General features: G+C 54.0%; 11 protein-coding genes and 1 long non-coding RNA gene across 21 annotated transcripts; 5 read left to right on the top strand and 7 right to left on the bottom strand.

The window, feature by feature from the left end:
- Positions 1-999: 999 nt before the first annotated feature.
- RAB26 (RAB26, member RAS oncogene family) lies at positions 1,000-27,810 on the bottom strand. 2 transcript variants are annotated; one of them, XM_066198296.1, is made up of 9 exons: positions 27,580-27,810; positions 25,028-25,138; positions 7,190-7,231; positions 6,486-6,552; positions 6,203-6,255; positions 4,178-4,243; positions 3,968-4,024; positions 3,638-3,714; positions 1,000-3,173 (listed from the first exon to the last, which is right to left on the bottom strand). In XM_066198296.1, the coding sequence occupies exons 1-9, from the start codon at positions 27,808-27,810 to the stop codon at positions 3,071-3,073; spliced, it is 807 nt and encodes a 268-aa protein (XP_066054393.1). In that variant the 3' UTR covers positions 1,000-3,070. The 2 variants fall into 2 exon arrangements, with proteins under 2 accessions (XP_066054393.1, XP_066054394.1); XM_066198297.1 differs by lacking the exon at positions 27,580-27,810 and adding an exon at positions 25,780-25,819.
- A 9,641-nt stretch (positions 27,811-37,451) lies between these two features.
- PKD1 (polycystin 1, transient receptor potential channel interacting) lies at positions 37,452-116,562 on the top strand. The gene is made up of 46 exons (XM_066197825.1): positions 37,452-37,860; positions 69,006-69,077; positions 69,551-69,622; positions 70,929-71,098; positions 73,261-73,929; positions 74,166-74,349; positions 77,235-77,449; positions 78,365-78,477; positions 78,561-78,687; positions 79,554-79,831; positions 80,362-81,081; positions 82,108-82,239; positions 83,623-83,798; positions 84,190-84,323; positions 84,883-88,505; positions 89,470-89,616; positions 91,029-91,172; positions 92,088-92,367; positions 94,289-94,505; positions 94,943-95,093; positions 95,563-95,715; positions 97,960-98,104; positions 98,919-99,521; positions 99,974-100,130; positions 100,398-100,650; positions 101,176-101,371; positions 101,982-102,152; positions 102,535-102,678; positions 103,147-103,357; positions 103,723-103,849; positions 104,511-104,627; positions 104,777-104,826; positions 104,983-105,185; positions 105,697-105,796; positions 106,360-106,478; positions 106,894-107,096; positions 107,592-107,786; positions 108,005-108,144; positions 108,712-108,839; positions 109,516-109,681; positions 110,205-110,330; positions 110,466-110,640; positions 111,028-111,315; positions 111,627-111,761; positions 112,022-112,336; positions 112,655-116,562. The coding sequence occupies exons 1-46, from the start codon at positions 37,622-37,624 to the stop codon at positions 113,207-113,209; spliced, it is 13,038 nt and encodes a 4,345-aa protein (XP_066053922.1). The 5' UTR covers positions 37,452-37,621; the 3' UTR covers positions 113,210-116,562.
- A 359-nt stretch (positions 116,563-116,921) lies between these two features.
- TSC2 (TSC complex subunit 2) lies at positions 116,922-148,769 on the bottom strand. Of its 4 annotated transcripts, XM_066197826.1 has the most exons (42): positions 148,705-148,769; positions 147,261-147,418; positions 146,635-146,721; positions 145,912-146,022; positions 145,154-145,298; positions 144,899-145,016; positions 144,406-144,454; positions 143,936-144,061; positions 143,551-143,624; positions 143,078-143,204; positions 142,304-142,447; positions 141,948-142,085; positions 141,652-141,755; positions 140,766-140,847; positions 139,808-139,963; positions 139,556-139,672; positions 138,915-139,037; positions 138,527-138,633; positions 137,649-137,802; positions 136,834-136,956; positions 136,403-136,537; positions 135,741-135,930; positions 135,291-135,384; positions 134,717-134,819; positions 134,426-134,520; positions 131,806-131,937; positions 129,744-129,908; positions 128,942-129,094; positions 128,674-128,786; positions 127,948-128,169; positions 127,047-127,262; positions 125,456-125,524; positions 123,237-123,397; positions 122,381-122,862; positions 121,551-121,626; positions 121,194-121,280; positions 120,781-120,967; positions 119,651-119,790; positions 119,394-119,472; positions 119,099-119,190; positions 118,737-118,835; positions 116,922-118,164 (listed from the first exon to the last, which is right to left on the bottom strand). In XM_066197826.1, the coding sequence occupies exons 2-42, from the start codon at positions 147,396-147,398 to the stop codon at positions 117,997-117,999; spliced, it is 5,481 nt and encodes a 1,826-aa protein (XP_066053923.1). In that variant the 5' UTR covers positions 147,399-147,418; positions 148,705-148,769; the 3' UTR covers positions 116,922-117,996. The 4 variants fall into 4 exon arrangements, with proteins under 4 accessions (XP_066053923.1, XP_066053925.1, XP_066053926.1 ...); XM_066197828.1 differs by lacking the exon at positions 125,456-125,524; XM_066197829.1 differs by lacking the exon at positions 131,806-131,937.
- A 54-nt stretch (positions 148,770-148,823) lies between these two features.
- Positions 148,824-157,097, top strand: NTHL1 (nth like DNA glycosylase 1). The gene is made up of 6 exons (XM_066197863.1): positions 148,824-148,910; positions 149,824-150,056; positions 151,629-151,799; positions 152,122-152,281; positions 153,420-153,525; positions 154,067-157,097. Exons 1-6 carry the CDS (start codon positions 148,847-148,849, stop codon positions 154,188-154,190), a joined length of 858 nt encoding a protein of 285 aa, XP_066053960.1. The 5' UTR covers positions 148,824-148,846; the 3' UTR covers positions 154,191-157,097.
- On the bottom strand, positions 155,304-187,853 carry NHERF2 (NHERF family PDZ scaffold protein 2). 3 transcript variants are annotated; one of them, XM_066197847.1, is made up of 7 exons: positions 187,448-187,853; positions 182,800-183,045; positions 164,298-164,477; positions 162,104-162,257; positions 160,152-160,195; positions 159,735-159,797; positions 155,304-157,854 (listed from the first exon to the last, which is right to left on the bottom strand). In XM_066197847.1, the coding sequence occupies exons 1-7, from the start codon at positions 187,655-187,657 to the stop codon at positions 157,696-157,698; spliced, it is 1,056 nt and encodes a 351-aa protein (XP_066053944.1). In that variant the 5' UTR covers positions 187,658-187,853; the 3' UTR covers positions 155,304-157,695. The 3 variants fall into 3 exon arrangements, with proteins under 3 accessions (XP_066053944.1, XP_066053945.1, XP_066053946.1); XM_066197848.1 differs by having other exon boundaries at positions 164,298-164,474; positions 187,448-187,850; XM_066197849.1 differs by lacking the exon at positions 187,448-187,853 and adding an exon at positions 185,209-185,235.
- On the top strand, positions 187,656-188,132 carry LOC136298046 (period circadian protein-like). Its single transcript, XM_066198486.1, has one exon. The coding sequence runs from the start codon at positions 187,656-187,658 to the stop codon at positions 188,130-188,132; it is 477 nt and encodes a 158-aa protein (XP_066054583.1).
- Positions 188,133-195,080: 6,948 nt separating this feature from the next.
- NPW (neuropeptide W) lies at positions 195,081-197,112 on the bottom strand. Its single transcript, XM_066197870.1, has 2 exons — positions 196,679-197,112; positions 195,081-195,480 (listed from the first exon to the last, which is right to left on the bottom strand). Exons 1-2 carry the CDS (start codon positions 197,075-197,077, stop codon positions 195,445-195,447), a joined length of 435 nt encoding a protein of 144 aa, XP_066053967.1. The 5' UTR covers positions 197,078-197,112; the 3' UTR covers positions 195,081-195,444.
- A 6,767-nt stretch (positions 197,113-203,879) lies between these two features.
- Positions 203,880-207,297, bottom strand: LOC136297726 (uncharacterized). The gene is made up of 3 exons (XR_010723213.1): positions 206,976-207,297; positions 206,789-206,839; positions 203,880-204,596 (listed from the first exon to the last, which is right to left on the bottom strand). It is a non-coding gene; the product is annotated as an uncharacterized lncRNA (long non-coding RNA).
- ZNF598 (zinc finger protein 598, E3 ubiquitin ligase) lies at positions 207,128-220,154 on the top strand. Of its 4 annotated transcripts, none has more exons than XM_066197835.1 (13): positions 207,128-207,160; positions 208,886-208,998; positions 210,206-210,335; positions 211,541-211,752; positions 212,215-212,432; positions 213,086-213,203; positions 213,614-213,655; positions 214,220-214,404; positions 214,725-214,797; positions 215,179-215,933; positions 216,906-217,041; positions 217,766-217,910; positions 218,022-220,154. In XM_066197835.1, exons 1-13 carry the CDS (start codon positions 207,143-207,145, stop codon positions 218,367-218,369), a joined length of 2,493 nt encoding a protein of 830 aa, XP_066053932.1. In that variant the 5' UTR covers positions 207,128-207,142; the 3' UTR covers positions 218,370-220,154. The 4 variants fall into 4 exon arrangements, with proteins under 4 accessions (XP_066053932.1, XP_066053931.1, XP_066053930.1 ...); XM_066197833.1 differs by lacking the exon at positions 207,128-207,160 and adding an exon at positions 207,558-207,772 and having other exon boundaries at positions 214,728-214,797; XM_066197832.1 differs by lacking the exon at positions 207,128-207,160 and adding an exon at positions 207,558-207,772.
- Positions 220,155-223,595: 3,441 nt separating this feature from the next.
- On the bottom strand, positions 223,596-239,050 carry SYNGR3 (synaptogyrin 3). Its single transcript, XM_066197864.1, has 4 exons — positions 238,952-239,050; positions 230,812-231,052; positions 226,029-226,171; positions 223,596-224,331 (listed from the first exon to the last, which is right to left on the bottom strand). The coding sequence occupies exons 1-4, from the start codon at positions 239,048-239,050 to the stop codon at positions 224,122-224,124; spliced, it is 693 nt and encodes a 230-aa protein (XP_066053961.1). The 3' UTR covers positions 223,596-224,121.
- Positions 239,051-246,713: 7,663 nt separating this feature from the next.
- On the bottom strand, positions 246,714-251,079 carry GFER (growth factor, augmenter of liver regeneration). Its single transcript, XM_066197866.1, has 3 exons — positions 250,846-251,079; positions 249,607-249,818; positions 246,714-248,978 (listed from the first exon to the last, which is right to left on the bottom strand). The coding sequence occupies exons 1-3, from the start codon at positions 251,077-251,079 to the stop codon at positions 248,816-248,818; spliced, it is 609 nt and encodes a 202-aa protein (XP_066053963.1). The 3' UTR covers positions 246,714-248,815.
- Positions 251,080-260,601: 9,522 nt separating this feature from the next.
- NOXO1 (NADPH oxidase organizer 1) lies at positions 260,602-264,133 on the top strand. Its single transcript, XM_066197845.1, has 8 exons — positions 260,602-260,667; positions 261,089-261,169; positions 261,284-261,347; positions 261,831-262,011; positions 262,247-262,428; positions 262,646-262,759; positions 263,213-263,330; positions 263,542-264,133. The coding sequence occupies exons 1-8, from the start codon at positions 260,602-260,604 to the stop codon at positions 264,131-264,133; spliced, it is 1,398 nt and encodes a 465-aa protein (XP_066053942.1).
- The last annotated feature ends 1,128 nt before the right edge of the window (positions 264,134-265,261 follow it).

The following is a 265,261-nucleotide window of genomic DNA, read 5'->3' as shown; positions in this document are numbered from 1 at the left end:
CTGAGGTCCGCGCTGCCCGCGGCCCGGCTGGGCCGTCGGTCGGACTCGTCCCCCTCACGCGCTGCCTTCCCCTCAGGGCTCGGCGGGAACAGGCCGCGACGTGGGACTCGGTGGAGGCGGCGTTCCGGAGCCTCCGTGCCCGATCCGCGGGGTTCTGGGCCGGTACAACGCGGTGTCCCCTGTTGTGGTGTTCGCGGTAAGTGGGGCTGAGCCCCGTGGGGAAATACTCCTGCTCTACAACGAGGCGGCTTTTAAAGCACAAAGAAGGAGCTGCAGAACGAGCTGGAGTAAAGAATTCACCGCCTTTGACTCACCCTCACGGGTTAGTTCAAGGTGAATATCATGGCAAGGTGGTGGGTGCACTAGTGTGAGTAAATGAAGGGGATTCACACTTTTAACTAGTGCTACAGCGTGCAGATGGATAATTTAAACCTTTTTTTCGAAAATAACAAGTTACTCCTACAACGTTTATCTAGTTTCAAGACCGGCCTTATTCATAAATGCTTTACTGCTGTATTTCTACTTTGGTTTCTATATAAAGCAAATTCTGGAGCTTGCAGCTGAATAAAGCTTTGAAAAGTTTGGGTTTTGCTTCTGTTTATCGCAGTTTCCATGAGTGACCTGTAACTCCACAGGCTGGCTGGAAATGTTGTGTGGGTACCCAGTGTAACTGGAGTGCACTGAAATTTGCTGCACTTTGTTCAGCTCCACGCCCTTCACTGGATTCTTGGAGTCACTAAGGCTGGAAAAGACCTTTTTTGTGCCACATCCACGTGGCTGTTCCATCCGTTTAGGAATGGGGACTCCAGCACTGGCCTGGGCAGCTGTGCCAGGGCTGCACAACCCTTTTTGGGGAGAAATTCTCCTAATATCTAATTTAAACTGTCTGCCACATGATTCTGCCATGTGGATCCAGATGGCTTCAAGGCTGAGCTGAAATATTTGAATGACTGACAGTGTTGCGTGTTTGGACAATCAAAACACCGCCGTAGCCATGGAGATTATTAAAAAAATTTTATTAACAGGAATGACCCAAAAGCTGTAAACAGCCAGCAGAAATGGGATGTTGCAGGTGAGGCCGAGTCCTCGCACGTGGCTGGGTGCACTGAGCAATTAACTCCAATAATTAACGCTGCACTGAACAATTCCACGTGGTGGCAGCAAAGGCCCGTGGAAAAATCCCAAATGACCGTGAGGACGAGCTTTGGGGCCAGGCCAGTGTGCAGGCACCGGGGAAATGACTCCCACACTGGGAACTGGTGACTGGGAGACAGGGGCTGAACCTGCTCAAAGTTTAGATACAAACTGTGAGGCCTCTGCTGCAGCAGAGTCTGTTCCCCACAGGCAGGCTGGAAGTGCTCTAAAGGGAAACATTTAAGCATTTAAAGGACTCTTTTATTGGTTTTAAACCCACACTGAGCAAGAATTGAGCAAGTTTTCAGCTTTGTAACCCAGCCTGAGGGAGAGGGAAGGTAGCATCCTGACATTTGGAATCCTAATCCATTAGGAACCCTAAATTTTGCATTTAGGGAGACTCCTTGTCACCTCGAGATGGGGCTGTTGCTGCTCCAAGGGCAGGATGAGGAAACAGAGTCGTGGAGCTGCCTGGCTGTTCCTGCCCCACACAAAACCAAATTGCTGGGTTGAGGGAGCCCTGACAGAGCTCACCTGGCTGCTCCTGCGGGACTGGCAGCAGGGTTTGCCAGGAATGCAAATGTTCCTGCAGGAATGGATTTTCCACAAAATGAATTGAAAATTTAAATCAGACAATTTTAGGACTTTGTCTCTCCCCTAAAATACTATTTAGGGAAAAAAAACCCCAGGTTTGTTTTAAGATTCTTTTTCATCCTGTGAAGCTGTAGCTGCTTGTGTTGCTGTAGCTCCCTGAGGAGTGAAGCTCGGAGCACGTGGGAGCTGCAGAGGCTCCTTGTGCCCATCAGGAAGGCAGTGCTGGAGCCAAAACCCCAGGAAAAATGAGGGGCAGGGGCATCTGAGCCAGCAGCTGGGGTGGCTGGTGCTGGCTGGAGGGCAAAGGATGGGTTATTCTGTTTCACTTGAAGAAGCCACCCAAGCTCGGCGCAGTGGGCATCTGCTGATGTGCGCGTGGAGTTTTCAAAGGGAAAAACTGCCAAAGGCCAAACACTTCATCCAGATTCAAATTTGTACTGAGAAGTGCAGCTTGACAAAAAAAAAAAAAGCCAAAAGCCTGGCACAGACCAAAGGGGTGAGGAGGCCCTTGAAGAGAGCTGGCAGGAGTCTGCAGCCTGTAAAATCACCGCCTGCAGCTTCCCCCCAGCTCTCTGCAGTGAAAAGAAGGAGCTGCCCAAGAGAACTTTGAAGATATCAAAGCGTTGTTGCAGTCTGAAGACACCATCACACTTACAGGAAGGTATTTAGAATAAGCTGCAATACATTAGGTTTCTTCTCAAAGTACTGGAAAGGGCGGAAGGAGGAGAAGCAGAGCCTTTCCCAAAGGGATGAACGTTCAGAAATCTCTGTACACAGCCAGGTGTGCAGGAGCTCACTGGGACAGCCAACCTCTGCCTTGCAGGGAACAGGAGAATCCCTCACTGTGGAAGCGTGTCCCACCTCACAGGGATGGACAGACAGGAGAAAGCAACTCCAAAAGTGGCTGCCTTCAAACACACCCTTCCTGCACGCCCCCAGCCAGGGCTCTCAGCTGAATTCCAGGTATACAGGGAAAGAAAAGGGAATTCATGACTTTTCTCCTACCCAGAAGAAAAAACAGGACTTTTTTTCCTCCTAGGTGGGGAGAAGGTGTTGGTTCCCCTGTGTCACACCCTGGCTCTCACAGAGGTTACAGCAGCCTCACAGAGCAGGCACAGAAGGAGACCCCAGCCCCTTCCCAAACACCCACCTCCCACCTGTGAGCTGGGCAGGAACGCTGCGAGGGGAGCTGGAGCCGATGGATGCGATGGGGCTGCAGAATCTGAGAGCTTTTCCTGCTGCTCCTGTGCCCTGGTCTCAGCTGGCCTTCGGGGCAGACACAGACACGACAAACAGACATGCACACACTGCCCACGGGCCCGAGTCTCTGTACAAACGCACGTTAGGACCTGCAGCAGCCTGAGCCTCGCACTTCCTTCTTCACATAGTCGTGGAGCTTGAATTTGGGCTCATTGGGCAGCTTCATGGACCTGTGCTTCAGCTCCCTGGGAAAGGGGGAAGATGTTACTCTTATGCTGCTGCTTCTGGCAGGGAGAGGATTTTGTCTGGAAGAAGCCAGAGTGGAGTTTGGACAAGGGCGTGGAGTGATAGGAAAGAGGGGAGTGGCTTTTCACTGCTAGGGCAGGGATAGAAGGGATGTTTGTAAGGAATTCTTCCCTGTGAGGATAGTGAGGCCCTGGCACAGGGTGCCCAGAGAAGCTGTGGCTGCCCCTGGATCCCTGGAAACGTCCAAAGCCGGACTGGACAGGGCTTGGAACAAGCTGGGATGGTGGAACGTGTCGGTGCCCATAGCAGGGAATGAAACTGGATGGGCTTTAAGGTCCCTTCCAACCCAAACCATCCCAGGATTCTATGATTCCAAGCTGCCTTGCCCAGCTCAGTCGATCTCAGCATGGCCTGGAGCTGCTGAAGCTCCTCATGATGACAAGGGACTGCTGTGGTCACTTACTTTGCAATGGCTGTGAACGCTAATTCCACGTTGAGGCCGCTCTTGGCGCTGGTCTCCATGAAGGGCACTCCGTACTCCTGTGGGATGAGACACAAGCAGGGTCAGGATGGCACCAGTGATGTTCCCAGGGGCTCTCAGGGAGTAATTTTTGAGGACAAAGAAACAAGGGGTGTTAGTAGAAACTTAAAGGGAGAACTGATGAGGAGAAAGGGGAGAGCATGACAAGGGAAAAAAAGCCAAGTGTTCCCAGGTGTATTTTGGGTCAGACTGGTCTCCAGGTAAACCTTTCCTGTGCACATCCTCAGGGACATCCTCAGGTACCTCACCTACCTTGGCAAGTTTCTCTCCATCTTCCCTTTTCACCACTCTGTCCTGGGCTGAATCCACCTGCAACAGGAATGGCAAAGAGCACTTCGTGGTGGTTTGGAAGGTCACCAGCATGTACTTCCCTGTCCCCTTGTGCCCTGCCAGGCTCCCCTGCCTGTGGCTCCAGTGTGGGAGGAAGAGGAGGCTCTGGCAAAGCCCTGGGGCCAGGCTCACCTTGTTTCCCAGTAACATGAGGACCACATCCTGCTGTGCGTATTCATGGATCTCTGTCAGCCAAGCCTGGAGGGACACAGCCAAAGAGAGGGGTTGGCAACGGCTCCAGGAGGAGGAGAGGAGTGGGAATGATGGGGAGCTGCCCCGGTCCTGGCATGGACACCCTCGCCAGGCAATGCTGCCATCCCAAGAAATGGGATGTTCTACAGATGATCCTGTCAACAAGGGGGTGTCCCTGAGCCCCGGGGGCCCCACTTGGCCAAGCAAGCCCAGCACCCCGATTCTGACACCCCCCCCCCCCGCCCACTCCCTCTGCCCTGGGGTGCTTGTAGGGCTTTGACCCCAATTCGCCCTCAGCTGGGACGGACAGACTGAAACTCCTTTCAGAGGACAAGGCTGAGGGTTGTCTCTGGGATGTGCCCTGTGCCCATGTCCTGCACGTGCTGCCCCCGTGCCGGGCACACTGCTCCCAGCAGGCACCCGAACTTGCCTCCCTGAGCCCAGGGGTGGCTTCTCTGCCCTCTAATCCAGCCTAATCCAATCAAACCTGCTCTAATTCCCTGTAATCCCTGACCCCGTGGTGTGAGCAGCCGCCTGCTGTCTCCAGTGCTGTTGCTGGGCTCCCAGCAATTCCTGGTGATCCCCGGTGGTCCCACGATGTGGCTGCGGCCCCAGGACCGCACTGCACCCAGGCTGGGCTCAGGGTGCTCAGCTCCATCATGGGTTGGAGTCACTCCTGACTCCCTTTGGCTGCCTTCTGACTCCACTCTGGCTCCACCCCTCTTCCCAAAGCCTGGCAATTCCCCTGGGTGCTCTTTCCTTCCCACTGGGGTGGTGTGTCCTGCAGGGACGTCCCTCCTGTGTCCCCAGGGTTGCTGATGCTGCAGACAAGGCCGTGTTATCCAGCAACATGAAGCCTCCAAAGGATTTTCTTTCACAGGGTCACCAGCCCCGAGCAGACTCAGAGCCTGGTTAACACCCAGCACTCACCGTCCTTGAGCCATCCAGCTTCTCAGGCTGGAAAATGCCACCTCTGGCCAGGCCCTGCTGATGGGAAGCATTCCCAGCTCCAGTGACACGGGACCAGGGTGGCAGCACCTGCCCTGTCCCTGCCATGGGACTGCAGGCACAGAGGGGTGGCAGGTGTGATGCTGCCAAGGGAAGGATGCTCTGGAGCTGGGAGAGCTCCAGGCCCCCGGGGGATCAGGGGCTGTGGGACCCCAGGAGCTGATGTGACACATCACAGCCCCAGGATGTTGATGCCACCACGGCACGGGGTGTGTGTGCAGGCACAGCTGCTCCCCGTGGATGCACACGACGTTCTCCTGCCTGGGACAGGAGCAATTACATCCAGTTCAGTCAGGGATAATTGCTCCCCAGCCTGGGACATGATCTGGCAGTGCTGGCACAGGCGGCCTCCAGCAGCCACATGGTGGGGTGAAGGGAGGGGACACTGAGTGCCCAGGTGTCCCTGATCCCCCCACTGCAATGTGGGCAGGGTCTGCTTTCCCCCTGTGCCAGGTCTGAGAGCACCAGCACTGCTGCTCAGCTGCCCTGAAGGACCTTGGGGAGGGGACAAACTCGGCAGCACCAGGAAGCCCCAAAGCTGGCAGGAAGGGCAGGTGCCACATGATGGGACCCTGCCAGGTTTGGACTAAGCTTAGGGGGCCAATGAGGTGTCCAACCCCGACCCACTGTGACCTGAAGGAGCAGAGGGGGATGAGGGAGCAGCTCACTGGGGAAAGCTCCCACGCTCAGCTACCACAGCAAGTTCTCTGCCAGTGCTGTAATTACACAGTGTTAATTGGCTGGAGCAGTGAATCCATCACCCTTTATTTGCTATGAAAGGGAAAACCTTCTCTGCCTGTCCCCTGGCTGTCCTTGCAGGTGCTCAGCAGTAACCACAGTCCTTCTGCAAGTGATCACAGCTCCCACCTGCAGCACACACCTCCTGAACGAACCCACAACCACAACCCAGCCAGTCACACGTGAGGGACAGCAGGAGGGGCCGGGGTGCTGCTGTACCTGGATGTTGTCAAAGGACGCTTTGTTGGTGACATCGTAGAGCAGGAGCAGGGCTGTGGAGAGAGAGACGGGCTGTCAGTGCCTGTGCCAAACCGAGCCCATGCACAGCCCCTGTGAGACACAGAACACACTAAAATCCGGCACAGCAACACCTCACACTGCTGGTGTTTGCTCCATCCACGGCAGCTGCTTCCCATGGGAAACCACTGCAGTGATTCCTGGCTCACCTGGCAGCTCAGGGCCCCCAGGAGCCAGAGGAAGGTGGAGAGGTGGCCGTGCTTACCGTGGGCATCCCGGTAGTAGGCGTGGGTGACGCTGCGGAAGCGCTCCTGCCCAGCTGTGTCCCAGATCTGGAAGGCAGACAGGAGCAGAGGGATCAGACCTGACCAGAACCCACCCAAAACAGCCCGAACACCAACCCCAGGAAGCTTTTCCAGCTTTTGCTGCCAGGGACATCAATAGGAAAAATGACCAGAACAATAAATACAGAAGCAGCCTCTTCCCGCTCCTCGGTGTGGGGACACAATGTGGCCAAGGGCTCCCAACACGGCCATTAATTGGAAAATCCATGGAGCAGATGGATGCATGGGGACCTGCTAATGTGATTTATCAGTTCTTAATGCAGCAGGAGGTTTGCAGAGTGCATGCTGCTGCCTGGGGGATCTGTGTTACTGAGCTCCGGGCAAAGGGCTCGGACAAACTGTCAGGTCTGAGGGGGCTGGAGCAGCTCTGGCTGCAGAGGCACATGGGCTAGGATGGGGGTCAGTATGGCCAGAACAGCCCCCAGCCCTGAGCAGGCTCCTGCCAAGGGGACAGAGCAGCCAGAAGGGTCCATAAGGCTGTCCCAGGGCAGGAGACATGACCACAAAGGATAGAGGTGGGGCCCCATTTTGGGGGTGCTCCTCTGCCTTGTCCTCTGAGGGGCTTTGTCCATCTCTGAACACCCAGGGCAGCAAGGGAGATGCTTCCAGGGACATGGGGACATACCTGCAGCTTCACCTTCACCCCATCCACCGTCAGCACCTTGTTCTGAAAGAGAATGGAAAGGGTGGTGAGGGGTGAGCACAGCTGCAGAGCGCCAAGGGAGACACAGCCAGCCCCCATCCCAGTCAGTGTTTCCCCCAAACCCTCGGGCTGATCTCCTCTTCTGCTTCTTAAACTCCCATCCATTAGTCCCAGCACTTGCAGAGCTGTTTTCACCATGGCCCAGCCAGAGCATCTCTCCCTGTATCAGCACAAGTTGCATCTATTTGGGTACCTAAACCCTGCCAATGCCACACCCAGCTCAGGCTGGAGATCTCTGGCCATAAATTAATGAGCACCCGCATCCCATTTTAATGGCCTTCAAAAGACAGAGTCAACCACTCCACATCCAGCCAGCAAATTAAAAATAACTCCTGCTCCTGCCTCTTGGACCTGTTTTTCTCCTGGTTTCTCTCGGGATGTTTTTCTCCTGTTTTGCTTGGTTTTAGGAAAGGTGGAACCGAGGAGGAGAGGGGGCAGTGTCCCTCCACACTGGGTTTTACCCCAAAGCCAACAGGATTTTCTCTGTGGAAGGATGCCCTGGCAGAGCTGGGAGCTGTATGGGAGCCCCTCAGTGCCCCTCAGGGTGGCTGGAGGGCAGGAGATGGATCCTGATCGTGTCCCAGAGCAACCACCATCCCAGCAATCTGCACCAGCCTCTCCAAACATTAAAGGAATGCAAGCCTGCAGACCAGCAGTCCCAGGGGAAGGAGCAGAGAAGAGATTAATTTGCTCACCAGATCCATAGAAATTAGCACAGTAATCAGTGGGACGTGCTGGAAACACGGCCAGGGAACAGCGCACCAGTGGGATGAGGCAGCTGGTGGCTGCTCTGGTGATAATTTAAATCCCATTTCCTCCATTTGCTCTGGAGCTGGTTTGGGATGCTCCCATCTCATCCGGTGGCCATGGGATGGCCAAGGCTGCCGGGACCCCAGCTGGGTTCAGCTCTGGCTCATCCAGCCCTGGCACTGGACACGCCACCACCACTCCAGTGCCACCAAACCTGCCAGGGATCCACGCCAAGATCCATCCCTGCACATCCCACCGTGCTCAGCACCATCACCCCTTCAGGTGCTGCGAGGCTCTTCATTGATAGTTTTAACGAGGGCAGAGGGAGCAGCTCATCTCCTGCACATCTACACAAGGATCCGGCGAGGAGGAGAGGGCAGGAGAGAGCCGGAGCGCTGAATCCTCCGTCTGCTCAGGCAGGCGCAGGGAGACGGCCGAGGTTTATAAATACCTTCAAAGGCAGCGACTGAGACGGGGGAGAGAAGTGATTCACAGCCCCGGGAGCTGTAAAAATAGGCAGCCAGGGACTGGGGTGGGGGAGCTGGGAAGTACTCGGGGATAAGCCGGGGCTCAGGGAGCCGGCCGGGGGTTTAGGGCTCCCCGCATGTGGAGCTGAGCCTTTCCCAGGATGTGACACCAGGGCTCCTGAAGGCTTGAAGTGCCTAAAACCCTAAAAGCCAGGGTCCCCACTGCCACAAAGTGCTCCTCGGAGCTTGGTGCCTCTGCCTGGGGCTCCCAGGTGAGCAGGGACAGAGCCATCCCCAGGGCAGCAATGGCAAACAGCACTGAGCTGCACCTCCACCTCCTCCCCGAGGATGGGAACAGTGCTGTCCTAACCTGTGCCACGGGTGAGACAGGACAGGTTTATGCTCTGCAGGAGATCCACTCTCCGAGCTCACCTTGCTCTCCCAAAACCCTGGCTCCTACATGCAGGAGCTGGACCCGCAGGCACACCCCACAGGCTCTGCACTGGCACAATGCCACTCCAAACACCATTCCCAGGTGCTGATGCCACCTGCCAGGGACCGTGCCAGGGACCGTGCCAGGGACCATGCCAGGGACTGCAGAACAAGGCAAAGGCGCTGTGTTTCACCATCGGCCCCAGCTCTTGGCACGAGGGGATGAGGACACTTGGTGTGATGGATGGTGATAAGGGACAAGGACACAATGAGCGTCGCATTAAAACCAGCACCAAACAGGTTCCCTTCCCATGGCCACACGAGCACCTCCAGCTCAGAGCAGAGTGTGTGACTGTGCCCAGGGACATGGCCATGTCCCCAGGGTGGCCGTGCTCCAAGGCTGACAGAACACCATGGGTGGGAGGGAGGGAGAACACGGCCCCAGCCCTGAGCATGGATCATCCAGGCCAAAGCCACCTTGAAGCATCTGGTGAGCAGCCAAAAAAGCTGAAGCTCCAAAGGTGCCCCACATGCACTGACCTCCCCTTCAGGAGTTAATTAACACGGAGCCGCCAGCAACAGGAGTCACACTAATTACGACTGACCTATATTTTAGGGAGGTAAATGCTTAGACCTAATTAAAGTCTGCACAGGGATTCAGATGCTGCTGGACCAGCTTGGGGAAAAAATTGATTTTCTGAGGACTGGGTATGGAACAAAGCAGGGTTCCAGGGTGAGAAGCTGTAGAAGTGTTCCTGCAGTCAGGAGACACAATCAGAGCAAGCCAGAGCATCACTCCTGCCTGCATCCCTGCCTGCTTCCCAAAGAATTTTGCCCAGAGAAGCTGTGGCTGCCCCATCCCTGGAAGTGTCCAAGGCCAGGTTGGACGGGGCTTAGAGTGATGTGGTTGAGTGGTTGTCCCTGCCCAGGACAGGGCGTGGGTTAAGGTCCCTTCCAACCAAAACCATTCCAGGATTCCGTGATCCCTGCCTGCCTCCAAGCACAGGGTGGCTGCAGAACACGGGTGAAGAAGCCAAGAAGGTGGGAGGAGCAGGGTGGGAGAAGGCAGGAGCTGGGCTGGGAAAGGGCAGGGGCTGCTGCCAGCAGCACACACCAGCGTGGTTCAGATGAACCAGGTGCCCAGGTCTCCCCCATACCACGGCTAAGTGACTTCCCAGCTTCCAAATTTTTTTTTTTTTTTTTTTTTTAGGAGATGCCTCAATTCCCTCCTGTCAGCCCTTCCAAGGCACAGCTGGGGGTTGAGCTCCTAATAAGCATTCAAAGACAAAAAGACGCTGTGTGTCAATGCACTGGGACGTGAAATGTGCTGCCAGCCCTGCCTGCGAGGGGAGGGGCTGTGCTCCCAGGGCTCCTTCCTCATCTCACCTCGTTTGTTAGAACAGAGGTAACGCTCCCAGCAGCCTCCTAACACAATTCGGGCAGTAAAACCATCCCTGTAGCTCAGTTCTGTTTCCCAATTTCAGTTTTTTGTTTCCTTTTTCCTGGGGCGGTGCAAACGTTATTGAAATCTCGTCTAGCAGGGGCCGCAGTGGAATGCCTGCAGTGCCCGGGGTGGACAAACACGATGCTCCGAAGTTAAATAATCTTCAGGACATCAGATAAACAAAGTTGGAACCTTGCAGATGCAGGGGAAAAAAATTAAATTACCAAGTGCAGATGGTCCTCAATTAAGAGCAGCATTATCACACACCGAGGCCCCGCTGGCTGCAGCCCTGGCACAATCTCACAGCCGCGGCTGCCCGGGAGCAGCAGAAGGGAGAGAGGGATGAAGGGAGAGAGGGAGGGAGGGAGGGAGGGAGGCGAAGGTGATGGAGCGAAACCGCGCCGCTCCTGAGACGTGCACAGACGATGCTCCCACGCAGACCCGGCCCTGCCGCCCCGCTCTGCCCTCACAGCAGCTGCAGGGTGGGCAAATGCCCCACCCCAGGTCACAGGGTGCCCACAGTGAATCCCACCACGAGCAACTGGCACATCCCCCGGGTGCCTGAGCCCACGCCACTGAAGCTGCAGCACAGCCCAGGATCAGCATCATCGACAAGCCGGCCTCTCCCAGCTCTTACACGCATGAACTCATTAATTAAAGCCTTTAAAGTCAAATTGGATACACGGATCAATTTGCTTCGCAATTAACTGGACAAATGGGAAGCTGCTCGCTGGCACCATTCAGGCTCCAGCCAGGGGACCCCCACCCTGCCTCCCTGGAGCTTGTGACTGGTGCTGGCTCCAGTGGTGCCACCCAAGCAGCCCCCTGCACTTTTACCATGGAAAAGAAGCCCCTCAAATGTCATTATTGAGCCTTGGAGGCATCCCCTGCAGCTGAGGGGGCGGCAAATTCCTGTCAAAATGGGGATAAATGGCATTAGTGACCGTAGATCAAAGCGAGCGCAGGCACTGGGGCAGCACAGAGTTAATTAGTGCCAGTAATGAGCTGTGGGACTGACAGTGCAGCCACCCAGAAATGTCATCAGGTTGTGGTGTCACCAGGCCAGGCCACCCGGGAGCCAGAGCTAGAGTGGGTCATCCTTTATTTCAGGAGACACCCAGCAGAGGAGGACTGGCTGAGGGGATGCTGGAGCCCCCCAGCCCCGTGCCAAGCCCAGTCCAGGAGCCAAATTCCCACCTGGCAAAGCCCAGGGAGCCCCTGTGAGACACAAACACTCTGGTGCCAGGAGGAAATGGGATGAGTTGTGATATAGCAGACACACAAATAACCACCACCTCCAACGGCGGCTGCAAAAATAGATCAAGGATCGATATGGAAATCTGCCCAAAACAGCAGGACACTGCATTAAATTTGCTCGTTAAAACTCTGAGGTTTTCCCAGACATGCGCAGCCAGGGAGCTGCTCCTGGTGGCTCAGCACCCCTCCTGGCTCAGCACCTGCCTCAGGGACACCCCAGCCCGTTGCCAAGGCCAGGATCCAGGAGCAGCCCCACTTTGCCCCCTCAGTGCTCCAAAAACCAAAAACTCTAAATCCAAGCAGTGCCCGAACCAGCCCAGTCCAACCATCAGCACCTCCATGGAGAACACAGCCAGCCCACCACTCCAGCCTGGGAAAACCTTTCCAGGAGCACATTCCCTTCAGGAGAGGGGAGGGCACAGCCTGATGCTGCGCTGAAACCTGCAGAAAACCTCTGGGAATGGGGGGAGCAGGGCAGGGATGTGGGCTGGGGGCAGGGCTGTGCCATGGTCCTGCTCCAGCCATGCTGTGTGGGGCTGGAGGATGTTCCATGCACTGGGAATCACATTCAGTGATCCTCTTCCTCCTCCCCAGCTGTGCCACCACCAGAAACACTCATGAGCATCCCAGGGGAGACCCGGGTGGCCAAAACACCCCAGCACAGTTTCCCTCTGCCTCTCCTATACATCTTCCTTTCAGAGAAAAACCCCAACCACCCATCTCCCGGGGCAGGTGATGAATTCCTCAGCAGCTCTGTGCATTTGTGCTGTGCAGCTAAAAATAGCAACTTCTGCCTTGGGATGTTTTCCTACCCAGGCCTTGCACACTCCTGCCTGCAGCCGCTCCATCTCTGGTGCCAAGATCCTTTCAGAGCCCACAACGTGCTCTGGCTGCTCAGCTCCTGCTCAGTTCCTCGGCAGATCCCAGGAAATGCAGATTAACACCACGGCCCCTCACAGCACATCCAACCTGCCCTGGTGCCAGAGCCACCCCAGAGCCCCTCAGAGGGGTCACCCCACCCTGTCCCCTCTGCCACATCTGGCCTGGAGAAGTCACAAGCCCAGCCCTACATCAATGTCCCCCAGCCCTGATTCTCCAGCTGGGCTCAACCCCTTCCCCACAGCACCCAGCAAGCGCCCCAGGGATGTCAGCAGCACCAGCCTTTGTCCAGAGCTGTGTTCACTACATTAAACCCCAATTAACATCTCCCTGGCTGCCAGCCCTGTCGAGATAAGAGCCCAGGCTCTTGTTCCAGCAGACACACCGAAGAATTAGTGACTTATCATCTTCTAGTCACATCAGCCTGCAAATAAAAGGGTTTACTGGCAAGAAGAGAATCCTGTCTTAGGGACAGATTAGAGGTAAGAGGATCTGCTTAGGATCATACATTTTAAATTCAGCCTGGCTCAGCTTCTCGGCATTGCCCACAGCATTCACAGTCCTGGGTGGGGGTCGTGTTCCCCCCCAGCCTGGCTGCTTCATGAATCTAGCAAAGTCCTGGGATGATCCATGGGAAGGTTCCTTGAGGGAGGCACAGGCAAAGGAGACTTGGTGCTCTCAGCCCAACGGGGCTGCTGGGGCTCATCCCAGCAGGAGGGAGACGGGGCTGTGTGAGGTTTGAGATGTCCCCACAGTGTGGGAGTGAGCCTGAGCTCCACAGGCAGCCAGAGAAACCCACCTTCAAAATTCCTCAGGGCAGGATCTGCCCTGGAGACCAGAGCCACCAGAAAGCAGCAGGAAGGCTACAGCCCATCCCTGCAGCTCCAACACACGGGATGGGATCCTCCCCATCCAGGGATGGTCTGCACAGCCCCCCCACCACCCCGGGCTGCGTTACTCACCCCTCCCATCTCTTTTTCCCCTACTTCATAAAATAAAGGATATTTTTTAAAATATCCCTGCTTACTTCCAAACCAGGAAGCCTTGGAAACAAAGGGGGCAGAGATGGCTCATGCAGATCTGTGCCAATACTGGGAATAAGTAGCGTGGCGCTCGACATATTTATCTTAATTTTCTCATCAAGGCCATGCCATGCTGCAAAGCTGAACAGGGATCTCCACGGAGCATTTATTGCTCTATCATTTCTCATCTGCAGCAAACACAGCCCTGTCAGTGCCACGGAGATGAAAAATGGCTCATCAGGTCCTGTTAGACAGGGAATCGTTTATCTGGGGAGAAATAAAGCCTAGCAGCACTTTTCTGACCTTATAGATCTTTTCCAACCTAAACGATTCTAGGATTTGCCTCAGTGACTGCAGCCAGCCCTGGGCTGAAAACTTGCCTGAAGTTTCTGAGAAGACTTTACAATCCAATTAAAAAAAAAAAAAATCAGGGCTGAATATCCAGCAGCAAACATTCTGTCAGCACCCAGCAGTAACACAGCAGCGTCTGCAGACAGCACTGCAAACAGCATTATTAAAGAGCACTTCTCATCCCCAAAGAAAATGAAATCCCCAAAGACCTGACAAAGGAATCTGTAGCTTTTTATCCCAAACACTCCCATCCTTCACCCACAGCCAAGGCAGACAGCTCCTAAAAACTGCTGTGCAGCAAACCTGAGCCCAGATTCTTTGAAGGATTCAAGGAAAAAAGAGTGACTGAGCAGCTCTAATGAGATTTTTCTGGTGGCTGTATGAGTCCAGTCAGCCTCCAGGACTGGCACCCATCAGGTCCCAGCGCTCCCTGGTACCACAGAGCCCATCTCTGCATGGTGCAGTGGCAACGGACAGCCAGGGCTGAAACACAGCAGGTCCCAGCCCTCTCTGCAGGGCAGGACCCTCCTCAGCCCTGTGGCTGCTCCCTAAGTCCAGCAGAGCTTTCTGAGGTTTCACCTTCTCCTCACCAACCACAGCGGTTCCACTTTGCCACCATGGTCCTGCCTGCCCATCTGCCCCTTCCTTGTGCAAGAACAATCCTGAGATCCCCCGTGGACAGAGCTGGGGAGGCACGGGCTGAGCAGGCAGAGCCCCTGCCCCACCACCGCCCTGCCAGGGCTGGGGTGGCCACTCGGGTGCACCCACAGGTGGCACAAGGCAGGAGCCACAGCACGGGAGCGTCCCCAGCGCAGGCACCGCGCACTCCAAGCTTTGATCTTTGCAAAGCTTTTCCTCCTCCCTGGCAGCAGTCCCAGTTCTCTCATTTTCTGCTCTACTAGAGCAGGCTCTTCCCCAGGTTTGGGCACCACTGAAAGCCCCGGGAGGTGCTGAGGAATTGCGGCACGCTCAGCTGCACCGGTGCTTCCATGCCAAAACCACCCCAGTCAGTCAAACCAGCTTGGCCAATACAGCTCCACCATTTGCTCTCCCCATGTGGGGCTCTGGAGCAGAGCTGCAAGCCAAGAATGTTCTGGGAGATCACCCCGGGAAGATAAAACACTCCAAATCCTTCACTGTGGGTGCTGGAGGTCTGGGCAGCAGGGCAGACCACACTCCTTGGGAAGCTGTTCCATGACATCGCCAACCCTTTTACAAACGAAACTGAACCAAAACCCACACACGATCTCCTTGACTGTTTTCGTTGCACATTTGGGAAGCCCAACCTCAGCCAAGAACTCCAGCTGGAGCAGCCAGGTCCTCAGGAGAGGATTTCCACCTCTGCCCTGGGCTGTGGGGCTGATCCCGGGAGAATCAGCCCTCCCAGAGCTGCTGTGCTCCTCCCCCGGCACAGCCGGCTGTCGGGAACAATCTGACCTCACGTGTGTGTTATTCAGGAGGGAAAAAACACATCACATCTGCCAGGCATTAACGCTTGCTTGGGAACAAAGTTATTTTCGGCATTGTTGAGCACTTCTCTCATTAATTCACGCACGCTGATAAGTGCAGCTCATGAATGGGTTGAAGGGAGTTGGGGCTGAGCCACAGAGCCACTCGCTGGGCCCCAGCCTTGCCTGAGGCCACCTGGGTGTGTCACCCCCATGCAGAGGGGTCTGGGGAGCAGCCCCACAGAGCAGGACCCCCTCTCCAAGCTCAGCCCCTCAGCACTGAGTGAACTCTGGGCAGGGAGGGCACCTCCCTGCCACGCTGCTGCCATGGGCAGTGCAAGGACACACAGCACGGGGGACTCACACCCCCCCAGCCTGGCACAGCTGCCAGCCCTTCACCACACATGGGGCTGCCCAGCACGGCTGCCAAATCCGGGCTCAGCTCTAAAATTTGGCACCAGGAGTAGAAACAACCCCCAGCTCTTCCTCTGAGGAGAACGGGGCCATGCAGAGCCCAGGGGTCGCAGCTCAGCTGCCTCCCCACAGCTCCCAGCGCTGAGCGTGCTCAAGACCAGGGAAAAAAAGATGAAGCAGTGAAAGGCCAACCATCTGGCTGCAGGAGCTGCAGGAAGGGCTCCCTGTGCCCCCAGAAGGGGTCTGGACTGACCCTGCACTGCCCGGGGCATGGATGCTCATCCAGGGACCGTTCCCCTCCAAGGGAGGTCCCTGGACAGGGTCTCCACTTCGACCCCCCAGCAGCGAGGCTGGGCTGAATTGTGCATGCACACATGCAGCTGTGTTTTTTCTCTACCATCAGCTCCAAGGAAGCAGCAAGGCACAGAGGCACGGGTGGGACTGGCTGCTGGTGAGTGGCACGAGAAGCAAATCCAGCGATTTCTACCAAACTCGGCATCCAACACAGGGCAAGGGGTCTGCACTCCCCAGACAGGCTGGGGCTGCCCAGGTGCCCTCAGCAGCCTCCTGCACTTGGCTTTGGGAGGAAAAGGATCATTAACAGGGAGCTGTTCCAAGGTTGGGAACACAGGACCCACAGCCAGCTCTCCCCGGGGGGATGTGCCAGGCACTGGGGCCAGCCCAGGCTCGGTCCTGGTGGGGAGGAGCAGCAGCCCTGGCGTGGGGCAGCAGCCCCAGCTCCTCCTCAGCCCGGCACACATCACACCCGGGGCTCATGGTGCAGCGGCTCTTCCCCAGTAACAGCGATAATGCCACAGAGCCTTCCCGGGATCGTTGCCGTGGTGATGCTGCGCAGGCAAAGCTGGAAAAGCCAAAGCCTCCATTTCCCCAGTGTGTCACTGAGCCTGAGAACATCGAGGCTTGGCAGGCTGCAGGAAAACGTCCCGAGACACAGGCAGATGGCACAAGGCCTGGTGAGGTGGATGCGATGGCTTCGTGGCATCCAAGCAGCTCCCACCACTCCCCTCCTTTCCATAAATTAAATAGAAAAACCCCACACAAAATGGAACTAAACCTGTCCAGGTGTTCACACCAGGACCAGTCACATCCTCAGAGATGTGCTAATGGTTTTCATGGCCCCTAGAAGATGGCCCTTCCTGCCTGCTGGCCTCCTGAGGGTAGAACTGACTCAGCCCCGCCACACCAACGTCTTCCTCAGGCTCAGAAGCATCACTGAGACTCCCAAAGCACCCATTAAACTCCTCCTCACCCTGGGACAACCACGGCCCAGGGCAAGGGACATCACCCTTTAAAGCTGAAGCACCACAATCTCCCAGCTCACGTTAATTATGATCGGGGAGAAACACTTTTTCCCAGTGGAGGCATAAAGATGAATTATTTGCTGTTGCTTCCGAGAGATTCACCAATGCCTCAGGGCAATGACTCGGTGCTGAGCCAGGATTAAATATGCCGTATGTCCCTGGTAGACAAACAAAGCTGTGTGAGCTCCAGGGCTCTGCTGGGATCCTGAGCCAGGGCAGTTCCAGCACCCTGGGATGGAGCCAGGAGCCACACAGGCAGTGCCCAACTCTGCCCATGCTGCCAACAACAAAATATTTTGTTTCCAAAGGCCCTGCAGGTAAAGCCCTCAATCCCTGAATCCCCCACTGCCATAGGAACAGTGTGTGCCCCATCACCATCCAAGGACAGGGACACACCACGCTGCAGCTCCCTCCACCCTCACAGCTCTGACCTGCCTGGATGGGGATGGTTTTTCCCAGTTTTTTCCCAGTTTTTTTTCCCAAGGAGGGTGACCTGCTGGTGCTCGCTGTTCCAGGCTTTGGCATATTCCATTGCTGCCCTGCCTGTGGCCAGGGTGATGCTCAGTGCCACCATCACAGGGACCAGCAGAGCCCCAGGGATGGGACTGACCCCGTGGCTCAGGTCCCAGAGAAGTGGCTTTTTGGGGAAAGGGAAAAAGGGAAAAATGGGTTTTTCAGGGAAGAACAACACACAGCGAGCAGCTAGTGAGCTCAGCCAGAGTTAGCTCCTGCCACTGCAGCACTGCCAAACCCGGGACTGGCACCTCACCCTTCCCCACAGAGATTATCAACATCCACCCCGGGAATAACCCAAAGTCTGCTGGGAGCAATAATTAATTAACAAAACGAGGCAGTGGCTCAGCAGAGAGGCAGCAAGGGCTCAGGGGACCACAGGAGCTGAGCAAGGCAGAGCCATGGGGCAGGGATGCCCCAAATGCCCATCTTAGGGGCAGTGGGGGGGTTAGAGACACCCCCAAACCCACCTGTCCCCCCTTTCCTGGGCTCCTTCCCTTTGCTTTCAAAGAAAAATCCAGTTCTGCACAGCTGAGTTCAATATTTTATCACAAATAAAAGATGAAAGTGAAATTAAGCCAAATGTATTCCATTAAATATTGAAACCATTTAGACTTACTCTGGCCCCATTTAAATGTTTTACTGACTATAAAACGCTCCCTCACAGGTCCTGGCACCGGGAGTGGATCCAGCCCGGCTCAGATCCATGGCAGTGGATGCTCCAGTGCCCAAATTGGCTTCTCCAGAGGCAATTTCCCACCTGGCAGCAGCCAGAGAGGAGCCAACACAGCACAACCGTGAGCCCACAGCCTTCCCCAGCCCCAGCTCCTGCTCACCCTGCTCCTGCCCAGTGATCCTGCTGAACTGGAGCAGGGCAAGAGCAGGGATCTGACCCACACCCTGGACACACTGAGTTTCCTGTGGTTCCCATCCTCTGCAGGGGTTCTGGGCTCCCACACTGCTCTGACCAGGAGGACACACGGGCAGGTTATGCTGAGCACCTTTACAGCCTCCCTCCTTCCACCAGCAGCTCCCAGGTTTGTGTTCTCCTTGCCTGTGTCCTGGCACTGCAGCTTCTGAGCAGCCCAGGCCTTCTGCTCTCCCCCTGAGCTAATTAAATCCATTATTCCAACCACCCCAGGCCAGGACAGACCCATGGGGACACCAGCTACCAACAGGCACCAGGAAGCCACCAAGCACCAGCAGGGCTGCAGGAGACACTCGTGCCCTTCCAGCAGCATCTCAAAAAAACCCACATTCCCAGCGCTGTCATGTCAGCTGAAATGGATACAAAATTCCACATCCAAACTATTCTGGGTGGTATTTCTGACACCAAGGAGGTGGAGAAGGCACCTTCCCACCATCCTGCAAAGAGGATTAAGCTGGTTAAGAGGGGTTTTTTTGTGGTTTTTTTTTTTTTTTTTTTTTTTTTTTTTTACCAGGCTCTGGCTGCCACTCCAGCTGCTCAAGCACTTCTTTGCTTTGAAGACATTCATCTTCTCCCTGTGCCTTCCCCAAGGCAGGAACGGAGTCCCTTGTCCACTGGGATCACCGCCTGCACACGAGGGTTTGCATCTTCCTGCTCTGCTGCAGAACTGGGGATTATCATTTTCCAAAAGCCAGAGGCAAGAGGAGGGTGGATAAAAGCCCTGGAGGCACGAGGAGCGGGCGCAGCCACCACGGGCACCGCTCGCAGCATCTCTTGGCAACTGAGCCCCTGCATGCAAATGACAGGCACCGACTGCAAAGCTCTGAGTGTCCCTCTGCAAGGGAGGCAGCAGCCACAGCAAGAAAAGCAGGACTTGGTTTGCCACGGGAAATGGATTTTTGCTGCCCCGAGAGCCCATCCTGGGAGTGGGGAACAGGCACCAGCAGCAGCTGTGGAGGAGCAGAGTGCTCAGAGTCACACACGGGCACAAGGGGCACAATCCCAGCCTGTCCCAGCTGACCAGGGCTGCTCTTTCCTGGGCAAGACTGCCAGGATCTGCCTCCCCGTGCTGGGTTTGGGCACAGCTGGTCCCTACAGCATCGTGTTCATACCCTGGATCCAGGCAGGAGGGGTGGGAGCATCACAGGAATCATCAGAGACTCCTGAAGTGGTTTGGGGTGGAAGGGATCTCAAAGACCATCCAGGTCCTACCCCCTGCCAAGGGCAGGGACATCTTCCACTAGACCAGGTTGCTCTAATTTCCATCCAGCTTGTCCTTGAACACTTGCAGGGATGTAAATCTGCTCTGGGCAAATTGAGCCCAGCTCTCCATTTCTCCAGTGAGAAATGCAAAAATATGAAATCAGCTACTGGCTGCTATTAAAATTCATCCAGCAATGGGAGCTGCAGAACAAACTGATTTTCAGACAAAGAGCTGCTGGAAACACACAGAAACATGGAATGGTTTGGGTTGGAAGGGACCTTAAAGGTCACCGAGTTCCAAGCATTTGCCATGGGCATTCTCAGGGTGGGAGCACAGGCATCCCCTGCCTGCTCCTGCCCCACCTTCCCCATCCTGGTTGCACCTCTGCTGCCACTGGCATGGCCCCATGAAGGGGAATTTGGTCCAAGCAACTTGGCAGCCCCAAGATGTTTCTCCCAGGAAAAGGCCACTTCCCTCCAGAGCTCCAGCCCTGGAGACCAACCTAAACTCACCCCCCTGCAGCAAACCCCCACCCTGACCCCACACAGCAAAGGAGAGGCCAAACACTCTGCCCAATGCCCGAGCTCCTTCCCTCCAACATCCAGGGCTAATTTTGCACAGAAAGACACTGAAATTAATTTATTTTCGTTTCTTTCTTCTGGCCTAAGCAGCTCCCCTCCCACTTTTTCCAGACTGATCCATCAGAAAATGAGCCCTGCTAATGCTCTGTGCCAACCACTGAGATAAAAGCCAGCCCTTCGCTTTCAGGAGGCTCCGGGTTGCTCCAGCCCTTCAGAGGAGGGTTGGTTGCTCCACCAGGCAAAGGCTGTGAGGGCAGGGATGTGGGCAGGGATGTGGGCAGGGATGTGGGCATCTGCTGGGGACCAGAGCATCGCCCCAAGGGCAGGGATGTGGGTACCCACTGGGACCAGCAGATGCTCAGGGCACCCACACCCCTCTCCTTGCACACCCAGGGCCAGTCTGGGTGACTCCAACCCGTGGTCACTGTTCCTCTGCTCACCCTGCAAGGCTGGAGCAAAGGTTCCCACCCTCCGGCAAAGCTCAGGAGCCTGGGGCAGCCCGTGGAAGGTGCACGGACAAACATAACAACAAAAAAAAGGAGAGATGCAACGAATCTCCCACGTAAAAACAGAACAAAACAAAAAAACCCAAAAAAATCACAAAAAACCAAACCAAACCAAAACAAAACCCCAAACAAACAAACAAAACCCCACAAAACAACCCCACATTACACAGCGCTGATTCCAGGGCTGAGTGTAATCAGGAGTCCTTAGAGCTCAGGGCCACCGGTGACAGGTTTTATTTACAGCACGGGGCCGTCCCAGATTAACCACGGCACAGCCAAGGCTGGAGCAGAGCACGGAGCCTCCCGAGGGGGCTGTGCTGGGGAGCAGCTGAGCCCCCTCAGAGCGCTGTCAACCTGTGCACATCAAAGCTGAGCCTTCAAAGGAAATATCCCCTGTGCCCACTGCCTGCCCTGGAAGGCTGGAGCTGTGCCCAGGCAGCGGGGCTGCCTCCCTCCCTCCTGCTCCTCCTCTGGCAGCAGCACCTGAGCTCGGTGCCGGGGCGATGCTGCTTTGCTCCCTGTCCTCGGGGCAGCAACAGAGGAGTGATGACACCACTGCACACCCGAGAGGACACCGAGAGAAGCCACCCTGCTCGGAACTCCACCAGAAAGTTCCATCCCACTGATTAACACAGGAACCATCACCCCTGCTAATGCAAAGCAGCTCATTAGCACCTCTTCCCAGGGAGAAGAGGCTCGTCCCTAATTTTTTTTTTTTTCTTTTATGTTCTTCTCCTTTCAGTTCCAATTAGTACGAAAATCTTCACTTGCCCAACCCTGCGAAGCTCAGGGCTGTGAGGACGGGGCTGGGCAGCCCCAGGGAGCGCGGGTGACACTGGGGACAGGGACACTGTGGGTTCACGTGGCCCTTTGGCTTCTCTGCTTTGGCCAGACCTCTCCCCTGTCACTCCGCTGTCACGACAGGAGTCAAGTCCCGCTGGCTGATGCAGCTTGAGTTTCTGTCGAGGTTTCTGCAGCGTTGCCAAAATGACAAGGAGAGGCAGCTCCTTCCGTGGCACTGAAAAAATCGGGATTCACACCCCTGAGCACTAAACCTGCTCTTTTCCAGGTTTCCCCTTCTCCCTGGAACCCGAATGTACGGAGTGAAGAAAGCACACACGGCCTGCCCAGAGAGCTGCCCTGCCCTCACCACTGGGGATCTGTGGGGAGAGACCCCTCCAAGCAGAGGCTGCTGCCAGGATTCCCCAGACAAGACTGGTGCCACGGCTCAGCACAGCTCATGGAGGGCAGTAATTAAGCCCCTCAATATCTAGCAATGAAACCTTGAAGATGACACCTGTGATTCAGACGCTGAGAGCAGAGAGGGGTTTGTCCCCCAGACTGGGGGGAAGCAGCTCAGGAGCTCAGACAGGGGTTTCTGCTCAGCCAAAGCTCTGCCAGGAGCAGGACCCAGGAACAGAAGCAGGGCTCTGCCTCAATGGCACCCACAGTGGGGGCTCACCCAGCACTGCACCCCCAGCTCAGGGACACCCTGGCCCTGTCCCAGCTGAACTGGGAAGGCTGGAATCATCCCCGGGAGCTAAAGATGCTCCCCCAGCAAACCCAATTTTCCCTTGACAGAACACTGAGGACTCAGTGTCAGGACACCTCAAAGCTCAAAGCCAACAGGTGCCATTTTGATGCATTTTTTTTTAATATTGCAATCATCTTTATTTCCCCAGCATCAGTGGTTTGTTTTCCAAACACATTCAGATCAACATCCCTCTTTGTTTAAGAGAGGATAATAAACAAACACATCGCGGGAGGTTCTCCCTCACATTAAACAGTAGGAGGGAACAAACCTCAGGGGCCATTAGGAATAGTAATGCCAGATTAATTTTAAATGGATTTCTATTCATTTACATTCGCCCCGGCCTATGTGATCCATTAGCCACAGCTTTGGGTGCATCTAATGGTTTGACATCCTTGAAAATGAGAAATGGATGCTGGAGCCCACTGGGACCAACGGATGGGGAGAGGAGGGAGCTGGGCTGGCGTGGGGGCTGCCCCCAATGCAGCTCCATCCCATTCCAGAGCATTTGCAGGGAGCAGATGGCATCAGGAAGAGTGGAGATGGCCCCCAGGACAGTGTCAGGAGCTGGGCAGCTCCATCCCCATGGTTTCCTGGGGGAAACGGGCCCCAGGGACCTGGCAGGTCCCAAACAAGGTCGCTCGTGCACAGGAGCGCAGCTGCCACATGCGCTGGCCTTGGGGAGCTCCCTGCAAGCCTCTGGTGCCAGCGAGGCTCAGAGTCTGGCACAAACCCTGCCAAAACCCCACAGAACCCCAAAATAACCCCGCTGGGCTCGCTCAGCACCTCTCACAGCGGGCCAAGATAATATAGCAAACCCCAGTGGCACCTTCCCACCGCTGCCACCTCACAAACAGCCTCGCCTGCTCCAGCCAGAAGCCCCCCTGCCAAACTGCGGGGCTGCAGAGAGAAGGAGCTGTGGTATGACAGTTCTGTGATTAAAAAGACAGAAATTAAAGCCAGCAGAAGCCTCCAGTGTTGCCACCCCAGAGCGTCATCTGCATGGCAGCGCCCACGGCGAGAGGGACAATTACCAAACAGGATTATCCTGGTGGGAATGGAGAGGCACATCAAAAAACTGTTTCCATGTTCCCCCCCAAAATTATGAATGCCTTACAAGGATGATAATAATGAGTTTTAGGGCATACACGTGATCTCCCCCACTGTATAATCTGCCCATTTCAGAGACATGTAGCTCTAGCAGCTCTATTAGAGAAGTAAATTAACCCTAATTTGATTGCTTCTCAGTAACAGTCATTTCAGCGCTCTAATCAATAAGTCACAGGGTTTTATGGCTGGCCTCTGTATCAATCACTGCAATCAGTAATAAAATGCTTTTATTTGAAGAACACCTGAAACACTGTGTAATTACCTTTGTATAAAATTACAAACCCAAATTTACCCATCTCACCTGCAGCAGCCCCCAGCCTCGCCAGGCACGGAGCATCCCTTCCTCCCTTAGGGCTGTCTGAGCTGTCCTTCACCCCTTCCCAATGCCACTGCACCAGCCAGTGATTACTCACACCCCAGCCAAGCAGCAGGTTACAAGAGACACTCATCTCCCAGAAATCCTCCAAGAGAAGTGAAGATCCGAGATCCTGCTGGGAAAAGGCGGTTGGGAAGACGCAACATGGGGCGTGTGGCATCACCAGCAGCTCTTCACAGCACCCACCGCAGCACCCAAACCGAGCCAAATCCATCACAGCCGGTGCGCCGGGAGCAGGGCAGGGAGAGCAGCGCTGCCCAGACGTCCTGGGAGGTGACAAGCTCACACTTTGGAGGGAGCAGATGGTTGGGGGACTGGTGAGGGACAGGGTGATGCTGGTGCCAGCGAGCCACGCCAGGCATGCTGCCGGCTGCTGCTTTGGTGGCAAAACTGCCGCGTGCCCTGCACAGCTGCTGTAAAGGCTCTTTGGTGCCACCCCTGTAAAGTCACCCATCCTGTCACTCTGCTGTCCCACCCCACGGGTGGGGATCCCCTTCACCAGGGCCTGGCTGAACCACAGAGAGCTCAGGCTAGGGACTGACAGGGAAACACGGCCAAGAAAAGGTTACAAGGGCCTGGCTGGTACTCAGGTGCTCCTGCCTGGCAAGGGATGCTCTGGGCACACTGAGGCATTGCAGGGCATGACGTGATCCCCTTTCTTCCCCCCAGTCCACCTGTTATTCCCTGTGTGGAGCAGGTTCCCACTGCCCTCACTGGAGCTGCACAGCTCCGAGTGCTGCCCCCATGACTCTCCTGGCATCAGGATGCTCTGGGTGCTCCCAACTAAACTGAGACCTCAGAGATCCCTCGGCACAACACATCCCCACAGCCCCACACCCACACCCCAAAGCTGTGCTCGGGAGATTCCTCCAGGGCACTCTGGTTTATATCAGTTTTGCTTTTGTTGTGTCAAGGAAAAAAACAAGAACAAAAACTCTTAAAAAACACTTGAAAACCACTGAAACTGCCTCAGGGAAATATTTTCATGGGCAGATGTCAGGCCTCAGTTGTTACAGGAATTATCCCCAGGATCCTGAGCAGAGGACATCTCCCCATCCCTGTGCAGAGCCGTAACAAAGATGTTGCTGCTGCTGCTGTCACACCCTGAGCGCCCCGAGGCTGGTGAGGTTTAAGTCCTCAGAACAACGTTTAGTTACTCCTCTGCACAATCCATCACTCACTCACCTGGCAGAGCCCCGGGGAGGGCTGAGCCCCAGGCACTTACCCTGAAGTCGATTCCCACCGTGGAGATGAAGCTGCCGGCCAGGAAGGCACCGTCCTTGAAGCGCACCAGCAGGCACGTCTTGCCGACCCCCGAGTCGCCCACCAGCATCACCTGCAGGGAGGGAGGAGGGAGGGAGAGCTGTCAGGCTCCAGGTTTTGGGAAGGCAGCCCCACTGCAGCCTTTACCCTGCCCCATCACAGCAGTGGGCAGCAGATGCCTGAGGGGAAGAAGCACATCCAAGAGCGATGTCCTCAGACTCAGGGGAATACTCATAATGGGATTATTCCCCACCCTGCAGCATGTCACCAAACTGGGGACATCTTCCCCTGACAGGCACTTGACAGGTCCTTCGTGGGGGCACAAAGCCCCTGAAAACCAAGAGGTGCTGTCTGGGCGACATGAGCTGCCCGTGCTGTCCCCACCCACAAAACACCCCATGGCGTGTGGGGCTTTCTGGGAGAGTGACACTGCCCGTGGGGAGACTTCAGAGGGTCCCCAGCCATGGGGTGCACTCTGCCCTCGCCTTCAGTGGCACCCATGCCTACCCTCCCAGTCCTCCATGGTTGCCAAGGGAGCAGCTCCTGGTGCCACCTGCCTCAGTTTCCCCACCCAGCAGCCGCCCTGGGCACACACAGACAGGGCGGGCAGCTCCTTGCCACAGAGCCACCACAGCAGAGCTGAGGCTGCTCCCAAATGCAGATCCCCAAAACCTCTGCCCACACCACCAGCCCTGCTGCCCCCCAGGCACTGACCCTGCTCCCCTCGGCAGGATGACACCGAGAAATCCGGGACCGGGGAGCCGGGCTGTGCCAGCTCCTTCCACACCTGCCGTGGCAGGTTCCCTCTCTCCCAAGGCTCTGCCACCAGCCTTCCACGAACCATTAACCTGTGACAGGAATTAAATGGCTTTACGGCAGGGACTGCCCCGGGTCACACCGAACCCTCCCAGGAGCTGCCAGAAGTGGCAAATGCCACCACCCGTCTGCAGCTCAGCCCTGAGAAGCAGCAGCAGCCCCGGCTGCAGGTGCAGCTGGTTTTGGCACTGCCAAAGAGGGCAGGAGCTGCCCATGGTGTCATACACCCCCAGCAGAGCCCCATGCTGGTGTCCCACAGGAGCACCAGGCACCAAGCCCTAGCACAGCAGGGTGAGGGCAGCCAGAGCCCATGGGAGTATCAGTGTGAAGCCAAGGGAAGGGGGAAAAAAGTCATTTTAATAAAAAAAAATTGATTTAAAAAAAAATTACAGACGTCTTTTTGGAATAGATGACCCTCGACAGAAGCCTGCCCTACTCAGCACCACCAAAGCCTCACCCAGGCACGCAGAGTGCCCAGGGCCAGGATCCAGTCCTGTGCCCGGGACTTGGCCACTGCCTCAGGCAGAGATCAGGAGCCTCAGGGGAGGGAAAGAGAAGGAGAAAGTTTATAAACCAGGTTTTTACTGGATACAAAGCAATTTCTACCTGCCACTCGTTCAAAATCAGCCAGACCATTGGCAGATGTTTTGTCTACCCGGTGCATTTGGGTTTATCTGAGACCCATTTGGCTCATCCTCGTGCCATGGGGACGATCCCAAAGGAAAGCCCCAGGCTGGGCAGGCAGAGGTGAGTTCCAGGAGCCAAGGACCAGCGCAAACACAGAGGTGGCTCCATTTTAGGGAAGCTGTTGAACCATGAATGCAGCTGTATCAGGACCAACCACCTACCGAAGACACCAAACACATTTCTGGAACGTCCCTCTCCGACCCCACACCCCAAACCTCAACACCTCCTGCCCCACATCCCAAACCTTGACACCACAACGGCTGCACCGACTGCCACAGGCACCAAGCTCTCATCACCACACACCGAGGTGGGACTCGCCACAGCAAACCCACGTTCTCCGGGCTCAATCCGGGCTCGGCTACAGAGATCCGTGTGAGAAGCACAGAGGGGTTTCACCGAGTCGTGGTCTCAGCAGAAATCACTAAACGAGCCCCAAAATCGCCATGTGAGCCCTAAAATCATCAAATGAGCCCCAAGCTGGGCTTGCATCAGGTCGCACGATGAAGTGGGGAGGAAGCAAATGTATTTGCTCTTTGACTCGCTCGCCAGGATCAGAAGCAGCGAGGAGAAGCCATCGGAGCCCAAAAGGCTGGGGACATCTCGGCAGATGCCCCTCGAGGGGAGCCAGCACCCTGCTCACAGCCCCCGTTTTCTGCAGGTTAACGAAGATCCGGGAGGTCACACCAACTCCCCGGAGCGGCCTTTGGCTGTCACTTGCACAGGTCCCGCAGCCGCAGCCCCGCTGCCGGGGGCTCTGCGGGCGCAGCCCCCGCCGAGCGAGACCCTGACCGGGCGCCTTCGGAGGAGCGGGATGAGAGGGAAGCAGGGATCCAGGCAAGCAGGGATGAAGGGATGCAGGGATGCAGGGACGAAGGGATGCAGGGATGAAGGGATGCAGGGATGCCCGCCCGGTCCTGGCCCCCGGGAACTTCGCGGACGCCACCCCCAGCCCCGCACCCGCCTGACCCCGCACTCCCTCAGCCCTCCCCGCTGCCCTCTCCGGTCCCGCACCTTGAAGGCGAGATCGTAGAACTCCCCGCTGCTGCTCAGCGAGGGCCGCCCGGCCGCCGCCGCGCCGCCGTTGCGGGGCAGCTCGGGGGCGGCGGCGGCGGCGGCGGCGGCGGCGGAGCTCCCCCGGGGGGGGGCAGCGGCGGAGCGGCCGGTGCCCTGTCCGGCGGGGGGCAGCGCGGCGGAGGGCGCGGCACCGCCGCCCTTGCTGCGAGCCGCCTTCTTGCGCGACATCCCGGGGCCGGCGCCGCCGCCGCGCCGGGCGCTGGGGGGGCGCGGGAGCCGCCGCCGCCGCCCCGCGCAGGCCCCGCCCCGAGTCCCCTCTCCGCCAATGGCAAAGCGCGGAGGGAGGGGGGCGTGACCTAGCCGCTGGCCCCGCCCCCCCGCGCCCCGCAGCGCCGGCACCGGGAGCACCGGGGGGCACGGGGGGAAACCGGAGGGAACCGGGAGCACGGGGGAACCGGCGGGCATCGGGAGGCACCGGGAGCACCGGGAGAACGGGGGAACCGGAGGGAATCGGGAGGCACCGGGAGGAGCGGGCACGGCGAGAACGGGGGTTCTCGAGGGGTCTGTCCGCCTGAAGGGGATACACTCACCACGGGGCCCGTTCTCCACGCCGCCCCTGCACACCCCGGCCCCGAGGCGCGGGTACCGTGCGGGCACCGGGAGGCACCTCTGGGGGGTCTGCAGGAGCGAAGGGAACCGCGAATGGAGAGCGGCACCCGCACCCCGGGGAGCAGCGTGGGGTGCCCCCCGCCAACGCCGCACACGCCAGCCCCGTAGGCGGGGTGCGCAGCTCCACAGCCCGGTTCGGGGTCCGTCCCGCAACCGCGTCCATCCCTCTGGAGTTTGCCGCAGCCCGGCACGGTGTGGGGAGGCCGCTCGGGGCAGTCACAGACCCTCAGGCGCCAGCAGCATCCCTGGAGGGTGTAAGGATGGAACTGGGTCCAGGCCATGGGGACACAGAGCATGGGCTGCAGGACTGGGAGTCCTGGCTCCCCTAGAGTGTCTCAGCAACTGGTTTCAGTGAGCAACACTTGGCATCTCTGTCTGCTCACGAATGTCATCTGAGGCACTGGAGGTCTCTGAGCCGGAATGAATGAATGAATGTCTTTTGGCTCTGTGACATGTTCCAGCAGCACGGCCACAGCCTGGCTGGGAATGGAGGCCTGGACAGGCACAGGGAAGCAGGAGCGTGGAATAAATCACTGTCAGGAGAAGCCAGGCAGGCACATGGTGAAGATGGAATAAGTGACAGTGCTGGCACAGGGAGTGACAGCTGACACGGCAGGGATCAGCATCCCAGAGAGCCCGGGGCCAGCGCCAGGGCTCGGGTGACAGCCGTGCTGATGCTGAGGGATCATTCACACTGTGGGCATGGATGAGATTTTCCCTTTGGGAACATTTAAATCTACGGTTAATCCCTGTTTAAGGGCCCTGAAGCACCCCGTGGGGAGGAGGAGGAGCAGGCAGCAGGGTTCTGATTTGATTTTGATGGATCTCATGGACAAGGGAGATGGTCCAGGCTGGGAGTGCCTGTGCATGGTTCCTGGGTGAGATCCCCCTACTCCCACCCTGAGTTTTGGGTATGAGCACGGCTGTCACAGGTTTAGGGAATGCTGAGGAGCTCTGGGTCTGCAGCGCTCCTCCGACACAGCTGAGACTGAAGGAAAAGCTGTCACGGTGGAGGCTGATCATCCCACTCCCCTTGATCCCGACAATCCAGCCAGGAGATGGAGGAGCTGCCTCGGCAGAGCAGACTGGATGGCAGGGTTTTGCACTGTAATCTGATTTTCCAGGACGGCTGCAGTCAATAGAGGCTGAGGCCTCGGAACAAAATGCAATGCTGGAACCATCTGTGGGCTGCAGGTTTTTTACCAGCCCCTGGGCCATGGCCGTGCCGCGGCTTTTCCTGGCGGTACCTGCCGAGAGGATACGGGATTCACAGCCCTGGCACCCCGCACCTTCGGGGCACACCCGCCCCGCTGCGCAAGGACTTTGCCCCGTTCCCACCGCCAGTCGGAGATGATGGAAATCTCCATCAGCAGCCCCGTGCTCCGGAGCAAACAAAGCCAGCTGTTTATCGCCGCCGCATCAGGGCAACGCCGGAGGAGATGGCTCCTTATCGCCGGCGGCAGCCGGGAAGCGCTCCCGGATAACTCTGCCTGTAGCAAAGGTCGTGTGCTCCAGCGGCTGCCGCAGGGCTGATCCCCGCTGCCCCCCAAACCCAGCCTCGGCAGAGCTCAGGGCACGGCGGCCAGGAGCATCCCCAGCAAGTTTCTCTTCTGGAGGAAAGGCGTGTGCAGAGACACAGCCTGCTCAGAATCGCAGTCACGCCTGGAGATGTTGCTCCTCATATATTTACAGGAACTAATCAGATAACGGCAGCTGAACTAAGGGGGATATATTTGCTAAAAATAGCTTAATGGAACAACAGACGCCTGGAGATACGGCGTGCCTCGGGGAAGCAGGGCTGCGGCATCTGGCGGGGCTCTGAGCGGGGCTAGCCGGTACTACATATATGTTAATTTGTTCTTAAATGCAGAAAAGCAGCTCGGCCCCATCGGGGTGCTCAGCCCGAGAGGGCCGTTGTGCTGTTGTATAAATGTGAGCACGGAGAGGCAGATGGTGCCACCAGTGCCACCTGTGCCAGCAGCCATGGGGATGGCACCTGCCTCTTGCTCAGCCACCCCTGCCAGGGATCAGAGCTCTGCACAGGACTGGAGACACCAGGAGCCCACCCGGGGCTGAGTGCCGTGCTCTGCCCAGCTGCTCTGCACAAACACTGCGCCTCAGGGCTTTCAATCCGCCTGTTTTCTTTGGCATGGAACCTCGCAGGGTTCTGTGTGCCAGAAGTTCCGTGCCGTGCTCAGAGCCAAGCAAGATATTTCGGTGCGAGGCCACCCCTCCCTCCCTCCTCCTGTCGCTCCAGGTTGTTCCAAAGCTGGCTCGTGCCACAGCTGCCCCCAGCCTCGGCTGCACCGTGGCCCGGGCCTGGCTGGGCTCTCTCCATCCCTACCTCTCCCAGCAGCCTGCCCAGCCTGCTCTCCTCCTGCTCCCAGCTCCTGGTGCCAGCTGGGAGGGAGCAGAGCCGTCTCTCCAGCAGGCAGCCTGCAAGGACGAGCTATTCCCACCAGGCACGATGTCAGCTGTGCCAGCTTGGAAGATATTCATCTTCCTTGCACGGTGACTGCAGGGAGAATGGTGCAGGCTCTTTTCATGTGCTGCTCATGGTGCCTCTGCTGTCACCTGCTGCAGTGCCACCAGCTGAGGGTTGGGGGCCTCTCTGTCTGTGCTGGGCACTGGTGAAGCTTTGCCTCAAATCCTGGGGTCGGTTTCAGGCCCTTCATGACATGGAGGGGCTGGAGCGTATCCAGAGAAGGGAATGGGGCTGAGGAAGGGGCTGGAGAATTCCTGAGGGAGCAGGGGAAGGGGCTCAGCCTGGAGAAGAGGAGGCTCAGAGGGGACCTTGTGGCTCTGCACAACTCCCTGACAGAAGGAGACAGCCAGGGGGGTCAGGCTCTGCTCCCAGGGAACAGGGACAGGAGCAGAGGGAATGGCCTCAGGCTGGGCCAGGGGAGGCTCAGGGTGGATATTTGGAAGAATTTCCTCCTGGAAATGCTGCCCAGCCCAGGGCAGTGTTGGAGTCTTCACCCCTGGAGGGATTTCAAAGCCATGTGGATGTGGCACTTGGGGACATGGGGTAGTGGTGGCTTTGGCAATGTTGAGGAACAGTTGGACTGGATGGACTTGAGAGGCCTTTTCCAACCTAAACCATCCTGTGACTCTCCCAGTCAGGTGTAACTCTGCCAGCTCTGCTCCAGCTCCTTTGCCAAGAGCACACACAGGTCTGGCTCCAGAGTGACTGTAGAGGAAGAGCCTGAAGGCGGCGGGCATCACCTGGATGGGAGGTGTGGGAGGGCAGCTCCTGGGGCTGACAGGCAAACACAGAGAGTTCAGGGTCATGCTACAGAGGAGCAGATATCCCCCAGAGATGTCAGACAGAGGGGAGAGCCCTGCTACAGCCAGCACATCCCCGTGGAGGGGCACAGGGAAGCAGAGGGAGGTGCACAAGACACGGGACATGGCTGGAGTTGGATCCCAGCTCCCTGCCAGGGTGGGCGATGGCTCTGCTGCCTTGGGAAGGGCCCAGCCCACGCAGCACTGAGCAGGCACCGTTCCCTCCCTCACCAGTTATTGTTCTTCCCTCCCCATCCCTCACTTACCTCTGAACACTTCAATCTCCTCGCCTTTGTCAGTGTCGCTGGCTTTTAATTGAAATTCCTCAGACATCTCCTCATCAGCGCAGCCCATCAGTGAGTTTTGTGTGGGAAGTCATTGTTTTCCTTCTGCAGCTGTGAAAGTTAAATTCCAGCGTTTTGCTCCGAGACTACTTTTGTCTCTTCCCTTTCTGACACTGCCAAGCCCAATCTTACAATCTCAACCTCTTTCCTTTGTCTGGATATTTCATTTTCCATCTCTCCTCCGCAGAGTCCCTCTGGTTCCATCTCAGGCTCCTGCACTTCTCTGGCCCATCCTCAGGGGCCGGTCTCACCTGTGGCTCCCTCCAGCCTTTGCCAGTGTTTTCCTTGCAAAGCACTCGGGAGATTTGGAGAGCCCAGCCTGTTACTAACTCTTTATTTCTTGGTGTTCAAATCCATAGGAGCAGCATCCAGCTCCCCAGGAGGGTTTGGACACCCTAGAGCTGGGCAGACATGGAGGTTTCATCCCGGGGCAAAGCCTGAGCCCTCCTTCCCCCACCAAACTGCTCCTTCTCCCTCTCCAGAAGGCAAAGGCAGGCAATGAAAACGTCTTTCCCACAGGACCCACACTGGCAGCAGGAGGGTGGGATGGGGTCTGTGCCCCTGTGCCAAGCCAAGGGAGGTCAGTCCCCTCCTCTGGAGGAGAGCTTTTCTGTAATGTCTGGCATGCCCCCATGGGCATCTCCAGGGAACCTCAGTGCTGCTCTGGCCCCCACTGCCCCCTCCCACACATAAAAGGGTGATTGTGCCAGGTCTTAATGATCCTGCACTGGGCTGAGGCCAGGAAATTAATTTTCCTTGTGCCAAGACCGACACAAGCCAAGGTTTCGGGAGCAGAGGGCTGAGTGCAGGGAAGTCCCCAGCTCAGCAGTCACTCACGAGGACTTTGAGACAGGATGAAGAGCTGGATGTTCAAAAGGCCTTTGAAACAGAGGGAGGGCAGAGCAAATGCCCAGCCTCCCTAATACGAGATTTTTCAGGATATTTTGTGTATTTTAGATGCTTTTCAGACATGCCTCAGCAGCATCAAATATTTTAGGAATATAATCTCAGTTTGGAAATATCGGAGGTATTTTGTAGCTGTACACAAACCCATCCTGAGACAGGGAAGGGTTAGACTGTGGTTGTGGTTTCTAAAGCAAGGGTCATGGGTAAATGTCACAGGTGCCTCTGTTATCCGTGCACACTTGGTCATTTCCATCCCAGAACGATTCACACCAGCCAGACCACGGATGGAGCATGAACCCAACCAGTGCTCCTGAGCCTGGCACTGACTGGTGCCACCACAGCAGAGCCCAAGGAGCTGGAACAAATAAATCCCTGAAAACCCTCATCTTTGGAAATTAGTCTGGCACTGCAGAGCTCAAGAGCTCCCACGGGCCAGCCCTGGGATGGGAGCAGTGCTCTGGGCCTTGTAAAACAATAAACAGTGGTAATGAGCAGCATGGAAATGTGCAAAGGCTCGTAAAGCTGCTGCTCTGCAGAATAAGTCACCCGCTAAGGGCCAGCTGGGGAGAAGCTCCCGATGGATCAGGGGGATGTGTGGCTGCCGGTGCTGTGGCAGCACTGGCTGTGGGTCTGTCCCTGGGCACATCCCCTGGGAGGAAAAGCAAATGCAGCCCCTGAGCGAGCCGGGGAGCAGCAGGAGCCGCTGATGAGGAGCTGGGCTCCCGCTCGCCAGGGGACATGCAAATGAGTGCCCGCAGCGTGCCCAGACGTTCATCAGTGCTAATTGGTGGCAGATGGCTGATGAGACACGGGTAGTGATCCGTCAGCCTCAGGACCAACAGCTTTTGTGTTTCTGCTCTGACACACCTGAGGTGACATTCCCAGTCCGAGTGTGAGCCGGTGGCGCCGCTCCAGGGAATAAACGATCTCGGTTATGATGCAGCTCCAAGTTCTAAGGCTGTTTGTTACTGTTTTCCGAGGAAGGCTGGACATTTCCTCTTAGCAAAAATCTAGTGAGCTTGGGCAATTAGTTTTTATTTCAAAATGACAATGTGTGAGCAGCACGACCAGCCCTTCCAGGCAGCACTTCCAAGCACTCAGAGCTCTGAAGAGCAACCAGCTTCCTAATTCCTAATTTATCCCTGCTCTCTGTCTGCGGGAAGCCATTCCCCCTTGTCCTTTAAAAGCCGTGTGGAGGTGGCACTTGGGGACACGGGTTAGAGGCGGCATTGGCTCTGCTGGGGGAGCACTTGGACCGGGTGGTCTTGGAGGCATTTCCAACCTAGGGGATTGTGTGGTTCCGTGACTCCCGGGCTCGTTCCGGGTCTGTTCCCGGTCTCTATCCCGGAGGCGGTGCTAGAGGGCGCCCAGGGCCCGTGAACCGGCACCGGGAGCGGGTCCGGCGGCTCGGGGCCACCGGAGCTCCCGGGCCTGCCATCGACCGGAGCACGGGGACGGGAACACCGAGGGGAAGCAGGAGCCAGGACTGGGTGGTGGAGATGGTCCCCGCCGGGGTCACTCCTCAGGCAGTGTCATTGCCTCATCCCTGGGGGGATTTAACAGATGTGGCACTTGGGGACATGGGTTAGTGGTGGGCTTGGCAGTGCTGGGGGCACGGTTGGACTCGGTGGCCTTGGAGCTCTTTTCCAGCCTGAATAATTCCATGATTCTACGATCACACAGGAAAGGGGGACACAAAATGCAGCACACAGAGCAACGACCCGCAGGGATGGACACAGCCACTTCTTCCCAGGAGAAATAGGGATCCTCAGCTCCTCTGGGTGCCACTTCCACCAGGTGAGAGTTATTTTTAAGCAGGGAAATAACAGCAAATAGAGCTGTTACCACGGCCATACATAAATACAGCTGCTCTCCAAGGGCCCACAGCTCTTGGCAAGGGAGCAGAGAGGTCAAGAGCAGCATTTTCCCTGCCTTTTGCAAGCCTCAGATGAGGTACTGTGGCTGGGTGCTGCTGGGGGCAGAAGGCTCCGTGTCCTGGCTCCAATCCAATTTCCAGCTGCACAGTTTCCCCTCCGTGGGCCACAAACACACCTGTACAAGAAGGTGCCTGCACTGACTGCTCATGGAGCTGTGCCTGGTGCTGTAGGAGCCAAACCATGTTTCATGTGCAGAAATGGGTGCTGGAGAGGGGGTGCTGCAGGGTTCCAGGGCTATCCAAAGCCATCTGCAGTGGTTTTGGGATCTGGCTGGGGGCTCTAGAGGCAGCAGGGACATTCCTGGTCAGCCACAGCTGTGTCACGTTTTGCTGAGCATGGTGTGTCTGGGATATGCTGGGTGCCTGCATGCAGGACTGGGGGGCCGGGGAGAATTAACAGCCTCTTCACTGGGGTTTTTATTCTGCTTCAAGTAAACAGTGTTGAGAAACTCTCCTGTTCCCGCCAGTGGGAGGAACCAGCAGAATCCCTTCCCCACAACAAGCCATTCCCAGCCTTGCAGAGAGCAGCAGCCTCCAAACGCCAGAGTGCATTTTCCATTTCCATCATTTTCCCCAGCAGCTGCTTTAAAACCTATCCCAGCTCAGCGACAAGGCTTTCCTCTGAGATGAAAAATCGTGATTTGATGTGAACAAATTATTTTCCCTCCGCCCTGTCAAGGTTTGCTCTCTCCTTGCACACTCACTCAAGTATTTCCTTGTTCATTGCCCTCGTTACATCTTGGCAGCCCTGGCTTTTGGGGGAGAGCCCTTAACTTCATTCCATCGGCTGGATTCCATTAGTCAGCTAATCTACTGATTACAATCCACACGCAGGATATTTTCTCCTTACTGTTATCTGAAGAAACATGGGCATCAGTACAAAAGAGAGGGGGAAAAAAAACCCTACAAAAAGCGATTTACAATCCAGGGAGCGGAAATAAATATATCGTAGGCACATAAGGAAGTAGTAAGCATGGAGTTATTTTGGGCACAATACATCATGCAGAGGATGATGTGTGTTTCAAGCTCATTTCGAGCCCAAAATTCAAGGCACAAAATGTTTTTGGAAAGTAAATTCTCACATACATTAAGCACCATGCCAAGGAGTGGGGTTGGATGCTGTCAGGCTTTGCATTTCAGGTTTGTTCAGAGTTTGCATACAGGAAGCCAGAGCCTGACGATCCCATAGCTAAAACCACACAGGTGCTGATGGATTCTGTGGGATCAGGACCACCCTGGATCAATCCCACTGGGCAGAGCCAGAGGTGGGGTCTTTTCCAACTTCAATGATTTTGGGATTCATACCCCACAGTGGACGCACACCCAGTGCTGAAGGGTCAGTCCCTTGTTCCCTAGAGAATCCCACAGACCCAAAATCACAAGTGCCTTTAAAAATCCTACATGATTCAAACCCAAACCATCACCTTGGCTCACCCTTCTCTGTCCTGAGTAAACGCAGAACATGTGAAACACCAACAAATTAGTGTGCGATAATCAGCTGTCACAGCTGTTCCACCCTTTCCAAGCGGGGCTGGGGCTGCTTTTGGGGGGATGCCCTCTGTAATGATGCTTCCTTTGGTTGTATGGAGATTTCATTTTAGTTATATCTCTCAGTCACTTTAAATCAGAAATAATTCGGCTCCCCGAGAAGCTTTGGTGGGACGATGGGTTGATCTCACCAGGTGTGAGCCACAGCCAGTGCCCGGGACCAGTGCAGGGTGAAAGTGACATTGAAACCTGATAGATTTGGTGTGTTTGATGGAGAAAAACAAACAAAAAACAAACAACAAACAAACAAACACACCAAAAATAACCAAAACCACCCCCCCCCCCAAAAAAAAAAACCCCAAAAAAACCCAAAACCAACAAACACACCAAAACAAAACAAAAACCGCACTGGAAAGTCCCTGCCCTGTTCTTCCTCTCTCTCCACGGTACCCGAGTTACCTGCTGCGCTGGAGGTGTGCCACACCCACCGCATCCTGCAGTTCTTACTGCATCCCACAGTCCTTGGGAATGAGCACCAGCCGTGGGAACGGGGGGCTCAGGTGGGCACACTTGCATGCCCAGGCATTTTCAGACAATTGTCATTGTCACTGTCTGCCCTGCCCGGTGTCTGAGCTGCTCCCCACGGGGATAAACCTTGTTTCCCGGGATTCTCCTGTCCCGAGGATGTTCATGTGTCCCAGGGATGCTTCTGTCCTCAGGATGCCCGTAGTCCCCGGGATGGCCCCTGTCCCCCCGGGACCCCGTTCTCTCGGGATGCCCGTGCCCCCGGCACAGCCCTGTCCCCCCGGGATCTCCGTGTCCCATAGCATCCCCGTTCTCCCGGGATGCTCCTGCCCTCAGGGACAGCCCTGTCCCCCCGGGACCTCTCTGTCCCACGGCACCCCCGTTCTCCCGGGACACCTTTGTCCCGCGCCATCCCCGTGCCCCCGGGACTCTCCTTCCCCACGGGATCCCGCTGTTCCCGGGACACCCCTGTCCCCCGAGACCCCGCCTGTCCCCCGGGACACCCTTTTCCCACGGCACCCTCCTGTTTCCGGGCCGGTGCGCTGTGCCAACTCTCCGGAACACCCCGTGCCCGCCGTGCCCCGCCGGCCCATCCCGTGCCGGGAGCCGCGCGGTGCCGGGCCGGAGCGGGGGCGGCCCGGGCTGGAGCGGCGCCGTGTTTCCGCCGGGAGGGAGGCGGAGCGGGGGCGGCCGCGGCCGGGCGGAGCAGCGGAGGAGCCGAGCGGCGCCGGGCCGGGCCGGGGCTGTCAGCGCGGCTGAGCGGGGCCCCAGCGGGCCGGGCCATGGCGGGCGGGCGCTGAGGGGACGGAGCGCGGCGGGGCGAGCGGGCGGGCGGCCGGGGCGGCGGCGGCGGCGCGCCGGGGCCATGCCATGCCCGTAGGGAGAGATGCCTTTGGGAAATGGAGACACTGGAGCACAGCGCAAACATGGCGCCCCGCGGCTGCCGCTGCCGGGCTGGTGCCTGCTCTGCTCGCTGCTGTGCGGGGGGCTCGCCGCCACCCCGGCCCCCGCCTGCCGGCCCTGCGCCCCGGGATGTGCCTGCGCCGCGCCCGCCTGCGCCGTCAACTGCTCGGCCCGCGGCGTGGAGCGCCCGGGGGCCGCCGTGCCCCCCGCCGCCACCGCGCTGTGAGTACCGGCCACGGCCGGGGGGACGGGGGCGCGGGGGGATCGGCCCCGACCGGCAGATGGATAAGCGCGGTGTCCCGCCGGGGGGGATGGAGCGGGAGGTGCCGTGCCGGGAGTTTAGTTCGGGAGGTTCCGTGCCGGGAGTTTAGTTCGGGAGGTTCCATGCAGGAGTTTGGTTCAGGAGATTCTGTACTGAGAGGTTCCGTGCCGGGAGTTTGGTTCGGGAGGTTCTGTACTGGGACTTTGGTGGGGAGGTTCTGTACCAGGAGTTTGGTTTGGGAGGTTCTGTGTGGTGAGTTTGGTTCAGGAGGTCCTGTACTGGGACTTTGGTGGGGAGGTTTTGTACTGGGACTTTGGTTCAGCAGGTTCTGTACTGGGAGTTTGGTTTGGGAGGTTCTGTACCCAGAGGTTCCGTGCCGGGAGTTTGGTTCAGAAGGTTCTTGCGGAATAACGGGAGGAGGGTGTGCGGGAACAAACCGTTGGATGGGGGTTAAACACTCCTTAAATAAATCCGAAAGACGCAGCTAACAAGTCAGGAACGTTTCTCCTGGAAGCGCTGTGATGGGATGACAGATGTGTTTGTGTCTGGGTGCTGGTGTTGTTTAGGGTAGGTCATCAGGCGTGCTCCGTGCAGGGGCACTGGGATGGTCCATGTGTTCTGTCACTGAAATAAACTTACTGCATGACGCAAAAAACAGACGTAGGGGAAAAGTTTGGTTTTCTGTAGGGAGCAACTTTTCAGTTCTTGATGAGACAAAAGCATCGAGTGATTCATATAAGAGAGATGACGTGGGGCCTGGCGCGGTGGATGGGTCTCACATGAACTAATTTCTGGTGGTATTTCACTGCATTAAGGGTCTGCTTTTCTATTTGGATGTTCTTAACTGAGCTTCCACTTTTTAGTGTCAGTACAGAGAGACGGCAGAAGTTGTGGAGTACCACACTAAACGTACATTGTAGGTTTTTACAGGCTGTGCCTGGGCTAACTTCAGGAAAATGTGCACATCTCTAAATCCAGCAGCCAAGGTGTTTTCCAGCTCTTTTCTTGCTAGATATATTTAGGCTTTTGCAAACAAACCAGCCATTGTTTGTTGCAAAAAGTCCCTAACTGGAAAGGACTGGTTTTTATTAAGGCGGTTCTGGATTTCTGTTATCTGTTGGTTTGAGATGGGGATCTGCAGCTCCCGAGTCTGCTTGCTGGCCACTGTAGAGCAGCCTCCTGGAGGCTGTGATGATCCGTTCTTCATTTGGCTTTTTGAGGATTTGGGACTGTTACAATGTGTTTCAGTGGTTGTTAATTTTGGTACTACGTGTTTGAGACTATGTTATTGTTGCTCAGAGGGGCTGAGTTGTAAAAGCTCCCAGAATGTTTTGGATTACATGTTGTGCAGCGACAGATGGAAGTGGGACATAAAGCTCTTGCAGGTGAACAAAACCATGGGAAGGGGAAATATACCAGAGTGATGGATGGTGTTAGTGGCACCCTATTCTGATTCCAGAAGTGTTTGTGTAGGGCACAGAGCTTGTGTTTGGAATTCAGGCTGTGGAATCATCTTTGTCAGGCAGCTCATCACTGTGTGTGCACAGCTGGAAATGTGTGCTGGTCCTGCTCTGAGGGCTGGGGTAAGCTGTGCCAAAGTGGGTTTCTCTCAAGTTTACTGCCCTGTTTGACCTCCTGATGATGGCAGAGACTCAGATGATGGCACCCACTCTTGTTATAACCGTGAAGAGTTTACAGGTTCATTTCTGTTGGGATGGAAGGGACTCTGGCTTATGGCTCAGTGAGGTTATGCAAGTGGTTTTGCCTAATAATTTCAAATTCCTTTTGTTGTACATGGACAGATAAATAACGCTTATATATTCTCTCATTAGGGGAAAATTATTTTTTAATATCTCAACAACCCCTTTTTAAAAAATTAATTATTCTGAAATGAAAGCAAGCCTTTAGGAAGGTCAAGTTCTGAAAATTCCCAATGCCGAAATTCCCTCAGCAAGTCGCAGTCAGCAACTGCGATTCTGTACTTCTGGCTGTAGAAACGAGGCCTAGGAAATGAATTCCTCTTGTGTCCGACGTTTTAGATGGAGCAGCTTTGAGGAAATAAATGCCAACTGCGGCCGCGCTGTTACCAGGAGCGTGGGGAAATGTCCCATCCAAAGAATCACTAAGGAAATGGGCTCTGCTGCTCGCAGACACCACATACCTCGCTGGAAGCAGTCTCCAGGCAGACCAAATGGGAATATTGGCCCCTTCCCATGGCCAGAGTCAGGTTCTTGAAGTGTAACGCAAAGTCTGGCTGGAACCAGGAGCAAAGTCTGGTTTTTCCAAATAATCTGCAGTGCAAAACTGAACTGGAGGAGCCTCGAGTGGCAGCATTTGCACTTCTGAGCCCGTCCGTGCCAGCAATGCTCTGATCCATCTCTTTTCAAGTGCTTTGCTCTCAGCGCTACCGGATTTTGTTCGAGTTTCTTTGAGCCTGAGCTGTTTCTTGAGCTTTCATCACTTATTTCATTCCTCAATTGGAAATAAACCTCATCAAGGCTTTCCGACTTTCCCCTGCAAATACTGATTCTTTCTGACGCGTCTTCGGTGTCGTGGCAGGTTTGAAGTGGAAATTAGAATCTCGATGTAAAAGGATGAGAGTTGAAGCTTCCTTTATTTTCCCCTCATTAGCATGGAATGGTATTTGTGGATGGGTGAGAGGGAGAAGCTGGGATCAGAGGAGCTCTGCTATCGCCAGGCTCCTGCAGAAGCAGATTTGGGGGTCAGAGCTTTCATCCAAAGCCCAGTGGGGTTTTTTGTGGATTTGGCAGCAGGCCCTGGGGTTGCGCTGCCCAGCCGGTGACTTCACCTAAATAAACCTTAAAATAAACAGATCCTATGATTCAGGAACCTGCAGTCTGCTATTTTAAATTTCAAGAGTCAGCAACGATTGGTAGATTTCGATGTTATTACATGATGCAGGAAAAGCTTTTTCAAGGCTTGAGGGGTCTTCAAAAGCAATCAAAAAAAAATTCCAGTTTAAATTAAAATCTAATTCAGGTAAACCCACAGGCAGTGGTGTGTCTGTACAGGAGTGTCCAGGCCACAAAAGCAAAATAGCTCTATTGCTGCTCCTAGAAAAAATTGAGACAGCCTGGAATGTCATTCTTGTAGGAAGCCGTATCCCAGCGAAAACAAGGCTGCGTTTCTCTTTTGTGAGAAATTCTGGAGGGGGAAAAAGGCCCAAATGAGGTGCTAGATAAATATTTTGCCAGCGAGATTCTTTCAGCCTATGGAAGGGACCGTAAGGAACTCGTAGCTATAGTTTGAGTGTGAACAAGGAGGCGATTCTGTGGTGTTGTGTCAAAGCAGAACGGGCTCTGGTGTTAGGGAGGGCTGGGTTCTTTATTGTGCTCCTTCCTAAAGCTTCAGAGAAGTCTCAGTGCTCTTTCCATGACTGAGAAACTTCTTAAAAATTAAAACTTTTTTTTTAGTGGTGTTTCAAAGTGTATTTAAGAAAAATGTCCAGCTCAGGAAGAACAGGCGTCCACCGGAGAGGCAGATTTGAAGGTGCTCCTGCTCTGTGGCAAAAGCTGCAATTGAATAATCCTGAGCAGCTCACACGTCTCACTTTTGGGATTTGTACTTTGGTGCAGCCAAACCTACAAACCCTGGGAGTGACAAAACCCCACACGTTAAAGAACTGTAATTAAACATCTTGGAGCCCCATGAGGCAGGACGAGCTGCTGGTGGAACCCTCTGGGGTTCCTCTTGACACCTGGTGTGTTTTTTCCTGTGCACTGTTTGCACTGATTTTTCCCTGTGTTTCCGGAAATTTGTAGGTTTCCTGGTGGTCTCTTTCTGTGTGTTGCTTTTTCCTTGCTGGAGTGGAAGTGAGGGCTGATCCTGCTCTTCTCCTGCTGGCAAGCCCCCGGCAGGTCCCTTGCGTTTCACTCAGCTGCTTTCATTCTGCTCTCTCAAAGAGTGGATTTAAAAGAAAGCCACTCACTCGGAAGGTAGAACTCACATGGTTTGTTAATGCTCCTCTGCCTTTTATCCCATTTAATGGGATTCCTTGTTTTATCTCTTGTCATGCCACGTTTTCCACACTATGGTTTCCATAATGCATCATCCTTTCTCCATTTCCCCAAGCTTTGTTGTCCTTTGATTGATTGTTGCAGTTCAGCTTGATTTTGTATTTTATTTACTCCATATGTCCCCAAACATTTATCTGAGTTGTAATAAGTGAGTAACAAAGTGAGCAGGGGAAGGAGGACAGCTCGGGAGCAAAGCCGTGCGTTCCAGTGCCAGGGTGGAGCGGACTGGGAGCTGCTTGGATCTTGCTCTTAATGTCAGGAGAGTGCATGGAGCAGCAGTGTGGGGAGCAGGGTGGGTTTTGGGGCACACAGCACTTGTGAGTTAGTCCCTCCACGGCCAACAGTACAATTTTAGGGAGTCATTGTCAGGCTCAAAGAGAAAATTTCCCGTCTCTTCCCCAGTGGAAAGTTGGCGGCTCCGCTCCCGGGCTGTGCTTACGGTGCTATGGCTGTTCAGGGGAATGGCTGCTGCTCCTCACCAGCCCACCCTTTTCTCCCCCCACATCAAACCACCCTCCTCTCCCTCCCCACCATCCCTCCCTTCCCTCCAGCCCTTGCTGAGATGTGGCTCCAAGGCTGAAAAGCCGCAGAGGCTGCGGATCTGCTGGCCACACTCCTCTTCAGCTGCATGGACCAGCTCTGCTGAAGGTCACTTGCTTGTCCCAGAGGAGGGTGACGGTGTCCCCCCCGACCTCTCCAGCCCTTATTTCTCAGCCTTCCTTTGCAGTAAAGAATGAGCCTGTTTTTCATATCGAACCACTGTTCTTTACTTAGACATTGAAACGAAGTTGGCATGTCTGTTTGCCAAAACTAAAAATGTCAACTGAAACATAATGTTAGTTTTTTTGCTTTGCAAAGGGCACAGAAAGCAAAACTCATGTGATTGCTGCCATTCACATTTATTTAAAGGATAGCTGTCATCAGGAAGAGCATCAATAACAGTGCAAGCTGTAGCATTTGCAGTGTATTTATAGGAACTGTGACCAGTAAAGAGATTCTGTCATAGAATCACAGAAGCCTGGGATAGTTCGGATGGGAAAGGACCTTAAAGAGCATCTCATTTCACTCCTCTGCTTTGGGCAGGGACACCTTCCACTGTCCCAGGGTGCTCCAAGCCCCATCCAGCCTGGCCTTGGATACTTCCAGGGATCCAGGGGCAGCCACAGCTTCTCTGGGCACCCTGTGCCAGGGTGTCCCCACCCTCACAGGGAGGAATTTTTTCCATATATCAAACCTCAGCTTTTCCTCTCTCAGTGTGAATCCATTCCCACATGTCCTGTCCCTCACTCCAGGTCCTGATGAACAGTCCTCCTCTGGCTTCCCTGTAGCCTTTTCAGATACTGGAAGGTGCTGTGAGCTCTCCATGCAACCTTCTCCTCTGCAGGCTGAACTTCCTCAGCTTTCCAGCTCTTCCCTTTCCCTTGAAAGATCACATCCTTCTTGATAATGTACAGATAAGCAAAACACAGATAATTACAACAGCTCCTCAGCCAGCTGTTTCTACTACATTAACAAAAACAGTTGCCCTCAGGTTAGCAACAGGTAAATCTCTTTGGCTTCCTGGCATCAGGCCTTGGAAAAACCTCCCTGAGCCGAGCTCAGCAGTGAAGTTTCAGACGTGGCATATGGTCCTGTGTGATTGTGTTTAACCTGCTGTCATGATGAATTCAATTAACAGCCCGTGCTGAGGCAGTGTGCTAGGCTGGGTTGGTGACAGGACTCGCTGTTCATTCACTCTGTGGTGACGGATCTCCCGCCCACGGCGTTTCTGGGTGTTGGAGCGTGGCCCTGCTGTACCTGCAGGCTGGGGCTGTGGGTGCCCTCTGGCAGTGCAGCTTTGGGAGCCGGTGGGATGCTCTTTTCTCGCTGCAGTTGTGCTGGCAGATGCTCGGGAGGACCATGGGAACAGGGCTGTGCTGGGTTCCCCAGCAGCCACAGCCTGCAGCAGCTCGTTTCTGGAGTGACACGGAGTGTGGATCCCAGCCACGACTCCGCCAGCCTGTTCCTAGTCATCCAAAACCGTCCCTGGCCACCACACCATGGCCCTGTTTCTCCTGGTGACAGCTGGGCAGCTCGTTTTCTGCCGGCCTGTGCAGGCAGCTCCTTGTGTGGGGAGCTGTGCGGTGCGGTCTGTGTGTCTGTGATGGAGTCACAGGGTCTCATCACTGCTTGGGAGGGGACATTTCCAGGGTGGGGTTTGTAACCCTCCCAGAGCCTGTGCCCACCTCCTTGGACAGACCTTCAGGGAGCTCCAGGAGAGGGGCTTGTGACAGGGCATGGAGTGCCAGGACAAGGGGGAATGGCTTAGATGGGATATTGGGAAGAAATTATTCCCTGCGAGGTTGCCTGGAGAAGCTGGAAGTGTCCAAGGCCAGGCTGGACGGGGCTTGGAGGGACCTGGGACAGTGGAAGGTGTCCCTGCCCAGGGCAGGGGGTGGCCCTGGCTGCGATTTAAGGCCCCTTCCACCCCAGCCCGTGGGGCGATTCCCCGGTTCCGTGGCACTCGCAGATCCCCGGCAATGGCCTCTCCACGGTTCCATTGCAACATCCCCTGGCAGCCCCTCAGCCCTGGCTCCCGCAGGATCCGCGCTGCCGCTCCGGGCTCCTCTGGCACGGACAGCACCTACGCACATCCAGGGGACATTTCCCTGCAGGGACAGCCTGCGGCGCCTCTCCTTCCTCCCCCTGGCCTTGGGAGCTGGCATGGCAGGCTGTGGACCCCTCTCCCGGCCGGTCGGGGGCCCCTGGTCCTGCCGGGAATGGGTTAATGGGGCCGGGAACCGTGGGAGGGGCGCTCCGAGAAGAGGACCCAGGGTGTGGGCTGAGCCCTCCGGAGGGAGGAACCCGGGGAACAGCTAAGCCTGGGAAAGCGGAGCCCAGCCGGATTGTGTTGGCCAAAGCTGAGCGTTTCTCCCTCAAAACCACGCCTCGGGAAGGGGGTGGAGTGAGGCCGGGCTGGAGCTGCGGGTTTTGGTTTGGGGCAGGTTGGTGAAAGCGTCTGTGTGCTGTCCCGGGAGATTGCTGCGCTGACACAGCCCCAGGGTGGTGAGCTGGGGGGATGAGCCCTTCATCCCTAAAACCGTGATGGGAGCACGTGGATCCCTTTGAGAGCTGGGGGGAAAAAAATCCCATGATCTTTTTTTTTTTTCTTTTTTGGGTGGATTTTTGTAGCACAAAAAATGCTGCTTGAAGCTGCACTGCAGAAGTGCCTATTTTTGGACCTCACAGCTGGCTTGGGTGTGTGTTAGGGCTTGAATGCAGCCTCTCCACGTGTGGCTTGGAAAATCCAGCTGTTCCATTCCTGCCTCTGCTGCCGCTGCTCCCAAATGCCACATTTGCAAGAGCAGGATGCCCATCCTGGCACAGGGGCTATGGGTTGTGCATGGGGACCCTGTGGGGCGTTTGTGGCTCTCAGGTGTTTGAGTGGGGCTGTCAGGAGAGGTGTCAAACAAACCTTCCCTTGCAGGGGATGCTCATGGCCCCCGTGTGCAGCGTCCTGCTGGCAGCGGGACCAGCGCTGTCACTCTGGGAATGTTCACCCGTTTTCCCTCCTGGGTTGCTCCTGTGCTGGCCCTTCCACGAGCAGGGGCTGTGTGGCTGTTTGGGAGCAGAGGGAACCATCCAGCCACGCTCTGCAGCCGGTGCCAGGTCCTCTGTGGGGTGATGAGAGCAAGAACCACGGGCCCTGTTCCATGCCACGTGCTCCCAGCACAGTGCGTGTGCCACATTTCCTCTCCCGGGGCTTGGAGAGCTGAGGGAACAGCTGGAAACCACAATGGGATGCAGTGTGGAACCTCTAAGAAAAGTGTTACAGCTACATTCCCTCCTCTTTGCTGGGCTTTATACTCCCTCAGACACCTCTGCTTAAACTGTGTTGGTTCACCAAAAGAGGAGCAGGACAGGGTTTTTAGGGTGGTGACTGCCCTGTCACCCCCAGACAGGTCCCAGGGGCAGGGGGGACCTGGTGAAAGGCTCTGAGCTCTGGCAGAGCCTGTGCAGGCACTGTGGTGCTGCTGGGAGTGCAGAGCTGGCCCTCAGCAGAGTTGGGTTTCACCCCTCCCCAGATGAAAAAAATGGGTTGGAAAGCTTTGTGGAAAGAGTGAGTTTGCAAAGGAGGGGGTTGGATATGGAAAGAGCAGTTGGCACCTTCCATGTTTCCTATTGCTGTACCAGCTCTGGGGTCTCACAGATTGGTGCAGGCACAGCAGAAGGGCAGCTCTTACCTGAGACCTGCATGTGGCCAGGCAATCCTGCAAAAGCATCAGCTTGGAATATGGGCACTTCCTTTGAGTTTGGCAGAGCTGCTGCCATTCCAGTCTCCTAAATGATTCCAGCAGGATGCGTGTGACTCCTCAGGGATTTGTGTCCCAGAACTGCCCTCGCACCTAAGCACAGCACAGTGAAAAAGAAATCTTCTCCTATTCCCTAAAGCCAAACACAGCACTGAAGTAGGATGCAGAGTGGTTCCCTGGGAGAAGAGTTTCCATTGGAAAGTATCTTGGCTCTTGCCCAAGGCTGTGTGAAGCAGTAGAGGACAGCTCGTTACTGCTACCTGGGTGATTTTCTGGAAGACGACTGTTAACATAAGCAGTGGTTAGTGAAGCCATTAGTCAGGATCCCGTCTCAGCTCCTTCACTGCACAGCAAAAAGAAGATTCCCTGTCCTCCCAGACTCCGGGGACGAGTGCAAGTAGAGAGCCACTGCCACGAGCAGAGTGGCGTTGGCCAGAGATTCATAAGTAATGAATTAAATCTGTGCAGAGCAAAGGTTTCTGTCGGAGTGTGGGAACATTATTTTACTCCTACGGAGGGAAAACATGAAGTCAGTGGCTTTATAGACGGAGCTCTGCGACCTCTGATTGCATGGATCGGTGCAAAGTTTGGATCAGAAGCCTAAAAAAAAAAATTACCGTAGACAAAACTGAGGTGGGAAAACAAAAGCTCGAAGAGGCCAAGGGTTAGGCTTTGTTAGTCTGTGAGTTGTGTTAAGAAAATTCACTGTAGCTGGTATCTGTGTTGGATTGTGTTCCTACAGCAGTAAGGAAGGGCTTTATTTAAGGGAAATTAAAAGGGAAGGTGCTTCTCCTGTGTGCAGGAAAGCTGGGTAGGGCACAGCACAGATCAGACAGCACCGTGGAGACAAAGCTCCAGCTCTCTGGGTGGCACTCGAGGTTCTGCTGGGCTGACACAAGACAATTCCCAAGGTTTAATTGAGAGGGAAGACACACCCTGTTTTCTGCGGGGAGTGCCAGGAGCATCGCTGGTTCCTGAATCTGTTCCATACAACACAATAACTTCAGTAGCCCAACAGCCAGACCCCAAACTCCGAGCTCCAAAGCCCTCACTGTCCTTAACTACTGCATCCAGTAATTAACCATGACTTGGAAAGCTCTGTGCCTTTCCAATGCTTGCAGGACAGTGAACTGTCAAGGTAGCAATGCCACTGGCCTGGGGTAGTTGAATTTCTGATGACATGCACAGATTGCATCTGATACAGCCACAAATTTAAGTGGCATTAACTTGGATTTGCTTTGCGTGTAGTGCCCCACGCTGTGCAGCCAGCCGGGTGGGAATATTTCCCTCTGGCATGTTAGTCTTTGCAGCAATTAAAGGGTTAATTACAGCTGGCCATCGGAGCTCTCAGACAAGCCAGCAGAGCCCACTGCTGTGCTTTGCCTTCCTGTGGATGAGCCACACACATCCGAGCTTGCAGCTTGATCCCACGACTTCAGAGAGAGCTGGGAGAGTTTGGAAATTCATCTCCCAACACCCCCGCTCCCACAGGACCCGCGGCTTCCCCTGGAGCAGGTCCACTCTGGCTGCTTGGGAAAGACATTCCGTAAGTCATCAGAGGATCTTTTCATGTAATCCTGGGATCATTTAGGTTGAAAAACACCTCCAGGCTCGCTGAGTCCAACCTGTGGCCGATCCCCGTTTTGAGGATGGGCAGCCCGGCTCTGGATCCTCCTGTCACAGGTGGGTGCTCTGATCAGCACCCTGAGCTCCCTGTGCAGACTGGCCACAATCCCTCTGTTCCCACTGAGCTGGGAAGTGGCCCTGGAGCTGCTGTCCCCTTTCCTGGCTTGCTCTGCAGCCCTTGGAAGCTGCTGGATCCTGCAGCAGCCCTGGAGGCTTGTGTGCAAGGCCGGGAGGAGCTTCCCTCTGTCCCCCCCTCGGCAGGCAGGGAAGTCAGTGCATACCTTGGTTTGGGAAGGAAGCCGAGCTACTGGGGGCAGTGTTGTCTAAGAGCTGGAACACGAGGGGGGAGGCAGGACTCCTGCTTTTGTTTCCAGTTTGACCCCGGTGGTGTGGGCTGGGCTGTCAGGGATTCCTCTGCATCCCTCTCCCTGACTGAGCCATGGGCCTGAGGCTTCAGTGCTTTGTGGGAGAATTGTCCTGGTTATTTATGGGAATTAGGTGCTTGTGGAGTGTTGCAGTGCTTGGCTGCTGGATAAATGACCAGGGTTTGTAATTGCCTGGTGCTCTGCTCCTCTGGCGAGGAGACAGTAAACATCCCACAGCAGCTCTTGGGAAGGTGAACCTTCAGGCTGAGCAAGGTGAGCACTGGGGCAGCAGAATAGAGATGTGGATTCTGACAGGTTCATTGGTACCCTTGGTCCTGCCTGCACACTTCTTCTTCCTCATCCTCCAAACCAAACACAACCTTGTGCTTGGGGGACCATCCTGAGTAGCAGGTTCTGGGGCCAGCAGGGTCCCACTGTGCTCCCACAGCTGGACAACCATTAGTTCTGCTTTTAAGGCATCTGAAAAAGAAGCAAAGTTTTGTTTTCTGCCCAACTTGTATTTTTTGTTCAGGGCAGAACCAACAGTTTCCCAAACAGAGACATCCCAGCCCCAGCTGGGAAGTCAGTGTTGTGTCCAGTGCAAGGGAGCAGCTCCTGAGGGGAATGTGGTTGCATTTCAGGGTTCCCACTGGGATTTGAGATGGCAGGGATGCCTCCAGTCCTCCTCCTGGCTGCAGCTCCACTTGTGCACTTGTTTCCTTTAACTTCTTGGAGTCCCAATTCTGGCTTGCTCACAGGCTGTGTGACAGTAGAATCGTGGAATAACAGAATTGTTAAGGCTGGAAAACCCTTCCAAGATCTTGGGTCCAACCATTGCCGCAGCACTGCCAAGGCCAGCACAAATCATGTCCTCAGCCATTTCTTGGACACCTTCAGGGATGGTGACTCCACCACATCCCTGGGCAGCCCCTTCCAAAGCCTAACAGCCCTTTCATGAATAAATTCTTGCTGATGTCCAACCTGAACCTCCCCTTCCTGTTTTTCAGCTGGGTAAGGCTGTAGGAGCTCCGTGCACAGAGTGAGGGGGGTGCCTGAGGTCACACGGGGAGTTTGTGTCCAAGTGCAGCTGAGTGTGACAAACACGTGGGTTTGCACGTGGGACTGGTGTGATGTGGAGGTCCTGCAGGGTGAGATGATGGGCTGGGGCTGCTCAGGGATCCAGCTGCTCCTGGAGCATCTTCAGGGTGGTGGAGCTGCCTCCCCTGTCCCGTCCTGGTCCCAAGGGCAGCACAGCATGGCTGAGATGTGCATTGGTTTGAAGTGGGAACAGCAGCAGCAGCTGGTCACTGTATCCCTGTGCCTGCCTGTGAAGAGCTGGCCCTGCTCCTGCTGTCCCTGGAGGTCCCTCCCTGGTGACCTCCAGGCAACAGGATTCATTTGGTGTGAGAAGGGGAGCAGCATTTCATCCTGGACCCGTGCCGGGGTTCTGGATTAATCATTAGTGCACTTAATGGGTTGTAACTCAAAGGCAGAACCATGCACATCACCTGAGGACTCTGCACACCAGGCAGTGGGGATCAGGTGCTGGCACAGCTCTGCTGCCCAGAACTGGGGCTCCCAGGAGGCGTGAGGGAATGGAGGCAGTGGTTAATAGGTAGGATGGTGTTAATCATTCACTGAATTCCTCAGCTACAAACTCTCTCCTCAGTATTTTTTCTGGTGCTGTTGCTGGAAAGGAAATGGGGGTATGTGAAGCAAAACCACACTTAACAACTCACAGTAGCCCTGGTGTGTGCAGGGTTTCTTGCCTTGTGCTGAGGGTGGAGCTCCCCTCTGAGAGGAGACACTTGGATGGTCTGGTAGAGCTGAGCAGTGCTGGGATATTTGATATATCTGCACCTTTTTGGCTGCCCTGGGCCAGGCCCTGGAGAAGGAAGTGTCTGGACTTTCACCTGCCTGAGACCCAAGGAGGATCTGTGTTTTTCTCACATTAGTCAATCACCAACAACCCAGACAAAAGTGAGAGGACTTATCTTAATTAATAAAATAGCAAGGATGCAATTACTTAAAGAGTCCAGCTCTGCCAGCCCAAACATGAGTCAGCTAGCTCTCATAAATCTTGAGATTAAAAAGAAACAAAAGAAGGCCAAATGCTGGTGCCTTTTGTGTTTTGAGCCTGAACTCCCATGTAGGAGACATCTGGAAGCATCTGTGTGTCTCACCGAGGAGATACAGAGGAATAATAGATTTCAACGAAATGGAAGGGAAGGAAAAAACAGCGATTATAATTTAATGTCATGATTCCAGGAGACAAGGGAGCCCACCACTTCTTTTAGGACAAAGACTGAGTGTATTTTCTAATTCTTTTTGGGGTAAAGATGTGTGATGTAGAGCCAAGTACCACAGGACCAGGTAGAGGAATTTTTCACATGTGAGTGAAAAATAACCCAGTTGGTGTTAGTCATGCAGAATGTGTTAGCAGTTCGACAATGGCCTTAAACACTGAGTAGGATCCAATTTAAACTCATAAAAGTGAGGAAGTCTGGACTTGGAGCCTGTTCTTCTACCTGTGTACACAGCCGTGCATGGAGTAGCTGTGGCATAAACAGCCTGGGAAGGCGTTGGGATTTCTTTTTACTCCATTAAACAGTTGTCATTTGTTTCCAAGGGTTTGATTTTTATTGCTCCTCCTGTTTCACACAGCAGGAAATTAAAAAAGAAGCAGCCCAACACACAAGGAACAGATGCAATTTTTTTGTTTGCTCAAATTCGGCCGAATGTAGGAGTTGGGGCTCCAGGTTGCTTCACAAAAATGTCTTAATGTCTGATGATCCTGAATGTAAGAAAAATATGTGAAATCCATCATCAGGCCTGTGGGGTGGTGATCTTAGAGGTCTTTTCTAACTATTCCACGATTTGACTTTTTGTGTAATGTGGGAACGCCGGTCATGAGTACAAAACACCTTCTGCAGTTACAGCCGAGGCTGGACAAAAGCATGGTTGTCTTGCTTCTAGCACCTCCCCTTCCCTCTTCCCATCTCTGGAAGTGTCCAAGGCCAGGTGGAATGAAGCTCTGAACAACCTGGTGTAGTGGAAGGTGTGGAACTGGGTGATTTTTAAAGTCCTTTCCAACCCAAACCATTCTGTGATTGTACAATTCCCTTGCTCTGCTGTCAGCCCCAGCATCATCCCTCTACCCTGCAGGATCGGGGGGAGCTGCCCTCCCTGTGGAGCCCTCAAAATGCCAGATGTGCTCCAGAGCCAGCCCTTGCCCTCCTGGGTCCCTGCCAGGCTGTCAGAAGGGTCTCAGGGTCACAGTCACTCTGTGTATGCAGGCTGTGCTCTCCGGGGCTGCTCTGCTTGGGGAGCGCTCTCCAGACGGGGCAGGAGGCAGGTCTCAGAGTTTTCTTGGCAGGAGGGTGTGGAAAATGTTGGAAAGAAAAAATGGAGCTCAGGCAGTCTGCAGCCGTGTCTGCCTCGGGATGGCCGGGAGCTCAGCCCCACGTGCTGCTCCCCACGTCTGCCTGCTCCCACTTCTATTTTACTGTGAGGAAAACGGGAGCTCTTTGTAGCCTTTCAAAGCACGAGATGGGACAGACGGACTGCTCATTGGGAACAGCCTTTGGGGTCTTTGTGTTCCTGACCCTGCAGTGACACAGAGCGGTGCCCCGCATGGGCTGGTGCTGTTGGAACAGGCAAGGCTGGGCAGTGATCCCAGCATGACTGAGCTGAAAAGGGACCTGGTTTGTCTTCTAGTGCATGACCCAGGAGCTTTTCTGACCACCGATGCCCGGGCCATGGTTTTCCCATCTGTTTTCCCACTTGGGCTGAGTGACAAGGTGGGGACAGGTCACAGGTTGGACCCGTTGGTGTTGGAGGGCTTTTCCAACCAGAGCAGACCGTGCATCAGCAGCATTATGGAGGATTCAGTTCTTGCCCTGTGCCATGCCTTTTCCTCATGCACTGGTGATCCTTCTCTCCATGCTGAGCTGAGCTGTGATGCTGGATTACAGCCCTCAGAGCAGTGGCTCCCTGTGCATGGAGCCTGCAAGTCAGTAATGTCCTCTTGAAGCCGAGAGGAAGAGGGGTGCTATGGAAACCTAACTTGTTATTATTATACAGGAATGAAATTTATTATTTCGCTCTTCTGCCTCGCTTTGTGATTACGCCATGGAGCAATTTTTAGCCTTGGCAAGAAGGTGGTTTAGCATAAGACCGAAGATGCAGCTTAGCTCGGTGTCTGCTGCAAATCCTGAGAGCGATGCTGTGTCTGAGAGAACTGGGCAAATTCTCCTTCTGCCAGCAGGGCTGATTTATGAGTGTCATCCTTCTTGATTTTGCTGTGGTGTCCAGAGTGTCCAAACCAAGGATGTTTACCCAAACTTTGCTGAGTGTGTAGAGTCTGAGGAGGGATCAGGCTGCACTGACGTGTCCCGCTGATCTGAGCCTGCTTTGGGAGCCTTCCAGTTCCCCAGGGCTCAGAGCAGAGCATGGCTGGTGCTGGGCATGGGGCATGCTGCATGCCCCAGCTCCTTGGGGCACTCTGTCTGTACCATTTTATTTGTCTTGGCCTTGCTTTGGTGTTTCCTTGCTCTTCTTTCCCTTTTAAACAAAGCAAATTTGCTGGTGGTTTGTGTGTGCCGCGAACACCCTCTTACACAATCGCCCTCATGGGTTTCTGGAGAAGAGGGAAGAGTAATTTTGGATTTAATCATTAAACTGAGGCACGGTCCAAGACAGTTGTTTGAACCTGAAGTGAAGCATCATCCTCCCCGGAGGCTCCTCAGCCAGCACTGTCCATGTTTGAGTTGCCCTGTGCTCAGCCTTGGGCTTCTGTTTATGCAGCATGAATTGAAACAACAACAGCAACACAATCAATCTGTTTTACTGTAGGAAAAAAATCTTTCTCTTTTTTAAGATGCCTGTGTCAGCTCCAGGGGCATCTGCCCTGGTGGGTCTCTCGTGGTTCATTTGCCCTTTCTTGGTGAGTTTTTCACTGTGTGGTGACTTTGGGTGTTGGATTTACCTGTCGCAGCAGTAATCACCTGGAGTTCAGGTGAATCAGCACAGGATCTGTGCTGGGGAATTTTGGAAAAACCCTGAGCTGAGGAAGATTTAAGCTGACTAATGATGAAAATATTTCTGAGAGGAAGAATCAGTACCAGTGTCAGTCCTAGCATGTGCTTGTGTGGGGAGTAGGCAACAATTAATACATTTTAAATATTTAATATAGAATATATTTACAAATATATTGACGTGGGAAGGAAATGTTTCTTGGCTGTGCATATGCAAAGAAACAAGAGAAGAACCAGCACAAACAAGGCCCATGAAGCCACCTCAGCCTTACTCTGAGTTCTCCAAAGGAATGGAGTTTTCCAGCCTTCTTCTGGTCCCAGAAACAAGGGAATGGCCGGCCCTGAGGTTCTTACCAGCCCGTGGCTGATGGAGAAATCAAACAGGGCACTTGGGGATGTGCCCTGCCCTTGTCAATGTGATGGAGAAATCAGGGGAAAAAAGTGTCACACAAACTGGAGGGAAGAGCTGCTTGCCAGAGAGATGGAATAATTAAAGAAGAAGGGTGGCTGTAGTAAAAGGCAAAATGCTGATTGTGAATCATCAACTGTCCGTGACTTTCCTGCTGTAAAAGGTTGAATGGTCCAGGCTGTGTATTTGTGCTGGCAGTGAGAGATCTCTGCAATAACAGCCGTACCCTGTTTAGCTTTGCTACTATGTGGAGGATCTGTGCCAGGACTTATTGGAATCCCCCAGGCAGGCGTTCTGAAAGATCTTTTAGAATTGGTGGGGCTGTGGGATCAGAAACCCTCGCTTGGTCTCCAAAGAAATTGGCTTTGTTTAAAAACAAAATCCACAGTAGGATGCTGAAGTGTGTGAGATGTTTTGTACGGCAGTGTTTAATGGGATCAGGAAAGGGATAGCTCCCAGTAGTATTTGCAGGTATTAAATCATTAAGAAGATTAGCAGAGTTGCAAGACCTTTTTTTTTTTTTTTTTTTTTTTTCCTCTAGACAGTTTATTCCACATAATGGTGTTCTTATAAAAGGATTAGAGGCATTGGTCCTGTGAGAGAAAGGAACAGGCACTGAGAGATCTTCCCTTTAACAGATCCCTGACAGGATCTGTAGTCTGAAGTGAATGGAGTTATCCTTCCCCTCCTCAGAGAAAAATCACAGAATGGTTTGGGCTGGGGGGGACCTTAAAGACCATCTCATTCCAACCCCCTGCCGTGGGCAGGGACACCTTCTGCTATCCCAGGTTGCTCCCAGCCCTGTCCAGCCTGGCCTGGGACACTCTGGTTGTGTCTGCATCGTGTGTTTTATTTGGGGGAGAGACCTCTCCTTCCCCAGGCTTACAGGGAGGGCAGCCTGCAAGAGCAGCAGCTCCTTGTGGGACAGGGATGTGGGTCCAGCTCTGTGCCTGCTGTGGTTTCGCCAGGGAGCAGACTGGGACTTCTTCCCTTAGGCTGTGCCGTGGCCGCTGTGGTCTCCTCCTGTTTTTCCTCAGTCTGGGTTGAAAAAGATGCTCTGGAGACAACCTGTCCTTGTCCTGTTACTTACACACACACCTGTGGATAACTCCTGTGCCAGGACAGGGCATGAGGCCTGGCTCTGGGCTGTGTAAGGTGGAGGATCATAGCTTTCCCTGTCCCCTTCCCAAGGCAGCGTGGAGGTTCTTGTTCTCCCTAAGGAGAAGCACACCCGTGTTCTCAGCTTGTGGTGGCTCTTTCTAGTGCCCCATGTTTCCCCTGAGCTGCAGCACGAGCCCTCTGGGGCACAGGAGGCTCTGCACTTGCTGGGGGGCTGCAGAGGAGCTGCACAGAAGCTCTTTTACAGCCAAGCCCAGGAGGGTCTGACTGAGCCAGAGGTCAGAACTAAATTGTTCTTGTCACTCTGGACAGGTGGAGATCAATCCAGGCCAAGGGAAGAGTTGAGCTGAGGGGAGCAGTGCAAGCAGGTTATCACGGGGTCAGCTGCATCTTCCCAGGATAAGCTGATGGCTTGGTTGAAGCATTCTTCCAGAACTCTTTCCAGGGAATCTGTCCTTTGGTCTCCACCCATACCTCCAGATATGTTGCAGAGTGGATTTCTCAGCCCCTGATACTTGGCAGAAGTGTGGACAATTATTCTTGTCAGGCAGATCATGTTTTAGTTTTGGCTCTCTCCTATGTGGAGTTGAAGTTTTCAAAGGAATGGGTAAAATTGGATGTGCAAGTCCTGCTGAACCCAGGAGACCCAGACCCCTCCTGGCTGTGGGGTCGGGCTGGTGTCATTCCAGCTTGTGTCACTGCTGAGGAGTCACTTGTGTCACTTGAATCCTTGGAATTTTAAGGGGCTGTTGGATCTCTTAATGTACAACACGTGGGAGTGGGTGGATCCCTGGGTGGGTCTGTTGGTCAGGGTGGGTCCAGAGCAGGACACCGAGCAGGCTCCTGTGTACAGTGGTCCAGAAAGAACCAGAAATGTGCATCACCTGCACGTGATCTGACTTGAGAGCACTCTGAGGAGAAGGTTTAGATGGGATATTGGGAAGAAATTCCTCTCTGTGAAGGTGGAGAGGCCCTGGAAGTGTCCAAGCCCAGGCTGGATGGGGCTTGAAACAACCTGGGCTAGTGGAAGGTGTCCCTGCCCATGGCAGGGGGTGGAATTGGGTGGTCTTTAAGTTCCTTTCCCACCCAAGCTGTTCCAGGATTCTATGATCTTGTGCAGGAATCAAACGGTTTTCTGTCTCTCAAACCTGTTCAGAAGATCTTTTAGAGGGGCAGCTGAGGCCCAAGAGGCTGCTCCTTTTCCTCTGTACCTACTCTGGGGCCTCTGAACCATCAGCGTTTCTGAAGCAGAAATAATTCTGACTGCATCACAGAAGACTTTCTAATGCTGAAAGGAAGCAGCCCAACCACACACATTATTAATGCCAGAAACATGCAAATGGCTTTTGTCCGGGAACCAGCAGCTCTATATTGGGTTCTAATTGGGTTTTGTTTTCAGAAGGAAGATATTTAAGGTTCTATACTGAACATGCTGCAAAAACATTGAGAGCAGAGCCCTCCAACCCAAACAACCACATTTGAAAAAAGCTGGGGGAGCTCGAGTTGGTGTCGGCACCAGCATGAGGGATTAGGGGAAGCCTGGCCCTTGGCCTCTTCAGGACACATCCCAGTGCTCTGTCTGTCCCTGGCTCTGGGGTCTGCCCTGCCCTCAGATTTACAGCACTGAACATCAACCAGAGCTGCTGCTTAAGGAATTCCTTGAGTGTTTTCTGTTCCAGTAGGGATTCGTGGGCCTGACTTTGAGTTATGGAGCTTTTGTGCTGGAGAGATGTTTACAGCTAAACGGTGACTTGGAAGCCCTTTCTCCCTCAGAATCCTGGAAACACTGTTATCTCCAGCTTCAGGAGGAACTTCTGCACAGAGACCACCCAGGAGCTGTCACCAGAGCACCTCTGCTCCCCTGTGTTCCTGTGGGGAGACTGAAATTTGGCACTCAGCACCTGGAAGGGCTGGATCCCCCCACACAGCTGTGGGATAGCGGAGATGGAGACATCCTCATCAGCAAAGTTCCTGGCTACATGCGTGGTATCTTCAGCCTGGTGGACAGCAGAGTTTTGCCCTTGTTTCTGCTGAGGGAACGTCCCCCCTGAGGGCCGGCAGGATTCTCCCTGGTACCTCTGGACCTGTTTCACTCCTTCTCTTCCTGCTGCAGGTTCAGGCTGCCAAGCCTTTCCTTCCTTCCTCCCCTGGAGCTGTGGCTGCATCCACTGCTGTTGGTGCTCCTGCTTTCCTTCAGAGGCTTTTTACAATTTTATTTTGAGCATCAGTTGCATTTTTATCATGTTTGCATCCTGCCAGTTAGTGATCACTTCACGAGGAGAGGACAATGTCCCTGTCCTGTCATCTGCCCCATGGCCAGGCCAGGTGGGCCACCAGCAAACCAGTTTAACCAGCAGACCTGTAGCTTCCCCTCTTCTTCAGAGCACCGTGGGAAGCAGCTCCTTTTGCTGCTGTGATGGATGCTGCTTTCCAGAGGAGATGGAGAAACACCCCTTGTCCTTGTCTCTCCTGAGATTTTCTTCAGGAAAAGAAAAAATTGGAAAACCTGGAAAAATGTGGTCCCCAAGCCTGCCTGAAAGAGATCTCAGAGAAGGGGATATCAGTCCCCAGGGCAGCAGTGGGAGCCTGGCTCTGTTCTGGCTCTGTTCTGGCTCTGAGGGAAGGCAGGGGAGCTGGACAGTGGGATGAGGCCGGAGCAGAGGTGGACAGTGGGATGTGGCTGGAGCAGAGGTGGACAGTGGGATGTGGCCAGAGCAGAGGTGGACAGTTGGATGAGGCCGGAGCAGAGGTGGACAGTGGGATGAGGCTGGAGCAGAGGTGGACAGTGGGGTGGGGCTGGAGCAGAGGTGGACAGTTGGATGAGGCCGGAGCAGAGGTGGCCAGTGGGATGAGGCCGGAGCAGAGGTGGACAGTGGGATGTGGCTGGAGCAGAGGTGGACAGTGGGATGTGGCCGGAGCAGAGGTGGACAGTGGGATGAGGCCAGAGCAGAGGTGGACAGTGGGATGTGGCCGGAGTGGAGCTGTGCTCCGGGTGGGAGCTGGCCCAGCGTTACATAACGCACCAGAGACACGTTCAAGTGATTAATTTGAGGCTCTGGCAGCCGCTTCCCCGTAATAATATTTTAAACATGACTTTTCCACTGGCCCTTGCCAGCGATCGTTATTTTGCGCTGTGGAGGCTGTAAAATTTCACTTCAAGGATGGGTTTCACTCCCGTTACAGAATGTGTCTGGAATGTGCAGATGTTTCCTTCGGGGAATAGGGAGCCAATGGGCTCTAACACATCAGCCCTGCGGGGAGGACTCAACGTGCTGAGCAGCCCTATTCACAAAATCCCAAACAAACACACACACAGAGCCCGTGGAGCTGCACCCGCACTGGGCATGGGGCATGGAAACCCAGGGTCTGCTGGAGCTCTGGAAGGTTCTGGGCTGGGATGGGCACAGAGAGGTCCCTCAATGGGCTCTTACACAGTCCCACATATTCCTGTTTTCTGGAGGAATTGTGCAAACTTTGGCTGACTGGGTGCTGATAAGGTGGCCGGGAATGACGTGATCCCTGAGGTGCTTTCCAACCCAGACCGTTCCGGGGTTCTGTTGGTTTTGAACCGGAAGAATGCAGGGTTAGGTGGGATATTGGGAAGAAATTCTTGACTCAGAGGGTTCTGAGGCCCTGGCACAGGGTGCCCAGAGATGCTGAGGCTGCCCCTGGATCCCTGAAAGTGTCCAAGGCCAGGTTGGACAAGGCTTGGAGCAACCTGGGACAGTGGAAGGTGTTGGGATTGGAACTGGGTGAGCTTTAAGGCCCCTTCCAACCCCAACCATTCATTCCATCGTTAACCTCCCCCAGGTATCCAAGGGTTGTGCATATCAAGGGCAAAGCAGCTGCTGTGCGTGTGCCAGAATTAGAGAAAATGGGAAGATGGGATTTAATTGCACAAAAAAAATAGTTTGCATGGAGAGCAGAGAAGACTGAAAATTGCTTTTTATGGAAGAGCTTCAAATTAAGGAGCTTCAAATTAAGGCTGTAATCATCCCTGAGGGATTTGTGGTGGGGCTGGTCCTCTTTCAATAGGATGATACAGCAGAGCATGATTTTTTTTTACTTCTCTCATTTTCTCTTTCCTTATCATCTTCACTGCAGGGAAGGGGAGCACAAAGCATTGGGGCATCAGGTCCTTAAAGAGGAGCCCTTAAAGGGTCAGTCATGGACACAGAGAAAGCTGCAGGGGGACTTTGGAGGGCCAGGGAGGGTTAGATGGGATACTGGGCAGAAATTCTTCCTGTGAGGGTGCTGGAACACTTCCAGGGCACATATTGCGCAGAGAAGCTGTGGATGCTCATAACTCTGCCTCTGACATTGGGAGAGCCTGAATGAGAAGTGGAAGCTCTTACAGAAAATAGATATACAAGATAGGAAAGGGAAATGTTGGTTGTGAGGAGCATGGGCTCAGCTCAGGCCCGTTGAACACTGATAAGCAAAAGAATCTTAAGGAAAAGTCTGTGTCCAGCAAGGTGGAGAAGAGTAAAGAGTTTTTCAAGTGTATTGAGAATTAAAGGAATTAGATGATACTGGTCTGTCAATAGATGAACATGGTCAAATTATCAATGGAAATACAGAAAAGGCAGGACTGCTCAGTAAATATTTCTGTTTTCTATTTGGAAAAAAGCCAGGTGATGTATTTGTATCATATGAGGATGATGAAACACTTTCCACTCTAACAGTAACCGAGGAGGATGTTAAACAGCTGCTATTAATGTTAGACCTTCTTAAACCAGCAAGTTCAGATATTTTGCATCCAAGAATTTTAAAAGATCTGGCTGAAGAGTCCTCTGGGCTATTAATGTTTGCTTTTAATGGATTTTTGGGCCTTAGGGAGATTCCCAGGGACTGGATCAAAACAAACACGGTGCCAGTGTTAACAGAAGGTGAATGGTGTGGTACAAACATTCATTAGCCCAATGTCCTGATTTTCTGTCCCAGGGAGAAACAATGCTGTGCCCAGCATGGCATTAGCTAAAAATTAAAGGGGATGGTGTAATTAGTGGCAGTCAACATGGAAAATCCTCTGATGGAAAATAAGATCTCCCAAACCTCTGCCTTTTAAGTAATTTTGCAGATGGAAGAGCAGAAGATGCTGACGTTGATGTAATACACAACTGATTTCTGCAAGAAGTCAGGAATTGGAATGAAAAAACCAACACTACAGATATAAAAGGGATTAAACATTGGCTTCAGAATGTTTCATAGAACGATGGACTTGACCCAACCGATTGTTTGGGTTGGAAAACACCTCAAGGCCCATCCAGTTCCAGCCCCCTGCCATGGGAAGGGACACTTCCCACTAGATCAGTTTGCTCTAAACCCTGTCCTTCCTTTAAGATCCCTTACAACCCAAACCTTTCAGTGATTTTCAGAGTCTTTATGTGAGATGGGAGCATCCTTTAGGAGGCTGGGAGCTGCCTGCTTTGGTTTGATGCAGGGATTGGTGTGTGGAACCCGATGATTTGCCGTGTTTGAGTTGTTGGGATAAACCATGGAAAGCAGCCCAAACATCAGGACTGCGGGGAAAACACAACTGGATTGTGCTGCAGCTGTAGTTTGGCTGGGGCTGGGGGTCTGAACATGCTGCTCTTTGCTTTTTGCTCCCAGCTCTCCTGCTCTGGGGATTTGCTGTCGCAGGCAGTGGCTGTGAACTCGGGGCTGTGCTCAGCAGCACAGAGCTGCACCGTTGACTTTGGCTATTTTTAAACCTATCAAGTACTAATCTGACGGCCCCAAATCCACAAGTTTTCCCTCTGGGAGGAAGAAAGTAAGTCGAGAGGCTCATCAGCTCTCCAGCACAGGCTGTGCTGCAAAATCCTGCTCAGAGTTGGTCTCTGCCAGGCCTGGACCTGGCTCTTCCTTTCTTCTTGTCCTTTTCCCCATCAGTGTTTTCTGGGAACGTCTTCATGCTGGAGCTGAAGGATGTTGGTGAGAGCCTGAAACAGGGAGCCTCTTAAATGAAATGTTGTTGGTAAAACATGTTGGAGATGAAAATCAAGTGACAGACAGGGCTGAAATAGAGACAAAACTGTTTTTCTTCTGCTGCCACCCAGGAACCTGGAAAACTTGGAGGTGTTGGAGGGGGCTGCTAGCTAAAGGTTGGACAGATTGGGAGTGTCAGCTGTGAAGGGGAAAGGTTTGAGGAGCATTACCTGCCCTGGGAAGGGACAGTGCAGGTCTGGGGACAGGGGGAATGGGGGGTTGTGTCCTTGTCAGCTCTGAGGTGGGTCCTGGCAGGTCTGTGTGGAGCCAGGCTGGTGCCATCCCCATCTGTGCTCCCTGTGCCTGCAGCAGTATGGGCTGGGGAATTTGGGAACAGGACCTGGAGCTCAGACTTTTCAAAGGGCTCAGGAGGAAATGGCCAAAACCCCGTTCAGTTTGGTCTGCTAAGCTTTGTGCTGCTCCAGCAGCGGGAGGTCCAGAGCAGGAGGGGGTCGGGGATGTGGTGACACTGTCCTTCAGCCACCTCGTGGCCTTGGCCGTGAGACTTTCCTGTGTACCCTCTGTATTTCTGCTTTACCTGCCATGAGAGGCTTTGCCTGGCTGCTGTTTCTCCTAAATCCTCAGTCCTTTGTGAACTCCAGGGCTTGGAGCAACCTGCACCCTGCCTGTGGCAGGATGGGACTGAAAGATCTTGAAGCCATTCCAGGATTCCCTGGTCCCCTGTGTTTTGCTGCTTGTGGCTTTGTTTTCCCTTTGTTTGTGCTGCCAGTGCCTGACAACGCACTGCCTGTTCCTGTGTGAGAAATGGGAGAATGATTTCCCAGCTCTTTGAAGAAATTACTTTTGATCTGATACTGTCTTATCAGGCTCACGTTCTCCCAGCTGGGTTGTGCTCTGCATTCAGCTCAGGAGTGGCATGAAGGTTTTTGCAGATCTCCCTGTGTTTTGGAGGATCAGTTTGTGGCTCTCATTCTGTGTCAGTAATGCCCAAATTGTTCCTCCGTTCCTTTTGGGACACAAACCACAGATACCCCAGAAGGTTTCCAGGGAACAGCCCACTCAGACTTCACCAGAGTTTGCAGATGGGACTTGTGCTTTGGAGAAGACTTCCTGGAGTTCTCCATGTCCCTTGGCTCCAGCTCCCCTGTCAGCTGAGCGGAACATCCTTGTGATCAGTCCAGCATTATCCCGAGCCTCCTGCATCCTGTGAACCCTGCCTGTGGCTCCTTTCTTGTGCACTGCAGAATTTACAGTGCTAGGACTAAATGGCATTGGGGTTTTCTTGTTTCTCACGTCCCTAGAGGACAGCTGTCCAAGGAAAGGGCTCACTTATAAAATAAGTACAAATTGAGTAATAAAAAACCAGGACACAAAGATTATCTGCACCATTCCCTGTCCCAGTGGTGAATTAATATCAGCAATACCTAAACATTTATTGAAGACTCTTCACTTTGTGTAAGGAAGATGAAGCACTGAGTAGCTCAGCTGTGTAATCCCTAAATTACAGCTTCCAGAGGGCTCCCTTTTTATGGTAAAATCAAATGTTCCTGGGCTCTCAGCACTGGAAACGTGCTGGGTTTTCAGGAACCCAGAGCTGGGCACTGCAGTTGCTGTGTGCTGGCACACAGTGGCACAGGATGTGGGGACAGAGGTGTTTTGGGGGGAGAAATGGGAATCTCTGTGGAAAGCACTTGGCTTTGGGCTGCAGGCGTCTTTATAGGATCTGCTTGAGCTCTGCCACGTGTGCTGGGAAGATGCTTGGATTTATCACATCCTTGGTTGCTCTGCAGACTTTCCATGAAGCAAATGAGTGTTTGCAGGGCTGACATTTCCCTGGCTGGAGCCGCAGACAGCTCGTTTGCGTGCGGCGCTAATTACGGACATCAGCTTGATTCCAGTGTTTGGGTTGCTGCTTTCCCAGCCTGGAGGTCTCCAGCTGTTCCCGTCCTTTGCCGTGGTGTCACAGGGCTGGGGGATGCCTGAGGTTTCTCCCTTGATCTGTGCCACACAAAATCACCTCTGGGCAGTGAGGGAAGGACCACAGCCGGCCCCAGACCTGGTCAGTGGCTCCTGGTCACTCTGGTGGCTCAGAAGGTGGGAGGGACCTCTCAGACTGGTGCCTATCCCTGTATCCCCCTCCCTGTGCCCCTGGAGCACCTTCCTGGCCTCCCCAGGTGACACCCCAGTGCCCCCCTCGCCTTTGGCTCTGTGGTTTGGGTGTTGAAATCAGCTCAGTGCAAGAGTAACTTGTCAGAGGAGCTGAGCTGTGAGCCCCAGATTTTGGGAGCCCCCTGGCCACGGGGGAAGAGGGATGGAGCACATGATGCCATGGCTGCAGGACAGTCCTGCCAGAGCGTGATGTCGCTGCGTGAGGTAACATGTCCACTTTGTTCCAGTGCCTCCATCCCCGCTCCACAGCCATATTTGGGAATGTCTGCGGGGAGCTGCTGGCTGCACGGACGTGAGGAGCTGCTCCTGGAGCCACAGCTGCTCTGCAGACAGCTCCCACCTGGAGGGAGGGCTTATCCTGACCTTGCTGGGGCTGCCCTGGCCGTGGTTTGAATGCCTTGACCATGGCTGGGATGCCCTGGCCATGACAGGGGTGCCTTGGCTATTGTGAGGATGTTCTGGCTGTGGTTGGGATGCCCTGGCTGTGGCTGGGACACCCTGGCCATGGTTGGGATGTGCTGGCCACGGTTGGGACCCTCTGGCTGTGGCAGAGGTACCACAGCTGTGGTTTCAATGCGCTGATCATGGTGGGGGTGGCTTGGGCACCCTGGCTGTGGTGGGGGTCCCCTTGCTGTTCATCCTGCAGGTGTTTGCAGCCTCACCTCCTCTGTTTGCTCCAGGGGTGAGGCACAGGAGCAGAGGGAGTGTAGGAGGGGCTGTGTCACCTGGGGTGCCCTGAGCTCTCAGCTCAGTCTTTTCCCTGCTTCCTGGAGCACAGGCTCTTCACAGCCCCCTTTCCTGAGCTGTGAAGAGCTCGTGGCCCCAACCTTGGATTTACTCCTGCAGATCCAAGGGTTTTGTTGTGCTGGTGCTCAGGGAGAGCCGTGAGCAGGATGAGGCAAGGCTGTGAGGTGAGGGAGGAGTGTTGCTTCACCCCCCTGCTCAGGGAGCCCACGGGGATGGAGTGACCTGCTTGTGGCCCTGCAGTCACTCCAGAGAGACATCTGGGTCTGCTCCTGGCACTGCTGCCCTGTGAGGGCATTTTGGGAGTGCTCTGCTCTCTTCAGGAGAGCACAGAGTGTACAGAACGTTGCAAGGATGCTCATCTCGCCTTGCATTTCGTATCAACAATCAGGGGTTTGCTGTAGGAAGAAAAACATTCCATTTTTAGATGAATTTTTTTGTGAAAAAGTCTTCTGGGGCAAATTCCTCAGAGAGAGCCAAGGGCTTGGGCCAGCGTTTGAAACTCCTGAATCCAGAATGGACAAATAAATTGTCATCGTGCTGTGACAGCCTCGGGGAGATGAGGGTGCTCACAGCTGCCTGCCACCAGGGAAAGGCCCCTCTTGGTGCTGGGCTGCAGCTTTTTGGGGTGATGTGTGGTGGAGCTGGAATCCTTTTGCCTTGGAAGATCAATCCCTGCTTGAGCATGACTGAAACCAGTAACTGGGGATGAAAATCTCCGTGTCTGTGTTGAAAGGCAGAGAACTCCTGGTGCAGCAGAGTTGAGAGGCTGTTCCTGCCAGGCAGGGACACCCTGCACCTACTGCAGCACCACAGCATGGCTCCCTGTGCCCAGCACGCAGGAAAATCCATGGTTTTTCAAATTTCCATAATCACTTATGGAAATAATCTCCATCCTCACCTCTGCTGCTTTCCTGCTGCACTTCTTTGGAGAGGTGCAAGCCAAAAGGCGAAGAGAAACGGGAATCTGATCAGCAAAAACCTGTAGTTTTTCCTGGCTCAGGCAGGCAAAAGCATACAGAGTTTTTCCTGCTCTTTTCTGGAAAGTCTGTTCCGTGTGTCAGGCAGGATCAGCTCCACGCTGCCTTTTGTTCTTGGAGACAGGGAAGTGTTTGCCATGGCAACATGGGAGGCAGCCTTTGGGCAGTTGGTGGGTCTGGCAGGTGATGGAAGGCTCTGGAAGCTCTGGGCTTCGCTGTGTCTCACCAGCCATCCCACGTGTCCCTGTGTCCCTTGTTCTCAGTGGTCACAGGGTGTGGAGCAGTGCAGCCTGGCTTTTCACCGAAGCCTGGAATGGTTTGGGTTCAGATGGACCTTAGAGCCCATCCAGGCCCACCCTTTGCTGTGGGCAGGGACACTTTCTACTGTCCCAGGTTCCTCCAAGCCCCAATGTCCAACCTTGGACACTTCCAGGGTTGGGGCAGCCATGACCTGTGTGATGGGGTAAGAAATGGGAGCACTGCTGGACTTTGCTGGGAGCTCTCTTTCCCTGGCCCGTCTGGAGCTTTGCTGCTCTACAGAAACCTCAACTTTGATGGTGGCTTACAGACCTGGAGGTTCTTTGCTGTGCTCTGCCCCAGCCGCGCGGACTCCTCTCGCTCAGACGCTTCTCTGGCTCTGGATGCTTTTCCCATTACTGTTCTGGCAGGGCTCCCTGCACCAAAAGGGCTGAGGAACTTCTGCCCTCCCTCCCTCTCCCTCCCTCCCTCCCTCCCTTTTTTTGGGAAATGGAGGCAGAGCGGGCCCACAAATGACATAATGAGAGCATGACATCAAGCTTGGCAGCGGGGCCACCCGTACCCTGCCCAACATTAAATGTTCCGTGGGATGAGGGAGCAAACAGTGGTGCCCAAAACCAGCCTGGCCACAGCAGTGTGCAGGAATAACCCTCGGGCTGGCACTCAGGGGGCTTCTGAGCATCAGAGAGGGATGGGGTGGGTGGCACTGAGCTCTCCTGCTTCCCTCAGTGAACACTGAGCCCTCCCGTTCCCTCCCTCTTCCATCAGTGCTGCTGGGGGGCAGCAGCTGAGAAAGGAGCCAGTTCCTGATGCCTTTTCCCCCAGAATTCCCCAAGTCCATGGGCAGCAGGTCGGGCTGGTGGTGTCTGTGATGGATCCATCCTCACCTTGTCTGTGGGGTGGGCTGTGGGTATCCACAACCCTGGAGAGGCTCAGGGATGGATGCACCCGGGATCACACAGGAGTCATAGCAGGGCTGGGATGGAGCTGAAGGCTCCCAAGGCTCAGGTTGACGCCCTCATTGCTAAATATTCCCTTATTTCCCACAGCTTCACCTTCCTCACTAAACCACCTCCCTTTTCCAGGAGTATTTGAATCTCTCCCTTTGCTGGGCTGGGAGTGGAACGTGGCAGTGTGGGAGCTGTCAGTAACACAGTTCCTGTGTCGTAACTGCTGGTGGGTTTTGGTGCCCCATGTCCCACAGAATGACATTGCACGGCCCCGTTTCACAGCTGTGGAAACTGAGGCAGGACTGAGAAGTTGTGGCTCGTGGCTGCCCTTTTCCAGGAGGCACAGCATGTTCCTAAAGTCCCCTGAGCCACAGGAGATGACGTTTTTCTTTCTCCTTGTGAGGAGGGCGTCAGGCTGTGTGTGCAGAGAATGTCAATGGAGAGCCTTGTTTGCTGCTGGCTTCAGCTCTGCTTTGAACCTGCTCCGAATTTCCTCTGGCCTGGCAGTGGGCTGGGAAAACACAGTCGTGGCAGTTTGTGGTACCGCCAGGCTGAGCTCTGTCCCACAGCCTTTGCCTTGCCTCTTATTGCTCAGTATTTCCTGGTTTATTTATTTTATTTTTTTTTTCTGCAGCCCAGTTTGGTTCACAGCCACCTCTCCCATGCCAGGAAGGCATAAGATGATTTTCCACCAGTGGGAGAAGCCAGCTCCCTGGCTCTCAGCTGGAGGTGGCAGGCATTGGACCCACCACCATTCCTCACTTCTCCCAGCTGTCCTGTCAACAGGAGCACTGCTTCCCTTGCAGGATCCTCAGCCAGGAGGTCAGGGAGGGTGAAAACTGAGAGCTTTTATACCAATTCCTCATGGGGTTATGAAGGCAAGGAAGGAGCAAGGGAATTGCCCTGGTTTGGAGGTACCAGTGGGTGCCAGTCAGTGCCTGGCCTGGATGGAGCTCAGCAGTGTCTGTGCATGTGGGATACAGGGAACCAAGGGTTTGGGATCATCTGAATTGTAGTGAAGTGACAAAGTGTCATGGCTCGGGTTAATTGCAGCCTCCAGGGGTTCAGCCTCTGGGGCTGAGCCCCAGCTCTCCCCTGGGAATGCCAGAGGTGGAACATCTCTGCCTGCTGGGCTGTGGGTCAGGGTGCTCAGGTGGGTGAGCTCAGCTGGTCACACCTGATACCAGCTGGGCTGTGGGGTGTGCAGGATGCCAGCCAAGGTCCTTTATCAGCAGATAAAGGAGAGCAAGGCACAGGAGACCCCGCCAGCTGTGAGACACGACAGTGCTGGCACCCCAGAGACAGGATCCGAGTGTCCTGACACCTTCCCAAGCTCCCCCTGCAGCCAAGGAGCACCTTGGAAGAGGCTCTTGGAAACGGCAGAGCCCTGTTTTTGTAGCAGCTGAATGGTTTGTTTTGGAGGTTTTGCTTGTCTGGGCGAGGAGCAGGAAGGCATCTGAGCTGAAACTCCCATTTCCTTTCCTTGGACTTGAGGTGCTGCCTAAAAACTAAATGGGCGACTTCCAGGTATTTCAGAGGAGAAGGGAAATATTTGTCCTGGTCTCCCTGCAAGGTGGCTGGTTGGAGGTCTGGTCCTTCTGCTCCTTCCCCACAGGGGTGCAGATGGGACAGAGGGGTTCAGTGTACAGAAGATGCTCGGGGTGAGGTGGAGCTGGGGCATCCTCGAGGAGGGGTCTGTCCTGGCTGGCAGCACCTGGATTCCAGTCTGAGCTGAGGCTGTGCTTGTCTTCCAAGTGGGAGCTGGAAGCAGGTTTGGGGATGACTCTGCTGTCCCCTGTGCAGGGTATGGCTCAGCCAGGGATGCTCTGTGCTCCTCCACTGCTGTCCCAGCTGCTCTGAGACACAGATCACTGGCATGGTTAGATATTTTTGTTAATGTCCTTTTTCTACTGCCTTTATGGAGCTTTTGTTTCTTGGACTTCTGTATTGGTGTTGCTGGTGAACGCTTCTGAATCCACTCTCAGCTTGGCAAAGAGCTTCCCAGACAGCAAAATCAGGGAAAATAAACCTTCTAAAGAGACATCCATCCCTGTTACTTATCCCTAGTTTCCTGGAATTGTACATAATTTTCCTGCCAGTTTGGCAGAATTGTTTTCATTTGGATAAATGAAGTTTAAATGTCAGATCAAACCAAGAAATAATTGATGAAGGGGTAGAAATAACAGGTGAGACAGCCAGGAGAAATGAGAGGAGGTGTTTGTAGGAAAAAAGGTGAGAGAGGAGATGGCAGGGGAATGGCTCTGGTGGCAAATTGTCCTCTGTCCTCTCCTGGGAGCTCAGCCAGAAATCCATGAAGGATAAGAACCGTCACATGGGCTTGGAGTAAGTGTTTTGATGCTGCTAAAAGAAAATTTAGGCCAAAGGAGATTTTTCTGAAAACGAACAGTGAAGTTTATTGGGAAGAAGTGGAGGCAGATGAGTGAAACTTTTGCTTCTTCTCTCACTGGCAATTCAATTTAGGGAGGAAGATGGTGGGTGAGGAGAGAGCTGGGCTGGGCAGGGAAAGTTTGGTTTGGGTGAACTGAAGGCTGTTGGTGTTCCTAGGAGCAACTGGAGATTTTTTTTTTTTTAAATAGTGTTCCTTTTAGGATGGCAATCTGTCCTGATTTCAAATGGAAAATATTCTTTGTTGCTTCTTCTTCCATTTTAAGCCTTTCCAAGGAGAGACAAAAAGATGTTTAAAACGTAGAGTTGACGCATCAATTGTGTAATTACTGATCAGGGCTTTGGCACGAGATCCACACTTGGAAGTTCATCATGATTTTTTCTCTCAGTTAATTACCACTTGAGTCTAAAGTACTTCTTAATGACTTCTTTGAACGTAGATTAGGCTTGAACATCTTTTAAGAGGATGTATCACATTCAGTACCACGTGTGGCATGGTGTAATTGCTCCAGGTGTGCTGCAGAGTAGGGGCACATCCTGAGACTCCTGATCTCTTTTTACAGGTTGTGTGAGCAGCAAATGCTTTATGGTTTGGGGAAAAGTGTTTTCTTTGGCTGGGAAAAGCACTCTGCCTTCAACACACCGCATTTCCAGTCAGGATTCTGGCTGGAGTTTGGAGAGAGGCTCTTCTGAGGTTTGGTAATGGAGGTGTGACAAAACGTGGTTGAACAAAGGCTGAAAACGTTCTATTTTTTCTTTCCCTAGGGATCTTTCCAATAACAGGATCAGTGGTTTAGATGTTGAGCTGTTCAGAAGCCTGACTTCGCTGGCAAAGCTGTAAGTACTTACTGTGCCCCCCAGTCCTCCCAGTGCCCCCCAGCATGGCTGAGCTGGGCCTGGCTCCTGTTGCACTGGTTTGTTTTGTTCTTGCCCCACGTGGTCCTGTCTGTGGGCTCCTTCTCTGAGGCCTTGAGCTGCTCAGCCTGGTGATTTAGGAATTACTGGCATCTGGAGCTGGGCAGGGTTTGACCCTCTGCACTGCTGGATGGAGAGGAGCTCCAGGCCAGAGAAGGAGAATTATCACAAGATGTCTGTTGGTACTGGAAGGGACCTTAAAGCCCTTAAGTACAATTTCCATGCCCCAGGGTACTCCAAGCCCCGTTCAGCCTGGCCTTGGACACTCCCAGGGATCCAGGGGCAGCCACAGCTTCTCTGGGCACCCTGTGCCAGGGCCTCCCCACCCTCACAGGGAAAAGCTGCAGTGACAAGGAAGTTGCTTGTAGCATGATGAACTTTTCTCTCTTTTACAGAGATATAAGCCACAACCAGATTTCTACATTAGAAGATGGAATATTTGATAATTTATTTAATTTAAGTGAAATGTAAGTTTCATCTTCTTTGTTTCCCAGTTCTTTATTTAGACCTTTCCTTGAAACATCCCTTCCTTTCCTGCTGGGGTGGGAGGCTGTGCTGACTTGGAGAGATACTGGGCAGCTGCTTTTTGGGGTGTCTGCAGTTCCTTCCTCAGGCTGTGTCCTGCTCCTGGGTCCTGTTGTCCTTCAGTCCTGACCTCTTCCTAGTCTTTGCCTCTGTCTCCTGGGTATCTCCAACCTCTGCTGCTGCCTTCTTGTCTTCCTGGCTTCTCTCCCACACCAGCTCTGCTGAGGTTCTTGTCTCTGACCATGCTCTGGGTCACACTGTGCTGTTTGCATGATCACACCTTGGGGCTGGAGCACCCAGTGATTCCTGCAGCATGGTAGGTCCAAGTCCCTTGAAAATGTTGTCCTTAAGTGATTGGAGTTTTTAGGTTTTGTTTTTTTAATTGGAGTATTTTTGATGTTATGTGTAGAGGGGTGAGGGGAAGCCACACAAGAGATCCCTGCAGTCACAGCACAAATGGCAGTTCTGCCTCTGGGTGAGCCAGAGGATTAACCCATGCAAGCCCTCTTGGCAAGAGAGAGAAAAGCTGAGCCCCACGTTGTCCCTGAGGACAGGACACAAAGAGCATTCTCAGCTTGGCTCTCAAGTGGCTCTGGAAAGACACAAAGGCCCAGGGTTGGGTCCCAGGGAGCCTGTCCCTGCTCAGCCTGGTGGCAAAGTGGTGCTTTCAGCCCCAGAGTGGGGGTTGAGCCCTGCAAATGCCCGGCCCCACTGGCATCAGCTCCACACACAACTCCAGCTCTGTCCTGCTCACAACTGAGTGCCAAAGGCTGTAATTTGGATCCAGATTAGCTGCAATTAAAGTTTCCCTCTTTTCATTGAACTGCCACATGGAAAGATTATCATTGACTTTGCATTTCTTTTTCTTTGACAGATCAATTTTATTCCCTTAGCTATTTTTAATGGGGCTGTAAATTCTCTCCCGAGCAGGGGAGGCTGCCCTCATACCCTGGGGCTCTTGCATGGCAGATTATTTTAGATATATGATTGTGTATGTCATTTGCTCCTAATTGCAACAATTATTTGTAGAGTTAAAAAAGTACTTGGAGTACTTGCCTAATTCTATCCTCTAGAAAAATCACATTAATTATTGCTTGATTCCCTATTCATTAACTCCTCTCCCAGTTATTCCGAAGCCTTTCAGTGGAGTGGCACAGATGGGAACAGGGAGGGCTCAGCACACTGCTGTAATTAAGGCTTAGCACATGTCACATTAATCCCTAACTTGTTCTGATCTCCCTCTGACAGAAACTTAAGTTGGAATCCATTTGTTTGTGACTGCAAACTGTCCTGGTTGCCCCGATGGGTGGAAGACAGAAAAGTGAGAGTCCTTGAGGCAGAGGACACGAGGTGTGCCCACCCCCCCGAGGTGGCCAACCTGTCCCTCTTCGATGTCCTGTTCCTCAATGCCACCTGTGGTAAGGAAAAGGCTGTGGGTGGAGGTGGCTGAATGGGAGTGATGGGCTCAGGAGCAGCTGGGGCCTCTTCAGACCTTGAGTGACCAGTTCTAATCTAATTAAACAAGTTTTGGCCACACAGTCTGTACCCTGGTGCCTTGAGGACCAAGGCAGGCCCAGCTGGGCTGAGATTAGCCCTGATCACAGGGCAGACACCTCAGCACTCTGGCTCTGTGACCTGCAGCCTCAGGCTTTCATCCCCCCAGGGTTTGAACAGGCTGACCTCAAGCACTGAGATCTCATGGGAGGTGATGGCACCAAGGACACGCTGAGTTGGGACTTTGCAGGTGGCAGGGCTGCACTTTGGGAGTGCTGAATGAACACTGCCCTGATGCACAGCCACCTGCTCCAGGGGCATTTTACTGACTACTTGGCCAGGAGAAACGTCAGGCAGTGATCCACTGGAAAAGGGAGAGCCCTGAGAGAACTCATCCTGCCTGGATGCTCAGCTACTCTGGAATAAGAGAGAGGGAGGGAGAGCAAGGGCTGCCTATGACAGGCAGCAGGCATCTCCTTTAATTTGGGAGCTGTGTGACAGGAGGATGCAGGGATGGGCACCTAGAGCTGTGTGACAGGAGGATGCAGGGTTGGGCACCCAGAGCTGTGTGACAGGAGGATGCAGGGATGGGCACCCAGAGCTGTGTGACAGGAGGATGCAGGGATGGGCACCCAGAGCTGTGTGACAGGAGGATGCAGGGATGGGCACCCAGAGCTGTGTGACAGGAGGATGAAGGGATGAGGCTGAAGGACCCAGAGCTGGTGGAAACCAGCTGTGCTGCCTGGTGAGACACAGTGTTCTCCAGGACCAAAATCCAGGTCGTGCTTGTTCCTCTCCCCCTAGCAAAGCTACCCCAGCTTGCAGCATCTTGCAGGAATTATCAAAGGGAAAAACACTTGGCGCTGTTACTGCTCTTGATAATTAGTTGTTCCCTCTTCAACTACTTTAAGCCAGTGTGGAAACAATAATGTGAGGCTGCCTTCTGGGTAATTCAGTGTAATGGGAGTAGGCTGGGAGAGCCTGCCAGCTCCTGACAGTTCTCAGTGACCGGCAGGGGATGAGGAATGACCAGGCTGGTGGTGGAAAACAGCGCAGTTCCCGTGCCGTGCTCCTCTCCGGGGACCGTGCTTAGGAGAAGTGGCTCAGCATTTGCAGGGAGGCGGTGGAGGAAGCTGGGCAGTTGAATGGGTTTGATCTGGGAAGATCACACGAGGCTGGAGCTGTTGAGATGTTTGGGGGAGATGTTGTAGCAACCAGCAGCAGCAGTGGCGCAAACGTGGCGGGGCCGCGTGGGCAGAGGCCGAGGCAGAGGCCCTGCCTGGGTGTTTGTGGCAGGGAAACGTCCCAGCCTGTGCAAGCCAGAGAGGGGGGATGACGCTCAAGGGACTGAGCCGTTCCTGTGGGCCTGGGGCTCTTGTGGCTCTGTGTTCATGCCCGTGTGTGTCCCTGTTCCCTGTCTCAGCTCGAGTTGTTCCTGTGCATCCTTCCCGTGGGCATCCCTGCACCCCCCTGGGGCCTGGCATTGCCCTCCTCTGCAGCACCACGTGTTCCTGCAGGGAGGGAAGCTCTTGGCTCTCCTGATGGAGAAAGGTGCCTCAGGGAGTGGCCCTGGTGGAGGGTCCATCAGTGTCTCCCCTGTGTCCCTAGTGTGCCACTGCCCGAGGGTGTTTGGTTTTGGGTTTGCTGCTGGAGGTCCCAGGCAGCACATGGTGAAATATTCTGCACTGACCAAGCCAGGGTACCACCAAAGGACACCCTTTTGTCGTGGTCTCACTTGGTAGCAAGTCCTGTGGGCTCCTCTGAGTGTCAGACTCAGAGGCTCCATGTCCCATGGGAGTGTCAGGCTCTCCAAATCCCTGTTTTATTTACTGAGTGCTGCTGCTCCATAAATCTGTGTGGCTGGCTTGTTATTTCTGTCATCACTAATTAGCCTAAAGAGTTTGGAAACTGTTGCTGGGGGATTAAAGACTTCCCAGGCAAGTCTCAAAAAGGGAAATGCTCAGAGTGGGAGCCGAGCAGGAGAATTCCATTCCCAGGAGTGTGGGGTGGTTCTTTTGTAGGGTCTCACCAATCCATGGCATCCCAGAGTATGTTTTGCAAGAGGATCTTCTGTTCTGTCCTGCAGGAGCTCAATACATCACGTGTCTGACAGACAACCACACTGAAGAAGCTGAGCACGTCATCCTCTTCACGTCTGTCCACCCTGGGAACCTCACTGAGGAGACCTGCAGTGCTCTCTGTTACTCCCAAGACCAGGATTATGGGGGTTTCAGCTCCCAGGGGCAGTGTTTGTGTGGAACTGCCCATGAAACAAACTCTTCCTCCGGCTGTTTGCCATTTTGCACTGAGCATTTGTCTGGGCAGGGCTGTGGTGGCCCCTCACTCATCCCCTTGCCCTTCCAGGCACAGCTGCCTGTGTCTTTCACGGGACTCCAGCCCCGGTACAGCCTGCACCAGCCCGTGCTCTTCAATGTCAGTATTCCCATTGCTGTCAGCACTTTACTGTGGGAATTTGGGGACCAGAGCGAGGTTCTCAACACCACTGGACACACAGCTGTGCACAGCTACGCCTTACCTGGGCAGTACAACGTCACTGTCACCGTCCTCGTGGGCTCCAGGGTCCTGTACCAGCAGGCAGAAATCGAGGTGGTGGCCTCACCCCAACAGCTGGAGCTGCAGTGTCCTTCCTTGGTCGTGGCAAACGAGAGCCTGGACATCCGGATCCGCAACAGGGGCGGCACCGGGCTGGCGGTGCTCTATGGGATCACTGCAGAGCCTGGAGAGCTGGGCAGGGGTGAGCAGGGCTCTCTGGGCTGCTGGGGTGGGTGGCACAGGCTCCTGGGCCCCCCTTTGCCAGTGAGGGCTGAGGGGTGGCTCCCCTGGGCACTCCTGGCTGAGCAGCATTTTGCGCTTTACCACCAGTGAGGTGTGTTGGCTTCGGGGCTGGGACATTCCTGGAGCCTCCCTGCCCAGGTTGGGTTGGGGTGTGTGGCCCGTAGAGAGGACATCACCCTTTTGTTCTTTCTGCAGCAGTTCACCCCATGTGCCCCCCTGAGGGCTTGGTTTTCCCGGGCAATAACCACTGCTACCAGCTGGTGGTGGAGAAGGCGGAGTGGCTGGAGGCGCAGCGGCACTGCCAGGAGCTTGGGAACGGGGACCTGGCTTTTGTCAGCAGCCCGGACATCCAGAGCTTCCTGGTTGCTCATGTCATCAGGTGAGTGAGGAGGGGAAGGGTTGGCATCACCTAGGGACAGGTTTTGGGTTCCTCAGGTCGCATCTGCAGAGGGATCTGCCCGGGCTGAGCACGAGGAGATGGTGGGGGTGAGGCTGCTGAACAAAGAGGAGGAATGAGCAGAGCTCCAGCCCTTGCTGGACTTGGCTTCTTTCCTTTAAGGCTGTGGAGGGAAGAAGAGGAAATGGGGCAGAACAGCTGGAAATCACAACTGGGAATTGAGACATTGGGGGGCTTCTTGTACCCTGTGTGCGTTCCTGTGGATGCCTCTGAAATATGAAAAGGGGTCCTGTGCCCTTAGACACGTCTGCAGCCCAAAGCCCAGACCCTTTCCCCTCCTGTCTCTCATCCTGGGAAGCAGCAGTGCTCCTCTCCAGCAGCATCTGTTCTGCCTCAGGACTGGGCTTTAGAAACAGAGAGTACTGCAAGTGTCAGCCTTTGATTAAATCCGCCCCTCTGAGTGCCCTTTCTCCAGCCAGTCGTTCCGGGAGAGGGAGGACAACCAGGAGAGCTATCAGGGCCTGACAGCCCTTGTCAGCACTCCCAGCTGCAGCTGTGGGAGATGGGCTCCTCACAAACACATCCCAGAAAGCACATGGAAGGGAACAGCTGCATGTGACGTGGGCTTTGATCGCTCCCGCTCGAGGGCTGACAGCCCCTTCTTCCCAAACTTGTATCCGTGCCCTGTTCCCTTCACACGGGGCTGCATCCTGGGGTTGCAAACACGTGCTCCCTGCTTTGGGGAAGGGAGGCTGTCCCTGTGCACGGGTTAGGAGTGGCCACGGGTGCTGGGATGGGGCAGGGATTGCGTGTGGAGCTGCGCACGGAAATCACGAGAGCTCGGAGGGAGCGAGGCTGTTCCCCAGCTGCTGCCCCACGGCCCTCTGCTGCCCAGCCCCCTCTAGTCCATGTATTTGTTTTATTAATCCATGCAGATAAACATGGAGGAGGCAGCTCCAGGATGCGATTTCCCTGGTGATAAAAGGCGAATGGGCCGAGCTGCAGGATTTTGGAACACGCAGCTTCCATAGTTTCTTAGGGGAAGATGGCAGAAGCAGGAAGCTCTTTCCCATTAGAGCAGGTCTCCTCTCCTTTGCCCCTGGTGTGGGATGGCGTCCCCAGGAGCAGCGTGTGCTGAGCTGGTCCCTCTCTGCCTGCAGAAGCAAAGGATGGGACCATCCAGGGGACCCCACTTTCTAGGCAGCACAGAGCCCCTCTGCCCTTCCAAGCCTCCCCAGGCTTGTTCTGCTCCTCCTGCCCCAGCAAGGCAGCTCAGTCCTTCCTCAGAGGCAGAGGAGAGCTCACGTCTTGCTTCAAAAAAGGGTGTTCAGAGTCCTCCTGTTCCCCCTGCAGTGGAATGTGCTGGGCAGTGGGGCAGGGTGGGAGCCAGCCAGCACCTTGTCTTTTCGTTATTCCTTCCTTTCTTCTTGTTTTTTTATTTTCTAATGACTTGCAGTTAGATCATAGCTGGAATTAGAAAAGGAAAATCTCCACTGAGTTTTCCTGATGGCAGCAGGCAGGCTGTTTCCTACCCTGCTCTCCCTAATTCCCTGCCAGTGGTTCAGGAGCAGAACACAGCCCTTATTTATTTTTTAATCTCATTTGCAGTGAAAACTACTGATTCACGGAACAAGTTATTTTTGTCGTCGTTTTTCAGCATGACCTCATGAATCATTTCAGCCTGGGGGTGGAGAGGCACCAGTCACCACCAGTTATCTCCCCAGTCTGCCTTGCAGAGCCGTGGTACCACCCTGGGAGCACACTGGGGTGGGCAAGGGCAGGGCAGAATTGATTTCCACCTGCAGGAGGGAGCGTGGAGAAGGAGCCGAGAGCTTGGAAGGGTGCAGGATGTTAATATGGAGAAGTTAATAGAAGTTAATATGGAACAAATGCCTCCCTTTCTGCTGTGTGCTATTAGAAACAGCTCTCCAGGCTGTTTGTGGCTATGAGAGACCTCTCAGCACTTTCCGTCAGGATCTCTGCTGGGATTCAGCCAGTTTCCAAATGGGGCAGGGACATTTCATCTCCTAAAAGGAGCCTGGCAGTGTCCTGTGTGGGGGTTCAGCTGTCTGCAGTGCTCCAGCCTCTGCCTTTCCATGGTGGCTGAGGAGCTCATCATCTCCAGGAGCTGCATCCAGGAGAACTCCCAGACCTGGCACTGCTGAGCTTTAATCCTGCACTGGATTTAATCCCACCTGGCAGTGGAGAATTGACTGGTGGTAAATCCCACAGGTCTGCACAGGAGAAGCACAAGTTTTCTAAGGAATTCAGCTTTCCCAGACAGTTCTGTGTGACCAGATCATTCCTCTTGGGTCGTGACTCAAAAGAGGTTTGGCAGAGTCTGGGAGGGTCATTTGGTGACAGAGTGCTCTGCTCGGAGCGGGGTGAGGCTCAAGTCAACCTGCTGGTCACAGAACCATGGAATCATGGAGTGGTTTGGGTTGGAAGGGATCTTAAAACTCATGCAGTTCCACCCCTTTCCATGGGTTTCCACTATCCCAGGTTGCTCCAAGCCCTGTCCAGTCTGGCTTTGGACACTCCCAGGGATGGGACAGTGTCCAAGATGTGCCAGGGCCTGTCCACCCTCACCAGCCTCTGGGCACAGAGGTGGAAAGGCTGGAGGAGAGCAGTGCTGTGCTGTGGAAGGGCTGTTCCTGAGGTTCTGGTGGTAGAGTGGATACTGGAACCCTTTAGTAATTAAAAGTCTCCACGAAATGCAGTCCATGACACCCCAATGGAGTTGCTGTTATTATTTTCAGAGAGAACCATAGATGGCAGCTGTCCCAGCTCTTTCTAATACCCACGATTTCCTGAAATCCCCCCTCCCCCTTCTTCTTCTTATTTTTTTTTATTATTATTTTTTGCAGGAGCCTTGATGTCTGGATCGGATTCAACGATTTTGCAAGCTCTGGAGCTCAGCAGAGAGGGGAAGGATTTAATCTGGAGAGCTGTCAGAACTGGCTGCCAGGAGAGCCCCATCCCTCCAACGCCGACCACTGCGTGCGCATGGGCCCGACAGGCCAGTGCAACACGGACCTGTGCATGGCCAAGCACAGCTACGTCTGCGAGTACAAGCCACAAGGTGGGCTCTGCTTGCCCTGCTGGGCACCCAGGCTGGGCAGCTGTCCCCTTACTGGCACTGCTGTGCATGCAGGGAGAGGCTCCTCCAGGGCATCACCACAAAATGAGCGTGATTTGCGACAATATTCCCAAGCCCAACTTCCAGAAACTCAAGTTCAGCCCAAAAGATAGAGTTTGGGTTACTCCAGTCTTTGCCGTGAGCAGAAGGAGAGAGAGGAGCAAAAGTCTATGGCAAAGCACTGGAAATAGTTTTTCCCTCTTATCTGAGCAATCTCTGCTGCTGCCAGCATCTGAGGCTGTGGTGCTGCCTTGGTGTCTTTTGTTGTGTATTTTGGGAGGTGTTGGGGTGGCTCAGAAGTTGATTAGGTGAGATGAGGTGTGATGTGCTGTGCAGATTTGTGGTTATTCACCTTTCCAAATCTTCCACACTGATGTAGGAAGTAAGAAAGAGAAGTAGAATGGACATGAAACAGGGGAGAAGATTTATGTGAGAAGGAAAAGCCGTGGCCAGAGAGGGCATTGGCCTGGTCAGAGGGGCAGCAGCAGAGAGCCACCAGTGTTTGCCCCTGGTGGAAACCAGCTGGTCGTGACCACATTTCCCAAGTAGTCGGGGGGCACAGGGAGGATGAGAAGGTGCACCTGGTGCTCGGAAATTCCAAGCAAATCATTAGTTGTTGGAAGGGATAATTGCACAGTTCCTAAAAGTGAAAACTGCTGAACGCTGCAAATGAGAATGTTATTTGTGCTGGATGAGAAAGAAATCAAGACACCTGTAAGGAGAAGGAAGGTGCAGGAATATGGAGCTGCTGCTCTCCTGAGTGGTCCAAGCCCTGCTGCAGCTTCACTGGGTAGAAGGAATGGCCTCAGGCCCTGCTGAGTCTCACGGGCTTTGTTCCCACCTTTCCTCTGCAAGCAGGAGTTCTCCTAAACGCCGAGAACTTCTTTGAGGGAGAAGCTGAGTTTGCCACACACGAGGCCGTGAGGAACGCGAGCGAGGCTGTGCTGGCAGATCCCTGGCAGGCTGAGGAGGTGAGGGGGCTTTGCTCATCCTGCTGCTGCTGCCCAGGGGTCCCTGGGGACACGGGCAGCTGAGAGCCGTGTGTGTTCTGCAGGTGCTGGAGTTCCCAGAGCTGGCCTTCAGGCATGAGGGGTTTCTCACTGCCCTGGAGTTTGTGACACAGGAGCTGCACCAGCCCGTCCAAGTGAGGTTCCAGGTGTACAGACTGATGGATGGAGAAGGTGAGGCTTGTCCTCAGCGCCTATGGGGTTGTTGGAGGTGACACCATCAAACTGGGGCTGGCCTTGTGGCCCCTCTGCTCCTCTAACCCTTAAAAGCTCAGAGATTTGGTTCTGTTTTTTGAGGAGATCAAAGTGGAGGATGCACAGCCTTGGAGAAGTGGTTATCCTGGAGAAAGTAATAGGGGGAGAAACCTCTCTCAATGCATGAGGAGAACGTGAGTGAAGGGACCATGTGGAAAAGCTCATTAGTCTTCTGAGCTGTACTTTTTGCTTCATGAAGAGACATGTCAAATGGGAATGTGTTCTGGTCCATCTGGCCCCACGGGTTAACAAGGAAGAACATTTTTCTGAGCCCATTTCTTCCTGATGGATGAGATAATCTAAAAAGCCTTTTATTCCTTGTACAACAGCTCAACAGTCACAGTTTTGGCAACAATTAATTCTGCAGCAGAATGTTTGTTGTAGTGGTGGGGTTGGCTGGTTACAAAAGGATCTTTTTTGACACTGACAAGCTGATACTTTGACATGGAAACATTAAATTCAGAAAAGTTGCTTAATGTGTTTTCGATGTCAAGGCCAGCTCTTGCTTTCACTTGGACTCGCTTTTGCTGTAGCACAGATCCTTTCAGAGTGCAAATTGGTACGTTCTCACTGGAAAAGAGACAACTTTGGGTTTAATGATCTTGGTGGATTTTTCCAGTAAAACAGGACGTTTATGTAGTGGCAGGATGTGCTGCAGTTGCAGCTTTTACTATGAGTGGAGCCATCATCAAAATGGAAAAAAGGGTGAATTTGGAGGAGCAAAGTGCATTCGCAGTGTTACATGTCAGAGTGACGATCCCTGGTTTCTCTTTCACTTCTTCCAGACTACCAGGAGGAAAACAGTGCCACAGAACCCTTCCCCAGCACTCAGGATGATGGGAACTGGACGCTGCTGGAATGCCCTCCTGGTTTCCAGTGGTGTCCTTTGACGAGTCTGTGCTCATCCCACAACAACTGCTGCAATGGGACCGAGTGTGCCAACAGTTCCTTTGGCAGCAGCCCTGCCCCTGGGTCCCTGCAGCCCAACAACAGCCAGCCCAGCTATGAACTCCTCAAGGAGTTCCTCTTCATGGTACCAGCTGGCCCCTCTTCCCAGTATCAGGTCAGTGTTTACTGCTCTGAGCAGTGACTGGGTGGGGCAGTTTTCTCCTGGGGGTTTTGGGTAAGTTTGGGTTGTTCCCACGTGGCAGATGGAGCCACTGAGGTCCATTGGAATGAAAGGACGTGCCCAGGGTCACACGGGCCATGGGGTCCCTGCTGTCCCCTGTGCCTGGGATGCTGGAAGGTGTCCCTGCCCATGGCAGGGGGTGGAACAGGATGGGCTTTAAGGTCCCTTCCCACCCAAACCATTCTGTGTTTCCATGAAAAGGCTGTGCAGATTCCACGGGCCATTCCCATGGCATTAACACAGTGGAGATGGAGCAGAAAGCTGATTTCTCCGTTGGCACATTTGGTTCAGAGAGGCCAAGGAGGGTGGAGTGGTGGAAGGTCTCCCTGTGCTGTGTTTGGATAAGCACCTTTTCTGTTGGTTCCCACCTGGCAGGAAATCCAGCATTTTGCCTGGGCAGGAGTTGTGTGCTGACTGCTCTTAAACGTGAGGCATTAATCCAAAATCATTTCCTATCTCTACAGGTCCCATTCAGTAAAGAAAACATCTTTGTCAGGGCTGGGGACCTTTTCAGCATCCAGCACAACGCAGAGCCGGGCTCATTCCTCCAGTGCCACCCCAGTGCCACCTCCCAGGACAGAAGGAACTCCTCTGAGTGGGCGCTGTCCCCCAGCCCCGTGGATCAGGGGGGATTCAACGGCTCCGTGTGCTCTGTGCGGGTTCGCTACGCCGAGGAGCAGCTAGTGCCAGTGCTGAGCCCCCACAACGGGGGGCTGGAGCACCCTGGGCTCTACAGGGTCCAAGCCAGCGTGGACAACGGGCTCTTCAGTGCCAACCTGTCCTGCAGCTTCCGTGTGGCCTCCCGGGTGTCTGGCCTGCGTGTCGTCCACCCCGCCCCGCAGGGCTCCAGGGTCTACCTGCCCACCAACCACACCACGCTGCTGGTCAAGCTCTCCTCGGGGGTCAACGCCACGGCCAGCTGGCTGGGGGACAACCGCAGCGTGCCCTTCGTGGCCACCTGCCCGGGGGCCTTGGCCCCGCTGTGTGCCAGGGAAAACAACGACACCTGGTTCGCCGTGGTGCAGCTGGGGGGCCTCGGGGAGGGCCTCAGCACCCACGTGCTGGTGGCGGAGAACTCGGTGAGCTCCCAGAACATCACGGTCACCGTGAAGGTGGAGGAGCCCATCCGCGGGCTGAGGGCCACGCCCGACCCCGAGAGCAGAGTCCTGGTGAACACGCGGGTGGTGAGTGTTCGCTGCTGCTCTGAGCCCCCATCCCCGGTGGGTTTAGCCCTCCCCTGTGGCTGGCAGGGCGTGTTTGGCTCGGGGGGAGTGGGGCAGGGGGGCACTGCTTGCTGCTAAGCTGCCAGGCCGTGCTGCCCGCGCTGCTGCAGACACAGCATGTGGCACCGGTGCTCTCCAGCAGGAAGGCAGCTCAGCTGCACGTCCCCCTGCAGCCCCTGAGGTAAGGCAGTGTCTCCTGCAGGGAACACTGCCTGTTCAGTTCGCCAGGACACTGGAGGTGTCAGGAAAGGGCAGTATTTACCTTGTTTTGCCTTGTCTGGGTAGGCGTTCCTTGAGGTGTTTAGATTTGCTCTGCTGAATCCTTATATCAGCTGGCTGAAGCTGTAGAGGTGTTTCACCCCTCCGAGTCTTGGGAGTTCCTCTGGTGTTTGCAGTCTTGTTTTCTCCAGCCCTTCATCCCCGGAGCTACAGCCCTGGGAAGCTGCTCAGTAACTGCCCCAAATGCTCTGTACAAGCTCTGGCTGCTTCTGGCAGATCCTGTGCCTGCACCTCTCGGTCTCACCCTTCCTGCTGCCACAGGCTGCTCAGGAGGCACTTCTGGATTGAAGAGGGACCTGCCCTGTCCAACCCCTTCAATCTCTGGGGCAGGCACCATCCCTGGATGAGGGTCAGAGGCTCAGCTTATAGCTGTAGCTAAAGCCAGGCTTTTTCTGCAAAGATTTCAGAAGGTTTTTTAGTCAGCAAGAGGGACCTGATCACAAGAGCAGAGTGCTGGGCTGTGGGAGCAGGGAGTGTGGGGTCTGCTCCCAGCTCTGCTGGGGATTTATGGAGTCAGGGTCTGCATTTCTCCACCAGCAGCAGAGCCACAGATGATCTGTCACCTCTGTGCCATGCTCTGAGGGCACTGCAGGTGTGGGAGCCTCCCAGTCTGGCTCTGCTCCCTCTCCAGTTCAGCTGGAGATCTCCTGGGAAGTGCTGGGCATGCTTTTCTCTTGCACTAGTGTGAAATGTTCTCGTGCCTTTCAGAGCTACATCCCTGTGATGGAGGCTGGGTCAGATGTGACTTTCCGATGGACAGTAGATGATAAGCCATCTTTCACTTTTTACAATGTTGTCTTCAACGTTATCTACCAAAGCCCAGCTGTGTACAAGCTTTCGGTAAGCCAAGGCCTTTCCCATGACACCATCTCACCCCTGGGTTTCCTTCTCATCCCACAAACTCCTCAGGAAAAGCTGCAGGGAGAGAAGGCAGAGCTGAGTTGAGGATTTCACTGTGCTCTCTGCTGTTTCTCACTGAGCTGCTCTTGCAAATGCAAATAGTTTCTTCTACTCTTACATTACTGTGCTGTGTTCTTCCTCTTTGCTTTCTCCTCTTTTCTCTAAGTTTGCCTTTCTCTTCCCATCCTCCCCAGCAGGAATTAGCAGGGAGCTCCTGCTCTGGCAGGCAGGAAGTCTGGATTCAGAACCTGGCAGAGGCAGGATGCATCATGAGACTTCCATAGGCAGGACAAAGCTTCTCCCACAAGCTCCTGTGCTCTCTGTCCCGTTCTCTTTCTCCTGATGCAGACTGGAACGCTGGGTTTTGCCATGGCCCCGAAGGATGGAGCAGAGTCTGGGCCAAGGGAGCTGTCTGTTGAGGAACAGGAGTTGATCTCTGGCCAGAATATCTTTGTGTGTCGTGCCCTGCAGAGTCTGCTCTGGTCCAGGGTGCTGGATCTGCTCTCAGGGTGACTCCTGGCCTCCTGAGCAGACACCAGCCCAGCCCCGAGGCCACGCTCACACTAATTTGCTTGGTGCAGCACTAATTTTGCTGGGTGAAGCATTGTGCTGAGGGCCTGGGCTGCTTTCACTGGCAGAGCTGCCAAGATGCTGTTAGCCTGGGGGACTCTGGGTTCAGTGCAGGACATCCACAGAAGCCCAGACATGAGCTGCTCTTACCTGCTGGGGTAGGAGATCTGTTCCAGTGGCTTTGAAGGACCCCTCTGCCAGCAACTCAGCTCTCCTGCAGGTGAGAAGGTGAAGATGCTCTGTCAGTGTTACAGGCCTAGAAAATCCTGAGGATTCTGCTCTACTTCTGTCATGTCTCTTCAGTCTCTTGCATCCCTTTCCCTCCTCTGCCCAGCCTTGCTCTCCCTCCCTGCACCCACCACACTGGGATCCTGGAGCTGCAGTTGGTGTGCTTGGTTTTGTGACCCTCTCCCATCCCTTCAAGTGCTTGAAGCCACTTTGCTGCCACTCTCCTAAGAAAGTTGGATGGCTCATGCCCCCTTGGTGGCAGCAGGTGTCTGTGCTCAGCAGCTGGAGCTGCAGGGCACATCAGAGCAGGCAAAGGGGCAGCACTGCCAGAGGAGCCTCAGGATGAGAAGCTCCTCTCCTTGTCTTGCTGTAGCACCAGCCTTTCCTTGGACTGGCTGTAGAGATGAACATGTGGCCTCTCTGTCTGCCCTGACTGCTCACCTCCCTGGTGGTGCTTCTTCACTCCAGCAAAGCCCCACTCCAAGGGCATCCCAAACCCATTCTTTGTCCCGCTGTCCTCCCCAGCTCACCGCCTCCAACCACGTCAGCAACTTCACGGTCAACTACAACGTGACGGTGGAGATGATGAACAGGATGAGGAACCTGAGCGTGGTGGGTGCCCTGCCAGTGCTGCCCCAGAACAGCACCGTGGAGTTCAGCGCCAGCGTTCATGTGGACTCGGCTGTGGAGGCTCTGTTCCTGTGAGTCCTTTGCTGCTTGCCCAAACTTGGGATCTTTCTGTACACATCTTATCTTGCCTGCACAGTTTCCTTTCCCAGGGCCAGCTGGTCCATCTCAGCTGCTGTTTAGTTAATGTGAAATCCCTGTGACTGGAGGTCAGTCACACACCTGTAATTCAGGCTGAAATCCTTTTCATTTAAAGTGTTACGACACTGCTTTAATTTGGGTTCTTCCTCTTCTTGCCGGTGCTGTGCTCCTCTCAGCACAGCTGCTGCTTTGATAGTTGGCATTCTGCTTCCTGTGGTTTTTTTTGGAGAACCCAGCCCTAACCTGAAACACAAGCCAGGATTCCTCTGGGATTTCTGTGATCCTCCTGTTGTGCAGTGTGACATGGTTTGCCTGTTTCTCCAGGTGGGATTTTGGAGATGGTGTCCAGGAGACATACCTGTTCAAACCTCCCTACAACAAGTCTTTCCTGGTTCCTGATCCCAGTGTCCATGAAGTTGTCATTGAGCACAACGTTTCACACATCTACCAAGACCCAGGTATGCTCAACAAGGTTCTTTGGGGAAGAAGGGGCTCAGTTTTTGGTATGAGGGGTATACAAGGCACCTTCCAAAAAAAACAGAGCTTGGAAATCACTGCCTGATTCTTGAGCAAACAGCCGGAGTGGCTGGAAGTCTCCAGCAGTTGCCATCCTCTCTAACTCTGTTTCCCAGGGAAGTTTGGCCATGCTGTAAGAAGCAGGTCCACCACACTCAGCCCCTTTTTGGGCAGTCTTAGCAGAAGGACAAGGGGCAGGCTAGCACTGGGCTGGTGGGAGGGGTGGACAGCAGGAAGGGTCTGTTCTGTGGATGAGCAGGAAGAAAATCTTTTCTCTCTTCCTGTTAGACTGGCTCCTTTCCTGGTGTTTGGTCCCCATACACAGGTCCTGGTGTAATTCCCGCTGGTCCTGGGCTGGAGCAGGGCAGCCCAGAGTGTGCACAGCACAGGAGCAGAGTGTCCCCTGCAGCCCCTGTCACACCCCCCACCCAACCAGAGCACTGAGAAGCTGTTGACAGGCATGTCCTCAACCTGCCCTTGTTCTGCTCTCTCCCAACGCAGGAGAATATGCCCTGATGGTTGTTGTGTCCAACGAGTTCGAGAACCTCACCCACCTGAGCCCAGTTCACATTCACAGTTGCCTGGTTGACGTGAAGGTGGAGGCAGAGGAGGATGTTTTGGTCGTGGGCCGGCCGGTCACCTTCCGAGCCACCCCGCTGCCGTCCCCATACGGCGTGGTGTACACCTGGGACTTTGGGGACGGCTCCTCCCTGCTCACAGAGCTCCAGCCCACAGTGACCTACACCTACCACCACAGAGGGGTGTACAACGTCACTGTGACAGCCAACAACACCGTCAGCAGCGTGAGGACCGTGGAGTGCTACCAAGTGTTCGAGGAGATAACGGGGCTCCGCGTGTCCGCGGATGAGGCCGCAGAGCTGGGGGCAGCCGTCACCATCAACGCCTCTGTGCAGACTGGGGACAGCATCACCTGGACGTTCGACATGGGGGACGGGACAGTGCTGAGGAGTCAGGTGCCGGTGGTGGAGCACGTGTACATAAAGGACATCAACTGTACCGTGAACGTCACAGCTGTCAATCCTGTGAACTCTGTCTCCCAGGCAGTTCCTGTCCAGATATTTGTCCTGGAGGTGCTCAAAATAGAGCCTGATTCTTGCATCCTGGAGCACCCAGACGTGCAGCTCACTGCCTATGTGACAGGGAATCCTGAGGATTACATCTTCGACTGGACTTTTGGAGACGGCTCGTCCAATGTCACAGTCAGCGGGGACCCTGTGGTGATGCACAACTTCACCCGGAGCGGGACATTCCCTCTCTCCCTGACCCTCTCCAGCAGCTTTAACAAGGCCCACTATTTCACCAGTGTCTGTGTGGAGCCAGAGATCCTCAACGTCACCCTCCTCCCTTCCAAGCACTTTGTGAGGCTTGGGGAAGAGACCTCCTTCCAGGTTAGCGCCGTGCCTCCCTACCAGTACCGCTACCGCTGGGATTTCGGCAGCAACGAGTCCACCAGGTCGAGTGGCACTGAAGTGACCTACACCTACAAGAACACAGGGGTCTTCCTGGTCACAGTGACCGTCTCCAACAATGTCTCTTTCAACAACGACACGGCATTTGTGGAGGTCCAGGAGCCAGTTGGGGTAGCAAAGATTGAGTATAACGGGACAGATGTTCTGGAGCTGAACCAGATCTACCTGTTCTCTGCCAGCATGAATGGAACCAAAGTGAGTTACTGCTGGGACTTTGGGGATGGCACTGTCCAGCCTGGGCAAGTGGCCACTCACTCCTACAACAGCACAGGGCACTACAGCATTACAGTGATGGGGCAGAACGATGTGAGCTCCAACGAGACCACGATCGACATCATCGTGAAGCGGCGGCTCTTTGGCCTGACAGTCAATGCCAGCAGGACAGTGGTGCCACTGAATGGCTCGGTGAGCTTCGTGGCCACCTTGGTGGCTGGCACTGCCCTCCGCTACTCGTGGATCCTCTGTGATCGCTGCACTCCCATCCAGGGCTCCTCCACCATTTCCTACACCTTCCGCTCTGTGGGCACCTTCAACGTCATCGTCACGGCCGAGAACAAGATCAGCTCCCTGCAGGACAGCATCTACGTCTACGTCCTGGAGCAGATCGAGGGCCTGCAGGTGGCCAGCACTGACCTGGTGGAGGACATGTATTTCCCAACTAACAAAACACTCCATCTGCAGGCTGTGGTGAGAGAGGGCACAAACATCTCCTACAGCTGGGTGGTCCAACGGGACGGCAATGCTGTGCAGACCTTCTCTGGAAAAACCTTCCCCTTGAGCATCCTGGAAGCTGGGAACTACACTGTCTACCTGAAGGCCACCAACATGCTGGGCTGTGCCACTGCTAACAGGACACTGGAGTTCATTGAAAGCCTTGGTGTCCTAAAGCCCTACGCCTTCCCCAACCCAGCTGCTGTCAATGCCTCTGTGAACATAAGTGCCACCATAAGCAGTGGCACTGGCGTCACGTACATGTGGTACCTGGAGGATGGCTCCTCTCCTGTCACCTCTGAACCCTTTATTATACATTCCTTCCGGAGCCCTGGAATGATTGAGGTCATCGTTGGAGCAGAAAACAAGCTGAATTCAACCAATGCCACCGTTTCTGTCTGTGTGGAGGAGGTCATCGAGGGGCTGAGTATAGGGACGGCAGAGCTGGACTGTAGGTACGTCTCCTCGGGCTCCACGGTGGTCTTCGAGGGGGAGCTGCAGAGGGGGACTGAAGTGACCTGGCTGTGGGAGGTGCCAAATGGCACACTGAGTGGCCAGGCCGTGGCAGTGACATTCCCCATGGCGGGGTTGTACACGGTCCATCTGAACGCCTCCAACGACATCAGCTGGGCTCTGGCCAGCAGGAACATCTCCGTGCTGGACAGGATTCAAGGTCTGGAAGTCGTCGCCAGCAAGAAGGTGGTGGAGCCAGGGGAACAGGTCACCTTTGAGATCAGGATGCTGTCAGGTACCTCTGTGAGTTACCTGGTGAGCATTAGTGGGGACTACTCCGTGGTGCTCAATGGCTCCAGGTACACCCATGAGTTCACCAAGAGCGGCGATTACCTGGTGACCGTGACCGTGCAGAACCAGATCAGCATCGCCCACGCCCAGGTGCTCATCTCTGTCCTGGAGCCCATCCAGGACGTCAGGCTGCTGAACTGCTGTGAGGAGGGCATTCCCACAGGCACGGAGAAGAGCTTCAGCGCCCGCGTGGGCAGCGGCTCCCGCGTGTCCTTCTCCTGGCAGTTCTGCCTGTGGAAAGAGCGAGGCCGGGCCGTGGTTGCTGCGTCAGGAGAGAGAGTTTCCTATGCTCCAGAAGCTGCAGGGCTGCTGGAGATCCACCTCACCGCCTTCAATGACTTGGGAAGTGTCAACATCACCAGAACCATCCAGGTGCAGGACCCCATAGTCCAGGTGTCCCTCAGTGCCACCAATGCCTTTGTCAACAGGACGGCGCTGTTTGAGGCCACAGTGATGCCCAGCAGCAGGAGCGTTGAGTTCTTGTGGAGCTTTGGGGATGGCTCTTCCACTCAAACCACCAGGGTTGCAATGGCCAACTATTCTTATCTGAACCCTGGGGATTACCTAGTGGAGGTGAATGCCACCAATCTCATCAGCTTCTTCATAGCCCAGCTCACTGTCACCGTCAAAGTCCTGGAGTGCGAGGAGCCCGAGGTGGAGCTGGCCCTGCCACCACAGGTGGTTATGAAGAGATCCCAGAGGAACTACCTGGAGGCACAGATTGACCTCCGAGGGTGCATCAAATACCAGACAGAGCACCTGTGGGAGATCTACCGAGCAGCCAGCTGCACGAACTTGGATGACTCCAGCAGGATCCGGCTGCCGAACGTCGACGTGAACAGGCCCCAGCTGGTTATCCCCAAGCTCGGCCTGGAAGTTGGGAACTATTGTTTCATGTTTATTGTCTCCTTTGGAGACACCCCGCTGTCCAAAAGCATCTTTGCCAATGTGACTGTGATCCCGAGCAAGCTGGTCCCAATCATCGATGGGGGGTCATACCGTGTATGGTCCAACACTCAGGACTTGATCTTGGATGGGGAGAAATCCTACGACCCGAACTTGGATGACGGGGAACAGACTCCGTTGTTGTACGAGTGGTCCTGCACATCCTCCTCCAAGGTAAGAGCAGCCTTGCCCAGCCACAGTGACCATTTGGGAGCTCTAGCTCCACCACAAACATGTCTGGGGTGAAACGGTGTCGAGGGAAGCTTTTGTGAGCATCTTCAACGGAGCTGCTCTGGGAGGAGGGGTTGCAAAGGTCCAGTTCCCAGCTCGGGATGATGATACAGAAATTGGTGTGAGGTATGGTGCAGTGCAGTGTCCCTGGGCAAGGCTGAAGGGCTGGCTGTGGAAGGGAGGCATTGGCATTGCTGCTTCCCTGGCACTTGGCCCGTTACTCCTGGTGTCAGTGCTGCTGCTTCCATGCACTGAGGGTGTTCTGGAGCTGCTGATGCAGGCTGGGGTCTCAGGGCTCTGGTCCCTCTCCCATTAACAGCTGAATGTCTCTGATGCCATCAGGGGACAAAGTTAGACTTCGGAGAGGTCAAGTGACCACAGCTTGTGGTCACTAACAGGTCAGTGTCCTCATGTGCTGAAGTGATCTGACCCTGCACTGAGGGAAGGGCAAGGGAGAATGCCTGGCAAATCCTGATGGGAATCCACCTCAGCAGCATTTTTGATTGAATGTGGAACTCTTTTGCTTGTACAATGTCATGTTTTCTAGCTTTGTCTCTAAATAGCAAATATGAAGCGTGTGGGGATTGGACCTTTTGGTTTAATGTGAGCTTTTTGTGTTGCTTGGCAATGTTGATAAGGTATTTAATGAAGAATTAATTGCTGTAAACTACAGATTTGAAACTCAGATGAAATACAGGAGTGTTCCAATTACTGTTTACTAACCTGAAGAGTAGGGTAATGTGTTATATTGTCCACACACGCCCTGTTTCTCCCACCCCAGTGGTGGCACTGCACAGCAAGGTCTGTGACAGTGACTCTGTGTGGACCTGAATGTTTTGGCTGTGGACTAACCCGATGTGCACCCATACCAAGGAGGGTTTGAAAGTTCTTTTCTCCTTGCAAGCAGAGCTCGGCTGCAGGGTGCTCTCTGAATTTCAGTGCCAAGGAAGGAATTGTCACAATTTCCAAAGCTCTATTAGAGGCAGATGTGGAGTACACGTTCGACCTCACCGTCAGGAAGGAAGGAATGAGTCCCGAGGCCACCAACCAAACTGTAAGTACCACACACAGCTGTCACCTTCTCTGCTTGGCACTGCCATCTCTAAGGCACAGAGTCACAGGATGGTTGGGTTGGAAGGACCTTAAAGATGATCCAGTGCCACTCCCTGCCATGGGCAGAGACACCTTGCACTGTCCCAGCCTGGCCTTGGACACTTCCAGGGATCCAGGGGCAGCCACAGCTTCTCTGGGCATCTGTGCCAGGGCATCCCCACCCTCAAAGGGAAGAATTTGTCCCTTTTCCCAAGGAAGTTTCTGTAGAAGAAGGGAAACTTCCTTTCCCGCTCTTTAACAGTTCCAGCTCTTCACATGCCACAGGCTCTTCCCTCGTTTTACCCAGAGAACTTCCTAAGAGTTAGGGCTCAATTTTACTGTCAACAGTTTCTTCTCACCTTCCAAGTTCTTTTAGGGGAGGTTTTTTTCAGTGCATGTTGTTTGTGTCCCACGAATCCCAACGCTGAGCACACCCGCAGGGTTCACGTCAGGAACATCCATTGTGGTGCAGTTGGCAATTGGAGATGGACTCAGTCTGGAAGTGGAAACTCTTACAGCCTGGGTTTGAAACCAGAGCTGCAGGATGAAAAGAAAAAAAAATTAAATTGATAGTCTTTCAAGGACATTCCGTACTATCTGGTTTCCATGCAGGAGTGCAAAACAATGCTTGCAGTGTCGCAGGAAATCTGCAAATGCTGGCGGGATGGACAGGACTCCAGCGCAGTGCTGGGGAATATTTATCCCCTTTTCAGAGTCTGCCATGTTAAACAATGTCTTCATTACTGTATTTGAATTCATAACACTCATTATGCCAGGGCAGAGGGCTCAGTCCAGTGCTGGACAAGCCCATTTCCTCAGGGATTAAAGGAATTTAGACAGAGCACAGGAGTCAGAGTTCAACTGCTGTTGTGTCTGAGCCACCGGTGCCTCTGGAGCTCTGCGAGTGCTCTGCCAGGAAGGTGTGGTGGATGTCTGGAGATGTGCACTTAGATTCCAGCTGAAAGCCTGGAACAATGTGCTGCTCCCTGGAAAAGGTGGTTCTTCCATCCCCACCTGGCAGCACACACGCAGGGTTTGCTGGGAATTCAGCACCAGGGACCAGAGGGACTTTTCAGAAGTCATTTATGTTGTTAAAAAGTGTAAATAAATCAATCCAGAATGACCTAGATCAGCCCAGGTTGGCGATGGATGGGTTTTGCAAACCAGTGACAAAACTGGGCAGTGTAGGAGCAGAAATGCAGCTTAAGTCTGACCCCAAATCCTTTGGGAATCCCTTCCTGCTGTTTCTTAGCACAGACTGGGCTGGTGCAGAGCCATTCCTCCCTGCAGCACCAGGTGCTGGGGTGTGTCCTTACCTGTTAGGTGTCTGTGTTTTGGTGTCAGACCTTCTGATGGAGCCTCTTGCCTTCCCAGGTGTTCATCAAGAGGGGAGGAGTCCCTATTGTGTCCCTGGAGTGCGTTTCCTGCAAGGCTCAGTCTGTCTACGAGGTCAGCAAGAGCTCCTACGTGTACCTGGAGGGCACCTGCCAGAACTGTCACAACGACTCCAAGCTTGGGGTAAAGTCACAAGGCTTTGCTTCACTTCTGGGGGGCTCTGGGAGAAGGAGGCAGGCAGGGAGGCCAGGGTGGAAAGGGAAAGAGTAGTGAAGTCCTGAACCTAAATTGCTGTAGAGACAAGGAGGGGAAGCAATCCCTGGCCACAGGCAGTGGCAGGTGGGTCTGGCTGAGTCCTTGTGGGGTCATTTCTGAGCCAAAGCCGTGAGTGACCAGGTCTTTCCACACAAAAGCCACCTTTTTTTTTTTTTCTTTCTTTCTTTTTTTTTTTCTTTTTTTCTTTTTTTTTTCCTGTAAGAGATCTGTAAAGTGTTTTTTCTCCCTGCTGGTTGGCATTCTGCCCACTCTGGTGGTTCGAGCAGAGGTGGTTCAGTCTCTCTTCTTGTGCCCTCCTCTAATTCCAGCTCCCATTGCAGACCATGGGGTGAAGCAGGTCTCAGAACTGGAAGTCCTGTTGCTCCCAGCAAGCCAAACATGTCCTTGCCTGGCATTTTCTGCCTGGTTATCTCACTGCTTCTCCTGTTATCACAACTTGTGCTATTAACAGTAACCACCCAGGCCACGTTCAGCTTGAAGCACATAAAACACGGTATCCCGTGGAGACTCCACCAGCCCTTCATTTATTTCCTGTGTTTTGTACTGTGTATTATGAAATATTCTGTTGGAGGGTGATGTAATCCCAGAAACTAAAGTAGATCTCACAGTGGAAATATTCCCACCAGACATTTTGGAAAGGTTCCAGTTCTTGTTGCTGTAGCACACAAGACTAAAGCTGAATTATCAACTGCAAATTTGGCAGACGCTCCCACTAGAAATCTGTTACTTTTTATAAAAGACTCAATCTGAAAACATTTTAAGGACATAACTTCAGCTTCAAACCAAACCTCTCGTTGTCTTTCCCCCTGTCCATCCCTGCAGAGGTGGGCAGCTCACAGCTTTAAGAACAAGTCCCTCATCCTGGACAAAACAACCACGTCCACCGGCGACACGGGGATGAACCTGGTGCTGAGACAAGGAGCCCTGAGGGATGGCGAGGGCTACACCTTCACCCTGCACATCACAGACCTCACCACGGGGGAGGAAGGCTTTGCCTCCATCGACCTGCTGCCCAACCAGCCCCCCGTGGGGGGCTCCTGCCGCCTGTCCCCCGAGGGACCCCTCAGGGCACTCATGACCAAGGTGCACTTTGAGTGTACAGGTGAGAGCACCTGCCAGCCCCCCTGCTCCTCGTTACCAGCTGCTCTTCCCACAGATGTTCCCTTCACCCCAAGCTCCTACCCCAGGGCTGGGCTCAGCAGTGGTTTGGACCATGGGCAGCTTTGTGTGCCCGAATTGTGGAGCTCTCAGACTCCTGGTGGCAGACAGGCAGTTTAAAAATTCCTAACTCACGTGGGTGAGTGGTGATATCCAGGCCAGGCCAGTTCTTGTGGAAAGGACTGGGCATTTCAGTGCAGGAAAAAGGAAGATGGTGCCCAAAACTGAGTCACAGTATGTGGGAAGAATCAAAAGACAAAGCAGTGGGGCCGGCTCTGCCGAGTGGGCTGGATGTTCCCTCCAGAGTCACCTTCCCAACCAGCTGCAGGGACAGCAACACTGAGCCCAGCTTTGGAAAAGTGGCCTGGCCCATGTCCCGTAGCCTTGGGCCAAGGACTAAGTGCCTCTGGAAAGCAGATTTCCCCAAATGATCCGTGTTAGAGATTAGAGCTGTTTGTGCACAGTGCCGGGAAGCCACGCTGGGAGGGGATGGACCCTGCTGCTTCCAGGGGGGCTGGGCACCAAACTGGGGGAGCAACAGAAACCTGGTCAGGGTGGTGTGGTTGTGACTTTGGTGTGTTTTGAGCTATCCTGAATTAAGGCCGGAATCAATTCCTCTTTGGAATGGTGGGAATTTCAGCTCTTAGTGATTTTTTTTAAAGCTGAAATGACAGGACACTGTGGCAGTGCCAGCACTTTCACTGGGGCTCACTGGAAAACACACAATGAATTTCCCAACTACCCAGCTCCCATGAAACTCCCCATAATTCCTGGGAGCTCCAGGGAAACCTTCCTTTGTGCAGGTTTTATCCTGGACCCAGTTGTTCTGAGATGCCGGAGGGCTGAGCCTCTGTCTAAAGCTGGGCTTTGCAGGGCTTGGACAGAAGCTGTGGCTTTTGTCAGTGCTGTTCCCACCCCCAGCAGAGTTATTCCCTCTTTTTATTTTGATAATAGATTTTTCATAATCCCTTTAAATGCTGCAGAACCCAAACACACAAGGAGAAACACCTAAACATCACAAAAATTCAGAGGGAACGAAGGCATCCATCCAGCCTAATGGAGTCCTTGAGCTGTCTTTATTCTGGGGACAATCTGCCAGAGCAGGGGGACCCTTGCTGGGGCAGCAGCAAGGGCAGGTCCATAGAGCCACCAGAGAATCCTGAAATGGTTTGTGTTGGAAGGATATTTGAAGACCATCTTACCCCCTGGCAGGGACACCTCCCTGCAGCCCAGGTGGCTTCAAAGCCTGTCCCTGCTGAAGGGCTGGGCAGGATGGGACGTCCCAGGGGGAGGGAAGGGCCCCTCAGTTTAGCAAGGACATTGAGATGCTTGAACGTGTCCAGAGGAGTGCAACAAAGCTGGTGAAGGGCTTGGAAAACAAGCTATATGAAGATTGACTGAGAGAGCTGGGGTTGTTCAGCCTGGAGAAAAGGAGACTCAGAGGTGGCCTTATCACTCTCTACAACTTCCTGAAGGGTGGTTGTAGACAGCTGGGGGTTGGTCTCTCTTCTCCAGGCAGCAAGAGACAGAACAAGAGGACACAATCTTAAGCGGTGTCAAGGGAAGTATAGGTTGGATATTAGGAAGTTTTTCACGGAAAGAGTGATTAAATACTGGAATGGTCTGCCCAGGGAGGTGGTGGAGTCACCATCCCTGGATGTGTTTAAAAAGAGACTGGATGTGGCACTCGATGCCATGATCTAGTTGAGGTGTTAGGGCTGGGTTGCACTCGATGATCTTGAAAGTCTCTTCCAACCTACACATCCTGTGATTCGGTGTGGTTCTGTGAGCAGTGCCAGCCCCTTCGGGGCGGTGTCTGCAGCTCCCCCCGGCCCTGGCAGAGCCCGGTGTGGTTTTCCTCGCAGGCTGGCGGGACACAGAGGACGCGGAGGGGCCGCTGGTGTACATCCTGCTGGCCTCCCGCCGCCGCCCCGGCCACTTCCATGAGTTCTGCGTCTACAAGGGCAGCCGGGCCGAGCATGGCGCCTTCCTGCCCCCCGGCTTCCACGACAGCGCCTTCCAGGTGTCCGTGGCTGTGCTGGTGCAGGACCAGCTGGGGGCCACCGTGGTGGCTGTCAACCGGTAAGAGCCAGCTGGCAGGCTGGGCTGTCCCTCAGCACCGTGCCCAGCCTCAGCTCCCAAATCCCGGGTGGTCTGGCCAGAGGGTTGTGCTGATGCTGGGTGAAGGGATTGCCTCCCTGGAAGAGGCTGTTGGAGGGAAAAGGAGGGGAGGCTCACCAGAAGTGCACAGGGAGTGTTCCAGGCTTTGTGGATCGTTGCTTGAGGGGGAGGTTTTTCCAGGGGTTAACGGCTTTCCTGGAATCATGGAATTGTGGAAAGGACTCCAGGGATCATGGAGTCCCAGGGCTGGGCCAGGTTGCAGGTCTGTGGTGTTTCTCATGCAGATGGGGCACCAGGGCGGCAGCAGCAATGCTGCCTTTGTGGGTCACCCACCTGCCTCCCCTCCTCTCCCGTCCCCGCTCAGTTTGCACTGCACCCAAATCCCTCTTTCCTTGCAGCTCCATGGAAATTGGCCTCCCCGAGGGCTTCCCCAGCCTCTCCCACTGGCTCTACAATCAGACTGACACCGTGCTCCAGGGCTTGGTGAAGCAAGGGGACCCTCAGCAGGTCATTGAGTACTCCCTGGCCCTCATCACCATCTTAAATGAGGTAACACAGCTTGTTCTGCCCAAGAGAGGCCTCCAGAAGTCCTTGCAATTGCCAGGAGAATTGTTGGGCCAGATTTTGTACAAGGATCTCTATAGGCAGGGCAGGAATTCGGGGCTATATTCCTGTTTCCCTGCCCAGGATGAGGCTGCTGCACACCTGGAAGCCAGGCAGGGATGATCCCCCTGGGAACAGGCACCTTGCTTAGTTGGATAAGGACTGCACTCCAGGTACTGGTTAGCTGCTGAGTGCCAGACTGTTAAGCTAATTGCTTGGAGAGAGAAGTGAAATTGAGGAAGTTCTGCTGGAAAACCAGCTCATTAGATCCCTCTGGGGAGAGGCAGAGCCAGGAGATGTGGAGTGCAGGGAACAGGTGACTCCAGCTCAGCTCAGCAGCCTCTGAAACTGCTCTTCACTCTGTTATTTTCACTCCAACTTCCTCTGCTCTTCCTGTTTTATTTTCCACCTCCAGTATGAGCGGTCCATGCTGCTGGAGCCTGAGGCTGGGCAGGAATTCGAGCTCCGCACCTGGACCCGCAACAACATCACAGAGACCCTGAACTCCCTGAAGGTGAACACGGTGGATGACATCCAGCAGATCTCAGCTGCCCTGGCACAGTGCACGGTATGGCCCCTGGCCCCACCTCTGAACCTCCAGGTGCTGCTCAGGTGCACCTCAGTCCCTGTAACGTGAGGGAGTCATGGACTGGGAGACAGAAATCATGATTTGAGACCTCTTGATCCAAACCCTGTCCAAACTGGCCGGGAATAATTCCAGGGATGGAGCAGCCACGGCCTGTTTTACTGTTTGGAACTACCGTATATAAAAAGTTTATAAGTCCTGGTTCTAGACACTCACTGGTCTGGATCTTGGCCCTGCCCAGCTCCTTGACCAGTGATATGTCTGCTCTCTGGACTGGCTGTAATTTTTTGAGGTGTCTGCACGAGTTCTCCCATTCACCTAGGGACTTCTAGAACGAGCCAGGTCAGCCGAGTTGGGTCTGTTCTAACCAGATTTATCTTGTCTGGCTAATAGATCAACTATGACAAGTCCTTGCTGTGCTTGCCTGGCTCTCTGCACACACAGTGGGGACAGGTGGCACTTGCTGGCATTGTCAGGGTTCCTGTGGTGATGTCCTGGGTGCTGCCAGTGCCCAGGTCTGATGCTCCTCCCAGCCCTGTTTCTGCCCTACAAGATGAGAAACCCCTCTGTGCTTTGCTCTGCTGGAAGCACTGTGATCCTGGCAGTTTGCAGCCCCCGTTCCCAGTGCTGGGGCTGGTGCCTGGTGGATTTAGGAGGGGAGAGAGCCCAGTTATGTAATGCACTTGTGCTTTGGTGCTCAGCCAGGCTGCTCTGGCTCCTCCTCCCACCCTCCCTAATTTTTGCTTTGGGGACTGGTCAGGTACCTTGGCCCTGGCTGTGCCTCCCCTGCAGCCAGGTCAGTGATGGGCAGACACTACATCCCACCCACAGAGTCCTGGTCTGCTCCCTGCCCTGTTTCTGAGCCTGAAAACCTTCAAAATCCCTTCTTTCTGTTCCCCTCTGCCTGGGGGTTTGGGATTCAGCACATCCCATTCCATGCTGGACCAGTTTGTTTCTGTCTCTCCCACCTCCTCATGCCTCGTGACTTGATTTTGCTGTGGGAGCTTAGGTCTAGAAATAGAATTTTTATTCCACGGGAGAAGCTGACATTCCAGGATTACTTTGTGCTCTGGGCTGGAATGGAAAGCTTAGGAAAACAGTACTCCAGAATTTCCCAAGTGGCTAAGACAAGTGGAGTTCACACATTCCTGCACAAGTGTCCATTAGGGCTGATACGTTTTTGATTTCACCTACAAGGGAGAGGAAAAAAATCAGAATTAGTTTCTCCTGGAGGGATAAAAAAAGAATCTTGGACTTCTTGGTCAATTCTCCTCCCTAAGTAGGAGCTGCCCTTGGGTGGTTCCTCCCCGTAACCCAGTGTCTTCCCCACCTCCCTGATTCCTGACTCCAATCCACACAGTCTGTCCTGGCTTCTCAGAGCTTACAAATAGAGCAGAAGAGGGGGAACTAATTCAAGACCTGCAGATGCTGTTTTGATTCTTCACCAAAACATATGGTGAATCACGGCTGAATCCTGTGATGATTAAAAGAAAAAAAGATGAATAAGAGCTAGGAACGGGGTTGTAACAGCTTCCATGTGTTGCCTCAGTCCCTCCCATCCAGCCGTGGAGAGGGCAGGAAGCTCCAGGCCATGGCTGGAACATTCTGTTTCTTGGACACATCTGGGAGCAGAGGGAGGGACATCCATCATGCCTGAATGGCAGAATTCCTCCCACAGCCTTCAGGAGGGTTTGGACACTGAAATGGATTTGGTTGGGGTTAAATCCTGCTTCCATTGGAGGTCGTGGAGGGGATGGAGGAATCCCATCCAGCTCTTCCTGCTTGGTTTCTGTGGGTGGTCCCAGAGGGGAGATGTGCCTGGTCCTCACGAGTGCACACCAGGGAACACGAATTTAGAATCACAGAATCCTGGAATGGCTTGGGTTGGAAGGATCAGGTTGCTCCAAGCCCTGTCCAAGCTGGCCTTGAACAATTCCAGGGATGGAGCAGCCACAGCTTCTCTGGGCAGCAAGTTCCTCCCTTTAATCCCCTTCCCAACCCAAAAGCCTCCTCTGCCAGGCATCCTCTGCCTGCCTGTACACTGGCACTTCGGAATGTCATGGCAGTGAGATGGAAGAGTCTTGGAGACACCAACAAGTTTCTGGTCACTCTCAGTGTGAGCAGGGCAGCCTCTGCTGTCCCCAGGGCTGGACAAAGCATGGGGCACTTTCAGGACTGAGCTTTCCCTGGGGTGTTCTTGCTCTGTCAGACCTGGTCCCTTTGCAGGTGGTGAGCAAGGAGCTGGTGTGCAAGTCATGCCTGACAAGGACCCTGAACAAGCTAGAGACCATGATGACCATTCTGCAAGGGGAGACCACCCAGGGCACGGTGACGCCAACTGGCATCGCCGACAACATCCTCAACATCACAGGTGAGCTTTGTCCTGTGCCTGGGGACAGGCCACCAGGCTCAGGGCCAGGAGCAGGAGCTTTCAGGCTCCCTCCTCTGCCATTTGGGCTTTGGCCCAGCTTTTTAGGAAATTGCATCTGCCATTTGGAGTGTGGCATCCCAGCCCTCTCTTCTCCCTGCACTTTTCCCAGGGTTGTCCCGGCTTTGGCAGCCGCTCTGTGGACGTTTTCATCTGACAGTTGTTAATATAACTCACTAATACTCCTAATAAGCTCACTAATACTCCAGGGGATTCTCTTTTTAGTAAACAATGAGTAACAGCTATGGCTTCCAGATGCTTGACTTCCTGGTTGACTTCCAAGGAGGCTGTCAAACCTCGCTGGGGCATCTGGGAGCACTGTGTGGAAATCCCCACCTGGGTGACCTGGGGGAAAGCAGAGGCACCTTCTCTGCACCCCCTGTTACCTCTGCACTCCATTCTGAGTGCTGTGCACTTTATGGTGCAAAAGTTTAGGAACATATGTTTATTTTTTCCATTCCCTCCCTGTTTCCTGAGCTGTGGTTCTCTTCACTGCACAGGAGGGAAATCAAGTGTGTTGTGATTAAGTATTCCTCACCCAACCTGGTAGATTAGAGAGGCTGCAGGAACTGCTGACAGCTTTGCTTTTAGCTCTGGGCTATGAATGCTCCAGTGGGGAAGGTCATGTGCAGAGGAACAGTGAGAAGACAGCAAGGAAAGCCTTGTCTGATTGCTTTGGGAAGGTGTCAGCTGTTCTCCTGACTGTAGCAGTTATCCAGGGCTGTTTACCACTTCCTCTTCATTCCTCTCCTGGCAGGTGACCTGATCCACCTTGTCAATACAGTTTCACAAGAATCCAAGCCCCAGGAGCTGCTTGCTGATTCCCACAATTTGCTGCTGGCTCCCAAAGCCTACAACCTGTCCTCCAGCCTGATGCGAATCCTCATGAAATCCCGGGTGCTGAACGAAGAGCCCCTCGAGCTGGTGGGAGGAGAAATTAAGGCCACAGGCAAGAGGTCTGACCCCTTTAACTTGCTTTGCTACGAAAACACACCAAACTGCCAGTTCTCCATCCCCCAGGCCTTCAACTCCACCCTTTCCAACCTGACGGATGTCATCCAAGTCATGTTCCAGGTGGACTCCAATCCCTTCCCTTTCGGGTACATCAGCAACTACACCGTGTCCACCAAGGTGGCCTCCATGGAGTTCCAGACACACAACGGGGTGCAGATCCCCATCGGGAGCCTGGACTCTGAAAAAGCCATCACTGTGATGGTCTCCAACAGCACAGAGCCCGAAAATCTCGTGGCTGGCACCGAAGTCATCGAGCCAAGAACGTCTGTGAACCTCATTGTGATCATGGAGAGCAACAACAGGGAAGCAGGACTGCACTTTCAGCTCACCTACAGAGTCCTCAATGGTAGGGCAGACAAATCCATCTCTTTGTTAGTCCTTCCTGTGGGAGAGGAGGGCTGGGTGTGAGGGATAACCAGTGTGGGAAGGGATGCTGGGTGGCAGCAGCAGGTTCCACACTGCATGGTCGAGGTTCTGGCTGTCCTGGCGACAATCTCCATGCCCACTGTCGTCTTTGCTTGTGGATTCTGGCCCTAAGAAGCCTTTTGCTTTTCCCAGCCCTTCTGTTGTGCCACGTTAGCCCTGGAAGGCATTGTCCAGTCCCTCTCCCAGGCAGGCCCAATGGTATGCAGTGCTCAGGGGTCCTCTGAGGTGCACACTGAGGGAGCACAGTCTGGAGAAGCATCTGCCACAAACCCCTACATTCCTCCTTCCCTGAGCCCCAGTGCTGGCAGCAGACCTGAGGTTGAGTCTCCCAGGGGTTTTAAAAGCCCTTTCTGTTCCTTCCCCTCCCCACAGAGCATTACCTGGCCAGTGAGCCCGAGCCCTTCATCATGGCCTATCTCCATCATGAGCCCGAGCCCAACGAGCACAACTGCTCTGCCTCCAAGAGAATCAGCCTGGACGCCCTGGCTGGAAGTGACCACAAGCTCTACACCTTCTTCACCTCTCCCAGGTAAGAGAAGCCTCCCTGGTAGTCCCTGTCAGCCTCAGGCTGTGCTGTGGATGCATGTGAGGGGTGCTCAGGTGGTCTGTGGAGCCCCTGAGTGTCTGCACAGCCGAAGGGTGTAAATTACACCACGTTCACTGGGCTTTTCCTCCTTTTTGAGTGCATCCCTGCCCCTGCAGCTGGAAACTTTCCATGGGCACACCTCCACCAGAATGGGGCTGGTGTCCCTTCAGGAGGCAGGGGAGTCATCTCCTTCCTCTTTCCCTTCTCCAGAACGGATGACCCCATCCAGAAATACTACCTGAACATCACCAACCACTTCAGCTGGTCGGCAGTGGAGGTCACCCTGGGGCTCTACACGTCCCTGTGCCAGTACTTCAGCGAGCAGGAGAAGCGCTGGAAGACGGAAGGGATTGTCCCCCTGGAGGAGACCAGGCCAGACCAGGCTGTGTGCTTGACCCAGCACCTCACAGCCTTTGGGGCCAGCCTGTTTGTGCCCCCAAACTCTGTCCAGTTCATCTTTCCTGTGAGTACAGCAGAGCAGAGACTGTGCAGTGCTGTCACACATAGAACGGCTTGTTGTCACCTGGAACAAAGCCATAGTGTGTTGGTTTCATGTCCAAGCTGGCACCAGCACAGGCATCTGGGAGCCTTTGGGAGGTGCAGTTGGGCACAGCTCACGGGAAGCTGTGTCCCCTGGTTGGGAATCCTGGCTGGAAACAGACCTTTGCAGATGGCTTTAGTCCCTGGCCTGGATACTTCGCACTGTGTCCCCCTCTTAGGGAGATGCCAGAGGTCCTTCCCAGCTGTCACCCAGCACTGTTTGATCCCAGGGAGTCACACCTGCCAGCTGCTCCCTGCTTCCCAGGGGCATGCAGCTCTTCCTGGCCGTGTTCCTGTGACGTGAGCGGGAGCAGGGAGCTCCTGGCAGCTGCTGCTGCTGCCGGCTCTGCGGGGCCACGGCTGCGAGCGGGGCCACGGCCGGGGAGGAGGCAGGGAATGGGAACAGGATCCCCCTGGGGTTGCCTTTCAACACTTTTCCCTTCTCCAGGCTCCAGGCCCAGGGCTGAACTACATCGTGCTGCTGACGTGTGCTGTGTGCTTTGTCACCTACTCGGTGGCCGCGCTGATTGTGCACAAACTGGACATGATCGACATGAACCGCGTGGGGGTCATTCCCTTCTGCGGCAAGAACGGGATGTACAAATACGAGATCCTGGTGAAAACGGGCTGGGGCAGAGGATCAGGTGAGCCCACAGCCTGCTCCCCTGCCTGGTTCCCAGGGGGACACCTGTAGTTCACCTGAGGTCCCACCTTTAGCTCATCACACTCTGAATGCTCCCTCCCCACAGGGCCCAGAGCAGAGCTGCAGCTTCAGTCCAGGGCTTCCCACAGCATTCCCATATGTTATTGTGGGATGATGGGGCAGGTCAAGAGAGTGGTTTGGGTTCCTCAAAAACCTTCTGGTTCCAAACTCCTGACATGGGCAGGGACACCTTGCACTAGCCCAGGCTGCACCACCACTGGCTGTTGTGGTGGGACAACCAATTACTGCTGGAAGGCACCAGCCTGGAGAGAAATTCCCCCATCCTGCCTTCCCTGACTGGGCTGTGGTTACAGAGGCAGAGATTGTTCCTCTCTTCTGACGCTCTCCTTCCCAGTTGACCCTTTAGATGGTTCCTTTTGCTGTACTCCAGGATCCATCACTTTGTTCTGAGTCTTTCCCAGCAGCAGGCAGGCACCAAGTTTGGCTTCTCTTCGGGGGCTGGGTTTGTAGATCGAGCTGTCACAGGCAGGGCTGGGGAGCAGCTGCACCTCAGGTGGCCTTCCCTGAGGGAGCCCCTTCCTCCCCTGCAGGTACCACGGCCCATGTGGGCATTGCCCTGTACGGGGTGGACAATAAAAGTGGCCACAGACACCTGGATGGGGACAATGCCTTCCACCGCAACAGCCTGGACGTGTTCCAGATCGCCACGGAGCGCAGCCTGGGCAGCATCTGGCGCATCCGCATCTGGCACGACAACAAAGGTGGGACATGGACAAGGGGCAGGGGGCCTGGCCCCTCCCTGGTGTGACCTGGAGGGGCCACATGCCAGGCCTGGACAGGGGGACCTGGCCCATGGTGAGCCGCTGGATCGGGAGGACATTGTGGGGGGACATGGAGTCTCCCTCACAGACTGGCCAGGTGCCACCCCAGACACACAGGATGCAAAGTGCTGTGCACTGTGACCATAAGAGTTACATCAGGGTGACCTGGTTGTGCCACCTTCTCGTGTGGGTACTGTGCAGCACCCATTGAGGACAACCATGTCACTGTCCCACTGGCAGTGCTCGTGTGGCCCCCTCAGTTTCGTGGGCTCACACGGGGAATGTGTGCCATGAAATAATTCCTTTGTCTCCCCCCGTTCAGGACTCAGCCCCTCGTGGTACCTGCAGCATGTCATCGTGAGGGACCTGCAGAGCAGCAAGAGCTATTTCTTCCTGGTGAACGACTGGCTGTCAGTGGAGAGCGAGGACAACGATGGCCTGGTGGAGAGGGAGGTGTTTGCTGCCAGTGAGTGCCCCACATCCCCTGGGTCCTTCTCACCCCTGGGGCCTGGGGCCCTCATTTTCTGCAGGCTGAGCCCCTTTCACAGCTCCCTCAGCCACTCCTGGTGCTCCAGCCCCTCCATGTCTTTCTTCTTGTGATGTTCCCAGAATGGACCCCAGGGTTGGAGGTTCCTCAGCAGTGCACTACACAAGGGACAGGCACTGCCCTGGGGCTGTGGCCACACGGTTTTGGTACAAGCCAGGTGCCATTGGCCTCTTGCCCACCTGGACACAGCTGGGCTCGTGTTTAACCCCTGTCACCCCCAGATCCTTTTCTGCTGGGCAGCTTTTCCAGCCACCCATCCTCAAACCTGGAGCACTGCCTGAGGAGGGATCCTGTGGGTGCAGTGTGGATACCCTGGAGTTTCTGGGACAGATGTGGCCGGGTCCCCACAGCGGTGCAGCCACCCTGAGTCTGTCCCTTTGTCCCCAGGTGAGAGCGAGCTGAGGAGCTTCTGGCGGATCTTCGTGGCGGAGCTGCAGCGCGGGTTCTTCGAGAAGCACGTGTGGCTGTCGCTGTGGGACCGCCCGCCCCGCTCCCGCTTCACCCGCGTCCAGAGGGCCACCTGCTGCTGCCTCCTCATCTTCCTCTTCCTCTGCGCCAACGCCGTGTGGTACGGCGTGGTGGGCAGTGTCCACCTCAGGTGTGCAAAGGGCGTGGTGGGCAGTGTCCAGTCAGGTGTGTGCATGGTGTGGTGGGCAGTGTCCACTCGGGTGTGTCCCCAGCCTGCTCGTGGCCCTCCTGCCCTCCCATTGGGGCAGGAACATCTTTCATCTGCTGGGGAGGAGTTTCCTTGCTTGTGCCTCGAGTCTGCCCTCCCCATTCTAAGGAGTGTGGGACCAGGATATGGACACTGGATGACCAAAGACTGTCAGATTTGGGTTTTCAGGCTGATTTCCTCCTCTGCACATCTGGAATTCCTGGTTGTGCACTTGTGTCTCCTTGCTTACCTGGCCACCCCAAAAGCTCCTGCTGACACTGTCTCTGGTCCCTGTTGCTTCCCTGCAGCAATGTGGCCGTTTCCAGCCTGATCCCGGTCAGCGTGGACACGGTGGCTGTTGGCCTGGTGTCCAGCGTGGTGGTTTACCCTCTCTACCTGGTCATTCTCTTTCTCTTCCGGATGGCTCGTGGCAAGGTAAGGAGAGGGGATGGTTGCAGGCTGTTCAGATTGAGTGGGAGGCCACCGGGTTTGCTTTTGGGAGGCTGAATTCTGCTTTTCCTGAGACCTCACTCCTCCAGCTGGGCTCTGCACTTGCCCGGTTGTGCTGCACCAGGGCCAGACCCTTCCCCAGCCTCTGCCCCTCTCGCTGAGCTCAGATCACTGCTGGCCTCTGTCAGTGCCCAGGCACCAAAAAGGCACATTTTAGAAGCTGTTTAAGCACATCCTCCCTCAGGATTTCAGTGTGACAGGCACCCAAAAGCCCAAGGCAGGAGCCCAGGAGCTGCTCAGTGGAGCCTCTCTAATGTCTGCCCTGGGTACAAGCTCAGCTGAGCAGGGCTGTGCTGAGGCAGCTGGGCAGGGTTTAGCTGGGGATTTACCGACTAGTTAAGCACAATTAGCAGCCCCATTAACTATTGCAGCCAGCTGCTTGGGGACTGAAGAGCAGCAAATGTGGCTGATACAGCTGAGAGCACACAGGAAAAGCTTTCAGACTTGGGGGGCTTTTCCTGGGACAGCCTGGGTGGCCCTGGTTGTGGCACGTGTGGCTACAAGTGGCTGGGAGGCAGTGGAGGGATGGGCATGTGCCTGGTCTCAATGGCAGTGTCACCTCTGTCCCTCCTCATGTGCCCTGCAGGTCTCCATCAGCCACACAGTGACTCACTCAGACCAGCAGTCCCTGGAGATCGACAACTACCTGGACTCCTCAATCCTTGACAGCTCCTTCCCCACCTTCCCCGGGCTCCAGGCAGAGGTAACTGCTTCCCTCCCACAGCTGGGCAGGCTCCTGGAGGTGTGGGCCCAGGGCTAAGAGCAGCTCAGTGACTGCTGATGTTCCTAACCCACTGCTTTGACCAGGCACAAACCCGCGTCATGTTCCTGAAACTTTTCTGTCTCCTGCAGGCCTTCTCTGAGCAAACCAAAACAGATCTGTTCCTGGAGGACTCCAAGAGGTGAGTGACTTCCTGAGGATGGAGCCAGCAGGACTGGAGCCTGTGCTTTGCGGGGCTGGGCTTGGCTCCCACAGCAGTTTCCTGCTGCAGTCCCACACAGTTCCTTTCCTCGCGCTCCCCTCGTTCATCACCGCCCCTGTTCCCGTTTTCCGGCAGCCTGGTGCCGTGGCCCTCCAGCGAGGCCCTGCTCAGCTGGCCAGACCTGCTCAGTGACCCCTCCATCATGGGCAACACCATCCAGAAGCTGAAGAGAGGCCGGGCCAGCCGCCACCTGGGGCTCGAGGCCCCGCTGGCCACTGAGGAGGACACTTTGTCCCTTGGGATTCACCAGGGACAGCCCCGCTACTTCTCGGCCTCAGGTGAGCCTCCCTGGCATGGGGCAGAGGTGGAACAGCAGAGCTGCTGCCATCAGCACTGCCTGCACTCTGGAGGGCAGGGCAGGAGGGTTGTGGCTGCTTAGTGGGGATTTTAGCCTGGGAAGGCAGAAATCCTGCTGGGCATCAGGCTGAGGTGGGTGATCCCACGATGCCAGCAGGCTGGGAGCCAGGAGAGGTGTGTTCCCATGGGAATGCTGCAAGCAAGCAGCACTTCCTCACTGGTTTCAAAGCCACAGCGTGTCCCTGAGCCTCTGGAAGTGGCTGGAGAAGGAGAGTTTGGCCTTCTGAAGCAGCAGTTCCCTTGCCAGCACTGTGGCGAAGCTGGGATAGACAGGAGCAGGACAGGGAGCAGGGGAGGGCTGTCCCAGGGAGAAGGACATCACTGTGACCCTTGTCCTCCTCCTCCCCAGTTCCAGCAGGTGGCTGAGCCGTGCCCTGGTGTGGTGCTGGGTGCTGAGCTCTGCCAACGCTGGCTGTGCTCTCTCTTTCCCAGATGAGGACCTGATCCGGCAGATCCTGGCAGATGGAGCCAGCGGCATCTCCCAGGACCTGGGGCCGTACATGAGGGCAGAAACAGATCTGATCTCAGGCCTGTGAGTGTTTGGGGAGCAGAGTCCCCACGGGGCCAGAGCCTCCCACCCCCTGCCCTCACAGCCAGCTGAGCTGAGCTGGATCTGGGATGCTTTCACGGGTCACTGTCCCTGCTGGCCATGACTCCTGCAGCCACAGCTCCAGGAGGGCATTGCCACACTTCCAGGAGCCACCTGCGACATCCCATAAAGCCACAGCTGTGTCTCTGGCACTTTTGGACTATGAGCACAGTGCTGGGATGAGGGCTCACTTGATGGCACTGATGGGAGGGAGAAGGGGATTCTGCCCAAACCTCTGTTGTGTTACCATGCCCAGGACGCCCTGCTGGGCACCCTGACCACCACCCCCAGGGCTGGTAGCCCAGCAGCCACTGCAGAGTCCAGGCCAAGGGGAGGGAGGGACTGTCAGCCCTCCCCATGAGACACAGAGCCGTGTCTGTGCCCTGGGGACGTGTGTGATGTCCCAGCATTGGTGCCGGTTCTGGAGCTCAGCCCCTTGGTGCCAGCCTGCTCAGCACAGAGCCAGTGGTGGCACAGCTCTCAGCAGGCTCCCTCTGTCCTGGCAGGTCCAGCGTGTTTGGGGAGAAGGTGGAGACTGTCATGATGCAGAGGCTGAACGACAAAGGGCAGAGCGTGGCACCTCCTCCGAGGGAAGTGAGCAGATCAGCCAGGTCGACCTGGACAGGTACCAGGGCTGTGCCCCCGGGGTGTGGGGGGACAGGGCCCATCCCGCACTGCAGCACTTTGGAGGCACAGTGGGGTAAACTGGAAACAAAATAGAAAAGGAGCCTTAGGAAGGGCTGCTGAGATATCGCTGCTGTTTCCTGCCAGCTTCTCTCAGAGCCTAGATCTCATTAAGCCCTGGGGGCAGCACTTGTTCTGTGACAGTCCCTGCAGTGTCCCCTGGGGAGGCTCTGCTCCCTCCTCCCCTAGTTACTCTGCTCTCTGCAGAAATGTTGGGGATGATCCCTCCAAACCCATCCAGGACTGGTGGCGGGCTCTCAGCTGGGATGAGTGCTGAGCCCAGCCCTTGCTGTGCCCACCGGGACCTTTTGCAGGGATGTTCACACTGCTCTCCCTCCTCCTCCTGCTCCTCCCAGTTGCAGACCAGACGTTCAGGAAGCGCCTGCTGCCTCCCTGGTGCTCCCTGCTGGCCCACGGCATCAGCCTCCTGCTCTTTGCTGCCTCTGCCGCCGTCTCCGTGTGGATCGGGGTGGGCTTCTCCTCCAGCGTGGCCCTCATGTGGCTCATCTCAGGGATATTCAGCTTTCTGGCATCGTTCCTGGTCTGGGAGCCCCTGAAGGTGAGCGTGGCACGAGTGCAGTAGCACAGACCTGTACGTGGAGTTAACAGCTGGAATTAACTTGTCCAGCTGCTAATGACAGCCCTGGAATTGTTAAGGTTGGAAAAGCCCTTTAAAATTATCCAACACCACCACTGTGTCCACCACTAACCCATGTCCCCAGCTGCCACATCCCTGGGTTTTGAGCACTCCCCGGCATGGTGAATCAATCCATCACTGCCCTGGGCAGCCCCTTCCACAAAGAAATCAGGGCAGAGTGGACAGTGTGGGCACTGAAGGTCTCTCCCACCCCTGTATCCCTCAGGAAGGGGAGGATGTGGACACCAGCAGCAGCAGGAGAGGCAGGGCTGGTGGCAGGGCTGGTGGCACTTGGTTTTGAAGGTCCAGGTGGGAGCTGTGCCATGCTGGCTGTGCCAAGGGGCCCGTGGGAGCTGCTGCTGGAATGCTGAGGTGGCACAGCTCCCTGCAGGCTCAGCACTCTTCCCTGTGCCCCAGGTGCTGCTGGAAGCCCTCTACTTCTCCCTGGTTGCCAAGAGGCTGCACCCAGAGGAGGATGACACCTTGGTGGAGCAGCCCTGCGTGGAGCACGTGTCCGAGAGGATCAGCAAAGTCCGGCCCCCGCAGGGGTTTGCCCTCTTCCAGGCCAAGGAGGAGGCCAGGAAGGTCAAACTGCTGCACAGGATGCTCAAGGTGGGACATCTCCTGCTGCCTGGTGCCCAGGGCTCAGACACAGCTGCAGCTGAGTGTGGGTCTTCCCAGTCCAGCTGGAATCCCCTGAGTGCTTGACTCCAGCTTCTGCCTCAGTTTCTGGGTCTGATCCTTTTGCATGGCCATGGCCAGCACTGCTCTGCTGCAGGATTAGGATCCAGCTCTTCCATGCAATCCCGTTTTTACTCTTTGCTTCCCAGAATTTCCTCATCTACATGATGTTCTTGCTGGTGGTGCTACTCACCAATTACGGCGACGCCTCCCGCACCAGCCGGGCCTTCCTCCTGCAGAGCTCCATCAAACAGCAGCTGGGCAGCAGCGACTTCCTGCTCATCAAGAGGTAACTGCCAGCCCCTGGGGGGGCCAGGGGAGTCATCTCTTGGGCTTGTGCTCCACAGTCTGTCCCATAAGAGGTTCCTTTGTGCCCAGGTAGAGCTGGGGGTATTCCATATATATATGTCTCTGTGGTTCTGCTGCCCCCCTGGAGAGCAGAGGGGCCTCTGGGGATTGAGAGGTTTAATTTCTCTGAGGTTTAATGATTTCCCCAGTGGAAAAAGGGCTGTGGGAGCTGATGTTGGTATTTCTGGAGCTCCTCTAAAGGATGAGAATTTCTCTGTCTCCAAAATATAGAGCCACAAGTTGTAGCCATGAACAGGGTCACGAGAGCCAGAAATGACATCTTGTCCAGACTCTGCCTTTCCTCGCTCTGCACATGAGGATTAAATTTTCCCAGCTGGTTTTCCAGAGCCCTGGGAGCTCCCAGCAGCCCAGTGTGACACTGGGGATCCCTGGGCTGAGGGTGTGTCACTGCCAATCCCTTGGCTCTCTGTGCACATCAGTGTGGCTTGTTTGTGCCCTGAGGTCTCTGGAACTTTGACTCACCAATCTCACACCTTCCCCCCTGCAGGTCGGATCAGTTCTGGCTGTGGATGTCTCAGGTGTTCCTGCCTTACCTGTACAACAACGGCTCTGGCCAGGAGAGCCACAGCACCACGCTGGGCACGGCCCGGCTGCGCCAGCTCCGCCTGCGGGGAGGTAGGAGGGAGGGCAGGGACGGGGACTCTGCTGTCACAGTGGGAGGTGACAGTCCTGGAGGGGTAACATGGGCAGCTCTGCGAGCAGCTGGGGCTGAGGGGAGGCAGCACAGGTTGGGGGGGGCAATGGCTCTGCTCTGCAGAGATGAACTGGGGCAGTGGATTGTGGAATCCTGGAAGGGTTTGGGACCTTAAAGTCCATCCAGGGGCACCTTCCACTGTCCAAGGGTGCTCCAAGCCCTGTCCAACCTGGCCTTGGACACTGCCAGGGATCCAGGGGCAGCCACAGCTTCTCTGGGCACCCTGTGCCAGGGCCTGCCCACCCTCCCAGGGAAGATTCCTTCCCAATATCCCATCTAACCCTGCCCTCTGGCAGTTTGAAGCCAGTGATGTATCCAGGGACCAGAGTGCTGGTCCACAGTTACCCAAGGCCAGTTGGGATGTCTCTGTTCTCCTCCACTTGTACCCAGCTAATCCACTGTGACCTGGTGGCATGGATATATCATGACTCCTAAATTGGACAGCTCTCTATTTTTATTATTAATATCCATCCTTTTCTGAATCCCTGACTTGTGCATGCCCCTTCCCTCACCCTGGTGCACACATGGGGATGAGTGTGGAGGGGTTGGGAGGGAATGTGAGCTCCGTGCTGGGCTCTCAGGGTGGTCTCATTCCAGCTGAGTGCCAGCAGAGTGCCCAGGACATCCTGCAGGGCCTGGGCAGTGCCCAGAGCAGCTGCACTGACCAGCACAGCTTTGCCACTGCTGACTATGGAGTGGGCTGGGAGAGCACAGCCGGGAATGGGACAGCAGCGTGGGCACACTCAGCACCCGACCTGGCAGGGTAAGGGCTGCCCTGCCTGCTCCCACCCCTGCTCCTCCTCCAGAGACCCTTACAGACCTCTCTAAGGTCTTTACAGGTGCTCTGGGTTGTTCCCAGCCCTCACCTCAGCCCCCGAGCCTGGCAAAGGGCACGGAAATTCCAAATGGCCTGAACAGCAGTGTTGTGCTCTTCTGAGGGCACAGGGACAGAGGGTTCAACTCTGCCCCTTCCAGGGCACAGACAGGGCAGGGGAACCCAGCAGCCCAGATTCCTGCTCAAGGGGGTGACAGGACGTTGTCCTACACATAAATCACACCTGGTTGCTTCTCTGGTTTGTCCCCAGAGGCATCTCCATGGGCCACCAGAGGGCTTGGGGCTGTTCTGAGGTCAGGAGCACTGAGGTGGATCAGTGCACCCCTGTAATCTGTCCTGTGAAATAAATCCTGAGGGGCAGGATCTGCATCTGCACACTTGATCCTGGCCTGCCATGTAGGAGAGCAGCCAGTGTCCTTCAGCCTCACCCACGGCTCCTCTTCCTCTGCAGGATCTGGTACTGGGGTTACATCTCCTTCTATGACAGCAGCGGCTACGTGCAGGAGCTGGGCCCTTCTCTGGAGGAGAGCCGGGCTCAGCTGGAATTCCTGCAGCAGCACACATGGATCGACAACATGTGAGTGTGACAGGGGCAGAGGGAGTGTCCTGCTGTCCCCTGGGCTCCTCAGTGGTGCTCCTGCAGTGTCACAGTGGGCACAGGATCCGTGTCCCACCCGACGGTGGCCCCTGAGCTGGTGTTGTCCCCCTGCAGGAGCCGGGCAGTGTTTGTGGAGCTGCTGCAGTACAACCCCAGCGTGGACCTGCACGTGGCTGTCACCCTGCGCCTGGAGTTCCCCGGGGCTGGCCAGGCCATCGCCGCGGTCACCATCAGCCCCTTCCCCCTGCTGCGCCTCAGCTCGGGGGTCACCCTGCAGCTCCTCATGATGGTCAGTGTGGGGCCTCCCCTGTACCCCCTGCATGCGTGGGGGGCCCTGGGGACCCTCACCCAGGCTGCTCTGCCTGAGGCCACCTTGTCCCCACATCTGTCGCCCTGCTTGGGTGTGGTGTCAGCAGCGCCCTCAGCCCCTGGGTGCTGCCACCCCGCCGCAGGGGCACTGGGGAGCTTCAGGAGGGATTGGGGTGCTGGATGAGCCAGGAAGGCAGGGCAGGATGCAGGAGCTGCTCTGGGTGTGCAGTGGTGGAACTTGGCCTGGTGTGGGGGGATTTTGCACTCGTGGGGTCCCCCCAGTGCAGCACAGCAGTCAGGGCTTGTCCTCTCCTCTGGTAACTTCTCCATTCCTCCTCTCCTGGTGACCTCTCTGTTCCTGCCCCAGGTTTTCCTCATGCTGTTTGTGGTTTACTTCGTGGTGTCGGAGTCTCTGGCCATCAAGAAGGAAGGCAGAGCCTACTTCACCCTGTGGGGCAACTACAGCCAGTGGCTTTTCATCCTGCTCACCACGTGCACGGTGCTGGTGCACCTCAGCCAGGCCACCCTGGCTGACCAGCAGTGGCTCAGGTACCTCAGCAACCGCAGGGGCTTCACCAACTTCTACCAGGTGGCCTTGCTGAGCTCCATCTTCAGCAGCCTGGCCGCGTCCCTCCTCTTCCTCCTGACCGTGCAGGTACGGGCGGGCTGGGGGAGCAGCACGTGGGTGGTGGTGGGTGCTTTGGCCCCTCCTGTGCTTGTCCCCCCTGCACAGCTCCTGCCAGGGCAGAGGGGGTGGCAGGGAGGCCACGTGTGTCTCTGCTGTGCACTTTGGGGCTCTGGGCCCTCGATTCCCTCGGGGAATTCAGCCAAGTGTGGCTGATGGGATGATCCTGTCTGCAAGGAACCTGCAGACTGGGGTGTTTGTGCTCTGCTGGGGTTTGGGGTTCTCAGTTGACCCTTCCTGGGTTGGGAGTGTGTCTATAACTCCCTCCTCTCCCCTCCCAGGCTGCCCAGCAGCTGCGCTTCATCCGGCAGTGGTCAGTGTTTGGGAAGACCTTCCAGAAGTCCATGAAGGAGCTGATGGCTGCAGGGGTGGCCTTCACCCTCCTCCTCCTGGCCTATGCCCAGCTCGGCTTCCTGGTAACCACCCCTGTCCCCCTCCCTCACAAAGGGGCTGCTGGTGGTCCTGCTGCCCCTTTTCCCTCACCCTGGCATGACATGAGCAAAGCTCCTGGGTCCCCTGGGCACTCTGTGCCCATCCTGCCACTTGCACCTTTGGCCATGGGCTGTTCCTGTCCCAGCCCATTTTGGGCCACTCCTCAGGGTGGGGAGAGGATACCGAGGGTCAGGAGAACACTTTGCTGCTGCTCCCTTCTCACTCCATCTCTGTCCCTCCGCAGCTCTTCTCCTCCTCCTCCGAGTCTTTCCGCAGCGTGGGCAGCAGCCTCCTGCTGCTGCTGGCCCTTGTGCGGGGCAGCGCCAGCCTCCGGCCCTGCCTGCCCGAGGCCTCGGGGCTCTACTGCCTCTTCTGCAGCAGCTACATCGTGCTGGAGGTGTGGATTGTGCTGCGGCTGCTGGCGGCGGTGCTGATCCACAGCTACCGCGAGATGCGCTTCGAGCTCTACCGGCCCGCCTTCGAGCCCCAGGACTACGAGATGGTCGAGCTGTTCGTGCGCAGGCTCAAGATGTGGATGGGCTTCAGCAAAGCCAAGGAGGTGAGGGCAGCCTGGGGGCTCTGTGGAGAAGGGGCCCGGGGGCACAGAGTAGCATCCACCATCCTTAGCCTTGCCCTGCCTCTGGCTCCTTCCTGCAGCCGGGTTCCTCTGGCGGGCCAGGGCTGGAGCAGTGGCCACTCTGGGGGCCCAGGAGAGGTGGGGAGCTGTACAGGCATCAGCTGCCCCTTCTCAACCCTACAGTCCCACGTGGCTTTGTCTGGGATCTAGCCCATGCCCGTCACACCAGGGAGCTGTTCGGGGTGTCCCCATTTCCCAGCTCCTGCCCTAACCCTGCCCCTTTCTTCTCCTCCCTCCCAGTTCCGGCACAAGGTGCGGTTCGAGGGGATGGAGCCGCTGCCCTCCCGAGACTCCAGCGACTCCAAATCCTTCCGTGGCCCCACTCCCAGCGCCGCCTCCGACAGCTCCAGGGCCTCCACGTCCTCCAGCCAGCTGGACGGGCTGAGCCTGGTGCTGAGCGCCCGCGACAGCCTGGAGGTGGACGCCGACATCCAGCGCCTCCTCTCGCTCTTCGAGATGCTGCTGGCGCAGTTCGACCGCGTCAATCGGGTGACGGAGGACGTGTCCCGCATCGAGCACCTGCTCGAGTTCTCCCGCAGCCGCCGCGCCCGCAGGAGGCACCGCGGGCCCGAGGGGGGCCCGGGCCGGGGCTGCTCGGGCAGCTCGGAGCGGGGCCCGTCCCCGGAGGTGCCGGAGCCGCTGTCCCCGCGCTGTCCCCGGGGCGCGGTGCCCGGCCGGCTGCTGCGGGCCAGCCGCGGGGTCAGCGCGGCCGCGGGGGCAGCGGGCAAGCCCTGCGCGGCCAGGAGGAAACGGCCCCTGCGGGCCAAGAACCGGGTGCACCCCACGGTCAAGTAACGGGGCTGCAGGAGCGATTTGCCCAGGCTGGGTGGGCTGTGCCCGCCCGAAGCTGCCGCGGCGGCTGGGCCGGCCGGGCACAGGGGCTCCCCGGCCACGCCGCTGGCACGGCCACCGGCCCTGCGGAACCGGCCCCGCGGGAGCGTTCCAGTGTTAAAAGATGGAAGGGGAGAAGGCCGAGCCTTTCTCCCGGGGATGAGCAGGTGCAGGAGATCCCCGCTGGCTCACAGGGAGCAGCTGTGGGTGTTCAACAGCCCCGCAGGTGGGACTGGGGCGGGACGGGACAAAGCTCCCCTCCCTTCCCTGCTGGCTGTGCCGGCTGGGAAGGGGAGAGAAGAGCCCCCAGGCCTTGAAGGTTTGAACCAAGTCTTGGATTTTTTTGTCGACCAGACGCACTGTGGAGGAAAGCGACAGCTTTCGAGAAGGTATTTAACCCACCTTGTTTTTTAAAGCATAAATAGCTATATAGAGAAATGCTATCTACACCCAGAGCAGTTAATTTCCAGTATTGGCTACTTTTATCTTCCAGAAATTGGTACTATTATTTGTATTTAAAGAAATCCAATATTTAAAACAAAGGACGTTGCAGCGAGCTGGGGACGAGAGACCCCCCCGGGCTGCCTCAGCCCCCTCGGAGCTTGGGATTCCCGACTCCCAGTGTGGGGTTCCCAACGTGCTGGTGTCACTGCGGTCCCCACCCGCCCTGTCCCCCCGCCGTGGCCCCGGGGTGCAGGCGCCGCTGGCTGCTTGGCTTCTCTAACCCAAGGAATGTATTGCCCTAAGTCTATGTATTTTATTTTGGTTTACTTGTTCTCCTATGTACTGCCCAGCACTTTAAACAAGGCTTTCCTCGGCTACCAGTGACACGTGCGAGCTAAGAATGGGATAATATATCACAAAAGCAGTATTTTGTTCGTTTAAATCATAAACTGAAATGGGCAGGGAGGAAGGGGGAGGCAGTCCCAGCTCGGGCAGCAGTGCCAGCACCTTCCCTGGGCACAAAGGAGGCAGGTAAAGCCCTGAGGGAGCTTTTTTTGGGATCCCTCCAGCCCTGCCAGCTGGGATTCACCATGTGCCGGGCTACAGCTGCTGGGCTACAGCTGGCCTGTGCCATGGGGGCCCCCAGATCACAGCCTGGGGGTGCCTGAAGCCCTCCCAGGGGCTGCCTTCCCCTCCTCAGCCCCATTTCACCTTATGGCTATTGTAAGTAATTTATACGGGGTTTGTTTGGTTTTTAAATGTATATATTTTTGTATGTTTGCTATATTTTCATAGCATCGGTACCGTGTTTGAAACATGTAGATAGGAGACAGAACACTATTGTCAGAGTTATTTAAAGGATGTATTAAGTGCTTCTTCCTGGGAATGTCCCGTGTATATAAGGATTGGGTGTCTGTGTGTGTGGTGTGTGTGTGCTCTCCTGGGCTGGCTCGGGGCAGTGGCCACAGGCAGATGGGGAAAAGCCCCCAGTGGGCTCCTCTGTGTATTCCAGAACCTGCTCCATGCTTTGGACAGGTGAGAGGGTGGAAGGGAAGGCTGAAGGGGGCAGAGCTGCAGGGCAGGGGCCTGGGGTTCAGCTGGTGGGGCCTGGAAGCACCTTCCCAGGGCAGGGGAGACTTTTCCAGGTGGAGAGAGGGAGTTCCTAAAACACTTCCACTGCTCCATCCCCTCCTGAGCCTCCCCTCCAGCCCCCAGCTGTGTTGGATACTTGTAAAGATTTCATTCCAGCACCCATGTGCTTCCTTGGCCGTGTGGGTCAGGGTGGCTGCTCTGGGGTGCCTTTGGGACAGGTCTAAGTTACCTTTGGAAAACTCGGGTGCTGTGCAGAACAGATATTGTGGAGAGGTTGCAGAGGGATGAGGGCACGAGAAGATGAGTGAGGTGGTGCTTGGTCAGTGTGGAGGTGTTAGAAGAGCAGAGGGCACAGAGAAGTGAAGTATAGAGGGGAGAAATGGAATCCTGGTAACCAGGACAGGGTGGGAGAGGGTAGAGAAGGGCCCAGAGGGCAGGAGTGGGACAGGGAGGTGCCTGGAGCAGGCAGAACCAGCAGCTGGAGCCTGAGCCTGGGGCTGGGACCAGGTGCTGGTCAGCTTTGTGCTCAGAAAAAAAAAAAACTGGTTTTCAAACCAGAGGTTTTTTGCCTTGGATTTTTTTGTTCCTTTAACTTCCCAGGCAGCACAGCACCAGGCTCAGCTCTGGCACAACTCCTTTTTGGTGACACGGACAGTGCCAGTGCTATGTCCCCAAACCAAGGCAGAAAGAGGAGCAGTGAAGTGTCCCAGAGATCTGGGAGGTCCCCAGGGCTGGAGTCCCTGCAGCTCCAAAGCTCCTTTCCTCACACACCTGCCCTGGCACAGCCTCTCTCTCCTGTGTGGAGCACCAGGGGTGTAGATCCAGTCACCCCAAGGGCTCTGTGGAAATAATCAGTGATTGAAATGTCCCAAATGAACCAAGCAGGTCTTGGAAGTCTCGTGAAGAGCCAAAAAGTTCAGTTCCTGATACAGAGGTCAGTTCTCAGCTCGAGTATCCTCATTAGAAGAGGTTTTGGAGTAGGAGGGAAGGAGACAGAGGCAGGAGGGGCCAGCAGGGCCCCAAATGGTTTTGAGCAGCCATTCCTAAGCTAAGGGGCAGCTGGAACAAAGCTTCCCCCAAATCCAGCTGGATTTTTGTTCCTAGGTGCCTGTTCCTTGCCCTGCGTGTGTGTGTGAGTGTGACTCAGTGTGTGTGACTTTACCAAGTGCTCCCTCTGATCCGAGAGGAGCAGAAACGGGATCAGACAACTGCCCTACTTCCCTGAAGTACGGAGAGCAGCTCTGCCACCCACAGTTCCCTTGAATAGCCCAGCCCTGCGAGGTGGGCAGCACCCACAGCTCCCAGCACTTGCAGTTCTCAGAGCAGCAGCTCCTGTGCCAGCTCCAGCAGTGTCCCAGGGTCCCCTCCATGTCCCAGGCAGAGGGATTCAGTCATGGAGTTACACCCTCACAGCAATAAACTTGACTCAAAGCCCATAAATCCCCCTGAATGTATATTTTTGTGCCTGTAGTCACCGAGAGATGGTGATTTATTTATTGCCTTGAATCTCACAATGATGTATCAGGATCAAGCTGCTTAAATGAAAAATGAAACCCCCATCTATTCGTTCTGAGGGAGAGGGAGGGACTTCTGTAAGTGCCTTATTTTTTCTATTTTTTTTTTTTTTTTTTTTTTTAAGAACAATGATTGATTGTGACCAAAATGCCAATGGTTCCTGTCTGGTCAGCGTTTCACTGCAAACAAAAATGGTGTATTTTGTAACTGTGGGGATGTTTCTTACAAAGTGACAAAGTCAAATAAACACTGACTGCTAAAACCTGGCTCGGGTGGTTTTGTCCTGCTCCAGCCACTCCTCTCCACCCCATCCTCATTCTCTCTGCAGCCATAATTTTAATTAAGGTCTCCTGCACAGCACAAGACACTTTCTTAAATCTTCCAGCCTGTTAGGGCTGGTGTTAATGAATGAGCTCACCTGTGGTCACTGGGGGTGGCACAAGCACAAAGCTGACAGAGGAGCCCCCTCCCAGCACAGAGGGAATATCCCAGTCCAGGGACTGGAACACAGCCAGGAATCCATGTGTCCAGAACTGGGAGGGGTGGGAAACGAAACCAGGATAGGAGGAGGGATTTACATGATCAGGAAAGAGTTTGATCTTCTCCCAGGACAGCAAGAACACACTGATCAGACAAATATTTTATTTCCTTTACGACTCATAAACACTCGAACACAACGGACACTTGGTGTTCCCACACGCCTGCACAGGTGAGGGCTATCCCTTTGTCCCCTCACCTGTCCCTTCACAGTCCCACGTGCACATTGCACTTTGTCTTCATCTCCCTGCTGGCAGCCATTCCCAAATCCACGCTTCCCACTCATGGACAAAGCAGGGGATGAAGTTCTCACAGTATAGTCCAGCTTACGAGGTGCCTCCCAGTTGGGTGGTGTAGTGTCTGGCGCCCTCCTTGCCTCAGGATGGGCTGCAAATCCCATTCCAGCTGTGCCCACCTGCCCTGGAAGCTCCAACTGAACTGCTTCAGTCTCCCCTGAGAGCCTCCCTGTCAGGGAATAAGCAAAACTCGTGGGGAGATGATGCCCCAAGACTTGTCAGCAGTCAAAAAGGGATTTATATGGGGAAGGATGAGACATCCCAGCATTCCTGCAACCAGGGAAGTTCTGCAGATGGCCAAAATGAAGACAAGCCTTGGGAACTTAAGCAGTGTTTTGGGCAGGAGAAAACCCAAATTAACTCTTTCTAGAGCTGGCAGAATGAGTCAGAGCCTGAAGAGTCCAAGTGCTGACAGCCCTGAGGTTCAGGGAGGACCTGGGGTTCCGGGGTGCTCAGAAGTAGCAACTGCGTTTTCAGTACTTCATATTTCGTTCCCAATAAAGTCCTCAAAAATCCCACAATTCCTGTACCTTCACATGAGGATCTGCAGAATATCATCCTTTGTCTGCTTCCACCAGGAGCTGGTGTGGAAGGAGTCCAAAGAAAGGTTCTGCAGGCAAGTTCCCAGCAGAGAGTCTTTGAAACGGCTCAAATCAAACACCGTGAGTTGGTCTTCTGGGAGCTTCTGCTGGAAATCCAGTGTCGTTCTCAGGGACACCCAAAGCTCCTGGCAGGTTCAGTGCCAAGTCCACATGCAAGGAGCAGCCAGGCTGGGCCTCCCAATCCCTGTGTCGATGCAGGGATCAGCAGGCAGGGAACACAATTCCATGGCCTCAGTGTCCCAGCAGGGACACCCCGAGCCCGGCCCTACACGAACTCAGTGAAGTCGTCCACGGAGGAGATCAGCCTCTTCCTCTGCCCCGTCTCGTAGGTGGGAGGGGGGTCCTGGGGGATCTGGGGAGGGGGCTTTGTGGGGGCAGAGGGGTGCAGCTGCAGGGGAAGGCCAGGGCTCTGGTACTGTGTCTCTTCACGGAGCTGAAAGGCAACGGAGAGCAGGTGAGCTCCATTTTCTCCAAAACTCTTCGAAATCTCCATCTGGGCAGGGCAGGTTACCAGGACACTGTGGGGGGTGCCACTCTGTGTCCAGGTATTGGCCATCAGGAGGAATTTCTCCATGGAAAGGGTGGTCAGGCACTGAAGAGGCTGCCCAGGGAGGTTTGGAGTCCCCATCCCTGGAGATGTCTAAGGAATTCCTAGAGGTGGCACTCAGTGTTCTGGGCTGGGGACAAGGTGGGCATCAGGCACAGCTTGGACTCCATGGGCTGGAAGGGCTTTTCCATTATCAGTGATTCTGGGATTCCAGGATTAAGCTTCCCAAAAGCCCTTACTGCCAGTGAAGTTATTTGACATTGCCACACTTGTCATGCCCACAACACAACTGGATGATCCTTAAGGTCCCTTCCAACCCAAACTGTGATTCCATGCCCAGCTGGATTCTAACCTCCATACACACAGCCGTCCTCTCACTCAGCAGGTTCTGACAGCTGGTTTTACCTGCCCCAGTCTCAGTCAAGCCCAGTTCTGCCCCTCAGAGCAGCTGCACTCACCCGGTGCCGCAGCCTCTTGATGTGGCGCAGCCTTGCGATCCATTTGGAGGGGTAGGTGTCCGTGGGGTTGGATCTGCTGTGGTGGACCTGGGAAGCCATCTGGGTTGGGAAGGGTGGGGAGAAGCAGGGAAAGAGTGGAGCCACGTTAAGAAAACCACAACAATAAAACTAATCAATTTTTTCAGCGCGGTTTGACAGAAACTGCAATGCGGCTCTGAGTTAGGACTGTTCAGGTGCCAACTCTGGCTTCAAGGACAAGTAGAAAACTTGTTTCTTTGCTTCAGCAGGCCCTGCCTGTTTCCTTGGAAGCTGGTGATGGGCCAAGGCAGCAGCTGGAAGCTCAGGGAGCTGGGGGTACTCACGTTGGCATGCAGGGCCATCTGACGGGCCACGAAGGGCAGGTTCTTGTCAGAGATGATCTTGGCAACACTCGTGTCCACCAGGCCCTCCATGTCTTCAGTTTAAAGGAATAAGAAAAAAATTCTGGTAAGACAGTTAAGAAGAAGCAAAAGGCTGCCAGTAACTAAATATCTAAGTCAAATAAACCTGAGGAATTTTATCAACCAAGTCCCCACAGCTCCCACGCTAACAAGAACCTGGAAGTCTGAACTTTTGAAACGCAAAGCCCCAGCACAGCAAAGGCTGGGGAATTCCCACCTTTCCGACACTGCAGCGTCACCAGGTTACAGTCATAGTCCAGGGGGGTGATGATCACGTGCACAAAATTGAACTGCCCCTAAGGAGAAGCCAATGAAAGAGTCAGGAACATTTCTCTGGCAGCATCGTGGTTTGTGAATGCCATAAACACAGCTCCCCCCATAATCCCCACACAGTTTTCAGGGTAACACCCACACACATGAAGGTTTACCACCCTGTGCTCCTGCTGCCACACACCCACGCGGAAAATCCCCTACCTTTATTGTGCCCAGTTTAAAATCCTCTCCAGAATCGTTGTAAATGATGGAAACAAAATCATTCCCCAGGTGCCTCTTCTTGTCACAGCGGTATTTATCCAAATCCTTTGTGGGCATCAGAGTAGCAATGTGGAAAATGGCTGGAGAGGGAACAGAGAGATCCTTAGGCTGGGAAAGTAGCAATGGTCACATGCCAGTAATAAAAATACAAACTGTGCTCCCTCAATAGCTTTGTCCCCGTTTGTGACAGCTGAATCCAGTCCCACTGGATGCTCCAGGGCTCCCTGGAGTGCAGCAGCCAGTGGGAAGGACCACAGCAGCACAGGGAGGACACCCTGGGTTAGGGAGAAAAGAGGCAGAAGAGCTTAAACCAGGACTTGCAAATTTTTTCCCAGAAAAATTTGGGAAGTTCTGCATATCCTGCTGGATCCTGGATGATTTGTGCACTGCTTGGTGCTGCAGGAGCTGGGTGGCACTGCAGTGACACGAGCCATGGCCACAGCAGTGACACCCCCTGCTCTGAAGTGCCCTTCAGAGAAACACAGCAATACTGACACCACCCTCCGTGAACAGCTTTTACAGCAGCTGGGGACAGCCAGCTAAACCTCCAAACCAAACCCTGCCAGCCTTCAAAGAGCGGATCATTTCAGAGATTTACAGAGCAGACTGTTTTACAGAGCAGATCAATATCAAACTGATGTGTTTATTTTTTTTGTTAAGGCAGGTATGTTTTTAGGCTGAAAGTCTTTTATGAGTCATAGTAATAAACTGTAATATATTAAAATATCCCTTTAAATCGCAGAAAATATAGATGGGGGAGATGACTGTTCACATTGTGGATTTAAAGGTATTTGTGATGGACTAAGTGAATATTAATCTTATGAGAAGCTGTGATCCCATGAGTGGGTAATTCTAAAAAACACTCCAACCACTACACTAAATTTAGAAAACAGAAACTGGCAAACATAAAACCACTACAGGTCTGAACTTTATCACATGGCTTGCAGAACTCCCAGACAGAACAGGAGGGGATCAGAGCTCAGGACATCCTCACCACCTCCCTGGGAAGGAACCAGTGTGGCAGGCAGGTCAGTTGAGGTGACAAGACACAAACCATCCATCCAGCTCACCTTGCATGATGTCGTCGTGCCAGCAGTAGGTGAACTGTCCATCCTCTCCACACACATCCAGGCCACCCAGGTAGATCTTGTCTGGCTGGCAGTCCTTGAGCTCGATGAGCTTCCCCAGGCCCGTGAGGAACTCGGTGTAGCGGTAGGAGCCATGCTCGTTGGACAGGATGGCGATCTCGTTGTTGCTCTGGGACACAGGGATGTGCCACAATGTCACACTCAGTGCCAGCAGCACTGCACCAGCACCAGAGATCCCCTCCTGGGTTGCCCTCAAAGAAGGGTTTCATGCAGGCGCTGATTTTTAGCGCAGGGAACTAAGGAAAAGCAAGGCAGGGCAAATCCCACGGGGAAAACCTTACAGCCGGAGAGGTTCCCAACATTCCATAAGGATTCAGGTCCCTGCACACACTCACCTGGCCCTCCCCAACGTAGAGCACTGCAATCTTGTGTGTGTCATAGGATGGGATCTGATCCAGGAGCTGCACCGACCTCTCAAACGTCTGCAACCACACAGGGACCCACCTGAGCAGCCTGGGAGCTGCCCCTGCCCAGGAAGGTCCCTCCCAACACTAAACAAAACAAACCAGCACCCTGTGAGCTTTAAAAAAAATCCCCTCCACGACCCCAGCACAGAGATCTCCCACCTGTGGCAGTGCTGGTAGGAAACACCTTGAAACTGCAGCCCCCTGAGCTGGATGTTTGTAATTATCATCTACATTCCAAGTCATGAGGTTAAAAAAAATTAAGGATTTAAACAACTCCTTGCCTACCTCATTTGGCAACAAGAGGGGTTTGTTGTTTTCATCACCAAAGAAGGGGGAGTGGTACAACTGTAAAAACACGAAGCTGAAGGAGAGAGGGAGGGAAAAGTCTGTTAGCATAAAAATTAAGTCAGTTTTGATCTGCTGGAGGTAAGAACGTTATGTACAGCAGAAAAATGGGAGGAATTAAAATGCTAACAGGGTATTATTCATCTTTTAGACACTTGGGAGTGCCTGGACGACCTGCAGTTTGCAATAGACCCGTGTCAGAAAAACAATGATGTGTCAAACAGCAGCAGCCACACAAATTTCCTGTTCAAAGGCAGGGAATGGAGGGGCAGGAACACCCTCCACAGCTCTGGGGGCATTTCTAGGCTCTCAGACACACGATTGTACAGACATTTGCATTTTACCTGCCCTCAATCAGAAGAAAATTGCCTCATCATGCAATTTTGGACAGCTAATAATATCCCAGGTTCAAAAAGCAACTGTAATAACCCTTCTTTTCCTCCTTCTTAGGATTTTGCACATTCTATTTCTTGAAATGCAAAACTAGCAATCCACCCTGTTCACAGCAAAATTAACGCTGGGTAACCTGCAGTCAAACCACAGCTCCTAAAATTAAGTACATTAAGTACTGGAGGAAACTATCCATTTCTTTCACCATCTGGGAGTTCTGCTCCCTAATCCCCAAGTTCATTTGACGGTAGCGTGCTCAACAGGACTGTATCAGCTCCTGAATAAAGCAGGTAATTATTTTTTTTTTAATCAGACGCTTTGCAGACCCCCCCCCCCCCCAAAGGAACCCTGATGGAGCAGCTCAGGGGCTCTGCACCCACCTGGGGTTTATCCCAGGGACTTTCTCCGTGTTGGACGCTGCTGCCCTGCCCTTGAAGGCGTCTCTGTCGATCCTCTTGCCCCTCCTGGACGGGGCGGAATCGGAGATGGTGTATCCCCGGGGCCGGTGGCCCGAGGGCGAGCGGGGCGAGGTGACAGCTCCGGTGCCACCGCCCGGCCCGGCGGCCCTGCTGTCCTCCCCCCTGCCCAGCCAGCTGCCCAGCCCTTCCCCTTCCAGATTCCCCGACTGGGATTTGGATTTCACTTCCGTGCTCAGCCTGCGGGGCACCTCGCGGCCGTTGGCGTCCTTGAGCACCTCCTGCAGCGTCTGGAGCTCCGGAGACGAGCTGGACTTGCTGAGGGGCTGTGAGGGCTGGAAGGAGAGCTCCAGCGCCCGGCCCTCCTCCCGCCCGATGGGGATCCCGCCCTCCACCAGCTCCTCCGACTTCAGCGACTTGTCTTCCTGGCTGGACGTGGAGGAGGACTGGAAGAAAGGAAAAGAGAGAAAAGATGAACGGTTCTCATGGAATCGGAGAATCCCGGAATGGTTTGGGTTGGGACAGACCTTAAAGCTCATCCCATGCTGAGCCTGAGACACTGCCAGGGATCCAGGGGCAGCCACAGCTTCTCTGGGCACCCTGTGCCAGGGCCTGCCCACCCTCCCAGGGAAGGATTCCTTCCTTTTCCTGACAGCCAGGATAAAAGCTGACAACAGCAACGCTCAGGGCACCCCAACGCGTCTGAGGGAAGGTGGGCAGGAAGGAGCACAAAGGGGTTTTGCCCTGAATCCCCCCAGTGCCATCAGGGAGCCGTTTCTGAGGGCGCCATGAGGGAATTCATGGAGCTGGCTGTCCTTACCCTGCTGTAGGAGTCCTGGGCTTTCCCAAACCTCTCCTCGCTCAGGACGGGCTCGGAACACGAGGTCTCCACGTCCTCGCTCTCGGGGGATTCCATGGGGGACTCGGCCTCCCTGAGCTCCATCTCTCCCGGGCTGCCCTCCTCCAGCACCACGGCGGATTCTACGGAGACACGGGCACGGGGGCTGTGGAGAGGGGACAGGGGACAGCCCCCCTCCTCTCCTCTCCTCACAAGCACCAGCCTTTTCCCTACGGGATCTCAACGGAAGGCCATGAGGAAGGAGTGCCCTGGCATCTCTTTGTCACATCAGACTCCTGGCTCCCCTTTTTCCAGGGAAAAAAAATCACCTCACCCTCACAGCCTGCCTCGGGCCAAGGAAGTGCAGCTGGGGTTTTTTTTTTCCCCAATTGTTGCTGATGGACAAGCAGGGCACGGGATGAGGAAACGGGACCTCAGACATGGGTTACCAGGACAGACAGGAACTACAGAGGTGTAGGAGAGTACGGGGTAAAAAGCTCACTGCAGACATCAGCTCTGTGCAAGGGTGTAACAAAAAGGAGCTTTCCTTGTACTGAAACGCAACGCTCCCGTGCCTTGAGGCCTACAAGGAGATAAGAAATTTTCCTAGGAGCCATTTCCTTGCAGTTTGGCAGCTTTCCTAGAATGTCTCGGGAGAGGCGGCACAATTCAGCCCTGAACGTGTTGGAAGGACGAGAGCAGGGGTGACACTGGTGGCATCTGTGACACACAGGGAGTGGAACCACGCCGACAAAAAAAGCTCCCTGCCTACGTGGAGGATTTAACCTTGGATCTGCTCCAGGCACTGACCACAGGGATGAGTCTGACCAAAGGCTCCTCCTGGCCTTGCTTTTTGTCCTGAGGAAAAGGCTGGAGAACAGGAGGCTTCCCATTATGCACACAAGGGACTGGAAGACCAATCTGAAAGGCCAAGATTTGTTTTCCAAAATAATAACAATAATAGTAATAAAACCAAAAATTAGCACACACAAAAATATAAAGAAAATCAGCAAAATTAAAAAAATATATATATACAAAGAAAAAAATCACTAAAGCAGCTTTTCCTGGATTGATTTCAGCTCGCAGGACCAAAGTTATTTCAAAGAAGCAATTAAGAGTTAGCATTGCACACACAAACCTTCTAAAAATACAAAACAAACCAAAAGGAACCAAAACAACGTGCTGATCTGGTTAGCTGTCCAAGCCAGAACACACCTGCAGATACCCAGTGCTTCCAAGCTCCCCTCCTACAGCACTGCCAAGATTGCTGGTGCTTTGAAACAACCCAAGCACTAATTATTCTTTAGGTGGGAAGAGAATAACAGGAGCAGAGGGAAGTACAGAAAAATATTGAACTGCAGCAGCTTTTTGTTGCTTTGAGAGGTCTCTGACAGCAGCCAGCAGCAGCTCAGAACACCCCACTGCTCTGCTGGGAGTTTTCCAGTGAAGGAAAGAGGCAGAAAGACATTCGAACCCTCTAATTAAAATCACAAAGCATTGCAGGTTATCAAAGCAATGCAGGTGTTGTGCTCATAAGGTTTGTAATTTGATCTCCACTTCATTTAATTATGAAATCAATTTTACTGAAGTGGAGAGAGATTTTACGTTATTACAGAGCCTCTAAAAGGTAGAATTTAGCACCTTTTCTGCTGAAATATATTTCTTTTTTATTTAACAATCTCTTAACCAGCCTCCATGCTGGCTGAACTTTATCCATATACCAAATATATACATATGATCAGCTGCTTTTATCTTTCTGTGCCCAATTCTGGCAGATCCCTGTGGGCTGAGCAGCTCCAAGGGGAGCCTGTCCTGCAGCACACGCTGCTCTCCTCACAACTGGGAGCTTTTCCATTGAGCAGAACACAAAGCCAATTGGAAAATGAAGCTGCAAATGAAGAATTAATTAATCCAGCCACGTTTTGACAGGTCATTTAACACTGGCCTCATGACTCATAAGCCACCCCAGCTAAAAGCAAAGTTTGCTTTAAGGAATTGTCAGCACTTGCAAATGTTGGATCTGGCTTGGACTTCTTCATGCTAGTCAAGATCCCATTTGTTGAGAGTGATGAGACTGGGGACAGACAGGAGACATGGAAGGGGAAAATGAGGGATGAGGGATACATTTTCTATGAATCAGAGGTGTTCTTCTATGGCAATACTGTTTGGTTGGTTTTTTCCTTAAAGATATATAAATATACCTGCCCAGGATATGCTCCTGTGCAACTTCCCTTGACAACTGGACTGGTACATGGAAGAGAAAGAGGCCACTGCAAAGGGAAATCAAGTGAGCAGCTACATCAAAAGGAAGGAGAGACTATATGAAAAAAAATATAAAAAAATTAAAAAGCACAGAGTTTAAAATGTAACCAAGAGCCTAGTTTAAAACAAACAAATAAATAAATGAAACAAAGGAAAGAACAAGCTGGGATAAGCTCACCAGATGCCAAAGGGATACTTTAAGGGCACAAGGTCTCAACACGAATAAAGAGGAATAAACACATCCAACAGTGCAGGCTCCAACTGCTCCCTTTGCAGAAGGCATTTTTTGAGGCTTAGGAACAGAAAATCCCTTCCCGATATCCCAGCACACACAGGAAACCAGGCTGAGCTTCTCCTGACCTGCACAAGGTCACTTTTAAACCCACAGAAGAGCCTGAAAAATCTGGGTAAAGACTCACAGAAATTTAACCACTAAAGAGGCAGAACAGGCATGTCAGAGCCTGACAGCAAAACTTCTTCCAGTCACTGCCCAGCCAGCTCCAGCAAGTCTGGTTAACAAGGATGTGGCCAAAATTACTCTCAGACTGGCACAGGAGTGGCATTCAGGTGGCATGGGTTCAGCTCTCCACTTAGCTCCATATACCACGCATTTTTAGAGTCACCAAAGTGTTTATGGAAAATAAATGTTTTGCTTGTTTGTAAGAGGTGATAATTCGATTTTGACTCCAGTTTTGTGTTTACACAACCTGAAATACTAAAAATACCCTGGCCTGTTTAAAACAAAGCTGAAAACTGGCATTTTTACCAGATTTCCAGAACACCCAGGCAATTTTTCCTCAGCAAAGCCTGGTCTGCTGGTACCACTGCTCAATTCTGATGGTGCCTGCAGTGCTCAGAGCCTCAGCTCCGTTGGGTATCACTGGTAAGAGCTCAAGCAGGGACTGCAGAAAGCTTTAAAAATTGCAGCTGTTGGTCAACACCAATCTCCCAACATTAACAACTTTTTAAGAGGAACTAGCTCCACATTAAACAGACTGAAAATCCTTGGCCACTGTGTTAAAAATCAAGCCAGCAAATGAAACTCGAGTGGTTCAGCTGCAGGCTGAACAGCCCTTTTCAGAGGTGGGTAAATCCAACAGGATTTGCAATTCTGCTGTAAAAGCCAGAGGAACCAGCTCCTCCTGGCAGGTGAGGTTTGGAACAGGCCATGCCCCAGGAACTTGCAGCTCCGAGCGCCCGACACAGACTCCCAAACTGAAGACAAATGGAAATGGAAACACTGCATGGAAAGATCCATCCACAAGTGGGATGCCCAGATCAGCCCCAAACGAGTGGGAGAGGGAACAGATCCATGACTTGGCTCATTTTCATTTGGGGAACACAGCGAACACACGACTCCTCCAAAGCAGCTCTGTTACTCCCCCGTCCTCCTCTTCCCCCAGCAGAAGCGAGGAGGAAGGGGATTTCTCACTTCTAGGGACAAGAACTGATTGCCTTTCCCATTTCTGTCCCCCCCTCACACTCCTGGCTGCTCTAGAAGCCCTGCCCAGCTCTGCCAGCAGCTCCCACCTGTGTTGGAGCGCTGCAGCAGCGAGGGCTTGGCTGTGCCCGTGGCCAGGCTGGAGGAGGGCACGGACAGGGATTTGTACAGAGCTGTCTCCCGGTGCTCCTTGAAGCGTTCTGCAGCCATCAGGGCGTTGGAGAGCTCCTGCAGGGGCATGTTGTTGATGTCTGAGGAGAAGGGGCTCAGAGGGTTCTCCAGGCTCATCAGCCAGCTCGTGTTGCCTGCAGCAGACAATGGGGGAAGTGGTCAGTACTCCCAGCTCGCCCAGAGGTTACAGCTCCTGCTGAAAATGCTCAAATTTTTCGGGAATTTGCAGGTGAGAAAATCCAAACGGAGGAAGTTCTCGGTTCTTCTGCAGGATGGCTTGATTGATTTGCTACTCCCAGTGCTTGGCACCTCACCCCAAGCTTCTCAAAACCCATCCCTGGTAACTCACTGCTACAGCAGATTCCAAAAGGCATCCAAAACACTCAGGTGTCCTAATTAACACCACGTCAGTTATTTTCTCATGGAACAGCTTTCAGTTGAAACAGATAATTCTTGTTAATCTCGTGGAACACATTGATATTCAAGCATTTTGACCTTGAACAGGTTGTTATTCCCTCCCTTAGAGCAAACAAAACCGAGTTGCCCAGACTTGTGGCTGCCCCTGGATCCCTGGAAGTGTCCAAGGCAAGGCTGGACAGGGCTTGGAGCACCCTGGGACGGTAGAAGATGTCCCTACCCGTGGCAGGGGTGGCACTGGATGGGCTTTAAGATCCCTTCCAACCCAACCCATCCCCTGGTTCTTTAGTTTCAAAAGGCAGTAAGCCATAAACAGACCCATTTACAACAAAATATGGATTTTTCTCCTTCCCCCAGGCTCTGGTTTCTCAGCAGGATCCCACCCCACACTCGGGTACCCACCTGTGGGCCTGCGCACCAGGATCTCTGCCCAGCCCTGGGTCAGCAGTGGCACATAGGCAGCCAGGTTGGCTTTTTCCTTCTGCAGGGCTGTCTGCGGAGCAGGACTGGCCTTCTCTGGGCGGGCCGCAGGAGCAGGAGGGCCCTGTGTCCCTTGGGAAGCTGAGCCACTGGGAAAATGGGAGGCTGAGCTGTCTAAGGCACCAACACGTAAGGCATGACCACCTGGCAGGACAGACACAACCCAAGGGAGAGCCACGCTTAGTTAGCCCCAAAAATATCTCAGGAATGAGGCTTTTAAGCTCCTCTAGCAGCTGCATACACAATGTCCTGGTTTTACTTCCCTTGTCATTACAATTATTATTGTTACCATTATTTTATTTTAATTATTAAACTGCTCTTCTCTCAACCCACAAGTTTTCTTTCTTTTCCCCTTCCAATTCTCTCCTCCATTCTCCCATGGGGGACAAAATGAGCACCAGGGCGGGGCTTAGCTGACGTTAAACCACGAAGAGAATTTAATGTTCCGTGTGTTCCTTACAAACCAATTTATGTGCTCACCAAAGCCCTCCTGCAAAGAGAGGGAAGCCCCACCACACCTGAAACCAGCAGCTCCTGCCACCTGCCCCTCACTGAACACCAGACAGCTCCAGATCTCAAACCAGCTCAGACACAGGAGGCACCTGGACCTTCAAGCTGTGGCAGGGAGAGCCCAGGGTGGGAACTCACCCGACATGGATCGGACTCTGTTGCGAGAGCTCCTGCACACCTGCTGCCCAGCCTGGGATTCCAGCTTGGCTGGAGCCTCCTTGGTCTGTCTGACTTGCAAAACAGGGTCTGAGCTGTAGGAAAGCAGATATTGGTGATGTTGAGGGAGGAATCAGCCATGCTGGACAAATAAAACATTCCTCTTATGCAAAGAGGAAAAACTACCAAGATGTAGCAGTGGTTTAGGTGACTTTGGCAGGTGGAGATTTCTAGAAATTGGAACACCTACCTTGATTCTGGGGTGCTCTGGAACTCTGCAGAGTCCAGGCCAAGCAGGGACCTTGTCCCTGTTCCAACACTGGTAGTGATGGTCACCAGCTTGTTACCAACCAGCCATGTCTTGGTCCTTCCTCCAGCCAGCAGAAACTCACCCACGGGAGACCTGGGAACACATTTGGGATGAAGATTCCTCAGCAGGCAGAGAACAGAGCTGGTGCCATTAACCATGCAGGAGGTGCTGCCTGCTCTCCTCCTTTACACAGCATTTGTGCCACTCCCCTTGGCTGCCAACGTCCCTGTTATCCATCAGGATTTGACAGAACCACAGAATGGTTTGGGTTGGGAGGAACATTAAGTCCATCCAGTGCCACCCGCTTCCCTGCCACACCATCCCAGGTTGCTCCAAGTCCCATTCAAGTGGCCTGGAACACTCCCAGGGATGGGGCATCCTCTGGGAAATCCATTCCAGGGTCTCACCACCCTCAGAGGAAAAGATTCCTTCCCAATATCCCATCCATCCCTGCCCTCTGGCAGTGGAGAGCCATTCCCTGTGTCCTGCCCCTCCACCCCTTATCCCAAGCCCCTCTCCAGCTCTCCTGGAGCTCCTTTAGGCACAGGAAGAGGCTCTAAGGCATCCCCACATCTCCAGTCTTCCCTATCTCACCTCCTTTTAGCCGAGATTTTATCAGTGAGGAAAGGCTTGAGAGCCTGAGCCTGCCAGAATCCCAGTGTTTTTCCACTGATGAAGTGGAACATGAACCTGAATCCCAGGAACCTGAATCCCAGGCACGTGTCCCTGGCCCCTGACTGACCTCTTGGGCACGGCGGTGAAGTTGGAGAAGACGTATCGAGCCATCATGTCCAGGCAGGTCTCTGTCAGCTCCAGGTGCAGGTTTTTCAAGTTGTCATCAGCCTGAGCCATGGAGTTCTCATCTGCAGAGCCCAGGCTGGAGCTGGTGATGGAGGTCTGGATGCGGCTGGAAGAGAAAGTGTCCAGGTGACAGATGGGATGGCACCACGTCCCCGTCCCCACGGCCAGCGGGATGCAGACCCTGCTGTGCATGCACGTGCCAGCCATCAAACCCAGGCCTTGGGAAACAGATTTTGGGATCAGCCTCGCGTTGTGCTTCCCAGGTTGTCCTTGCAGGAAGTGTATTCTTGTCTCTGGAGAGTCTCTAGTGCGCTCTCTGATGTTGGTGGCCCATGGGCAAGTGCACCAAGCAAGGAGTGAGTGGCAGCTTTGAGTTCCTAATCTATGCTGAGGGCAAGCATCCCATGACCAGCACCAGCTTCCCAGGCAGCAGGTTGCCCATGAGCCAGAAACTGGGGGCACTCCAGACTTCACTTTATAATCCTGTGGCTTGTTTTTTTTCTCTGTTGCATCTCTTCCATATATTGGGTTTTTCCCCCCCCTCCAAATTCAATAGCTAGGTAAAACCTAATTCAGTTTGAAATAGGAAAAAAAATTGCACTCTGAACAGGAAATTGGCACAAGAATAGAGAGAAGGTCTGCCTTCAAATCAGCCAAATCAGCAAAACAGTTTAAAACCATTTCTGATCTAGGCTGGATTGCAGTATTTTATACAGACAAGTCCTTGTGTCATTGTAATACAAACTAAGCTGAGGTACAGCCAAAATTTTTATCATGTGGCAGCTTCTTTGGTTTCATTAAGGGAAATTATTTGAACTTTTTGTTGCTACCATTTACACAGAAATGCAAGAGAAGAAAATCACCTCATGATTAATGGGGAAATTAGAGAATCCTGGAAAGGCTTGTGGTGGAAAGGACCTTAAAGCCCATCCAATGCCACTCCCTGCCCTGGGCAGGGATACCTTCCACTGTCCCAGGCTGCTCCAAGCCCTGTCCAACCTGGCCTTGGGCACTGCCAGGGATCCAGGGGCAGCCACAGCTGCTCTGGGCACCTGTGCCAGGGCCTGCCCACCCTCCCAGGGAAGGATCTCTCCCATAACATGAAGTGTCAGAACAATAATTGCAATTCAGTCACTTCAGCCTCTCTCCCCCAAACACCATATAGAGCCAAAAATAAAATAAAAAAAAAAAATCAAGTTCCACTGACAGCAATCCTACAGGTTAAGGCACAAATCTTCAGGTTCAGCAGTTTAACACTCACAGGAAGTGATCCAGAAATATGTTTTAAAAACTGGCGTCAGTTACTTCACATCTTTCATTGGAGCAGATCAAAGCTTGCCATCAAAACCTGTCAATCCAATCAATCTCTGAAATCAAATCTTGTTTTCCTTTGTTGTGAATGCAACAATTCATATGAGCTGAGCACACCCCCTCACTGCTCTCTGGAAAGACAAATCCAGGTTTTTCATGGCATCCTTCTTGAGACCAGGACACTTCATCAGCTCCTTCAAAAGAACAAATCCTAAACTGAGGGCAGAACTATTCCTCCTAGACTGGAAGGAGGGCTCTCCATAACTTTGCAGAGCTTCTAAAGCCTCTCCTGAAGCTTGGGAGGCTCAAGCTTTAGTGAGTTGTACCCTGGATTCTCACTTGTGCAGAATGCAACCTTTTTCCTTTTTTTTGTGCGTGGGTTTTTTTGTTGGCGTTTTTGTTTTTTTTTTTCCCTTCACCACCTTCACTTTGAAAACAGAATCTTTCATTGCTAAAGCACCAGAGAACGTGGCAAAGTGACCACAGACACCCAGGATGCGACGTGGGCCTTGGGAAGCCTCAGGATCCTTTCCCAAAACCTTCCCCTTGTGGCTGAGGCCGGCTTTTGATGGGATTACCAAGTCATGCAAGCATCCCACATGCAAATCCACCCTGCTTGCACCCACCCTTCGCAGCAAAACCTCCAAGGGCCCAAGTTGCCCTTGGGTTGTCCCCATTCAAAGTGCCTCTACCTGCGGACCACATGTTCAGACACACTGATGCTGCGGGATCGGAAGGCATCAACTGCAGAGGGTTCTTTCAGCTCTTTCACTGGAGGAGAGTTATTCAAGCCTTGCTTTGCATTTTTGGCTAGTCTTAAACTACTATGTGGAGAAGCACCAAAGCCCCAAAAGAGGTCACAGAAGGGAGGAAACCATTGTAGGGATGTAGGTTGAAAGGTCACAGTCACAGGGTCAATATTGGGGGATCCCGGAGGGTGATGGAAAATAAAACAAATGCCAAAAAAAAAAAAAAGGGAAACAAAAAAAAAATTAAAACACACCAACAAGCAGAGCTGAAAGCATTAAAAAGACAAACCACATTTTGAAAACAAGATTTTAAATGTGCTACAAAACAAATGAAATTAGTACAAGTTAAAAGAAAAAAAACTGGTTGAGATGACAGTTGGAATACTGGGCTGTTCAGCAAAGGCAAGGGCACCTGAGGGCTCCCTGGGCACAAATTCCTCAAGGCTGAGGAGTTTTGTGCAGTTCAACCCCCTCTTGTGTTGCCCCAGCTCACCATGACTCAACACCTGAGGGCTCCCACAGATCCTAAAATGCTTTACCTGGACTAGGTCACAGCAGTTTTGAATAAGAGACAGGGACCATGTCACCCATCTCTGTCCCCACTAAGCCTGGCCCAAAGCTGAGCTTTTCCCCCAGTCCCAACACACCCAGGGCCTCCCAGAGGTGCCCCTCAGCCCTGGGGACACTGAGCCCCCTGTTCCAGCCCCTGCCACACTGCAGAGCCAACAAACACCCCCTGGGGAAGTGCCTCACCCCAGGCTCCAGGGAACCCCCTGGGCTCTGAGCTGGCACAGAAAGGAAATTACTGTTCACACTGGCAAGTGCCAGGCACACGTGGGAGACGGCAGAAATTAAGATCCAAGAGGCACTTTATTAGTCACTGAGATGCACGCCAGGCTTGGGGCTAATTTGGGCAGAACAGTTGGTCCAGCAGCTCCCATCCCCAGGGATAAAATGCAGGCCCTAATTTAACCCTTCTGGCTGTTCCTAAACACAATTTATTTGCCATCCTCCTCTCAGTGAGCTCTTACATCTCAGATTGCCACCTGGAGGGACCAGAATTTCTTTGTCCTTCTCCTAACATCCTCTCCCAGATCACTTTTGGCGACAACTGCTGCCGAGAGCACAGGCTCATGCTCAGGGATCATCACCTACACCACCAGCAGGACATCCAGCAGCCCTGGGAACTGCTGGGATCCTTACCCCTTGGAACACCCAGCACTCCAGCTATGGCAGGGAAACATTCTTTGGGCTTTAGGAGTGAAAATCAAGCCCAGAAGCTTCTTAGGCAAGGAAACTGGAATCTGCTCTGGGCCTTCCCTCTGTGCCCTGGCAAGAATCCAAGCTCAGGCAGACCCAGAGGCAGTGGCATCCTGCCATTCCAGTGCTTTGGGCACTGCCTGAGGACAGCCACACTCCTCAGCAGGGATTTCTGTGGAAAGTGATCCAGGAAAAGCCTTTAGAGACAGTAGTATTCCAACCTGGTAGAATTTAACAGCTTTTTTAAGGGGAAAAAAAAGAAAAAAAAAAAAAGATTAGTTGGAATTCTAATTGGAGAGATGAGTGTCAAAAGGCTTCTCTTCCAAGTTTCTGGATGAAAGAGGAGGAGATGGGAGAGATGAAACACAACACAAGGTTTACAGCTGCAGCAGCAGGGCAGGGATGGTGTTTCTGCATTGCAAGACTCTGCTACAGCCTTGCAGGTGAAGTAGAGGCACTTTCCCCAGGGCTCAGATGCCACCATGTGCTCACTGCTCACAACACTGAAGCAAGTTAAGTGAACCAGTTTAGGTAATCCCTGCAGGTAAAAGGATGTTGGAGAAACCCTGAATGCCTTCCAAGGAATATCGTCCTCCCCTGACAAGTGTTACTTTGAATGACTGCTGGCAAGAAACACTCTGACTTCTGAAGGCTTTGCTTAAAACTGTCACAATGGCTTCAAAATTCCAAAAAAAAAAAAAAAAAAAAAAAAAAAAAAAAAAAAAAAAAAAAAAGGGATCGGGGATCGGGACATCCAGACAGACAGAAAGCAGCTGTGTGCCAGCCAGTGCACTGCCCTGACTGGGAACACCATGGAAAAACACACTACTGGCTCTCTAATTTATCCAGGTCGTTGATCAAAACCATTTCTCTGGCAATCATCTGAAAATGGCTCGTTACAGATGAATCATCAAAAGGAGTTCACACCATCCATATGAACATGGGATTCTGTTATCTCTGGTATCAGCCTCTTCTGTTCTCTCCGTAACATTGTGCTGACACACCCCAACCTGACACAACTGTTGATTTTCACACGTAAACACCAAAAAGGTCCCCAGTGCCTGCACAGGCCTGCAGGACAGGCAGCGCTGCCTCAGCTGCCTCCCCAGGCTGTCAGCCTGGCTGGATCCCAGCTTCTCACCAAGTTCAGCTGTCTTTGACCTAAAGAGGTTTACTTTGCTTGCTTACTGCACTGCCAGACTGGGATCATCACTACACTCAGCCTCCTTCAGGGAAACGCAGGGAGGGGCGTGAGCACGAGAGCAGGGAACACCAAACCCTGCTGGGGTCGAGCAGGATTTACCTCTTTGGCCTCTCATTCAGGCTGGTGCTGCGAGCCCTGAAGCTGTCCTTCTCTGGGGTGTCATCAAAGGACAGGAGCACGTTGGAGCGCAGGCCCTGCCGTGGGGACAAGAGGTGACAACGTGAACAACGCGCAACTGAGGGTCTGCAACAACCAAAGCACGAGAGCTCGCAGAGATGCTGACAAGAAAACCAGGATTCTGCTAGCTTCAAACAGAATCTTTCAAGGTCTCAGGCCAGTTTTTAAGCTGTCAGCTCTCCTGAGTGCTGCTGGGCTGAGCAGGGCCATTACCTTGGTGATGTAGGGGACAAAGTCCTTGCGGAAGGGCAGGCGGCAGCGGATGAACCACATGGCAATCACGTGGTGGGCCAGGCAAACGATGTACTGGTTAAACCTGCAACAGCAGAGAAACCACAGCTCACCCTGACACACAGAGCTGGGCCTGTACCTACTCAAAGTGTAAAGGGGAAAAAACCCTTCAAAAATTCTGCTCGAGAAAAACGGGTTTTTGCCCAAGGTGATGATGTCCTAGAATTGCATCATGGAATTACAGAATGGTTTGGGGGGGGAAGGGATCTTAGAGATCATCCAGTTCCACCTTCCACTATCACAGATTACTCCAAGCCCTATCCAGCCTGGCCTTGGACAGTTCCAAGGATCCAGGGGCAGCCACAGCTTCTCTGGGCACCCTGTCCCAGGGCCTCCCCACCCTCCCAGGACAGAAATGTCCCCTCTTCAGGAAAAGCCTGAAGACACCAGAATGAGCAACATCCTATGAATAACCCTGACCCAAAAACTACAAAAAAAACGCTTTCCAAGCTTTCAATTTCACAGATGAGAGAGAAGCACATTGCTGTGGCCTTACTTGGAGGGGTTTGTGTAGGGCAGGGAGATGGCGAAGACGCTGGCGTACTGCTCTGCCGCGAAGTTCCGGTACAGGTGAGGCAGCCTGGCCAGAGCTGCAACAGCAAAACCAGCACAGGTGAGGCTTCAACACAACCCTTCAACATCCTAACTCAGTTAAATTTCTAATTTTTTGAGTTTTTTTCTGAATGGTCAGTGACGTGGAAGTTAAAATCATATCATGCAAGGAGAAGAAGGCAGCTCGTATTTCCATACGGCTGCACGACACAGAGTGTGTTCCTCTCTTGAGTGCAAGAGATTCATACTTCAGAGCATCAGAAAACTTGCAACAAATGAGGTGATTAAACATTCATAACCTGAGCAAGGGCATCACAGTGCATTCCATATGAGCAACACCACCAAACCCCCCCACACTCCACACAGAAACTGAAGAGAAAATATCACGCCTTACTCGACAGAAACTCCAGGAGAGGGATTGCCATGTTGGCCGTGGCAGAGATGTGGGTGAGTTTGACAATGAGGACAGGCAGTGCCTTGATGATGATGTCGGGCATCTCCACGCTGCAGACTGACAGTGCCACCACGCACTGGTTGGCGCAGCGGTAGATGAGCCCGTGTTCCAGGCAGTACACGATCTCACGCTGGGAGAGCACAGAAACACCAAAGAACACCGTGAGGCCACACCTCCTGACTCCTGTCAGCACCCCAGAACGCCCTGCCAGGTACCCCTGCTGCAAGGCACCCCTGCTGGAAGGCCTGTGTGACACAGGTGAGTGCCAGCACTGAGGTTTAAATGATGCTGCAGATAGCTCAGGCAAAGCTTTTATCAGGGAACTTGAATCAAGTAGGTAGTTGAGACTTTATGTTAAATTAACAGAAATTTTGTGTTTATAAGGGTCTTCTGCAGTGGGTAAAGTCACTCAGTGACCTGTGAGGAGTGAACCCACAGTTAATCTTATATGAGGTCAGCAAAACATATTTTTCCCCGAAATTCCGCAGATGCATTTCCCAACAGCTACGTGCAGTGTTGCACTTCTGTCTCCTAAGCAGCTCACAGACGAAACAATGCTCTACAGGCTCTGCCCTCCCTACACCCTCCTATCTCCCCCATACCTGCTTGGCTTTGTCCAGGTAATTGTGGTAAGATATCAGTGCTGTCAGCACAGGAACCACAGCCAGGTGCAAATCCGTGCGGGAAAAGCCTTCAGGGGTCCCATGGAGCCTGTCCGTGGTCTTCTTGTCTGTGAGCTGACACATCACACAGCCAGTCAGGGCACCTCTCACTAAAACACCCTCTGAAAGGCAGCACAGGGCACTGCCCACAGCTCCCCTTGACCTCTATATACATCCATCAAGAACACTCATTATTACCTATTCTGCACCTAGAACAACCCTCACAAAACAGAGGGTGAGTGAGCATTGATAATCAGCCTGCTAATCTTTAAAATATCTGCCTGAAGACAAGAAAAAAAACACTCAAAAATCCCCTCCAAGCAATTCCCAAGCAAGCCAAGGAGCTGGGGGCTGTGCCTCAGTGGCATTACCATGTAGCTCAGTGCAGAGGCCAGCTGGTCTATGTTGCAAGGAGAAGTTAAAAATAACACTTTATAGCGGAGGGATTCGGGTAATTTGTTGAGAACCAACTTCAGCACCTTCCAGTCTGTCTCCTGCAAAGACAGAAAATGTTAAGGTTGGAAATTTCTGCGTGGTTTCACTTGACTTTGGAAGAAGGATCAATCAAATTGCAGACAACGTGTCATTTCCTAGGCAGATGTAGGTCTTGTCACGGTTGATACAGAAAAAGAAGTGGCATTTAGCTGTCACAAGTTTCTCCCTGTCTGTCACCCAGCTCTAGGTGCAATACTGGCACCACAAACTGGAAGAGAAATTATATTGAGATCTGACAGCCAGAATTCAATTCTCCTAAGCACCAGCACCAATTAACTCCCAGAGCAAGCCAAGTACTCAGCACAGAACTGTGTCCAATGCCACACTCAGGAACAATTTCTATTTACAGCTTATTGGTGATGAAATGTTCACCAATTCTCAAAACGCCTCACAAACTTGCAGTGGGAGAGGGTTTAATTCCAAAGGCCCTTTCAGAAACAGGATGGCTTCTTAGATCTTGTTTTAACAAGCACAGCTTTTGCCTTTGCCTGCTCTGAAGCAGTGCAATGAAAGCTGGGTTTATTTTCTGAAGAGCTGGACTGCTGCTCCCACTGGTGGCTGTGAAGCTGCACAATCACACCTAGATTTTGAGCAGGGGGAGCAGAAATTGCTTTATTTAGGTACTCAGAGCTGGAATTCCCCAGGCAGCTGGTGCCAGAAGGGGAGAGAAAGACACCAGGAGGGGACATACCTGCTTCAAACACTGCAGGAGGACCCCAAAGACCATGGAGTAGGGCAGGTGTCCCACCCGGATGGTGGCACCTTGGGAAGGCACACTGGGGCTGCCTGAAGGTGGGGACAGGGTGCCAGGGGGCTTTTTCTCAGAAGCCCTTTTCTCTGCCTCTCTGCAACACAGAAAGGGAGAAAAATACGTGTCATTTTTACACCTTATTCATGTGACCTACAAGCACAACCACATTGGGGAGCCAGGTTAAAGACTGAACAAAATAATCTGCATTTTCAATTGAAAAAAAAGCACAGCATTGCCCAGCAGACACATGGCAATGAGCTAATTTGGTCAAGTGAAGGGTTTTTCTATCTAATTTAGAAAGGCATCTTTTGGGGTGTGTTACACTACTTTAAACAAGCTATAAAATTAAAACTAGACAGATTTGTACAAATCATGGAATCAAAATTCAATGTGGAACTGGTTTGAGGCAAAATATTGCACTTTTTTGGGGGAAGTTTTGTGAGCAGGAACTTAAATTTCATGTCTAAGATTGAGAGCTCTGCACGTAAGTGATCTGTAAGAACAGTTCACCGATGAGTTACTGATTCAGACAATCCTGGGCTATAACTACAGACTGGTCTAGGATTTGGAAGATTTAGAAAAACTGCAGATTGCTACTGATGGAACATTAAGGTCAGCAAGAACACAATTTAGTTGGGAAAACAGCTTTTAAATATGAAAAAGAAATTAAGAAGTGTCCAAGGCCAGGCTGGACAAGGCTTGGAGCAACCGGGGACAGTGGAAGGTGTCATGGCAGGGGTGGCACTGGATGAGCTTTAGGATCCCTTCCAACCCAAACCACAGTGTGGTTCTTTTGCTTAACACAATGAGAAACCTACACAAAATCACAGAGGCAGTAGGGGCTGAACCTCACTGCTCCATCCTTGTTGGAAAGGCCGAGGCGGTGCAGGGAGTCAGCTCGGAGCATCAGCAGGAAATCAAACACCTGGAATAGGGAAGACGCTGGAGTCACACAAACCCCGAGCCACTGGAATACTCTCCCACCCCTACATGATATTTTGCCAGGTGCACAATGATTTTTAAGAGATGCCATGGCTTGTTCTGCAAGAGGCTGGTGTCACACTGCATTAACACACCCATGCGAGCCAAGAAACGTTTAATCCTACTTCTTGCAAGCTCCAGAGCACCCAATCCCTACCTGGGACCCAGAAATCCCAGAGGATTGTGCAGCTGTGGCCCTGGGAGCACAGGGGCTGCTGCTCCTACCTGCAGCCTGATGCTGCTGGCCACAGGGAGGCTGTAGGAGTAGATGTAGTGGCGCTGGACGTGCTGGATCAGCATCTCGTAGACACGCGTGGCGTGGCTGGAGGGCAAACTGTACAGCTTGGTCTGCAGGCACAGAAACACAGCCCAGCCCCAGGGCTCTGTCACAAACCTGGGGCTGCACTGCCAATTCCAGCAGAAATGCAGCAAAAACTTCATCCTCAATGAAATAAAAACAGTTGGCTCTGGAAGGAACCTCTGCAGAGAGTCCAGAGCAGCTCTGGCTGCTCCAAAGAACAGCCTGCTCTTCACTACAGCCCAGGATATGCTGCCCAAATACAACAGATCTATTAAATCTATTCAAGGTTATGAACTCCTCCTTTCTGCTAATTTATGGCCACATCCTCCCTCCACACAGTAAAATGTGCTCATCTGGGTTGTACAATGGGAGTTAAGAAAATACAACACTTAGCAAACAGTCCCACGGAGCTCAAAATCAAAGGATTGACCAAAACAAGAGTTAAAATATTAAATAGTTAAACAAGTGTCAAAATATTTAATAGTGGGAGAAGAATTATATAAAAAGCCAAGTCCAGCAGAAGACTATTACGAACAATCTGTGTTTAATGCTCTGCAGCATCTACCTGAAGGATTATTAGGAGCCCAAGAACTGCTGTCTTGACATCCTCCAGAGAAGCTGAGTATGACAGCAAGTCCCTCTCTTCCAGCTCCGAAGGAGATGACAGAGAATGTGCAGCCACCTTTGAAAGAGAAAAGCAACACATGGTTTAAAGCTGCAGCACATCCTTTCTCTGTTTCCACGCTGGAAGGTGAGGGAAGCCTCAGGAAGTCACCCCTGCTGGAAAAGCTGCCAGCCCTGGAGGTTTTTTATTCACCTTCTCTATGATGTCCAGCAGGCTGTTGAAGTGATGAGTGTTGCAGCCTTCAGCCAGGTCCACCAGCAGCTGAGTGGCCAATTTTCTGACCTGATGGTCTTTATCCTCTGGGATGTGAGCCAGCTGGGAGATCACCACCAGGTTTATCAGCTCTTCCTGCAAGAGAACAGACCTGTGCTGTCAGACATTCAGCACGCTGAGGGAAGAATTGCAAACAAAAGAACTCAGCTATTCTGGTACCAGGCTTGTTCCTCCACTGTTTCCCTCCTTCACCTCCTCTTCTATCCAACAGGTATTTCTGTTTGCCATCCTTCCAGATATTTGTGACTTTGATTGAACTTTTCAGTGCTTTGGGTTTTGTCCTACAGATTTGACAGCCCAGGCTCAAACAGACATGGGATTTCTTGGCCTTGGTTTTTTGAGAGAGGAAACACCAACAGCTTTGTGCTTTCCCAAATCTTGAAGGAATCCAGGGAGCATCTCTGCCCCTTCCTGTCCTCTGACACTTTGGGCACACCCTGAGGAGCTCAAGATATCCCTGGAGCTCTTCCCTAACTCCTCTCTCACAGCAGTTAAACTGCCAACACCAAGACCAGTCACTGCTCAATATGTCCAGTCCTCATCCTTTTACAAAGCTTTTAAATCAGCTTTGCACCTCTCACACCAGCTGTCAATTCTTCCAAAACAAAATGGACATGGAATTAATGGCCTTAAAACAGGGAAGCCAAGACACAACCAGGTCTGTCCTCAAAACCCAGCAGCTCCCACTGCAAGTTGCACCTTCCTGTATCCAGCTAAGGACAAATCCATTGCAAATCCCCCCACAGGCATCCCAAAGAAACAGGTCTGTGTGGGTGAGATTTAGAGCTCAGGCCTGAAGCCCCCAGGAAAATGTGCCTCACCAAAGGCTTTCCCACCCACCCGAGAGCTCAGCTGGGATCCCCAGGCAAACACTCACCTCATAGAACTGTCTGTTGATGCTCAGCACAAAGGAGAGCACATCCAGAACTTTAATCCTAACAGCACTACGGCTCTCGTTCCTAAAACAGGAAAAGCAAGCCCAAAGTGAGAAAAAATAAGAGTTGTTGATATTTAGGGAAGGGGGAAAAGTAAAACTAAAGGAAAATAAGGAATTTTTTCAGAGTTGGAACAGTAACTGTGAGAGGTCAGCTGAGCCCTCAGTTAATGTCTCTACACCTGAAATCAGATTCAAGAACAATTGGAAATTTAAATCCCAACTCAGCTTTTACTCCTTCTGCAGACCTGTAATTGCAGCTTTCCCATTTCCAATCCAAACTAGGAAGCACATGTCAGAAGAACAAGTGCTCTGGTGAGCAAATTTAAAACCAAACACATGGCACTGAGGAAGAGCTGCTCCTTGGCAGCATTTCACAGAGGAGACAGAAGTTTGTTATTGCTCTGTGTTGATGTTTCAGAGCACAGAGTCCCTTAGGGAGCACCAATTCAAAACCAGATAACTGGAATACTGGATAACCATATGCAATCCTAATGCTTAACAGGAAAATCTTGTTTGGTGTCAGAACTACAAAGTGCTGTGGAGTGGAACACAACTGCCTAAGTTAATTGGAATAGTACTGAATGGAAAGAAAGAGAAGAAGAAAAAAGCAGCATAAAGAACTCAGTGGAAAGCTTCTCTTCTGTTAAATAAGTCCTTTCATGTGCTGTGCCCCGGGACTACCACGCTTCTCAGCAGCCATTTACTAACACAGAACTTCAGAACGTTAGAACTTTAGAAAACAAAATTATCTTAACATGACAAGGTGGCAAGAAACACTTGAAAGTGCCTCTTAAAAGTACAAGTTCCCAAAGTTATGATTTCCTACCTGAAGAACCTTTCCATTAAGAGCTGGAGGTTGTGGATCCAGCCATCTTTGGCAGGGTGGATGGACTGAGCTCTGTATGTTATCAGGTTTAACACAGAAGATTCCTTTTATGGAAAGATCAAGAAATGTTTTTAGTGAATAAGCAAACATAATAAATCCATTCCCCCAACTCCCTCCACAGGAATAAGGCTCGTGGAAGTCCTTGCTGGGATCTTCTGACCATTTCCTGTTTTAGGACTCTCACATTTCAGCTGTAAGAGAAGAGACCCAAAAGGAGGACAAAAATAAAGCCTTACTGGTCTCTGATCAGCACATCTTTCCACCAGCTCAAAAAATCTCTCTTCAGAGCCATGAAAATCATTCTGGTCACAGAGTTCTTCTACTGTGGTCAGAAGATCATGTACAATGGACTTCAGTTCATGGCTCTCCAGAACCTGAAAAGAGACAAAACCAATTCTGAAAGAGTTCCACCTTGCCAAAACGCGCTGATTTTAAATACAAACAGCAGACTCAAGAGAACCACAGCAGTGAGAACTGGGCTAAGCCTTTCTCAGCTTAAACTTCCCCACAGCACACAAACAGCTCCATTTGCAAAACAACCTATGGCAAAGCCTTGGGACTGAAAGCACATCCAGGCAGGCCCAACACCCACCTGCAGCTGCTGCAGCAGTCGCTCCATGATGTCCAGGAGGATGTCCCAGGTCACAGCCTGCAGCTCCTTCCCGTATTTCTTGATCAGGCGTGTGATGGACAGGACGATCTCGTAGGACACAACTGCGTTGGGACAGGTCATGGCCTGGAACCCAAAGCACTTCAGTCAGTGAGCACTTGCCCAGGGAACCCTCTGCATTCAAATGCAGCACGACTTATTAATCAGGAAATCAGCCCGAAGGCCTGAGATAAATCCATGCAAGTCTCTGCACACAAAGGACACAGCACAGAGCCACTTTCTCAAGAGCAGTTCTGCTCTCCTGCCAGCAGCTGTAGCTCAGATGGCAGACACAGCCCCATCCTACAGGCAGACGAGGGGATTAAAGCCAGTAATTCCTGCTTGAAGCACTCAGATGAGGAAATTTTGAGAGCCCTGAGGCTGTCCCTGAAGACACCCTCCCTCACTTTTTGTACCACCCACTGAGAAGAGTGAAAGCTGTTGCTTTGTATTTTATTTTTTAAGCCACAATGTAGGTATTTGGTAGAAAGGATTCAGACTTTGCTTTTCTGGCCAAAGATATTTGAGGAGGAGGCCTCAGCTACAGACATAAATCCTCCTGTTTTACTTGTTTTACCATTTCTCCCCGTTTCACCCCACACCCCATTTCTCCCTCTCACCCTCCAGGCCTACAAAGGTCTCTTTGGTGTAGGGGGCCACGTTTTTGGTCTGAATTTGACCACGTGATTAAAAAGCTCCCCCAGCACCCCAGCCTACCTTGAGGAATGAAGGCAGCACTGAAGTTGGGGAGTTCCTGAGGGAACTGAGGCGATGAGCCCCCCACAGAGCCATCCCAACAAAGAACACAGCTCCTCTCAGCAGGGCTGCATCTGCCATGTAGGATCTAAGGACAGGGAGAAGGGAAGGTTCACACTATGCCACAATTGTTTCAGCATACAAAGTCAATAGGAATATGCACTGTCCCAACAGGAATTCCCAGCTGTTAAACATCAGGGCCTTGCACAGCAATAGACAAACATGAAAAGCAGAAAATCATTCACCACAACTTTAAACAGAGGGAAATTAAATTCAGAAATGCCCCAAATGAGGATTTCAGCAGCATAACTAGAAAGGGAATTTATTTCTAAGCACCAGAACCTTCAGCTCGTTCTCCTGAGGTTGGTGACTCCCCATCCATGTCACTGGGACCTTACTGAATTCCTTGGATTTGCTGGATCCTCCTCCTTTACCTGTCTTCCATGATCCTGCACATGTTGTAGATGGCACTGTGTCCCAAGTGAGTTCCCAAGAGGTTTCTCATGAGCTGCAAATCCAGAGAGAACACCTCAATCCCCAGTTGTTACAACACTCAGTAGCCTAAACACGGATTTAACTGGCCATGCTTCTGGAGTGAATGTGTCCTGCCTTTCCCAAGCCAGGACAGAATCCTGTCACACCAGGGGAGAACCCCATGGACACAACACGACTTGCACTAATGATCCCTCAACACTTAAAACAATTCTTCATTTGCTCTTAAAAGCAAGTTGAAACTGGTGGCAGATGTGCACAGGTATGTCTGACACTTCACCCAGGAGTGAATTCACTACAACAAGCAGGGGTTCTGAGGGCTCTGACCTTCCAGCAGGGCTCACAGAGCTCCTTCACATTGATGGTGCGGCACAGGGTGATGATGAACACGGGCAGGTTCTCCGAGGGCAGGCAGTTGTAACAAACAACTGCATCCAGGACTTGCAAGGAAATCTTTGGGAAAGGAGAAAGACAAAATGGTTGTGCACTTCCCTGTGAATCAAACAGGTCAAATCCTCACCTGGCACACCAAGGAAATCTTATGGAAGTCAAAAGAGACGAAGACATTTTCTTTTCAAAAAGCACTGTCTTATCAAACTGATTAATGCTCTGTTTGCTTTGGAATAAATTAATGGTGCATGAGATTCATTGGCTTATAAATAACACAATATTGCATCAGCTCTCTTAAAAGATGAGAATAAACCCAGAGTCTGATGATCTGATTTTGTTTGTAGAAGTTACAGTTTCAAAGGACTTCAAAGAGTTCTGCAGTACTGAAAGAAATTCAGATCACTGACCTCTATGTCCACAGATGATGAAGTCTGAATGCACAAGAGGCAGATCTTGCTGTTAAGAAAGAACATTTAATTAGAATTGTTTGCTCCACATGATTTTAAGCAAATTACAAAGAGTCAGTTAATTGCCATGTTATTTAACTCCTCACTGCCCTTCCTGTGGCAATGTTGGTGACACCCAAAGGGACACTGAGCTCTGCAATCTCTTTTATAAAGGGAGATTTAAAAGCAGCTCAGGTAATGCAACAGCTCAGGCCCTTGTGAGACTAAGCAATGCAAACAGGCCCAGCCCATGGAATGGGAAAAGCACATTTAGTTAAACTAAAACAGATCTGAACACTGCAACAACTGAAAATCAAATATTTGTCAGAAATTATCTGGGATGAAACAGACCAGATGGGGACAAAAAATATCTCAGTTGTCTGTATATTGATCTGCAACTTTCTCTGTAATTTACCAGGAATAAGCAGGTAGGAGTTAAAAAAACCCAACTTACTGGACCATGTCAGCTACGTAATCTTCCAGGTAGCAGCTATTGAATTTCACCAGGTTCACCAAAACCAGGAGGAACTCAGAAGTCAACCCAACATCCATCCACTGCAGCACAAAATCAGCTAAAGAAAGAAAAAAAAACCCTGTCACAATATCCCTTCTATCCAGGAATGATACCACTACCCTTTACTGGTATCACTGGGTGTCTCTGCCTGGATTTATTCCCACCAAACTGAAGAAGGGCTGGGACAACACTCACCCAGCTCCTCCTCCAGGTAGGTGATGTATCGTCCGTTCTCCGTCAGAGCCTTGAACACTTCAAGCCGTTCATGCAGATCTTCATTGGAGGGATAATCCTTAATAACCTTAAAAAAATGGGCTCTGAGGATCCCTAATCTCTCACCCTTGAAATAAAAAAAAATTAAAAAAAGGGAAGGGGTTAAGGCCTGGATATTATCAAAGTCTACCTCAGTAATCTTCATGCTTGAAATTGTGTTTTTGTTGAATCAATGCCTACTCTCTTCATAAGCATCCAGCCCTGCTTTCTCAGAACACTGAAAACGACAACTTTGGGCTGACTCGGCCCCATGTTTGTGCAACACGTTGGGAAATCTGAAGAACTCATTGTGTGCTGAACTTGGCCAGGCTAGAAGTGTCTCACACAGAACCCCTTGCATACCTGAAACATCAAAACCAGCTGCAAACTGGGACTAGAAGGTCTGGGGAAAGACCACGTAAAATCTGCTGAATTGTGCTGAACTTAACCCAAAGTATTTCCTCTTTCTCAAGAGCGTTATCCCAAACCACAACAGCTTTCTACGAGTTGTACAAAAAGTTTTGCTACGAGTTCAAACTAAGACTTAAAATTAAAATGCTTCCTATTCTCATTGATGAGACACAACCAAAACTACAAATATGAACATTTGTAGAGAGGAGCTCCCTGGTGCTTTTCCCATCTCCCCCCTGCACAAAGCCCAGTTTAGGTCAGCGTTCCCTGCAATGTGGGGTTGTTGTCACCTGTCCCTGGACGATGGACTTGAGCAGGTGAAGCACGGCGTGCCTGGCCTCGGCAGGACGCTCTGGCTGCAGCATGTCAGCCACCACCTTCCACACGGCCTCCACGGCGTGCTGGCAGCAAAACAGAAACAAAAACCAGAGCGAGAGCATGAGGCAGGAAAGCTCAGCTCCTCCTGGGATCTCCTGGCAGCAGCTCACAATGAATTATGGCAATCCATGATGAAGGTGCAGGGGTTTCATGTCCGCAGTTCTCTGTTCTGAGGGACACTCACCCACCTGGTCGTACACTCAGATCAAGCCCAGCAGACACCAAATCCAGACCTACACCCCAGGAACTGGAATTCCTCACTCCGCACTCACTTCAAGTGGGAATATCTGTGCAGAAGCCTTCACCCAGCTACAAGGTGGGTTCAAAACCAATTGGGGGCTGCTGATTAACAAGCCAGGAGGAGATAAAGAAACCCCTCTAAACACCTCCCATAAACTATCCTGAATATCCCCAGCATTCTCCTTCTTGGAAGGTCCAGGAAGCCCAACAGCTCCATCCCCTCTGCTCCAGAGCTGGAAGGTTGGGCAGACTAATTTCCTTTCACAGCACAAATGAGGCTCTGGGATCACCCATTTTAAAAAGCTTTCTAAACACCAGGAGTCTCTTACGATAGTTTGAGAGCTGCTGCTTAAATTTCCATCCTTCCAATACTCACTGAACACTTTGGAACTCACCTCTTCAATTTTTTTGGTTTTTGCCACTTCACAGATTTGACTGATTGCTCGTATCCTGTTACTCAATCCACACTCTATGCTCAGTTCCTGGAAAGGAATGGAGAAATAAGCTAACGGTTTATCTTACCAGAAACACTTATCCATTTCTCCAAGGGGAGAAGGAATTCTGGTCTCCTTCTCCCCTTTTTTTATGTATTTTCCTCTTTGTGTGCCAACTGTTCTGCTTACAGACTTGTGCTACCAATTACTGGAATCAATTATTTTATTTTTCATTTCCACAGAACCGTAAGGTTTCCATAAAACATAAACAGTTCCCAGCTTGTGGAAACTGCCACCACAGAAACTTCATCAAGCTCAGACTATAAAAAAGGAGGGGACAGGGAAATACTCTGTAACCAAACATAACAAGTATCTCCAAAGTATTCAAGGAGTGAATAACTCAAATGCTGGAGCTGCAAAGTAGGTGAGTTCTACATCCAAGAGATGAGAGAATGAGTTGAGAGATCAGGAGAGGGAATGACGGAGAGGAACTGAATGCCAAAAAACCCAGGAAAGGAGCAAACCCTCCTGATCCCCTCAGCTGAGGTACCCCAGGCCCTACCCCCACCTTCACCCAGTTCTCACACCTTGAGTATTTCTGCAGTGATGATAAACTCCGTCTGCTTGCCCTCTGACGACTTGGAACTTCCCCGGGATGTTCCCAGCCCCAGGAGGTTCCTGAACTTCTCCTTCAGCCCGGAATCCTTGCTCTGAGGCTTTGCCATCGCTGCCAAGCACTGAGGCCCTGCAAACACACAACAGGGTTCTGGTAGGGAGGCCCAAGGGGAATATTTCAGCAGGAAAACCCCAATAACAGCATCACACTGGGGCTTTTCCAAAGAGCTTGGGTGTCTTGAGCCTTTTCAAACATGGGAGAAGCCCAACACAGGAAACACAAGGAGCTTGTGCTGCTCCTGCCTTCAGCACCCACATCCTGCAGCTCCACATGGAACATGGGGCCTTTGGGACACCCTTTCCTGGGGGCTCTGAACGCCCAGCCCACCACACAGGCTGGTTTTTGCAGTATATCCATGTGCACACACTTTTTGGAAGGTGGGAGCTGAATACTTGTTCCCAAAGCAAAGGCCAAGCACACTGTGTTGTTGATGTGGAAGTGAGGAAGGACTTACAAATCTGAGGGCTGGAGCATCCAAGTGCTGCCATGGCAAGAGAAAGATGGGGCAAGAACAAGGCTGGCCATTACAACAACAACAACCTCCAGAAACTGCCTTCCCCTGCCCCACCCGCTGTCCCTTGGGGACCCTTGCCCTGGGCACACGACCCTGCACAACCCCACACCCTTATAACCCCATATACCCCTATATCCCCATATATCCCTATATACCCCTATACCTCCATATATCCCTGTAACCCCATATTTCACTATACCCCCATATATAGGGACATATCCCCATATATCCCCAGAGCCTTATATACCCCTATAGCCCCAGGGACACCCCATGGCCCTCCCACACCCTGGGCACATCAATCCCTGGCACTCCCAGGGATGCACCACAGAGCCTGTCCCTGCATCCCACGGGACACGCCAGGGACCCTGACCCAGTGTCACCAGGGGACACGCCATGGACCCCAACCCAGTGGCACCAGGGGACACGCCACGGCCCTTAGCCCACCATGCTCGGGGACACACACAGCCCTCTGTGCCCAGGGACACACCCTGGGGACCCCCACAGCCAGAACCCACCCCGGGCGATGGCACATTGTCCCCCCGTGACCCCCAAACAAGCCCGGACGTGCCACATCCCACCCCAAGCCAGGACATGCCACAACCGCTTAGGGACACACAACGGGGACCACAGCACAGACCCCACAAACACAACGGGGGTCACAGCACAGACCCCACAAACACAACGGGGGTCACAGCACAGACCCCAAACACAACGGGGGTCACAGCCCAGCTCCCCCCGAGCACACAGCGGGCTCACACCCCAGACCCCAAACCCAGCGGGGTCACAGCGCGGCCCCAAAGCGCGTCCCCTTCCCGGGGTGCCGGGTCCCCCCATCACTCACCCCGAGCCCGGCCCGGCCCGGCCCGGCCCCGCCGCCCCCGGCCCGCTCCGCTCGGGGCCCGGTGCCGGTGCCGCCCCCGCCGAGGCCCCGCCCGTTCCGGCGGCCCCGGTGCGCCCCGGGCCCGGTAGTTCGCGGGGCCGCCATGAGCGCGGCCCGGCCCGGGCCTGCGGCGCTGCGGCGGCTCCGCTCGGCCGGGGGCGGCGGGGGTAGGGACTGGGGATCGGGGTATTGACGGGGGATCGGGGTACGGGACATGGGATCGGGGTACGGGACACGGGATCGGGGTACGGACTGGGGATCGGGGTACGGGACAGCGGACTGGGGTATGGGACAGGGGATCGGGGTATTGACAGGGGATCGGGGTACGGGACATGGGATCGGGGTACGGACTGGGGATCGGGGTACGGGACACGGGATCGGGGTACGGACAGGGGATCGGGGTACGGGACATGGGATCGGGGTACGGACTGGGGATCGGGGTACGGGACACGGGATCGGGGTACGGACAGGGGATCGGGGTACGGGACAGCGGACTGGGGTATGGGACAGGGGATCGGGGTATTGACAGGGGATCGGGGTATGGGACACAGGATCGGGGTATGGGATACAGGATCGGGGTACGGACTGGGGGTGGGAGTACAGCACAGGGGATCGAGAGTATGAGAGAGGGCTCGCGACACGGGGCGTGCGGGAGAGGGGAATGGGTGATTCCGGGGAGTTCGGGAAGGGGGATCAGGGCTGTGCTGGGCACGAGGAGCGGCTGGGGCTGCAGCAGGGCACGGCCTGGCTGGGGACAGGGGCTGGGTGTCCTGGTCACGTCCCCCTCCGAATGTGGCCGTCCTGGGCTGGGGATGCACCTTCAGCAGCCTCACCAGTGCCCGGGACACGTGTCCCCATCGTGTCACATGTGACCCCACTGTTGTCACCTGTTGCCATTGTCTCCCAGGTCCCTCCGCCCTCCCTCGCCCCGTGCTGGCTCTGTTTGCGACTGCGGGATGTCCAGTGTTTGGGTTGGGACTAAGGGGAGGGAACTCGCCCTGCTCAGGGTCCCCTGGGCGGTTGGTGGCACGTAAGGGGTGAATCTTTCCTGAAGCCTGGAATCTCTGCCATCCCGTGCAGGGAGCCAGATCCAGAGCACACCCGGCATCCCGAGGCAGAGCAGGAGGAGGAAGAGCCTTGCCATCACGTATGAGGAGAGGCAGGGCGATGGGGCCGAGCCCCGGAGGGCGCGCTGGGAGCCGCGGGACTGGCAGGAGCAGCTGGAGCGCATCCGGGAGATGAGGAGGAGCAGGGATGCTCCCGTGGATGACATGGGAGTGCACAAGTGCTACGACAGCAGTGCACCTCCACAGGTAACAACATTCCCACAGGGAACAGTATTCCCACAGGTAACAGCATTCCCACAGGGAACAGCATTCCCACAGGTAGCAGCATTCCCACAGGGAACAGCATCCTGCTGCCAGCTCCGGCAGGCACAGGAAAACACAGCCTCCCTCATCCTCATGCTGCCCCTGGATCTGTCCCACTTGGGATGTTTCCAGGACAGAAACGAGATCAGGACTCTGGAATTGGTCCCAGAGGATGTGATGAATGTGAGGGGCAGTGCTGCCTTATGGAGCAGGGTGTGAAGCCACATTCCTTTTTTCCTTAACAATCTCTGTAGGAGTCCAAGGAAAGTATCCAGCAGGGTGGCTGTGGAATGCAGAGGCATGTGGGGAGCACCCATGGGCAGGCTTGGAGGAGCAGTGGGAGCCACTGGAGTGGGAATGTGGGGATCACACAATCTCACAATTGTTAGGGTTGGAAGTGACTTTGGAGAACAGCTAATCCAGCCCCGTGGACTTGGAGCAGCAGAAGCCTCTGGAGTGGGAATGTGGAGCTCATCCAGAGGCAGGCTCAGAGGAGCAGTGGGACCTGCTGGGCTCTGAGGGAGGGGTCTGGACGACACAGCTGAACAGCCTCACGTGGAATGCTGTCCCTGCTGCTGGCATCCTGCCCTGGGCTTGGATCCCTGGGGAGAAGGATGAGCTCTGACCCCAGACCCAGGGAATGTCACACGCCCTCAGCCACGGGGGCCAGGGGACCACGGAGCACCACACGGAAATAGCTTCTCTTCCCCGGGGAAGCTGGGTTGTTGCTTCCAAGAAGTGGATGTTGTAACCCCTCAGCTCCTCACACCATTTCTTTGTACCCTGAGATTATCCTGCCTCCATGCACTCAGGGATTTTTTTCCTGGTGCACCTGTGGTTTTGTAAACCCTGTAGGAGAGCTGGAAGGAGGATTGTGTCCCATGTTATCCCAGGTCATTTTGGGTTAGTTGCATCATTCTCCTCACTCTGGTGGGATGGAATCACATCTGGGGAGAAATAATTGGGAAATAGGAGGCGATGGCCTGGCTAAACCCTGCGTGGCAGCAGCAGCAGAGGAATCCCTCGGATTTGTCCTTCTTCTCCCAGTCTCTGTCATGCCTGTTCTTCAGATTTGGTTCCCTGAGCAGCTCACTGGAGCCAGACACCCAGCTCCTACTGAAGCCTAGTGGGAAAGGCTTGGGATTTTGAAAAGAAGTTGCTTGAAAAATCATTGGGCGTTTGTACTTGTGCATCCTGTGGGTCTCGTGAGCACGCCATCCTCAGGAAAAGCTTTGTCCAGCCCTTTGTGGCTCAGCACTGGTGTCTTTGGAGTGAGATCCCAGCAGACAGAGCTGCTCCCTACCCTCTCACAGATACTGACAGCTGAGCTTGGAGGTGTTTCTTTCCTCCCTTTATTGTGTGGTGGAATTAAAAGGTTATGGGTTATTCCTGTTGCAGCCTTCCAGTCTCTTGGGGGCGGATAGGGCTGAAGGGTGGGAGCACACCCTGCACTGAGGGAGGTGCTGGATCCTCCCAGATCCTCCCAGGGTGTCTCAGTGTCCCCTTTGTCCCCAGGTGATGCGCTACCAGGTGCTGCTGGCCCTGATGCTGTCCAGCCAGACCAAGGACCAGGTGACCAGCGCTGCCATGCTGCGCCTGCGTCGGCGCGGCCTCACCGTGGACAGCGTGCTGCAGATGGATGATGACACCCTGGGACAGATCATTTATCCCGTGGGATTCTGGAGGGTGAGTGCAGGAACCCCTCTGGGCTCTTCCTGTGGGGAGCTCTCCCCTGGAGTCAGGCTAAAAGCTGGGTTTTGCACCAGTTTTGGCACTTTGTGTTGCCAGCAAGATGAGATTCTTAGCCGCAGGATCTGGAGTGTGCAGGGAGGTTGGAGCTCCCAGCTCTCAGCATTTTGGTTTCAAGTTCAAGTCAAGGCTCTGTCTCCTCCACAGTTCCCATGTGTGGCCTCACCTGTAACACACCCTCAGGAATGGTAGTTTTTGCAGGCTGTGTGTCTGTTTTCCCTGTGTTGGAACTGTTTGCCTTTCCCCCTTGGTTTTCCAGAACAAGGTGAAGTACATCAAGCAGACCACAGCCATCCTGAAGCAGAAGTATGGGGGTGACATCCCGAGCACTGTGGAGGAGCTGGTGCAGCTGCCAGGAGTTGGGCCCAAAATGGCCCATTTGGCCATGCACATTGCCTGGGACAGCGTGGCTGGGATAGGTAACTCAGACCAGGTTTTTTCCCATCCCTCTCCTAAATCCCAATCCATTCCCCAGGCAGAGGGGAAGCACTGCAGCCCCAGCCCCCAGGAGCCTGGTAACACCCCTTTGGTTCAGAGATCGGCAGAGTATTTGGGTGGGGGAATGATGTGACCCTCAGCCACTCACTCAGTGAGTTGTAGGATTTAAGCAGCTGCTGTTTCTCCCCAAATTTGAGAGCAGAAATTCCCAAGGGAAGTCACTGCCCTGGGGAGCTGGTGCCAGATGGGGCTGGACCATCACCTGCAGGCCCTGGCCTGGGGCCTCTGGGGACAGATTAGTATTCCAAAAGGATGTGCTGCCTTATGGAAGGGCCCTGGGAAAGGCAGGATGAGTGAGTGGGTGGGTGCAGCCCCTCTGGTGACCATCAGCTGGACAGGCCATGGCCTCTGCACTGCATCCAGCAGCCCTTGGCTCTGTTGCTCTCCTGCTGTGGGGGAGGGAAGTCCAGAGGCAGCCAAACCAGCCAAGTGTTTTCCAAATAATTGTGCGCTGGGTTTTGATTTGGGAGGCAAGGCTTAGTCTTCCTGTTTACAGCAATTTCCTGGGTTTTGCCCAATTAGCCCCAGAGACAGGTTTATCACTACTGATCTAACAATAATACACTTTGCATTCAGAGCTTTTGAGCTCAAAGCACATTATAAACACTGCTTTAAGCCTCCCAAGCCCTCTCTGCTGGTGGGTATTATGAAATGTGTTTTCCATGTGGGCAGAGGAAAGGGCAGAGATCACGATTTGCGTAACTTCAGCCGAAACTCCGGGAGGATGAGAACGTGGAGAGGGAACCAGGCTGCCCTGTGCCTGCTCCGTGGAACAGAGGAACCCTGGGGGGGAGAGGCTGGCTCAGCCTGTGTGAGCCTGGGGAGAGACACCCACCCCAAATACTTTTGGCTCCAGGCCTGGGAAGAAAATGTTTGTTCTTGGAGTCAGCCTTCCCTGCCCTCTGCTCCCATTCCACCTGGCTGCTGCTGCTGCTGCTGCTTCTGCTGCTGCTGGGGGAGCCTTGCCCTGGGGCTGGTGGCTGTCACAGGCAGCTTTGGCTCTGCTCCCTCTGTTCAGGTGTGCCTGCCCCACCTAAACTCTGGGCTCTCCCTCCCCAGCTGTGGACACCCACGTGCACAGGATCTCAAACAGGCTCAAGTGGGTGAAGAAGGAGACCAGGTACCCCGAGGAGACTCGGGTGGCACTGGAGGAGTGGCTGCCCAGGTGAGCCCTGAGCCCCTGCTGCCTGCAGGAGCCATGTCTGCACAAAGTCCTGCTTGGGGCAGTTTCAGGGACTGCATTTTCGCTCCCTCCTCTTTCCAGGGTTGCGGTAGTTTGCGGATGTTTCCCCTCTGCCAGAGCTACAGCAGCAGCATCTCACCTGCGTGGTGGTTCTGTTGCAGTCAGAGGGATCAGTCACCACTAGTGGAGCTCTTGATCCCTGATTTTTGCCTCACCAAGTTTACCATGACCCAAGCCAGGTGCTTGGTCATTTTCAGTATGAAACACCAGCTGACACGTACACAGGGACATCTCCACACCCAGCACGTGCCTGAGCACAGGCACTGCTCCCCCCAGCTGAGCAGGACCAGGAAAGGTTGGGAGGGCTGTTCCTAGCAGGGATCAGCAAGGGCTGGGTCTCACCTCCAGGGGAAGCCAGGAGGAACAGGGAGAAAGGAAAAGGGATCCCATTAACACCACAGGGCTGTTCCTCACCCCTTCCAAGCAGCTGCATGGTAACACTGCTGTTCTCCTCTCACTGCAGAGAGCTCTGGAAGGAGATAAACTGGCTCCTGGTGGGCTTTGGGCAGCAGACCTGCCTGCCCGTCAACCCTCGCTGCAGCCAGTGCCTCAACCAAGACATTTGCCCGGCTGCCAAGAGACGCTGAGGGATCATCCAGCCTTTGGAGAGCCACAAAGCTGCTTGGGCTGAGCCCTGCTAAAGCTGGGCCTGGCACAGGGCTGGCAGTGTGACTGCAGGGGACAGGAGCCTGCTGCAGCAGCTCGAGGGAACAGCCACTGGCAAAGGCTCAGCTCTCCAGAGGAAAAAAAGGCTTTGAGAGGCAGCAGTCCTGCTGGGACAGAGCTGAAGGCTCCAGCCTGAGTGAATGGCTGAGCACATCCCAGCTGTGCCACGCTGAGTCACTGGAGAGAAAAGCTTTGTCCTCAAGGACTTGCTGCTGCTTGTAAATACTTGGTTAATAAAGGTGGTGAGGGGGTTTTTTGCACCCACGAGGTTTGCTGGCATTTGTGTGACACTGGCTGAGGGGAAGGGGACGTGGGTGACCTCAGCAAGGCTGAACCATGGCAACCTGCCCTGCCCTGCGAGCTGAGAGTGGGCAGCACACACCTGCCCAGCCCTGCCACACAACGAGCTGTGCTGTCCACAGGACAAGAGCTGGGGACATCCAGGGTGGACAGCAGGAATGATTTCTTCATGGAAAAGGTTGTTAAATATGGAAGGGGCTGCCCAGGGAGGTTTGGAGTCCCCATCCCTGGAGGTGTCCAGGGGAGGCCTGGATGTGGCAGTCAGTGCTCCAGGCTGGGGACAAGGTGGGGATGAGGCACAGGTTGGACTCGATGATCCTGGAGATCTTTTCCAACCTTGGTGATCCTGGGATTCTGAGGTGCAGCTGAAGCCTTCCCAAGGCAGGAGCAGAGGGAACCACTGCCTGGATGAGCAAGACCTCTGGGTCCTGGCAGCAGGATGGGGTGATGCAGAGCAGGGCCAGGAGCTGAGCCAGTGGCACTCACACAAGGGTTACAGCAGCCGCGGGAGCCAGGCTGTGTCCCCAGGAGCTGACGGAGGGACACCACCGCCACCCCTGCGTTTTGTTCTTCAAAGAAAGGGCAGTGCTGACTTCATTGTGGAGCTTCAAAGGAGTCATTCCAGCTCCCCTTTAAAGAGGCGAGGGAGGAAGCAAAGTTTACAATGTGCTAAAGGGCTGCAATTCCGCTGCGGGCTCCCTGAGCAGCTGAGGAAGGAGCAGATAAGTGCTGGGTACATGGCAAACCAAGTTTATTACTGACATTACAGTGTACATGGTGGGTTTGCGATGCCGCTGACAGCCTTAGACTTTATTGATTTTTTTTCTTTTCCAAGTTAAATGTACAGGAACTGAATAATTACTACTGAGCTACAAGATGTCAGGAATGCCGTAATGCTTCAACCAGGAGCAGTTTTCCATGGACTAAGAGATTTAAGATTTTCAATCTTACCAACACGGATTTGCACACCTGATTTCTTTTGATCTACATTCAACACTACACAAGGTTTGTTTGGGTTTTTTTTTTTTTCTTTCCCTCCCCCCCGCCTTCAACTACAGCAGTCTGGGATGAGAACTGGGATGTTCCCACCAGGTCTGTGCTCTCTGATGTGCATCAGAGTGTCCTGGAAATGCCCTGCCGGGGTTTGGCGACGCGGGCACGGGGAGCAACGTGCACACCATGGAAAAGAAGGGCTCCCTCCAAACATCACCCAGAGAGAGAAGACAGTGTTTTGGGAGCCAGAAAGAGAGCAGGTAATTTGAAGTGGGATGGGGAAGAGGTGTCCTGTTAATGGCAGAGCCCCGAGGGGAGGCAGCCTCTCCACATCCCCCATCACCCCACTGCCTGTCTCGTCACCCACAGCCAAACACCTGCACCAGTTCCTCTCCAAAGTCATTATTTTCAACCTGTTCAGCCCATCAACAATCCTAAAAGATAACTTTCGGAAAGAGAACTCATCTCCTTCACCCCTGAGGCTCTCCACGCTCTCCTGCCAGCAGCATAAGACCACAGGCACCAGCTGCTCCCCAGGGAAGCCAAACACCCTGTGCTGAGCCCCAGCCCGCTGCTGAGGAGAGCAGAGAATGGTATAAGGCACCTTCTAGCTCCAGAATTTGGAAATACCTTAGGAAATCCGTGCAGAGCCATTCCCACATCCATTGCATGCTGACCTCCCAAGGGTTTTATCCCAGAAGGGCTGGAGTGAGGCAGGGCACAGCCACAGTTCTGTGCTCACACATCACCCATGGCCAGGTGACTGGGAAAAGTGGCTTTGTAGTCCATTCCCACAGCAGGGCTGGGATTGCTGCGGCAAGGAAAGGAGTGGGACCGCCCCAGGCAACTCAGCTCTGCTCCCTGGGAGCGCTGCAGCTCAGCCGAGTCACCCTCACTCACACAGCCAAAGGCAACAATAAAAGAGCCTAAATGGACTTAAACTGTAATGCTTTAAAGATACACTCTGAATGCTCAGAGTGGGGCTTTGGAGGAGGCCACAGGAAGCCAGAGGTGCTGCCCACTCCATCACACCAGTGCTTGCTCCATCTCCAGCCCCACAGACACGGAGGATGTCCCTTCCAACGGTGACACTCCCAGGCTGGGGACACGAAATCCCAGCCCAGGTGGGACCTCGACCAGCCCCACTCCCCAGTGCTGAGCCTCAGTTAGAGCTGCATCCCTGTGCTCCCTCCTGAAAGCAGATGTTGCGTCATCCCCACTTCCAGCTCTGTCCAAAGAGGTTCTGTAGCATCTCGTGGTTCTCATCTTCGTGCTCCTTGGGGCAGGCCTGGCCCCGCTCCCTCCTTCTCCTGCCACATCCATGGCTGCAGGTGGGGAGAGCTGTGCCCTTTGGGTTTGGGGTTTGCTTTTAAACCCCACCCTCTGCCCTCTGCAGAGCTGTTTGGGGTGAAAAATGGGCTTTTACTGCCGGGGCAGGAGCTGCTGATGGTGGGGGGGAGGTTCCTAAACTAACTGGAAACACATGGGACTTCATTAAAAAAACAAAACAAAACAAAACAAACCAACAAAATAAACTTTTGCTTCAACAACAAAGCCAACGAACAATTCCCAGCCACAGTCCATTTTCCCATGGTGGGAGTAACTAATGCTGGGCATGGGGAGCTGGGGAGGGGGTCCCTGGCACCCTCACCCCGAGCCATGAGATGTTTCCACAGGGGCACAGAGGATCCCATGGGGCTCAGTCTGGGACACCCACAAAGCCAAAACAGCCCACATAAAAAGTAAAAAAAAAAAAAAAAAGAAGTAACAGAAGCCTAAATGATGCAGGTAAGAAACAAAGAGTTAAAATTCTTCCAGTCCTTTCTCATAGGGGACGGTGGGCAGCCAGAGCCGGGCTCAAGAGCAAGCAAGAAAAAGGAGCTTTGGTCACATTTGTCTTATGAGAATCGCTGGTGAGTAACAACAACAATAATAATAATAATAATAACAACAATAATAATAATAAAAAATAAAAAATAAAAAGGACTTTAAAATACGCCTCGCTTGTAAAAGCAACCAGTGAAGAGCAGAGCACAAAGCATCTCACGTGGACACCGAAGGGAACAAGGGCGTAGGCACCTCAGAAACGTCCGAGCTGGGGCGGGAGGAGGGCGGGCACAGCCCCAGCAGGGCTCAGAAATTGCTGAAAATCTCCCGTTTCTTGTTCCAGTCCATCTGCGGCGCTCGCTTCTTCACACGCTTGGCCCTCACCTTCTCCTTGGCCTCGGCGGCCGTGGGGCTCAGGCTCAGCCCGCTCTCCTCAAACGGGTCCTTCTTGTCCGTGTCTCCGTCCTGCGTGGGGAGGGGACAGAGCTGTCAGCGTTCCCACAGCACTGCAGGGCCCCACAGCCTCCCAGGGAATCCCTGAGCTTAGAAAACCCTCTGGGATCCTCCAGCCCAAGCTGTGCTCGATGCCCACCTTGTCACCAGCCCAGAGCACTGAGCGCCACCTCCAGTTTCTCAAATTGTTTGAAACAGGGTGAGCCTAACCCAGATTCTTTTACTGCCTTTCTCAAGTCTTTGATGTCCTCATGATCTGTTGGTTCCCACCTTGGATTAGCACCACCTCTGCCATATCTGACTGGCATGGCTAAATCAAGGTCTTTTGAATTCCTTGAGGACTCCACCACCTCCCTGGGCACTTCCAGTGTTTAACAACCCCTCCCATGAGGGATTTCCTCCTGCACAACAAGCAAACGCTCAGGGATGGGTTTTTTAAGGAGCAGGAGGTCAAAGCCCCTTCCCTGTGCTGTGTCCGTGGTTTCACTGGCAGTAGCATCCATGGAGTTCATTACAACACTGCATCTTGGGGGTGTTTCTCCTGCCTGAAGAGTGTGTGAGTGCACAGCTGGAAGTGGAAAAGCAGGAGCACAGGAGGTGCTGCTGGGCTGCACTCGTGTCAGGTGCGGGTAAACACACAGCACGGAGATCTCTGGTTTTAGGGAAACACTTCAGAGCCCCACCACGCATGCTCAGCTCTGCGACAGAATGCACAGACCCTGCTGATAACCGTGGGCAGGGCCTTCTATCAGCACTGAGATAACAGCACTGGCCTTGCTGGGCTGAACAAAACCAAACTGAGCCCAGGGACTTTGGTTTCTTGCCAGGACAGCGACCCCTGAACAGCCCAAGGGTGACTCCACGGGAGGAGCGCTCCAGCACATCCCACTTTTCCAACCTCTGCACCCCAGGGACTCTGACTTGTCGTGCAGTGACCCTGCAGCAGCCCAGGGGTGACTTGGGGGCAGAACCCGCTGTGCTCCCCAGAGGACACAGCCTGGTTTTCCCAGGGCGCAGCCATTGGATCAGGACATGCATTATTCAGTGCTCAGGGGGAAATGGGCAGATTGCAGGCGCTTGGACACAGCTGGTGTCCGAGAGGCTTCGGGGCTCTGGGTGCTCAGAGAGGCCAGGTGAGCACTTGGTGCTGTCACATTCCTGCTCCCAAACGTCCTGGGGCAGGGGACAGCAGGGCAGAGACCCCCACAGAGCACCTGCATGGAGACTTTGCTCCATTTATAGCAGAACCTTGTGCTCAAGATAATTTTTTGAGCACTTTGCAAATCTCCTAATTCTCAATACAAATCCCTTACACTTCTTATTTTAACAGGAAAAAAAACCCAACCTGCTAAATCATTAACACCTGAGAATGCCAATCTATGCCTTGTGTTGACTTTTGGTTGCCACTTCACCTTGCCCAACAAGTTTTGTCCTTTTCCAGTGTTGAGCCACACCACAGAAACCCCTTCAGCCCAGCCTGTCACCCAAAACAACTCCTCCCCTCCTTTAAACACTGTGATAAATTCACTGTGGTCCAAACTAAAAAAAAAAAACCAAAAAAAAAAAACCAAAAAAAAACCCCAAAAAAACCACTACTTTTTTTTTTTGTTTAGTTTTTTTTTTTTCTTTTAAAAATTTTAGCCTTCCCTGATACTGCTAGCAGCACTTGAGCCTCACAGTCCTGCTCCTCACAGATCCCCAGCCTTGCTGTAACTCATCAGTGTAATTACACCTCAGATCCCAAACCTGAACCTGGATTTTGGTTGCTGGGTGGGTACAAGTGAACCCAAGTCTGGGAGATCAACTGAAAACTCATCAATGCACAGCACTGTGAGGCAGGATTGTACCCACACCAGGGTGTAAAAGGGACAGGGAGTGTTTGGGGGCTTTACCTCGGATTCCTTCCCAGGACTCTGCAGGTCACTGTGAGATGAAGATGTGGATCCTCCATTCAGCTGGAGGAAAGGAAAACGTCAGTCTGGTTTGTGCCAGACAGAGTTAAACACAACAAATATCCGAGTACAGCAATGCTGGGCTGCTCCAGGGGTGGGATGGAGCCTGGAGGGGACGGTCCTGCTGAGGGGACCCTGCACACACAGGAGCTCCCTCAATTAAAGCTGCAGCGGGGAGTAATTAAAACCAGGCGGCAGCAGTAAAGCTGAGCTAAATGAGCCTTGGGGATTTGAGCATCCAGGCTCACCTGGCACAGGGCAGAGCCAGGGAAAGACCCTGATCCCTCCTGGTCACTCCCACACATCCCCCCAGGCTCCTACCCCGGGGGCTGTCACCAGGGGCAGGTGAGGACTCACCTGAGTCTGTGCAGATCCATTTGTCATGGGCTGGGGTACCACACCTGGACACAACAAACACAGAAAACACACACTGAGCACCCTCAGCTGGGATTGCTGCCTCAGGGCCCAGGACAGCATCCCTCAGCAGCATCACCTCCCATCCCACACCTTCCTCCTCTCTCCCCTGCCCACCCTGCCCCTTGACTGTCTCCTGTGCTGTTTCCCAGCCCACACAAAAGCCTTTCCCCTCTCCCTGTGCCCTTCTAGAACCACATCCCTGCTAAAATCCCCTGAATTCACTCCATTTCACCCTTTTGATCAGAGGAAAACACCTGCCAGATGAGGACCAAGTAACCTCCTTCTACAGGCACTATCTGCAGCACACTCCCCCCCTTTTTTTTTTTTTGACCATTAGTTTGTTTTCAGAAGTTCTTTAATCGAAAATCTTAAAAGCCAACTCGAAAATCTTCATCAAAATCAGCATCATGCTGTAGTCACTACAGTGTCTGGCACACAACCCGCTCTCCAGGCACTCTGGAATTTTTTTTTTTTGCTCACTTCCAACGATTAACAATAGCCCACACAACGGCAATTTGATGCATTTAAGCTGCCAGCCACCACGATCAAGTCATTGCCCCGGGCATTACCGTGTCTCACTGTCCCAGACTAACAGATGTGTTAATTGGGACGGGATTAATAACTGAATTATGGCAAGCATGGATGCTTTCCCTAGGGACTGACTGGGGGCTGCATCACTGCAGACTGTAGGGATTTCTGGGGCAAAGCAGAAAAACAAACCTAAATTGTGATTTCAAGAGTGTGCTGGTGAAAAAACCTCCGTGTGGCTTTGGGATCCTTAAATATTTTATTGCAGTCAATGTTGGGCTCACGTTTAGAGTAGGATAAGCTGAGCAATGGGCACCAGAAGTCAGCTCACACAGAGGTGATGTTTATGTCTCTGGTATCTCAAGTAGCCAAATTTTAAATCACTCAAATGAAAAACAAGCTTCAGGTGGGCAAGGAACAGAAGAGTGGGACTGGACTTCAAATTGGCCATACCTAGAAATACTTTAAAAATTCTAAATACTTAAAATAATCTAGAAGCCACTCATTGGCTTAAAGCTTGAGGTGCTCAGGATGAGCTGCAAGGCTCGCAAAGTGTCAGTCTGAGGTCAAAGCAGTTCAGTTAAAGAGGACAATTTTTTGAATTTTCCAGAGCCCTTCGGCGAGAATGCAGGTGCCAGGCAGACCCAACCCCTGCTCCCTGGGGAATGCAGGGCCTGGAGCACCCTGCCAGGAACAAGGGCTCCTTTATGGCAGTGCCAGCAGCCAGCCCCGGCTCCTCCTGGGAGCATCTGACACCCTGTGGCTCCCCCAGCACTGTCTGACCCATTTCTGGGGACAAATCTGCCCATTGAGCATCCCGGGGGATCAGATAAGGAGCAGCTGTGCCGGGAACACAGAGCTGCCCATTGAGCTGGGAGACTGCAGTGGGGCAGGTCGGGGAGTGGAGGAGCAGCTTTCCCTGCCAGGAAAACATTTCCTGCACGGATCCACGCTGTGATCAGCCGGCGTGGAGCCCTTCCCTCTGCACAGGGACTCTGCCGTGCAGCAAAGAGCAGTCAGGGAATCAGAGAATGTGGAGTGATTCAGGTTGGAAAGGACCTCAAAGTTCACCCAGTCCCACCACGAGCAGGGACACCTTCTCCCAGGACAAGCCCTGCTAAGCCAGGCTTTGAAGGCTCCCCCCCAAAATCCCACCCCACCTCCGTGGCAGGGAGTTTTACAGTTAATCACTCACCCTGTAAAAGCAACAAAGTGTGTTTTTGGCGGGGTGAGGGTGTATTCTCGCTATTTATAAATAGCTGGGTGGTGCTCAGGAAACTACTGAGGGATGAGACAGGAGGGAAATGTGACTCTGCCTCGCTCCTGAGATCCCACCCGTGAGTCACGGGAAAGGAAGGCCTCACCTTTGGTGTGCTCCTCCGTGGGGGTCACCCCCAGCTTCTTGAAGTACTCGTCTGTCTCGGGGTCCACCACCAGGAGCCTGGCCTCGCTGTCCCTGGATTTGATGTGGGACACCACCTCCGAGTGCCTCAGCCCCTCCACGTTGATCCCATTCACCTGCAGAGCGACGGGGGTCACAACCCAAACCCGTGCCAGAGGGGCTGCTCCTGTCTCCCAGACCCCCTTCTTCCCCTAAGGGGTGGGATTTGTCCTTTTTTTATTCCCCTTGGGATGACAGGAAGGTTCCAGGCTTTTTCCTTCTCCCCTCTCCTAAACCCCCCCAGTGCCCCTGGCAGAGCATCCTCACGCCTCTGCCCGCATCCCAAACACATCCACGGGGAATCACAGATCCCAGGCTCCCAACAGAACCCTCTTTGGTGCTGTCAACCCCAGCCTTCCCCTTGGATGTGCCCAGGAATCTCGGGCTGCCTGTGGGCACAGACACTGGGCTGTGTCCTGGGGCAGCCCCGTGCCATCCTTCATCCCTCTGCTATGGAAAACCGGATTTTTGTGCCCCTGACAGGCGATTCCCTGTGCCTGGAGCACGGATTCATCTCTCCCTCCCCTGCGTGCGAGCCGGGACCTGCAGGGAACGCGATCCCGATTGTTCCCCGCAGCGAGGGGACAATGGTGACTCAGGACATTGTTCGGTGCCAATGAATCACCCTTTGTCCCACCGGGAAGGGCTCCTCTGCACCGCCCCAGGGCTCGTCCACATCCAGAGGGACAGACGACACTGCAGAGCCTGAGCTCCAGACTCTGGGATCCCCTTTCCAGCTTCCCCCTGCTTCTCAGGGCACAGCTGCAGGGGAAGGGATGAAAAGAAACCCCACGCAGGCTCTGCACCCCATTCCAGCCCTGCTCCATCCCTGTCCTGCCACTCCAGCTCACCCCAGTCCATGCCCAGAGCTCACCCCTGGCTGAGCCCAGGGCTGCTCTCTCCCCACCCCGCCACAGGCCGGGGGGGCATCAAATATTTATCCCAGCCCCAAAGAGCAGGCAGGGAGGGGATCGGGTTTCTGAGCTCACCAGCTCACCCCGAGCTGCTTTGTGTGCGCCAGGCCCGGGGCCAAGCCCATAAATAAATAATGCGACCCCTGGATGTGACACCACCCAGCCACTGCCACCCGTGCCCAGCCCCACGCTGCTCCCAGCATTAAACTTTCAGCTGCTGGGGAGAGGCAGCAGCTCCCACTGGCTTGGGGAATGATTATTCATGGGCCTGGAAAGCGGGAGAGTGCTCTGCTCTCAGGACTTTCCCAGTTCACACTCTTGCAGGGGTGCAAATCCCCAAATTCCTGCTCTGAGCTGGGAGTGAGGGCCACAGCTCGGTCCCTGTGGGGTGGTTTTGGGGTTCAGCCTCCTGGGGAACAGCCCAAGCAGGGGATATCCATGTGTTCCACAGGGTGATGGCTGCTGTGGATGGGGGCAGCTCTGGATGGGGGAAGCTCCTTCTCCAGGAGAAACACAACACACAAGCCAAAGAGAGGGCAATTCCCAGCCACATCCAAACTTTTTGGCCCCATCTTGGACAAAAAGCGTTGTCCAGAATCTTCAAGATGTTTCCAAGAATATTTTCCCCCCATCTTTCATAATTTTTTGTCTTAAAATCTCTGCAAAGCCTCTTCTCCTGTTTTTCCAAGCATTCCCTGGCAGGGCATCAGCTCAGCACCAAGCTGGCCTCATACCCACCTGCCCAACCCTCCCTGGTGCCAGCCAGAGCCAGCACAGCACCTTGGGGACATGGGTCACTGCCGGGGGGAATGGCTGGACTCAGTAGTCTTGGGAGGGCTCTTCCAGCCTAAAAAATTTCAAGTTTCTACTCTGCAATTCCACCCAGACTCCAGAGCTCACAAATGCCCACCTGGCAGGAGAGGAAGGAGCTCAACCCCCCAGCTGGAGCAGCCCCACCAGCTGTAGGACAGCAAGGTAGAGGAACACAGGGGGGATCAAATGGGAAAGGTGATGGGATGGGGGGAAAGGTGATGGGGTGGGGACTGTTCACATGGGAAAGGTGATGGGATGGGGGAAAAGGTGATAGGATGAGGGTGGTTCAGATGGGAAAGGTGATGGGATGGGGGTGGTCCAGATGGGAAAGGTGATGGGGGCTGTCTCAGCTTGCCCAGGGTCCCAGCCCTGCTGCTGTCCCCCCGTTACCTCCACCAGCCTGTCCTGGGGCCGCAGCCCTGCCCGAGAAGCCGGCGAGTCGGGATCCACGGAGCGGATGAACTGCCCCGGCCGGGATTTCTCGCTGTGCAGGTTGAAGCCGTAGCCATTGGGGCCTTTCTTCAGGTGGCAGAGACGTGGGCACAGCTCCTTCTGTCCGTTCAAATCCTGCTTCATGGAGGAGAGGGTGGGGGAGACAAAGGCACTGGGGGTTAATTTATGGCTTTGGGGTGGCTCTCAGGCAGATGTGACTGTAAATAAAGCCCCGAGGAAGCGCCGTATCTGCCCCTCCGTCCTCGGCCTGGGGACAGCTTAACAAATGGATTTCCTCTCATTGAGGCTATTTTCGAAACCCAATTGTCCAAAACCACTCCAGAAAAATGAAAACAAAACAAAAAAAGTGCATTTCCTTCACCAGGAGTGGCTCAGATTAACCCACCCATAGGCTGGGACTCCCCCCCAGCAGCGGCCGAGCCCCAGCCCCAGGCAGGGAGGAACCAAGGCCCAGTCCTGCTTGGCCCAGGCTCACCCAGACCTGGGATTAACCTCAGGCAGGTATTTAAGGCAGGGCCACACCCTCGGTCTCGATGACACCACTGGTGCCATCCCCTCCCAGCGAGGAGGGATGAGGATGATGAATCTGAACACCCAGGAGCTCCCTGCAGCTCAGGAAGGCTGAGCTTGGCAGGATGAACAGCACGTGAGGAGTTCAGTGCTTCCCCTCGTGCCATGGAAAACGCTTTATGGCTCCTTGGGGCAGCCGGGGAGCAACAAATCCCAGTTTTCTGCAGGTCTTCAGGATCCCTTACATTCCCTGGGATGCTGCTTCCACCAGCAGCTCCAGCTCGTGGCACGTCTCTGCAAGAGGCACCTGGGAGATTCAGAGTGTTCAATTTCACCCACAGTTTAAGGGAAACATCCCCCCTGGATGAGTTTTAACCTTCCCTCAGAGCAGGAGCACCACTGCTCCCTGCCTGCCCACACAGAGGATTGATCTGGGAAATCTCTTACAGCCTTTCCCTCCAAATTAAAAATCCAGGCAGCAGTTTCCCTCCTCCTTCCTCTCTTGGCTGAAAGACACCGTGAAACACCAAACCTCCCAACTCCTTCACCCCCTCAAGGAGGGATTTTACAGAGGAGAACAAAGTGGGGACACAGAATGATCACTGCCAGGGATCCCTGTGCTGGGAGATGGAATTTGCACAGAATTCCAGATGGGGTGGAAGGGACCTTAAAGATCACCTTGTTCCAGCCCCTGCCATGGGCAGGGACACCTCCCACTGTCCCAGGCTGCTCCAAGCCCTGTCCTACCTGGCTTTGGACACTTGCAGGGATCCAGGGGCAGCCACAGCTTCTCTGGGCCATTTTGGCTGTGGCTGCACTGCCCAGGGGTGAGAGGGGTGAATCAGGGTGCAGCACCACCACCCAGGAAGAAACAGGGATGCAAAGTGACCAGCCTTTACACACAGAATGGTCCAGGTGGGAAGAAACCACTGAAGGTCATTGAAGTCCAACCTCCCTGTTCACGCAGAATTCCCCAGAGCCCAACACTCAGGATTGTGTCTTTCCTCTGGCACAGGAGGGGCACCTTCACCACCAAATTCCTCAAAAACCGCTCACACACAAAGGTCACCACCAGCAGTGCCCGTCACAGGCATGGGGGCACACTCCAAACTGCTGCAAACTGCTCCTGAATTTCACAGAGATTCCCTTAGCAAATGAGTCTTTTTTATTAAAAACCAGCTCAATCCCAGCTCGGTTCTTCAAGGGGAAAGGTTACCAGGGAACAACCCAAACCAGGATGGGGCTCCCAAGCCCCTCCTGTACCTGCTGCCCACACCCAGGGCAGCCCTGCAGCCCCATCCTCTGAACCCTGCAGCCCTTCTCCCATGGCCCTGGAGCAGCCTGTTCACCCTATCTGCAAACATTTCCAGCCTGCCTCGGAGTTCTTCAAAATCTGAAGAAAACAGGAAATGATTCAAGCGGCCCGAGAGGGTCGGACTGGCGTGACCTTAAAGGACACACGGGGCTCTGTGCAGAGTGTGGGGTCACCAAAGTGCATCTGGGATCACCAAAATCCATCAGGGATCACCTATTCGAGTTTAAAAAGGACCTTTAAAAACCATTTTCTTCCCACTCCGTGTTTTTTCACAGGGTCAGAGTTGCTGCAGCAGTGTGAGAACACAGAAATCACTGAGAATAACCCAAAAATCTGTGCTGGAGGTGCTGTCCCAGCGTGGGGATCCCTTGGGGACACCCTGGCAGGGTCAGTCCCTCCTCCTCCTCCTCCAGGGCATCCCCTGGGATCAGCAGTGAAATCAAATTACTCACTAAACAAACCACCCAGGGAACAGCTTCAGGGCAGGATCCCTTTGGCTGGGAAGGTGCTGACTGGTGCCATGTCCTACGTGGGCTTGTGCTGCTTTCACTGCAGAGCCTTGAATTTAAGGTCCTTAACTGGAACGAATCCAAGACATTTCTTTTTAAATATATACACATAAAAAAACCAAAAATAATAATCCCAATTCAGCATCTGTTCTGGGCAGCAATCCTGGGGGGAAAACTGCTTATCCTCCCGCAGAGATGATCCAGGGCTTTTGCTGGGCTCTTAAACCTCCCGGCTAACGCAATCCTCGGCTGCTGGGGAAAAAAAAAAAAACAGGTCTTGGAGCTGAGCTCTGCAAAGCCCCTCTCCGGGATTAAGCCGAGCCTGACACTCCCCTCGCTCCCCGCAGCTCAAGACACGGAGCCGCTGCCTCCCCTGCCAGCTCCGCTTTTTATTTTCCTTTTTGGCCCGTGCCAGCGTTTCCCTGGTCGTGTTCTGGGAAGATATTTCCTAAACTCCCGAGGGGAATTTGGCCTTTGTGAGAGCCAAGCCGTGCCACAAAAGCATTCCCGGGAACAGTGGCGGAGTTATCTGGGCTTCCCAGGGAACCCGCCCGCCTGCGGGAGGCTCCAGAACCAGTTTGGATCGATTGATGTTCACATGGATGCTGTAAAGCAACAAAATTCGGCTCGATTTTGTTTGGGTTTTTTGGCCTTAAAAAGCCAAAAATTGCCCGCACACCCAATTAAAAAAAAAAAAAAAAACCTCCAAAAAAAGAAAAAAACCCCACCAAAACAAAACAAACAAAACCCCAACAAAAAAAAAAAAAGAAAAAAATAACTCCAAAAAAGAAAAAAAAAAAGCCACCAAAACAAAACCCCACCAAAAAAAAAACCAAAACAACCCCCCTTCCCCCCCCCAAAAAAAAAGGAAAATGAAGCTGTCTTTTAGCTTTTTTTTTTTTTTTTCCCCCTCTCTCCAGGCATTCAAGCACTTCAGTGGCCACTGATTTTATGAGCTGGGTTAAGCAGGGCACACTCCATTGCTGTCTGTGCCACCCCCAGGAATGCCTGTGCAGATAAACGCTGCCTGCACGATGAACTCCACTCACACCCCATCCCTGGAGCTGCAGCTTGGGGCAAACCAGCAGCATTTTCCAAGGAAAAAGGTTTCGGAAGCGCAGCTCAAGCTGGTCCATTTTAAAATGCACAAACAAGACATTAAATAACAATGAAATGCTTTCAGTAAAATTTAAAAGAAAAAAAAAAAAACCCTGATTGGGTGTTGCCAGCTCTCACAATCTCACGGCAACTCTTTGCAGCATCTGATTTTTTATTTCCCTTCGAGTTTCCAGCGCTGCTGATGGGAACTGGGGTCCCTCAGGGACACCCCTTGGCTCGTGGGGGTCACCTGGGAACACCCTGTGGCTCACTGGGGTCTTCCAGAGACAAGCCCCATGTCCCTGGGGGTCCCCAGAGATCCCCTTGGGGTGCCCCAGCACTGGCGGTGTCACCCCTGCAGTGACCAGGACTGTTCCCACTTCCCACACCTGGGGCTGGTGGCACAAATGTCACCAGCTCTCACTAACGAGGGGTTTCCACGCCATTAATTAGCACTCGGCAGCCACCATGAAAGCAAAATCCACTCCCAGAAAGCACCAAAAGGAACCAAAATTCCCCTCCTGGGTTTTGAGGGGCAGCAGAGCAGCCCCCAAAGCTCCGTTACCCAACCAAACCCACCTGACCCTACAAAATCCCCTCCCCAGCTCAACACCACGAGGCCACCGGTGCCAGAGACCCTCCTGCTGCCACTGCTGAGCCAGCCCTGAGCCACAGCCCAGGACTGGGGTGTCCCCAGGGTCACCACTGCCCCGAAGGACACTGACTCACAAAACCAACCTGCACACTCCAGCCTGACCCGGAGCAGGGATTAAAAGGGCATTTCAAAACCAGCCCAAAAAGCTGCAGGAACATCCATGGCCTCTCCAGGATGCCACACTGCCAACCCTAACCCCTAACCCAGGACGGTCTCCAGCCCCTCATGCCCACAATGGGCTAAAACGCCTTGGAAGCCACGGGTTTATTCCAGGAATATTTATTCCAGGAATAAAATACCAGTGCCAGTGTGGACACTGGCTCTGCTGGGTCCTCCAGGAGAGGAGGAGGAGGAGGAGGGAGAGGAGAACACAGACACAGAGCTACTCTAGAGGCCGAGGCCATTGGTACCATCTGCCCTGGGATCCCGGTGAGTCCTGCCGTGCCTCGGCCACGATGTCACCCAGCCCTCAGCACGGGGGTCACCCCGGACCTCCTCCCAGGCTGAAGGGACACCCTTGGCCAGGTGGGAAGGGCAGGGTGTCCCACGATGGAAGCAGGAGCTGCTCGTGGCCCAGAATGGGGATTTGCTGGAACTGCACCAAGCTCAGCTCCTGGGTGTGCCGCCCGTAATCACCGGGATCAGGGCTCAGTCCTGCCCTAAGCGAGCCCTAATCGGCTCAGCCCTGCCTGGGACCACCTCACCCCGCTCCCAACAGCAGCCTGTCCCCCCGTGCCCACCCCAGGGGCTTTGCCAGACAGCTTCAGTCTGCCCTGCTGGGAACTGCAGCACCTGGATGCGCTCCAGGCTCCACATCACCCAGGACAGGTCAAACCTTTCCATCCCTGCCTGGCAGAGCTGGACAAAACCCAGGCAGGAGCGTTCCTGCCTAATTTACATTGTTAACATACTTCAGGTCAGCTGCCATGGCGTTTCCTCTCCCTGTCTGTCTGGTTTCAGTCAGAAAATGGCTCCTTTGCTCCCTCCCAAACAAACCTCAGCGGCACAACCCACCAGGGCTGGAGGACAGCGGGCTCCTGTCCTGCCCTGGGGACACTTTGGGACATGGAGATGTCCTGAGGGGACAGAGAACACTGCTCAGAGCCTCGGTGCCCATTCCCACTGTCTTGCCTCCAGCTGGGACTCCTCCATCCCCTGCACTTTGGATTCTCCAGTGCAGGCAACAGCACCGAGGGATGCAGGGGAGGGGATGCACAACCACCTCCAGGGGTTGTGGGGCAGAAATTCAGGATCCTGACCCAAATCCAAACCCCCAGCAGGCAGAGCAGTGAGGGACAACACTGGGAGCCTGGAAGGAGCCAAGGAAAGGGAGAAACCGATGCAGGAAAGGGGCCCAGAGGCCACTGCACCACCAGAACAAGAGACCCCATTTACACCCCTGCCAGGGACACCCTCCCTTGGCAGTACTGGTTATACTGGGAGCTGAGCCGAGCCTCGGGCCAGCTTTAATTGCCACTATTATTACCACAGTTCTGCTGGGAGCTCAAAGGCTGCCGCCCGTGCACGGATTTAGGGATGTGCTTAACTTTAAGCAGATTTTTGTCACCAGCCTGGGAAGGGGAGGGGTGAAACCTCGCTGTCTTCCACGCTGCAAAGATGAGGAAAGCTGGGAGAAGCAGGAGCCCTCCCCGGGGCTGCCAGCACTGCCCACAGCCCTGCTTGCCATGAGAACCAGGGGGCTTTGGGATGGTGCCACGGCTGGAGCGGGATCGCTGTCCCCATTCTCCGCTGTGCCAGGGATCCTCCTCTCCCCTCCCCGTCCCCCAGGAATGACTCAAGTTTCCCATTAAAGCAGCATCAGAAAGGGGGGAGGGGGAGGGGCATGTAACCCTGCATCCCCCAGGGCCAGGGGACCTCGGTGACACTTGGAGAGGGGGAACAATCCTCAAAACTCACCGGGGGAGTGGGGCTGGCAGAGGGAGGGCAGGCAGAGCAGCCCCCGGGTCTGCACTGTGGGCAGAGGACACGGCAGCTCCCCCCCCCCCCCATCCCGAGGGCTGGAAAAGCAGAGCAGGGACACTCCTGGAACATCCCAAGCCCCGGCTGGTGCTCAGTTCCACGCTGGGATGCTGCTGGGGAGGGCTCGGGGGCTCATTCCCTCCCTCCCTCCCTGCCGGCCGCACACGTCTCCCCCAGCTCCATCCCCCAGCCGGAGGCAGCCAGCGCCGAGAGGGCTCAAACTCCAGATGTTGGTGAAACGCTATAAATAACAGAGGGGGAGGGGGCTCGAACACAAGCAGATGTTCCTCCCCTTCCCCGCAGGGCCAGAGCTGGGACTGGGCAGGAAGGTGATTCCAGCAACCAGAGACCCTCCCCAGGCAGGGGTTTTCCACCAGCCAGGAATAAATCCTCGGGCAGGAGCAGCAAACAACCTGTTTCCATTTTCATGCAGCCACAACTCTTGATTTCCACCCAGCCCATTCCCGAGGTGTTTCAGCTCCAACATCAATGGTCAAAAGAGGAAAAGCTCACATCACTCCTCCAACACAGGCCTGAGAGCCCAGAGGCACCCAGTGAATGCTCCTTCTTCCCAAAAAAGCTCCCACATTCACCTCCCGGCAGGACAAAGTTTCAGATGCCCCCAGGGACTGCAGAGTGCCCGTGGTCATCGCTACCCCGGAGAAAAGGATCAGCACAAACGTGGTTGAGCTGCCAAGAAAAAGCTTTTGGCAGAGCCTGTGATCACCCTAAAATCAGCAGAGTTACCTTCAGTATCAGCAGGAGGAGAGCAGGGTGCTGCAGGCTCCTGACGGTGACAGCACAAACTGTGCCTCACCCCAGTGTCACAGCCCCGTGTCACAGCCCCGTGTCACCACCTGGCCCCTCACCTGCCTGCCCCCCAGCACAAGAAATCTCTCTGGCATTATTCAAATTACTCCAATTATTTCAATTGCTCCAGCAGGTTTTGAGCCACAGAAGCATTAAAAAACCCCAAACAGGTATTTATTTTAAGAGCAGCAAACACTGAGGTTTGTGCTGTTGCCCCAGCACCCTGCTGCCAGCCTGGGGGGCTGCACCAGCACACACCCAGTGCCCTTTGGATGCATCCCACCACCTTCTGTGCCAGCAGGCAGCGGGTGAGGATGGCACTGAGTGATTCCAATTAGCAATGGAACACGTCCAGCCACGGCTCCTCGGCAGGACCCAGGGCCAGGCTGCAGCTGAGAGGGTAATTTGGAGATTTCTGGGATTTTTCTGATGACAGTCCCTGCGAGGAGGAGGAGGAGGATCATCAGCCATGCCATGGAAAACCCAGACTGACAGCACAGCTCCTTCCAGCCCAGGAGGGGAAGGATGATGCCCACAGTGGGCGCCAAGCCTCAGCAGGGCCCTGGATGCGCCCTGAGCCCTTTTGGACACATCACTGGTGCCAGGGTGGTGCCAAAGTAATCACAAAAGATTAACGAGGCCCTTCACCATCCCACATCACCACAGCAGCAGCAAGAGGAGGTTTGCACCTTCCCTGTGCCCTACACCAAAGTGTCCAGCTCCCCCTGGCAGGTGCTGAGGGATGCAGAGCTGTGGCAGCACCCCTGTGCCAGGGGTTGTTATCCCAGCAAAGCTCCAGGCACAGAAAACAAGGGCAGGAAGGACGTGGAGGGTGGGGAGGTGCAGCCCACACTGCCAGCCTGTGGGATGGCACCACTCCCACCCTGGCACTGGGAACGGCAGCTCCCTCACGGCTCCCACCAGGGCTTCACCCCCACAAAAAACCTCCTGCCAAAGAAACCAGAGCTCGACCTTCCCCCCCAGGGCCGCCCCCGGGCACGGGGTAAGCCGGGATTTGCCCCTCTCCGACATCCCTGCGGCATTATGGAAATCCCTGAGCACAAAGGGGCCTCTCAGCAGGGACGGGGCTGCACAGGGCCACGTCCTGCTTGGCACCTCGTGTCCCCAGCGGGGAGGGGACAAACCCTCTGAGGGTCCCCGATGGGCACAGCCCAGCTCTGTCCAGCTGATCCCCCCCAGACTGATTTATCCCCCCAAAGGAGCTGTCTCAGCCATTCCCTGGCAGCCCCACAGCTGGGGACTCTCTCAGCCACAAGCCAAGGGAAGCAGCAGCACTTTCCCCCCCCCTCCCCTTTGCTGGCTTTGGAGCAGACTCAGACAGCAAAGGCACCCACGCTCTCCCCCCTGGGCAGGGCTGGAGCCAGCAACAGCAGCACAGGCTTGGCTGGAGCAGGGAGCAGCTGGGCCAGCCCAGGGACAGAGGGAGGGAGGATGGAGGAGACCGAAACCGCCACGTGCACGTGTTTTCGTGGAGAGAGAGACGACTTTTCCAGCAGCATCTGCCAAGGGAACAGGCAGCCGGGATACCAGGGAGCTCCTCTGCTCCACAGGGATCAGCTCCATGTGGGTCCTGGCAGGCTGGGGATGTGTCCAAGAGGAGAAACGTGGAATCTCCATTCTGGATTGAAAGGGATCTCAGCGGATCCTGAGGGATCTGTTTTCCACTGGGGGCGGGGAGGGAAAAGAGCATCGGTCACTGAGCAGGGCTCGAGCTGCTGGAACAGGGGGAAAAGTCCTTCCCACGCTCACCATGAACCCCCAGGCGAGAGGAGGGATTGCCCTGGACAATGGGAAGGCAGAGGGAGATGGGAATGAACTTCCCCAATCCCACAGTGTTCCCTCCCTCCCTCCCTGCCATGGAGCTCTCGTCCCCCAGGGCACAGACGTGTCCCACTCTGTGACACCCCAAATCAGAGAGCTGCTACACCCCATGGCACATCCCAAATGAAGCCTCCTGCACAGGGCAGAGCCCCAGGCACAGCTCCCACCCCGGCTCAGCATCACTTCCAGCCGGGGCTGTGCCAGACCTGGGCACCTCCAGGCTCTGCCCTTCGGCCCTTCTGGAGGCCAAGCCTTGAGCAATCACCAAACACCCGCTGGAGCCGGCCCCATTCCTCGCCTCCAGTGACCCCGGGTCAGCAGCAGGAATCCAGCCCTGCAGCTTTGTGCTCCCACGGCCCTGCCTTGGCACCGAGGGCTGCCAGGAAAACCCCTGGAGGTGGAGAGGGCTCCGTGATGCACCAGGCACTGCAGAGAGCACCTCCCACCCCCGAGAACACCCCCCGGGACAGGGAGGCTGTTTGGGAAAGGTATTTTCCCAAGGACTGAGGCTGCTCAGGCTCTGTACTCCTGCTTTTCCCCTGTGCCAGGGCTGTGGGAACACGGCAGCACCACACAGCAAACCCTACCAGGCTGCTCAAAGCCACCAAGCCCTGCCTTGAGAGCCAGATTTTTAGGGCTAGGGTGGAATCCCAGCGCCCTGCAGAAAGCCAGCTGTCAGTCAAGGCATCTCATAAAGAATGGGCAAAACTTTTGCGCACCACAGGCCAGCAAGAACACAAACTCCCACCCTAGAGGAAGAGCTCATGGGTGCCACCCTCAGCCTTGCAGAGAGGAAGGCACAAACCATCCTGCTGGTCCCTTTGGGGCTGGTTTTCTCCTTCTGTTCTGCCACCAAAGCCAGCTGGGAGCGAGGGGTGTGCTGGGCAGGGGGACAGATCTGCACCCCCAGCCCGGCCCCTGCCCAGGAAAGGGGGGAGAACAGGCTCTGCTCTGTGACTGCTGGGCCCAGGGAAGTTCAATAGTTTACTCCTAATATTTGTCTTGGCCGGGCAGCCCAGCTCGCAGGAGGAAATGGGGCAGGGGGAGGGCTCCAAACATCCTCTGCATTCCTTGTAACAAGAGCAAAGGGAGCAAAACCAGCACCGGGGCACCCGCGCTCGGGGTCACCCCATGTGAGCCCTTTTTGTGTTTAGAAACGCTGCAATGAAACATCCAGGGGTGCAATTCTCCAGAAAGCAGTGGGGGGGGTGAGGGGGGCCTTGCTCCCAGCCCTTGGCTCGACACGTAAACTGCTCCCTTCCCCCCCCCAAAAAACCCCCAAAAGTCACAGCTTCTGCACAAAACCTGCTGAGCTGGGCACAGCACACAAAGCCTCCACTTCTGCTGGGGTTCCCCTTGACCTCCCCCATCCAGAACTCGACCCTGCTGTCACTGCCCCCGTTGCACAACGCTGGCACCAGCTCCATCCCCCCACACTGCTGGGACACACGGGATCAAACGAGACCTGATGCAATCAGGGACCAGCAGGAGAGCTCCAAAAATGACATTTTTTAAACCAAGCTCCTCAAAAACCAGGGGGTCACAGATGATGCCCCTTGCCAGGGAGCTGGGCTTATCTCCAGCTGAACGGGGCTGGGGCAGATAAGGGGGCTGGGGGTGGCCCTTGGAGCCCTGTGAGCCACGTTCCTGGGGCAGGGGAGGATCTCCTGTGATAACCCCGGAGCCAGGGCCTGCGCCTGCTGATAAACCCGGGCTGAAGGGGGTGACAGTGCCAGCCCTGGAGCTCTGGGCATGCTGCCACCCGTGCCTGTGGTGGGGGAAACCCAGAGCCCTGAGAAAGAGGGAACAGCCCCAGAACCAACAGAGGGATTTGGGTGCCCAGCACAACCCACCAGCCACTCCCAGGGGGCTCTGATCCCACATTCCAGCCCCATACACGGTGTCCCACATCCCCCTGGCTCAGCCCCCCATGCCAGTGCAGCCCAGCTGCCAGACAAGAGCAGGGAACTCTTCCAGGCAAAGCCAACCACTCACCCGCTTAGAACTAATTAGGGCTTGTCTTAATTAAATCCTGCTAACCATGAACACAACCCCAAAGGCCAGAATTAACTGATTTGCCTGGGATGGCCTCTGGCTGCTCATGAGGGGCTGCTGGTCTGGTGGGAAGTGCTGGACACAGCCAGACAGGAGCTGCCAGGGATTGGGAAGAGCCCCTGGAGCCCTTCCCCAGGGCACAGCGTCAGTGCCCAGGGAGTGCCAGCTCAGCCAGGTGCCAGGGCCACATTCCCAAGGCTGGGAGCTCAGGCTGGAGCACAGGGATTAGCCCTCCCACCACCTTTTTGTGCTGCTCTCGTGTCTTTAAGGGGATTAGTCCCTGTAATTCCATGAGAGGGTTTAAGCACAGAACACCCCACTGCAGCAGAGGGGGATGGAGAGGTCCAGGAATACCTTTGGACACTCATTCCCTGCTGCTCCTGGCCCCTCAAACATCCCTGGGACAGCTCAGAGCCAGGCTGGAGACACTCCCAAGGGAAAGACCCACAGCCAGGCAGCCCAAATTGTGCAGCCTGGAGAAGAGAAAGCTCCAGGGAGAGCTCAGAGCCCCTGGCAGGGCCTAAAGGGGCTCCAGGAGAGCTGGAGAGGGACTGGGGACAAAGAATGGAGGGACAGGACACAGGGAATGGCTTCCCACTGCGAGAGGGCAGAGAGAGATGGGATATTGGGGGAAATTCTTCCCTGCGAGGGTGGGCAGGCCCTGGCACAGGGTGCCCAGAGCAGCTGTGGCTGCCCCTGGATCTCTGGCAGTGTCCAAGGCCAGGCTGGACAGGGCTTGGAGCAGCCTGGGACGGTGGTGGAAGGTGTCCCTGCCCATGGCTGGGGTGGATTAACTGACCTGCCCCTTCCACCCCAAACCATTCCAGAACTCTCTGCCCACTGAGCAGCCTCTCACACTTTCACAGCACTGGAACCTGCAGGGAATTGTCTTCCTCCCCTTCCCAGTGCTCATAAAACCATTGAAGTTTGGCTTTCACAGGCTCACCACTAACAAACACCCCACACCAGCTTATTGTACCTGGAAACAAACTCCTGCAAAGCTTCAGTGGGAAAAGAGAGACGCTGAGCCAATAAAACCCAGCTCCACGTCTGGATGTGGTCTGAACGTGCACAACAATGGAACCAAAACATTCCGGAGTTCAGGCAAAAATGGAATGAAATTAAATTACAATCTGGATCCTGCCAGAAAGAATTATGTCAACACCTTGAGGTTCAATTCTTTATTTATGGAGACCTGTGGATGTGGAGGAAGCCTCTACTGATCACAAGTTTAATTTTTAAATTGAAACAAGCATCCCAGCCTGGAGGGTCTCACCAGCAGTGCCTGTAAAATCTCCATATCCAGAGGCAGAGCAAAGGACTGGGAGACAAAACCAGCTCAGAACACACCTTCACTTCCACCCTGAGCTCTTTGACAGTGCTGGGTCCATCATTCCCCCTCACAGCCTTGCGCCCCCAGACCGGAGGGCAGGAATGAACACAGAAGTGATGCCACATTGTCAGGGCTGTGAGCACTCAAGGAATGGCGTTTTTATGGGTTAAAAGGAGCTCTTTAGAACCTCTTTGCACCTCAGGTGTATCTGGAAGCCTTGGCCCCCACCAACCTGGGAATTCACAGTGGAAGTCAGCAGCATGTGGCACCTTTGCTCCACCTTTCCATCCCCACAACTCCAGCACCTTCCACCCCGGTGGGAGCAGCCCAGGAGGAGCTGCGATTCCCCCACACCCACAGCATCACCTGAGGCAGGTCCAGATCCAGATCCAACCCTCGGGGGTGATTTATCCATCCACACCGCCCTGGGACAGCCCTGGAGGATAAACAGCTGGGAATGTGCCGTCACCACAACTCACTCAGGTCTCAGGAATAACCAGAAAATAAAAAAAAAAACCCACCCCCAAAAAAAGCCCCAAAGCCAATATTGTTTCAAGGTTTCCCCTGCCATGTCAAGCCCACGAGCCCGAGCAGGCTGGAGCAGCTCCAAGGGATGGAGCAGAGGCACAGCAGAGGCTCTGTGCAGCCGCCAGGGCACACGCAGAAAGCTCCGCCGCTGCCAGAAGATTTTTTTTAATTTATTCTAAAACCATTTAATAGTTCTGCCATTGAACAGAACCATCGGCGGCTGGGGCTGGGAGCCCCACGAGTGAGCTGCGTTTGAAGGAAAGCTGCTGGAGCCCATCCCTGAGAGCCGAGGGCGCCGGGGAGAGCTGCACTTCCAGCAGCTCCAATTTAATATCAGCCTCCCGATCGTTCCGAGGGAAAGTTTTTGATTACTCGGGGATGCAGAAAAGGGATCAGCACCGGCTGGACCACCCGCAGCAATCCCGGGTGTCGGCAGCATCAGCGCCCTGCAGCCGGCTCCGGGCTGGGAGCGATACCCAGGGAGCTGGGGGGGGGGGGTCCCGGGGTGACTCCACTGTCCCCTGGCGTCCCTGGGGAGCGTGTGGCTCCGGGAACAAAGGCTCCTGGCAGGGCACGGCTCCTCCCGATGCTAATCTGCCTGTCGCCTCCCACCCGCTTTGTGTTTCACTAAAAATACCGCGGCGGAGGAAGTTTGTGCTGCGGGGTGGATGCGCTCCTCCCCGGGAGGGGCTTCCTGAGCCGCCCCGGCCCCAAAATAGCCCCCAGCCCCATTCCTGCACTGCTCCTGGCCCCAAAATAGCCCCCAGCCTCGCTCCTGCACCAAAATAGCCCCAAAACAGCCCCCAGCCCCGCTCCTGCTCTGCCCCGGCAGGGCCAGGCTGGAGCCGGGGGCCGCCTGCTCTTCCCGACCAGAGCTCCAAACATCCCACTGCCGGCCCCAAACACGCACCAAGAGAAGGGAACGGGGTCAGTGCACAAGCGACAGGCAGTCGGGGCTGTGTGCGTGCCCCACTCCCAGCGTGGGGACCCGCAGGGTTTTGGGGTGTGGAGCCTCCCAGCCTCTGCAGCAGCACAAGCACCCCAAAAATCATCACGGAATCCTGGAATGGCATGGATGGGAAGGGACCTCCAAGTTCATCTCATTCCCTCCCCTTCCATCATCCCAGGCTGCTCCAAGCCCCGTCCAGCCCGGCCCCGGGCGCTGGCAGGGATGAGGATTTGCATCCCCACGTTCCCCGAGCTCCATTCCCGAGGTGCCGAGCTGGAGCAGCTGCCGAGCCCACCCCCGGCCCGGTGACACGCGATGCCACAGCCCGGCGACATCAATAATGCAGCGGGGTCAGCACCAGCGTCCCCACGGCTCCACCCGACCGCTGCCGCTGCTCTGGGATTGAAGCACCGATCCCAAAAAGCCAGGGATTCTCACAGCGTGCCGATCCCTCACAGCCACACACGGCAAGGATCTGGGGGCTTGGCAGAGGCTTTCCAGGCACCTCCCCTTCCTCATCCATCCCATGCCCGACGCTGTGGGTGCACAGCTGGCTCTCCAAAGCCTTTTTTTGGGTTGGTTTTTTTTTTTTTTTAAGTAAAAATGGGTAGAGCTCCCAGGGTGGCACATCCCTGCTGCCCCCACGGGCACAAACACGGCATCCCCTCAGCTCTGCCCTCCCAGACCCACAGCGTCCCCAGAAACAGCTGCAGTGGGAAGGGCAGGGAGTGCAGGGGGACACAGCCTCAGCTCCTGGGCTCTGTGCCCAAGGGTTTCCCCAAACTTCTCCCTGCACAGTAGGAACCTCACCCGGGCTGTGCCAGGGCTAAGCTTTGCCATCTTTCCCTGCAGATCCGAGCCGGCCGCCGGGAGTGGAAGATGCTGCAGGGAAGTGCTTTAATTCAAACCATCCACTTATTTATTTTATTTTTTTTTAAATTGCATAATTGCTGCAGACATTTCTGCTCATGTTTGGTTTTATTACATCTCTGTGGTTATTCTACAAGCCCTAAATTTTGGGCCTCAGCTGAGTTGGCGAAGTGCTCCAAAAACATCTGTCCTGACTTACTCCCCTCGCGGCGCTGGGGCAGAAGAGACATCACAACACCAGGGGTTGGTTTATTTGTTTGCAACAGAGAAAAGTTCCCACTCCTGACCCAAAGGGAAGGGTAAATATTCACTGCCTCGAGGTCAGCATTGACCCTACACCTGGTCCCAACAGGCATCTATCCCTCATCCTTCAGAGAGCAGCACAGCTGTCCCCACACACGCAGGAGGTTCAGGAGCTGCCACCACCCCCGTGTCACCACAGGGACACCACCCTGCTGCCTCCAGTTCCTGCCAGCAGCAACCCTAAGGTGACACATCCCTCCCCAGCACAGGACAATCAACAGCCAGCCACTAATTCCACCCCCATTAAAATTCCCAGACTCAACAGGATTCAATCCAGCAGCTCCAAGGAGTGGTTTGTCCTCCAAAAGATAAACTTTGGAGAAGTTTATCCTTCACAAAGGTTGTAAAGGTCCCTTTGCACACCCACCCCCTGCAGACCAGAGCATGGAGGAAGGGAATTGCATCACCCCCCAAGGCCTCTCTGGTTTTGCTGTGGTTCTTGTTTCTCCTATAAACACACCTGGAGAAGGCAGCAAGACCCAAGGACAGCCCTGATGGCCATAGCGGGGCCCCAGTGCCACCACATCCCTCTCGGTGCCCAGCAGGAATGGGACAGCAGAGCCACAGCCCCTGCAAAGGTACTGTCAGCCCTGGCCAGGACACCTGCCCACCTCTGGAATGACCAGCAGCATCCAGGTGAGGTCCTGGCAGCCCTGCAGCTCACCTGCCTTTTACACAGCACCAGCCCAGGCATTTCATTACAGCCAGCCACGGCCCAAAGGCACCTTTGCCATTAAAGCAGCTCACACCCAGCACCTGCAGCAGCCCCTGCCACACTGGGACCCCCCAGCCCCCACCTCTGGACCTGCCAGGGCAGAGCCAGAGCCCTGGGAATGCAGGAAACAGCCTGGTGGCCACCAGAACCTGTTGGGGACAGAGAGGACACATACCCTGCCAGGGGACAGAGTGGGACAAGGGACAAACCCCCCCCAGCCCAGCAGGCACAGGAATGGGCACAACTCTGTGGGACAGGGCAAGGCAGCCCTGGCTCCCTGTGCCACCACGGCCACCCAGGGCACGTGTCCCCACAGCGCTGGGGACAGCAGAGCTGTGACAGCCACAGCTGCTGGCTGCCAGCCCTGCCGACCTGCTCCCCGGGCAGGATTTTAAATACGTGCTGAATTATTCATGGCATCACCCGAGGTTCCTGGAGCACGAGGTCCCTGCCGGGGTGCACGGTGACCTCCCCACCCATGGCAGCTCCAGGGGGGGTCACCCCTCTTGGGAAATAAATCTGGAGCAGCCCTGGGGGCTGGCAGGGCTGTGCCCACCCTCCCTGCTCCATCACGAGCACCAGATTTCCCTCCTCGTTTTGTTTCGGTCGCTGCCCTGAACAGCCCCGGCCTCAAATGCAGGAAAACTCCAGCCTTTCTATAAACAAACGCTGCTCACAAAAATGCAGCTCCCTGGGAGCAGCCTGCAGCATCGGCCCCTCTTCCCACAGGGGGAAGGAGCTGCCTTCTCTCCTTCACTAAACACCTCCAGGAGAGCTCAGAAAAGCCCTAAATCTGGCTGGGGACAGATCTCGGAGTGTATCCCAGCTGTCACAGCCCCACTGAAGCAGCAGAAATCTCCCCAAACCCCCTCCCAACACTCGGGAGCTGCACATTCCAGTGCCTGTGAGCTGCTGGGTTAGGGTCAGGCTTGAGCTGCCCCATGGGGGGACACAGTGCTGGGGGCCGAGCAGGGCAGAAATCAGGGTCCATCACCTCTTATCCACCATGCCCTGGACTCCTGCTGCTTTGGGAGCCAGCAAGAGGGACACACCACCCAGACCAAGAGCCTGGAGCAGGTTTTACCACCCTGAATTCACAGAATCACCAGGCTGGAAGAGACCTTCAAGATCATCGAGTCTAACCCAGTTCCACCACCTCAACTAAACCCTGGCACCGAGTGCCACATCCAGTCTGCTTTAAACACATCCAGGGGTGGTGACTGCACCACCTCCCCGGAGAGACCATTCCAGTCCTTTATCACTCTTATCAAGCAGGATCAAGGCACATGAGCAGGATGCAGCTCCTGCTACCCCTGACCTCACCCCAGAGCCACACACGGCTCTGGCACAGAGAAGTGACCCTGGCCAGGACAGCTGGCAGTGCCCAGCTCCCCTGAGAGCTGCGGAGGCAGGAGCAAACCAGCCCAAGGTGCTCAGCAGCCCACGATGAGGGAATCACCCCTCGAGTCAGCTCCCTTTGTCCAGCCCAAACATCAGCCCTGTCTCCAGATCTGAACACCCTGGAAAAATCCCTCTGAGGGGAACAGGGGCTCTCCTCCCCACTCCCACCAGCCTGCTGTCCCTGTCCCACCCTCTCCTCGGAGGAGCCAAAGGCCGGAAAAGACCGTCCTGTTCCCCGGCCTGACTTCCCGTCAGCTCCGGCTGCTGGAGCCCGACCAGCACAGGGAACACAGTAGGAGAGGAAATGCCCCGTGTGGAAAAGCCACCCTCTCCCTGGGAATGGCTCCTCTCCCTGGGAAGGGCTCCAACCATGCCCCCAGGGAAACACAGGCAGCAGCACCCTCACACGGCCCTTCCAACAGCTTCAAACCAGGCGGTAAATAAAGAAAAATCAAACGCTGCCTCCAATCCTGCCCCTGGCAGCCTCAGGGAAGGGGGATCCCTCTCTGCAGGATTCCAGACAGCTCCAGAGGGAAGGGGCAGAGTGAGACCCCTCTCCTGCCTCACACCAGCATCACACTTAACTGCACAGGGGGGAATTCTGCACCAGGGGCTCCTGAGGACATTTTCCCATGGATGTCCTCCTGCCAGCCCAGGGGCCACTTGTGGGCCAGCATTCAGCCGCTCCGAGGGGACAGAGACCGACCCGGCACTGCAGCCCCTGCAGGGCCCCCAGGGAGGAGGAGGAGGAGGAGGAGGATGCCCACAGCAGCTCCGTGCTGAAGAGACTGTCGAGCAGCACAGAGCAGCGAGCACAGCAGAGGGGGAACACGAAGGGGAGGGGACAGATGACCCCTGGAGCAGGGCTGGAGTGCTCTGCCCGGCCACACAGCTCCTGCCATTCCCACCTGGAGCAGGGGCAGCGCAGAGCCAGTCCCGCTATCAGCCCGGCACAAGCCTGCACCGTCTCCAGCAGCCCCGGCAGCCATGGAAACTGGACGTTTTCCACCCCGAATTCCTTCCCTTCTGGAAAGGAGCTTACCAATAAAAGGCACTTAGCGCCGAATCACAGCCCAGACCCCTTAAAAAAAGCCAATTTCCCTCCTATTTCAGCAGAAGAAAAAAAAAGAAAAAAAAAAAAAGAAAAAAAAGCTGCGAACGCCTTCGCCCCAGATGTTCCCTCCCTCCTGCGAATAATGGAGGGAGAGAAGCTCATTCATGAGCTCCAGCTTGGCCACAGCCCTGCTCTGGGCAGCCTGTCCTGGGCCGGGCTGAGATCCAGGCTGGGACACCAGCCTTGGCTGAGGCACCGTGGGGTCACTCATCCCCAGGACTGACAGCCCCCCACAGACCCCCCAGCAGCTCAGGAGACCCTCGGGAGGCCCGGAGGGGAGGGAATTCACAACCCCAGCAGCCAGCACTGCTTGGAGTGAGAGGTTCCAAAGGGCAGCTTAGGCCACCTGGGGTGGCCCAAGTCACACACAGCAGGTTCTTCTCTGATGGAACAAAGAGGAATTAGGTCCCAGGGGGTCCAACCCTCTCCCCACAGCCCCACCCTGCCCTCACCTTCCTGCTGCCGTGCGAGGAGAAGCTGTGGGAATGCCGCTGGAGGTTTCCCCCGCTCAGCTCCAGCTGAGGCTTCCAGACCTCGCCATTGTCGCTGGCCAGGCCCTTGGCAGGGCTAAGCAGGATCCCGTTGTGCACCATGTCCTCGGTGCACGTCAGCCTCAGGCTGCACAGGTACTCGTCCGTCTCCTTGTCCACCACCAGCAGCCGAGTCTCCGTCTCCACGGCCTTGATGCGTTGCACGACCTGGGAACGACAGGGACAGCTCAGCAGGAGCCCAGGGGGTGGCAGAAGCTGCACCCAAGGGCCAGCAGCTCTCCCACAACGCTGCAGATCCAGCCTAGGTAAAGGTTTGGGGTTCCAGCTACCGGTGATGGGGCAGAAAGGGCAGGATTTGGGAGATCCCTGGGGATGCTCTGCCAGCCCAGGTCCTGCAGCCACACAGCAGCTCTGCCCAGTCCACCAGGGATCACCTCCTGCTCAGTCAAGAGCTTCCAGAGCTCTTCAATGAAATGCTCTCCCTGTGCCACTCTCTCCTTGGAGGAGTCAAAACCCAAAGGCCAGAAAGGGCAGGATTTGGGAGATCCCTGGGGATGCTCTGCCAGCCCAGGTCCTGCAGCCACACAGCAGCTCTGCCCAGTCCACCAGGGATCACCTCCTGCTCAGTCAAGAGCTTCCAGAGCTCTTCAATGAAATGCTCTCCCTGTGCCACTCTCTCCTTGGAGGAGTCAAAACCCAAAGGCCAGAAAGGACCGTCCTGTCAGGGTATCCCAGCTGTCACAGCCCCACTGCAGTGGCAGAAATCTCCCAAAAAACCCCCACACCCGGGATCTGGCTGGTTCCTTCCAGCCCAGGAGCTGCAGCCACACAGCAGCTGTGCCCAGACCACCTGGGATCACCTCCTGCTCAGTCAGAGGCTGTCACTGCTCCTGGAGCACCAGCAACCCTCTGCCCAGCACTGTCCTGTGGAGGGACAGCCCAGTCTGTCCCACCAGGCAAACACCCTCCTTTCCTCAATCCAGGGCATCTTTCTACTCCCACACCCAGGAGCCAGGGGCACAGGAAGACTCCAAGCACCAATGTGGGTGCTGGACTGTCCCCCACCACACCACTGCGCAGGCTGGGGGTGGATTTGGGAAGGGAACAGCCCAATCCGTGCATCCATCCCCAGGGGACCAGCAGAGAGGAGGGGAGGCAGTGCTGGGAGCAGGAGATGAGCCCGTCCCTGGCAGGGTCCAGCTCCAGGCAGGGCTGAATGGGGACATTGTCCTGCTGTGCCCAGCTCCTTCCCAGCCATCGGGACTGCCAGAGGCTCCAACAGGCACTGGGGAGAGCCAGGAGGAGCTGATCCCACAGCCAGGCAGGGGGGAAATCCCACCAGAGTGGGCTGGGATGGAAACACGGAAAATCCAGAATATCCACAGGAAAAACACCTCCAGACTCGCTGCTGGCAGCCACCAAGGGCACCTCCTCCCTGCACAGGCCTTCATCCCGAGGAGGAGGAGGGGTGGTACTGCTGCTCAGCCACCATCCCCAGCCATGGGGTGGCCCTGAACACCCCAGACATGCTGGGGAACCCCCAGAAGTACCCCAGGGCTCTGATCTAGGTCACAGTGGCCAGACACGCCAAGGTTAGAGCGACAAACGAGCCTAATACGCAATTAACCAGCGTTTATTTACTCCCTGCAAGCTCCACTCAAGGTCAACAGAGCCGGTATCTGCAAACAAGAGGGAAAAAAAAAAACAAAAAAACAAAACCAACCAGCCTGCAAGAAATTTACAGGCTGCAGACAAGGCTGAAGTAACTCATCCACTGCAGCCTCCCTCTGCAGGGCAGTGATCCCGGGCTCCCACCCATAACCAGCCTGGAGGTGCTGATCCATCAGGCCCACAAAGTCCATCTGCTCCCGTTCAGATCCGTTTACATGTGACATCAGGCGGTGCTGCTGACACCAGCAGTGCCCGCGCAGGGACACTTCTCCCACAGGGGCCCTGGCAGCAGCAGCAGCAGCAAAGATGCAGATGGGGAACGTGCTGGCCCTTCAGTGACATCCCCCAGACCCCACAGTTTGGGTGCTCCAGGCAGCACAGGAGTCCCACAGACTGCAGAGAAAGTGGGACCACAGAAAGGTCCAAAGCTGGCGTGGAGGAGGGCTGGGCTCACCCCGTGGCCGAGCCCCCCAACAGCCATAGCAAGAGCAGCGATGGAGCGAAGGTCCCACGAGTGCCAGGAACCGAGCCAGGCAGGGATGGAGAGCGGCACAGAGCAGCCCCTTGCTCCCTCCCCACGAGCAGGATGAGCAGAAGGGGCTGTGAGGAGCCCCCCAAGGCAGCAGGGACCCCTGGGCACCGAGCAGAGGCGGGAGGCAAAGCAGCAGCCCCTCGGCGAGGTCCTGCCCAGCACCGTACCCGCTTCCGAGCCATGCTCCCCGCCCGCAGTCCTGCAGCCTTCTGGAGACAATGCAGCCTCTCCCCTGCTCATCTGGGACCTCCTCAGCACCCGACCCAGCCCCACGATTTCCGCAGCTCCACCCAAGCAGACTTTCACCCCTGGTGACGGCAGTGCTGGCCCGGCAGAGCCCCTTCCACCCTCGCCAAACACCAGCCCAGGGAGGACTCACGGTGCCACCCGCAGCAGAGTGAGTGCCCTGCTCCATGCTGCCAGTCTCCCTGGGGACAGGGACACTTTCCATGCTCCAAGCACAGCAGGAAGGCAAGAGCTGTGGCTCTGCCCAGCTCTGAGGAACCCAGGATGTGACTTCGAGACATGAAACGCCCCGAGAACACATTCTGCCTTCGTCCCCTTGGGCAAGGCCAAGGAAAAAAAAAACCAACAAAAAAAACAGAGAACAAAGACAAAAATGCTGCCAGCTTCAGCTGGAAACACAGTTACACCCAAAGAGCAAGGCCTTGTGTGCTGCAGGCTCCGACCCGATGCACATGGAGAAGTGTTACTTGTTCAAGGTTGGGCATGAGGAAGGGCCACGCTGAGGTGGCTGCTCAGAGCCATCGTGTGACCCTCCAGGGCATCGCCCTTCCCACGGCCCCATCAGTGCTGGGGAGTTTTTTGGGGGGAAGGAAGAGGTTCTTGTGGTATAGAGGCAGGAAAAAGGGTGATCCCAGAGCAGGCAGGGCCACTCCTGCTCCCACCACTTGCACTCTCAGAGATGCCGGTGCCACGGCAGCCGGCGTGTGGCACCGAGTTCCTTGACACCCTGGATGGGACACCCTGTTCCAATCACTGCTCTGCAGCAGGGGGCGAGTGCCAGGGCTCCGTCCTGCCGCCAGCAGCAAAAACAAAACAAAAAAAAAAGTAAGAAAGAGAAATTTCCCCCTCCCATTTCACTTGACCTACTGGGAAGGCCCAGCACGTTTCAAAGACACAGCTGGCTCCGCTATCGCCCGTCCCCAGCAGCCCAGAGCCAGCAGGGAGCTCTGGTGGCTTCCAAGGCACCACAGGAACACGGCCCTCCTTCCTGCCCAGCCACATCAAAGATGGGGATCCTCCTTCAAGGGGTTTGAAATCACACGCAGGACAAACATCGACTTTCACACGGCTGGCTCAGACCATCAAAACAAGCTCAGTTTTAGCCAGGAAACCCCACCAGGCTCACGGAGAGGAGTCCACGGGGCTTTGTTGGAGCCACCTGGAAGGCTCAGCTTCACCTTCAGCAACACGCACACGGGGGGGTGAAGGCTGGGAACACACAGCCCCCCAAAACTCTGTGGGGTCGAGGCACGTCCCAGCTCTGCCCCCACGCAACGCTGGCAGCAGGGCTGAGCAGATGTTTTAAGTTACTACAACACTAAATCCTGCAGAGCCCCACGAGCCACGAGGCAAATTGTGCCCCTGCCAGGCTCTGAGTGTCCAGCAGGACTGGAGCAGCCTGAACCACACTGCTTGGTTTTGTTTGGGTTTGGTTTTTGTTTGTTTTTTTTTCTCCTCACTGCTTGGGTTTTTTTTTTTGCATTTCTTGGGGTTTTGTTTAGATTAAATTGTTTGACAAATGCAAATTTCAGTTTTACAAGCAGCAAATGCCACAGCCTGCAACAGCTTCTGTTGGAAAACAGAGAAATAGCACCCTCGGAGCTGCCCAGTCCCAGCGTGGTCAGGAAGAGCCACGACTCCCCTCCGAGCCCTGCTATCGCTCTCTGGCCAGCCCCACCGCCGAACATCTGCACAGCTTTATCGGGAGATTTTAAGGCATCTTCCCACACTCCGGGCTGCACAAGCAGGCGCAGCTCGCCCAAAGCAGCCAAGAAAACCCACAGCAGAGCCGGAAATAAAAGCCCGGGTCTCCCCATTCCTTTCCACCACAGATTGCATAACGCGGGCAGAGCCCTGCCCAGCCCCACACACCTCCGGCTTTCCCACCTTGACACGACTGCAACGACCTCCTGTGCCCGGAGCCGCGGGTCCCGGGGCACCCAAAACCCCCCTGCAGCCCAGGGCCTGGCATCTGGGGAGGGGCACCCACCCCACCGCTGCAGCCACCCCCGCTGCGCAGGCCGGGGATGCTCCAGCGGGGATATTTTGGGCGAAACCCCCGCAGGGATGCTGGAGCCGGGCACAGCCCCGCTCGGCGGGGCGTTCGGCCCGGGAGCCACGCCGGTGCCGTCCCCGCTGTCCCCCCGCTCCATCCCGCACCTGGTGATGTGTCTCCTGCTCCACGTTGAGCCCGTTCACCTCCACGACGCGGTCCCCGGCGCGCAGCCCCGCCGCCTCGGCGGGCGAGCCGGGCTCCACTTTGCGGATGAACTGGCCGCTCTTGCCCTTCTCGCCGTGCAGGTGGAAGCCGTAGCCGCTCTCCCCTTTGAGCATTCGGCACAGCCGCGGCTTCAGCTGGTCCTTGGCCATGGCCGGCGGCGGAGCGGCGACGGCGGCGGCGGGGCTGGGCGGGCGCGGGGCCGCTTTTATGGGCGGCCCGGGGCGGGCTCCGAGGGGCGGGTCGGGACCGGGGCCGGCGCCGGGGCCGGGGCCGGGGCTGGGGCTGGGGCTGCGGCCGGCGGTGGGAGCGGGGCAGCAGCGGCGGGGCCGGGGGCCGGGGCCGGGGCGATGCGCAGCTCGGCCATGCTGCGGCTGCCCCGCGGCACCGGGAGCGCGGCGGGCGGGGACGGCGGCGGGACGGGAGGGGACGGGGCGGAGCCGCAGCGAGGGACGGGGCGGGCGGGGTGAGACCGGCACCGGCACCGGCACCGGGACCGACGCTGGCATCGGCATCGGAACTGACACCGGCATCGGGACCGACACCGGGACCGACACTGGCATCGGCATCGGAACCGACACCGACACCGGCACCGGCATCGGGACCGACACCGGCACCAGCGGCTGATGGAGCCCCGATGCCAAAACCCTGCCAGCCGCAGCGATCTGCTTGGATCCCTGTGGCACGGGGTGCCCAGAGAAGCTGCTGCTGCCCCTGGAAGTGTCCCAGGCCAGGCTGGATGGGGCTTGGAGCAGCCTGGGACAGTGGAAGGTGTCCCTGCCCATGGCAGAGCTGGCGCTGGTCCTTTAAGTCCTTTAAGGTCCTTTCCGACCCAAACCGTTCCAGGACTCGGTGACTGCTGACAGGGCAAGTCTCCCTCTCCATCCCAGCTGACCCCTGGAGAGGCCACCCGGGTTTCAGCTGGGCTCAGCTTGTTTAATGAAGCACAGAGATCCCCGTTCTCACCTTTTTGCATTCCTCGTCTTTATTTCCTTGAAATCTTTTACAAGGAGGACACGACCCAGAGCGGCTGTCACAGTGATGGCACCGAGTGTCACATTCCTCTGACACAGGTTCTCAGGCCTTCCTCTGCACTTTCTCCTTCCTCAATGGCTTTCCCACCAGATTTTACACTGCAGAAGCAAACACAGCAGCCAGCTGGAGGCTGGAAATAAAAAGCTCCAGAAATTAATATTGATTTACTTTTAATGTGTAGTTAGCTTAAAAAACCCCTGACTTCCACTGCAGTTATACATAAAGTTGCCCTTCAAAACCCTTGGACCAAAAAGGTGCTTGGAGACTGTATCCTGAAAAAATCACAGCATTATTTATCTCTGCCAGGTCTTCCCACCTCATTCCCTGCAGGCAGCGTGGCTCTGGGAGCAGCACACGGGTGGGGGGCACTGGGTGCTGTCCCTTGGGGTGTCTGTCACCACGGGGTGGGAACGGGCTCAGCCCCTGGCTCCTGACACACCTGGCAGCCATGAGGTCCCACCAAAGGAGATGAGATGTCCCACCAAAGGAGGATGTGATGTCCCACCAAGGGAGGACGTGATGTCCCCCCAAACAAGGATGTAATGTCCCCCCAAAGGAGGATGTGATGTTCCCCCAAAGGAGATGTGATGTCCTAGCAGGAGGACATGATGTCCCACCAAAGGAGGACATGATGTCCCACCACAAGGATGTGATGTCCCACCAAGGGAGGATGTGATGTCCCACCACAGGAGGAAGTTTTAGTCCCACCAGTGACGATACTGTGGCTCCTCCACTCCCTGTGTCCCTCCAGCAGTGCTGACCTCAGCACAAAGCCCTGGGTGACACCAGAGGAGAGCTGAGAAATCTGGAGGCCTTTTTATTTGCTGTACAACACAACTGCTCCCTTGAGCCTCTTTGTGGAGTCCTGAAGCTTTTTATCAGGCTAGAGGAGTGCGAATAATTGATTTTTCCACTCACTGGCTAAACCAAAATACTGCAGGGGAAAGGGGGAGGAGAAGGAATTGTTTCAAGTTTATTTGAACCAAAAAGTTTTTCTTTTGATTCGGCGCAATAAAAACACGGTGGGAGAAAATCTTTCGGGTGGTCAGCGTGAATATTTTAACCCTTTTGAATAGCTTTTTTAGAAGTCTTGGGAGCATGAAAATTTAAAAAAAAATAAAATAAAAAAAGAGAAAATATTTCAGAAAGGGGAGAAACAGTTTGAATTTTTTAATTTTTTTTTAAAGATGCTCTTTTTTAAGTACAAGCCTTTTCTTAAGTGAGCCCTGGATTTATTGATTTTTTTCAAGCTCAGTGTCTCCAAAACTCATTCTTTCCCCCCCAAAACCCCATCTATTTACTGTAGAGAATGTCGGGGACTTGGTAGAGCCCTGACTCAGCACTGGATCTCTGCCTGAGCACCTTATGAGCCTAAAATGGAACATTTATTTAATGATCCCTCTTCTTCGAGGGCTGTGGTTGTGCCTCTGGGGAGCAGCTCTGGCCTGACCTGGGACATAGCTTGGTGCATCCCTTGGCACAATCATGGATCATAAGGAAATCCCGCAATTTTTTCACTGCAGCTGATGGAGAAGGGGCTGGAAGGAAGATAAAAATTCATCGTGCAAACGTGCCTCCTTGCAAAGTACAAAATCCCTTTGGCTCTTCCCATCCTGCCTTTTCCCACCCTCCCAAGTCTCATTGAAAACAAAATGAGAGAGCACAGAGAGGCTCCTGCACCCTGGAATGACAGAGCCTTGGGTAAATCCAGCAGATCCTGCTCAGGCAGAAGTTTTCCATTTAAATTTCTGTGTGTTTCGATTTGGGCAGATCTTTAAGTGCAGACTGGGCCTGCCTGGAAGCACAGGCAGTCCAGAGACCTGTGAGTTCAGTGGCTTGGAAGGGTTTGGAGCTCTTTTTGGTCAACATCTGCTTCCAGTTCCCTCCCTGCACTTGGCTAAGCAGGACACCTGTGTCCTGCTCCGTTCCCTTTAAGCCTGATGCTGTGGCAACCCTAATCTAAAATGCTGGGAAGACTTTCCCAGTTGTGGAAATCAGAGTCACCCTCCCGGCTCCCTGGCAGCTCCAAGTGGGGAATTTTGGGGAGCCCACAGAGCCCATCTTCCTTCAGAAACTGGGAAATCCTCAGCTGATCCCCCAGGCCTGCTCAGTCTGCTTCCTTCCTGAGGCAGTGGGAGGGTGAGGAGCTCTTTGAGGAGGAGGAGGATGGTTGAGGATGGAGTCACTGGGCTGTGCCAGAGCTTCCAGAGGCATGAGAGGTTTTCCACGTGCCTTTGGGTGTCTTCTGCACACACACATTGCTGAGATGCCAAGAGCCGTGTCTCACTTGTGGCTCCATTGTTGGGTGGCTTTGGGCAAATCTGGTGGCTTCTCTGTGTCCCCCCTCAGCCCGTCCCTCTCTAGGGATGTCCGCCACTCCCTTGAGCTCATCGTGCTCAGGGCTGGGAGCTTTGCTGGGCACTGCTCCTGCCTCTCCTGGTTCCTTCCCTGCCATGAGAGCAGCTGGCAGGGAGCTGCCCTTCCTCCCGCCCACCCTCCTCCTCCTCAGTGCTGGTGTTTATCCACATCCTGCTCCACACCCAGTTTTCCACCCAGAGCTCACCAGGCTGCACTCCCCCGGGCAGTTTGGCCACCCCCAGCACCTTCTGCTGGGTGTGCCCGAGCTCAGGGATGCTCCTGGTGTTGGATGATCTCCGCTGGGAGCTGCAGAGCCCTTTGCCACTGCACCGATCAGCTCAAACTGAGAATAAATGAAGTCTTGGGATGCTCCGTGCTCATTCCTCCCTTGTTTCACCGTCTCTCAGCGCGGGGCTGCTGGGCCTGGCTGCTCCCAGGGGATGATTTCAAAGGGGATGATTTATTTGTGCTGCCTGAGGAACCGGGAATGAGAGGAGAGCCCATAAAAAAACACACCAGCTCATTTTTCCCTGAGCCTCTGTGTGTGGCACTATTGAGCTGTAAACATTTCCCAGGTTAGATTGATGGGGATAGCAGGAGAACCAATCATTAGGAGGATTAATTACAGGTTTTTGTGGGTTGTGAAAGTCCAGAAAGTTCAGCCACGCTGCTGAGAGCCGGGAGATCCGTCTTGCACAACCTGGCAGCTCCTTCATTTCCTGCAGGAGGTGGCAGAGCTGTGGGAGCTGAGCTGGAGGGTGCTGTGCAGGCGTGGAGCTGGCCAGGGGCCCAGCCAGGCTGGCCACACCTGAGCCTTTCACGAGGGAATTCCAGGGATGCTGCTCCCACATCCCAGCACGAGCCACCCTGCTCCACACCCCGTGTCCCCGTGGGACTGACACCCACTGCCCCTGCCAGGCAGGACAACACCTTTCCCTGGAAGAGTGGGATGTGCCTGGTGTCTGCAGGAAAACCCCATGGATAATGCAGCTCCAGAGGGGCTGGGTCCTGAGGAGGCTGCTGCTGCTGGTGGTGCCACACTGGCATGTCACAGCAAGGACATGGATGTCAGAGCAGCAACTGGCTCTGGGGCCCTGTGAGCATTTAGCCTCAGCAGCATCCACCTCCAGGGGCAGCCAGTGCTGGAAACATCCATCCCCACGAGTGTCACCTGCTCCTGGTGGCACAGGTTCCCTCTGCTCCAGGTGTCACAGGTCCCCTCTATCCCCTCTGCTCCTGGTGGCACAGGTCCCCTCTGTCCCCTCTGCTCCTGGTGGCACGTGCCCTGGCAGCTGGGCTGCCCCAAAGCAGAGCAGGCACTCCCCAAATACAGCCCTGTGTACACTCAACATGGGGGTGGCACCTCCAGGCTGCCAGGGCCTGGGGACACTGAGGGGCCAGCAGGAGGGTCCTCATCCAGCATTTTCCCCTTGGGCTCCCCAGGAACAGCCCTGGGCTGCTGCAGCTCGGCTGGGGACATCAGTGTCAGGGTCTCTAAGGCACAGTCATTTGTCAGTGCTTTGGACACTCTGGAGACAGAGGTCCTGTCACCTCCTGATCCCTGCAGTTCTTCCCCTTATCTCCAGTCCCCATCAATGCTCTGGCTGGTGTCAGTGTGGACAGGAGCGGATGGCAGGGATGTGATCCCAGCTCAGCACCAGCCCCTGCAGCCCAGATCTCCCCACAGGGACATTTGAGGCCACTGCAGGGACCATCCAGGACAGCCAGCTCAGTGCAAGGGATTTCCATCCACAGCCAGAGCTGTGCTCAGTCCTGGCCTGCATCCCCGAGGAACAGCTTCTGAGCAGAGCCGACGCTGGAGGAAATTCCTCGGGGAGTTTTCTTCCCCCTGGTGCCCGCAGGGGCCATTGTGTGTGCCCGGGCCGGCCCGGTGTGAGTTCACAGCAGCTCCCCCGGGCCAGCCCGTTCCTGTCCCGGCCTCTGCCCTTCCCAGAGCCCCCACTGGCTGCTGCTGCTCCCCTGGGAGAGGCCAGGGAGCCGGGAAGGAAAGGGAGCTGCCCCGGGTTGGGGTGGGACGTCTTCCTGCCTGCCTGGTCCCTGGGATTCACCCGCCTCTGAGCCTGGAACAAAAACGCATCCGCTGGCACCGGGACCTCGGGCATCGCCAGCCCCTTCTGGAACCGCGGAATGCCAGGGCAGTCTTGGGGATGAAGCTGGGCCAGATCGAGCTCCAGAGCCTGCATGGGCACCCCGAGCTGCCCTGACATCCCTGGGCTGCCCTGATCCACACACGGGGCAGTGGGACGGGAGAGAGCCGGAGCATCCATCCCTTCCAGGACCTGCGGCCTTGGCTGGGGCCACGCAGGCAGAGGGGCACCCACGGGGGCAGTTCCCCACTCTGCAAGGGTGCAGGGATGGGGACCTGGTGGCAGGGCTCATTGTCACCTCCCTGGTGACTGCTGTGACCACAAGAGGGCACGGGAAGCCACTGCACTGCTGGCACCTCCTGTCCACCACACAACAGCCCCCAGGGCACGGCAGGAGGGAAGGGATGACTTGTCCCACTGGCACCTGGGGGTTTCTGAGCCCCCCAGCTATCCCAAAGTGCTGCTGGGAATTGACCTCCTCGCCTGCAGTTTTCCTGCAAGGCTGCTCTGGGGGATCAGGAAGCACCAGGACCTTGAATGGGGCCAGGAGCTGATGTGCTGCTGCAGCTCTGGGCCTGTCCACGCTCCTCTCTAAAGCTTTTGTCCCCTCACTTTGCTCCCAGCTGCAAATCCCAGATGTTGGCATTCCCCCTGAGCATCCCTGTGGCTGCAGTTCATCCTGGAGCATTCCTGGGGGCCTGGACAGTGGCCCAAGCTGTGGGATCTCCATGATCCCTCAGAACAAGGAGATGTGATAGGGAAAACCAAGGGGAATGTGGGATCTCCCTCAGGATCAGCCTTTAGAAAGGATCAGATGAACAGGTCCTGCCCTGAGGTGGGAGGGTAATTAAATGCCTTTTTAAGCTTCCTTCCTTTTCATTGGGCTCACTGACCCCCAGGGAAGGCCCAGATTTCTCCAGGGAAACAGGAGCACAGAGGAAATTATTTTACAGCCCCAGTGGGGAATCAGGAAAAATGATTTTCCTGATGAGTGAAAGGTTTGTGGTTCACTGGATGTCTCGCTGGGTTCACTCCAGCAACTGGCACATTCAGGTGTTTGCTTCCAACAGGTGAGGGTCTCTCATCCCATCATCCTTCACCCCCCTGTTCAAAGCAGAGCTTTACATGTTCTACCTCATTTTATCTCTTCTTTTCCTGGAGAAATTGTCCTCATGGCCACTCCGCATCCTGGCTCCTGCCAAGGATGGATTCAAGTGCAGCAATTGTGCCTCACTGGGCCCATCCGAGCACCGCCCCATCCGAGGGCAGGAATTGGAAAATTGTGGGAGGAGGGAAGGAGAGGGGACATGGAGGAGAAATTGGTGGGGAAACAACTGGGAGAGAACAATCCTTCATGGGTTACAGCCCCTGAAATCCTCCCTGAGAGCCAGTGAGGGGTGACAGCAGCCCCCAGGGCGAGGGGAGCATGGCAGGGCCTGGCCTGGCTCCCCTGGCGAGCTCCATGAGCGCTTTTTCCTTCCAGACCCCAAACAAGGCAGCACAAACCTTGGCAGGAGCAGGGGGTTCATCTAGAAGGGGTGGAAATGTTTCTTTTTGTCAAATTTCCTGCAAAATCCGCTGGCAGGTTAAAGCTCAGCAGTGCCAGACTCAGCCCCCCAAATCCCAGTTTCCTCTAAATCCCAGATCCCATCCTCTGCAACGCCCCTTCCCCACATGCTCCTGCCCAGCCCTGAGGCTTCTCCCTGTTTTAATGGGGATTGACGTTTATTTCCACCAGTGGGAATATACAGAAATTAAACCCTGAGCAGGCAAAACACAAGCAGAGCAGTGAGGGCTCGCAGAACTTTTGTAAAGCCCAGTTGAGGAAATATCCCAAAATTTTGTCATCTGAGTTGGCACTTGGCCTGGCAGTGACTCCCAGACAGGCAGTAAAAGAGAATTACTGTAAAACTGCAGGAAAAAAAATCGTGTCAAGAAGTTAAATCATGTCAGAAATATCTGGGAGTGACCCAACTGCTGACGTGTCTGCCCCGTGCAGAGCCAGACCAGGTTTTGCTCTCAAAAAAAACCCCACCAAGACCCTCCAACAGCACCAGGAAGCCAAAGTTTCCTTTGATCACATCTCATTTTAATGAGGGGCAGGTTCCGAGGAAGCGAACAGTACATGTTTCTATCAGATTGCAAACAAGGCAGTACAGAAATGTAAAAAAAATAAACAAAAATAAATATCTCCCCTTGTTTCTTTCTCCCCGAGTTCATAGCGCAAGGCTGACCTGGAAACGAGATGGATTTTGCTGCTGCGGCTGGGCAGCGGCCGTGAGAAATCAGATTTTTTGGGATGTCATTGTCTGTGTGGTTTCAGAGAGGTCAGAGTACCCCGAGATCCTGAGCAGAGCCTTCCCTGCCAGCCAGGTGAGCAGATCCCACCCGGGGCAGTCAGTGCTCCTCTGGCACAGGAAGAATCTCCACCACATCTGTCAGCGGGTCAGAGCCAGGTCTTCAAGCGGGAAGAGCTGGAAGGAGAAGAGGGAATTGGATTATTTTGGAGTATCCAGCTCCAGCACCCCCTCCCTCCCCACGTGGGACCCCGTTTCTCCTCGGTGCAGTGTTTAAACCACAGCTCTATTCACAATTTCCATTAAATCTCCTCCTCCATAGGCTCAGGTGTGACCTGCAGATTCCCCTTCTGACACCATGTACACAGATAAACCACACGCAGATAAACCTCACACAGATAAACCCCACCCAGACCCAAATTCCAGGTTTGGACCTGCCCATGGGACTCCCAGTAGGAATTTGGCTGGGAAATCAGAGGGATGCACAAGAGTGCCCAGGTCAGAGCCTGCGGTACCCGAGACAGACAGACGTGTCCAGGGCTGGGCTGACCTGTCTGAGCTTTCCCAAACTTATTCTAATCCCAGATTCCTCCAAAAAAAAAAAAAAAAAAAAAAAAGAAGTGGGGGAGGAATACAGCTACATGTTTCAGGGGCTGATCCAACAGCTAAAAGCCTCGGTGGATTTCAGCTGGAAGTTGGCTCCAGCTTTACATAAGAGGAAAGAAATGTAAAGCCTGGAGCCAGCCCCAAGGCAGTTCCACACAGCCGGGCTGAGCCCCGAGGGGCAGGAGAAGGGACCCGAGGTGGGGAGGGCCATGCTGGGAGCATCCCAGGCTGCCAGCCCCATGGATACCCCATGGATACCCCGTGAACACCCCTCAGGCATGGACAGCTCAGTCCCACAGGCTGTGGGTTTGTGATGCACCAAACGGGGGGCACAGAAATCCCAGAGTCCTGGAATGGTTTGAGCTGGAAGGGACCTTAAAGATCCTCCAGTTCTGGCCTCTGCCATGGGAAGGACAACTTCCACTACACCAGGTTGCTCCAAGCCCCGTCCAACCTGACCTTGGACCTTCATCCAGATCTTTTTCTGCCCTAAAGGCAAAGTGCAGTCCCTACAAGCACGCCCTTACCTGGTGACACCCCTCCAAGGCTCCCTGAACCCCAGTTTCCTGATGAAATCCCTGCAAGGCTTCACACTCCCTACGACCTGGTGACCCGGGTGCCGCAGGGTGACCGCAGGACTCCACATCCCGCACACGGATCGCATCCCTCGAGCATCCCGGAGCACCGCGGACCGACCGTTCCCCCCGGATCCCCCCGGATCCCCCCGGATCCCCCCGGGCCCCTCTCCCGCCCGCCCGTCGGGCGTTACCTGAGGCTGCCGGGGGCCGGGCGGGGGTCGTGCGGGGGCCGGGCGGGGGCCGCCCCAGCCCCAGCCCCGCCGGAGCAGGCGCTGCAGGAGGCGGCCGGGCCCGGGCGGCGGCGGGGCCGGGGCGGCGGCCGGGGGGCTCTCCCCGGCGGGGCGGCCCGGGGACGGGGGGTTCTCCCCGGCGGGGGTCCCGGCGTGCCGGAGGGGTTCGGCCGGCAGCTCCCTCCGCCAGAGGTAGGGAGAGCGGCGGACCCCCATCAGCAGCCCCGAGGCGCGACCCACCGTGTGGTACCGGGGGCTGGCGACGTGCTTGTACCAGGCGCCCGCCGGGGCGGCCGGCAGCATCAAGCCCAGCAGCACCAGGGCCCCCCAGGCGCCCCCCGACAGCTGTCCCCTGGCCATGGCGCAGGGCAGGATACGGGCAGGGCTGTGCCCGGCCCCGGGCACCCCAACGACGGCTGCCCCGCGCCCGCGCCCCGCCGGTTTATAGCGCCGTCGGGAGGGGCCCCGCGGCTCCGCCCCGGCAGCCCCCGGCCGCCCTCCCCCGGCAACCTCCCCCCTGGGATGCCGGCACCCTCCCCATGGCCCCCAGCATCCTCTGAGCATCCCTGAGCGTCTCCGTGCAACCCGCAGCATCCCGCGCATCCGTCAGCGTCCCCCTTGTTGCCTTTAGCATCGTCCCCGTGGCCCCGAGCATCCTCTGAGCATCCCCCTGAAATCCAGAGCAACCCGAGAGCCCGTGAGCATCCTCCCCGTAGCCTTCGGCATCATCCCCATGGCCTCGAGCATCCTCTGGGCATTCCCCCGAACCCTGGAGCATCCCAAGCATCCGTGAGCAGCCTCCGTGTTCCCTGTGGTGAAGTACTCAGGACCATTAGCAATGGGTTTGTCAGGCTGCTTCCCCTCCTCTTCTGCCACTCAGTTCTTAAATATGATACCACCATCAATTCTGCCTTTCCAGTCAGCTGATTTTCCCCCGCCCCAGATTCCTTAATGAAGCCAAGCAGGTGAAGTTTATGCTTATCAGAAAGCAATTCCAGTTCCTCCTGTTTATTAGGGAAGCTCTCGGCTTTAAATGCTGAACCAGGACTGAATAATTTCCAGGGGTTTTTTCAGGCCACACAGTAGCTTGATTAATTTTCATCTCAGCATTTTAGAATTACAGAATGGTTTGGTTTGGAAAAGACCTTAAAGTCCATCCCGTTCCACCCCTTGGAGGGCAGTGATACCTTCCACTATCCCAGGTTGCTCCAAGCCCCATCCAACCTGGCCTTGGACACTTCCAGGGATGGGGCAGCCACAGCTTCTCTGAGCAGAGGTTGGGATTTCTCCTTGTGGATTTTATTTTAACATGGTCTAAAGGAATCCCATCCAGGCTGCTTCCCATCATCGGGATCCCCCAGTACTTCACCATGCAGCCCCATCTTTTCCCACCTAACAGGCACAAGTTCCCAGTGGAAACTCTCTATCAGCCCAACCTGCAGTTGTTGGTGTTCTGTGCCCCTCCACTCAGAGGGATGGTTTTACAGGCTCACACTGAGGACAGAGCCATGCTGGGGACCCCTCTGAGTGTGGGATCTCAGCCAAGCAACCTCCTCCTCCTGTAGGAAGCAGCCCCTTGGCCCAGCAGGGATCAAAGCATACGGGGATGGGCAACGTCAGTGTGGAGCCTTGTGGTTTTCCTCTTCTGAGAAGGCTGGGAGTGAATGCAAATCCCAGTCGGCAAGAGGGGGATCCCGCCTTTCGTGAGAGGATGCTGGAAGTTACGTCTGTGCAGAGCACAACTCGTTCCTGTAATGAACCAGAGCAGAGTCCAACTCATCCAGGGCTTGAGTTCTTGGAAGCGCCCAGGTTTACAGTAAGGAGGCTCCCGTCTCATTCCGAGCCAATCCCTGCTGGATGGGCTATTTTTGTCACCCCTTGAGTGCTCTGGACATTAGAAGGGCTCAGCACTTTCATGTTTAATTAATGAATGGCAGCAGTACAGCTCACAGAGCAGCCCAGCACACCCCCTGGGTCACCCAGCACAGGACACGCGCTGCCAGCTCTGCTCCCTCCAGCAAAAGCCATTACACTCCCTCCTCCCCACAAGGGAAGGATGGATTTGGAAGCACCTGATGCTCCTCTTGGCTTGTTCTGCACCTGCCCTGTGCCCAAACAAAGACACGTTTAGCAGCTCTTGTTTCTCTGCAGCCACACTCCAAAGTGGGCTCAACCTTTCCCAGCCAGGAACAGAAGATTTTCTCATTCCCAGCGATCTGCCTGAAGTTTTTTTTCTGTGGGTTTTTGGCATGACTTGGATAACTCATCACCCTGATAAACTCTCCGTGAACTGAACCCTTTCCTCCCAGAAATGATCCCTGCTGACAGCCAGCAGCCCTGCCCGCAAGGCGCCCAGACCCTGGGGACACAGCGTGGCTCCGGATCTCCAGCAGAGCACACGTTTCCTCTCCCAAGTATTTTTAAATATCTTCCCAACGAAACAGCTGATAAGCAATTTGTCTTCTATTTATATCCTACGTAAGTAAAGATAATTTTAGGATTCTTTTTCCCCTTGCAGAAGTCGATGCTCCGCAAATACCGTAGCACGTCAGCAGGCACATGGCACCGTGCTCCTCCAGGGTGGGCTTGTGCCAGGAACTCCCTCAGAGGAGCAAAATCCTGCTTATTTTTAGGAGATAAAAAACTTTTGAACAAGTTCTTGTTCCTATGGAAGACTTGTACAGACTCAGAGGAATTTGAGATTTCAGCCTCTCGAGTCATTTCTATGAGCTGCACGTGTTAATCGACCTCAGGCAGGGTCCAGCTGACCCCAAGCCCTTTTGGAAACCCCATTTTTATGGTTTTATTTCAACCCTCAGATTTTGGCTCCAGCATCACATTTCCCAACCACACAGACACAGCTCAGCCATTCCAGTGCTCAGATGAACCCTCAATGATGCCATTCCACTTTTGCTGAGGGGAATGGGATCATCGTTGAATCACAGAGTCCTGGAATGGTTTGGGTTGGAAGTGACCTTAAAGATCATCCAGTCCCATCTCCCGCTGTGGGCAGGGACACCTTCCACTATCCCAGGCTGCTCCAAGCTCTGTCCAACCTGACCTTGAACACCTCCAGGGATGGGGCAACCACAGCTTATCTGAGGACCCTAACCATAGGGATTTATCACACGACTCTGCTGCTGAAAGAATTTAAGGTTTTCTTCTTTTATTTTGGAATAAAATCACTCTTTCTCTAAGAGGAAGGCTCTGCTGCACCCTGCCCATCCTGCTGGATGCTCGGGTTCTCCAGAAGGCACCTCCAATTTCTGCACTGCACCCACCATCTCCACCACAGCTCCAGAGCATGAACTGGGGTTTCTGGAAAACATCCTGAGGGACCCCAGGGCTGAGGGGAGAGAGGGCTGAGCAGCTGGAGGCATCACATCTTCACCCCTGCAATAAACCCAGCCAAGCTCTCCAAAGAGCCTCTCCACCCGATTTAATTCCTGCTGTGCTCTCACCTCCCACCACACACATTACTGCAGCCACTCAGGATTTGTGGCTTTGGAGAATGAGCTAAATGAATTTGATGTCCCAGAAAGAGGCACTTGAAAGCGAAACCGGTGGGGTTTAATGACAGCATTTTCCACATTTTTATGATAATGACTCTGGTGTTTATTGGAAGGTTAGCGACTCAGCCAGCAGGAAAACAAAGCAATCGGAGAGGCCAGCGCTGCGATGGGGCCTCTGCACTCTTGGGCATTAATGCCTGTTCTATACATGACATTTTTCGGCCATTTGGGCTCTCCAGCATATCCCTGTGGGAGTATGAGAGGATGGAGGTGACATCACTTGGGATGAAGAGGAACAGAGCCTGCCCTTCTGCACTCTACAAACTCATTCAACTCTGCTAATTGGGATCATCCTGTTCTTCAGGCCGGGAAACTGAGGCACAGAGTGTACAGCACACTGCCAAAGACCACACAAGGGAATGGAAGCTTGGCCCAAGTAACTTGGAGCCTCCTGCTCCAAGGGCCTGCACATGGACACTGCCCAGCTCTGCCTTCCTGTGCAGGTTGGCCTTGGAGAGACAGACACAAATCAGCCAAAGGCAGCTTCACCGCTGTGAAATCAGCTGGAGGCACAGAACTGAAGTTAGAGGCTGGAGAGGGGATGAGTTTTGCTGCCCATCCCAGGCAGTGCCAGGCACTTCCCAAACCGGAGCACGGCCGGCGCTGCTGTGAGGAGGTGACTTTCAGACAAGGTTGGAGTAAGCTGGGACTGCAGATCCCACTCCAAAACGTGACATGATGAACACCCTGCCCGGCTGCCCAGGTCGTTGCTCTGATTCCCCACTGCTCCATCTCTGCCCAGACACCGAATCCCTGCACTTCCCCTTTGTCTTCTTTCCCAGATTCACATCCCTGCTGCATCCTGCATGACTTCACCCTGGGAGTGAGCAAAGCCTTGATGGCAAGAAAAAGATATTCCCACACATGTGGCTCGGTAAATCCTGATGTTTTCCAACACCCATCCCACTGCTGAGCTCCTGGGGAATCAGAACAGTGTTTGTGTGGGGCTGGGATGAGGCACCCATTGAGGGGGACCCAAACAGCCTGGGTCCCTCAGGTGCTGTGGTGGCAGCACACCAGAAAGCCCCAGCAATAACCTTTGCCATTTTCTTGCATCTTTAGTGTGTCCTTGTGTAACAAACTCGGATCACAGAGCAATTCCTGCCCCCGGTGATTCAGAACGTGATTAAATGCTATTTGTCTGTTCCTCTGGAATAAAGGAGCTGTAGTTGCTAGAAACAAATTACGGCTTCAAGCTGTGAGGTAAAACACACCTTGACTCTGAGAAAGCTGCTGCAAGCTTTGGTGGCTCTGAAGAGAAAGAGGAAACAACAAGGGGTGTTTCCTAATGGTGCAGATCTTGCTAAAGTGCACTAAATTAATTATTTGACTCCTAAGAAACAACTCATTCCTCGGTATTTTTAGTCTTAAAACCTATTTTAAGAGGTTTTGTCTTCAGGGTCCAGTCACGTGGAAGTTAAACAGAAGGCAGTATAGTCTCCAAAGGATAAAATACTATCTCAAGTTACTTTGCTAATGGAACAAAGAGTACTGTAAATGTCACACAGGATAGAACAAGAGCAGGAGAAACCTTTACATGAAACAATGGATCCATTAGCACAAAGGTAAGGAAAAAACCCCACAGACTTGTGATACTTGTGCAGAGCTTCACCGAGTTGCTGCTCCAAGCCAAGGGAATTTGTTTCCTCGCTTGGATTCTGGGCTGAGCTCATGCCACAATCACCCACACTCTCAAGGCGTTGATCCTTTAGGATTTCAAAGCCCTTTACAGACAATAGTTGAGCCCCAGGTGAGTCAGTGGAGTTATTTTCTGCTTCAAACCGAGGCACAGAGAGGGAATCACTGAATCACTGATGGGAGACCAAAACCTAACAGAGGTCCAGACTCACCAAACCCACCAAGGGGTCCTCACCTCCAGCTTAATGAAGTTGTCCATCATCCTACAAGCTGCAAGAGTGACCCCTCACTCCTGGGGTGATTCATCAGCTGGAGAACCCAGCTCTGGTGGGGCCTCTTGGGTGAGAGGATGGACTGTGAGACACCAACGCCCACCCCGCCCTGGATTTTGCCTCTCCTGAGCTTGGCAGAAGATTAAAAGTCTCCAAACATATCAAGGGCTGCAGCAGCAGCATCACAGAGTGGTTTGTGTGTGACATAACACCACCAAGGAACCATGACGAGAAATTCCCCACCATGTGGGACAGTGCTGCCTCAGGAAAGCAGCAAAGAGTAAAACTCTGAGGAGCAGGGAAAAGAGCAGGGAGGAAAGATGCCACGGGCTGGTATCTGAAATGTGAGCAGATCCTCAGCCCCCTCCACTCCATGAGTCAGTCTGTCTCCTGGAAGTAATTCCCAACCCCACCAGGGAGTTAATACCCAGATGTGTGAAGTGCAGAGTAAGTCTGGCTCTGCTCTGCAGCGTTTGCTGCGAGGAGAAAGAGTTGGGAGATGAATCTTTCGTTTGACAGTCCTGAGATCTCTAAACCAAAGCCCACACAACTCCCAAGAGCTCTCCTGTTCTCCTGAAATTTAATTAGGTGAAGCTCTCCAGCACACACGTGTGAGATGGCTGGGGGGCTCGAAGGGGTGTAAATGAGAATAAATCTGCCTTCAAGCAAATCTGCACAGGTTAAGGTTGGAAAAGTCCTCCAAGATCCCTGTGTCCAACCATCAACCCACCCCCACCTCGTTCACCAATAACCCATGTCCCCAAGTGCCACATCCACACATTTTCTGAGCACTTCTAGGGATGGTGACTCTACCCCTGCCCTGGGCAGCCTGTGCCAGGGCTTGACAACCTTTCCCATGAAGACATTTTGCCTAATATCCAACCTGAACCTCCCCTGGTGCAACTTTGGACAAGGCCCTGAAGAGCCAGGACAAGGGGATGGCTTCCCACTGCCAGAGGGCAGGATTAGATGGGATCTTGGGCAGGAATTCTTCCCTGTGAGGGTGGGCAGACCCTGGCACAGGGTGCCCAGAGCAGCTGTGGTGGTCCCTGGACCCCTGGAAGTGTCCAAGACCAGGCTGGACAGGGCTTGGAGCACCTTGGGATAGTGGAAGGTGTTGGGGTTGGACTGGATGGGTTTTAATGCCCCTTCCACCCCAAACCTTTCCAGGATTCCATGCAATGACGTACCTGTAAGAAGCCACTCCTCAGGTGCTAGCTGGGACTTATTTTCCTTAAAACAAAACGCTGAGAAAAACATCCCTTTTAGCAGAAACTTTATCAAATGAAGACAAATGTCCCTGCTCTGCACTGAGAGCCTTGGCTGCAAATGAGCCGTGTCGGCACCAAGCTGGGAATGGGAAATTAATCCAAGGCTTAACCTTTAGGTCTACACTTGGACAGGATCGCAGTGCTGAACTATAAATATTGGATCTGTGGCTCTGGTGAGTGGAATGAGTTTGTTGTGCTCATCTCCGGACTGATCAATTATTCCAAAGTCTATTTATTGCTGATTAAATGACTAGAGAAAGGCCTTTTCCTGCAGTTATGGGATATTTAGTGAGTAAACGTGGAAATCAACTATCCCAAGTGTCAATATTAACCCTTTTTCATGGGAAGGAAACATTCCCTGCCTGCCAACACATAGAACTAAGCACCAACTAAGATATTTAGAACCCAGTTAATTCTATAAAGTTTTATTTCTTTATGTTTTGGGGTCACACTCAGTGCTGAGATCCAGCTTTCATTTGCAATCACCAGAGAAATAAACCGGCATCTTTAAATCATCAGCAAAGAATGATTCAATCCCTTCAAACAGGGTTATAAAAACCTCTCTGCACCACAAAATAAATTAATCTCGACACATGACTCACAGGCACCAGCAGGATGGTTCTCCAGAAGGGTGAGGAGCTGAAAACAGGCTTTGGTGAAGTTTGAACGTTTCAACATTGGCTTTTTAGCAATTCTTTGTGTTGCTTGATGATGATGATGGGAGTGCCAGGAGAGTGGGAATGTCTTGTGTGATGATGTCAAAATGGAACAGAGAGGGGAGTTTAGTTTGGGTTTTTTTTAGCATTTTACAGCTGTGGAAAGATGTGTCCAACTGCTGGAAAAGTCCTGGTAGCAGCAGAGCTGCCTTAGCAGGATGTGGAATCGTGGAATCACACAAGCACTGAGGTTGGACAGAGCTCCAACACCATGGAGTCCAATCATGCTCCCGCACTGCCAAGGCCACTAATGACTTGTGTCCCCAAGTGCCACATCCAGGGATGGGGCCTCCAACACTGCCCTGGGCTGGAGAGCCCTTTCCATGAGGGAATTTTCCCAATATCCAACCTGAAGGTTCCCTGAGGCCATGGGGCCATGGAAAGGCTGTTCCAAGCCACTCTCTGGGGTGCTGTGGAGAAAGAACAAGAGGCTGCAGTTAAGGACACCCAACTTTGCCAATGGCAAGATGCCAAAAGCTGGGATCGGGCTGGGATGGGTCATCCCATGGAGGATGCAGAGGTCAGGGGTGGATCTGGCCTCCAGCCTGTGCTGGAAGGAACACAGATGATCACTAAGGTTCCTTCCAGCCCAGGCCATTCTATGATATCCTTATGTGGGTTTTGTCCCAAATGAACTCCCTGGATCTGAAAATTGAGGATGGGATCTGACCTGGCATGAGCTGTCAGTGCTGGGAAAAGTTCACCTGCACCATGAAGGGACATGGAATCTTCACTGGTTTCTCCCCCAGACACTGATTAGCACAAATATCATCCCCAAAGCAGAAAATGCCCCAGATGAGAAGCTGTTGCCTGCCTGGAAAACAGCAGGACCAGGAACATCACACACTCCTGGGGGAAACCACACTGCCATGGACACACTTTGCAGGACCAGGGCTTTGGATCAGGTCCTTGGTGCTCCTGGGCTGGTGGGAAGTGATGTCACTAAGGAGAGCTGAACTCTGAAATGTCCCAGCTCCTGCTGAGTGTCCGTGTCCCACTGTTCTGGCAATGAGTAATGTCCCCTTCCATGCCATCAGGTGTGTTTATGATCCTGAGCCCTGGTGTCACTCCCTGGTCAAGTGACACTCAGGGCAGCACATCTCTGCCAGCAGCCTCCAGCTCATTTCATGCTAATTGCTCTCCAAAATTGGGTGATGCAGTTGGGGCACGAAAACATTTTCAACAGTGTCATTAATTCGGGGAACATTTCCTGGAGTAATTACAACCAGCATCCACAGTCATTCCTAATTATTCCACGCAGCCCCACCCAAACACACTTCAGGATTGATTAGCAAGATGTGTGTTATCCCACTCCACTCAAGAGGGATAAATGGGGCTCTCTAGGAGAAAGTAAATATTACCTGTTGTACTCAACGATCCAAATCGTTCAAATCCTTCGTTATCTGCTCCCAAACACTTAACGAACCTATTACTTAATTTATTTGATGGCACAGATGTCGTTAACCGAGGCTGGTGAACATCATGGGATGTTTTAATGGTCTGTTTGATGAGTTGTTTTGTCCTGAAATGATTGTTTATGGCTCAGAGAAAACGAAGAGCAACTTTTGACTCAAATGCCGAGGAACTCAGGGAAAAGAAAGAAGGCCGGAACCATAAAGGTGCTAATCCCATCTCCTAGGAAGATCCTAGGAATTCAGTAGGAATTTCATCGTGAACTGGAGTGACAGGACAAGGGGGAACGGCTTCCCACTGCCAGAGGGCAGGGTTACATGGGATTTGAGGAAGGAATTCCTGGTTGTGAGGGTGGTGAAGGGCTGGGATGGAATTCCCGGAGAAGCTGTGGCTGCCCCTGGATCTCTGGGAGGGTCCAAGGCCAGGTTGGACAGGGCTGAAAACACCCTGGGACAGTGGGGGGTGTCTCTGCCCATGGCAGGGGGTGGCGCTGGGGGGGCTTTAAGGTCCCTCCCAACCCAAACCATTCCAAGATTTTATGACTCAGTGATCCTACGTTGGTCACTGAGCAGGGATCTGCGAGGAAAAAGAGCTGGGAGACAGCAAATGATGAAAAACTTCCTGTGCGTTCCTCTGTGCTGTCGCCAAAGAAGCTTTCTCTCACCGTTTGTGGGGTGGGTTTTTTTGGTTTTTCGTGTTTGCTTGGTTGTTTTTTTGTAGTGGTGGGGTTTTTTGGGGGGGTGTTTTTTTGAGGTTTTTTTTTTTTTGGTGTGTTTTTTTGTTTGTTTGGTTGGTTTTTTGTGGGTTTGTTTTGTTTTGTTGGGGGTTTTGGGGGGGTTTTGTTGTTTTTGCTGTTTTGATTTGGTTTTTGGTTTGGGTTTTTTTTTGGTTTTTTTTTTTTTGGTTTGGTTTGGGGGGGTGTGTTTGTTTGTTTTGGGTTTTTTTTTTTTTGGGGGGGGGGGTTGTTTTGTTTTTGGGTTTTTTTTTTCCCTTTCCTTTTTCCCACTTCCAGAGGAACATGGCTGCTGTTAAAGCACTTTTCCGTGCTCCTGGAGCACCCTCTCCTGTCCAAGCAGCCGCAATTCCCACCTCTCCGGAGCAGAGAGGATTTAAATCCGGGAGGAGCTGAGGGCAGGATGGGGACACACCTTCCCCAACCCTTTTCCACCCAGGTGTGACCCCGGCTCACCTGGGCTGGCTCCGGGCAGGCGGGACCTGGGTGCCCTGGGTGACTCAGCGCCTGCAGCAAATAAAGGTTTATTTATATTACACTGAGCTCCTTTGCGTTCCTGCTCTCATAGATACAAAATCCCAGCGTCTGGAGCGCTTCAAGTACGTTTTTAACGCTTTTATTTCCCCAGTCCCCCCCAGCTTACCTGGGAAAACGCGCAGCTGGGTTATGAAATTAAAAATTAAATAATGAGGCGGAGCTGGCGATCTCATAAATCCATGGAGGGTCTGTCTGCACCCCAGGGGAGGTGTTTGTCCTGGGAAAATCCCACATAAATCAGCAGCAGGGGACGGGAATGGGCTGAGGTCCCTCATGTCCCCACATCCAGAGGTATGTGGATATGGGTCCCTCATGTCCCCACAGAGTGAGGTGCAGAGTCGGAGCTCCCCACGTCCCCACACCCAGGAATGACCTGGGGGACCCCAAATGTGTCCGGGACCCCCGAACAGCCCCGGGCTCCTCCTCCGCCTCAGAGCCACCCCCGAGAGGGAGCCAGAGCGGCGCCGCCGGGCCCGCTCCGCCCCGCGCATCTCTATGGTCACGGCGCCGCGTCTCTATGGCCGGCCCTGGAGGACCGCGCGGTGACATGGGCGGGGTGGTGCTGTCGCCGCGGGGGGAGAATGAATTCCGGCAGCACGCGGCGCTCTGGGCGGAGCTCTATGGCCCATGAGCGCTGTATGAGCGCGCGTCTCTATGGTGGGGCGGCGCTCTAGCCCGCGCTCAGTGGTGCGGGCGGGGCGGCGCGGGGCCGAGGCCGCCATGGCCGCCATGGCCGGCGCGGGGCCGGGCCCGGCGGAGGGGCCGTGCGTGCTGTGCTGCGGGGAGCTGGACGTGGTGGCCCTGGGCCGCTGCGAGCACCCCATCTGCTACCGCTGCTCCGTGAGGATGCGGGCGCTCTGCGGCGTCCGGTACTGCGCCGTGTGCCGGGAGGAGCTGCGGCAGGTGAGGCCGGGCCCGGGGCTGAGGGGGCCTGGGGCCGGGCGGGGCAGCGCCGGGGCACGGGGCGGACGGGGAAGGTGCTGGGTGGAACCGGCACGGCCCGGGGTATCCGTCCTCTGCCCCGCTCCCTGGGCGGGTGAGGAACAAAATGTGAAGAAAAATGGAGTTTAGAGTGAATGTTTGTGGTGTGAAGTCAGCAGGGCTCGCCCTGGCAGCAGGGAACGGAGCCTTTGCTCCCTGCTTCGGGTGGTATCAGCTCTTAGGAGGGGTCACGGAATCCTAAAATCCTGGAATGCTTTGGGATGGAAGGGACCTTAAAGCCCATCCAGTGCCACCCCTGCCATGGGCAGGGACACCTTCCACTGTCCCAGGTGCTCCAAGCCTGGCCCTGGACACTGCCAGGGGTCCAGGGGCAGCCACGGCTTCCCTGGCAATCTATGTCTGGATTTATACTGTAGCTTTTGCTGTAAGAACTGAAATTCTTTACTCTATTTACGTCTCAGCCTTTCTGGGCTGGGGCTGGTAACTCCAACTGTTAGGTAAATGTTGCTGCTCCCCCAGTAATTCCCGGGCTGGGAATGTGTGCTAGGGCAGGCAGTGGTAGGAGCTGCAGTGCTCAGAGCTCAGCAGCTGGGAGCAAAGAAATGCCCTGAGAGGGGTGTATGGTACAGATAATTCAGCAAGCGTTGTGTTATTAGCTCCTCGCTTTCCTGGCAGTCAAGGAGAGAAGAATCAGTGGTTTCCCTGCCACCCTCAGACAGAGTCACTTGTCACTTGGAGACTCCAGGTTCCCGTGTGATCCTCCAGGAGACGGGGAGGAGCCGAGGGCAGGGCTCCTGCCCAGGCACTGCCTGTGGAAGGGCTTGTGTCGGCTGAGGATATTTACTCTGGGAACAGCTGTGGGAGCAAAACAGACCAGAAAGGTTTCCTAGCCTCGTTCAAACTCCAAAGGCCAGGCTGTGCCAATCCCTGGCGGGTTGATAAGACGTCCTGTGGCCCTGCTGGAAGAAGGGGACAGTGCCCGGGGGGAGGTGACAGCTGAGGCTGGCACAGGGCTGTGGGCGTGGGGAGTTTGTGTCTGGAACCCCGCGGCTGATCCTGGTGCCGTTCCCGCAGGTCGTGTTCGGCCGCAAGCTCCCGTCCTTCTCCTCCATCGCCCTGCACCAGCTGCAGCATGAGAAGAAATACGACATTTATTTCATGGACTCCGAGGTTTACGCGCTGTACAGGTGAGCCCTGGCTCCTCCCTCCTGGAATGTGCCCCCCCCGAGCACGTGGTGGGGCACGGGACGTGGCAGGAAGTGCTGCCCTGGGAGGGCGGGGTGCTGCGGTTTCCCGGGATTTCAGGTGCTGGGGACAGTGAGTCACCTGCCGTGCAGGTGTGTTTTGGCAAGGTGACAGCCCAGAGCAGGGCACTGAGCGCTCCAGCAGCTCCCGTGCCGAGTGTTCAGCTCCGGGATTCGCCAACACAACACACAAGCTTTGCCCTCTAAAGAAAAGTAAATTTTGGCATCCTTAACAGCAGCAAATTTGCTGAAAACCTTCCCGTTCCTTGCGTGGCTGCTTGTCGTGGAAATTGATGAAGACTTAATTACTGTTATAGTTGTAATTATTGCTCTGCTGAATAAGGACTTACCAAAGCCAGGTGTGCCAAGTATTGCATGAAGAGTAACATTGTCTTCACACAAAGGTCTTAATTCCGAATGGGAGAGAAAAAATTGGAGCAAAAAAAAAGTGCAGAATAAAACATGGCATTAGCATAATGCTCTACAAATATTTTTCATATTAATTTATTTGGGAGGGTTGGAGACAATGGAAAGAGGAGTGGAAAAGATGAAGCCATGCAGGCAGTGGAGCCTTTTCCTTGGAGAATTGGGCATTATACTCACCCTGATTGGGGCTGAGAATGTAACTTTGGTACATTTACAGTTTTGCATGGCTTGATATTTATGGGAATGAGGAAGTGGGAATCTCCCAGTGAGAGCAGTGCTCAGCTCGTTGTGTGGTGGGTTTTTGGGGTGAGGTTCTTCCCTCCTCTCCTAATACAATTCTTTCTCTGTCTCCACTGTATTCCTCAGTTTCTGACAGTGGGAAGTGTAATGGACTTGGATGTGAATGTTGCAGGAATCAGCTGGATCCCCAGCAGGGGATGGGTTTGTTTCAGTTTGCTCAGTTTTGCAGGGACAGTGTGGTTCCTGCTCTGTGGCTGCTCAGCTCTTCCCCAGCAGCTGGAACCTTGGGGTAAACTGGTTCCATCCCATTCCTGCCATCCAGCAGAATTCTTGGAATAAGCAGGTCACAACCCTCACTGCAGGTTGCAGGGGCAGCCAGAAAGCTGGAGCCTTCTGCCAGGGATGGAACATTTGTGTTTTGCTGAAGGTGTCGGGGTGCTGAGAAGGGAACTGGATCATTTTTTGGGAATCTCTCATCCCTCAGGAAGCTGCTGCAGCACGAGTGCTCCTTGTGCCCCGATGCAAAGCCCTTCAACACCTTTGCAGATCTGGAGCAGCACATGAGGAAGCAGCACGAGCTCTTCTGCTGCAAACTCTGTGTTAAACACTTGAAGGTGAGCTGGGCTTGGATGTGTGGGGAGGAGGGGAGTTCCCTCCATGACCTCGTGGGAGGATGGGAAGGCAGAACAGCAAGGATTTATTTAAGTCCCCTCTTCCTGCAGTGAGTCCAGTTGCTTTATTTTAAGCCTTTCTCCTTTTATAAAACTGATTCATGAAGAGGGCCTGGAGGTTCTCCAGGTTTTAAATTAAACCCCACGGTGGTGGTGCCACAGTTGATTTGTGCCAAGTGAACTGGACTTTCCTGCCAAAAGGGATGGGATCCTGGAGTGGGCAGGTTGACCCTAAATGAACCCTAATAAGTTTGGGAACTGAGCTGAGTCTTTCCCCTGGTCTTGGAATCCCTGGAGCTGATTGAAGGGAAGTGGGAAAGGAGGGCAGGACCTGCTGGTGTCCTTTGAGCTCTGGTGAGATGCTTCATGCTCAGTGTATGTTGCCAGCTCTGAGGGAACTTCCTTGCCATTTTCTCTCACAAACAATATTTAAACTGTTGGTTTTTAATTTCAGAATATTGTAGAGATTTTTATTTCAAAGAAGAAAATCCCATGTTACTTGTACCCACTGAAAAGAACTTGTGGAAGCTTCAGTCCATCAGCCTTGGCAAACCCAAAGAAACCTTTTCCCACAGCAATTTCCCAGTCCTTGTCTAGGCCAGAAATAAAGGATATTCTGTTCTCAAGGCTGGGTTGATCTTTTTGGCATCTCCAGAACCCTTCCTACCAAACCAGCTCACATGGTAGTGGGGACAGAGGGTTGGCTTGTGATACACAATTTGTTCACTGGAGTGGATCCTCTGTGTGCAGCTGTTTGGGGTGGTTACTGTGACAGGAAAGTAAAACAGCTCACTTGGGATTTTTAAATTTGAGAATGCAAAATTCTGCTTGTTGATAAATAGATAGTTAGGATTTTTCCACCCCGGAGATTATAATGTAAACTCGTTACAGCGTAAAGAGATTCCAAAGGGAAAAATGTTAATTAAATCCATTTCCAGTGTTCAGTGAAATGCAAGTTAGATTTAATTTGAATCTGTCCCTTGAATTTTATTTCCTGCCCACCAAAAATTTTAAATGTTGGTGGTCAAACTGCATCTTTTTGATGGAGGAGTTGGACACAGCCTGACTTGTTCTGTTTAGTTCTGTATCCATAGGAAACGATGTAAATCTATAAATACAAATGCATTAACACAACACCTGCTCTCCAGATCTTCACCTATGAGAGGAAATGGTATTCCAGGAAGGACCTGGCCCGACACAGGATCCACGGGGACCCTGATGACACGTCCCACCGGGGCCACCCCCTCTGCAAGTTCTGCGATGAGCGGTACCTGGACAACGACGAGCTGCTCAAACACCTGCGCAGGGATCACTACTTCTGCCACTTCTGTGACTCCGAGGGGGCCCAGGAGTACTACAGGCAAGCAGATTGTTGAGATGCCTCCTTCCTCTGGCTTAAATCTTGAAGTAAAATTCCTTGGGTTTGTGTCTCTCTAGGACACGAAAGACTCGCCTGGCCGAGGCTACACCCAAGATGGACAATGGGTCATGAGTTTTTACACTTTTATAAGTTTTGGTCCATTTATAAATTGTGGTTAATTGTCCCATTACAGCTTCAGGTTATGAAGTCCCATCCTCCCAGATGTTTATACTTTTCAGGCCTGAAGCTGCAATGGTTAGAGTTCCTAACACTGCTTAGTTCTGGGGCTGGAAAAGAATAGTTTTGTCTGACTGAGCTGTGAGGAAAACTTGCTCACACTTTATATGAAGTTCAGAGCTACATACCAACGCAGTACAGAATCTGGAAAACATGAAAGCTAAAACTTAAGGCATCACCCTGGTAGGAGTGGGAAGGCTCAGCTGTGTGTTTTTCCCTTCCCAGTGACTACGAATACCTGCGGGAGCACTTCAGGGAGAAGCATTTCCTGTGCGAGGAGGGCCGCTGCAGCTCGGAGCAGTTCACGCACGCCTTCCGCACCGAGATCGACTACAAGGCGCACAAGAGCGCCTGCCACAGCAAGAGCCGCGCCGAGGCACGCCAGAACCGCCACATCGACCTGCAGTTCACCTACACCCCCCGGCACCCCCGCAGGACCGAGGGTCAGCAGGGCACCCCGGGAGGGTGGGGAGGCTCAGCTGGGGCTGCTCCAGCCCTGGAAGTGCCCGTGGTTGGACAGGGCTCGGAGCAGCCTGCTCTGGTGGAAGGTGTTCCTGGTCAGGAATGTGATGTCAGTTAAGGACTCTCCCACCCAAACCGTTCGATGGCTTTTGTTCTCTAAGAGTTTCCAAGAACTCCTGGTGGATATTTCATAGCCATGAAGAAATTCTGCCCAAAGAAGGTAGACAAGGAACAGCACCAAGAGCTTGTAGAGGCTGATAAGACCTCTTGAACCTGTGAGGCTGCAGAGTTGGAGATGGCCTCTCCAACCTGCAAGGTTGCAGAGGTTGAAGATAACCAGAACTTGCCCAGACAAAGCCTTTTGATGTAGTTTCAGAGCTGGCCTTGCTTTGAGTAAAGGGCTGGAGCAGGTGATGTCTACACATCCCTTCCTGCCTGAATTGTTGTAGGATTTTTTTCCCCTTTGTGTGAGTTTAATGAGGACAGGTAATTTTAGGAGAACTGCTGACTTGCTCATCAGGAAGAAATGAAGATAATTTATTTGTACCAGTATATTTTTTGCATTTTTCAGGCACAGTGTGATGGCTGCATTAGAGAAATAACTGAGAGTAATCATCCCTCTCCTCTGTTTCAGGTGTTGTAGGTGCAGAGGACTACGAGGAGGTTGACAGGTTCAACAGGCAGGGGAGGGCAGGCAGGTTGAGCAGCCGAGGGAACCAGCAGAACAGGAGAGGCAGCTGGAGGTATAAGAGGTGAGTAGCACAACCTTGTGTGGAGTTTTATTCCCACTCAGTGTTGGCTTTTACTTGCCAATTCACAATACTTTGCTGGATTAGGAGGAAGTGGTACAAAATTTGGAGGCCTCCATGGTGAATCCTTAGGTGAGAGCTTCCAGTCCAAGCCTGTGTCCTGGCTACTGCTTGGTCATCATGGAATTACTTTGTGTGAGGTTTCAGCTCAGGAAACAAACAATGCAACCCTCAACTTGTGGGTTAAATAAACTCAGAACCCTAAATTAATTCCAGCAACTGTTTTTATGCAAACTTCTCTAAGTAGGATTTTCTGAAGTAAGCGACAAGTCTGTGCAGGTTTAATGGAGTTTTTGGTCTGGGTAATCATAAAATTCTTGTTCTAAGGCCCATGCTTTTCATTGAACTAACAGATCTCTGTGTGGCCAGACTGAGTGCTTTGGAAAAGGAAGAGGGTTAAGTATTGAAATGAAACTTTGCATTTCTATGTCTCTTCATCCACACCAGACCCGAGTGCTTTTTTACATCCTGCACATCTTATTTTCTTCTTTTTCTTGCTGGACGGGCAGCTGGTTCATTACTGGTGATTCCACTGGGGAAAAAAAAGTCCATCCCAAAACACTCCTCTGTTGGTGTCGCATGTGGATCGTGCATGTGTTGAGAGTTCATGCCCAGCCATGTCTCAAAGGGTTCCTGTGGCCTCCGAGAATGGTTCCATACCTTTGGAAATGAACAGGAGAGACAGGTGCCCCCTGCATCCACAGTACCATCTCTCCCAGTTCACCCCAGTTTCTTCTGGCCTGGATTGTTATTCCCACACGTGGAACTTGGAAATCCAGGGGGGAAATGTTGCCTGACTGGGATGGGTTGGAGTGGTGGGGCTGGTTTGGGCTTCTCAGCAGGTGGCAGCACGAGATCAGGGATCTCCCCGGAGCTGGCACCACAGAGGTGAGACTGCAGCCAGGCAGCTGCTCCGTGATCTTTGCTGTTTGACTGAGGGAATCTGACCTGTCCTGCAGGGAAGAAGAAGACAGGGATGTTGCAGCAGCAGTCAGGGCATCTGTGGCAGCCAAACGGCAGGAAGAGAAGAAGAGGGTGGAGGACAAAGAGGAAGGCAGCAGCAGCAGGGGGAGAAAGGAGGATTTGAGGGATCCTGATGTGCTCGGCTCCAAACGTGTGCCAAAGTCTTCAAATGATGTCACAGGTGAGTGTTGGACAGGTTCTGCTGGGTATCTCAGTGTCTGGAAGGTTCCCTCAGAAGGTTCTGCCTTACCCATGTTTTATTTATTTAAAGTATCATGAATTTCCTGGATGCCATGACGTAATGGGCACCGCGGTTAATTGAAGGAAATAGTGATGCATGGATTTAAATTGTTCTTCTGGAATGTCAGTTATTGACATCATCAACTGCTGAAAATAGGCCTTGGTAGTGGTGCTGTCATGGCCATTGGTAGCCCCTGCTCTGGAATGAATGGGTTTGGGTTGAAAACAATTCCTTTGCTCTTTCTGTCCCTGTTGCAAAAGAAGCAGCTGCTAACGGAGCGCTCAGCCACGATGACTTCCCAGCAATCGGCTCTGCAGCAGGACCTCTCCAAGGGTGAGTCTGTGCAGGCCTGCAGCAGGGACAAAGCACATTTAGAAGCTGATTGATGTGTTCTGCATTTCTGGGGAAAATAATTTTCCAGATCATTTGATCTCTCCAAGGTTTCCCCTGCCCCGTCCCCTCCTGCCTGGAGCTGTTTCTGTGCTGCTCACCAACATGAGCAGCATCAGGCATTGCTTCAGCTCCTGGCTTGATCTTAGAATCATGGAATAGAATCACAGAATATCCTCAGCTGGAAGGGCCCCACGAGGATCACCCAGTCCAACTCCTGTTGTGCCACCCTAAGTGACTGAGGAGGAGTGGGGAGTTGTGGGTTTGTGCTGTCCCTTGGGGTTCTGCTGCCTCAGTAACTCCAACCCTCTGCCTTCCCCACAGCTGTGCCCAACCAGCACTGGTTAAGCTTAAAGAAGAAGATTTCCCAAGCTTGTCCTCTTCTGCAGCTCCCACCATCTCATCAGGGATGTCTCTGACGTACACGGCGACTGCCAGGAAAGCCGCCTTCCAGGAGGAGGATTTCCCAGCCCTGGTGTCCAAAGTGAAGCCCGCCAATAAGACAGTAACTCACATCACATCTGCCTGGAACAACGGTTCCAGTAAAAACGTGGTCAAAGCCATGAGCGGCCCCTGTATCAACCAGCCAGCCAAAAAACCATCCTTGAACACCTCCAAAGGAAGTAAGAAGAGCAATAAACTCTGTGAGTCGGACGAGGAGGACGGCGGCGGTGGCCTGACCACCCAGGAGATCCGTAACGCCCCCACCATGTTCGATGTCTCCTCCTTGCTGGCAGCTTCTACCTCACAAACTTTCACGAAAGTGGGCAAGAAAAAGAAGATGGGGGGTGAGAAGCAGAGCCCGTCATCCCCTCGCCCACCCCAGGAGACACCCTTGCCCAGGCCAGCCCCAGAGAAACCCCCGGAGGCAGAGCAGCCCTGCAGGGTGTTCCCTGCTGCTCACGGCCCCGACAGAGCTGTCGTCAACGGGCACTCGGAGAAACCATCAGCTGCCTGTGCTACACCCAAAGAGCCCCCCGGCCTTAAAAAGCCCCCAGTGACTAACAAATGTCCTTTACCTCAGGAAGACTTCCCAGCTCTTGGGAGCTCAGGATCAGCCAGGATGCCCCCGCCACCAGGTAAGCAGGGGATGAATCACAGTGTCGTGGAATGGTTTGGGAGGGAGGGATCTTAAAGATCATCTCATTCCACTGCCTGCTGCCAGCAGGAACACTTTGCATTAGACCAGGTTGCTCCAGCCTGGCCTTGGACACTTCCAGGGATGGGGAAGCACTGCTGAGCATGGCCAGCTTTGCTTGGGGAGAGTCCAGAGAGCACATGGATGTGTTGTGTAAACTCCTGGCTCTCCTGTGAGGTTCTGCCACCAGGTGCCAGGTCGGGCTCTGGAGGTAGAGGCAGCCTGGCTGTCACAGGGGGGCTGGATTGTTCTCTAGGTTTCACCTCTGCCCCACAGCTGGAGGTGTTTGCGCGCTGGGGGTGGCTCATGGATGAAGAGCTGGTTTTTCCCTGTTCCCAGGGCTGACACGTCCATGTGTTGTGCTCCAAGATCTGCCTTGGAAGGCACTGCAGGCAACGGGAATGTGTCCTGTCCCTGCTGGCACTTGTCACTTCACTTCCTTGGCCACTTCCTCCTGTGCTGGCAGAGGATTCCTGCTGTGCTTTTAGCCACGACTTTGTCAAAGCAGAGAGGCAGCAGCAAACGTGACTGGGAGTGGTTTCCATGGTAGTGGGATGGCGTCTGCTTGTGCAGCTCCTGCTGGGAGAGGCCAGGCTGGGCCCCCTGCCTCCTCCCCTGGTTTGTGTTCACTTTAATAATGCAAAAGTCTTTCTCATTGTGACTTGGAGTGGGCTTTCAAAATTATTTTCCGTTGAGAAAGTAAATGAATAATTAAAGCACTTTCTCTGTAGAGGAACTTCAGCCACTCTCAAGTGCTTCTTGAAGATTTTTTTTTTTAGGTTTTCTCCAATACAGTGATGTCTGCACTGCAAACTCTTCTTGGTGCTTCTGCAGAGTGTGTCAGGCACTGGTTTGGGGTTTAGCCAGGAGTCTGTGGGTGCTCTAATTCTTGCCCCTTCTGTGCTGCCCTCAGGCTTTAACTCCGTGGTGCTGTTGAAGAACCCTCCTCCGCCTCCGGGCCTGTCGGTGCCTGTCAGCAAACCCCCGCCGGGCTTCGCTGTCATCCCATCCTCCACCATCTCTGAACCCGTCACTACAGCTCTGAAAGAGTGAGTCAGGGCCTGCCAGGGGCTGGGGGACACCTCACTCATGTCACAGGGGGTGACTCTAAGCAGGGCATCCAGGGCGAGATTCCCCTTGGGAAGTTCCAGGGTGTTTTGGGTTAGATTCAGGAGAATTTCATAAACCAGCCCTGTGTAGTTACAAGTCTGAGGAACTGCAAGCCCCTGCAATGTTTTGGCTGCTCAGACCTTGGTCTGTTCTAGATTTATTTGGAAATCTGCAGCTCCCAACGTATTCCTGTACTTCCCATGGATTTTGTGGGAGTCCAGCAGCAAGGTGCTGAGGCTTGTTCTTCTTGGTGACCTTCACTGCTCTGATCTTTCCAGTAGCTTCTCTTTGATTCCTTCTGGGACAGAAAAAGGAGTTTTTGGGAAAAGGGGAGGGAAAACTTTGTGTCAGTTTAATACAGAATCTGCATTATCTGTTGGTTTATTCAGGGTGAGGTCTTTGCTCAGGTCTTTTGAGTACACCCAGCTCACCAGGACCATGTTAAACTTGGATTTTAAACATTCTGTTTGTGTAAAGCTGGAATGTGATAAGGAAACCCCATATTTTACTATCCTGACAAGACAGTTGTGTGCTGCTTTCCTGAAGCTGGGTGGAGGAAGGACGTGCAGCTGTGAAGCAGAACAGCCTTGTGATTTATGTCCCAGGGCGTCTTTGTGTGACACAAACCAGTGTCAGGGTCACTTCTGGTCTTTTCCACCGCAGGCCAAAATCGTGTCACGGATCATACTTGATACCTGAGAACTTCCAGCAGAGGAACATCCAGCTCATACAATCCATTAAAGAATTTCTTCAGAGCGACGAGTCCAAGTTCAATAAATTTAAAACTCATTCTGGGCAGTTCAGGCAGGTGAGTGGATTCCCAAAGCCTCCCTTTCTGGAAGGCCTGAATTCCAGTGGGATCTTTAATAGCTAAATATTTATTTTCCTCTGATTATTGCCCTTCCCTGATCCCCTGCAGGGGCTGATCTCTGCAGCTCAGTATTACAAAAGCTGCCGAGAACTGCTGGGGGAAAACTTCAAGAAGATTTTCAAGGAGTTGTTGGTGTTGCTGCCGGACACGGCCAAGCAGCAGGAACTGCTCTCTGCTCACAACGACTTCAGGATCAAGGAGAAACAAAGCTCCAACAAACCCAAAAAGAACAAAAAGAATGTTTGGCAGACTGAGTCCCCCGCCGACCTCGACTGCTACATCTGCCCCACGTGCCGGCAGGTGCTGACCCAGCAGGACGTGGTCACCCACAAAGCCTTGCATCTGGAGGATGAGGAGTTCCCCTCGCTGCAGGCGATCAGCAGGATCATCAGTTAGCTGTCCCCAGGGCCACCACCCGGGCTCTGGCTGTGGATGTGTGCACTTTGGAATGAGGTTTGGCAGTAGCTGGGGGCTGGTTGGTGCCCTTGAGGCAGCAAGGAGCAGGTGATTTGGGAAGCCCTCCTGGGCAAAGGGATCACGGGGAGTGTGCCAGAGCTCGTCCCCACCCGCTGTCTGAGCTCCCAAATCTGGGCTGGGGTTAGGCTGAGCTGCAGGGGGAGCAGGCAGGGCTCCTTCCTCCTGGAACATGCAATAGTTGGGAATCCTTTCTGATCTGCAGAATGACAGGGGACACAATAGGGGAGTAAGCTTCTGGTTTGGGGGTTTCTTTCTGGTTTTGGGGTGGGGGAAGTTTGTGGATCACTGAAACGAATGGAAGTGGCTTCCCTTTTAACATTCTGATTTTTTTTTTTGTGCTATTTCAGTGAAGATCACACTAGTCAGGGGTAAAAGGTGCAAGAGAGTGCTGCTCACTGGGCTGTGTGACCAGGAGAGCTGCAAACACTGGGCTGCAGAGTTTTCCTTTCTGCAAACAGTCAATTCTGCTGCTTGAAGAATTGGGCTGATCTGTGCAAGATTTGAAGTTGCCTCTGACTTTTTTTTCTGTAAAGTTCTTTCAAGAAACTGATTTTGTAGCCCTGCATGTACAGTAACAGCATTAAGGCTTTACTCTCCGTAAAGCACACGGGAAATTTTATTTAATGACTGCCATGTTTCGAATTTCTTGGATGTATTCCTGGTGGGAGCTCCCAACAGCATCCCGGGACATTAAATGCTGCTGATTACTGACCATGTTTTCTGCAGTGCCTTTAAGTGCATTTATCTGTTTACAGTGGTCTGACACCTGCACCTCCCTGGGTAACACCGGGCTGACGTAGCTTTGCTCGTGTTCCTTGGCACCCCCAAAATCCCACCTCAGAGGAAGAGGGGGATCTCTTCCTCCCCTTGACTCCTCCAGCAGCAGCTCTGAGGTGAAGGGAGTGCCAGGAGTCCCCCATGGCTGTAGTTCAGTGTCTGTTTCTCTCCCATCTCCAGGTTTAGTTATTTCTTAACGTGTAGGAATGAAGCTGACATTAATTTATGTAATTTGTAGTGACGAAACACAGCTTTTCTAGCAGCATCATTTCCGTGACATCGAGCTCAGAGTATTACCCAAGAGCTACTCCTGCCTACAGCCACTCTTCCTTGCCTTACATGTGTTATTTTTGCTTGCTCTCAGGCTGCTAAGTGCTTTGGGTTTCTTTTCTTGAATATTTAAGACTGTTCTGACCACCTGCCCGTGTTGGATTTGGCCCAGAAGGGGCTGGGGAGGGTGATTTGGCTGCATGGTTGTTCATCCACTGCATGAGTCCCTGGCAGTCCCTGTTCCTGCCTCATCCTGGAGCTGATCCTGGCCCCAGGCAGGGACCCCTGAGGGGGGCTGGGTGCTGCCACCCCTTCCAGTCAGCAACTCTCCCCATCATTTTGGTTTGTAAAGTTTGGGGAGTGAAATGTCTTCCCTGTAGGAGCATCTTCTGTCTTCCCTTGGGTTTCAGTTACTTTTCCACCAGCAGCTCTGAGTTCCCTGAGAGGTGCTGCTGGGAGTTCCCTCGAGCTGCTGCATCTCTGGGCCCTGATGTTGCAGTTTCCTTGTTCCTTGTGCTCACCTGATTCAATAAAGTTATTACCAAATCTTTTTTTTTTTCTATTCATTTTTAGCTCTTTATTGAAAATAAGTTGCAGTTGCTTACACAGACACCGAAAATACAGAATCACGGATTGTTCTCTCAAAAGATATTTTTTTATATATATAATATATACAAAATTGTAAACATTTTTAACTTATTTCCATACACAGTCCACTTTATACTACACTGCACAGAGGTTGGTGACAACTGCAACTCCTGGAAGCGTCTGCTTGGACAGAGGTATCTGCAAAGAAACTGAACTTCCCAACCCTCAGGTGGGAGCTGTTGGAGATTCAAACTCTTTAAGGAGCTGAGGTTATTGAATGTGTATTGCAACAAAATCCAGGCAGCTGAACTGGGGGGTTCAAGTTGAGGCAGTGAGGGGCTGGGTCGGAGCCTCACTGAGCAGGGAGAGGGGCTTGTGACACACAGAGGGCAAAATGCAACTGAGAATGGGACTGGGGGACCAGAGCCACCTGCTTGGGGACAGCACGGGCTGGGAGGGGTCTATGAAATACTAAAGCAGTTTTTACTGGGAGAAATGCCCACTGCATGGAATTATGATGGGATTTCCTAAGGAATGGACCACGGGGAGAGAGAGCAGCAGGCCTTTGGGGGCTGGCACTGGGAGGGAAGGTACAAAACGGCCCTGGCAGGGACAGAGGGGCAGGAGAAGAGAAGTGCTGTGGGTGTCGCTTGTTGTGGCATGAGCTGATGGGAATCTCATCTCGGTGTCCAGGCACAAGAGCAGTGAGATCCCAAAAGATGTCCTGTAAAGGGAGGGGTTTGCTCTCAGGGTTTGCACCAGCCCCTGACACAGAGCAGGCAATGCAGGGGGGAGAATATTTTCTACTCAACATCGCTTAAGCAAAGCTTCCACCTTTGCTAAGAACAGCTTAAAACGTTGGCAAAAATTCCAAATCTTTTAATGTACTTGACTTGCACAATGCATGACGTGGTTACCTCAGTGCTGAGAAACAGCAGTGTGGTGACAGAGCCTCCTGGAGCAAGAGGATGGGGCAGAATGCAGCTCCAGGACAGGCAGAGTGCTGGAATTCTACTCTTTACACCCAAAGTTAGTGCTAACACTGTGCACAAGCTTTTGGGCTGGGCTGAGCACAGCGAGGTCCTGCCCTCTGTGAGCTCGAGGTGCTGCTGACATCTGGGAAGAACAGAGGGTTATAAACAGCTTGTGAGGATGGCAGAGCCCTGACACGCTCAGGACAATCCTGGTGTGGTTTTGGGACAATTTTGGCACAGCCCTGGCATCCTCTTGGGATGTGGCCTGGGTGGTTACAAGGGGCTGAGTGCTGCTGTACCACAGCTGGGAGAAAAAGAGGGGAAAAGATGAAAATGGATGTTACAAACACCTGAATCCCCAACACCCCCCAGCCACAGCTCTGCTCCTGCAAGCACGGCCCCCTTTGGGGTGTGTTTGGTGACAGCCCCAGCTGCACACCCTGCTCTGCCTAAGGGACACACCAAGGTGACATGCAGCAGCTCTGGGGACACTGGGGGGGCTCCCAAGGGGTTCAGGACAGGATTCCAGGCACAGCTCTCACCATCCCTCTGAGCAGGGTTGAACTCAGCAGGGCCAGGGCTCTGTGAGGCCGGGGAGCTGCACCAACAAACCCCAAAACGGGGTGGTTTGAGTCAGGCTGAGGTGGGTGAAGGCTCTTGCCACGGCCAGGCACTTTGGGGCTGTCCCCTCCTGCCTGGTGACACGGCCTTGGTGCAACCACATGAGACACAAACCCAGTGCTAGTCCCTGGAAAAATGCTCCAGCTGCGGGCTTCTGCCTGTGCCAGTGCCCCCCCAGCAGGGCTGCCACCCCTGCCACTGCCTGGTGGTGCTTGGGGTGCAGAGGATCAGGGCTCACCTCCCTCCAGCTGCCTGTTGAGTGATGATGAGGCTGGACACGTTATTCCCAGCTCTGGATTAATCAAGGAGCATCTCCTTGTGCTGCCAGGACGCCCCTCAGGCACCCAACCCTTCCTCCTCCTCCTCCTCCCTGCCCAGCAGAGCAGCTGGAAAAGAAAAATCCAACACTGACTTTGGGAAGCACCAGGAGTTGTGCTGGTGTGGTCCCCGCCTCCCTGCTGCTGCTCCAGAGCTCAGGGCGTGGTGGGATGTGCGTGTGGGGGTAAAGAAAGGCAATGCAGGCCTGGGGGGGACATTCAGAGCGTGTAATATTCAGCACGGGGTGGGGGCGGGCACACGGGGCAGGACACGTCCTGCAGGCAGACACAGCTTTAGCTCTTTACAGTTACACGGAAACTCTGGAACAGTTATATTATAGTTAGAAAAAATACACTGTACCCAACGAACATTATCTCACGTACAATCAATTTAAACATTTAAATTGATTATAATTTTTGCTAAAATATTAACACGAGTACTGTTTGTGCTGCTAAAGTTTCAGTGTTCCCTCTAAGGAAAATATTGCTACAGTTCTACCGTACCCTGTATTAAAATCCTCGGGGTTTTTTTGTTTTTCTTTCCCAGCAAAACTGACTCCACAAAACCACAAAAGATCCCGGAATTCACTGAGGCTGATGCTGCCCTGGGTTGGGGTGTCCGTGGTCAGGCACCTGTGAGGAGCTGGGCACAGCCAGGACCTGGAGCCACCGGCAGTGACCTCTCGGGATGATTGGCTGCTTAATTAGTGCATTATCATTAATTAGGGCACTGATCTCAGCAGCAGGTATGAGCTGTGGCTATGGCGACCAGGACCTGTGACAGGGAGGGGACAGGTGGTGGCTATTGCTCCTCACGAGGTCGGAAGGCAGTGGTGGCTTTGCCAGCACAGACGGGCAAGGCAGGACCCCGGGACTGCCCCGGAGTCTCCAGGGATGGAGCTGCCACCAACAGGGCTGGGAATTCCAGTTCCAGCTCCTCTGCTCAGCCCTTAGTGACACAGCCTGGACCAGCTGGAAAAGCTGGCAGGTGGCTGACAAGGACCTACTGGATTTCACATGTTCTTTCCTTTGTTCTTTGCAGCTGAACCCCCAACCTGAGCCTCTTTCTGGGTGTTTTTCCCTGGCTCTCTTCCCACACCATTCCCAAACACGGGGCTGTGAGCCCACACAGGATGGACTCCAGTGGCCTGTGAAGCCTTTCCAGTTCCCTGCCTGGATCCCTCATTTCTGAAGGCTGCAGGGTGACACACGTGTCCCCTCCCAGGGTTCTGCTGCAGCTGACAGATGGTGGCTGCTCCCAGAACAAAAATACGAGTCCAATATTGCTCCTAATGGCCTTGGATGTCGAGGCTGAGCCCTTCACCTTGGTCCTCACCTCCACAGAGTGAGGATGCATCAGCGCTGCCAATCAAAAATTCCTTAGGAATTTACAAACTTCCCAATTCCCCATGAAGAAACACAACCCCAAAGTGCCACATTCCCACTGACCACAGGCTATTCCCAGCCAGCAACCAGCTCCTGCTGGCTTCCACCTTCAAACAGTAACTTTTCAAATCTTCAACCAGAACCTGTTGAAGTGTAGAAGCAGTCTGGATCCTGACCCCAACCCCGGCCTGCTGTGCCCCCCCCCCCCCCCCCGTGCCTCTAAACCAAGTTTTGAAACACCTGTTTGGATATTGGTTTTGTACAGCAAATATATACAAAGAAAAAGAACACAGAGCCCACTGATTTCCCCGTGAATTTGGCACTTTCCATGGAACCTGGACTGGAAGCTCCACAGCAGGAGCAGACAGGGCCAGCTCTCCCCACTGCCCACCCACCCTCGATGGATTCTGTGTTAGCTCTGGAAGAACGAGATAATAATTCCTCAGCTGCTGTTTTCTAAGAGGAAAAGGCATCCTGGGCTTTCCCAGCAGAGCTCAGAGGGGACATCTCCTCCTCTTCCCCGCGTGTAGGTGATGTGGTACCAACCTTCCTTCCTCCTGGCTTAGAGGGAACACTGCTTTTAGAAACCCTGGGACAGGAAAGACAAGAACCAATACCACTGTACAGAATTCACTGCACAACGAGCTAATAAAGGGACCCGGCACTGACTCGCCACGGCAAGGAAATGGGAACTGGGATACATTTGGGACCGGGCAGGGGTGGCACCTCCCCGGCCCCTCAGTACGCTGGCACTTGGTAACCTTTGGGGTTGGGCTCTAAGGTCTCGGTGAACGGGGGGCTCTGGTAGGTCTCCGTGCTCTCCACGCCGCTGCCGCCGGGGTAGCCGGGGTACGGAGCGCTGGGGTCGGTGCCGAACTGCTCGGTGGCGAACAGGGACATGTCCGTGCCCAGGCGGTACCGCTGCAGCGCCCGCAGCGCCAGCACCACCTGCGGGCAGCGAGGGACGGCGTCACACGGGGCAGGGGGGACACCCCAGCGCGCCCCGTGTCCCTCGGGGGACACCCAGAACCCCCACGGCACTCCCCAGTCACCCCAGGAACCCGTGCTCCCCCGAGACGTTGTGTCTCACCAGCATCACACTGTCTCCCCAGGATCCCCCAAACCCCCAGGATCCCCCAAATCCCCAGGACCTCACATTCCCCCAGGACCCCCCAAATCCCCAGAACCTCACATTCCCCCAGGACCCCATGTCCCCCCAGGGCCCTACACTCCTCCAGACCCCACACCCCCCCAGACCCCACATCCCCCATCCCTCTGCAAAGCACCGAGCCCATCGCAGCCCCCCAGCAAACTGCCACCCCCCCACCTCTGTTCCCCAGAGCTAACCCAGCCCCAAAGCCCACCCCAACACCCCAGAAATCATTTCTGTGGGGCAGGGTGACCCCCAGAGCTCTGCCTGGCGCGGGGGGCCCTGGCTGTGCAGCTCTGGCACTGCTGGCCCAAATAAACGCAGCTGCTGTGGGGAGGGAAAGCCGCCCGAGTGCCAGCCCAGGAAAATAGGTCAGTTCTGCCGAGACTCCTTCACCCTTTTCCAGGTTGCTGGAATTGAGGTTGCAAACGGTGGGAAATGTGGGCGGCAAAGCCGGGAGGGCCCCTCGCTCGTTCTCATAACAGGAGGTTTCATTAACAATTCAATTAGTTTGTAAATGACGCGCTGAGGAGGCGAAAAAAATGCCCGTAGAAGCCAGGAACGGCTTCCCAAGCATCCCGGCCATCCTTCGGGATGTGACAGGGAACTGGTGTCCCCGCAGCCCTCCCGGGGTGGCAGCAGATGCTGATGGGATGGGGAATCCCACCCGCTGCCCTTCCCTGTGGCAGGCGACGATGGGGAAGAGCTGGGATTAGAAGAGATTTATTGGGATAATCATAAAGCAGGGAGCAGTTAAACTGGGGGAGAACTGGAGCGAGGCTTGCTGCTGGAAAGCTTCAAACTGGCTTTTGCCCCAGTTCTTTTAAGGCAATATGGAATTAGGGCACATCCCGGGGCTCTGTGCCCAGGCAAAGCTGGAGGAGGGACGGAGGTAACACGGAGCCATCCCTGCATCTCCACACCCAGCCTCTGGAGCAGGAGCCCCCCCAGCTCATGTGGGCTCCAGGTGGGCTTCACACAGCCCTGGCTGAAGTCCTTCTGACCAGGTGGAGCAAAAAATGGGAGCCAAGGGGGTTCCTACAAGCCCCTTCTCCAGGTGGACAGCAAAAGGGCCAGTCTGGTTTGTCCCAGGAGGGAGCTGATGAGCCTGAGAGCTCCCAAAATCCCCCAGCCCTGCCATGAACCCGCTCACCGCAGAGATCTGCTCCTGGGGACTCTGCCTCACACGAGCCGCCCTGGGGCTCCAGGGAGGAGCTGAAATCAGGGCAGCCCATGGCTGGTGACACGTTTTCAACGGGAACAAAACTTCCCAGCCTCGGGAGAAAGGGAAGCCTGGAATTCCCCAGCGAGAGGAGACTGAGCCGAAGCTGCTCTGGTAAAGAAACCACCAGCTCCACGTGTGGAGAGCCCGCAGGTTCCCTCACTGCCCGCCAGGATTCACTTCTCCAAACCCCAGAGTCCCCCTCCAGCTCAGCCCTGACCCCGGGCAGGTTTCATTTCTGCTCTGGCCTCTCAGCCCCGGGGCTGCCCTCACCCAGATGATGATGGAGAAGAAGGAGAAGGTGATGGCCGCCCGCGCCGCGTCCGCGCCCTGCGAGAAGCCCCTGGTCAGCGTCGTCCTCTGCCACTGGTTTGCCAGGAAACAGAAAGCTACAAACCACAGGAAGGCCAGGAAACCTGCAGGGGAAAAGAGCTGGTCAGTGCTGCCCCTGCCTCTAAGGGTTTTATCTTCTTCTCTTGGTGTCAGAGCCGGGTTTCAGACACGGGAGCCGCAGTTTTTGTGTTTATTAATTCTTATCTACAGCACAGTCTCACGAGTTGTGAGCTCTACCAAGACAGAAAATGGAGGTGTCTCTCACTCCTTCCAAGGTTATTGAAACATAAACTATCCAATAATGAGATGACACCTGTATTATTTATACTTTTGACCCAATAATTGATCACCCAAGGTCTGCAATGGGGGCCCTTTTCACCCAAAAAGAAAAAAGCCATCCGAAACCAAGAAGGAGAAGAAGGAATCAGACAACACCCTAAATCCTCCATATTGCCCCATATATATTACTATACACTAAACCCCCAAATTCTAGGTTTTCCTCCAAGGTTTCCAACAGGAACAGGAATTTCGGGAGCCGCGGTCCAAAAGGAGCTTTTTAAAAACAAAAACAGAGATGGGAGGAAACTTGTGGGGTCATCTCAGTGTGTTTGTTGCCTGCCTCAAGTTCAGATCAGCTACACCTCAACCTGATCTCAATGACCCCCAGGGACAGCACATCCTCCCTGGACATGTTGGAGAGGGACTTTTCACAAGGGCATTGAATAACAGGACAAGGGGAAATGGCCTTAAGCTGAAAGAGGGTGGATTTACATTGGAAATTGAGAAGAAATTCTTCCCTGTGAGTGTAGGGAAGGCTCAAAGAAGCTGTGGCTGCCCCTGAATTGTCCCAGACCAGGCTGGACAGGGCTTAGAGCAGCTTGGGACAGTGGGAGATGTCCCTGCCCATGGCAGGGGGTGAAATGAGATGGATTTTAATGCCCCTTCCAACCCAAACCATTCTGTAATTCTGTGCCTCCATGACACGTGAGAGCTCTGCTCATCCCTGCACAATCCCCCTGGGCCTGTGGAACTGAGCAGAAACACTCTGGTGATTATTTGATTTTTCCTGCCTGGAAGCAAAGCTGGCTGAGCAAGATACGGCTGCAGCTGCCCTAATTCCATCCCCAGCCACCAGCACTGCCCAGTGCCAAGGAGCTCAGGGAACAGCTCAGGGAACAGCTCAAGGAAAAGCCAGGAGCACACAGGGCCAGCAGCAGGAGTGTTTTCCAGCACTGGGAAGAGGAGCTGCACTATCTGGACCCTCCCACGGGGCTGTTTTCAGGGTCTCCATCATTCCTGATGTCTCAGATTCTGGGTGTCAGTGCACATGTGGATGTTGGGAATGCTGAGCTTCCAAGGATCATCAGCACACAAGGATGAGCAGCCAGGCTGCCAGTCTCTGTCTGACTGCAGGGAGAGAAGAGCCTTCCTTTATTCCCATTTATTCCCATTTATTCCCATTTATCTTGCCAGTTATCCCTAAATACGATATAAAATCCCTGGGAGCATCCACACTGACTGCAGGAGGCAGAGGGCTCAAGGCCTTTAATTCAGAATTTGCTCCTAATTTGCAGTTTAAGACACATTCCTTGTCTCCTCCAGCACAGCTGGACCTGGGAGTTTCCAACCATCAGGCCTGGCCATGAGCTGCCTTCCCAGGAAGGCTCAGGCAGGTTTCCTGTTCCAAATTACAGACACTTCACCAAATACAGCCAATCCTGACACCAAACCCACCCAGATCTCTGCATAAGCATTTTCACTTCCCTTTAGCACACTGACTTGTTGCCAGCATTAAAGGAGACCTCTGGGCTTTACTCCTTAAAGGTCACCCTTTATTCAGGGATATTTTCTGTTCCCCTGCTGTGACAAGGGGACTTCACCAGCAGCTGTTCCCTGGCAGGGGAAGCAGCTCCAGCCCCTGCATTGGCACCTCAGCCACTGCTCAGAATCACTCTGGGGGGAGCTGGGAAGTTAAAAAAGCCCAGAGGTGAAACAAGAGCAGCTCCCAAAGGCTCATTCACACTGTGGGAGCTGCAGGATGGCTCAGGGACAAGGTTGGGGACACAGGGATGGCACAAGGGACATGGGACAAGCCTGGGGACACAGGGCTGGCACAAGGGACATGGACAAGCTCTGGGACACAGGGTTGGCACTGGTTTGCAGAGGGGGAAGTTGTTCCTATGTGTGACACTGCACCCAGAGCAGCTCGTCCTCCCTGGCAGGACACTGTCACTGATCCCCCGCTGCCACTGTGTCCCCAGAGCCACCCCAGGCCTGGTGGCACCCCCGGGATGTCAGGAGTTAAAATGACATCATGCACATCCCAGGCCCAGCACGGCTGCGCTGGGTACTGCAGCTGCCAAATCCCTCTGCAGCACCGAGCTCTGCGAGGCACTGACCTTCCTCATCCTCAGCCCATCCAGCCAGGAACGGCTGGGACGGCTTCTGCTGCCGCCCGTGTGCACTCCCAGCAGGTTTTGTGGTGCAGAGAGAAGCTTTTCCCCTCCAGACCAGCTCCGGGCAGCAGGAGGATTCCCCCGGTGCCACGGGCAAGGCAGGTGCCACTGCCGGTGGAGGAGATGGGGTCAGGCAGCACCTCCAGCAGCACAAACCAGGTGTGGTTGGATGTTTGGAGCACTGACAGGAATTCTAAAAGCCCTGGCAGTGATGGGGTGAGGCTGTGCCAGCCCCAGCTCCTGCTGGATCAGCCAGGGCTCCAGCTCCACTGCCCCCAGCACTCCGGGGAGAAGGAGAGCTCCGGGAAGAGCCGGCAGATAATGATCATTACAGGAGCTGCAGACCTCAGGGAAGATGTGTTACCACCCCAATCACAGCCGGGTCTCCAGCAAACGCCTGGCTGTGGGAACAGCTGGAAGAGCAGCTGGAAGAGAAGGTTGTAAGTGCTGCTTTCAGTGTGGTGGCCCAGCCTGAACCCCCACCTGTGCCCCAGAGTCACCACCCAGTCACTTCCCAGATGCATTTTTGGAAGTTCTTCCCTGGGAGGGTGGAACAGGCACAGGGTGCTCAGAGAAGCTGTGGCTGCCCCTGGATCCCTGGAAGAGTTTAACTGGGTCTGGAGCACCCTGGTCTAGTGGAAGCTGGAACTGAGTGGGCTTTGATGTCCCCTCCAGCCAAACCATTCCAGGACCCGATGATTTTCTCATTTCTCCCCTCAGTGGACCCAACACAGGGAGCAAGGAGAAGGGAGGCAGAGTTTGAGAGCAGTGCCAGCTCCCCCGTGCCTGTCAGGATGTGAGGCAGGATCCCAGCCTGGCTCTGTGACACGCAGCAGCCACAAGCTGGATGGGATGTCCCCCTCCCGCTTCAATCCGAGGATTTCAGGCACTGAGCCCCACGGAAGGCGCTGTAAATTCTCTCTAACAAGGGCTGGATGCTCCAGCACCATGGGAATGAGCTTTGCAGCGAGGAGAGAACAGCCTGAACAACAGTCAGGGCAGGGAGGTGAGGATGGATGTCTTCATTTGGGACAGAGAGCCATCAGACATGCTTGGGCTGGATAAATCACCTCAGACTTTGCTAACAGAGCCTGGGAATGCAGAGCAACAGCTGCAAACGGAGCCAGGCAGCTCCCAGAGCAGAGCAGGGGATGTTCGCTCCCAGCCTGGAGCATCCTGCCTGCTCCTGTCTGCAGGGATGAGCCCCAGCTCGAGGGCTCAGCAGGGCACAGCAGACCCCAGGGCAGCCCCAGCTGCACAGAAGCTGCTCCTGCTCTGCTCCAAACTCTGTGCACAAAGTGAAACCAGCCCCGAGGCAGCTGCTGAAACCACCTTTGCTTTTTGTGAGCCAGAGCAGATGTGGGTGGGTAAAAGCCCCGGTGTGGGCTCTGAGATGTGACCACCAAGCCTCACCAAAGCCAGCTCAGAGAACATCTCCAGCGGCAGGGTGAGGACACATCACTGTCCCCAGACACCACATGTGGCTTCCTCAGTGCTCACTGAGCCCACTGAGGCTGGGTGGGACAACTCCCCTGCCACCCGTGCTGTCCCCAGCCAAGGCACACGAGTTGTGTCACGTGGGAAATGGATTTGGAGGGAATTCCCAAAGCCTGACAGAAGCCTCACACAGTCTTGAGGATCTGTGTGCAAACTCTGAGATAAGAAATGCTGACTTAGAAATGCCATGGGACAGCACAGACATTGCTGAGAGAGAGAAATGGAACTGGAAACGAGTTTTAAATAATGGCCTTGCAAACAGACCAGATACTTTAGAGAAATAGAACTATGAAAGGTGAATGTATGGAACACATAAATATGAAAATAGAACCATGAAAGGTGCATTGTAGCAGGACCCACAAGGGGTGATTTTAGATGATTTGCTTTAAGGCATTAACAGCATTGTGTGGCAAAAGCTGATAGGCCAAAAAACGCTTACAATGGATTGTAATTAAGAAATAGCTTGGCTTCTGATTGTGATGGCGTGGATTACAACACTTGTACTGTCTCACCCTTTACACGAGACTGAAAATGGAATAAATGGAGACTAAAAATGGAATCAAAGTCTTTAAAACACCTCTCAGTTGCCCCATCTCTGGGTCAGAAAAAGGAATAATCCAGCAGTGTCAGGCCACGGGAGGAGCGGGGAAGACTCGAGAGTGCAGGGGCAGGGCACAGCAGTGACCCCATGGAGCCAGACCCACACAGGGCAGGGCAGAGACAGACCCACACAGAGCAAAGCAGGGGAGGGCAGAGCAGAGCAGAGGTACCTGAGAAGCCCAGGTCCAGCAGCACGGCCCGTTTGCGGTCCTTGACGCTGCTGATCTGCTGGAAGTACAGGTCCACCACGAAGAAGAAGATGCAGCCGAAGAAGGCGATGACGCCCACGGCGATGCCGTAGCTGCAGGCACTCTCATTCTCGTTGAAGATGCACAGCAGCTCGGGGTGCTGGCTGTCCTTGTTCACGTAGCACTCGTTGACGATGGAGCCGAACACCACGATGGAGAAGATCTGCAGGGGGAAGGGGAGAGAGCACGACTCGCTGCTGCCTGCGTGGAACTCCGTTTTCCAACGGCAGCAGCGTCACTGGATCCCATCCCCGGCCCCGACTCCATGGCAACGTGGCTTTGGTGAGGCACATCCCGGCTCTGCTCTGGTTGGTGGCTCCAAGCAACACCTGGGTGTTCCTCCTCCAGGAGGTGGAACCTCCTCCTGCCTTTCCAGTGCCTTGCTGGGCAGGGTGGTTTAAGGATCTTCTTCTCCAGACAAGCTGGGGAGGGAAAAGATGACCAGATGGGGCAGAGTCTTTGTGCTGGTGCTGCTCTCTGCTGCCAGGCTGTGCCCCACAAAGCCCCTGGTGTCCCTGTGGGGCAGGGAGGGAGGAAGGGACACGGGACATCTGAGCAGCTGAGCCAGGGAAGGGCTGCACTGCTGGTGGAGGGGACAGGGGACACGTGTGGGGAGGTGGCACAGGGAGCAACAGGGCGATTTTTCAGCTGGCTCAGCAGAGGCTGAAAGATGCAGCTCCTGAATCCATCACCCAGTGAGCTGGCTTGGGCCCCAGAGAGACAGAAGGGCAGCGGCTGCTGGCGCTGCCCAGGAGCCCGTGCTGCCACCAGAGATGTCACATTCCTGCAGGTGGCCTCAGGGAACACCATCCCCCTGCTGCCCCGGTCATTCCCTAATCTCCTGGCACCAAAGGCAGGAGGGGAAGCTGCAGGACCAGCACAACCCACTCTGGATCCCGCTCTGGCAGAGCAGGGAGGGCAGCAGGGGGTGCAGGCACATCTCCCTCACACTGGGAACCTCTGATTTCAGCCCTGCCAGCACCAGCAGCCCTGCAGGCATCCCTGCTGGCTCCCGGGACACAGCTGGAGCCAGACATGCAGCAGCAGAGATAAGAGGCTCCTCCAGCTCTCCCGGGAGCAGCTGGGGACAGGAACAGGGCATGACTGGCTCCTGCTGCACATGCAGGAACAGCAAGGCAGGCATGAGACAGGGACAGGTGACACGGAGGTAGCAGCCCTGGAGCCACAGGATGAAGCCCAGCTGGTGGTGCTCAGTCACCTGTGTCACCTCCTGCAGCTCCCAGGGAAGCCGTGTCACAGAGCAGGGGAAATGGAGCAGAACCCATGGTGGGCAAACCAGCCCCAAGGTCATAACACGGATGGACCTTCTCCTCTTCCTCCTCTGGGATTTCACCAGGCCTGGGGTACTGTCCCACCCCCATCCCTGCCTCAGGTCAGCCCTGAGCACCAGCCACGAGCTCTGGGGCCACCCAAGTCACCCTGTGGCACCTGCACCCTGTTCCTCACTGTGCTGAGCTTGGGGAGCACTGGGGACAGCACAGCATCATCACCATCATCATCATCATCATCATCATCCCATCACCACCATCATCATCACCATCATCATCACCATCACCATCATCACCATCACACTCACAACAGGAGGGGCTGCATGTAAGAAGAAACAACAACAAACAGCACTAAGAAGCTTTCCCAGAGCTTTGGCAGCAGCTGTAACACCAGCAGTTGTAAAAATCTGCTCATAAATAATGCAACATTGTTATTTACCATCAGAAATAGCAGCGGCATTTATAAAAACAGGCCCTGGGAAGAAGAAATGTGATTCTGGGAAAACATGAATAATTGAGGAGCTCGGATTCCGCGCGATTACTGCTCTGGCAGGCCAGGCAACTCGTACTCAGCTCCTCCGAGAAGTTCCACTCCGTTCTCCCAGGATTAACAACCTCCTCCAAGCTTTTGGGAGCCTGCTGGCAGCCCAGAGCTCTGGTGGTGAAGGGAGAGCTCCTGTAAACAAAATTAAGGATGTCACAGCACAGGTGTGAGGTGTCTGCACCAGCTTTGCACACCTGGGGCTGTCAATGTTTGTTTTTGTTTTTTTTTTTTTAAGAATGTTTTATCACTTAACTTCCACCTCCAAAGTATTTTGGAAAGCAGAGCATCCTTCCTGCTGCCAGACAACCCAAGTGGCTCAAACCATGAGACCCCCACAACCACATTTCAACGCACAAAACACAGGACACGCAGCTTTTCTTTGGCAGGTCAAAGCAGCAACAAATTCCAAGTGCACATCTTTGATACATGAGCTCAAAACATCAGCACTGCCTGGAAAATTCCTGTCCAAACGTGCCTTTCCATGGGTTTTCTCTCCCTCACCGCCCAGGATTGTAATGTTATGGTTTTTTCTTTAAAAAACCCACTGGTGCTGGTGAAACATTTTAATGAGAACAAATTTGGTGTTGCCTTTCTAAGTATAGACGAAAAAGTGCTTTTATTTTAGGAAAACGTGGGTAGATGAAATAAATGTGGGCAGGGAAACAAACCCCCTGTGTTTTCTGGAGTTCACACAGAACACGTGCATTTCCCCAATCACCTTCACAAACCACGGCGTCAGAGACTTGAAAGAGAAAACACAAGGTCAGATTTTCCACTGGCAGCGAGGTTTTGTGGGCCTGAGCAGTTCCTCAGAGGATTTGCAAAAGAGCCTTCACAGGACACTCCATTTTCCAGCTGAACAGCCCCAACGCCACCAGCAACAAATTCTGGATGAACCCGTGCAAGTCACAGTAAGAAAACTGAATTTCCCCCCGGCCACCCTGGTGGGAAATTGCATCTTCCATCCTTGAATCCTGTCAAAGCTGCCACGGGGATGTGCTGGCAGCTCACAGGGGCTGCTGGTGTGGGGGTTCCTGAGCTCTGGAGCCCCCAACAGCAGCAGCTCCACCACGGACTGTGTGGCTGCCCTGCCTGTGGCTGCAGGGGGAATGAGAAGGAGGAAAGCTCTCCTCTCCCATCCTTTCCATTCAGAGCTGCCCTTCACCACACAAAGGAGCCTCAGTGGAGGGAGCCAGGAGCCCCCAGGCCCATGGGGACATGGATGGGCTGCTCGTGTGCAAAGGGACCTGGGGTTCCACCACACCAGGGAGAAACTGGGAGCTCTCTTGTTGATGGAAGCCTGCAGTCCAGTTCCTCCAGTTTAAAGCAAGAAGAGACACCTCTCCAGGCCAGGCAGCATTTCTGTGACACAGGACAATGGCACAGGACAGTGGGACAGATCTTCTCTGCTCAGAGGGTGGGCAGGCCCTCACAGGGTGCCCAGAGAAGCTGTGGCTGCTCCATCCCTGGCAGTGTCCAAGGCCAGGCTGGATGGGGCTTGGTGCAACATGGGATGGTGGAAGGTCTCCCTGCCCAGGGCAGGGGGTGGAACTAGATGAATTTTAAGGCTCTTTCCAACTCAAACCATTCCAGGATTCCGTAATTCTGCTGGACCCATCAGGCCCTCGCCGGGACCCTAATGTGCCCAGGGTGGAGACACCTGTCAGGGGTGGATAAAGCTGGAGCTGTGTCTGCCCCCTCTCACCACGTTTTTTGCCATCTGGAGGATGCTGGCTGGCCAGGCTGCCTGCCTTTCTTCTGGAATTCTGCTCTGCAGATCCCGGTTCCCTCCTGAAGCTCCAGCAGGCTGCACCCCAGCACACACACGTACGCGTTTTCCTTCCCGTTGCTTTCACCTTTCTGCAGCCCATCCCCTAAAATGTGCTTCAGGAGGCCTCACAGCCTGAGCAGAGGCAGGCAAGGAAAACAAAAAGCAACTAACACAGGAGAGCAGGAGCTGAGAGCTTCGGTGTGAGCTGTCAGCCATTTTAAGGTGAGATGTTCCCACTGCTGAGGCACTGCGCTTGCATTTGGGACCTCTAAAAAAACCATCAGCAGAAGGTGTGGGGTTGTGGGAGACTGCAGAACCCGGCTTTGATTACACACGCAGGCAACCATTAATGTCAGCATGGAGGAGATGGAATGCATGAGGGAAAAATAAAATAACCCAGAGCTCGTTTCCTCTGCCGTGGCTCCCGACCAGCAGCGCTGGGCACAACCCAGCTCTGGGTGATCCCTCGCTCCAAACCCCTCCTGCTCAGCTCCCTGCCCTCCTGGAGCCCAGAGAGGCAAGGATGGACCACCAAAGGAGAAGGGAAAACAATTCAGGTCAAACCAGCACAGGGCAAATCCTGCTTAGCACCGAGTGTTTCCCTAAGCCCCACTAAGCCCCTGTGCTGTGCACGGGCCTGGCACAGATCCCCCCGGGCTCAGGGATGAGTGGCACCCTTGGCACACAGGGGAATCAGGCCCTGGGTTCCTCTCCAGTTTATCTTTACACTTGTCAGTCTCAGGGAAGTTTCCAGCACTGATCTGCATCGTTTATTGGAGGCTGTGAAGACCAAAGCTCTGCCAAACCTCCCAGGGGACTACGGAGATGAGCACGAAGGGAAGGCCTGGCGTGGTTTCTGGCACTGCAAGAGGGGGTCTGGTGCTGGCTGTCAGAGGTTTAGAGCCACATCCACCAGGCTAATCAGTTTGGGAGGATGTCTACTGATGACCACATGACTGATTTTTCCTGAATTATGTTTTCTGATGTGGTGAGAGATGCTGGCTGAGACACAGCGTCCATTCAAGGCTCCTAATCTCGTCCTGCAATCTGAGCACATGGCACACACAGCAGTGCTTGAAACCAGAGATGACAGGAGCATGACAATTCAGAACCATTTTAAGCTCAGATGCAGCAAAGCTTCCCTATAATTCCATTACCAAAACGTTAAGTTTAAGTCCTGCCTTTAATCCACAGCCTGCAGAAAGAGAAAATTAAGGCAGAAATCTGATGACCCTTCTGCAAAGTGGTCAGGACCGAAGCCTGGAGCAGCTCAGATCATGCTAATGACTCTGAGCATTGCTGGGGGCTCCTGGAGTGCCAGAGCAGCCTTGGAGCTCTTCCCTAAGAGCCCTGAGTGCTCGGGAGTCAGTGAAACCCCTGACGAGCCATCCAGAGCTTATTCCCTGCATTTCTCCTGCTGAGCTCCAGGGAGGCAGAGAGGGGGTGGGGTGGGATGGGATGGGATGGGATGGGATGGGATGGGATGGGATGGGATGGGATGGGATGGGATGGGAGAGTCAGGAGGGATGAAGGTGCACTGACAGGACCTGTCACTGTGCTTCTGCTGCTGCTCTGTACGAAACCACAGGAACTGCTGAAAAAGTTTACCAGAATATTTGCCAAAATTGCTTTTAAAAGCCAGACCCAAGGCTGTGCTAAATGAACAATTGCCCTGCGAAGCTGAGTGGCCACTTGAAAGTCTGGCTGGCACGGGCAGTCACAGAGAAAGGAACTCATGATTCTGCAGGCACCCGTCATGAATATCGACTCTGTTTGGCCCTGCAAAAAAATGTCTCAAAGGAAACCACAAGAGCGATCACATCTTCATCTGACAAACTGCATCAGACAGAGAGGGAAGAGATGAATGAGGAACTGTTAAATGGTTCTTTCCAGCTTTTGATTTTACAGCTCAAGCCAGGAGCAGGTTTTTTTTCCCCCTCAGATACTCAGAATTAGTCTCTCAGGGGGAGGCAGAACCAGGAATCACCTCTGGCCACCACTGACATTTGGGGATTTCTGTGTTTCACCTGCCAGTCCCTCACATGTCTGCCAGCACAAGGTCCCCCAGGCAGCCAGAAAAGGAGTCACAAAAGGGAACTGGACCTTCCCTTGGTGGTGGGAAGCCCCAGCAGTGGCCAGATTAACACGAGCCACTCACCTCAGGCACCTGGGGCTGGCCCCAAATCCCTGTGGGATTTCTCCTCCACCCAAACCAGCCCATTCCAGGCAGCTCCCTCCTTTTCCCAAGAGAAGCTGACATCGCACAGGGAGCAAGGGTCCCGTCTCTGGTGTGGGACCAGCTGCTCAGGCCACCAGCAAGGATGTCACTACGTGCCACAGCACTGCCACACTCACCCAGGAGAGCAGCAAGGGAGGCAGCAGAGACCTCAACAAAGCTTCCCCCATCCAGTGTCTCCATCCTGACATGGGTTTATGTGGGATCCAGGCACAAGGCACAGCAGCAGGAAGGGAATCCCCTGACACCTCTCACTGGCTGCAGTCCCAGCTCACACTGAAGGGAGCCATGAATGCTGAACTGGTTTAAGACACAGGGAACTGGACTGACACAACCAAGGTGGGGCCCTGAATCCCCAGGCTGGAGCTGTGATGAATCCTGACAGATCTACCAGCAAAAAGGGCTCCAAAGGGAGCTCAACCCCCAGACCACTGAAAAGAGCAAAAGACTCTCTTTTGCTCAGGGGGCTCTGGAGCCAACTCTAAATGTGGCAAACATTATGGGATAGCACCAGGCTCATCCCACATTTGTCCACACTGGTGGCCCCTGCACTTGTTCGGAGTTCAGCTGATGCATTTCTGGAGTTGTAAGCACTTGTTTGTCACTGATTCCCTGTGAACACAGAGCCATGAAAGGAGGGACTTCACCACTGAATAAACCAGTGAATATATCCAGGAATATTTTCTGAACTTGGATTTTTATTTTGTACCTATATTCCATACTCTGGTCCTGCCTCCCAGCAGTGTCCAATCCCCTCCATCCAACAAGGATGGGGAGAGGGGCTGAACTCACCAACAGTGGGTCAGATTTATTTAACTGTACCCAAACCCTACACCACTGCCAGCAGTTTGCCATTGCAAACTCAAGGAAAATCCAGGAGGCTCCAGACCAAGTTTTCTTCTAGGAAATAACTGCTGCACCTCAACCCTGCCCAAAATGCCCCATTCACACCCAGCTGGATGCCCCGGATCCACCCCTGGCCCTCGTTTTTCCCCAGCAATGGAGCCCTGGGCCTCCTCCAGGCCCTGGGAAGGACACCAGCTCCCATCCAGCCACACACTGCAGCATGTGGTTTAACTCTGAGCATGTGATTGCAGCTGGAATTGCTCATGTGCTGCACGTTGTGCTGCTCGGGGCCTCGGCCGGGGCATTCCCAGCCTGGAGAGCCCCACGGACACAGCGGCTGTGCCTGCTGCAAGGAGGGCAGCTGGGGGGCTGCCCCACCTCAGCACAGCTTTCCTCTGCTCACTGAGAGCTGCCAAAGGTGACACAGAGCCAGCACAGGGGTGACATGGGCGAGGACAAGCCCCAGGCTCAGCCACAGCCTCCAGCCAGGCACCAGAGCCAGGTGAGAGCCGGGCAGACCCTTCCCACTGGGGGGTTTTGGGAAGGACCCGGCACTCCTGACCTCCCAAGGTGCTGCACAGCTGCAGATCTCAGCGAAAAGCCAGGCTGGGGGACGTAATTTAGGGGCTGCCCTTAGCCCTGGGCATCGGGGCACCACGGCTCCCCTGGCACAGCTCCCTGGGCACGGACCACCAAAGCCTTCCCTGAGAGGCTGCACAGCCCATTCCACCTCCTGTTCCCTGCTCCACGGTGGGAATACACCGATGGGAAACGTCCAACAAACAAACATGACATCCTCTCAGCAGCACGGGGGAGCTGGGCAGGGCTGGCTCCCGGATTTCTGTCACACACACGCATGCACGGAGCGCGGAAGGCAGGAAAATGTCCTCTGCCTCCTGCTCCGAACCCCATCCTCACAGGAGAGGGGCAGCGGCGCATCCCGCCGCCGCTCCCGGCCACATTCCCGAGGAAACTCACTTCCAGCTCCACCGGGAGCCGGCACTGCCCGCGGGGCTGGGCAGCACCCGCCGCACCGGCACCGGCACGGGTACCGCACCAACACCGGCACGGGTACCGCACCAACACCGGCACCGGTACCGCACCAACACCGGCACCGCACCGGCACCGGCGCGGGTACCGCACCAACAGCGGCACCAACAGCGGCGCCGCACCGGCACCGCACCGAGCGCTGGGAATGATGCACCGGCTGCGGGCACGATGCACCTGAGCTGTCCGTCGGTCCGGCACTGCCCATCGCCCGGGCACTGCCCATCGCCCGGGCACTCTCCATCGCCCGGGCACTGCCCGCCTCGCCGGGCGCTGTCCCCGCACCGCCGCCGCCCAGCCCCGCGCCCGCCGCGGCCGTTCCGCCTTACCCAGGTGGTGATCCGGAGCAGGGTCTGCGGCTGTTTGAGGAAATCCACGGGGTCGATGGCCCCCCCCGCCCGGCCCGCTCCGAAGGACGCTCCTTCCATCTTCCCCCCACGCCCGCTCCGCGCCCAGCCGAGCCCAGCCGCGCGCGCCCCGCGCCGGCCGCGCGCCCGCCCGCCCCCCCCCCCCCCCCGCGCCCCCCCCCGCGCCCCTCCCTCGTGGGCTCGTCCGCAGCGCCGCGTGCGGGCGGCGGGAGGAACCAACGGCCCGTGGGGGGGGGGAGGGGGGAGGTGGGCACGGGCAGGTGCGCGAAGCCCGCGCGGGGCGCGCTCCCCCCTCAGCGAGCCCGAGCTGAGCCCGGACACCGGGATGGGGCTCCGGGCACTGTGACAGCGTGACAGCCGCTGTCACCGGGATGTGGGCACCGGTACTGTCACGGCCACTGTCACTGAGCTGTGGGCATGGGCACCGTGACAGTGGAACAGCCACTGCTACAGAGCTGTGGGCACTGGCACTGTGTCACTGTCACAGCCACTGTCACCAAGCTGTGGGCATGGGCACTGTGGCTCTGTCATAGCCACTGTCACCAAGATGCAGGCACGGGCACTGTGACAGTGGGACAGCTGCTGCCACCGAGCTGTGGGCACAGGCAATGTGACACTGTGACATCCACGGTCACTGAGCCGTAGGTATGGCCACCACAGCAGAGCTGTGGGCACTGTGGATAGCCAGTGCCACTGTGCTGTGGTCGTGGTCACTGTGCCATGGCTGGGGACACCACAGAAGAGCCAGGATACCTGCCATTGCCAGGGTCACTGTGCTGTTCCAAGAATTACTGTTCTATGGTCACTGGAGATAGCGTGCCACGGGCAGGGCTTGGGTGTCCTTGCAAGGGTCACCACCCCATGCCAGTGTCACCGGCATGACACCCAGTGTGAGCAGCTGGGCTGTTGGCAGGAGAGCAATGCCATGGCCTGGAGCACAGGGACTCACCACACTGCTCAGCTCACCTCTGCTGTGGACACTGACCCTAAAATAAACACCCCTTCTGTGCCCAGACCCCCAGAAAGAGTGACTGTCACCCTTTGGGGACCCTCAGAGGCCTCAGGAGGCATCTCAGACCTGGCACGAATCAGGGCTCTGCTGGCCACTCACCGGGACCAGTGGCCAAGAGCAGAGGGCAAGGTGTGGCAGCTGCTCTTTGCTGTTGCGCATTCATAGCTGGTGCAAGAAAAGGGAAGTGAAAACGGATGGGGCTGACCTCTCGCTTTCCTCACGCACGGAAGGAGGCACCCAGAGCTGCCATGGGACGGGGGGAGGCTAAGCCCCATCACTGCTCCCTCCCCATGGGCAGCAGGAAGGAGGAAAAAGAAGAACCTTAGAGGGAAACCCTCGATTACTTCGCAGGGAGTTCCCCCCGCGGCTCCAGGACCATGTCCTGAGTTGGTTTTTCACAGCACCGCGATGCTGATCCCGGTTCCATAGATACCGATGCCATGACAACCCTGACATCATCCCTGCTCCGGACGGGAGCTGCCGGGAAAGGCGCAGGGAGGAGGAGCCCGCCCGCCCTGCGGCCGTGGGGCTGTGGGGCTGGGGGCTTCTCCCGGCCCCGGCACAGCTCTCCTGCCCCACTGCAGCCCCGCTCCCCTTGCAGGGACCCTGTCACTGCCACAGCACGCGGGGTACCTGCGGGGCACCTGCGGGGCACCTGCGGGGCAGGTGTGTTCCACCCCTCACACACACGATGCAGTCACAGAGCAAAGCATTCCCGTGTGCTGGATGCTGTTTCCAGCTCCTTTGGGCCTTTTGCAGCTTTGTCAGTCTGTTCTTTCTGGCAGCTTTGGGATCAGGATTTAACTGTTGAGGCTCATAATGATGCCACGCAGTTTTTCTCAATTACAGGTGAGTCATCATCTTTCCAGGTCTATTTCTGACTCCCAGCAGGAAAAGTAGAATTCAGCCCTTCATTCCTCAATGTCACCAGCTCATAACCAGCACATTTTTCTAAGCAAAACTGTAAAGGCCACAAAGAGAACGGCAGGTTGGTCCCTCCTGCTTTCTGCTGGCAGGATGGCTCACGGAGCTGGCCAGGGATGGTACCCCAGTGCCAAGAGCATCATTGCCAGCTCATGCCTGAATTGCAGGTCAGGAACAAAGACCAAATTAACTTGAAGGGATTACCCGAGGTGGGATTTTCAATCAGCTTCAGTGGTTTAGAAGCAGCTGTTTCAGCATCCTCAAAAATCAGTTTCATGCTTTGGGAACTGACCATCCCAAACCCATCAGAGTTCCATGTGATGGCAAGGGCTGCCCTGCTCCTCGAGGGTGGCCAGTGCCAGGGAGGCAGCATGTTCCAGGGATACTGCACAGGGAATCAACTGGACCTCTGGGCTCTGCTCCTGCTTTTCCAATGATGTTGGGAAAGCCACTTCTTTCTCCCTCTTTCTAACGTGTCTTGCCCAGCTCATCTGTCCCAGCTGGAGCAGGCATATTTTGGACAAAGCAAAGCACAAGAGAGCAGGACGCTGCCTGAATCTTTGAGGTGTTACCCTAGAACAAATCATGAGCATTTCCAGACAGGTATGTAGTTTGTACCCTTCAAGGCATTTATACCTTGCTGCCTCAGGCAAATCCCTGTTCCTAAACTTCTCCTTTCTTTGGGGTTCATCCCCCCAACTTCTTCTGTCTGCAGTGAGTGTTTATACAAACATTGCCCACATCACGGGGTGCCAGTTTTCTTCCCCTGCTCCAGCTCAGATAAAGCACAGGAGGTATCTCCAGCCCACATACAAACTGTCTTTCTGTCTCGCTTCCTATTGCTGCAGATCAACAGATATGGAGAGCCAGCCAATAATGGGGAAGGATATTGCACCTTCCACATTTTCCCCATCAAATGGAGAACAGCAGCATTTGGAAATGGCACTTCCCAGAACATTTGTTCAGTTTGACCAAGTTTTGTCTGTATTTACCATTCCCCCTGGATTTCAGGGACAGGGAACAAACAGAGCAGCACGCAGACTACCGCCCAAGAGCTGCCCGTGTTTTTATTTGACACGAGTTTAATTAAAGGTAGTGGAAAACCTGCACTTACTTTTTGCTTCTTCTGGTCATCCCTATTTATCTTTGTCTCTATCACAAAAAAAACCCCATCAGGTTTTCTCAGGGCTAAGTATGTGGACATGACAACATGGAGGGGAGAAGATGTGGGGATTTCTCCTTCTTCAAAACCTGTTCCAGACAGCCAAGGGCTGGGATCAGGACCCTTTAGATACTGGAAGGGGCTCCAAGGTCTCCTTGGAGCCTTCTCTTCTCCACGTTTGACATCCCCAGCTCTCCCAGCCTGACTCCAGAGCAGAGGGGCTCCAGCCCTGCGACCAGTGACCTCAACAGATCCACATCTTCCTTGTCTGTGGGGCCCCAGAGCTGGACAGAATGCTCCAGATGGGAAAAGCAATGTGAAACCATCTTGTTCTGGGAGCAGCTGCACGAATGTGTGTTTGGCATGAAGCAATCCCAGCATGCAGGACACAGCCTGGCTGCAGTGCCTGGCCCAAGGGAGCTGGACAGGCTCTGGACACGAATTCCAGCCACTGACTTCAGCAGCTCCCCGTGGCCTGAGCCTGCCCTGGCATGGGCGTGGGTGGGAAAACAGCTTGTGCTTCACATTCCCTGGGCAGCAGGCTTGAAGCAGCACTTTGAGAGATGCTCGTTTAGCTGTTGCTCTGAAATGCTTTGCTTGCCCTTCATTGGAGCTTGGCTGCTGCTGCTTTCAGCCATCAGCCATCAAAAACGAGAGTTGATGGGAATATTGAGAAGAGCTTAGAAGTCCGTAGGGGCCGGCGGCAGAGAGAATGGACTTCCTGATGAGCAATACCTTAGCCCACTATCACTAGAAAGCTCTTGTCTTCGTGCTTTCCACCCTAAGAGATCCAAAAATATCTGGAAGATCACTTATTAGCTGGTTACTCATCTGCTTGTGAAACGTTTCTCAGGTGGGATTCAGCACTGTATGTGGATAAGCCCAGGATAAATGTGCCAGAAAACACTGTGGAAAACTTTGCTGACTGAAATCACCGAGGGAAGATTGGGATGACAGAACTCAGTGAGCTGAGGTAGCTTTGGTGTTGAACAGGGGAGTTGGTATCTCAGTGCTTGCATAAAACCCAAACTGAACCAAACCCCAGAGGGTTTCAAAATGCCCCTCAGTGGTGCAGCCACAGCCTCAACGGCTCAGGAGGGAACTCGGCATCTGCTCCCCCAAATATTTCACAGCACGAAAAGTTTGGGGGTTTTGGCAAACCAGAATCTAATCTGATTCAGCCACTGCTCCTCACCTTGGGAGGAGCTTGAAAAATGGGAACAAGGTCTCTTGCTGTTCCCCAAACTGGCCTCCTTAGGAACACACTGGTAAGTCCCAGCATGCTGGGGACGTGCCAGCCAAGAGCTGATGTTTCTGCTTGTCACCTGTGTGAGCAGGTACAGGGACATGGGGCAGCTCAAGCCATACTGGACATGAAGAGCTCCTCATTTGAGCTACAGGAAGTTTTGCTGCCAAAATACACTGAAAATGAGAAAAGCTTTGTTTCTTCACTGAACACAACCCTCACAGGTCCTCAGATTCATGAGCAGGATGCAACCTGATGGAAAAGAGATTAGTGGGATGGATGGATGGATGGATGGATGGATGGATGGATGGATGGATGGATGGATGGATGGAGATGAGGGATTTTATAACTATGAACACTCTCAGGCCCAGGCTTGTGCAGCACAAGCACATTAAAGCAGCCTCCCTGAAAGACATTTTTACCTAAACAGGAAATACAGGCGAAAGCTGCCCTAACAGCTATTTTTAGCCCCCTTAAGCAGAAGTGGAAGTGTGGCTGCAGAAGATGAAGTGACTTACCTGGTATCTAGCAAGAAGCTTATGACTAAAAAAGAACTGAATTTTGATTTATAGAGCCTCCAGCCACATGCTCTGGCCATGAGGGCATTGTCCTTTATACCTTGTGTATCTTTTACCCCACCTAAGCAGAAGAACATGAGGCACAGTCACAGAATCCACTTTTTTTTTAATGCACACCCAGATGGAAAAAGCAGGGAAAGCCCAGCTTTGCCTGACCATACTCAGAATTCATAGGGCAAGTCTCCACCCAGCACTGGGACTTAAGCTTAAAACTAAAGCTTGGTGTTCTGGGAAAGAGGGAAGATTTTAGGGGCTGCATAGAATGCCTGGTGGGACAGACATTAAATTAACTCAGCTGTTTCCTTTCTCACAGATCTGCTAAGCCAAAGCAAAACTCCCATGAAAATCTGTGGGATTTTTTCCTCTGCAGAGCAGAGCAGGTGACAACAATGCCAAGGAAGTTGGATCCCTTCTCTGGCTGGTCCATGACTGCTGTGTGTTGTTCCCTGTACCCATCTCTGGTCTGTGCAGGAGCCCTGTCACTGTTACAAAATTATCCGGTGAATTTATGCTTTCTAATCTATTAATGACCAAAAAAGCCAGAACATCTCCATATATCACCAGCTGAATATCAGGTAGGAGATGCTGAAAATGGTTTTATTCTGCTTCCAAGTGCAGATTTCAGCCCCAGGCAGAGGAATAACATGTCCCTCGTTTAGGTAATTATACAAGAGGCTTGCACACTAGTTTGAAAAGTAACTGAAGGCACCAAAATCTTTTCCCAAAGTCACAGGAAAGGGACAAGGATGAGGTAAAACATTTAGTATCTGGAGCAGTCTTGTTCCAGGGATGGGTAAGAGGTGGAGAAGTCAAGGAAATACATGGAAATACATCCTCTGATGCCCTCTGCTGTTGGCTCGGTCAGATGTGAAGGGAATTTCCCCGGTAGCTCCCCGTGTGAAGCACACTGCAGCCACGAACAGAAGCCACGGAGAATCAAGGGATGTGCTGGATGGGAGGGAAAACAGGGACCAGGAGGGGGCCTCTGGAATTGGAGTGCTCGGGAGGAAAAGCATCAGCCTGCACTAGCACAGCACGTGGAAGCGGAGGGCACCTTTCCGTAGGAAGCAAAGGCAGACCCGGGCAGGTCCCAGTGCCAGGGACACCGTTGGGGACCAGCCCATGCCAGGTGCTGAGCCAAGAGAAATGCCAGCAGAATTTCCAGGCTGGATCATCCACCACCCCTCACCAGGACGGTCACAGGCCAAGGGGAACACGGAGGTTTCAAAGCTTGGCAAATGCTGCTGTGGCTTGTCAGGCTCAGGAGCTGGATGATCCCTGTGGGTCCCTTCTGTCTGGGGATATTCTGTGATTCTACTCGTGGAAATCTTAAGAACAATTACAAATATTCGGGAATGACAGAAAAATCAGATCCATTTGGGTTGGGGTTTTTTTAACATATATCAGCACAGAGAAGGGCACCAAACCCCATTTATCCTCAGCAAACCACCTTTGTTCACAGCTTTGCAGAAGATGCCAACTACCATCATCCCTCAGCTCCCTGGACCGAGGGTTGGCCAGCCAGGAATCAGGATTTGGTGTTCACCAACACTTCCCTGTGGTCCCAAGGCTGACCCTCATCCCCTTGGATTACACTTTAACTGATCTGTCTCTGTGCCATTACCTGTGGTTTACTTTCCATGTTTTATTACTTTTACTATTACCCTATAAAATTAAGGGTTGACTTCACATCACCTTGTTGGTTGTGCTTAATCCTGACTTCCAAACAGTACTGGACAGCTCCTCTCCATCCTTCAGACAAAAACCCTGAGCAGCCATTCCAGGAATGGAATAAAACCCCAACAAAATCAGTGCTTACAGAGGGGGGAAAGAAAAACCCTAAAAAATCCAAACTCTTCCCTCTCCAAGCCTGTAAAACTCCCAACAGGAAGAATCTCCCACACTGCCTGGAACCAACTGAAGCAAAAGACACGAGAAAACAAAGCAACTCTTGGGAATCCTACTGTAAACAGGAGCCTGCGTACACCCAACGCACTGCGAAGGAACAGCTAATCCTTGGAAAAATGTCAAAGCCATAGTGCTGCTGCTGCCAGCATCTGCAAGTCTGCCTGCCATCCATGGAACAGACAATTCCCCCAGGGCTCCCTGCTCTTTGCTTTTGGGTAGGGAATGAAAAAAAAATAAAAAGGAAAAAAAGTGAAGTACAGTTTGAATGCGAACAGTCCGTGAAAACAGGGAGGGATTTAGGAAGCTGCAAGGTTGGTCAGGTGCCTGTCACACAGCAGCAGCTCTTGAGCAAGGACCCACCAGCTCCTCGGGCAGCAGCTGCTCCTGACTCTGCTCTTCCTCACAAGTGCTCCTCATATGGAGAGGAAGCAGCTTCCCCATTCCAGGAACTGGGATTGCAAACCCTGCCCTTCAGTGATGCCACCCCGCTCCAAACCAGCGAGAACTGAGCTGCTCCCAACTCTAATGCTGCCCCTCACGCTGTCAGCAAGTCAAAAAATCACTGGGATCCCACAAAAATTCCCACTGTTCCCCATTTAAAAGCAAACTCTGACGTGACAGGGCCTGCTGTACAAACTCCTGCATTTTTGTAGGGCCAACAGAGAACTGCATCAATTCAACACCACAAGAGGAAAGGACCAGGAGCAGCCCCACCTTGTCTGATCAATCCACACAGAATGACACATTTTACCAAAATATAATATATACACATATAACTATATATATATATTGTTTTATATATAACAGTTGTATCTTGGCATGCAGAGGTTAGACCCAGCAGCACAGCATGATCCCTTTCCCTAAGATCCCATGCAGTAGGAGTAAACCAGGAGTGAACTCAGTTGCTTTATTATTTTTACATCAACAGGAAATATAATTTGAATACAGAGATTTTTAAAACTAGATTGAATCAAATGCAGTTAGCAGAGAATTCACAATTTTCTGGACACGAGTATGAGGACCTCCAACGGAAATTCCTTACCCAAGACTAAAACTTGTGGTACAAACGAGCAGCAGAACAAATCCCCCCACTCCTCATAGGGCCAAGTCCACAGAGGTGAGGGTATGCCTGAGAAAAAACTGTCAGAGCTCTTCTGTCTTGTAAAAAAATATGAGAGAACAGAGTGCAAACACAGATTTTATCAAATGGCCACTTGGCAAAGATAGAAGCTGTCCTAAAAGCATCCTGGCCACAGCTGGTGGCCTCATTTTTACGCAGGATTTGCTAAAGACACAGACTCAGCTTGAAGGCTCTTCCCAACCTCTGCCAGGACGGGACAGGCTTTTCCTCCTGCACTCCACCACCACCTCCCTGAGGCACACAAAGTGACCAGAATGTGTTGGGTATCCCCTCACTTCCCTGTCCGCACTCAGGGAGTGGTGGGAGGTTCCTGTGTCCCTGCTGGTCCTGGGACTGGCACAGGGCAGTGCAACTCCCCAGCCTGGTCCCCTGGTAGATGAAGGTGACAAAGGATGGGACAGATGCTTCACCAACCTGCTCATTTTACACCAAAACAAACGAGGGAGAAATCTCATCATCTGCCTCGTGGGTGAGAAAATTGACACAGAGAACAGTGGAGGGCAGATTGGAATGGAAGAACACAAAATTCCTGCTTTAGCACAACCAAACCCAGAGAGGGAAACGCCTGCCCACGCCCTCCAGCTGCTAAAAGTGTCCTGACAGAACTGAGTCAGTTGGGTCCTACTTGCAAAAAGGGAGGGCTGCAACCCTTTTGTTGGTCCTCTCCCCTCTAATGGATCCCAACGGGCTTTGCTTTGGGGTGGGAAAACCCCCTACTGTGACAGGGAAATTTTCTGAGCACTTTTAATAGCCTCAGTGACACCTTCAATCACACTCTTCATGCAGTACCTCATTGTCAGTTCGTTTGGGTTTGTGTTTAGAAATGTTATGACATAAAAAGTTCAGAAATCATTAACCCATGGAAGTCTCATATTCATTTAACAGCCCCGACTTGAAAGGATTTGACTGTGCCATAAAATATTGAAATGTGTTTCCAAAGGTGTCACTGGTTCTCTAATCAAGGAGCCCCACACTGTGGTGTGAGGACTAAGGTCTCAGATAAGCAGTGCCACTGCTCTGATTACAGCAGCACCATTAACATTTCCAGTCAAAACTTGCAAAAAAACCACCCCCCAATGAAAAATTCACGGGTGTTGTGGGGCACGACATAAGGAAGCTCAATAAAACATGCAAGGAAACCTCAGCAGGAAGCAGGGAAGGGAAAAAAAAAAACCCCTGCTGTTGTCAGGGTTTGTGCAAACTTCTCCAGGAGTGCAGGAAGGGATGAGATCACAACCTACGTGAAGAACTTGAAATGATTTTGACTCTGTTTTGTCCTCTGACATGATAAGTTGAAACACAAAACCAAACTGAGAAATCTGGGCTCCATGATTTTAGTGTTTAAATTAAATGTACCCGCCCTCAGGACTTTTATCAAAGGAACTGGATGCAAGAGTAACAACAAATGTTGGAGATCCTGGGGAGAGAAATCCAGGGGTACAGACTTGGCAAAAAACCCAGCATGAGTTTTCTCTATCAGAACAACAGAAATGAAAGTGACAATTAATCAGATGCATTTTCTAAAACATCAGGCAATGCCTGCAGAGAACATCCCTGTGTTCAGGGAAAATGAATTCTAGCCACAAAAACAAGAAAATGCCCCCCAAATCAGGAAATGTCATAATGAAATGAGCCTGTCAGTGACCCAGTCTCAGAGGTTTCTGGCAGCCTCAACCCCTCAGGTACCATTACTTTTCAAAATATCATTGGGATAGGATTTTCAATTCTCTTTTTGGCATTGGATCAGCTCTGAAATCAGTCCCACATGAACAGAGTTATTGACTCCCACTGTCCCTGCAGCGAGCCTACACGGACTGAACTGCTCTGCTGGACTCCCAGAGCAATCCCTGGGGGTTAATCACAGCTGCCATCCTTCCAGCCATCCCTCCAGCGCTCATCCACACGGGAGCAGTCGAATTCTGCCTTCCCCAGCTTCCTGTTCACTTCGTTGTGCAGGAGACACAGCCACTGGGAGAAGTTACCCCTGGTGCTCGTGTCGGGTTGGTTTGTCCGTAGTCTGCAAACAGGGAAGGGGAAACAGATTATCTGAAACTTCTGAGGAAGAAGATGAGAGCAGCAGAGAACTTTAGCACAGAATCCCAGAATGGTTTGGGTTGGAATGGACTTTAACGATCATCTCACCCCAGGCCTCTGTCATGGGCAGGGACACCTTCTACCAAATCAAACAGCCCATTTCAGTCTTTGCCTTCACTATGAGATTGCCAATACATGGCATTTCAGAGGGGAGAAGAATACTTGTCTCCTGAAAACCAAATTATTCCAAGTCCCAGTCTAATTCCACAACTGTTCACAAGCCCGTTTTGAACCAGAAAACTCCAAAATCCCCTCAGGGAAGCCTTGGAGGCAGCACAGAACTCAACAGCGTGAGGACAAGTGTTTGTTTTTTGAGTAAGTGCATCTATGATTGATGCAATAATGGAAGAAACCAGTTCAGGTAGCTACAAACCCCACGTGCAGGAAGAGCTGCTGATATGCAAAGTAGCTGCTGCAGCCCAGCACTTCTGGCAAGCCTGTCCAGATAAAAACCTGCTGAGGACACTCACCTTTCCCTCAGATCTACAAAAATCCCACTGAGGAAACTCACCTTTCCCCAGATCCTCAAAAAACCTGCTGAGGCCACTCACCTCTCCCTCAGGTCCTCTGCGCAGTGCTCACAGGGGTAGAACTTGGAGAAGAGGTTGATGAAATCCCTCATCTCCCTCTGCTGTGCCCCGGAGGGCCGCTCGGGGTAGTAGGCGGCCATGGTGTGCAGGAAGGCCCAGGTGCTGCGGCCCAGCTGCTCGCTGTCCAGGGGACAGTCCGGAGGGGGCTCCTTGTCCTCCGCGACTGCCACGTCCTGCAGAGGGACAGAGGAGTGTGAGGGGACACCGGGGTTGGTGGGGAAACAGCCCTTTTGCGCTGGGTGGGAGGGTGAGATGGAGGGAGCACGTCCTTTACATCCTTTCTGAGGACATGGCAGAGCCCCCCTCACGCCTTCTGAGGGGACACTGCAGAGCCCCCTCACACCTTCAACGGGAACATGGCAGAGCCCCCCTCACACCCTCTGTGGGGACACTGCAGAGCCCCCTCACATCTTCAATGGGAACATGGCAGAGCCCCCCTCACACCCTCTGTGGGGACACTGCAGAGCCCCCTCACATCTTCAATGGGAACATGGCAGAGCCCCCCTCACACCCTCTGTGGGGACACTGCAGAGCCCCCTCACATCTTCAACGGGAACATGGCAGAGCCCCCCTCACACCCTCTGTGGGGACACTGCAGAGCCCCCTCACACCTTCAACGGGAACATGGCAGAGCCCCCCTCACACCCTCTGTGGGGACACTGCAGAGCCCACTCACATCTTCAACGGGAACATGGCAGAGCCCCCCTCACACCCTCTGTGGGGACACTGCAGAGCCCCCTCACATCTTCAATGGGAACATGGCAGAGCCCCCCTCACACCCTCTGTGGGAACACTGCAGAGCCCCCTCACATCTTCAATGGGAACATGGCAGAGCCCCCCTCACACCCTCTGTGGGAACACTGCAGAGCCCCCTCACATCTTCAATGGGAACATGGCAGAGCCCCCCTCACACCCTCTGTGGGGACACTGCAGAGCCCCCTCACACCTTCAACGGGAACACGGCAAAGCCCCCCTCACACCCTCAGCGGGGGCAATGGCAGAGGCCTCTCACCCCCAGGGAGGAGATGGGCACCCCCTTCCCATTCCCACTGACGGGAACCCTGTCCCCGGCTCCTTCACACGCTGAAGGGAACACGCAGCCTCATCCCACTTGAAGGAAGCAGGATGGAGGACTGACGGATCTCTGCAGGGACTGGGGATCGCCAGCATTTCCAGGGGGAGGCTCCCGCCGCGCCTCACCGCGCTGCCCGGGGCCGCCTGCTTCCTCTGCTCGCGGAGCCAACTCTTGAAATCCGTGCAAGCTCGGCATGGCTTCTTGGGCGGCTCCCCCGCCGTGCCGTGCGGGACGGCGAAGGGGAAGGGGAAGGAGCCGTTGTCGGTGCCCGGGAAGGGCGCAGATGCCCGGCCCGCACGGCCCTCGCTGGGCGCCGCCATTTCGGCGCCGCGGTGCAGGACGGGCCGGGGCGGCGCCATTCCCGCCCGGGCGCCGTGAGGGGGCCGGCACCCGGCACACGCCCATGTGCCGTTTCTGGAGTATTTTAACCAAAAAAACCGCAGCAAACTCTTGTGTTTAAATATCGTGTGTGAAGAGAACACGATGCTCTTGCCTGTGCTTCCTCGATTTTCACTTCACATCGCCCCTGGGGTGTGGGCGCACAGGTCCCGTCAGCGGGAGGCTGAAGGGGGTCTCCCTCTGTTTCCCCTCCGTGTGAGGGCGATCTGCCATGTCCCCTCAGTGGGTGCCAAAGAGCAGTTCCCCTCATATGGGGAGCAGTTCCCCTCACAAATGAGCACAAAAATACGTATAAATATATATTCATATGGCGTCTGGAGCATCTCTGTAATGAGGAGAGACTGGGACCTGAGCCTGGTCAGCCTGGAGAAGGGAAGGCTGAGAGGGGATCCCATCAATCCACACAAATCCCTCCCAGCGGTGTCACAGGATGGAGCCAGACTCTGTTCAGTGACAGGACGAGCAGCAATGGCCAAAAACTAAAACACAAGTTCCACCCCGACATGAGGAGGAACCTCCTTCCATGACAGAGGAAAGAGCAGAGCCCTGGAACAGCTGCCCAGGGAGGGTGTGGATCTCCCTCAGGAGACATCCCAAACCCACCTGGACACGTTCCTGTGTCACCTGCTCCAAGTGACCCTGCCTGGGCAGGGGGCTGGACTGGATGATCTCTTCCAAACTCAACTATTCTGGGATTCCAGGATGTGCAGATACTGTGTGTGTGGCAGAGCCCATGGCACACACAGTGTTATCTGTGATGGGCACCTCAGTATTATCTCCAGCAGAGTCATACAATCAACAGGGTGATTTTATGGACAAACAAGTGGATTACTCCACTCAGTTCATGCTCCTCTATAACAATACGCCCATATGAAGTTCTGCGTGTTTTTAACACCTGTCACGTGCTTGTAAATCCATATTGAGGGAGGATTTTTCCTCTTACTGAGAGTGTTGGCATGTGTCACAGCAGGGCAGGCGTTGCCTGGGACTGGCTGGGCTCTTCGAGGTGAGGGAGATGGGATCTGTCCCCAGTGCCTTGGTCTTGAGTGGACATTTGGCATTTCTTCTTTCATTCCCAGAGAGCCACAGGCTTGTGAGCACATGAGGGGGAAGACCTGGGCAGTGGTCCAGCCTGGCATCAAACTTTGGAGCTTGCTCTTTCACCCCTTGGAAACATTAATTAGCTGTGGCCCTAAGAAATTCTTAGTAGAGGTCACAGGGTGAAAACTTGGAGAGCAGCACAGACTTCCTGTTATCCTTCTTTTCAGCTTGATTCTGGCATGCTCTTGAAGGTTTGAGAGCCACAAGTCTCACATGGTGAACAAAGTGAATTTTGTACCCACATCCACTTTTCTCCTGTTCATCACCTGTAGGTCAAGTGAAAAATATGATTATTTTGTTTAATGCAAACAAATGTATGTCCAGGATGGAGCTGGACCAAAATGTCACCTTCTATATTAAAAAAAAAAAAAAAAGTGACTTATTTAACACAGTGTGGTGTAATATGTGTATTAGAAAAAGCATCATTTTAGAGAAATACCTCAAGGACTTGCCCTCAAAAATCCTGTAACACTTGGTGTGTTTCATGTGGACATAGCTGAGCTGTTCCTGCTCTGTGAAGCACTGAGCTGATGGTCTGGATCTCCATCTTGGGCTCTCTGTTTACCAGTGCTGCTTTATTTTTATTTATTTGCAATTTCTTGGGAATCTTTATTTGCTGATTTTTGTGAGGGAGGGAGAAGACACGTGAGTAACTGGTAGGAACTGCTGGAATTGGCTTTGTGTAAAGTTGTGGACAACCATTAAGATAAATTTCACACGCAAAGGAAAGATCAAGTAGGGACAGCGATATTTTTATGTCTGTTTTCCTTGCCCATCAATAAATGTTTTAAACTGATGCTCACGACCTCGTTAATTTTTATAAAGTCAGGAAAAAAGAGAATGAGATACTCAGGGAATTTCCTCTAGAGCTTCATTGTTTGGTCTTCAAGCAATTAAATAGTTGCAGAGATGTTCCCAAGTCACAGCAATCTCCTGGTTTGGCAGTTAGAAGACTTTGCTTCCTTGATAGTGACTCAATTTATCACTTAAAATACCAGCATCTTTATTGGAAAGGAAAAAGCTCACAGCCTCGAAGGAGGCTGTTGGTTACAGAGATTTGTGCTCCATGTTGCTCCCCTCACCCTTTTTCTGCTCAGCTCTAGGAGCAGAGCTGGCTCTTTGGGAAAAGGTCCTCCCAATTTTCTCCACTTGCTTTTAGGTCCAGCATCAGTTTGGATTTCAAAGTTGAAAAAATGGAGAAATGCTCCAATTCAAGTCAGAGCAAGGAAATTGACTTTACTGTCTCTAAATGAATCCAAGTGCAGAGCCAAATTAGTTCCATCCAAAGGAAGGAATGTGGTGCAGAGCCGAGGAAGGATGAGGGAACGTTCCCTCCTGCTCCGCCTTGGACAGCCTAACCCACCCAACCCTCTGCTCCCAGCACTGATTTAGGAGCTAGAGTGTGCTCTAGCCTGTTACCAAACAACCTCCTCACACAAATTAGATTTTGGGGAGGAATTCTTCCCTGTGAGGGTGGGGAGGCCCTGGCACAGGGTGCCCAGAGAAGCTGTGGCTGCCCCTGGATCCCTGGGAGTGTCCAAGGCCAGGCTGGATGGGGCTTGGAGCAGCCTGGGACACTGAGAGTGTCCCTGCCCCGGACTCCTGGGCACAGGTGCTGCCAGCAAAGCTTCTTTTTTTCAGCTACCCATGTCTGTGAGACTGAGCCCACTGAAGTCACAGATGTCACCGAGTATGTCCCTCATCCTCAGAGCTGTGCCTGGAATGGGGCAGCTCAGGGGGTGATGACAGCAGTCACCAGGAAGCAACAGTAAAACTCAGGCTGGAGAGAAAGAAAGGCTGTGTTTGCCTTTCTCTGAGCTGTTTGATCTTCTGCCCTTACCTTTGCGCCTGCTAGACGAGAGCTGGGAATGGGCAGCTGGCAGTAGGGCTTGGGGAAGGAAGAAGAAATGGGGCTGGACACCCTCCCCACCCCTCCGAGCCCTGCAAAATCCATGGCACAGAGATCCTCACAGTGGGCTTGGGCAAGGACAAAGGTCCTGGCTTAAATACAGCCCCTGAGCAAAGCAGGGTGACCACAAGGAAGGTGACTCCGAGGAGAGCAGACACAAGGGGAAATGATCCCGAGTAGGGATGATTTTGAAATCATCACACAACTCCGTCCCAGCAGTGTGACCCCAGGTTCCTGCGGGTTGGTCATTATGGACTGGGACAAGGAATGATATTCTTGGAGCCTTCTTCATTTGGGAATCGAAACACCACTGAATATCCAGTAATTTATTTAAAGTTTCAAATGAGGCAACTGGAATAGGTTGTCCAGAGAGGTCGTGATTGCCCTATCCCTGGAAGGGCCCAAGGCCAGGCGGGACAGGGCTTGGAGCACCCTGGGACAGTGGAAGGTGTCCCTGCCCATGGCACGAAGTGGCACTGGATGGACTTTTAGGTCCTTCCAACCCAAACTGTTCCATGATTTTTTTTGTGGGGGAAATGTACCCTGTGCCTCTCAGGATCCTTACCAAGTGTTTTTGTGATGGTTTTGTAGGTAGTTCCAGCTGAATGTAACTGTTTCCCTCTGCAGGGGAATACAGCAGGAAGCTGTCTTGTATTTACATGTACGAATGTTAGCCTAAAGTCTGACCAGTGATAAGCCAGCACCAGGAATTAGTCATAGACTTGTTTGAGAAATTACAACTAGGAAATAGCAACAAGAATAACAAAAAAAAGACATTTATTTCTAGGTAAGTAAATCATATTGATCCTGTCTGCTTGTGTACAAGAATTTAATCACCTGCAAAATTTCCTGAAAGTATGAATTTATCCCCCGGATATCAGGAAGGAGCCCACAGCCTCACTGCCAGGGAATGGCTGAGATGTTGATCTCAGTTCAGATCCATCCAGAACTGGTGAAATGTGTTCAGAACAGTCTGAAGTGTAAGCCTGAGCACAAGGCACTGCCTTGCTCTGATCTGGGCATCTACACCAGACACTGAGTTTGTTCTTCTAAAGTTGGTGCCATTTTTATGTGTGGATCCTCTTGCTGATAAAAATGAGAATCCGTGAGTGATGGTGTTGGCAGGGGCAGGGAGAAAACCAAATTATTTCTGCAGGTTGGTTCAGATGGTCCTGCCTGTGTTGTGCTCCAATCTATCTCCTCCTTCCCAGACCCACTCCGAGCATCCCTGGAGTCAGTTCATCCATTCTGAGGATAAACACAGCAAAACTGGGGGTTCCTTTTGTGCTCTTGGGAAATGAAGCACAAAGTCGTCAGTGAGCAGCTCCTGTTCCTCTCGACTTTGGAAAAGGAGAGCGGCCCCTGATTTGGGGTGATTCCTTTTTTTCCAGAAGGAGATCAAAGGAATTCAGCAGAAAGTCTACTTCTGCGGAAGAGATTTTCACCAGGTAACAGTTGCTATGTTTGGGCTCCTTGAAAATTAAACATAAATGAAAGAATGATTCCTTCCGCATTGCTTTTCTCCCACCAGGCTTTTGAGTGAAGACTAGATGTGGTTTTCCCTGGTTTCTGAAGGGGCCAAGGAACACAAGTGGCTGAAATATGGGTGAACCTTACCCAGAGCTCCTGGTGCTGGTGGAATCCCCAGGAGAGATGAGGCTTTGCATACTCTGCTCCTCGATTGCCAGGAATGAGGAAAGAGTGTGATGAGCATCTCTGACTAATCTGGAAGGAACAAAATGGTCTTATCTTCAATCAATTTACTATATTTAGCATGATGTAAGAACAGATTTTCCCCAAGTGAAAACAACATTGCTCCATGTTCGCTGGTGCCTGCTGTGCTTGCTATTGGCTGTACTGGTGTTGCTGGGATTTTCCCCCCCACTAGATTTGGGAATGTGTAGGGCAGGCTGTGCACTGCAGAACCTCAAACCCCCTTGGAAACCCCACCCTGCTTTTCTTCTCCCTTCACATCCCCTTCTTGGGTCCCAGCACGTCCACACAGCGCTGGCCTCATGCCATCCACTAATCAAACACCGCTTCTTCCTAAGAAAATAATTCAGGGAACCTCCTCTTCTTGAAGCAGCTTAAGTTACATTCTCACCCTTTCTGGAAGATTCCGTCTTGAATCACACTTTTGTCCTCTGCATAACCTTAGGAAAACATGTCACTTTTATAAAAGAACTATGAAATCATTGCAGCAAGTGCTTGGTAAACACGACCGTCCGATGTGCGTGCCCCGGGCAGCGAGCAAACCTGAGAGGGGCAGAGCTCTCCCTGGGCTGGGCGAGGCCATCCCAAAGGCTTTGCAAAGACAAGGACGCCTCGGGAGTGAGGTTTGAGGGAGTTTGATGCGATGCCATGATTTTGGATGCTGAAATAAAGCTGCCTGTGAGGAGTGAGTGATTCCCTGCACTGAAGAGGGATGTGCACCTTGGGGAGCTCCCCGTGATGGAGTGGGAAAGCGCTGAGCTGCTGACTGGGCTCAAAGGGCTGCTGAATTGTGTCTGCCACAGAGAAATGTTTAATGTCTGCAGCAGCTGCTGAAATTAGGATGAAATGAAATACTTTCTTCTGGATTAGTTACTGCAAAATCTCTCATCCCAGCCTGTGTGAAAGTTCAACTGCTTCCTTTGTTCAGGAGGTGAAGGAGACTTTTGTCAACTCCAGCGTCTGGGTTTTCATTATTCTTTTAAAATAAAGGTCTGTTTCTCTATTTATGAAAAGTCTAAAACCTCTTTGTACTTTTAAAATCGGCTTTTAGCATCTGGGCTTTTAATTAAAGGTGCTGATAGGCCATGTGTCATCGCAGGTGACCTTCAAGAACAGTAAAGGGCAGGTTTTGATCCTGAAGGTGAGCGAAGGAAGGATGAAGCTTGTCCACCAGCTTTGTTCCAGGCCCCCCCTGGCTGTGCCCACAGCTCTTTTCTGTATCTCTTCCTCACAGCTGCAGTGTCCTGAGGGTTTGATGACTTTTCCTCTCTTTGCCTTTCCTGTGCTAGCCACAGAAGGAGAAATCCCTGATGCAGAGTCCCACGCATCGTCAGCCATGAGGGGCACTGGTCACTCACCAGCCCAGACACGACTTCTGTGTGTGGGAACGATGTTCATAACACAGCTGCTCCTCTCCAAGCATTTGGGAAAAAGCTGTTTCTTGCTGGACCTGAAAAATGGCTCAGGAGGAGCTGGAGAGGAGCTGCCTTTGGCTGCCCCTGAGCATCTGTGCACTCAGATTCTGCTGCTGCTGAAGTTACTCCTGATCCACACTGAAGTGAAAAGAAAAGCAGAGCATCAGTGTTTATTTGTCATGGAAAGGAGGCTGATTTAGGAATGGAAATACTCAGGGGTTCAGCCCTGGGACAGACTCTGGGGCCTTCCTGCAGTCTCTGGGTGACCTCCTTAGTCTCCCCAGCTGTGGGCAATCTGAGGCAGGCAGTCTGGTGTGACTCCCTGTGACAATGCCTTAGTCACCTTAGACACAAACATGTTTCTGTCCACAGAGCAGCTGTTTGTGGCTGGAGTGATGCTCCTTGACTGGCAGAGCTCCACCTTGGTGGGGTGCAAGAGGCTTTCTTGGAACAGACTGCAAAATTAGGGGAGTCATTAGGGAAAGATCCCATGTTTCCTGCATCTTGGCAAAGCTGGGCAGTGCACTCCTACATATTGCCCCTTAATTTATGGTCTCTTTGGTACCTTGTAAAACAACTACAGGAAAATTAACTGCTGCCCTAAGAGCTGTGTAAATAAATATCGATGATGGAACAGCAGTGTCCAGCAATTCCTGCTGAGTCTCACTTTTTCTGGGCAGACCCCTCCTCCCATGCCATTAATTATTATGCACGAAGAGACACTGATTTATGGCAGGATGACACGGAAGCTGTAGAAGACACAAAGCAAACATGATAATGTCAGAAAAACAATATTTGTCTTGTTTTTTTCTAAGTGAGTTCAAATGCATCTAGCAGAGAAGTGGAATTATGGCCTCTACTGGTGGGTTACTCATCCTTCCCGACAGGAATGGCCCTGGCATGGCTGGGAATTGTGGAGAGCTTTGAGGAGCACTGTGCCCATCCCAGGACCATCTGGCCCAGCCTCTTTCCTGTTTCGTAGGCGGTGCCACTGCAGACACGATGTGGCTCGTGAGGTCATTCTGGAGCAGTTTCGTGACATCACACTTGATATCTGCAGGGCACCGATACTGCAGTGACAGCTGCAGAGCTGGAACTGAGCCCTCCAGGTGACTCCAGAGGTGTTGGTCTCTTGAAGGAGTGCCAGGCTTTTCCTCCCCCTCCCTGCACCTCAGTTCTGTGTCACAGTGACCTTCACTTCCACAAAACTTTTACTCAATGCCCAGTTATTGAGTTTTGAGCAGTTTTGCTCATATTTGGTTTTATACAACACTGCTGTCACCAGCAATCTCCCAGTCAGCCCAATCTTTTCCAGAAGATCAGCTCTCCAAACTGCATGGCTAGGCCTTCTGCCTCGCGTGACTTGTGAAGCCATGTATAGCTTTACCTTCCTGTTAAACATTCCATTAGATGTTTTTCCACACCCCCTTTTCTGCTTGAATTCCCTGAGAATGCTGAAAAAGCCTTTGACCAAGGCTGTTTCCTACTCTTCTGGTTTTTATGGCATCCGCAGATCAAGGTGCTCTCTGAGCCTCCCCAGCCATCTCCTCATCCTGCAGCTCCTCCAAGGCTTTTCCCAGTCAGGATGAACATGTTTAAACCTTTATGTTCTTGGAAATACAATGTGGTTCGTGTTTGGTCTGAGACAGGAAACCAAGCCAAGGTGCTTCATTGGGAGTCTTGGTCCCAGATATTTCCAAGAGCCACTTGAGAGAGCCACATGAGGGTGAACCTGGCTGCCAAGGAAAAGCCAAGGAGTGCAGGTTCGAGGACATGGAGTCAGAAAAGGATTTTGGCACTTCAGAGACTGGGACTTTCTAAATAAAGCTGCTGGATGAAGTGATTTCCTCTCACTCCATAAAATCCTCAGTCTTTGATCTGGGGAAATTTACCAGCACATGGAGCCTTTGTAACAGAGGGATGGAGGGTCTAATTCCAGGGCTGTGAAGGGCAGGGAGCTGCTTCACATCCCTTTCCCACAGGGCAGCTCCTCTGCAGCTTCCTGAGCCAGGAAATGCCTTGGAGATGCTGTTGGAGCGATTTTCTCTCCAAAGTCCACACTGAACCCAAGTGCTCTTTGGATAACTCCTTTTTAATGCAGGACAGATATCCAGCAGCAGTAAATCCAACTGCAATAAACCTGCTTTCTTTGTCCACAGAAACTGCCACCCTGCTGTGTGGGAGCAGCCTCCTGTGCTCGTGGAACACAAACCAAGACCCTTCTGACAGTATTTTCCAGAAGGAATCTGGTTTGGCTCCCTGTTCCCGTTCTGGGGGGTTTTTTTGGTGGATGAAAAATCACCTGCAGCCATTGCTGAGGGTTTGAGACACCGGGAGTAGCTGGGAAATGAAAGGGAGGCACGACTGACCTTCTCAGTTTGGGTTTCAATAATGATAATGATAAAGATAATTATAGTGAGAATGGTTCAATTGAGGCTTTATCAAAGAAGAGGCGCTTTGATCACACGGCGACCATCAGCCCTGAGGTTCAGGGAGAGGACAAGCTGTCCAAGTCTGGAATTATCTCTCCTGCTTTGCCTCTGGGCAGTGGAGTTGCTCCTTAGGAAGAGCCGGTGGCTGCCCTGGGAGGGTATGGACACTGGCTTGGATGCAGGGCAGAGCACTCAGAGCTGAATTTCCATCACATATTTACACCTGAGGAACTTTCAGTCTTTTAGTTACATCCTGGGGATGTGTCTGTTCGTAACATCGGCATCTCCATGGAGATATTGATAAAACTGTCAGAAATCTATTTAAAGTAACTCGGCGGGTGGGGACAAAGCAGGGGAAAAAATATTTGCTACAAATATTACGTTAAATGGTGCCTGATCTGTGTTTTACAATCCATGTTCTAAATCCCTTTTTGGGGCTGATTTAGCGAGCTCAGCCCGAGCTGCAGGTGACTGTTTGTGCGATAGAGCCATAAAAACCTCACAAGTGTCCCGGAAATATCTCGGGGCAGGTGCTGCTGGCCCTGTGACCTCCTCTAACTCAGCGCTGGCAAACAGCCCCGGCTCCCTTCCCGGCACTGGGTTAAGATGTGATAAAAGAATGCCTTTCTCCTCCGCGGCTCCCTGAACTATGTCCCGCCTGCGCCCGGCAGCATTTGCATGTTAAAAGCGGGGGGAAAGGTAAAAGGTACGCGGTAGTTTGCCAAATCACGGAATTTCTGCCCGGTGGCTGGGCGGAGGAGGAAGCTCGGGAACACCTCTGCCCTGCCTCCTGCTGCAGGGTATTTAACCTCGGCAGTCGGGGCTGGAGCCGCATCTCTGCTTCCTCCGGCTCTCATCCTCCTCTCACACATCCCTCTGGCTCTCTGGGAAGGAGCAGCAGCCGTGGGGAAGATGAGCTGCAACAGGTACCCCGTGCACGTGAAGGCTGTCGGCTTCATGCAGTGCAGAAAACAGAAGGTACTCGAATTTTTTTTTTCTTTTTTTTGGCTCTGTTTTTCTCCTTAAATATAATTTACAGATTGGGAGACTAGAGGATTTTTGAGTTATTCTTCCCAGGGATACACTTGCTTATTCTCCATAGTATTGGGGTTGGAGCCTAGGGGTCTAGGACAAGGGGACTTGTTTTTTAATGGGCTTAATATCTTGTGGTTTGCTCTCTTTCTGTCACAGCACCATAAAATTCTCCTGGCTTCAGCAATGATTATCCCTTTGGGGTTCTGAAATTAAGGAAATATTTTTGTAGGTTTAATGTTTAGTTTAATTTTTGAATGTGACATTAAAAGCCTCAACTAAACCACAGCAAATGCTGATTGCCTGGAAGCATTCAAAATTGAACACTGTGATTAAACTGTTTTTCCTTTACCTTTTCTTTTCACAGAACTACATGATGTTTGTGTCTTGGTCAGATCAGAACAACATTCTCATCTACAGGACGTTTGAAGACTTTAAGAAATTCCATGTAAGTGAATTTTCAATTCCTCAAATTTCACGATTCCTATCCTGGGGAGGGGAAGGAGCCCAGCCACGTGTCAGCTTTGAGGAATCACCGTTCTCTCCTTCTCCTTGCTTTTAGAAAGAGCTGAAGAGAAAATTCCCCACTGAGAGTGGGTCACTGAGGAGTTTACCCAGGTTTAAAGGTAAGGGCAAATCTCTGACGGATCAACAAACGTGAGAGTGGCTGGGGACAGTCATAACCCATGACAGAGACTGAAGCCTCCGAGTCTGACCTTCCTCTGGAACAGGTCAGGGGCTCACTCCTCCTCCTGCCATGGCACCACTGGGTCACATCAGCATGTTTGGGTCCTGTACAGACTTCAAATGACCCAGAAAGGCTTTTTTAATCGATAGCTGCACTTGGCAAATTAATGCTACACTTCAAACATTGACCTAGGGCTTCTTGAAACTTGACATGTGAAAAGAAGAGAAATTTTGGATGTTAAAAAATTGTATCAGTAGCTGTTAAAAATGACAGGGAGGCAGGGACAGTGACTTTGTACAGTTTGGGCTTGGGCAGGAAGGGTGGTGGGTGAGGGCACCCCAGTGTTCAGGGAAAAGAGGCTGCTCCCAGGGATCCAGATCCATTGCTGTCCTACCCCAACTGTGCCCTTGTTATTTTGAAGGTATAACTATGCAGCAGAGGAAGGGTGGGAAGCTGAACAGGTGCCTGGAGATCCTGAAACTGCTGGAAACGTATTCCCAAGAGCTGCTGAAAACAGATGTGAAAATCTCCCGGGGTGAAGAGGTGAATCAGTTTTTCAAGGCACAGACTCAAGACCTTGATCCCTCCTTCCCTGAAAACAGGTATGAAATATGAGTTGTATTTTTTTTTTGTTTGTTTGTGAAGCAGAAATGTTATGGGATATGAATAGAAGGGAAACAGCAGTTACACTCCAGGGCAGTTCAGCTTCAATCCAGCTTAATTTTGTTTCTGATGCCTGAAGCTTTTCTCAGCCTACTGCAGAAATGATTTCCCCCAAATCAATACGAAACTCAACCTTTCACGTGAGTTTTTTTGACATGCACCTTTACTTTTCAGTGCCGTGATCATGCCATCAGTATTCAGAAGGGAGAAGAACCCCCAGCCCCTGTCCATCACCCTCCCTCAGGCGTCGCAGAGCTACCGCTGCATCGAGGCCTTTGAAACCAAAGACACAAAGAACAAACCCTTCACAGTGGCTCCGAAGGAGATTGTGGAAGTGCTCATCAAAGACATGACTGGTAGGTCTGAGAGGATTCAGTCTCAGGGGTGGATGGGCAGATGGATTCATAGCTAGGCAAATGCTGGAGTAGTGTCAGAGGTTCAGGTGTTTGCACTTGTGTGCTTACCTGGGGGGACAGTGAATGTCCCTCCTGTCTCTTGTGTCCCTTACCCAGGGGTTATTGTCATGTCTTGACTTGCAGGCTGTTAAAATCTGGGTGTTTTTCCTCTTTGTAGGCTGGTGGCTGGTGGAAAACACGGACAAGCAGATAGCTTGGTTCCCAGCCTCGTACCTGGAAGAGCTTGATGCCTGTGAGGACATGCAGAATGCCTTCAGCTCAGATGAGGAGGGTAAGCCTGTTCCTCCATCAAAACATGAGTTCTGCAGAACCTCACCACTTTTATCCACTGCCTGGGGTCCCTGCCTGGACCTCTGACTCTCCTGGCTGGCTCTGCCACCACCTGTGGGCCATGGAACCATGGAGTGATTTGGGTTGGAAGGGAGCTTAAAGCCCATCCAGTTCCAGCCCCAACACTTTCCACTGTCCTAGGTTGCTCCAAGCCCTGTCCAACCTGGCCTTGGACACTTCCAGGGATCCAGGGGCAGCCACAGCTTCTCTGGGCAACTTCTTCCACCCCTTTTTTGTAAAAAACTTCTTCTTTACATCCAACTTAAATGGATCAGACTGGGGGCCCTGCACAAGCCAGTCACTCAGGGACAGTTGCCCTGCAGCTGGGCTGGTCGCTCACAGGGATCAGAGCATTTCTCCACAAGGCAAATCCAACCTCTCCCTCTCTCTGCAGGCAGCCTGTACTTTGTGGTGCAGGCCTACGAGGCTCAGAAGGCAGATGAGCTCTCACTGAACCAGGGGGTGGTCGTGGAAGTGCTCAGGAGATCCCACGACGGCTGGTGGCTGATCCGGTGAGGATCCCAAAGTCCTGGCTCCCTGAGGGAGCTGCTTGCTGTTCCTCCCCTCCTGGGTGGGATGCACAGGGAGCCCCCTGAGCTGGGGGATGGTTTCCCTGTCCCCACACCCCCTGTGCACCACGGACCTGCTTCCCCAAGTGCTCCCTCCCCTTGGCCCGAGGTGCTGGAAGGCTTTTCTCAGTGTTCTTTCCATCCCTGCCCTCAGGTACAACGGCTGCACCGGCTACATCCCCTCGCTGTGCCTCCGGCCCTACCAGAACCCTCACCACAAGCTCCAGACCATCCTGAGCTGCGGCCTCAACGCCTCCAGCCCGAGCCTGTGCTCCCCGCAGCCCCGGGGGCAGGCGGCGCCCCGGCCCGGCCCGGCCCGGCAGCAGCACGGCAGCTCTCCGGGAAGCACATCCCGCTCTCTGCCCAGGGCCAGCTCCACGCCGGAGCTGGATTTGGACAGCTCCTCCTTGAGCTCGGCCAGCAGCAGTGACGGGGACGCCCGGCTGGCCTGGAAACCCGACTTGTCGCGATCGCTGCCCGAGGTGGAGCAAGCCAGGAGCGATCCTGCCCCGAGCCACGGCAGCAAATCCCCATCCCTCAGGAACAGGAACGACTCCGGCTTTGTGGAGTCCTCCGCAGCCGACCTCGGCTCGTCCCTGGCTGACCCTGAGCTGGCCGCGGGTGTCCCCAAGGTGCCAGCCCGTCCCTCGCCCCACGAGATCCTGCAGCGCTGCAGCACCGTCACCAAGCGCGCCGTGCAGCAATCGGCTCTGCGGCCGGCCCTCCCCGTCCCCAGCCGGCATTAGTGTCCCTGGGGAGGGCACACGGGGACAGCGCTGACACCCCGCTCGCTGGAGTCCCTGGCTGCGGCTCCGGAGCGTCAGGGCTTGGGGCTGTCCCTTCCCGAGGAGCACACACACATCCATCACCTCCCTGAGCAACACCGGAGTGTCAGGGTTTGGGATTGTCCCTTCCCGAGAAGCACACACACATCCATCACCTCCCTGCTTCCACAGGGGAGAGGACTCGGTGGGGTCACTTGAGGATCCGGCAGCCGCAGAGCTGGAGCTGGCTCGGAGCTCAGTGTATTCTCCCCGGGGCGGGTGTTGTCCTGCCCTGCAGAACGTGAGCGTTTCCCAGCTGTGCCTGGGTTATTCCTCACGCCAGGATGAGCTGGCACAGCCACCGTGGAGGGCAAAGGAGTGGCACCAGAGTGCTTGAGTCACCCCTGGCCCCCTGAGCTGCTTACGGGAAGGGGGAGGGATGGGGTGATGCACCTGTGTCATGGCAGTTACTGAACCCCCTTTTTTATGCATTTTTTAAACTTTTTGCTTCTGTTCGGGTTTTTTTGTTTGTTTTTTGTTTTGTTTTGTGTTTTTTTTTGTTTGTTTGTTTTTTTTTTTGTGTAGGTTAGTGTAGAGGTCATGAGATATAGGGATGGGCTGGGTCTGCTGAATGATTGTGAGAATACAAAACCTGTTGGGGAGGAAACTCACTCCTGTTCCCTCCAGCCATGTCTGTGCAGGCACAGGAACACAGCCAGGGGAGTCACAGCTTGTGTCCCACCTCTGGATGGGAACAGAGGTCACTTTTATGGACAAAACATTCCTCTTTCCAGGGGACTGGGTAGTTACCTCACAACAGTTCTAATGCTGAACTCATTTGCTAGAAATGAGTTAGAAAAGGAGTTACAGGAAAATTAAGACTTTTCTTTACACTGATGGCTTTAATTGTGCTTGTTCTCCCAGGTATCTGTTAATATTTTTATAAAGAACTTGTGAGGTGTGTTGTTTGAATTTTATACATTTGTGTCTATGAAATAAAATACATGTAAATATCTCTGAAGCCTGCTTGTGTTTTATGCTTTAAAAACTTGCCATCTGGGGAATTTAAATTGTGCTTCTGTCCCTCCCAGGTGCTAAATTTTGGGTGGG

Source organism: Chamaea fasciata, unplaced genomic scaffold (assembly GCF_029207755.1).
Source record: "Chamaea fasciata isolate MVZ Bird 193981 ecotype frontalis unplaced genomic scaffold, bChaFas1.0.hap1 SCAF_16, whole genome shotgun sequence".
Taxonomy (NCBI): Eukaryota; Metazoa; Chordata; class Aves; order Passeriformes; family Sylviidae; genus Chamaea; species Chamaea fasciata.
Note: the sequence above shows the minus strand (reverse complement) of the source record. Positions and strands in the feature narration are given on the sequence as shown.

Excerpts from the sequence above, each read along its gene's own strand:
- RAB26 (XM_066198296.1), bottom strand. The coding sequence starts at position 27,810 with ATGTCGCGCAAGAAGGCGGCTCGCAGCAAGGGCGGCGGTGCCGCGCCC. Across the intron at positions 6,553-7,189 it reads GGGTGAAGGTGAAGCTGCAG|ATCTGGGACACAGCTGGGCA; the intron begins GTATGTCCCCAT and ends TCTGCCTTCCAG. Across the intron at positions 3,715-3,967 it reads ATGGAGAGAAACTTGCCAAG|GAGTACGGAGTGCCCTTCAT; the intron begins GTAGGTGAGGTA and ends CTCATCCCACAG.
- PKD1 (XM_066197825.1), top strand. The coding sequence starts at position 37,622 with ATGCCTTTGGGAAATGGAGACACTGGAGCACAGCGCAAACATGGCGCC. Across the intron at positions 73,930-74,165 it reads GCCTGGAGAGCTGGGCAGGG|CAGTTCACCCCATGTGCCCC; the intron begins GTGAGCAGGGCT and ends TTCTTTCTGCAG. Across the intron at positions 104,827-104,982 it reads TTCCTGGAGGACTCCAAGAG|CCTGGTGCCGTGGCCCTCCA; the intron begins GTGAGTGACTTC and ends GTTTTCCGGCAG.
- TSC2 (XM_066197826.1), bottom strand. The coding sequence starts at position 147,398 with ATGGCAAAGCCTCAGAGCAAGGATTCCGGGCTGAAGGAGAAGTTCAGG. Across the intron at positions 137,803-138,526 it reads TACTGCCTCTGTGATTTTGT|AGAGGCAGAGAAAAGGGCTT; the intron begins GTAGGTTTCTCA and ends TCTGTGTTGCAG. Across the intron at positions 125,525-127,046 it reads GCTGCAGCGCTCCAACACAG|TGGCCTCTTTCTCTTCCATG; the intron begins GTGGGAGCTGCT and ends TTCCCTTTGCAG.
- NTHL1 (XM_066197863.1), top strand. The coding sequence starts at position 148,847 with ATGAGCGCGGCCCGGCCCGGGCCTGCGGCGCTGCGGCGGCTCCGCTCG. Across the intron at positions 151,800-152,121 it reads ATCCCGTGGGATTCTGGAGG|AACAAGGTGAAGTACATCAA; the intron begins GTGAGTGCAGGA and ends TTGGTTTTCCAG. Across the intron at positions 153,526-154,066 it reads CTGGAGGAGTGGCTGCCCAG|AGAGCTCTGGAAGGAGATAA; the intron begins GTGAGCCCTGAG and ends CTCTCACTGCAG.
- LOC136298046 (XM_066198486.1), top strand. The coding sequence starts at position 187,656 with ATGGCCGGCGGCGGAGCGGCGACGGCGGCGGCGGGGCTGGGCGGGCGC.
- NHERF2 (XM_066197847.1), bottom strand. The coding sequence starts at position 187,657 with ATGGCCAAGGACCAGCTGAAGCCGCGGCTGTGCCGAATGCTCAAAGGG. Across the intron at positions 164,478-182,799 it reads CCTCGCACGGCAGCAGGAAG|CAGGATTTGAACGGACAGAA; the intron begins GTGAGGGCAGGG and ends TCCTCCATGAAG. Across the intron at positions 160,196-162,103 it reads CACGGAGGAGCACACCAAAG|GTGTGGTACCCCAGCCCATG; the intron begins GTGAGGCCTTCC and ends TGTTGTGTCCAG.
- NPW (XM_066197870.1), bottom strand. The coding sequence starts at position 197,077 with ATGGCCAGGGGACAGCTGTCGGGGGGCGCCTGGGGGGCCCTGGTGCTG. Across the intron at positions 195,481-196,678 it reads CCGGCCCCCGGCAGCCTCAG|CTCTTCCCGCTTGAAGACCT; the intron begins GTAACGCCCGAC and ends TTCTCCTTCCAG.
- ZNF598 (XM_066197834.1), top strand. The coding sequence starts at position 207,524 with ATGGTGGGGCGGCGCTCTAGCCCGCGCTCAGTGGTGCGGGCGGGGCGG. Across the intron at positions 207,773-208,885 it reads GCCGGGAGGAGCTGCGGCAG|GTCGTGTTCGGCCGCAAGCT; the intron begins GTGAGGCCGGGC and ends CCGTTCCCGCAG. Across the intron at positions 217,042-217,765 it reads GTCACTACAGCTCTGAAAGA|GCCAAAATCGTGTCACGGAT; the intron begins GTGAGTCAGGGC and ends TTTCCACCGCAG.
- SYNGR3 (XM_066197864.1), bottom strand. The coding sequence starts at position 239,050 with ATGGAAGGAGCGTCCTTCGGAGCGGGCCGGGCGGGGGGGGCCATCGAC. Across the intron at positions 231,053-238,951 it reads TGCTCCGGATCACCACCTGG|ATCTTCTCCATCGTGGTGTT; the intron begins GTAAGGCGGAAC and ends TTCCCCCTGCAG. Across the intron at positions 224,332-226,028 it reads TCTTCTCCATCATCATCTGG|GTGGTGCTGGCGCTGCGGGC; the intron begins GTGAGGGCAGCC and ends CGCTGCCCGCAG.
- GFER (XM_066197866.1), bottom strand. The coding sequence starts at position 251,079 with ATGGCGCCGCCCCGGCCCGTCCTGCACCGCGGCGCCGAAATGGCGGCG. Across the intron at positions 249,819-250,845 it reads AGGCGGCCCCGGGCAGCGCG|GACGTGGCAGTCGCGGAGGA; the intron begins GTGAGGCGCGGC and ends GTCCCTCTGCAG. Across the intron at positions 248,979-249,606 it reads GCAGAGGACCTGAGGGAGAG|ACTACGGACAAACCAACCCG; the intron begins GTGAGTGGCCTC and ends CCCTGTTTGCAG.
- NOXO1 (XM_066197845.1), top strand. The coding sequence starts at position 260,602 with ATGAGCTGCAACAGGTACCCCGTGCACGTGAAGGCTGTCGGCTTCATG. Across the intron at positions 262,012-262,246 it reads CCCTCCTTCCCTGAAAACAG|TGCCGTGATCATGCCATCAG; the intron begins GTATGAAATATG and ends TTTACTTTTCAG. Across the intron at positions 262,760-263,212 it reads CTTCAGCTCAGATGAGGAGG|GCAGCCTGTACTTTGTGGTG; the intron begins GTAAGCCTGTTC and ends CTCTCTCTGCAG.